The sequence below is a fragment of the Vipera berus genome (assembly GCF_964194415.1).
Source record: "Vipera berus genome assembly, chromosome: 1".
Lineage (NCBI taxonomy): Eukaryota > Metazoa > Chordata > Lepidosauria > Squamata > Viperidae > Vipera > Vipera berus.
The window spans coordinates 289,700,910-289,962,882 of NC_138202.1; the positions used below are offsets into that span (position 1 = coordinate 289,700,910).

General features: G+C 38.3%; 2 protein-coding genes across 3 annotated transcripts; one reads left to right on the forward strand and one right to left on the reverse strand.

Annotated features, from left to right (window-relative positions):
- Nucleotides 1-6,138: 6,138 nt before the first annotated feature.
- FMN2 (formin 2) lies at nucleotides 6,139-202,947 on the forward strand (the record flags this gene model as incomplete). The annotated part of the gene is made up of 18 exons (XM_081323350.1): nucleotides 6,139-8,050; nucleotides 25,405-25,571; nucleotides 30,816-30,963; nucleotides 42,058-42,119; nucleotides 59,234-60,819; nucleotides 63,177-63,321; nucleotides 87,323-87,410; nucleotides 124,960-125,021; nucleotides 135,204-135,295; nucleotides 136,849-136,978; nucleotides 140,094-140,240; nucleotides 142,120-142,179; nucleotides 143,487-143,607; nucleotides 153,358-153,450; nucleotides 160,075-160,126; nucleotides 172,310-172,459; nucleotides 201,615-201,696; nucleotides 202,398-202,947. The coding sequence occupies 18 exons, from the start codon at nucleotides 6,139-6,141 to the stop codon at nucleotides 202,422-202,424; spliced, it is 5,124 nt and encodes a 1,707-aa protein (XP_081179476.1). The 3' UTR covers nucleotides 202,425-202,947.
- A 4,379-nt stretch (nucleotides 202,948-207,326) lies between these two features.
- GREM2 (gremlin 2, DAN family BMP antagonist) lies at nucleotides 207,327-239,844 on the reverse strand. 2 transcript variants are annotated; one of them, XM_081314566.1, is made up of 3 exons: nucleotides 239,638-239,844; nucleotides 212,667-212,747; nucleotides 207,327-209,948 (listed from the first exon to the last, which is right to left on the reverse strand). In XM_081314566.1, exons 2-3 carry the CDS (start codon nucleotides 212,699-212,701, stop codon nucleotides 209,441-209,443), a joined length of 543 nt encoding a protein of 180 aa, XP_081170692.1. In that variant the 5' UTR covers nucleotides 212,702-212,747; nucleotides 239,638-239,844; the 3' UTR covers nucleotides 207,327-209,440. The 2 variants fall into 2 exon arrangements, with proteins under 2 accessions (XP_081170692.1, XP_081170693.1); XM_081314567.1 differs by lacking the exon at nucleotides 212,667-212,747.
- Nucleotides 239,845-261,973: the final 22,129 nt, after the last annotated feature.

The window sequence follows — 261,973 nt, forward strand, 5'->3', positions numbered from 1 at the left end:
GCTGGGCAGTGTTGGCCTCTGACCTTTTCCTGAGAATTTTAGTTTCCAAACAGACTTGAATGTCCAAGTGTACCAATGAAAGGCAAGACAAATAATATTAACATATTCATTCATGAATGCTTAACCAAGTGTACCGAGTCAATTCACTCAACTGGCTTTATGCAACACAGTGAACCGTAAACTAGCCAACTGTTTGTGCATTAAATACAATTAACTATTGTATTTTCTGACTTGCAAGTTCTTTTTATAGCTTCATGTCAATAATGTCAATAGTTTTAAAGATCTAGAAACAGCAGGATGTGTATGTTACTACATAGGCAACAGTTAGTGAAAACCTACTTTTAAAATAAATTGTTATTGCATCATTTTATTTATTTTTTATTTTAATTCATTTTATATCCCGCCCTTCTCCGAAGACTCAGGGTGGCTTACAAGCTTAGCAGTAGCCTTCATTCTATGTATATGCCTGCTTATTAGGGCTTTCATACACCCCCCCCCAAGCGGCATTATTACAAAGTCAGCTTAATTGCCCCCAACAATCTGGGTCCTCATTTTACCTACCTCGAAGGATGGAAGGCTGAGTCAACCTTGAGCCTGGTGGGATGCGAACCTGCACTAATTGCAGGCAGCTGGTGTTACTTAAGGAGGCATTAGCCCACTGCTCCACCAAGGCTCATGAGAATCATTCAGGTGATACTGATGTTTTTCCCCAATTAAATGATAGCATTTCTCTAAAAGTATTTTTAAATGTGAATTCTGTGGAAATGTGAATCAATAAGATGCACCTGATTTCTTTGCTTTTGTATTAGATCAAAAATGACTTATATCAGTTCCCTTTTTACCTCGGCATTTTTCTGACTTTGGCTGCAGGAAACCTGAAGAACAAGTGACATTCACTGTGTTCAAATGAGACAATTGCCCATGGTAAGTCAAACCATATTTAGCAAGTTGTCTTGATTTGCATGGTATGCTGAATGCAGTACAATATTCTCTGGAATTGGCTGCTTGTGAATCAGACTGCCCCTAAATATGATATAATAAATTCCTGAGCTGAAACTAGTTTTAGCATTATAAAACATAAATTTTCTATTTATAATCATTTAAAAACCTCCACTCAGAGGAATAACCTCTACTATGATTAACAGTTCAGACAAAGACAATCATATCAAGTCTTTCTTTAATATATAATATGTTTCCTAATTATAAAGTCTTCATGAGGAATGTCATTTAATCCTGCCAATGTAAATTTTGCCATTGTTTTTGGCATGAATTTATTAAAATATTTATTATTAAAGACTGTTTCAGATTGTCACATGAAATTACATATAGGCCTTATTTTTAAAAAACAAAGAGTTCTAATTTGACTAATATCTATCAGAAAAAAAAGAAAAAGATACATTTAAAGCAAGTTGTTCTTTGATAACAAAAAATACTAAACAGAAGCTAAAGAAACCACAGCTGAGTTTACAAACAACATTATCCATTTTGTGTTACAAGATTCTACTTAATTTAAGAAACAATGTGAAGATTACTACACCTTAATATATTGTATGCACTTGTTTGCTCATGCTTTACTTTTTTGTATGAATCCACTGATTAAAACCAGCTAATTGTGGTTTATTTAATAAAACATCATGAGGAACTCCGCAGCCTAACATAGTAAGGAAAACAGCTGCTGATAAGTGAAAAACTGCAGATGTGTTTCCTTCGGTGCAGTCTTTATAGCCTATTTTGGTAGTCTGCACTTGCTACAAGTAATTAGGTTGTGAGAAGTGTGTGTGTTTGTGTATGAGGGTGGTATCCATCCTACTAAGGAATTACTTGAGTATCCTACTAAAATATCTGCTAGAATCTAAGCATGCTTCAAACCTCAAACAAATTTAGCTAAGTATAGCTTTTTGCTGTATTTGGCTAATTTCTATTTTTAGTGCTTTGTTGCTGTGCTGTTAAATTCATTTCAATGTGATATATGCTTGCAGCATTTTTTCTTTTCTACCTTGTGTTTTTCCTTTCTTGATTACTGGGTAATAACAAAGTTAATATCTAGAACTATGAAAAAGGAAGCTATGTTCAAAGCAATGTTTGTATTATTTTGGCTATTTGCTCATAATTGTTTATACTATAGGGAAAGTGTGGGTCTGCTTAGGCTTGGCTTCATTCCAGGATATGCTGGTTTACCTATCCCAGGTGAAGGCAACAAAAATGACGAAGCCTTTTCCTGTTCCTGCTCACTCCGGGAAAGGGCAGTCCAATCTAAAGTAAAAATGACCAGAAGGAAGATTACTACCTCTGGGTTTAAAGGCAGAGCTGTTTCTGTGAAAGCCCCTTCAACATGTAAGTTTGATTGAATGATGCTTCTCTACAGTTATACATGTGTATTCTGAGAGTGAATTTAAAGGATTAAGTGTGAACCTGTTAAGAACCAAGAATATGTTTTTGCCGAACATTACAGTGGTACAAAGTTTTTCATTACAATCAACAGAAAATATTTAACAAAAAAAAGTTGAGAATTGGGGGTACTGTTAATAATATTCTTTAAACAGAGGGATTAGGGGGAAAATAAACCTTTTTCTTCATTCCATTCCTTTTGTGTTTCACTTGGTATTGATGTTTTCCTAAAATTCATCTCCCCAAATGTTTAAGAGAGCAGACCCTCTCTATGGCTGCCCAATGTTATCTGTGTATAAATGCTATGGTGTAACTGAGGCTCCAGTAGCATCAGTAATTTAGAATTAAAAGTTATTTAGTTAAATAAACTAAAAAAGCTTTCAAATGTTCATTTGAATAATCTTAAGCAAGCTTGTTACTACGTATTGATGATGAGGTATTGCAACATATTTGCTACCTTTAATTCAGATCTTCTCTTAATGTCTATTGATAGCTAGTATTCCTAGTTGTCTTCACCAGAATCCCTATTTTCTATGATCTGATTCACATAAAAACTTTATTAGGATACATTTTAATCATGCTTTGTTGAATAAGCCATTGTGGCTTGTACATAATGCTAACATAAAATTGATGTTTTATAAATTACACTAAATAAGAAATAAACAAATAATGTTGGTGTGATTTGTGAAAAAGGCTATTATAATTTGTACTGAGAAATATTGCATTTGCATAGATCAAACTAAAGCATAATAATTTTTGTTGCATAACGTGTTTTTTTTTACTCAAACCCACAAGAGATACAAGACTTAGGAGTGTGGATGTTTCTTAGTCTTCGTGTTAAAGAATTTGTCTTTGGGGATTTAATGGAGGGAATTGGTAACCATGACCACCATAGTTAGCTGATATCAAGAGAGCTTATTGCCCAAGAAAAGAAGCACCTGTTGGTAGAATATTTATATACTGTATATCAGGGGTCTTCAAACTTGGAATCTTGTGGACTTCAACTCCCAGAATTCCTCAGCCAGCCTTAAGTCTTAAAGTTAAGACTTAAAGTTGCCAAGTTTGAAGACCCCTGCTGTATATGATCCATCTCTACTCCTCTCTATTTGCTCTATCAATTTGGAATGTTAAGAGTCTACTACTATGCTGAATATCAAAAGGTCATAGCTGTTGATTGTTCCTTCAGTTCACTCGAGTTTAAGTTAGGTAAAAAGTAACTGTTGAGGTCCCATTTCTTCTTTTAAATCCTTGACTGTAAGTTCACAGTAACCCAGGGAGATAAAAGTTTAATTTTTTGCTCTCAGCCCTTTTGTTTCAAAAGAGAAAGTAGTCTTTCTACATGGTTGTGTGCGTATTTCACTGGAGTTTTTAAAAACCAAAATCTACCCAAGTGAGAACCTTTGTATTTATATTAATATTTTAAGCTTGTGCTCACATTAGCTTTGATTCTAACCAGTTATTCAGATGGATCTTAACATCAAATTGATATTTTATGCTTGAGCCTTTACACAGCTACACAAAATAAATGCAATTAATCAGCTGATCCAGAAATCATCTCCTCTTTTACTATTGCACTTCTTAAGCATTTCTACTCAGAAATAGTCTGACATTTTTTTCTTCAATGAAAAAGTAATTTTCAGCTTCAAAAACCTGTCTTCCAAGGCCTCAGTTTGTTTATTATGTAACTTTACTGAAACAACATTGATTACTCTTCAATCAACACTTACAGTAGTTTAGTAAGGTCAATTGAAAATATACCAAGATTGAGGATATCTGTTCACTTCTGCTAACTAGAAAGCTATATAAAAAGAATAGGCCTTTCTCTTGCTTAGTTGCTGTCTCTTGACAAAATATCAGTTAAAAACAAAGCATAAAATAAAATAAAATAAAATAATCAAGTTTACTTTTAAGGCTAAACCTTTATAGCTGGATATACATGCAAGTTACTGATCCTGTGTCATAGTGTAGATGAAATCTCGACTCTCAGGAAACCCCCACCACCACCAAAAAAAGACCTGGTATTGCATAGAAGCCTTAAGTCAGGGGTCTTCAAACCTGGCCCTTTTATGACTTGTAGATTTCAACTCCCAGAATTCCTCAGCCAGGCATGCTGGCTGAGGAATTCTGAAAGTTGAAGTCCACAGGTCATAAAAGGGCCAGGTTTGAAGACCCCTGACTTAAGTGGTCACTGCCTTTTTTCTGGTTTTGAATGTTTTTATGATCAGTAGCCTTCACACAGGACTACATTATTTTATTATTTCTATTTTAAAGCCTATGCTTTCTACACTAACTCGGTGCTTCTTATTACTAGGAAATACATATCATGTTAGGATAGCAGAAGTAAATTCCATTTTAGGCATTGTGCAAAGCAGGGCTCCTGAAAGTTGTTTAACTAAAAATCCAAGATCATTGAGCTGCCCTACTGTCTGTAGATTTACTTTGATTTCTTTAAGCTATTATGCTAACATCAATTTCAGATAAAGTTGCAACTCTTTAAAATCAGATTTCAGAAATCAGCACATTTTATGATTGGTAAGCAGTGTAACTTATGAATTTGCAAATAGTAAAATAATATTAATCTGCAGGATGTTCATGTATATTGATTGGGGGCTTTGTATTAACATTTTATTATATGCATATTTATAGCAGCATCCTATTAAAAATGCATATTTAACAAAAAAAACAGCCTCCTATTAAAAACTGGTGTCTGACCCATCGGCGTCAGGAGAAATGACTCTAAAATGGTCAAAGTGAGCATGGATATATTTTTCAAGTCTGCTGCTAAACATTTTAAAATTCTAAAACTGGGTTTTTCTACCAGTTACAACTCTCAGGAAGACTGCTGTAAGATAATGAAAGAGATAAAGTTTAGTTTGATTTGCATGTCAAGTTTTGTTTTTTCTTTTTTTTTTCTTTTCAGATACATTAATTTAAAATAATGTAATTCACAATAAGCAATGTCTGACAATGTGGTGTTTTTACAGGAAGGATGAATATGCACAATTATATTTAACAAGCCTTATCAAACTTTAAATGTAGCTTTTATAAAGCTTGTGGAAGCAACACAGTATTGTTAGTGTGGAAATCTTTGAGATGGACCTTATTTTAGATTTGGTTTTTTGGTTCATGTTGGTATCATTTATTTTTGGTACCAAATATACTTATTCTCTCTCTCTCTCATTTTTTTAAGAGATAATGAGTGTGTGCTGAATATTGATGAGGCTTTTCCCTTGGAGGATATCACTATTCATATCCCCTTGGAATACAAATGTCTTTCTGAGTGGTCAGTTAGACCAAACCCCTCAGTAATCTATAGCATCATTAACCTGTAGCACTTCTTCCAAGGAACCATTGCACGCTTAGATGCTGCTGTTTATATATTTAAAGTACAGCACTGTGTGTCTCCATGTGTGTTAGAATTGGTATGTTTGTGTTTCAAAGGGAGAAAATAAATGGAGAGCTGATTCTCATAAAAGCAAGAGCAAATTAATCCTGTTTACAAAAAAAAAAGCTTGACTGAATTAATCAATTTAACTGTACTACAGAAAGCAACATAATGTCCCAGATTTCCTGTTGAATAACCAGAAAGTTGGTATGGATCATGAGGTTTAATATTGTTTTTTTGTCCCCCTTTCTTTTTTTGTCCTTTTCTTCCTTCTCTTCTTTCCCAACACCCAATTCCAGGAAAGGGAAGTGTTGAAGCCCTGACTCCTGAGGCACTCATGTCACAGACTGACCTGCGAGTTCACAATGCAGGAGACAGAGGCACTGGGGAAAAAAGTTCCTGCTGTCCAGACACAATTCTTTCCATCTAACCAGAGCGAGAGCCAGGAGGGGAGCCGACGAAGGCTGAAAAGGCAACGATACCAGGAGCTGCCATCAGAAGGAGCTGTCTGCATCTCTCAGTGCTCTACTGAGCATGTCTCAGAGGAGCCTTATGCTGGCAGCACATTATGCAAAAAGGCAGCTCGAGCAGCCGAGAGAGAATCAGAGCAAGCCTTCGCTTCCCTTGCATCACCACCGGTCGAAAACAACCCTGGATTACTTGAGAGGGCCTGCCTGCCTGCCCAGGTGAACGAAGCCAAGCACCATGGCTTGATTCCTGACGCTGCCCGACCGCTGAACACCATGGGGAACCAAGATGGGAAGCTGAAGAGGAATGCAGGTGATGGACACGAAGGCGGTGAGGATGCTTCTGGGCCCAGGGATGCTGAGGGCACAAAGAAAGGAGGGGGGAGCAAAAAGACCCTGGGCAGGCATGGGAAAGGGGGAGAATCGAAGAAGAAGGGCAAGTGTGAAGCCAGGCCATCTGTGTTTTCCAATCTGCGCATCAGGAAAAACCTCTCCAAGTCTAAAGATGGAACCAGCAGCTCGAGAGAGGATGTTTTAGAAAGCCAGGCCGGGCACACAGGAGAGCTAGACAGTGCTCACTCCATTCTCACCAAAACTCCTGATATAAGCATTTCTGCAGATGAAGGGGGTCTCTCAGATACCGATGCAGAGCATTTTGAAAACACAAATGAAACTCGCCCTGCAGCTGCCAAGCCACAAGATGGACAAAGAACCAGCTCCGGCTCAGATACGGATATATACAGTTTTCATTCAGCCACCGAGCAAGAGGATTTGCTTTCTGATATTCAGCAGGCAATTAGACTGCAGCAGCAGCAGGGGACAATTAACATTGGAGCTGAACAGCAGGGCACCAAAACAATGGTCCTACACATGGCTAATTCTCAAGCAACCCCATTAGATTTTGAAAGGTTTCTTTCACTCAGCAGTGACAAAGACAGTAGCCCGGATACCGAGCAGCCAATCTCTGCTAAATCAGAAGTCACAGAGTATGCCCCAAGCTGTCAGCCTGAGGTGTCAGAAAAGGCAAATGGAATGGGGCACTCCTGCAGCAGTGTGTTTGAGATGCAGGGAGCACCTGAGCAATTGCCAGCAGAAGAGGAACAACCCACTGGGGAAGGAAGGGACCTCTTCTCTACTCCCAATGCTGCAATTACAGAACAAGGGACTCTGCTGGGCAGTTCGGTCTTTAATTTCCCACCCCCCGCAGGGGAGTCTGAGACCGAAAGAGTTGCTGTTGAAGGTACAGGTGGCAGAAGAGAGGCTGAACTGGCAGAGGCAGGCGGGGATCAGGTTGCCGTGGCCACGGACAGGAAATGGAGTTTGTCCACTAGCAGAGAAGCCATGGAGGAGGACTTTTCTGTGGAAATGAAAAATGGGGCTTCTTCCTCAGAGGATGTCGCCAGCAGTCCGGTGCACACTCCGAAATGTTTTAAATCGTACCCTTTCATCAACCCCTGCTACGTCAAAACCACCACTAGGCAGCTGAGTTCTCCGAACCATTCGCCCGGCCTATCCCCCTCGCAGAGCCCCCTCTTTAAGAGGAGACGGGAGCCCTCTCGATTGAAAGAGAAGGCACCAAGCAAGAAACAGAGATCTGCCAGTTTGGCAGGGCCATTTAGCCGTTCTGCAGACTGGACTCGTGAGGTTTCAGATCAGTCCAGTGAAATAGCTCAAAAGTCAGGCTCTGCAGATTTTTTGGAGCGCAGGCAGACCAGAGGTGGTATCCAAGGGGAAAGAGTGCCTTTGAATCATTTGAGAAAGTTTTCAGGCATGTCACCACCTACTGATGCCTTTCCTAATGTATTTCGAGGTAAGTGTCCCGTATAAACAAACATTGCTGCAGCTTCATCTCTGAAGCAGAAACATCTAATCATCATCATAACTTCTTTTCTCTTGTTGGTGTGACTTCCATTTACAGCTCAGCTGAGATTCCAACCTTTGCAAATGATTACGGGAGTTCTGTATTTCCAGTAGAAATGAGTGTAATGTTTGTTGCAAAATTCCTCACTAAAGCATGTTAAAAATACTCATTAGGCAAGTGATATAGTACATTATAAGTCAGGGGTCTTCAAACTTGGCCCTTTTCTGACTTGTGGACTTCAACTCCCAGAATTCCTCAGCCAGCATGCCTGGCTGAGGAATTCTGGGAGTTGAAGTCCACAAGTCACAAAAGGGCCAAGTTTGAAGACCCCTGTTATAAGTTGTATGCATCAAGGCAAGTAAATATAATTTCTAGGTTTCTTTGGGCCTTTCCAGACCTACTGTCCTCTAGATATATTGGTGAGTTCATAATGGCTGAGGATTCTGGTCCTGGGGAACCATGATGTCTCAGGAGTCTTGGGAAATGTAGTCTCAACCTAACTAGAGACTTTCACTTTGGAAAAGAGTGAGCTATTGTGTCCATAGAACAACTTGTTAATAATGATAATTTATTTTCTGCATTGACTGTAATAGGCAAATACTTTGCAGTTTTGATAGATGTTTATTATATTCTGGATCTTTTGTAAATTCATTTTAAACAGGGGTTCCTGAAAGTGTAAAAGTGATCACAGTTAGCCAATATATTATTGGTTTAATCTGGACAGAAGCCTAACACTTCATCTGCTGAGCCAATCTGGCCTTTTGCTGCCACTTACACAAATAATCTATTTCTAAAGTATAATACATTTTATACCTTATTGCTTTCTTACCTCTTTCTTTTAATACAGATCATTGTTACCTTAAAAAAAGCTAAAATAACAGCAAAAGGAAATTAATAGTTGTACCCAAGGCTGGCCATCCATCCATCCACTGATATCATTTCTGAATCAGGGACCCCTACCAAGTTGAAGAGGGCACTGAATCTCCTCCAAGCTTACAAAGGTTGAGGTGCTGGATCCCTCTCTGATACCCACCATCTAACAGCTACTTTTTCTGTCCCAAATACCTCTGGACCTTGCCTACATCCAGCATTCCTTGTGATCTGATTGTAATGCCCATGAAATCTCTACAGAGGATCAGAAAAAGGAAGAGACCAAGGCAGTTGAGTCCAGCACTTAATTCTGCGCTAAGTTTAGGTTTAAATAGTGCTTATTGGATAGAGGGTGACAGGGACCTCCCAATTCCCTCCACTTTTTCCAAAGCCAGGACTGGTAATGGATAGTGATGTATTAATAATCATAATAGTAAAGTTGGAAGGGACCTTGGAGGTCATCTAGTCCAACCCCCTACTTAGGCAGAAAACCCTATACCATTTCAGACAAATGGCTGTTCAGTCTCTTTTTAAAAACTTCCAGTGTTGGATCATTCACAGCTTCTGCAGGCAGGTTGTTCCACTGTTTAATTGTTCTAACTGTCAGGAAGTTTCTCCTTAGTTCTAGGTTGCTTCTCTCCTTAATTTCCATCCATTGCTTCTTGTCCTGCCTTCAGGTGCTTTGAAATATAGCCTTCCCAGGGAAGGCCTGGGATGTCTTGCCTTCGGGCGCTTTGGAGAATAGCTTGCCTCCCTCTTCTTTGTGGAATGTGTATTCTCACATTCCTTTGATGACTCTACTAGCACTTCAAGGACTTGTGTGTTGAGGAAAGAATCCAAAGACATTTTGGTAAAAGAAGTAATGTTGCAATAGCCTAGCTCTGTACTTGTCAGGCCAGCTTGTATTTTTCATATTGTAGTGCTGGGGGCAGTAAATGCTATATTCCACTATGGTAGGATCCTCACTACTCATCCAAACATATTGCATATTGACACCAATATTGGGTTTCTATTTGTGTGTTTTTTCAATCTAGCTTTTTATGCTGAACATTATCCATTAGGCAACATGTGGTTTTTAAGGTGCATTCGACACTTTGTTAGGCCACATTGGCTCATGTTGAATGCACCTTAAAAACCATATGTTGTCTCCTTATTCCAATCACTTGCAAAGTGTTCAATCAGTGAATCAGTTGGTTTGCAATAAGGAGAATTCCCCAGATAGAAGTTCTTGATATCTTCAGGACTGCCTTCTCCCAATCCATCCATCCATCCATAAGGTCTTGTAGAAGATCTTACTTTAAGTCCCCTCATTTAATGACTGCCATTTTCAAGAGCCTTGGAGATGTGCCTTTTCAATCACTGTCACTTGTCTTTGGAGTAGCATTTCCCCAAAGTCCAAATCTGCTAGGTTTTAGAAAGGCCATCCAAATCTGTTTTTTTCAATGGACCTTAGGGGAGGGAAGGTTGTGAATGTCTTCTTTTGTAATCTGAAGTTTATAAGGGGATTCATAAGACTTATCCATACTATAAAGACATTGCCTGAATTTGTACAAGATTCTAGGCTATGATTATTGACAAGTTAGTGAGCCATATGAAGACAGCTACATAATGGTAAGGAGTGTGTCTTCTTTAAAAGTATGAGTCACACACTGAAACAATCACATTATTATCATAAGCTGTGCTTTAGCATGTGTGGAAGTTTATTAAGCATACAGACATAATGGGTAGAAGATAACGGGTAGATTAGAATTAATAGATAATGGGGCTGTTCAATGTTGCACAGGGCCTTGTGTAACAGCTGTTTAAGATAAGATAAGATAATCTTTATTGTCATTTTTTACTGTGGGCACAATGGCGCACATCAAAAATGAAATTTAGTTGTCCACTCTCAAAGTGAGACACATACATGACACACACCTAAAACATACTACATACAACATATGTATATACCCACACCCCTATATATACATAACAATAAAATATTAAATACTGTCCAACTTGAATATATAATGGAAGGGGGAAGCCTGAGAGTTCAAAAGGTTAATGCTGTATGGAATGAAACTATGTTTGAATCTGGATGTTCGGCTACGGATACCACGAAGCCTCCTCCCAGAAGGTAACAAGGAAAACAGGTTGTGAAGAGGATGAGTAGTGTCCCAGATAATCTTATGGACCCTGTTCAAACAACGCTTCTGTGCTATGTCCTGGATGGGAGGGAGGGATCTGCCAATGATCTTTTCGGCCATCCTCACCACTCTCTGCACCGCCTTCCTGTCTGAAGCAGTGATGCTTCCAAACCAGACTGTGATGCTGTATGACAGGATGCTTTCAATCTTAAACTTGCAATCTTAAACTAAATAAGCCTTCTGCTGCAAGTGTGTAGGTATCAAGGATACCTGTGTGAACCTGGAAGAGGGGGGGAAAGGTTAATTTAAGGATTTTCAGACAGGGACTATATGTATATGCCCCAATCTGAAGTGTTGCCTACCCCTACTACATCATTGCAACTGCTTGAAAAGAAATCCAAAAGAAATGTAAGTTTGAAAAGCAAATCTTGATATAGGTTAGAATTTGGCATACAGTAAATATGTTGTAAGGGACGTGGTGGCTCAGTGGGTTAGGACGCTGAGCTTGTCGATCAGAAGGTCGGCAGTTTGGCGGGTTGAATCCCGAGTGCCGCATAACAGAGTGAGCACCTGTTACTTGTCCCAGCTTCTGCCAACCTAGCAGTTCGAAAGCATGTAAAAATGCAAGTAGAAAAATAGGGACCACTACGGTGGGAAGGTAACAGCGTTCCGTGCGCCTTTGGCGTCTAGTCATACTGGCTACATGACCACGGAGACGTCCTCGGACAAGCGCTGGCTCTTCGGCTTTGAAACGGAGATGAGCACCGGCCCCTAGAGTCGGAAACGACTAGCACGCATGTGCGGGGGAACCTTTACCTTTACTAAATATGTTGTGGGAAAACATATGCTAGTATCAAGGAAAGTAGCAACTTAGAACTAAGCAGAAATTTCCTGACAGAACAATTGATCAATGGAATGACTTGCCTCCAGAAGTTGTAGATGCTCCAACACTGGACATTTTAAAGAAGGGATTGGACAACCATTCGTCTGAAATGGTATAGCGTTTCCTGCCTGAGCAGGAAACCCTATACCAGAGGGTTAGACTAGAAAACCTCCAAGGTCCCTTCCAACTCTGTTATTCTGTATCCTGAATAAAAGTTGCAGAATAATAAAAGTCCCAATCAAAATTTCTAGTCATACAAAATAGTTGGCTCTAGAATCTCAGTATGAATCCTTATTCTGGGATTGCTTTCAAAGCTATCAGCCACCACTAAAGTCCAATCCTTCAGCTTACTTCTTTTCATTTTGGGCTGTGATTGATTCATCCTATTGCTTCCACATAAGGAGGCCAGAGAATGGACTAAGCAGGGATGGCCTGGTAGTTTAACTTGTGGGTGACAAAAACTCCTTCAGCACTCAGAAGTTTGTATAAATCATTCAGTTATTTCTTCTTAACACTCTCTCAGACGGAAAATGTTCAATTTTAATCCCAGCAGATGTCTGTTAAGTAGGGAGAACTATTTTCTAAGATAGCTGACTCTCTTTTCACTCATAAAAAGTCTTTGATGTTTTGAATTGAGCCACTAACTTGTATATACTTTGCATTTTAAAAAGCTGCTTCACTTTCATTGCTAGCTTTTGTCATGCTAAAAAAGCATTAGCACAAGACATCTCATGACTACTTCACTTTCAGGCTTTTAATCTACTTTCTTTTCCTTCCAAAGTTTCCCAGTTTCCACCCCCCACAGCCCCACCCCCACCACCCCACCCCCACCCCATCTGACCTAATCTCAGTGGGAAACTATAGTACATTGTCCTTTGCAGCAGAAGTTCTGTCCTCTACAATAAATAATTGTGAAATAAATAATTATAAATAATTAAATTAATTAATTTTGACAAGAGGCTGATTTGGCATTTCAGGTTATGCATCTTCCTTTACATGACGCCATTTTGCTAAAGACAAGATGAAGTTTCCCTATACATTCCATTACAGAACACAAACAGTAGACCCAAGGGAATCATTCAATATTTTTTTTTTGGAATAATTTTCTTAAACATTAGAATTTCAATGCTGAAAACTAATGCAAATTAAACGAAAGTTAGGGGGGAAATGTATGTGAATGGAAAGTTTGGACATTTAAAGGTAATTAATTTTGGGAGAATTATGAGCGAGAAGAATGATTTGAATACCGAGGGGAAATTAAGCTTAAATAAGAATTTTGAAAACAGGACATATAGTGACTTAACAAGATGACTTTTACAAATATACTTGAAATAAAAGAAAATTAGAAAGAGTAAAAGGTGCAAAGGGAAAAAAGGGAAGATGTGAAAAAAGAAAAAAAAGGAAAAGTAAGAATATTGTATACATGTGTTTGTGTGTTTGTGTGTGTGTGAGAGAGAGAGAGAGAGAAAGAAAGAGAGAGAGATAGTCTTCCAATCTTCATCACAAGTATAAACAATTTTAGTAACTTTTGACCTCTTAAATTCTAATATTCTTTCTCTAACCTATAAACAATCTATAAAGCACCATCATTTCAGTGCTGGTCTTACCAAAAGTCCATTAAGGGTTATCAGAAATAACAATATATCTACAAATATGCTCCTTTATTGGTAACAATATATCTATTTTAATCTTGGTCAAATAAACTAACTTTATATTCCTTCCTTTTAATTGCAGCAATCTTAATCCTTAGTCTACTCAAAAATGTCAAAGAACTTGATTTCTTTTTATTTCTTCTTTATCCCTTCTCACAAGATTCTTCAAAGCTTTAACAAATCTCTCTTGTTTGCCCAATTTTGAAAAAAATATCCAGGTCACTCTCTTAGTTTATTGTTTGTATGTCCCTTGTAAATATTAAAATATCATTTGGTTTCTTTTATATGTACATTGTAGCATTTTTTTTCCTATGCCATTTTTGTAGCCTGTCATTTGTAAATCCATTTTCAATTCAGCCTCTGTCTTGTTAGATAAAACTTATTCATCTCCCATAATATCTTTTAGACACAGTCTATCCATAGAGGCATATATCACTATTAACATTGTTAATATTAATGTCTGACTCCATTTTTCAGAAGTGTCCTTCAATTTTTTCATTGGTAGAATATTTTGTGCCATTCTATTCTCCTACAAGAGTCACAAAACCTCTATATGTTTGAGGCTAGGGCCATAGATCCCTCAGTCATTTTTCCCCTCAAATTGATATTATGGTTAGCAAGCTGCCTCTAAAATCTTTAGGCCTACTAAGCATCCCTTTATCCTTGCATTCCTTCACAAGCAGGAACAAATGATACACATTATTTGTTTTATATCTTAAGCTCTTTCTGCTGTTTGTGGAATGACAGACATTTCAGAGTTTGTTGCTAAGATTTTCTTTGGTCAGAGGTCATACCCAAGGCTTTTGGCACTAAATCTGCCATCTTCACATTTCAATCCAATTGCATAGCATGGCTTCTGGTTTCTTTGCCATCAGATAAGGACTTTATGAAAAGTTGCATTGGATTGTGTGCCTTGCTATACCCTCAGCTCTGAGCTCTGTTTTAACCAATAACTGATTGATGATCTATCCCTATTCAGTGTTTAAAGGTCTCAGCTTGATCTCCCTTCTGTATCCATCATCACTAAGACAACCACAATTGAACTAAGTCCAATACCAAAACCAGGATTTTGGCTTCCTTGGTTGTAGTATAGCAGATAAGCTATCTGGCAGAGACACACTGATTATTTAAATGAAAAGAAGAATAGCTAGATTCAATGGATTCCAAGTGCAAGGCAATGCTTTCACTGCACACAATTGACATTTTCTATTGCACATTTTATAGAGTTTGCTTTGCATGCGTGATGAAAAATCTGCTTTTGCAGTTGCTATATGTAATTTGAAGCATCTCTGTTCAATTTATCTGCTTTTCCCCATGATGTTGGAATGAGCAAATAGTGGCCTAGTTTGCAGTGCTTTATAGCTGGGCTTTCTGCCATGTTACTTTTAAAATAGCCCAGCCCATGTGTTTCTTTCTGGGTAAGGCTTTTCTAAACCATGATGTAAATGGCAATGAACAGCTGCAACTGCAGTTTTTAAAGGATGTTCAACTAAGGTATAACTATTGTGGATTTATGTAACTATGCAAGTGATTATATATATATATATATATATATATATATATATATATATATATATATATATATATATATATATATATATATATATATATATATATATATATATATATATATATATATATATATATATATATATATATATATATATATATATATATGCTCTTGCCCATCTTGCCTTCTTATATATATATACGAAGAAGAAGTGCTGATCAGCTGGAATGTTGCAGCATCTCCAGGGTCTTGTGATTTACATTCAAATGCTTGGCAACTGATTCATATTTATGATGGTCACAGTGTCCCAGGGTCATGTGAAGTGACCAAAACCTGCTGCAACCATCCAGCAGATGGGGGAAATAAAAACCAAACACCCCCCACCCCACCCCCACTGCCAATCCTCAACAGAAATGCTCACAACAATGAAAACCTTGGACAGGAGGAAGAGCGCCACTGGGTGGGCAGGCAGGTGTCTTGCTAGGCTGTGGCTTGGGGGAGCACTTTTTTCAGTGCCATTATAACTTCGAACAGTCACTAAGTGAACTGTTGTAAGTTGAGGACTACCTGTACTTCATCACTTTTTTCCTTTTTTGGGGGGGGGGTCATCAAGTTTTTGACACCTTGCTATGCGACTGGTGGTACTCAGATGTTGCCATATCCTAAAAGTAGTACAGGGGGTGAAAAGGTTGAAAAACCCTGGCATAAAGAAGATATGTTTAGAAAGAAATATTTTTTTCTTTTTTTGAATAGCTAGTTCACCAGTCAGCCTTTAAAACCAAACAAAAATAGGGCTTAATAAGACACAAAATTAGCTATTCTAGGAAAATATATTCATAGTTTTAAAAATACTGATAGGTTTCAGGCTGGTGACTCTTTCTATGCTAAAAAAAAGATAACCGCTCTGCTATTTCAGCAGTGCTATCAACAGAAAGCATAAAAGCTGCTATTAAAGCTCATTATAAACCCTTGCTCAGTTGGACATTTGGTCCACCTTCAACAAGACAGTCAATGAACTATTGAGGTTAATGTAAAATAATCTTAATGCTCTGTCCCAGACAGGCAGAAACACTCCAGGCACATAAGAGGGAAAATGTATTTTGAAAGTGAAACAGAGAAGCATGTCTTGAAGTCACTTCCAAGGTGAATGGGGGAATTAATGGCATGCAATGTCATCCATTCCTGCCCTCTAGAAATGGTCCCTGGCTAGTTTTAGCAATAGTCCCTTAAATATTTTACCAGTGACATCCCATTGAAGTGTTAGTGGTACTAGCATGGCAATTCACATAGGAATTATTTCATGTGAACAAAAATAAGAGTAGTGCTAATTAATAAACTGGAAACGATATGATGGACTTGACACATTCTTAGTTACTGTGGGGAGGGTTAAGGGGATATGTTAAATCACTGCAGCAATTCCTTGTAAAGAAAATTAATTTGTATCCTAAAGTTAAATAACGGTATGGGCAGTTGTGGGGAAAAATAGGAAAAGGAAGTGCTGCCTTCAGTTCCTGAATAAAAAGAAATATAAATCTAATAAATGGATACTTCCTGTCATCTTCCTGTGAAGATGGAAACATTTCCCTTCATCAGTCCAGAGAAGCCTGGCCTTCTACCCACCACTTCCGAGAACCCTTCTCATCATCAACACTGCCCCCCCACACACACACCTGAGTCCACTTGCTTCTCCCTTTCCTGGCAGCTGCTGTCAGGTGCATCCAGTCAATGTGAGCTTCAGCTAGAAAGCTAACAAAAGCAAGCTTTCTTCAGGTTGACCAGAAACAGGATCTGCTCTTCTTGGGGGTGGTGGGGAGGGGAGAGAGAAGACCAAGCTTCTTGCGAGTAGAGGGAGTATCAGGAGGCCCATGTGCACCACTGAGCCTAGCCAACTGAGGCCTTCTGGTCTGCAGTAGGTTTCTTCAAGCCAATGGGCATAGTCCACTGAAGCCTTCCAGGCATGGTGGGGCAGAGGAAAAGCTTCTGACAACCACAACAGGGAAAACTGGGATTGTGTCAGTGAGCAAGGCACCTACGTGGATTACATGGGCTCACTTGTGCACATAAGTCAAGAAATACCTGTATTTTCCCAGTTTGGGCAGTAGACTCCTGAATTTTTTTTTTCCTTTCTCAATGTTTCTTTGCATTTCTTTTACTAAAGTTTAAGCTGTTTTTTTGTTTGTTTGTTTGTTTTAATTAGGACAAAACTTCTGCTTTCTAAGTGGCTCCATTAGCTTCCTTTGTGTCTCCCCTTCAGATCAGCTGTCATCCATAAACAGGGATGGGAAAAAAGAGAAAAGATTTGTCAGGCAGGCTCAGCCACCAACTATTACAAAATGAAAAACTTGTGTCTGTTCTGCCCAAACCATACATAACCAGCCCTTGTCTGGGGAGTAACAGGTTTTCCTAGTGGATCACAAACTGGACAATATTATACAAATATTTCTTCAATAATTACAAAAATATTTAAAAAAAACAGGCTGTGCAACATTTAGTTTTGGAGAAGTAGACCATACTATTGGATGAATCAGCTGCTTCATTGTTTTTATCACATACAGAGAAGCCATTGAAAAACCTTAAGGTCAAATCCATCAGAATGAGTCTGTGTTTCTATATGCAGATGGTAAATAGTATTTATTTCCTGTTCTTTTTATATTTAGAATTATAAATATAAAGCAAGTATGGATAAAAGAAGGTATTCAGTTTGCCTCTTATTATCAGTTCTCTGGGTTCTAGAGCAAATCAAGTATCATCAACCACATCTATGTGTTTGGCCTGGGACATTTCTGTCACTATATGTGTTTGGCCTGGGACATTTCTGTCACTATATCCCTTAGTAATCAGACTTTAAAATCTGTTACCAAGAAGATTTGCCAACTTTAAAACAAAAAACTATATGTGTCACTATATGTGTTTGGCCTGGGACATTTCTGTCACTATATCCCTTAGTAATCAGACTTTAAAATCTGTTACCAAGCTTTATCTGGTATTTTTGTGGGTTTATTTCCTTGCCAATTATCCAATGTAAGGCAATGACTGTGAGATGGGTTTAAAAAAATCTTTATATAGTATTTATTCAGGGTTGAATGATTTGACTATTAAATGCAAGAATCCTTCTGTGAAACCAGGTAAGGGCAGAGAAATTAATAGAGAATACTCATAATGATTGAAAGATGTTCTTTTTATATATATATTGTCTTGAAAACAACCAAGAGAGTTAGAAGGGTTGTTTTGGGCAAAAATGTAACAAAAATAATATACATTGTGTTGATTAGGAAAGGCACATACAAACATTTCCATTTTTTCTCTCTTTAATTTCCCCTTCTATATCATAAAAGGAAAACTCCTGTTTTTCACAACATATTTAACATCTATGTGTTTGGCCTGGGACATTTCTGTTCAACACAATTTAAAAAATTTACTCTCTGAGATGTGGAAGTAAAAATACAAAGAAATGTTTGCTATAGCTTGAATTTTACAGTATGTATTACTATAGTTAAACAGATGCAACTATAATTAAACAGATGTTCCCATAGGTTCGCCCATCCATCAAACAGATGGTACATTTGTCCCTTAATTGTATGCTGAACTTCTGAATGTGACTGCTATTAACACTAGAGAAATACAGAATGGTTCTGATATATTTTACTGTGCTTTGTAAAAACACACTGGTCCTTTAAAAGGTAAAAGGTAATTGCAGTTCAGTCTCCTGAAGTTTCTAACAAATTTGTATTTTAACCAAAAAATGGATCAAATCAGTAATTGCTCTGAGTGGTATCAAACAGACATTCTTTGGAAACTTTTACATAAATGCAGCCATTCTTAGGAGTCTGGCAAAAAGTCAAAAATGCTGTATTGTGGCCAGATTTGCATACTAAATTTGTGAACAGAGTTGTACAAAGGATTTACTTGTTTAAGAAATAACACTGGCTAATATATGTCTTTCAGCAACAGCCAGAATTTAGGTGTGAAATTTGGATAGAAATATGTGAGTTCATGGATTTAGAAGTTAAGTATGCTGTTTGCTGGATATGACACATCCATTTTCTCTTTTAATGGCATTTAGATTCTTTATTTCAGCTTGAATAAACAGTTGCGTCATATGATCACATTACTGAACAAAAATAAAGAAAAGGCTGTTTGGGGCTATTTTCAAAGAGTTTATTCTTCAAAGCTGAATTATCCGTCACAGCTATTTTTAAAAAGACAGAATCTGGGGATGGCAAGAAGGAACATGTTTAGTCATTGAGGCTATTCTTTAAATATTCTTCTGGTTCTTTATGAGGGGAAGAAATGTAACACATTCAGTGAAAAATGAGGAAGTTATACTTTCATATGCATTATATTATCCGTTCACATAAACTTTAACATATTGACATGTTCAAATCCGCTCTTAGGAAACAACTTGCTGTGGAGTCAGTGCTGTAGAAAGATTTTTGACTTCCGCTTGTTACATAAACCAGCATTGTACAATATTGCCATTTCCTTGGAAATTGTCCAAGGAAAGCATCTGCCCTCAGTCTATTCAGTCTCTTAAAACAACAAGTGGAATGAGAATAAAACACAATGGACCTGAGGGTAGCCCAGCATCCTCTGAGGGGAAGATTATAACCAAATGAACTTTTAAAATCCTAAATATTCTATATTAAGCTTTGGCTTGTGGTCTCTTGTAGTAGCCATTTGAAGATACTCCTTTACATCCTATATTGAAGGAAAGGACTACTAAAGAGCTTTGCACAAACCCTATTTTCTGTGGGGGGGGGGAAACTCTTCTTCACTGAAATTGAATTATGCTTTATTGCAGACATGTCAAACACAAGGCCCGGGGGCCGGATGCGGCCCTCGAAGTGGTTTCATGTGGCCCGCAAAGCCATCCTGGAAACAGTGAGGGAATGGCCCCCATTGCCTTGGCCCTGGCCCAGAGACCCTCCTTCTGCCAGAGACCCTCAGATCTGTCCGACTCCTGCCCAGGCCCCCATAGGCACCCTTGATGCAAACGATGTACAGTAGAGCTGGCCATGCCCACCCAGTAGGCCATACGCACTCTAGCCACGCCCACCCAGTAGGCCACGCCCACCCAGGCCATACCCACCTGGCCCCCTGAGGGCAACCACAATGCTGATGCGGCCCTCAATGAACTTGAGTTTGACACCCCTGCTTTATTGTAACCATGGCCATCACTTACAGTGCAAAAACTAGAAGTGGAACATCTTGGTATCTGCTCCACATAGCATCCAGTTTTTCCCACTGTATTTTTATTTGATGGAGAATCTTCTTGTAATTTTTGGTATGATATAATGGCATGGGATTTTTTGTTTGATTTATTTAAAAAGTTTGAAAAAGGACAATAATGACTTGCTGTATCAAGTTAAATGGCCATGTCGAATTTTACCAGGTATAAACCATATTTTCTGATTATGTTGAAAGACAGTAAAAAGGTACATAGAGCATGATGGATAAATGTGAGAATAAAGGGAGAAATCTTGAAATTGCTTTTTTATTTTGAGAGAAATTCAAAGGAGTTTAAATATGAAACTATTCAAGAGAAAGACTTATAAATTTGTGGAAGACTGGTTTCTGTCTTCTTTAACATGTGGCTGACTTCTACAACAAGGCTGTTCTGATTATTGAATTAAATTCATTGACTGTATGATTTTATTAAGTTTGATATCATATAACTACAGATCAGAGGACTTCTGCAAATCATCAAATAAAAGAATTACACCTGTAAGAGTTTGTGCAGAAGAAGAAAATAAACACACAAAATTATGATTAATTCAGAATGAATTAGGCAAATGAGATTCTTTACATAAAAAGAGTAAGTTTAAGTTAAGTTTATTGAATTTATATACCGCCCTTTTCCCATAGGACTCAGGGCGGTTTACAAAGTATTTAAAAATGTCAATACAATACAAAAGTTAAAAACAGTTAAAAATAATTAAATTTGATCCCTGAAAAATATAAAACCCCAATTAAAAACTCTCAGCCTGGGCCGGAAAGCTCAAAGAGCCAGGTCTTCAGGTCCCGGCGGAATGACCGAAGGTCGGGGGCAGTCCTAAGCTCCACGGGCAGCTGGTTCCAAAGGGCAGGCACACCCACTGAGAAGGCCCTCCCCCTGGGTGTTATCCGCCGGCAGTCTTTTACCGGCAGCACCCTGAGAAGGCCCTCCAGGTGGGAGCGCACAGGACGAAGGGAACCATGTACTATATATGTTAGTTATAAAAGCCAAAGCTTTATTTTTATAGATATTTATTTTATAGATATTGGCTGTGAACATTTCATTATAATGTACATATCTTGCATGATAAACGTCAGTCTCTAATTGGGGGACAAAACTCCCTATCCAAAGCCCTGAACTCAATAGACAATTCTGAAACTAAGCTAGATGGACCAATGGTATAACTTGTTCTTGTGTTGTTGCTTTTCTTGGTATTATTCTATATTGCCTTGCTACTAATATAAATGTCAATGGTTAGCAAAAAAACAACACTAACTGGATTACACTAACACAAGACAGCAGACAACTGAGGGCAAATCACACTATATGCACATTCCAATTAGTGGTGAGATTCAAATATGTGAACAACCAGTTCTCTGTGTGGATGCCGCTTCCAGAAGTCCATTCTGGGCCTAGGCAACAAAAAATTAGCTACCGGTTCTGCCGAAGTGGTGCAAACTAGCTGAATCCCACCACTGATTCCAATTCAATTTGATTCAGGTGACCCTGAGGGCACAGCTAAACCCCCCAAGTGGCTTTAAATTCTCTCAGAGAGAGTGCTAATGACCACATGATTGCAAAGAAATAAAATCTTCCCACCCCACCCTCCATCCTATGAGAATCTATCCTTCCATCTGCCCAGCATCCAGTCTTAACTGTCAGTACCTATCCTTCCATCCTCCCATCAGAACTGATGAAGCTTCTTGGATGAGAAGCAAAACATTTTCTTCTTCTTCCTCAAGGGAAAAAAACAGTCCAGTTACCTTTTGAAAAATGTACCTTTGAATCATTCCAAAACAGTTAACAGATGGGCTCATCCAACATCTTAGTTTTTGACAGTTTTTTAAGACCTTACCTTAGAAAAGACCAATATAAATATAGACATTTGGCTCATAGTGATTTCAGTTTTACTTCTGATTATTGGTTTTATTCTGCTTATCATTTGCATTTTTAATTCCTATAAGCCACCCAAATGTTATGTGCATAGAACTAAAGGAAAAAATAATAATAAATAAAACCCTTGCTAAGAGAGCTTCTTGTATTTATATAATTCAAGGACACTCTATGAACCAAGGCCTATAAATATCTGCAGGTCAAACCCAAAGTGATTATTGAGGGGAAAGAATGAAGTATTACCATGAAAAACTGCCCTAAGAGCTTTTGAGAATTAGTTAATTCTTACCTATAAAGCCCTACATGGCTTAGGCCCGGGATATTTGCAGGACCGTCTGCTGCCAGGAACGTTTTCCCATCACCCTGTGCGCTCACACAGAGAGGGCCTCCTCAGGGTGCCGTCGGCCAGACAATGTTGGCTGGCGACTCCCAGGGGGAGGGCCTTCTCTGTTGGGGCACCTGCTTGGTGGAATCAACTCCCCCGGGAGCTCTGGATGGCCCCAGACCTTTGGTCCTTTCGCCGTGACCTTAAGACATATCTTTTCCAACAGGCCGACCTGGACTGATGATAATGGGGTTTTTAATTATGATTTTAAATGTTTTTATTGGTTTTAGTGGGACTTTGACACAATTTAATTCTTTTTTAATATTTGTATTCATTTGTATTTTATTGTTGTTAGCTGCCCTGAGTCCTTCGGGAGATAGGGCGGCATAGAAGTCTCATTATAAATAAATAGATAGATAGATAGATAGATAGATAGATAGATAGATAGATAGATAGATAGATAGATAGATAGATAGATAGATAGATAAATGCAGCAATAGCCATCAGATACAGTAAAATTTAGTATTGGGATCTAACATCAGTGTAACTGCAGAGATTTATTTACTACTTTGCAACCAAAATAATTATCATTGTTTAGCTGGCAAGGAATTATTCTTAATTTCTTATGAATATGTACTTCTGACAGTGCAGGACACTTCAAATACAAGAGAAATATAAAAGCTCTTTGTGTGAGAGAGGTTTAAGATGCTAATTTACATGGTAATTGCAATCATCTCTTGATGATATAAATATCTGTATGGCTGTTCTGTTAGTACATGGAATGAATTACCAGAAAAGAATTGCTCCTTATACGGTCTAATAAGAAGGAAGTAAGCAAAGTAATATATTGAAGCAAAACTTGAAATGGACAGCTCGAGAATAGGATTTTCCTAATTCAGTGCAATTGCTATTGGTTATTACAAGAATTGTCTCAGATTAGTTGATTAAATGCCATTAATTCCATGTCCACTTTTAGTGACTGTATAGACAGACTTCCTCCAAGTCAATATGCCAACAATCTAGCTGTCTAGGTTTCTTCAGTAGTACATTAATTGCCTTGTAATGAATCCATTCACCTTGCTGTTAGGTGTACTTTTTTATTTTCTTCCACTTTTCCCAACATTATGAAGTTTTCAAGGATTGAGACTTCAGGTAATATAATCAAAGTATGATAGTCTGAGCCTGATAATTTGTGCCTTGACTGAGAACTTTGGACTGATTTGTTTTAAAAACTATTTATTTGTTTTTTCTGGTTGTGCTTGGTATACTTCAAAACATTTGTATTAAGAGGCTGGCAGGCTTTCTGGACCAAATATCTTTTCTGCTTTCTTGTACCTTTTTTGACAGCTTCTATGTATTAGTGCTATATTGAATTTATGTGCACATGCAAGCATAAATTGAACTTTCTGCTGTTTTTCCAGCAAAATCAGACTAATCCATTTGGGTAAATTGAGGTTTATTTATAAAAAGATCAGCAGACTGGCAAGTTAGCAGGAACCACATCATGTTTCCTGGGGGGAGGCTCAAGAATGTCATTTGTTATTTTTGCACTTTTAAACCAACACATCTGATTCATTTTCCTAGATTAGTAGGTAGGTTAGAGAACTTTGTCAGATTTTGCTGCTCAAAATCCTCCAACATTTGTGCATATTTTTTTAAAAAAATATTTATTTTACTACTTATTAATTAATCTAATTTATATGGTCATCTAACTGGACAGTACAAGACAGTGCATCTATTTAAGCACACATATTTTTAAATGTTGCTTTTTGTTAAGATGATCAAGGGCAGGGGTAGGCAACCTCGGCTCTTTTATGACTCATGGACTTCAACTTCCAGAATTCCTGAGTCAGCTATGCTGACTCAGGAATTCTGGGAGTTAAAGTCTATGAGTCATAAAAGAGCCAAGGTTGCCTACCCCTGGTCAAGGGCGATGAAGTTAGATATATCATTATATGTCAATTTAAACAGTTCGAGTTCATCGAGAGCTAAAATCCTGGCAGAATTCTATTGCAGTGCAGAAAAGGCATCCTCTGGTAAGTTGTTGCTACCATCCAACTGCTCACTTCTAATCATACTCTTAAGAGCTTGGTAAGCTCAGAAAATGGCTGGCCAATAGAAGAAAGTTGCCCCCTATAAGAACAGTAATATTTTGTGATAATTATACTTAACCTCTTTCTCTTCTTCCCCCACATTTCACTGTCAGGAAAAACTTTTGGGAATGTGTCTATAAATAAGCTTGATGCTTCTTCCAATAAATCTTCCCAGATAAGTGGTAGGTTATAGGTTGAATGCTATTTTACATTTAAGAATTTATCATTGTAATGAAGAATTTAAGTCTTAGTACCCTGTGAGGTGGAAGAAATTTAATTAAGTTATGAAAAGACAACGCTATTTGCTGAGCATTCGCATCACAGCGCAGCAAGCTATGGCATAGCTTGTACCAGTAGCTAATATAATCCTCCAATCTACATTCATGTGCCCATGATGCATGCAAGAGATATAACTGAAGTGAAGGACCCCCACATGGATGATGCAGCAGCCTTAGATCCCCAAATTTAGTACTTAACTCTCTGAAGTTGCTTCTCTTAAAGTAGCACATATTGTACCAAAATGGCCTATCCAAATCCAAGAAGGTGTTATCTGAATCATATTGGGATGATGGTGTTGATGCTTATCAAATGGAAGCTATAGTAAAGCATTTGAAGAGGGGCTGTATTCACATGTAGTATCTGAAGAGTTAGATAATATTTTCTACCTGTCAGATTGTGTGCTTCACAGATGATGATAACTCTAGCCTTCATTCATTCACTTTTCCTTTTCCTTCAGGGCGAACTCTGCTAGAAAAGCTCTCCAGTCAGCAGGAGAATGCACCCCAAGAAGAAGCAGAGAAGCTTTGTTCTTGGATCATTGCAATGGGTCTTTTGCTCCCCTTCAGTGACTGCTTCAGAGAGCCAAGTAGTCAGAACGCACAACAAAGTGCACCAGCGTTTGATGTAAGCCATACCTTAAACTCTTGTTTCTATTTAAGAGATTTTATGACAATTTGCTCTTTTTTCACATTTCCTTAAGTAACTCTTAAGCTATTCATTTTGGGTTGTCATTTAAATGTCTATAAGATACCCTATTTTTTAAATTTTTATTTTGTACTATCTACTCCTACTTGAAACCAACGTAGTTTTTTTCAGCACAAATAGTCCTTGACTCACAACTGTAACTGAGCCTGGAATTAGAGTTGTAAGGTGTTATTATTGCATGTTGAGACATCATACGATCAGACCTGATTTTTTGACATTTTTATAGCAGTCTTTAAGCAAATGCCACAATAGTTAAACAAGTGCTGTGATTATTAAGCAAATCCATTTTCAACAATGGGTGTTTTTGTGAAAAACCAGAAGTAAACACCAGAAACTAGCAAAAAATGTCACAGATCATGGTTACATAACTGCAGGATGTAACAAACAATCAGAAAAGGTGACTCAGCTGCCAAGTAGCCCAAAATGCAATTACTTGACTACTGATATGTGTGTCTGTGCAGCTGTCGCAAATTTGGAAATGGATCCTAAATAGTTCTGAGGAGGTTCATTCTATCTTCAAATGTTCACTAAGTGACTAGACAAAAGTTGAGGACCAACTGTATATTAATGTATACTAATATATATTATTGATTGATTGATTGATTAGATATGCCATCAAACAAGGGTCAACTTTACCAATCACAAAAATAGGTTTTCTCCAGGAGGATCTGCTCCCAAGCCTTTCCCACCATTCTAGACTTTTCCAAGAAGTTAGGTCTTTGTATAATGTATCCGAAGTAGGATAATTTGAGCGAAGTCATTTGTTCCTTAAATAAGAATACAATTATCCATTTGTTTGTTTTCTTGGTTATCCGTGGTATGCTTGGCAGTTTTCTCCAACAGCAGCATTCAAAAGCTTCAATGCTGTTTCTATCCTGCTTCTTCAGAGTCCAATTTCCATTTCCATAGGAAATTGTTGCCTGCACAATTTTGATCTTTGAAGGGATAGACACATAACACATAACTTGTATCTTCCAGAGGTCTCTGAACTTCTTTGTTAAGTTCTTTCCTAAGATCTTTATCTTTCTTGGCTTGGGCTTCTTATCTTGGCAATTTCTACAGTTTGTTCTAACATCCAATCTGCTTTCTCCTCTTTCAGCAGTCTCTCTTTATATTCATAAAATTTCTTTAAGTTCATTCCATAGTTTCTCTGGTTCACCATTATTGACATACGGGACCAAGTGATCCTTTATGTTTTCCTTGAAAGGGATAGGTATATGATCCAGTAGGTATATACTGTGGAAACTGGTTGGCTTCCTTCTGCTTTAGTTTTATCTGGAACTTGGACATGAGCAATTTGTAACCTGTTCCATAGTCAGCCCCTGCCCATATCTTAGTTGTTACAGTTAATCTGATTTCTGTGGATTTTGTCTGGTGTTGTCCATGTATAGTTATGTTTAAAAACAGTGTTAGCAAGAAATTGGCAGATATTAATAAATTGTTCTTCTGCTTTATTTCATGTTCCTAGGCCATGCAGTCAATTATATTTAGTAAATTACTTAATAAGTAATAAATAATTACTTAATAATTAAATGAAACAATAATTATAAAGTAAAGATTACAGACATATCTGAGGCTATCACAACATTTTGCAGTGGTACCTCTCAATGCACTCCTTTTAGAAATCTCCTTAGATGTTATTTCAGGTAAAATGAGGTTTGGTAGTAGGTGTAGTAGTAGTAGTAGTAGTAGTAGTAGTAGTAGTAGTAGAAGAAGAAGAAGAAGAAGAAGAAGAAGAAGAAGAAGAAGAAGAAGAAGAAGAAGAAGAAGAAGAAGAAGAAGAAGAAGAAGAACAACAACAACAACAACAACAACAACAACAAGAAGAAGAAGAAGAGGAGGAGGAGGAGGAGGAGGAGGAGGAGGAGGAGGAGGAGGAGGAGGAGGAGGAGGAGGAGGAGGAGGAGGAGGAATACAAGACCAGGCTCTGTCATCAACCAGTCAATTTTACTTATAACATAGATTCCCAGATATATACTTCTGTGCCATCTGTTAATACAAATAGAACAAATCAAGACATATTTGTAGAAAATGCCCTACGAAAAGCAGTCTGTATGTGCACACCAAACTTTACTACATGAATTCAAGCTCAAAAACCAACCATAGCTGGCACAGAGAAGTTTTTTTAAGTTATTACATTTGGCAGCAGGTGTCTATGGGGATTCTGTTCATATTTTTAGGTCTAGTTCATGTTGAAATTCTATAATGTGCTGGGAGATGAAGGCACATTTCTTTTTTGAAAGGCAACCTGAATCTCAGCATCCATGTGGTGTGCTCACATTCTGCATTCCTGCCTGAGAGACACATACATGAGTCATGGTATTCTCCTTCTAATAGGGGATTTTAATGACAGGAACCTGTGACTCATCCCAGTTTTCTTGTCAGCTGAGTCACTGGCAGACTCTGAGTATTATCCAAGAGACTTCATGTCTAAGGAACAGCATCCACTTTTCTGAACGTTGAGCAAGAAACTATCAGTGATATGCACGTTGAAGGTTTATGTCCAATTGCTTGCAATAAGAACAAGTCTGCAGCAAGAGCATGTCTGTTATCTTGCCTTTCTTTGCTCACAAATAGCATGGAATGGAACTTTCTGGATATGTCAAACCACCGGACAGTACTTAGGCCAATGTAGGCCCATGCCTATTTAGGGTTCTGTTCTAATATTTTGAAATATTTCCTTACTTTGGAGATAAGCTGGGATATTCTGAGATACTTGATTTTGCAAAACTTCATTCTACTCTCAGTTTGCATTCTTTATATTAGGTATCAAAACAAATTTTGGGAAGGCTTTGTGAAGTAAACATTTTAGTAGAATGCACTGCTAAATTTTTCTGAAAGGAAAACCTATTATTTATTAATCAAAAATAAATGTTTAAAAAAACAGGGAGGCTTTTTGGAAATGACATTGTTCTTCTGTTATACCTGGCACTTTTTATTATTAAAAAAAGAACTGGAAAATATTCAAGAAAATTCAAAGCAAAAGAAGAGAAAATAGAATTTCTGTAATATCTGTCCTTTAATTTCTCATAGTACTTTATATTTCCTTCCTTCCTTCCTTCCTTCCTTCCTTCCTTCCTTCCTTCCTTCCTATTGCTGACTAAAAGTCATTGTAAGTTCCTTGCAACTGTTTCAAGTGATTAAGTGTGAATTGACTTAATTCAATTTTTATCACGTTAAAATTTTAACTCTTAAATTTTCCTTGTTTGGGGATTTTCCAAGAGCTGATAGCTGTTGTGAACAGAGAGTGCGATGAGTTAAAATATCTATGTTGATGCTAACTGCGCTGTAAGATTTTAGTTGCTACTTACTTATTCATAAGATGAGTCTGCCTACGTCAGTATAGAAACAAACAAGATAATAGCAGTCCTATGATTCAGCTTGGAGGGCTCATCTGGTTTGCTCTTAATGTAAGTACTCTACGGTTTTAACTGATAACATTGTAGTTAACAATGAAATTTCCTATCAATAGGAAGTTACTGTTTTGTAAACTAGAACAGAGGTAGATCTCTGAGAAAATTAGAACTGTTTGGGTAAATGTAATGGGAGAAAGCAGTAGCTGTATTGATTTGAAACTGGATGCACTCTTCAGATTCTGCAGGCAAATACTGTGCCTCGCCCTTCTAAGATAGCTCTGCAGTTTTAAACCAGAAGCAGACATCATTGTGAAAGAGGATATATTATATACATTTTGTCAGCAGCTGTTTACTGAGCAATTAACTTGCAAGGCTAGTCTGCTTAATAACAGATGAAAAGTTTGTATAGTTATAATTATTGTGTTATTATTGTTATCGAAAGTTTTAAAGAAAAACTGGATGGTTCATATATATTCAGTAAATTGTCAGTAACAGTACAGACCTTTTTTTCCCCTTGTAAACCAAAATGACTTCTGCAGAGATATCAAAGGTAAACTTCTGTCTGATTTATCAAGATAAAGAATGGAAAGGAAGACATAATATATAAATTTCATAGTTAAATTTACAATTTAAGGCTATATAAAAATATACCATAGCTATATTGTATTAAGAATTAATAGTTTTATTTATTTATTTATTTTCAGCAGCTATGCGGGATTTTGTTTCCAAAACTTTTTGTGTGCACGAGCATGAAAGAGGTTTTACAAAGTATAAAGGTTACCATTTCCAAATACCTGCCAGTGCTGCTGGGCAAGGAAAATAGAAATGGGCTATCATGTGAATTTCAAAGATGACTTTATAATTTCTTCCCAATTAATCCCAGATTAATTTATATAACACTTTAAGATATCCCAAATGCAGGATTGTAAAAAGGGAGTTTTTTAAAGATAAATTTGAATATAATTTTAACTGATCTTTCCTTTCTAGTAATCTAATATACAAGGTACTTGGGATATAACAGTCACATTTTCAGCGATTATTACAGAAATGATAATTATTACAGTTTCAATACTTTTTAAAGTACTTATAAGTTTATAAGTGCTTTACAGTTTTCAGCATTGGTAAGTTAAATTAACACAATCTTATCATGGCAGCTTCAGCAAACAAGCTGACCAATATTACACCTTAGTCTAATCTCAAATATCTGCAGGCCAAATTCTAAGATAAAGTTGTCATTCACAATTTATGCTTTTTAAAGGACAATAAAGAGTTCATTTTAAATTTTCTGTTCCCAAGGTATTGTTCCATAGCAACATGAGGATGGCACCGTATTTATGAACTAAATTGACTGGGCTGACAAACAACCTAAGCCAATTCCTTTAGATGCTTTTCAGTTCAGTGTATGCCATTCCATATAAAACAATTTAGTTTTAAATGTTAAGGTATAAGTCCTCTACCCTGTTCACAGGTAATTGGGATTCCCCTGAAGTCTTTCTTTGTACAAAATCAAGATAATTTTGTTTGTACAATTAAGTTCTCCAGAAATGTTGACTTAAAATATTTCATTTAATATTCTGATGTTATTTATTAGGTAGATATAAAGATTAACTTTTTAATACTTCTAATTCAGCAAATATAGAGCCAAGATTTTTCAAGAATTTTTTTTAAAATAAATTGAAATGATTTCAAGGTTTCATGAAGTAAAATGTGAAAACAAAGTCTGGAGTAGCACTGCATTGTTAGAGAGAGAGATAATAGCTTTGAAAATGCATAATGTTGGTATTTTATTTTGGTCTTGAAAATACAGCAAGATCAACTTTATACTTGGGCAGCAGTCAATCAACCCACTCATTCGTCAGATTACACGGAAGGAAGATTTCCAAGGAGAACTCCATCAGTGTGGCCAGCACCAAAGCCTCCAGATGAAGAACTGAAAGTGCACCATATAAAGAAAGGTAAGTGGATACCAGTACATGGAAGTTATGGCAGTAACTACCAAATCTTTAAGCCTGTATTTAAAGCCAATGGTTCTATTAGTTGGAGGTCAGAAAAAAAGCCAATTCTATCTCAAAAGTTCTTCCTGTGAAGAGCAATATGAGGAAGGAATGCAGTGAATGCTGCTTGGAGCTTCTGAAAGTAAGGCACCACAAAAATCAAATAAAGAAAAGGTGGAAAGTAAGTTTTGTATTCACACACTCCAGATCACACAATATATTTTACATGACACTGTGAAATTATTTCCCCAACTTCCCATTATAATTTTCCACTGGGTAAACACTGTTAATTTTGAAGCTTCAGCGAAAAAGTTCATTTTAGGGAGAAGATTGAAGGGTCTTAATAGCAATTTGCCAATTTTCATTACTTTTTTTAAAAAAAAAAGTTTAAAATTCTTCCCGAGTTTATTTGCAGAACAACATCAACACAACAAAATAAAAACCAGTATATTTGTCACTGATGCACTGACAACCTATCAAGAAGTGACAACTTATTGGAGGGTGGTTAATGGAGGAGGGTGGAGCTGAGTTTCCCCAATCCTGTTTCACTGCTCCAACTATTGTACCTATTCGGCTCTTACTATTCATGAGCAATTGGCAAGTTTGTTTTATCTTTCTCCATTTTGATTTTATATTGATGTCCTGTTTGCCTCTAAAACTGGTAAATTGCTTGAGGTGCAGTTAGAGGCGGGACAGGGCAAAAGAGAAAAGACTTGAAGAAATGGTGAAGGAGAAAATGATGATGTAATGATGAAGGTAAAGTTGAACAGAACTTTTAAAAAATAATATATTTAAAATAATATATCAGCAGTATCCCCCTGGGTAATGGATTTTGGGGGAAATGGTTTTGGCATTCTTTCTTTCTGCTTCCATTTGGAGGAATAAATGTTATAAATATATAACAATGATTCAGGTAGATTAATTTCTGTGAAATGAGTGCTGTGCAGAGCAGCAAACAGGATTGAAAGTAGTGACTTTCTGCTTCAGGTTTTGTTTGTTTTTTTATGATATTTTTGAAGACAAGTATTGGACTTTTTATTTCACCTTTCCACCAAGTGGTATTTTGTGTCTGGGCATCCCCATATTTAATGGCACTTAGAACATTTGAACTCAAAGGCTTCAAAAGGTTAACTATCTCTGATATGGAGGTTGAAATCGTCTTATATATACATTGTGCTCCTAATCGATAAATTCCCTGGGAGGCTAGATAAATTTTACATGAATCTTCTCCTTTAGGATTTAAAATATTGTGCATGCAGTGGGTAATTTTTATGTGGGTGCAGGAAAAGTAACAAATTATTGTTTAAAATATTACATTTGGTTTGATACATCTTAATCTGATTGTTGGTGGATATATCATTTTTATTCTTACTTTACATCTGTTGCTGTTTTAGATTTATCATCTGGGTATCAACAATATTAACATAGCAGAGTAGACTAGAACAGAACAGAACAGAACAGAATAGAATAGAATAGGAAGGGACCTTGGAGGTCTTCTAGTCCAGCCCCCTGCTCATGCAGGAGAACCTATACTATCTCAGACAAGTGACTGTCCAGTCTCTTCTTGAAAACCTCCAGTGATGGAGTGCCCATGATTTCTGGAGGCAAGCTGTTTCAGGTGCTTTGGAGGATAAGGTGACCCCCTCTTCTTTGTGGCAGCCCCTGCTGATTCCTTTTCTTCCTGCCCTTAGTCAGTGTGTGAGGTGGATGGCTGTATAAATTGTACATACATTATAAAATATTTTAAAATAATCCTGGATAAAGGATCCTAAGAACAATCAGTACTAATTTATTCAAAATATCAAATCCAATCCCTCTCTTATCTCAAAACTAGACCAACAATATTTCTCCTTGGCATTATACTTTGCTTTAATTATTAGTTAAATAAGGGGGAGTCCCATTCACACAGCTTGTTCTCATTCTTGGAAGACTTTGAGAGGGACACACCTGCAAAGTTCTCACTTTGCAAAATGAAACTTTGTTTTTATTTATTCTCCATAAACTTCATGCTCCCATGATAGTATATAGGCTTCCTGTCTTCATTTGCTGAAATTACAGTATAGTAATTAATCTGTAAGAACAGTAAAAACTTTTTGTTGGAGTTGAAGGGGAGAAAAAAAATCACTGAAAAAGTTTATCTATCTTGAGACAGTTTTCATTTTGTACAGGTAAGGCTCTGGCCTATAAAGACTTTCAACCTTCCACCTGAAGTTTGCCATACCTATGTGTCAGTCTTCAAGTCAATCTTACCTCCTAGTGATTGCCTAGACAAGTCCTTGCAGTTTTCTTGACAAGGGTTGTTTTTTTTAATAGTTTGCCTTGTCCTTTTTCTAGGATTGAGAGTATGTAGGATTGAGAATGTGTGAGAGGTCCAAGGTCACCCAGCTGTTTTTGTGCCTAAGGCTCACCTGATACCTTCACTACTGTACCAGCCCGGCTCTGTACCATACCTGGGGAACTGTTTATTGAGTAATGCACCCGTGCTTCTGACAACTAGGAGCTTTTAGCTTTTGAATTGCTTTGCCCTAGAACAGCGGTAGGCAACCATGGCTCTTTTATGAATCGTGGACTATGCTGGCTCAGGAATTCCGGGAGTTGACGTCCATGAGTCATAAAAGAGCCAAGGTTGCCTACCCCTGCCCTGTTTCCATTTATATTTAAAAGAAATACTCAAATGTCTTTGAGTAAATTTGTCCAGTTATCTAATTAGGCTAATTAAAGTGAAATTAATCATCTACAAATTGTATCCAAATTTGTGCATGTGTGTATATATCATACAGTATGTACCTAGGCTAGCCAGAGAACAATATTGAAAATATCAGGTTAAATGGAGTGGAACATAAAGCAAATTAGATCATTGTCATCATCCTTCCTGGAATTTTTTTTCAACCCGGCAGACCATATCTACAGTATTTGTTGTTGCTTCTCCATGCACAAATTGGGTAGGTGTTGCTACAGTTTTAATAGTTTTAGGAGGAGAAAAAGGAAGATCAAGATCCTCTTTTCAGTTTTATTTCTTTTCCCCATAGCTACTTAGACAATTAAGAGTAGCTTGGTAATACAAACTGGATTTGCTGCCCAGAATCAATCGGATTAGATGAGTGGCTATAGAAATGGAAAAAATAAATTGTTAAGAAAGAATCATATATTGATTTATCTCTTTAGCTGATATACTACACTCCATGGGCATTGTTGTTTTAAGACTGCTGTCAATGCTGCTAACATTGGATGTTCCTGCTTTGACACTTTGACAACTGATGGAAATGCAGCCATTTTCTCTTCTCCTTTTCTATGTTTTTCCTTGCTTTTAGGAATCAAGTACAGCAGGGAGGGGGGTTCAAATGAAAGCTCAGCTAGCCATAACGGTAACACTGCGATGGGAACCCAAGGACAAGCTGATAATGCTTTAGCGGGTTGAGGAGCTCAGGAGGAAGCACAAGCTTTTAACTAATTGGGGAATGTGATTTGTGACAGTTTATTGAGGTTGGGAATTGTACTTTGTTACTTTGTATCTGGGGGAAGGGAATTTAGTTTTTGGGTTCAACTATGTAGTGCTGATACTTTGTTCCCCGAATAAAATGTTCTATTTTTTTTAATTAAAAAGTTTTACAAAAACAAAGTTTTACAATATATCCCCAAATCCCCCCACCCCAAACCCGCCCACTTCCCCCCCCCACTTCTCAGAGCTAAATACAGGATTATAGTTACAATAATCATATTCTAAATAAAAATTATGCATAATATACAATTAACCAAATTCATAATGTGCTTTAACTCCCCTTTAACATAACTACAAACAATATCCCACTAAAATCTACTCATAAGCTAAATGGAACTTTTTAGTCCCATATTTGTTCTGAATATAATTTATCCATCTCCTCCAAACTGAAATATATCTTTCCTGTGAATGATCTTTCAAATAAGCAGAAATCTTAGACATTTCTGCAAGATTCGAAACTTTAAACACCCATTCTTCTATAGTAGGCAAACTATCCTTCTTCCAATATTGTCCCACCAGTAACCGTGCTGCTGTTATCATATTCAACATCAAATTAGTTTCTTTAACATCACAATCTACAACAATACCCAATAAAAACAATTGCGGAGAAAACTTTATCTTTCTCTTAAAAATCTTTTGAATGTTCCACCAAATTTTGATCCAAAAAGCTTTTATATTTCTACAAGTCCACCACATGTGAAAATAGGTAGCCTCTAACTACCACATCTCCAACATTTAGACTGTAAATTAGGATACATGTTAAAATAAAATGTTCTTTAAGGAAGAATTTTGCCTTGATGTTCTTTTGATGGGTTTCATCTATCAGAACCATGACAACTGCAGTGTAGATGTTCCTGCATAGAAAGATAAAAAACCTCCTTTGTTCTTGTTAGTTGTGAAGTTGTGTTCAACCCATCATGACCCCATGGACCTCCAGGCCTTCCTGTCCTCTACCATCTTCTGGAGTCCATTTAGGCTCACGCCTACTGCTTCAGTGACTCCATCCAGCCACCTCATTCTCTGTCATCCCCTTCTTCTCTTGCCCTCAACCTTTCCCAGCATTAGGCTCTTCTCTAGTGAGTCCTTCCTTCTCATTAAGTGGCCAAAGTATTTGAGTTTCAACTTCAGGATCTGGCCTTCTAAAGAGCAGTCAGGGTTGATCTCCTCTAGGACTGACTGGTTTCATTGCCTTGCAGTCCAAGGGACTCGCAGGAGTCTTCTCCAGCACCATAGTTCAAAGGCTTCAATTCTTTGGCGCTCAGCCTTTCTTATGGTCCAACTTTCACAGCCATACATTGCAACTGGGAAGACCATAGCCTTGACTATACGCACTTTTGTTGGCAGGGTGATGTTTCTGCTTTTTAGTGTGCTGTCTAGATTTGCCATGGCTTTCCTCCCCAGGAACAACTGTCTTTTAATTTCTTGGCTGCAGTCCCCATCTGCGGTGATCTTGGAGCCCAGAAAAATAAAATCACTACCTCCATTTCTTCCCCATCTATTTGCCAGGAATTGAGAGGGCCAGATGCCATGATCTTTGTTTTCTTAATGTTTAGTTTCAACCCAACTTTTGCACTTTCCTTCTTCACTCGTAACAAGAAGCTCTTTAGTTCCTCTTCACTTTCTGCCATTAGAGTGGTATCATCTGCATATCTTAGGTTGTTTATATTTCTCTCAGCAATTTTAATTCCAACTTTTGATTCATCTAGCCCTGCCTTTCTCATGATGTACTCTGCATATAAGTTAAACAGGCAGGGTGACAGTATACAGCCTTGCCGGACTCCTTTCCCAATTTTGAACCAATCAATGGTTCCGTGTCCAGTTCTCACTGTTGCTTCTTGACCTGCATATAGGTTTCTCAAGAGACAAATAAGATGGTCTGGTATTCCCATCTCTTTAAGAACTTGCCACAGTTTGTTGTGATCCACACAATCAAATGCTTTAGCATAGTCAATGAAGCAGAAGTAGATGTTTTTCTGGAACTCCCTAGCCTGTGCCCTGCTTCATTTTGTACTCCAAGGCCAAACTTGCCTGTTATTCTGGTTATCTTTTGGCTTCCTACTTTAGCATTCCAATCCCCCATGATGATAAGGACATCATTGTTTTGGTGTTAGTTCTATAAGGTGCTGTAGGACTTCATAGAACCAGTCAATTTCATCCTCTTCAGAACCGGTGGTTGTGGCATAGACTTGGACTATTGTGATAGTAAATGGTTTGCCTTGGATTCGAACTGAGATCATTCTGTCATTTTGGGGATTGTATCCCAGTATTGCTTTTCCTACTCTTTTATTGACTATGAAGGCTACTCCATTTCTTCTGAGGGATTCTTGTCCGCAGTAGTATACCTGATGGTCACCCATTCCTGTCCATTTTAGTTCGCTGATTCCTAAGATGTTGGTGTTCAGTCTTGTCATCTCTTGTTTGACCACATCCAGCTTTTCTTGATTCATGGATCTTACATTCCAGGTTCCTATGGAGAAAAAATCTTTACAGCATCGGACTTTCCTTTCACCACCAGATACATCCACAGCTGAGCGTCCTTTCGGCTTTGGCCCAGTCGCTTCATTCTTTCTGGCACTACTAGTACTAACCCTCTGCTCTTCCCCAGTAGCATATTGGATGCCTTCCGACCTGAGGGGCTCATCTTCCAGCATCATATCTTTTTGCCTTTTGGTACTGTCCATAGGGTTTTCATGGCAAAGATACTGGAGTGGGTTGCCATTTCCTTCTCCAGTGGATCACGTTTTGTCAGAACTCTCTGCTATGACCTGGGTGGCCCTGCATGACATAGCTCACAGCTTCATTGAATTACGCAAGCCCCTTTGCCACGACAAGGCAGTAATCCATGAAAGGGAAAAAGCTCCTTACAGTCTGGGAAAATCACATGTAGCCTGAGTGTAGCTTAAATCATCAGGCAGCTAATTGCAGCAGATGCATCCCTGATAATGTCACTATAGAGCTCTCTTCTTTACCTCATCATTAAGTACTTCAGGTTTTATGGTTGTGGGAATAGTGGAGATTTTTAGAATAAGCAATGGAGTAATTTAGGATGTATGGTCTTCCATGTTAATTTATATTACTTCATCACATAAGTGTTTGATTCTGCTGTATTATTATAATAGTTTCCAAAGAAGCATATATTCTTTTATTGCAGGCAAAGGTATATATTCTTGAATTCCAAAAACTAGAATATTTGTTACAATTGTTTCTCCCTTACAGTCCCAGTCAAGCAAGATTGTGTGTTTGTTTCTTCCTGAAATAGTTATATCATTCACTGCTATCCTTCAGCCCTTGTCGCTTGGTCTTGCCCCACATCATGTAGGTAGAACTGACTTCCCTTACTCTGGAGGTTAATGATATAGATCAGCAGTCCTCGACCTTTCTGACTCTGCAGACTGAGCAGTTGTGGGCAGGAGGGGATGGTTTCACATGCGCAATCTAATCCCACACATGCACAGATGGAACTTTGTGAGCTCACCCACCGCTTGTCCAGACCGGTTCTCAATGGGCTGAAACTGGTAGTGGGTCACGGCTGGTACTGGGCCACGGACAATGGTGGGATTCAGCCAGTTTGCACCACTTCGGTAGCTAATTTTTTGTTGCCCAGGTCCAGAATGGACTTTCGGAAGCGGCATCCACACGGAGAACCAGTTGTTCACATATTTGAATGCCACCACTGCTCTTGATGCTTGGCTGTGTTTAAAAGGTTTAGCTAACATATCGGCTATATCAGTAGAACAATGCTGTAACTTTATCAGTTTATCCTTTACAGCCTCCCTGACATTGCAATACTTTATATCTACATGTTTACTTCTGCTTCTGATGCGTTCTCCCATTGCCATTTTTATACACACAACATTGTCTTCAAATATTGTAGAGTGCCTTGTACATAAATATTTATTTATTTATTTATTTATTTATTTATTTATTTATTTATTTATTTATTTATTTATTTATTTATTATTGGGACTTATATGCCGCCCTATCTCCTGAAGGACTCAGGGCGGCTAACAACAATAACATACAATAAATACAGAAGTTAAGATAAAATTAAAATTAAAGGCCCCTGTACAATAAATTAAAATTAAAATAAATTAAAAATTAGAGTTAAAAAATTAAAAACATAAATTAAAATCCCTGTCAGTCCAGGTCAGCCAGGTGGAAAAGAAGTGTTTTGAGGCTGCGGCAAAAGGACTGGAGATCTGGGACCATCCAAAGCTCAGGGGGGAGCTGGTTCCACAGGGCTGGTGCTCCCACAGAGAAGGCCCTCCCCCTGGGGGTCGCCAGCTGACATTGTCTAGTCGACAGTACCCTGAGGAGGCCTTCTCTGTGTGAGCGTACTGGGCGATGGGAATTCGTTCCCGGCAGCAGATGGTCCTGCAAGTATCCCGGGCCTAAGCCATGTAGGGCTTTAAAGGTAAGTACCAGCACCTTAAATCTCACCCGGAGGGCAACCGGTAACCAATGCAGCTCACGCAGGAGGGGTGTAATATGGGAGTATCGGGGTGCTCCAATCACTACCTGTGCAGCCATACTCTGTACCAGCTGAAGCCTCCGGGTGGTCTTCAAGGGCAGCCCCATGTAGAGAGCATTGCAGTAATCTATACGGGAGGTAACGAGTGCGTGGGTGACTGTACGTAGGGCATCTCGGTCCAGAAAGGGGTGCAACTGGTGTACCAGGCAAACCTGGGCAAATGCCCCCCTAGCCACGACTCCAATATGATTTTCAAACTGAGTCATGAATCCAGGAGGACGCCTAGATTGCGTGCTCTATCAACGGGAGGTAACATCTCTCCTCCTATAACCAAAGATGGAACCTCTTGGACTAAACGAGATGCCGGTACGTAAAAAGCCACTCAGTCTTGGCCGGGTTGAGCCGGAGCCTGTTCTTTCCCATCCAAATCTGTACTGCTTCCAGGCAATGGGACATCACATCGAGGGCATCACTGGGTTGGTTCGGGGAGGAGATGAAAAGCTGGGTATCATCAGCATATTGATGATACCTCACCCCAAAGCCACGGATGATCTCTCCCAGTGGCTTCATATAGATGTTGAACAGAAGAGGTGAGAGTACCGACCCCTGAGGCACCCCACAACTAAGGGGCCTAGGGGTTGACCTCTGCCCCCCTTCCATTCCTCAGACAATGCTATGAATTCAGCTTCAGCAGTTGACAATGCTACTGAAGGTTGTTTTCTGGATTTCCATCCAATTAGAGTGCCGGCAAACAATATCACAAACCCTGAGTATGATTTTCTGTCCCGCATATCATTTGCCCAGTCACAAGAATTGTAATGATAAGTCACCAGGTGGCCTTATTCTCAATACTAGGTCCATTGCTCCTTTTAAATATCTTAATATTCTTTTAATACCCAACCAGTGTTGTTGTTTGGGTGCTGATTATATTTTATAAATACAATAAGCTATATTATATCTGGCCTTGATCACTGGGATAAATACAATAAGCTACCAATAGCTGCTTGGTATACTTCTTGGTCACATTCTGTGCTGTTTTCTGTTTCTACATCATTTTGGAAGCTTGATGTCGTAGGAGTTAATACACTGTTACATGCTAATATATCATACATTTCTAACAGCTGTAGAAACAGTAATGATTAGAATAGAACAGAACAGAAGAGAACAGAACAGAACAGAATAGGAGCTGGGAGAGACCCTGGAGATCTTCTGGTCCAGCCCCCTGCTCAAGTAAGTTTAAGTTTAAGTTTAAGTTTATTATATTTGTATACCGCCCTTCTCCCGAAGGACTCAGGGCGGTGAACAGGGCATATATAAAAATACAAATTACAAAAATTAAAAAGAGAATTAAACACGAGCCCAAACTAAAAACAGTAGAAAAATGTAAAAACTCCCCAATAAAAACCCCAACACATCCCCCATCAGGCCAGGCCGGCCTGTTCAAACAGGTAGGTCTTCAAGTCGCGTCGGAAGGAGCGAAGGTCAGGTGCCATCCGGAGCTCAACCGGCAGCTGATTCCATAAAGCCGGGGCGCCCACAGAGAAGGCCCTCCCCCTGGGGGCCACCAGCCGACATTCTCTGACCGGTGGCACCCTGAGGAGGCCCTCTCTGTGGGAACGCACAGGGCAGAGGGAAGTTGACGCCGGCAGCAGGTGGTCCCCGAGGTACTCCGGACCCATGCCAAGTAGGGGAACCTATACCATCTCAGACAAGTGACTGTCCAGTCTCTTGCCCTCTGGTGCCTTGGTGAATAGTTTGACTCCCTCTTCTTTGTGGCATCCCCTCAAATACTGCAATACTGCTATCATGTCTCCCCTATTTCTTTTTTTCTTTAGACTAGTCAAACCAAAGTCCTGCAGCCGTTCTTCGTATGTTTTAGTCTCCAGGCCTTTGATCATCTTAGTTGCTCTGCTCTGTAACTTTTATAACTTAGCTTATTAGTTATATTGGGCTAAGTCTTATTTTCTCTACCTTTGATATAAGTTTTAATATGGACTGAGTTTCAGCTTCATGTATATCTCAGCCTGTGTTCATGAAGTTACATTTCTTTCTTCATAAGCTTCTTGGGATGTGTAATATTTTGAATTGTCTTTTTATAATCTGCACTACTTCTGGCAGAGGGCTAATCTCTTTCAGCTCAAACTGTCTGAAATATTGTGTTTTCATCTTGATTGGTTAAAAATTGATTTGCAAGCTGCTGTGTTCTTGGCAGCTTTGTAATGATCTCCTTTCACATGGAAAGTCTGCATGTTAATACTTACAGTTGAAAAGTAGAATTACATGTTATGTTTTTGTTGCTTTATAATAAAGTTTTATTTTGTTTATCTCTTCTGAGGAAAGAGATGAGGAAAGAAAGGGCTTCCTAACAGTGAGGACAATTAACCAGTGAAACAGCTTGCCCTCAGAAATCGTGGGTGCTCCATCACTGGAGGTTTTTAAAAACTTCCAGTGTTGGAGAATTCACCACTTCTAGAGGCAGGTTGTTCCACTCATTAATTGTTCTAACTATCAGGAAATTTCTCCTTAGTTCTAGGTTGCTTCTCTCTTTGGTTAGTTTCCATCCATTGTTTCTTGTCCTACCTTCAACTGCTTTGGAGAATAGCTTGACTCCCTCTTCTTTCTGGCAATCCCTGAGTTATTGGAACATCATGTCACCCCTTCATTAAACTAGACATACCCAATTCCAGCAACTTTTGTTTATACCGTATGTTTTAGCCTCTAAGAATCTTCTTGTTGTAAAACTTTAATCCCTTTCTTTAACCACGTCTTATTTTCAACCATGAAAGCAGCTCCACTTCTCACTTTTTTTTTTATTAATCAGTACAACAGGGTCGTGTCTGATGCTTGATACTTCATCAGATGACCTGGAAAAGATAATCATAAATCCCTAAAACAAAATACACTTCCTATGGGAATAATTTAAGTAAGCCATCATACTAAGGCACTAAGTCAACTCATAAATGGAAGGAAAATAATACACCTTAAAATCAAAGAAATTTATGTGTATCTAGGAGATATAAGCATTTCAAATTAGTTTGATATTTAGAAGAATAAAAAGAACTTTTATGTTTACTTCCCAATCCAGAACCTGAAGTTGTTGCCGAAGCAACAGAGACAGAAGATACAGAGATTGTTCAACAGATACAGGTATGATTTTGCTAGCGGAATACTTAACTATAATCAAACTTTCCATATTTAAACTATTATTGCTAAAGACAACACTTTATATAAGAAAACTAATATGCAAGATTAATTTTGCAGATGGTAAATGGAAAACAAATCTCTTGCAATGTGCAAAGTACAGTCCTTGGTTATATTTGTTAGCATAACATAATTTGGTTTTAAGTTTACTCTTCAGAATCGGCGGTAGTGCTAGGAATATATCTTTGGGTCAAAGTCCAACCCCAAAAGCCTGGAAGGGGCCAAACCATGCTGAAAGCAATAGGAGGTGGGATAGCAGCATGCAGCCGAATATCAGCATGTGGGCATCTTGACTGTCCATCTCCCCCTCCCTCCTCCCCTCACCCTCCCCCATGTTTCATCAAAAGAAGGTTAGCTTCATATACTTACAGTTACAGAGTCCATTTTACTGATTTTGTGTTTGATTATTCTTCTCTATGATAGCAGTGTTCATTCTCAAGGAAGTTTGCTTAGCATCAGGGTGGTAGAAACAAAGTTCACTTTTTTGTAATCCCTGTATTGTGATGTAAATGAGTTTAAATAAAAGAAAACACCCCTGCAAATGTTCATTTTAGTTTCTAGTCAGGCTTAACAAGCAGTGGTGTCATTGGTTCTGTCTTTAACTCGTAACATATTCTGAAGGAGAAACTTAGAATGGCACGATGAGCAGAGAAGATAATTGGGCACACATATAGCTCGTTTTACTTTATATTCTATCAAAACAATTATGTTCTAAACCTAAACTTAAATACAGTAGCTGCCTTATCATCCAGAATGTGTTAATGGCAAAATACTTAAGTGCTGAAGAGTCTAAATATGTGAATGGTAATAGATGCTAAGGCAGTGCCTATTAGGAAGAAATATTATGGATTTGGGGCAGAAAAAAGGGTCTATCTGCCATTATTAAAGCAGTCCCTCTTTCTTCCATGTCATAAGATGTTGTGTTTGTGTGATGTCCAAAGCTGTCATTTCCAATCATATTTAAAGCATGCACAACCTTAGAGGGTCTTCTGTATATTTCTTTCATCCATTTTATAAAGCAGATTTTAAATGAGTTCTGTCTTTGTATGGTGCTTCCCTAAACATTTATGGGCTGTACTTGCTAACTATCTTTACTTTGGCATTACCAATTCAATATTAACAGCAACTAGCTGTATATTTGAAAATATTTACTTCTACAAGCTTTTAGCTTTTCTTTCTAGCTTTCCCATCTTTTTGGAAATGGATGAGGTAGAGTAGAAAAGAGTGCAATGTCCAATAAATCTTTATAAAGGAAATTAGTGATCAGAGATTCAAGCAGAGTTAGTTGAGATTATATTCCTGAATGTGAACATTCTAAATCTGTATATACTTGTAATATTCAGTCCTATACCTAAAGCTGGACACCAGCTGGCAACATGTTTGCATAGCCGGGGCTACAATGCCAAAACACCTGTTTTGGAGATGTCAGAACTGACCATTGTCTCAACCTCATACAGCTAGGAGGGATGTTCCAGAACTTGATTCATAAGGAACCCAGGTACAAGGGCAAATCTTATAGCCCTTTTTCCTGACTCCCCTGCCCTTTGGAATGCTCATCCCACAGCTGGGATATTGAGGAAAAAGGAAATTGATATTTGTATTTACACATATTGGAGAAAAAAAGGGGATTACAAGTGAGTAAACAGGCACACAATGGGGAAGACACATTGAAAGGAATGCTATAGTGATGAGCCATTTAGGAGGAAAAGAAAAGTCTTTAGTGTGAAACTGATTAGGAATTTGTCAGTTTCAGGCATAGCTGCCGCCTGCAGTAAATTCTAATCAACCAGTTAAGATCATAGAGCTGAACTTGTTAACTTGCAGCTAACACTTTTTAGGAATACACTGGGCTGCAGAAAAAAGCAGCTCAAGAATAAATATCTTGTTTAGGCAAGCTCACCATTCTGCAAGAGGAGAGGGAGGGAAAAAAGACACAGGACAATCTGTACTAACTGACTGTAATGGCAAACCTGTGACCAAGAGAGAGCACTCCAAGATCATAAATGTGGGCATTGGTCGTAAAGTTACTTTTTCATCACTTTCATAACTGCATATGGTCGATGTCAGAGGTAGTCACTAAATGAAGACTACCTGTATATTGTTACTATTATTAGATACAAGCCTTATTAAATACAAGCCTGAGGGCTCTAGAAATTAATGTGTATCTATGAAAGAGCCTGGGTCAAAGTTTGCAAGGCTGTACATATGCAAACCTATCACCATACATTTTTAAACAATTTTTAAATGAACATGTTCATTTAGTCTCATGTACAATATCTGTTAATTTTTCATGAAGACTTTTCCCCACTTTTCCATTTTAAAGACAGGGGGAAAAACGTTCAGATATCAATTACTGCAAGCATGAAATTAAGAGGGTGTGAAACATAGCCAGACAGGCAATAATTTGACTTTGTTATTTAATGCTAGATATTAAATAGGAGAAAACAATGCTCTAGGAGAAAAAACAGAACAGCAATTAGAGGAAAGTTCTTTTGAAGATTTTTCATTTGACTTGTGAACTATGGAATGTGTTAGAGTCTGATCTCTAATTACTTAGATAAATTTCTATTTCAGTCTGATGAGAAATAGTATACTGAAGGAAATGCATACATGAAGCTAGAGAAATTATTATGGAATGTAATCAATTGGATGTTCCTTGTAATAAGAGAGGTGAAGAAGATACAGCCCAGATCCCAGAGATAGCACCATTAAACATCAAATATTGAACATTTCTTATTATAAATCTTTAATGAGAATTTCCATTGCATTCAGCTTTTCGGAATCATCTTATTCTCTGGACACAGTCGCATATTCCATAGTCACAGATGTGAAATTTAAAGACATTTCCTTTATCATGTAATTGCCCTCTAGAAATCAAGATTTCATATTGGAAGCATAGACTAAGGAAAAACATCCTTTTCCCAAAATTTATGCTCTGGTAAACATAGGACCCTTTCTCCAGTACTAGGAATTTGAAACAGGGGTAGTTTGATACTCCTCCTGCTTCAATGGCTCTTGCCTTTCTTTTTTACACTATTTCAATTGACACAAGAGAGTGTTGCCTTTCCCACAGCATTAAGTGCTCTTACAATAGAGTGAATACCAATTTTCATTCTCCCAACCCATTTGAGTGAGTCCTGGACTTTCTGCAGTATCTACCATAGTCATTCTTGAATGAAAATTGGTGACTTTGAAATGGCCCTTCCCCCTTCTTCCTTCTCCTGACCAATAAGCCCTTTGTTCTCTCTTGCTATAGCAATAGCTATGGCTGAGCAGTTGTAGCAGAGGAATTGTATGTTCACTGGGGAGAAAGTTGCAAAGCTCTCCTACAACTCTGAAAAGAGGCCTCACAGTACACAGTTGTGTATGTTTTCACCCACCTGTTGCTCTTACTCAAGGGATTCTAGCAGAAATCTCTTGTGATCACACCCCTGTGGAAATCAGCTTCTTTTTAGAATTATGGATTTGAGAAATTTCCCATAGCAATCCTGCTAATAGGAGAAAAAATTAACCAAGGCTCCTGACAATTCATTCAGTCTTGGTGGTTCTTAAAAGTATATCGATCAACATGGCCTCAGATGACAAAGCCAGCATCATGACTGCTTGTTTTTTGCCTCTCTGTATGGATTGTTGTACATGTTATTTATCTAATTGCTGAGGTCTGGAAACGCAGTTTATTCTGGAAATTTATCAAAATATCATGTTCAGAGAACATAACAATTCTTTATTATTTTAGATCTTCCTTCTCCATAAGACAGACATTAGTCAATGCTATGCTATTTTTTGATCTTGGATACTTTACCATAGCCTTGGTGTTGAGTTACTACTGTGGATCAAAGATTGAGACTGCGGCTTGGATAGAACCTTGTGATGGAAACAGATTTCACTATTGGAATAAACAGGAGAAAAGTTTAGAGTTGCAATGGAGCAGTTCTTCTTCCAGAGGAAAGATATGTAAATTTAGCATTGATGTTTGAACAATTAATAACTATAATGCAACTTTTTCTTCTACCATCCTATTAATTTTGAACACAAGATATACAGTATAGCACAATTAATCAAATAGAATAGTCTGATTCTGCAATATATAAACGTTTTATTGTTAAAGCTGTCTGTAATTGTATATTATGTAAATATTTTCCTAGGGGTCTTATTTTTTAAGGAGAATCCCTGTATTATGTAACTGATATTTATTTAAGTTTTTTTAGTTGAGTCTCAATAACTTATATTTATCCTCTTAGTTATCCATATGGTGCTCTACAAATTCAATATATGTCCTGTGTATATGTGTGTATGTGTATGTCTCTGTCTATCATCTATCACATCATAACATTTCAAGTACATGTTAAGTTTGATACTGATTATAAATACGTATCCTATTGGAGCCCAGGGTGTCTCCACTGAAAACTGAACACAGACATATCTTGCAAGATTTAATGATACATTTTTCCAAGAATTTGAAAATAAAAATATTCACTTTGGAAATCCAGATTCGATGCTCAGTGCATTTTTTTAATACAATATGAAAAAAAAATCCCAGGATAGTGTGAAAATCTTTTGATTAGATTACTATTTTTAGACTAAACTTGAAGACAGGATCTGTATTATTATTTTTTAGCACTTACTTGTATGGAACCTAAACCTATTAATCATGATCATCTTCAACCAGACAAAAATTCATAATTTTGATTAGATTTGTGCCAAGATACTTTAAATGGGTTTTCAGGATGTTTCAGAAATATTGTATTTACTAGATGGCATGAAAATATAAATTATGTCTGTAGTGTTTTCTTTGTGCTTGTATCCAGTCAAAAGCTCCTGTGGGCCTCTCCCCACTGCTAAATTGTTTTCTACCTAGGATTGTTTTGGCAGAAAACTATACTTGCATGAGAATGTTTGTCATAAATGTTTATCAATCCCTATCCTGCTTTTCTAATTGGGGTCAGCTAAACAATGGCATTCTGAATTTACCTTATAACTAGCTTGAGCTGAGCAATGTTTTGCTGAAGCTGCTCTGTGGAAGTTGTCAATTCATTCTAAATGCATTTGGGAACTATGAGTGGTGGGACAATTGTTGAATTTAAAGTAAATTGGGAATGTTTTGCAGATGGAGTGGATGGAGGTTTGATAGTGCTACGCAACTGATTTGGGTTCGGTCTTCTGCAAAAAAGTATTTGTTCCTTCAGGCAATTGTAAAGAGCAAGTAAGGAGTAAGCCTATTGGAATATTGGAATTTAGGTAAAACATTTGATAAAGAGTATTGTGTAACATTCTGACAGCAGGCCATTGAAATATGGATTGCATAACAATTTTGTCATTGTATAACCTGTGTGAAAATTATACTCAGAGTGAGCTCACCAATGGCTTTTCCTCAAAGTGGAGTGATCCATAATAATAGACATAAGGTAACAGGTTCTAACTGAATGTTAGAAAACTCCTTTAAAAAGAGGCATTGCAATTAGTTTCCCAGACAGGTAGTCGTCTCCCTTAGTTGGATATGTTCAGGCAGAAATTAGCCAACCATCTTTCAGGGATCTTTTAATTTGGATTTCTTCATGACCCCTTCCAAGAGGGTGATTCTTTCAGGAAGAATGGCCTTTCCATCAGGTTAATCATTGTACAACTCAGGGATGCTAAGGGTTATTAAGCAAAGACAGAAGATAACATAAAGCCAGGCATTAATTTCCAAACAGAAAGCATGAGATAGGTAAAAGGCAGTAGATAAGCTGTGGGCAATGGAAAGAAACAAGAAGCCAGAAATGACAATTATAAATAAAACTGTCAGGCCAGCAAGTTTCAAATAGACTTGAGGAGGAGGAAGGATCAGGTATCCTTACAAAGGCTCATGGTATTCCATGGTAATTGTGATGATTGTGCTGTGCTTCAGATTCAAAAGTAAAAAGTTGCCTTGAGCACGCAGGAGGCACCTGGTTGCCAATTTTTAAAGTGATGTCATTTACCCAATATTGTATAAATACTCTAAGACGTTGTGGGCAGCTACTACAATTGCACCCCTGCATGTTTTGAAGTACTTTTTTTTTGCCTTCCTGCTGAAGCATTGTACAGCCCTAAGAGTCACTAGGCTTGCTAGAAAGCTTTCTTGATAGAATACTACCAAGATGTTTTCATCTTTAATGTGATACACATTATGTAAATTTAGCATTTTAACCTAATATTTGGAGCTATAATTTAGAAATAATTTCTTTAGATGTTTCATCCTATTTATTTTGTGAGGTCAACCTTCTTCCTTAAGATTCCTGAGACCAACCTAAAACCAAGGCAAAACAACAGAGAGGGCCACAATTTAACAGAATATATTTTCAATAAGTGGCTTTCTGTAGAATCTCTACTCAGGCACTAGGTGGCAGTTGTACATTTCAAAATAAGTCTTGCAGATCCAGCCAAGTGTTTTTCTCCTGTCAAACTTGTTATTTTTAGTGGAGATATTTATTTATTTGAGACAGATATTAGTGGTTGTCTGAATTGCTGCAGTGGTGCCTCCATTATGTCATCACAACTGGCCAGCTTTTCTTGAAGTCTTATAGCTGTGAAGTCCCACATATATTTATTGCCCTTCATGGAATAAGGTCTGAGAATACTTTGTCCCATAATACACATTGATTTGTTTACTTAACTGTATTTAAAATTACTGGGCTGGTGATTTAATGTTTCCTTATACCAAAATAATTAATTATAGACAACAGTAAATATAATCAACTTGTCATAGAATTTTAAAAGAAAGGAACTTTTTTTAATAAACATACAAATTGTAATAAAAACACTGCACTTAAAAATTGCATCAAAATGGAGACCAGCCACTTATAATCCCCAAAGCCTTTTAAAGTAGGGAAGATTTGGGCCATCTTACACAAAGCAATTGAGGGAAAGCAATTTGACATTTATGGAACCCCCCCAAAATATTCTCTTTCTCTTTATTTTTAATTAAAGGAGATGAAGATTCAGCAAGTAAACAGTTTCATACAGGAAAAGCAATCCTTACAGCTTGAAATTAAATACAGGTTATGTGAATATAAGGATCTTACTAGGTTTAATAGAGCTATGAGTAAACAGAATCCAAATATTGCAATAAATCTCAATCATGTAGGAACTTTTTACCATACATCTCAAATCTGAAAAACTCCATATGCTATTCCAAGTTTGCAGTGGTGCGACTCAGATATGTGAACAACTGGTTCTCTGTGTGGATGCTGCTTCCAGAAGTCTATTCTAGGCCTGGGCAACAAAAACCTAGCTACCGGTTCCGCTGAAATGTTGCGAACCAGCTGAATCCCACCACTGCAAGTTTGAGATGTAGGAGGTGATTTTAATTTCATACACTGATGATAAAAAGCACTCAATACTTAATATACTCAATGTTTACAGAGTACCAAAATAAAAAATAATTTATTCCATAAGATTTGTCCATTTAAAAAAAAAGCATTATTTTAAGGGAAATATTTTCTTTCTTGTAACTGCAGTGGCAATATTTTACTATCTTAAAAGATGGATGCAAATTATGTAAAGTATGAAAGAACATATTTTGACATACAAACCAGGGATTGTAAATTAGATTCTATTAGGTGTAATTACTTGAAGAGCTATAATTACATTGGAATAGCTGTCCTCTTTTGTGCCAAGGTGTTTATGTTTTCAGTGAAACTTTCCTTAAAAAAAATTGAATATAGGAAGAGGCCTTTGTATATAAAAAGCTATAAATACATTTATTATCAAGGTCCCCTGAAATACGTTAAAATGTGTGTCTGTGTATGTGTGTACAAAATATGTCCTTGAGGAAAAAAATAATTGTACAATAATTAGTTTTTCCTATAATAATAGCCTGCTACTATAAAAACTGGTACATTGCATTTTCGAGAGGAATTTTCTGTGCATTAAATTGTTAGAATTCAGTTGCCCAATGGTAATTGTTATAAATACAGTTGGAGAACTTGAAGAAGCTGATAGAGATACAAAAAAATTCTCAAAATGTTGTTTTCCATTTGGAGGGTTTATTTTTAAAGAACTTCTTGCCCTAGAGCATCTCAATCCTAACAAGATGGGGCAATAAGTAACAACAATAAATTGCTAGATTTCTAATAGCTGTATCTGAGTGTTATTAGATATCTGTATATTTGTTTTCTTTTGGTGTGTGTGTGTTTTAATAGTTCTTAAAATAGCTTGTTCCATGAAATATGAATTTTTCCAGAAACTGACATATAGGAAGTGAATTTTGGGTTAATGCAAAACTGATGGGTGCCATGTTGCAGCTGTTCTATATTTCGCATGGATGCAGAATGAGATGTTGTGAGGTTTCCCATCTAAATATTTCTAACCATTATTTTGAAGCTGCTAACATAGTTAACACGAACAAATTCATTGTTACATGTGTAATTCATATTACCTCCAGATTTTTTAGGAAACGTGTTTAATAATCCCTGCCTATTTAATTCATATAACAACAAACTTGAGTTATGGCTCTAAATCGTTGACTGAGCTACTGTATATGGTCAGGTTGAGACTTGAACCTGCATTTCTCTGATCATACTCCACCACTTTAACTGCCACAGCGTACGGCCAATGGCCGTTTCTTTTATTTATTTCCTTTGTTTATCAAGTTTATCTGCTGATCCAATACTGCTTACTATGAGGGGCTTATATATCCTGTCTTTTATCAACAATGTTAAAATGAAATATAACAATTCATCTAATAAATTTATTAGCCACAAAACAATAACATTTATTAATAACAAATCCATCACCATTGCAAGAGGAAACAAACTCATAACATATCCATCCACATGATTTGTTGGACAGTCAGGATGCAACTACCTTAAAATTTAGCGGGGATGGGGTCAGTCAGGTGTTGGAGGGAATTTTATTCCAGAAAGAAGAGCTTCATTTGAGAAGTGAGTCCCCAATTGAAAATACAATTGTAGATGGCAGTTCCCCAAAGAGAGAATCTAAAGAGAGCCCATTCTTTTTTTTATTAAAGAGTTTTACAAAAAATTTTTACAATACATATCCCCAAAACCCACCCACCCCAAACCACCCCTTCCCCCCCCACTTCCCAGAGCTGAATACAGGGTTATAGATATAATAATCATATTCTAACTAAGATTATCCATTATAAAATTAACCAAATTCATAGCTTTAACTCCCCTTTAACATTGATACATTCAAATTATTAAAAACATAATAATAACTGAAACAAAAATATAATCAATACTAATACTAAAGTTAATAAAAATCTAAAATCTACTCATAAGCTAAATGGAACTTTTTAGTCCCATATTTGTTCTGAATATAATCTATCCATCTCCTCCAAACTGAAATATATCTTTCTTGCGAGTGATCCTTCAAATAAGCAGAAATCTTAGACATTTCTGCAAGATTCGATACCTTAAGTACCCATTCTTCTATAGTAGGCAAACTATCCTTTTTCCAATATTGTCCCACCAGTAACTGCGCTTCTGTTATCAAGTTCAACATCAAATTGATTTCTTTAGTATCACAATCTATAACAATAACCAATAAAAACAATTGTGGAGAAAACTTTATCTTTCTCTTAAAAATCTTTTGAATGTTCCACCAAATTTTAATGCAAAAAGCTTTTATATTTCTACAAGTCCACCACATATGAAAATAAGTAGCATCTAAACTACCACATCTCCAGCATTTAGACTGTAGGTTAGGATACATGTTAGACAACTTTTTGGGATCCAAATGCCATCTATAAAACACCCATTCTTCTTCATTTTATTGGACAGATAGGTTCAATATGGAGTACCTTAAGTTCCAAAGATACCCAGATCCTGAGTCACAAAGGGCTTTAATACTAACAATCACCACCATTAATCTCTCCAATTTAAATTTTTTACTTCACTTCTTAGCCTGAAACCAAAATGCTGTTGGGGTTTCTCTTTGATTTCTGCTTTATAGAAATCAGAATTGTCAGCTTTGATTTCAGTTGACCTGAAGGAGCAGAAATAATAACACATCTTTTCTACTGGCTACAAAATTCAGTTTAAAAAGAAAACAATGCTTTTTACTCAAATTGGGCTTTACTTTCTACCTGCTGAATCCAATTTATATAATTATGGATAGAGACATACTGTACCTTTGATTTGATTTGCATATAATAAAAACACATGTTTGCATTTATTTTACATTTTATATTTTGAAAGTTAAATTTTTCTAATCAATAAACATGAATGAATGGTATAATATTTAAATTAGGCAGATTATAGCAGAATAATTCAGTGTGAGATTTTGATGAGTTGATAAGGCAAAGGAGATGATATATATAAATTGAAAAGGGAAGGGATGATTTAAAAAGTAAATAACAAATGGGTAATGTTAAATATTAGCTAAAGAAAATATAATATCAAAATGGCTAGTTTTTATTACTTTGTAAAAGTAAAAAGTTGAGGTTTGATGTTGATATTCTACTTTACTGCACCAAAGGCAGTCGCCTTTTTTTTCTTTTTTCTTCCTTATCTCACTTCTCCACTCCCTTTCCCCTTCCCTATCATTTCTGCTATTTACTTTTGTACTTCCATTGTATCGCATATTATAAACTAATAAAACTTTTGCCTAAAAAAAAAGAAAATATACTATACTGTAAATCATGGATACCTCAGAATCATTTATTATAAGAGACATATGTTCCTAATATTTCTTTATTAAGCCTTCATGATGGAAATAATAGTAGTAATAATTTCCTTTCCCAGAGACACTGGTAAATCTCTCTGGAAATGGACAAACATTTTGGCAGTCTTAAACTCAACCTTAAAGTGTTACTGAGATATAAATAAATATATCAAGGGGTGGAAGGGCTTGGCAAGTGAAGAGCTCAGAAACAATGTCTTTCGGAAAGGGCTACTATCATGAAATTCTGCAGATTTACAAGTTAGGCAGTTCTGAACTATTTGCAAGGCAACTTAAAGAGAGCCCCAATTACTTCAGCCACTCTGTATGCCTCTAGCCCAGGGGTAGGCAACCTCGGCTCTTTTATGACTCATGGACTTCAACTCCCAAAATTCCTCAGTCAGAATAGCTGACTGAGGAATTCTGGGAGTTGAAGTCCATGAGTCATAAAAGAGCCGAGGTTGCCTACCCCTGCCCTAACCTTTCCAGTGAGTCCATCATCTAGTTGTATCATGTAAAACCATGTAAAAACACAAGAAGGGTTCTGCTAAATCGGGCCTATGGCCAATCTTATTAAACAGTCCATGTGACCCACTGGCCCAACAAGTTAAATTGAAGGTTATCGGTCAAATGATAACTCTGCTTCTATTAAAGACATTAAGAGTAAACATTTTTTTATGTAATGCCTTCTGGCTTATTGGGATGTTTTACAATTTGTAAAAATTCACCATAAAAAACAAGAAGTGACACAAAAGAAGTGATCATTGTAACTTACCGTCACTGTAGTGTTAAAATTACCATGAGATTCCTTATGATGAATCTTGATTCCAACCTTCATGTGTTAAGGTCTCCTGTAGAACTTAAATTACAACAAAGTTGCAAAATTCCTAATCTGGGTTAAGGATCTTTCAGAAGAAGAGTTCATCACAACCAAAAAGGATGAGAAGAGGGTAGCTTTCTATTGCCTTTGCCGCACGTAAGAATTAACAGGTTAGACTAATGGAATAGCAGAGCTAGAAGGGATCTTGGAGGTCTTCAATCCCTGTTCTTAGATTATAAAAAGAATAGGCTACCTTGCTTCTTTGCTCCTCATCTACTTTTCAATACAGAAAGGTATAAATTGTTATCTTACTTTATATAGTTATCTGCCTATAAAAAATTTACAAGCTACTTAACAGTGAGAAGGGCTCTTGGTGTTCTCTGAGCTTGGTTGTTTTCCTGCAGATGTTTCATTAACCAAACTATGTAACATCATCACTGCTAGTAAGGAATGGGTTTTGGTCTGTTTATATTCTAATAGCTTTCTATGTCATATGAGTGGGAGTATTCTTGGAGGTTCTTTGGTTGGATTGTTTACTGTTAGCTTGATGGCATTTCCTTGATTGGAATATTGTTTACTTCTTGATTGTTGGTCTGATGTTTATCTTGGAGTTAATCTATGCCAGGGGTCTTCAAACGTGGCCCTTTTATGACTTGTGGGCTTGAATTCCCAGAATTCCTCAACCAGCATGCCACTCCACCTCTGGCAATGTGAAAAAAGTTGCGATACGTCATGACACATCACGTGCCGTGGCAAGTTCGACACCTGTGGCATAAGCCAAAATGTCAACAGGGACTAAATCTAGGACATCATAAATTCAGACATGGAATTATCATTTCTGTTTTATAAAGAAAATATATATCATTACATCCCCAAACTGGGGAGTATTAATAAGTAAACTTTACTGTGAAATCTATTCATCTTCTATTTAGGGTAAAGCCTGATTATACAATTGTGGCCAAGGTAGTTTTGCTGCAAAATTTGACTTTACCAACTGTGTTCAGTTCTTTCTTGGATTCAAGAAGCACCTCTGTTTGACTCTAAATGACAACTATGAATTTCTTTTTATTTATTTTTTTAGAGCCTGATTTTATACCAAGAGGAACTTGGTACACTGTCCGTCTTTAATATCATTAAAACACAATCTGTAGTTTCACAAAAAGGTTATGGTTCCATGCTTCCATGCAATACATCTGTGTTATGTTTAGATTAGTTAATTATACATAGTATATAGTTAGTGATACACAGTCTAGTGTAAGGATGGCATGGAATTCTTAAGTGCCATATTAGAGGGAAATTATTAATCCCTTTCATGTCACCTTTATAAACAAATTCTAGATTTCATTGAACTACAGGCAAAAATGCCATTAATTTATTCTGCAAAACAGATATATTTCCAGGTATTTTGTCCAGTATTTCACTCTTTATAAATCTTTGCAGAAAATGCATTTTTAATCTTAATGTGTACCTGAATGAGAACTTTCACTTTTTTTGCATATGTGACAGATTTGTGGTATCTTATATAACAGACTAAAAAGCTATTGGATTACTTAAATCAAAATAATCTGCTTTTCCAAAGAGAAATAAATTAGTTTAACTTTTTGATTATACAGTATAAGTGGGTATTGAATATTATTGCTGTTAAACTTTAAAAGACTTTGATATCTGCAAAAGAGACTTAAAAATCAACTTTAATTTTAAACAGACAAGAGAAACTGTCTTCAATCAGAAATACCATCTTTTATGTGTCTTATTGTTTAATAACAATTTCTTCATGTTGGAATTGGTTTGTACAGATGTTATAAAATTAAAGGATATAGTCAATCCAGTGTTTTCCTCTTTGGCTAAACTCAAAGGAAAAATTCTATCTTTCCACAAATGAGATTTTTAGATAGTATAAACTGAATTATTCTTTTTAGTGACATTCTAAACGTTATCTCAGAGACAAGCCAATTTGTATGGAGAAGGTTACTGACTTGTTTTTCTTGAAGCAGTTCTTTCATCTGCTCAGTGGATGGATAGATTCAGAAAAATTAAAAGAGGCAGGATGTTCTCTCTGGGGGGGAAAAACCTTGGAGAAGATTTGGGACTAAAAGTATTTTCCAACCTGTTCCCACCCCAAACATTTTTTACTAAACTTTTATAAGCATATTTTAAATTTGATATTTATCTCAATATAATATGTGTTCAGACTGATCTGATGTTTCCATACTTGGCTTGCTATTCTGATGAATCAATTAATAGATTGAATGCAATTGTGTGAACTAGTGAACTTCAACAGAATTTGATTATTAGCAGATGTGTGCAATGGCCTTCCTTAATTGTTATATAAGACATCCATTTCTATCATGTACTTAACCATGCCATAAATACAGTATTACTGTCCCTTAATTTAATATCCATATTTTTGCCTACATGGACATTTCTGGGTTTCTGGTTTGGCACTTCAAACTGCGAGACAAATTCTCTGCAAAAAAAGACAATGCCTTGTGAAGGAGCCTTTCTGTCTATACAGGGCCTTTGGGTTCTGTAGAGGTCTCCTACTAGCCTGATTTTGTCTCTACTTCTCCAGACAAGCAATGATCCAACTTCAGTTCTTCTTAAGAGTTTGTGTGGCTTTGGAAGGATATAAGACAAGCATTAAAAACCACAGTAAATGAAAGCACATAACTTTTGTGTTTCTGGCATGTTCCAGTGACATTAATATTGCAGAGACTGACTGTCCTTATGTCTCCATATCAATGGATCATACACCATTCTTGGGAGGTTTATCTTGGATACTTTTTTTAAAGTATACAAACAAAGGATAAGCAGCGTTTGTATTCCAGGCGTGTATTTTGTCTCCTCTGTCATTTTGCTGTTCTTTTCATTATCATTCTCTCCCCCCTCCCTTTCAGAAATAATGATGTAAGTAATGAGGGGGCATACTAAACATTTTTTTCTGTGTATAATGTAAAAGAAATTCCATCATTAATGTTGATTGTTTATCTCATTTATTACGTTAAATTGAAACTGTCAGCCCATAAACATTCTTGTCTTTGAAAGCATCCTTCTTTGTTAAATGAATTCCCATAAGCCTGTGATTTGCTTATAATTTTGTGGTTATGAATTCCGGAAGAGTAATCATGTACGTCTGCAGCACAAAACATGCTGTGGTGTCAAGCCCAACTTCTGTCAAATTGGGATGAAGAAGTGAGGGCAAAGTTGAGCAAAAGAAAGAGATAGATACTGGGAGAAGCAGAAGCAGAATAGTAATGTTGTTTGGTTTAACAAGTAGATACTGTATAATATGCCTACTGTATAATATGCTAGAGTAGAGGCCCCCAACCTTTTGGGTAGCCGGGACCGGTTCCATGGAGATAGATTTTTCCGCAGATGGAGGGGGCATGGCTTTGCATGCTGCCAGCATCCTGAGGATGGGGCTTCACTTGTTTGTGCAGCCCGGTTTCTGGCATGCTGTGGACCAGTGCCAGTCCATGGACCAGGGGTTGGGGACCCCTGTGCAAGAGGTCTTCAAGAAAGGGTGGACAACCATTGGTCTGGGATGGCATAAGGACTCATGCCTTGGGCAGGAGGTTGAACTAGAAGACTCCAAGTTCCCTTCCAGCCTTATGCTTCTATAATTCTTAACACACTGTGTGTGTGGAGGGAACATTCTCAAGTTCTCTGCTATCCAACTATGGGTAGTGATGATGAAACTTTTACAGGTGTTCCTTCAAACCCAGGTAACAAATTCATTGGTATGGAACAGGTACTTGCTCTGAGGAAAAGTTCCAGCCATATCTGCCACTACTCTTAGTGGATAGATCACCATGAAGTTTGCTACATATAAGAACCTTATATACTGAAACCTTACGTGATCAAAGGAATATGTGAACAAGTTGTGATCAGCTACTTTCACATGGGTTTTGGTAGGGGGAAAAACCCAGTACAGTTAACTACTATCTTACCAGGAGCCCTGGTGGTGCAGTGGTAAGAATGTAGTGTTGGAGTTCTGTTTTGATGGGGCTTAAGGTTAACTCAGTCTTCCATCCTTCTGAGGTCAGTAAAATGAGGACCCAGATTGTTGGGAGCAATAAACTGACGTTGCACAGCTGCCCAGAGAGTGCTGTAAAGCACTATGAGGCACAGTGGTGGGATTCAAATATGTATGTAAACAACTGGTTCTCTGTGTGGATGCCACTTCCAGAAATCCATTCTGGGCCTGGGCAACAAAAAATTAGCTACCAGTTCTACCGAAGTCAGCTGAATCCCACCATTGATGTAGCGGTATATAAGTCTAAGTGCTGTTGCTATAGCTATCTCTGAAATGCATGCTACAGTAAACAATGGTCCCTACAACGCTGACCATTTCTGCTTGTAGATGTTACAGAATGGGCTTGATTTTTCTGAATCTTTCATATTACACCAATCAACTTTATAATTAGCTGATGTTTCTTCATATTTCTTATTTTGTGTGTCTTTAAAACAAAGTGATCATCAATGTCTGTACTTCTTCCTCAAATAAGCAAACAAAGCAAATGCAACAACAGAAAAATATCCATGATTTTAACTGGAAATTTAATGAATGAATAAACTGGCACAAAACGTAATTGGAGAAACAAACTAAGTTACCCTTTAGTCTCTTTCCATTGTACTGCTTAGAGCTGTAGATAGCTCTTTTTTTTTTTGGCTTTTTCAAACATCCCAAATCAAAGTGGCTCCAGTGGTAAGCACAGCCTTATTTTAGCATTCTTGTGGCCTGGTATTTGCTCCATGGGATTGGTCTCAAGTAGCTATTGCAGCCTTGTTAATCAGTCAAAATCAGCTGTACCTTTATGAAAGAGCAATGCAGGTCTTTTCCTATTATACTCTTCCCAGATTTGATAGTTAATGTTTATGCATTGGTGCTCTCTATTAAACTTGGTGAAATCGTTCACAGCTAAACACCAAAAACAAATTGCATTACATCTGTTGTTCTGATATTGTGACTGAATTTGGCGTGAATATGATCAGGAAGGTGAAGGTGTTAAGAACAGAGCAGTCAACAACATTCTAAGCCACTTCCCAACTGTTTCCTCCATAGGGATGTACTGTAATAAGGAAATTTTTCTAGTTTTTTTTTCTTTTCAGCCAAATCTTGTCTATTTTTGAAATTATTATTTTTCCAGTTTTCCTAGCTATAGCAAATTTAATTCCCTTCTATTTTAGTTTTGGAGGGCTAATAGAATAGAATATATATCCCTTCAGATAATTTTTTTCAACATTTAATTGGGTTGGAAAGAATAAAAAGATCTGGAAGAACTGGGTAAAACATGGACAGAAATTGTGGCAAGACAAAGTTAAATTCAACATTCTGAAACGGTATATTTATGCATACATATCTATATTATATTATCTATAACATATCTATACATGACCCATTTGCACATGACTTATTTTTAAAAATAAAAGTGTGAAATACAACCCATTCTGAGTATTTAATAGCATTAAGGCTTTCAGAATGCATTAAAATATTCACACGCTATATATTATCTTTACATGGTTAATCTCTGTATACATCAGGCAAAGGTCTTATTTTCTTCCTGCATGTTGACTCTCCTTTCCTGTTTCCTAGGAAAATGTTTCAATGAAATCAGAAATGCGGGCAAATGAAATTCAGCGGCTTGAGCAAACCATACAGGATTTAAAAACAAAAATTGCAGAGCTAGAGAAACAGTTTCCAGCAACTGAGGTGTTGGTTTCAAGCAGAAGCGTGCGGAATGAGACAGAACAGCCAACTCATGAAGGATTACCTAACGGAGATTTTCAAGAACATGAGTTGTGTGCTCTAGTTAAAACTATAGCTGCAACATCTGTGCAGACATCTCCAACAGATGACTGTTTAACACACATAATGCCTTCCGACAATACACTGCCACAAGCACCTCCCCACCTCAAAGGGGATCCAGGTCAAGGGCCAACTCAACAGTTGCCAGCACTTGAGCCACAACCCACCTTTTGCTCTGAAATAGCTTTAGTTCTGTCACCAAAACGGATTTCAGTACAGCTGGATGCTTTTCAGGAACAATTGACAATGCAACAAACTTCATGTTTGCTTCAAGAGGAATCTGTGCCATCAGCTCCCCATCTTCCTCTGAGTACGGAGACTGTAACATGGAGTGAGCATTCCCCATCTTTACCTTCTCTCATCACTTCTGCTCCTCTATCTACTGACACTGGAATTTCCCTGCCTGAGGCAGGCACCCCATTTTTATCTTTATCAGTGTCACCTTCCTCATCCCTCTCTGCCTCAGGGTATTTAGGGTCCTCATCTGACATAGTACCAACCTCTGCTTCATCATTCCCTGCAAAAAGGACTTCTTCCCCATCATGTCTGACAGGAATGGACATGATACCACCTATCCCTTTATCTCCTGCAAGAATCTCATCTATGCCACCTTTGCCTACTGCTGGACTATCTACTGAGATTCCATCTCCACCACCTTTTCCTGTAACTGGAGTCCCACCTCCTCCACCTTTGCCAGGACCAGTTACTTCCTTTTTGCCCAGGATAGTGACACCTCCTCTGCCGCCACCCCCATTGCCAGGCATGGGAGTTCCACCTCCTCCGCTGCCACCCCCATTGCCAGGCATGGGAGTTCCACCCCCTCCACCCCCATTACCAGGTATGGGAATGCCATCCCCTCCGCCCCCACCTCCATTGCCAGGTATGGGGATGCCACCTCCTCCACCCCCACCTCCATTGCCAGGGATGGGAGTTCCACCTCCTCCACCCCCGTTGCCAGGTATGGGGATGCCACCTCCTCCACCCCCACCCCCATTGCCAGGCATGGGAGTGCCTCCTCCTCCACCACCACCACCACCTCCCCCTTTGCCAGGCATGGGAGTGCCACCCCCTCCTCCACCGCCCCCTTGGCCAGGTATGGGGGGACCTCCTCCTCCTCCTCCTCTGCAAGGACTGACAGTGCTGCCTCCTCCACCTCCTTTGCCTGGGGCGGGAGCTCCTCTACCTGGAATAGGTGTGCCACCACCCCCAGCTCCTAGTCTTCCACAAGTGTCTGGGTTTCTTCCTCCTCCTTTGCCAACCGGTTTATTTGTAATGGGAATTAACCAGGAAAAAAGTAGCAGAAAGCATGCAATAGAACCCTCTCGACCCATGAAGCCTCTTTATTGGACAAGAATCCAGCTACATAACAAAAGGTAACAATATGTTAAAAATGTTGATCTCAACCTTTTGAAATGCAACATCAGTTTCTCTAGAACTGTAAACCCAGTAAGCCATTTGTATGTACATGGTTCTTTCTGTAGCAGTATAAATTCAGAACTGTAGCTTAAAATGCCTTTTCACTGTATTGGTTTTTAATTCTTTGTGAAACAACTGTTGGGAAGAAATATTATCCTAATATTTTCTAAAGGTAAATACTACCATGTGGTATAATCTTACCACATAGTTCTTGGCAGGATACACTTATCTTTCCAATGCAACAATGTGTATTATTATCCTGTCTTAATCAAATGTAATAACATGGGTATGTTTGGATTATTTTTTTCATGTATATCGGCTTTTCTCAAGGACCAGTTCATACTCATCATGCCTCAGTACTAGATTCCTTTGGGGGGGTGGGGGGGGGGTTCTTACCTCTTTCTACAGTCATATGAAGATAACCTATTGTGAATTGAGGTTTATGTGTGCATGGCTAAACTTTAGCAGACCTAAACACATGTCCAGATGGTGGCTGGAAATGAACCAATAACAGACTTGTTCCATGAACAATCTGGACAACTCCTCCCTCCCACAAAAAAACCCCTTATTACCATCCCTTGTCTGAAAATATCCAAAAGTTCCCATGGGTAGCAAGTTTGAAGATTGACACGGGCAGACAAATTTATGCACACAGTAGAGAAGCAGAAGTGTTTTGGAATTGCTAGAAGTTAGCTTGAGTGAACAAGGATGTGTTCTGTTTATACATTTTAGATCTGGTGCTCACTTTGGGATGCAGTGTTTTTACCTCCAAATGAGAAATGACAGATATTGAATAAGCTGATCTGTTTTTGAATTTCACTCTCATGAAGAAGACCAAGTGGTTTTAAGGAAAGGATAATTTACACATGTTCAAAAGTTTACTACTGTTTTATAAGCTTTATATAGCTTAAGGAACAAATCTGTGTTATAGGCCTCCATAATACCAAACTTTGCATCATTGTGTCATTTTGCAGAAAAAGCTTTTTCTGCGTTAAGGCTTTGGAATAATAAAATTTCACAGACTTGTTCTATAGGGATGGAGAGCAACTTCAGTGAGGCTACTTGAGACGGGAGATTTCAGATGAGGGCTGTACGTGATAGAATCTTGTACCTTCTATTTCTTTTAGTGTCTTGTTGATTCTTGGCATTTCTGAAATGTAAATCTCTCATCCACTATCTAAGTGGAATTTGTGCCCTCAAATTAATATTTCTTGTGCAAAGTAGAGAGCCAAGCATATTTTCAGAGAAATCACCCAGTTTTTAACTTACATATTACCCAGTTCTTTACTTTCACATTAAAAATAAGCTCTAGGCTTATCAAGAGAAAGTACAAAGTCAAAAGGTCTGAAGAGGAGCATGAATGGCTATGAAAAGGACATTGTAGCTCCTAATGTGGGTGGATAAGGCTATTACAAGGCATGGATGGTTCTGTATATGACCATGGTATAATGGGTGAATTTTCAAAATGCTTCATTAGGTGGTGGTGGTTGCTGCTGCTGCTGCTGTTGTTGTTGTTGTTGTTGTTGTTGTTGTTATTATTATTATTATTATTATTATTATTATTATTATTATTATTATTATTATTATTATTATTTGGAGAAACAGTAAACTGAAGTGAGAACCAATTTGGATTTCCCTTTCTTTCTGCCCTGGTTTAATTTACTACTATGTGCACAATTCCCTTTCCCCATTTTTATAAACTGTTGGCAAGCTCTCCTATATCAATTTTATTTTCAATGGGATCAAAGATAAAGGTATAACTGTGTTAGGAAAATCTCAAGAAATTGGGAGGCAAAAAATCCTTGTTACTCAATATGATTTTCTTTCAGATATAATCTGTGAGCTATGCACTAGTTGATGGTGCATATGGAAAGTTATAGGAAGTCTTAATAGTTATCATTATCAGACAATGCTTTGGGTAAAGCTCATGCTATATTTTCTGAGAGTGTTTTCTTTTTGTTCCTCTCCCTTAATTATATTTTTGGCTTACTATTCCACATATTATTTTTCTCAACTATTGTAATAAGCATGGTAAGCGACCTTCAGTATGAATCTGATAATTTATAAATTATAGCATGTATATCTATTATCTAAATATAAATATAGATCCCACTGAAAAGTACTATTTATATGTTGTGCAGGAAATTGGCAGCATATTTATTTTATGAATCAAAGTTTCAATATTTTTGTAGTCCATTTTCAATTGGAAAAGTGAATGTTAGCAGTGAAACTGATAATTCATCTATCTTCATTCCACCATTTTGTGACTATTTAGTCTGATGTTGTCCTACATAGGTCTTTTGCTTAACTTTAGAGATTCTAGTGCTTCACTTGTGTGGGAAAAAATTGAAGAGCCTTCAATAGATTATCATGAATTTGAAGAACTGTTTTCTAAAACAGCTGTTAAAGAGAGGAAGAAACCTATTTCGGATACCATCACCAAGACAAAGAATAAACAAGTGAGTATTAAATTGCATTTTTCTTTAGTGGGAATTGGAAAACTTTGATTAAGTCTACTGGAAGACAGCAAGCATGAACAGGAGATCTGTGAATATCTCTTGACTGCTTCATGCAGCAGTCTGAAGGGAGAAGGATATACATTCAGCGGAAACAAACGCTTATGAACAGTGCCATATTGAATATATGTATTTTTTGAGAAATGGAGAAGAAATGTTAAAATTAAAAATAAAATGTACAGGGCAGAACAGAGAGAAGATATGATAGGCTGTTCAATGTATAATAGCAAAAGATAGGCAAGGAATGGAATGGAGAGGGAGATGAACCTCTTTTTGCATTGGTTCTTGGCTCTAATCAGCTTCAGGGTACTCATGGATAAACTGAGAATTTATTGAGGCTTCTCATAGCATGGGCAATTGAATAAATCTTGAAAACTAATAATAATTCCACAGTTTTTCCTGCTTTTAATTGTTGGAAACTATTAATGAAATATTTATATTTTACTTGATTTTGGTTTTAACTCTTAGTTTGAGTGCCAAACATTAGAAAGAAATGGTGTATAAATCTATAAATCTTTGCTATTCAGCCTTATCAATGTATTTAGTCTTATTCAGGATTTAGTTAGCAACTAGAACGTAAGGTGACAATGTGTAAAGAACTAAGAATTCTCCTTTTTTACTTGATTTTACTATTGTTAGACAATTGTTGGTCAAAAGCACGTTGCATATAACACTGATATAATTACAGTTAGTGGAGAAACATAAAATAACATTATACCAATAGATGAAAGAGCTGAAGGATCAAGCTGAGGAGACATTCTGCTGGAGAAAATCAATGAGATTTTTAAGAATCAGCACTGACTTGATGACACGTAATCAGCAATCACGTTGATAGATTGCTTGAACAATTATATTCTTCTTTTTGAAATACTATTTTCCTTTTAATATTCTTCTCTCTTCTCAGACTTAGAATATCTTGTGACTGCTAATGCCTGTTCAAGGGATCAGGCAGATGACCAGTTTTCTATCTAAGATTATCTTAATTGATCCAAGGCCATTCATAGATAATTTGCATCTAAATGTTAGAAACACAGCAAAAAATTATCTTTTGTGTTGAGTTAACATTTGACATTGTAATAATATATATGGTGAAGTGGAATTCTTGGCCAAACATAGTGTCTGGCTTTATCAAGGTGGTAAGCACATCATTAAATGAACACTCATGGAATTCATTAATTTTGGGGACTGGGATTTCTTTCTAGGAATTCTAAATTATAAAGATGCTTATTTACATTTATGCATTGAAACTATAGAACAACTGGAAATAGGAATCAGAATGTAGTATTTCTGTTTTTTTAACATAGAATTAAATAGCAATTCCAACTAATATGAGCATCTATACTTCCATTAAGTACACAACTGACATTGTTAGAACAGTTGCTGAGCTTTCAAATATATCTGTTTGTGTAGAACTCAGTTTTGCTTTATAGAGTTTTTTAAATATATATATATAGTATTAAATAATTTATTAATTAAGAAAGGTGCATTTTTTCCATTTCATTTATGATAGGGATGGCTGTATATTCAAATAAGTGTGTGTAACATTTTAAATTTTATTTAACATGAAATTTAGAAACACAAACTTCTGCAAACAATAAAATGATGGCTACTGAGTTGTGTTTTGCAAACAGTGATTAAATAGGCAGGCAGTAGTTGTGGTTAAACATTAGGGGCTGTGGTTTCAAATGTCTGGCAGGATCTGTTTTCTTTTGCAGTAGTAAGCATTTTATTGTATTATTTTAAAGCGTATTTTTTAAAACTTGGAGCAGAATATCCTGAAAGGTCTCTAAGAGGACATGTTTTCTACAAAACAGGTTTATTGAAAATGTAATTGAGTTCTGATAAAAATATGAATGTGTGTGGGAATATGGCACTGAGGTACAATACAGGTAGTCCTTGACTTACGACCACAATTGAGCCCAAAATTTTTGTTGAGAGTTGTCAAGTGAGTTTTGCCCCATTTTACAGTTGTTCTTCTTCTCATAGTTGTTAAGTGAAAAATCATCATAAGTCCCTTCCTTTTTTCAGTGCCATTGTAACTTCAAATAGTCATTAAATGTTGGATGTAAGAGAAGTTGATGTAATTAATCAAATGCAATTAGTTAATTTTTAAAATGTATAAGGCTACCCATTTTATCCATCAGAACTCTGGTGACTCACAAACAGTGAGAAAACACAACAGAACAGTAAAGCCAATATACAAAAAAGAAAAAAAATCATAGTACACCAAACAACATTCCGCAACCAATACATAATTGCAGATGTTCGGCTCCAGCCTTACCTGATCCCATTGCCTGAGGGAAAAGCTCCTGGAAGGTTAGGAAAGTGGGTGTGGGGGTCCTTCATTCTAGTGGGGGAGAGGGCATTCCACAGACCAGAAGCTCCTACTACCTAGATATTACTAGGTGACAACATCTAAGAAAGAGACCTGGAGCAGGGATGCTCTATCCAGCTTGGTAGAGTAGGCAGATACCCTCAGGGAAAGGTCTGTGCCATGCAGATCTTTAAGAGTAATAACCAGTCCCCTAAACTCCACCCAGAAAGAAACTGGGAGCCAGTGCAGCTCCCACAGCAATAGCAGTTGTAATTTCCAGCTGTTCTTTAAAAGTGGTCCTATATATAGTATATTACAGCTATTTAACCAGGAAATAACATAAGGCATAAGCGACTGTGAGCAAGGTCTCCTGGACCAGTGTTGAGCAGAACCTGGCAGACAAATCTGTGCCACCTGCTCATTAACCATGCGAATAATGCACTGGAACTATATTGAATATCTTTTTTTAAGAAAAAAGATAACCATAACAATAATAATAATAAGTTGGAAGGGACCTTGGAGGTCATCTAGTCCAACCCCCTGCTCAGGCAGGAAACCTTATACCATTTCAGGCAAATGGCTGTCCAGTCTCTTCTTAAAAACCTCCAGTGTTGGAGCATTCACCACCTCTGGAGGCAGGTTGTTCCACTGGTTAATTGTTCTAACTGTCAGGAAGTTTCTCCTTAGTTCTAGGTTGCTTCTCTCCTTGACTAGTTTCCATCCATTGCTTCTTGTCCTGTTTTCAGGTGCTTTGGAGAATAGCTTGACTCCCTCTTCTTTGTGGCAGCCCCTGAAATATTGGAACACTGCTATCATGTCACCCCTCACTCTTCTCTTCGTTAAACTACACATACCCAATTCCAGCAACCGTTCCCTATATGTTTTAGCCTCCAGTCCCCCAATCATCTTTGTTGCTCTTCTCTGTACTCTTTCTAGAGTCTTGACATCTTTTTTACATCGTGGTGACCAAAACTGGATGCAGTATTCCAGGTGTGGCCTTACCAAAGCATTGTAAAGTGGTATTCCCTGACCATTTGTCCTGTAAAGAAGTCTGCAATCTGATAATCACTCCTGTTATAGTCATAGAAATAATAAAGTTTATAAAGATTTTCTGCTATATCTTTGACTAGTAAAGTCCGGATTCTTATGCTCTAATGAGCACCTTGGTTTTCTAAACTTAATCATTTTTAACATTTGCATATCACATTTACAAATATTGATGCTGTATAAATGGTCAAGATATTGGCTTGTTCTTTTCTAAAAAAATGCTCCAAAGGAAGAATGTCTAACAAAAACAGTACTGAAAAAGTGATGAAATGAGTCACCACTTTTTGGAGAGACTTCCCCATCCCAGCCATAATTCACCATGACGGTACCATGAGGAAAAAGTTGATCCACTATATTTTAGATGTTCCCCTGGATGTTCAGAAAAATACATATGGGAAACAGTGGCATGTTAAGATATATGTTGTTTAGGATTCTTGATCAAAACTAAAACTCCAAACTCAGTTGTAACTAATGAATTTGGAATATGATACTAGCCTTCCCCACCAATTCAGTGTGGTATAAACAGGGGCTACTTTTTTGTAGCAAAAAAGGACATTATAATGGTACAGTGGTACCTCAGTACTCATCATTAATTGATTCCTGGAAGCACGATGAGTACTAAAAACAATAAGTACCAAACAAATTTTTCCCATAAGGAATAATGTGGTGAGTCACAAAGCAGCCGACACAAACAAGTTCTAGCTAGTCCATTGAGTATCAAACAAATGATGAGTACCAGGGCAAAATTTTCAAGCATTGAGTACCAAATTGATGAGTTTCAAAGCAGATGAGTACCAGGTTACCTCTGAATTGCCATATTTCAACCTTAAAGATGTGATTAAAGATGAACGATTGCTCACAGTTCTTGCGTCAATAAAATAAACACTGTTTGCTGGAGAATATGCATGGGAGGTTGCCCAGTTTTCTTTGTGATGGATGGGATGAAAATCCTCATGTATACAGAACAGTCTTCCAGTCATAGATAGTAATTAGGAAACCTTTAGTATTCAGTAGTATGAAACAGTTCATAATCCAAAGTATCATTGCATTCAGCTCTATGCATATAGAGCTAATACCAAGCCTAATAAGAAAGAACAGTAATTCATGACAGCTGAGAAAAGGAACATTTAAATATTGCAACATGTCAAGGGAGGCATCACAACAAGAATTAAATTTTAGATTTAGAAGGGGGCCGCAATGCCCACCCCTGTGTGAATTAGTGTTTTTGGCATCATGCCTTTATTTCTATGTGATATTATTGCAAAATGCAATACTATAGTGTTGTGGATGAGACTTTTAAAGATTTCTCCTTAGGATTTTTTCTATCACTGAGTGAAATGCTGCTAGTTTTGTAACTAATAATCAGCTATGTTTAGTTTTTTACCTAAACATAGTTAATGATATTCTGCACAAGAAATTTAGTTTAACATCAGAATTTGAAAACATTTCTTCACTTGCTTTGGGTATTTTTTAAAGCTGAGGATTCTCTGATTGTTTCTAATTAGTGAAATGTTTAAATCTGTCTTGCTCTGTCTCTTGTTGTAGAACATGATGCTTATTTTTACTTATTACTGTATATGTGAATCTAAACAATATGAGAAATCTTTCATCCAATGTCATACAAAGAAGCATTAACAAGAACAGTTCTATATTAATTAGGGATTAGTTCTTTAAAACAACACATGTAATGTATTTCTTTTATCCAGCCAATTGGAATGCTGCAATTTTAATGACAAAAATACGATGAAAGTTTGCTTCAAATACAATTTGAAGACCTCTGTATAAAAAAATGTCACATGAGGCAATGGATATTGGGTAGGGTAAGATGGTAGGAAAAGAGAACAAAATGTTAGGAAGGGCCATTATTTTATTAACAGTTCAAATTTAGAATAGAGAGTAGGCATTCATAGACATAAGAGTTAGATGTAGTACCAGATAAGCCATAGAAAAATATTTGTTATCATATAATAACACTAACTGAATTGCAAAGAATGGAAATACATTCTTCGTTGCTGGAAAAAAATTCAATCTAAAATGCTGCTTACTATTTGGAAGTTATTTTAGTCACCACTGTTGAAACATTTGGTAGTAGGTAGAAGAGAAAAAAAGAAAAAAAAATGGGACCAAAGTACTGTTTCCAACTAAAGGAATGTTAACTAGGCATATGTAGTGGGGCTGGCTGAAAGGCTTTGTGGGAGCCTGCCTGGGGAGAGCTCGGACAACTGCTGCAGGTTTTGGGCACAGTGGGCATGGATCAGGCAGAAGGAAAGAAAAAAGAGGAAATAAAGGTGGTGGGGTGGTTGCTGTTGTTGTTGTCAGGGAGAGACCAGGTGAAGTCAGAGAAGGATTTGAGGTTTTAGCTGATCCCTCTCTTTGAAAGAGAGGGAAGGAGAGAGTGAGAGAGAGTGAGAAGGTGGAATTTTATTGCTTTCTTTCACAGGGGGGGATATCCTGAGTGGAGGAGGAGAGAGAGAGAGAGAGAGAGAGAGAGAGAGAGAGAGAGAGAGAGAGAGAGAGAGAGAGAGAGAGTTGTTGGGGTTGCTAAATTCAGATTTTAACAATAAAGAAAAGGGGAAGAGTCTGTGAGTGACAACAGAAGAGAAAGAGGCTGGTCGCTACTGCTTTGGAGACTAGCGGCCACCCGAACTTTGATTACTGTTACTTGTACAAGTTACAGACATTGTGGGCAGTTGCTCTCACAGGGCAAGCTGTTACTGCAGAATGCTGACCATCTTTGTTCGTGCTCCCAGTGCTGCCTGGAGCTGGGGTTTTCCCCACTCCTTTGTTTCCAAACAGTCACTTGACTATTGCTGCTATGACTGCTGGGGGCTGTTGAACCCCGCCAAGCATTGACTATCGGGGTTAGGGGCTGGTCATCTTCATTCCTGAAAGCCCCCCCCCTTGATGATGAGAATCTGCTACCTCCTCGCTTCTTGTGAGCTCTCGCTGAAAAAGACACTTTATTAACACCTCGAGAGCGCAGCTACTGAGTGCAACGGAGGGCCTGGGCTTTGGCATCCTCTGAGGGGGTAATGCTACATCTGGGGGCTCATCCAAGATTCCCTTCCTTCCCCCCCCCCCTCTTTAGCAAGGGAAGGTCAATCTCATGTAGGGATATGAGGCAGGCGAACAGAATGGACTCTAACGTGGCTATCAGGTGGTGCAAAGAGCAGAATAGTGAAGTAAGGATGAGTGTAGTAATTGATATTCCTGGTGATGTTTGGTCAGAGGAGCGAATTTTACAGATATTGAGGGTTCTTGTCCTGGATCAGAGGGTATATGTGATAGATATGAGGGTGGATTGTGATTCCCCCCATTTTTATGTACTGCTGGAATGGAAGAAGAGTATTCCGGAGTGCTTCCAGGTTGAGAGTTTGCAACTGACAGAAGAAGTCAGAGTAAGGGTGATTCTTCCGACTGTATGGAGCATACCTTCGACCAAACCAAAGAGAAGTGTGCTTCCTTACCCATCGGGATAGCGGAAGCAAGGTTCACACAGGCAGCGGGAAGTTTGACTTCCATCCAAAATCTGATGGGGGCGGTTTATTGCATAGGAACTGGATATAGGAAATTATGTACTTTTTCAGGGATGCAACTGGTGCCAGAAGAGGAAGAAGAGTATGAAGCTTGGAAGGAGCAGGCAATACAACAGTTGAGGAGTGGGATACACTGGACACCCAGAAAAGGCAACAAGTTACAGAGAGTTTAAAGGGCCCTACTGCAGAAGCTATTAGAAGTTTAACATTGAGCCGGGGACATTTTACCTTATTGCATGATGAATTTGGATCAGCTGAGACAGTCTCTAGCTTACTGTTTCATTTGGAACACATGTATCAGAAGAGGGGTGAGAAGCTGTCTGAATATATAAGGTGCCTGAATAGACTATTATATCAGGTTGTGGAGGGGGGGATTAGATCCAGCTGAGGTGGAATAAGCCAGGATAGAACAACTCTCCTGGGGTGCTTGGGCTTCAGACCGTGTCTGGAAGCCGAAGCACCAAAGCTAGAGGGAATGCTTGGGAGTCAAAGCTAGAGGGAATGTTTGGGGGTATCACAAGCTTATAAGGAGAGTGCGGGCAACTGAGGTAGTGGAGGAAGCTAAGGAGGTGACAGGCGAGTTGCCGGTGGGATGGCTTTTACGCCCAGGAGTGGGAAAGGCTAGGGAGAATGATGATCGGTTAACTATGTTGCAAGCCCAGATACTGCATTTAATGAAGATAATGGCTTCCTGGACAATAATGGGTGGCCTGCCCCCAAACGGAGGTTGGGCTGGGCCAACTGATGGGGGAATGGGCCCATCTGCCCTGGTTAATAATTCAATGAGACCAATGGTTTATTACAATTGTGGGGCTGTGGAGCATTATAGGCATGCATGTACAAAACTGTACAGAAGATCAGGGAACCCAGTGCAGACAGGAAACTGTCAAGGGCCCCAGTGAGGGAGCTAGCTGGGTGCCTGGTGATATCAATCAGCCCCGACAAGGAAACCCTCATTGAAAATGGTAGTGATGGGAGTACCCCCTTTAGTGAGGAATCTCCACCCCCTTGAATTGACAAGCTGGAGCCATGGGGCCCCAGCAACAGTCTTTGGAGAATCAAGTGCAGATTGTTGAACCAGACACTGGGGTTCCTACTACTGGGGTTCCCTGGCAGCTGGTGGGCCCTTCTCCAATGGTGTCAATGCAGGTGGAAGTTATTTACACTAAGGCCCTTTTGGATTCGAGTGCGCAAGTCACATTATTATATAGGGATTTTATGACAAATATTTGACATATATTCCCATACAGGAATTGATTGATTTGAAGATAAGTGGTATTGGGACTGAGAAATTTCTCTATGATGGATATTTACCTGTATCGTTAACATTTGGGCCTTCTATTGCTGGGTATACGGAGACCTTTGAGACTCTGGCTATTGTGCGCACTTGTCCCCCGGGAGTTAGTCAGGGTTCACTGATTGTGGGGATGAACACCTGTTTGGTTAGGCGGTTACTCACCCCAGTTGTTCCCTTGGGGGATGACCCAATAGGAGCTGGTCATCTTCGTTCCTGAAAGCTCCTCCCTTAACAACGAGAATCTGCCAGCTCTTCACTTCACGTGACCTCCTGCTGGAAAAGACACTTTATTAACGCCACAAGAGCACAGCTGCTGAGCACCGCAGAGGGAAATGGAGCTGGGAGGGCCTGAGCTTTGGCTGCCTCTGAGGGGTAACTCTACACATACTTAGGATGTCTCTGTTTTCACACCATGCTCAGGTTCACGGATTCATTCGTTCATTCATTCATTCATGCATTCATTCATACTTTGTATTTCTAGACTGCCCATTTCCTTCAAAGAGGTTTAGGTCCTTGTCTTTTTTTTCTTTAGATATGTACTTTACATCGTTTATAGTATTTTAAAACCACAAAGGTACTTGTTTGTCTATTAAAGATGTTAGAGTCTAAGTCCAAGCAAATCTGAGCAGCATTGTCCATTAAATGTCTAGTATAACCTTTTAATTAAAAAAATAGAAAACATCTCAGGGACTTTTTTTTTAACAGGCTAACGAATACTTGTTTAAAAAAAATCAGGGAAGATTTATAAGATGGCTTGGTCAACCAAGACTTAAAAGTAGAGTACAGTTACATCTGGTTGCCATTACTGGACTTTTGCTGACAAAGATTAATTGACACAGCATTTGGACTTTGCTTTTCTTGTTTTTCTAAGAGATATTATGTGTAGAAGAAAGAATATGTGTCACTTAGAGATGGCGATAAGCTATTAAAATAGTTATTATCTGCTGGAATGAAACGGAAAACTACCTTTTCTTTTTCTTTCCCTCTTTCTTCTCTGTTCCTTAGTCACATAGCACCACCACCACATTTTTTCCCCTCTTTTTTTGTACTTTTCTGTTTGTATTTTTTGTAATTATATATATATATATATATATATATATATATATATATATATATATATATATATATATATATATATATATATATATATATATATATATATATATATATATATATAATAAGGGAAGTGGTGGCTCAGTGGGTTAGGACGCTGAGCTTGACGATCAGAAGGTCAGCAGTTTGGCGGGTCGAATCCCAAGTGCCGCGTAGCAGAGTGAGCGCCTGTTACTCTTCCCAGCTTCTACCAACCTAGCAGTTCAAAAGCACGTAAAAATGCAAGTAGAAAAATAGGGACCACTACGGTGGGAAGGTAACAGCGTTCCGTGCACCTTTGGCATCTAGTCATGCTGGCCACATGACCATGGAGACGTCCTCGGACAAGCGCTGGCTCTTCAGCTTTGAAACGGAGATGAGTCAGAAACGACTAGCACGCATGTGCAGGGGAACCTTTACCTTTAATATATATATATATATATATATATATATATATATATATATATATATATATATATATATATATATATATTCCTCTGTGTATCCCAAGATACACGAAGAAGGAGCCCCACTCAGACCCATAGTCAGCTCCATAGGCTCACCTCTACAAAATCTAGCCAAATTTCTTGCCAAACAACTACAGCCTTATGCAAATTCCATCACCCCACACATACAGAACTCATTCCAATTCATAGAGATCATAAGTAAACTAAACTTACAGCCCTGTGACCTACTTGTGAGCTTCGATGTCATATCCCTCTTCACCCAAGTGCCAATCAAAGAAGCCTTGACAGCTATCCTAAATAAATACAACCCCCCAAAACACATCCTAGATCTGACCAACCACTGCCTATCAAACACATACTTCATCTACAATGGACAAAGATACAAACAAATGGAAGGAGCACCCATGGGATCACCCCTTTCACCTGTCATCGCAAACCTCTACATGGAACACTTTGAAACCCTCGCTCTAGAAAAGTCCAACCACAAACCCAAACTCTGGCTCAGATACGTAGATGACACTTTCGTAATCTGGCCACACGGCAAAGAAAAACTGGATGACTTCCTCACATACCTCAATAGCCTACACCCCAAAATACAATTCACCATGGAAACAGAAGCTAACAATCAACTTCCCTTCCTTGATGTCTTTGTGTACAAGAAATCCAATGGCTCCCTAGGACACACTATCTACCATAAAAAACACACACAAACTGCTATCTGAACGCACTCTCACACCACCACCCAGCACAGATCAACTCCGTAGCCAAGACACTCATCTCCAGAACAAAACACCTAGCGGACGAACAACACTTAAAAACTGAACTACACACTCTCACTAATGTACTAACAGCCAACGGATTCCAAAGAAACATGATTACCAACTTAATCCGAAGGGAGACACCCACAAAAACCCAAGACAAAGAACAAGAAAATGGCAAAGCCCTCCTCCCATACTTAAAAGGGACCACAGACAGAATCAGCAAGATCCTCCAAAAACACAACATCAAAACAGCATTCTACACAGACAGAAAAATATCCACCATCCTAAGAAACCCCAAAGACATAATTGGGTTAGAAAACCAAGGAGTATACGAAATCCCATGCAACACCTGCCCCACCACATACATCAGAGAGACCAACAGAAGAATATGTGCACGCATTGAAGAGCACAGGAACTCACTCAGAAAGGGAGAACAAACCTCATCCCTGTTCCAACACTTTAAAGCCATGGGACATGAAATTGATTTTAAAAAAACCAGAACTATCGCCAAAATTGAACATTTTAACCACAGAATAATCAGAGAAGCCATCGAAATAGAAAAACGTCCCCACAGCATGAACAAACGAGATGATACCTCTCGCCTACCAGCCATTTGGAAACCCACCTTGATTGACAGACGAGTCCCAACCACCAAGAATGATACCAGACCCAAACTCATGATAACATCACATGACATCACCACCACACAACCATTCAAAAAGCAAATCCGAACCCACAACGATAATGACACACAACCACAAAACAGAAACCTAACTACAGCTGCAACATCAGCCACTTTAAACCCCTCCAAACCACACAATAAGCAAACTGACACCCACTATAAAAACATGGCACCACCACTAACACGGAGCCGAACAAAAGCAGCACAACTCACCAGTTCAGGTCTAAGGCTGGCAGCTGAGACCAGCCCATCCACTCAAAACACATCCCCACCCAATCAGAACACAGCCCCCATTCAAAACACACTCCCACCCAATCAGAACACAGCTAACCCCCCCACCCAATCAGAGCACATCTCCACCCACAGAACACACCCCCTCTGGCAGTTTAAAAAAGAAGAAAAAACAGCCACTACCACACACTTCTCCCAGAAGAACGAAGCTGAAGCCTGAGGATGACGGATGAGATTTCGTTGAAACGTTGCCCTGATACCTCCAATTCTACGTGGGGAAAAAACCCGAATGACCAAAGATCTACATATATATGTAGATCTATATATATGTAATTATCTGAAAAAATGATAGAAGACACACATCAGCAATTCACTGCTGCAACTGGAAAATTATTACATAAGCCTGTTAATTGTTGCTCGTTGTTTTTCTTGGCTGCTCCAGTATATATGTTATTTGTACTTTTCTAATACAGTTTTTATCTTGTTTTTAAGTTTTATTAGCCACCCAGAGTCAGGGATTTGAGAGGGGCTTCCATACAAATTGAATAAACAAACAAGCAAACCATTTCTTTGGCTATTCCCATGTACATAAGTGTGATTAATTTTAATGACTGGAGAGACAGCCAGATGCAGCCTTAGCATGTAATAATCAGTTTAAGTTTGTATTAGAATTCCTGTGAATTCTATCTAACATTTAGCAATGGTAGGAAAAGCCCAGGGCATATGTGTCAATGTTCCAACTCTTAAAATGTTAAGATTTCACCAAAGTTATGTGACAAATTTTAAATTGATACCAAGGAAGAAATGAATTTTAAAATTCCATATTCTGACAATTATTGCAGCTACAATAAATATTCTTTGTTGCTACAGAAAACAATCTATACTCTCTTAGCCTGAATGTAGAATTTTGCAGTATGAGAAAAGAAACTCTCATAAGGTTAAGGTCACTATGTTAAAAAAATGCATCATTTAACCTATTAATGTATTAGTTGATGATATTTTTATTTTTTTTAAAAAAATGTATTATGTAAACTAATTTTAAAATTGTATATATAGCTAGGTAATATTTATAGTATGTGGATAGCAGGTGTCTACAGACGTATTCATTTGATGCTAAGAATGCTGGTAGTTGTACTGATAGTTGTACTGAAGGTACCAGAGTTAAGATGACACTACCTGTGATGGAATGTGTGCTTGGAGAAATAGTGAAGAGTGGTTTTGGCAGAACAGAACTTTCCCAGGGAGTACATTCCATCAGAAAGAACTCAAGTTAAAAGACTGAGCAGTCCTGAGCTGGATGGGTGAGTGCAAAGCCACATCCTAAAATCTTTCAGGCTATACAGTGAGGCTGTACTGTATCTAGTAGTTTAGAAGGTTATGGCCATGGTAGTGCAGTGATTAGAATGCAGTATTGCAGATTAACTCTGCTGACTGCCAGCAGTTTGATCCTGGCGGGCTCAAGCATCCCATCTTTCTGAGGTCAGTAAAATGAGGACCCAGATTGTTGGGGGCAATATGCTGACTCTGTAAACTGCTTAGTCTATAAAGCACGGTGAAGTGGTACATAAGTCTATGTGCTATTGCTATTTAGTCTGGCAATATTCTGTCCATTAGGTGGAGCAAAACAAGGATTGGAGATTGGCTGGATTTATGCATCGTGCTAAATCAGATTGTTTAACCATGCTTTATTGAACAAAACATAGTAGCCTATTTAACATGTAACACTAAATCACAATGTTAAATTCACATCTGTTAAGCCAAAGCAAATACACTTCATTATGATTAACGTTATACAAATGTAGAACATTGGTAGTAAATTTGGGGGAATATCCATTTAGAGGGGAAAAAGTACTATGTGCCCATTTTGCCAGATTTTGCAAGCCTGAGCACAAGTATTTACATTTGTCATTTTGTATGTTACTGTTACATTGTAAACTTTGAGTTGTTTTATAAAATTATAATCAACTAATAATTTGGTTAGTTAAAATGAATAACAGTTCTGAATTACTATCTCAATTACTATCTACATTTACATTTCTTCCCAAAAGAATTTATTTCAAAACAAATTCTGCAGGAAGTTGCTATTATTTTAGAGTAAAAGGATGCACTTTCTTTTTCTCCAAGTGTTTAATTATATAACATCTGCATTGCATTATGTCTCCTTAAGTATTTGACTCTTTTTGCCTGTGTTATCTGTGCGAGAACAAATTTGGCATGTCGTTTGTTTACTGATCAACAATAAGGGCCACTCAACATCTAGAAACTTGGTCATAGAAGTTAATGTTCTGATAATATCTCGGGCTTCTTTTATATTTTTAAAAGTTGTTTTTAAAACATTGTTCCAAATTCTTAACTTAAAAAAGGAGATCTGTATTGTGTCTGAGATGGTTTGATCTTGAGGCGATTTGAATAGCAAACTTTTATAGTTGCTCAGTTCAATGGCGTCTCCCGTCTGTAGCCTGTAGGCTTGTGTTGCCACAGTTAATGGCTTTGTTTTATTTCTAATTGTGGGAACAGCTTTAAGCTTTATGCTAATATTCATATTTTGAGAATTAGCCATGTATTGTTGCAGCCACTGTGCTGGAGGAAAAATGATACTGTAGTATTCATTCAAAATGTTTTTAATTTCAGGAAACATTTAATGTTATATTTGTTGGTGACAAAAGCAATTACTATTCTACAAAGAGGGTTTTTTAATTAATTAGGCTTATAAAACTTTTTAAACAACAGATGAGAACTAAACATATACAGCTTAGTTTGTATAGTTTAATAAGAGATCTTTTGCTATCCACATATTATCTTTATGTCCTATAAACAAAATGTTTGTTTTAAGAAATGTTTTTGGCCTTCAAAGAATATGAGAATTTTATCTTCACTCTATTGAATAATTATAATATATCACTTTTTAAAGAATATAACAAGCTGTTTTATGCCATATCAGGGTTTTATTTTATTTTATTTTATTTTATTTTATTATTTTATTTTATTTTATTTTATTTTATTATTTTATTTTATTTTATTTTATTTTATTTTATTATTTTATTTTATTTTATTTTATTTTATTTTATTTTATTTATTTTATTTTATTTTATTTTATTTTATTTTATTTTATTTTATTTTATTTTATTATTATTTTATTTTATTTTATTTTATTTTATTTTATTTTATTTTATTTTATTTTATTTTATTTATTTTATTTTATTTTATTTTATTTTATTTTATTTTATTTTATTTTATTTTATTTTATTTTATTTTATTTTATTTTTTATTGTGTGGTGTTAATCTACCCCACAGGTCTGCAACCCGCGGCTCCGGAGCCGCATGCGGCTCTTTCAGCCGTCTCCTGCGGCTCCCGGTCCTCTGCCATGTGCAGTCCAAAAAAAAAAAGTGGGACTAAAAAAGTTCAACCAATCAATTCAAATATGCAGGGTAGGTGCATATCTCGCCTTGGTTCCACTCTTCAGTCAAACCCTTTTCTGCGCATGTGCGTATGTACGCACGTGCGCACACATTTTTTGCGGCTCCCAGTTTTTCCTTTGCGAGGGAACCGGTTCTGAGTGGCTCTTTCACTGTTTCAGGTTGCTGACCCCTGATCTACCCAGTATTGTCTTTGCTGATATTTGTCATCTTTCCTATTACCTGTTACTCCATTCATTTAAATGGGGATGCTGGAGACTGAAGGTGGGATCTTCTTGAAACAGTGCAGCTGTTGCACAATTGCACGGGATAGCAGCCCATGTCTGCATCAGCAATAACGAGAAGCAATAATGAGGAGTGCCAAGAACTTGTAGAAGGCTGCAACTATCCAACCCCTAAGATGTAATTTGTCTCCTCTCTTTATGTTTTTATGTGTGGTGTAATTTTTCCCCCTCCTTTATCTAATGAATTTTATTTTATGTATGTATTAAAAGCACCCAAAGATGTAATAGTAAAATATATTTGAATTTTTTTGGACTGCTTTAGGCTGAAAGGTCACCAAGCTTGAGCTTTATTAAATTATCACAAGGTATCATTTCTTTTGGTTTTATTTGCATGTTTTTGACAATTCGTCATCTTACTGTTTGCTTTCCTATTATTCCTGCTTTTTCTTCATTGCAAGAAAATAGAATTGGACAGAGCAGTTGAGGACCACACGTCCTTGCTCAAGGCAGAAATCCAAATTAAACCATTTTGGACAGATAGCTGCATATCTTCTTTTTCAACAAACTTGATAGGAGAAGTTGAATAGAATCTGTTCCAGCATGAACTGTTCTTACTGTTCGGAAACATTTTAACTTTTAAACATGAACTACTTCCTACAATTTAAATCCTTTCCTTTGTCCTGGAAAATAGGTCACAGTGAATAGTTCTTAACCTTTTGTGTGACATCATCTCAAGTCTTTGAAGATTGCTGTGATAGCTTCTCTCAGTCATCTTTTCTAAACTCATCCAGCACCATAAGTCCCTCTTCACCAGACTTCGTTTCTAGTCCTCTGCTCGTCCTCGGTCCTGTTCTTTGAAATTGTTCCAGTTTTTCAGAATCCTCTTTCAAATCTGGTGCCCCCAAATGAACACAGTATTTTAGAGAGACTGAAGCACATCAGCGTTGACAATTTCACTTTTCAATCTGTTATGGAGGATATGGGTTCACTTAGATCAACTCTTACCAGAAGCTACTTCTGAGCACAGTTGTGTGATTATATCTGTTTCTCTACCACCATTTGCATATTTCTGCTTGAAAGTGTTTGAATTCAAACTCTAACTACTCTAGAATGAACAAGCCCTCTCACTGACTGATGATGTCTTCTATGAACATTTTGTTTTAATGGACTCCAGAAAGAGCATAGTACTTGCTCGCTTAACATAGCAACTGAATTTTTAATGGAAAAGAAATCATTGCTACATTACTGTTTACTAACCATTTTGGTACGTGTTCACTCACGGTTGGCAGCCTCATTTAAATTTAAGAAATGTCATGTCTGGAAATGATTTTTGTATCATATGTTATCTCTTCTCTACTAGTGAGCATCTTTAACTCCGGAGCTCTAGGCAATGTTTTATTGTTGTTATATATTTGTAATTTTTTATTTGATGTCAATTCACAAGAAATGCTTATCCAACTACTAGAATTCACATTTGGTTTTTCCTTTTTCTTTTTTTTTTTTTTAAAATCATGGTTTCTTTCCCAGTTCTTAATCTTAGCTGTTCATAATTATCTACTTTATTTTTCCTTTGAAAACATTTGTACATTTGTCTGTTTGTTTGCTTTTACAAATGGCCCAGCATAATTATTAAACTACATTTAGAAATATACTACTTCCAACAAATAAAATAAATGTGTAACCCTAAAACTTCTTCTTGTAAAAATAAATCCTTCATGTTTCTGAAAATATGTCAATGGATGCTCAGAAGATAGCGTCCTTGAGGTAAGCTAAACCTCAATACTTGTGCTCCCAAACACATTTATCAGGAAGAAATGAAAGCCAGGGATTGGGAGATGGTGCTATGCCAATTCATCTCTGCCAATTTTATTTTTTATAGCTGTCTTTCATCTTGTCCTTCCATAAAACATTGAAGACATAGCTTTTTCCATAGACATTTGGGTTAGATGGAGAGAAGAGTGTTGTTGTTGTTGGTGGTGGTGGTGGTGTGTGTGTGTGTGTGTGTGTGTGTGTATTTAATGTCTGGGGATGTCATTTATCCTTGGGTACTGGGAGTAATATGTAGTGAGGTTTTCTATATTTTAATCTTTGTAATCCACCCAGAATCCCTTGTATGAGATGGCTGGGTATATTAATTAATTAAATTCTCATCTGAGTGCAATGGGCAGAAGGAATAATCCTGAGTAACAGGAGGAAAAGCGCACTATCAAAACAACTGTAAGATAAAAGAAATCTGAGTCTCAGGCAGAAATGTAACTTGAGAAAGTGTGGTCTTATCCAGCCAGAATGAGTATCTCTGTCTCTTTTCTTCAATTTTCCTGCTCTTAGCCATTGGTGAGATCTTGTTATCTGGTTTGCCTAGTTGTTGTTTTTTTTAATCTATTGGCCATGTAATAGTTTGCCTTACCTGGTTCTCTTTTCTCCTCTTCATTCAGTCTTTCTTGTAGGCCAGTTTGGTCTCTTTGGTATTTTATAAATCATCATGATGCTTCAGTGCATCTTCTTCACTGTCTTTCAGATATTCTTCCAATGACTTTTTTACTTCTTCCACTGTTTGGTGTACTTGCAACAATCCAAGCCCTCCAATGTTCCTTGATAAATAGAGTCTGTCAACCCTGCAGTGTGAATGAAGGCTATGTTTCATTGTTATTATTTTTCTGGTCTTCCTATCTAGGGCTTTTAATTCTGCTTGAGTCCAGTCCACTTTTCCAGCTGTATATCTTACGACTGGAACTGGCCAGGTGTTAATAACCTTGATGGTATTTCCTTCACTAAGTTTGGATTTTAAAAATTTTCTTCATTCTAATGATATACTCACTTCTAACCTTCTTCTTGATTTCAGTGTGCTTGATGATATTGGCTTGAACAGCTGCCCAGGTATTTGTAGTTATCTAGATTCTTGATGTTATTTCCACAGAGCATCTTGATTCCTTCAGTTTTCACTATTTTACCCCTTTTGATGATGAGGGTGGCACATTTGTCAGTCTAAACTCTATTGCAATAACTTTTGCAACCTTCTGACAAGCAAAGTCAATGGGGATGCCTATTCACTTATCAATTACAGTATTTTACTAACTTAACCACTGCAGTGAGTCACTTAATATCTGTGGCAAGAAAGGTTGTAGAATGGGACAAAACCCACAGCAACTGTCTCGCTTAGCAACAGAAATTTTGGATTCAATTGTGGTAATAAGTCGAGGAATACCTGCATATTTTTTTTTTAACTTCAGCTTTTTAAATTCTTGTTGTTGTTAGTTGCAAAGTCATGTCCGACCCATCGCGACCCCATGGACAACATTCCTCCAGGCCTTCCTGTCCTCTACCATCTTCTGGAGTCCATTTAACCTCATGCCTATTGCTTCAGTGACTCCATCCAACCAGCTCATTCTCTGTCGTCCCCTTCTTCTCTTGCCCTCAATCTTTCCCAGCATTAGGCTCTTCTCCAGTGAGTCCTTCCTTCTCATTAGGTGGCCAAAGTATTTGAGTTTCAACTTCAGGATCTGGCCTTTTAAAGAGCAGTCAGGGTTGATCTCCTCTAGGACTGACCGGTTTGATCGCCTTGCAGTCCAAGAGACTCGCAGGAGTCTTCTCCAGCACCAGAGTTCAAAGGAGGTGGATAAGAATTATCCAAGCTGCATTCTCGTTATATTTCTTTAGTTGTCCCACAGCTGCAACCAGAACTGTACTGTTTCTTTTTTGTCAAATGTTCACTGATTTACAGCAGTCCCTCCATTAATGGGTTGGTAGAAAAGTTACTGATTTGATTGAAACTGGAGATTCTACCTATAGCATGCAGTTCAAGCTTCATATCTGCTGATCTTCCTGACTGTAGCAGTTATTTGCTGCTTTATTATTTCTGTGCTTTCTTAATTTTACTTGTTTCTAGGTGATATTTCTTGATCAGGTATTCTTTGGTCATCTTCTTCAGCTTCTTTTCTTTCATCTGTTCTAGTTTACGTGCATATGATCTTAGTTTGTTTATCTACTTTTCTAGCTTTAACTTCCATTTTGGCAGTGCAGTGTTTGACTTTTTTAATGTTTGTTGATTTTGTATCCAGGGTATTAAATTATACCTACAGCCATGCTGTATATTAGTTGGCTTGTTACTTACAGTGACCTGCTGCTTATACTTGATGTTACAATACAGACATCTTTTAATACTTGTGTTAGCTGTTTCTTTAGGGCAAACTTCAATACACACAACATTCTGTTGTTTTTTGTACTGATTGAGCTGATCAGTTATTCTTTGTTTCAATTCTTTAATTCTTTTTACTTAGAAAGCTATGTTTTTTCTGAGGAGAGGGCAGAGGAGAGGGTGCCTGATTTGGGCCAGCATGACAATGATGATGATGTTTGTTTTTTGTTTTGTTTTTTGTTGTTTTTTTTTATCCCATTTATATCCCGCCCTTCTCCAAAGACTCAGGGCAGCTTCTATGTATATGCCTGCTTATTAGGGCTTTCGCCCCCTCCCCCCAAGCAGCATTATTACAAAGTCAGCTTATTGCCCCCAGCAATCTGGGTCCTCATTTTACCTACCTCAGAAGGATGGAAGGCTGAGTCAACCTTGAGCCTGGTGGGACTCGAACCTGCACTAATTGCAGGCAGCTGGTGTTACTTAAGGAGGCATTAGCCCACTGCTTCACCAAGGTTGATGTTACATTAGCCAAGAGATTGCAATGCTATTGCAGAGTATCAGTTTGACTGCCAATGTACTGCCAAGGTCTGTTGTAGGACACACTCGCACATTTCCCATGGTACACATTAGGAGGGCAAGCTGGTCTTGCACCAGAAAAAGAGATGAATGCCTCCTGCAGAAGCATCCTAAGACCCCTCCCTTCCCTGGAGTTGCCTCATAAATAGGCGCCGTAAGTGAAAAGGGTAAGAGCTGGCAGGAATCTGACTGACTGCACGGAGCATTAATTCATCTCCCCACCAAAGAGATACCTATTTATCTATTTGCATAGAACTTTCTTTTGAACTGTTAAGAGAACAGAAGCTGAGGTGAGTGACGGGAGCTCACCCTGCCACACAGCGCTAGGACTTGAGCTGGAGCAGACCCACTGATTCCTGATTTGCCTCTAGAGTTTGAATTACTTCTGGCAAGGCTTTGATTTGTTTCCCTGGATAGATTTTGCAGTTTTTTGAATTATGTTTCTGTGAATACTTTATTTCATATTAGAAAGCAACATTGATGTGCTGACCTCTGCTCCATTAAGTGACTATAAATTACTTAATTTGAGTCAAACTTCATGTTGCATATTATATTAATTATAGCAATGCTATTAACTTTCATATTTTATACAATGTATATACTAACCATGGAAAATCTCCAGAAGCTCCTGGGATTCAATAAAATGAATGTCATTCTGTCTCCATTATGACTGAAATAAAAATTCAACTCTACCATTAATTGCATTGATATGTAATGCAAATAAAGTTCTAGGGTGAGGATTTGTTATTAAAACAATAGCAACAGAAAAGATTTAACTCTCTGTTCCATAACTGGCAAAATTGCTATGAAGAGGTGGTGCTGAACATGCTATTTATATCTGTGTAAGTTTGCACATTAATTATTTTCATATTTAAGCTTCATAGCATGTAATGGAACCAGTGGCGTAGCGTGGGGGGTGCAGGGGGGGCCGGCCGCACCGGGCGCAACATCTGGGGGGGGGCGCTCGCACTCGGGAGGGATGGAAGACGCGCCGAAGCGCCCTTCGCGCAGCTGGAGTCCCGCGGGGGGGATCCGGGGCTGAGGCGCACTCGGGGAAGCAGCAACTCACAACCAGCTACTCTTGGGGGACGGAGGCACAAAGCCGGCCAGACAGGGCTCGGAGCCATCCCAGACCACAGCTGCACTTCCACCTTTCCCAGGGCGGCCCCCGCAGACGGAGCACAGTGCAGGGCACCAGCATGCCCCACTGCCAGAGAAGCGCCCGCCGGTGCGGCCCCGACTCCCTCACCCCGCGGCAGGTGGCGGCGGCGTAGCGGGGCTTGCGAAAAGCGGGGCGGGCGGCGGCGGCTGCTCCCGGCGCCGGGCAAGGGCAAGCAGGGCAAGGTCGCTCCTGCTCAAAAGCCAGAGTTCAGCAGTTGGCGAGGCGCTCGCGCGGGGCTCTCCCGGGGCTGGCGGGCTGAACGGGGACCGGCCTCCCCCTCTCCGTGCTAGAGCGCCCCCCGTGGTGGCGGCCCAGCGCACGTGGCTGAGGGGGCGGCGGTGGCGGGAGGGGGGTCAGAGGAGCGAGCCGAGCTCTCCCGGGGCAGCAGGTGCGGGCTGGTGCGGCTCCAGGCTCAGCCGCAGCTCCGGCCAAGGGCTGCCAAGCTCACGGGGCGTCGTGCCGGCCCCCTCCCTCGCTCCCCACACCCGGTTGCGCCCCCGGCGGAAGCCCCGGCCAGCCGCGGTGCATGCCTGAGCGAGACGGGCAGCTGCGCTGGCGGGTCCCGCTCTCTTCCAGGCATCAGAGGTAAGAAAGGGACGGCGGCGCCCCCAGCCACCCCCCCCGCCGGCTCCGAAGCGGAGGCTCCGCTGCGCCGCCCGCCTCCTGGCACGGCCTCGGGTCCCGGCGCTTCTGCCGCACATGAGGGAGGGGATGCCGGACCTTCCCCCTTTTCCTGGGGGAGGCATGGGTGGGGGGTGCGGCGGACGCCCAGGATGCGGGGCTCCCTGCGGCAGACTCGAGTGCTAAAATCCACGGGTTAGGGGACGCAAATTACTTGCCTTGCCCCGGGTGCTGACAACCCACGCTACGCCACTGAATGGAACTAACTTTTAGATGACACATATATAGAATTGAACTCAAATTGTGCATTCTATCTATGCAAGGGGACCTGTAAAATACAAGGTGTGGGAGAACTATGGTAAATTATGTGGCCAGAAGCCTGGTTACATAGCCAGAGAAAAGAGAAAGTATTATATTAGCCAGGAAAATTAAGGGTGGAAATGAAAGCACAGAAAAAAATTACTGGGGAGATATTTGGATAAACAAGGAATAGATATGAACTAACTACCAGATTTTGGGTACTCTTTAGAATTACAAGAAGTATGGAATACAGATCTGAAGGAAAGAAACAGGCTAAATTAAGCCCAAGCAAGATAGAGTTGCTGTTAAGGTTATCTATTGACAGCTATTTAACAATAGGCTGATATAAAGCTGGCTTAACTTTACTTACTTGGTTCTCGTCTATAGTTCCCAATGATACTGGAGGGCAATATTGAGTAGGCTGCCATAAGGCTGAGTCCTGGGTTCTCTTCAATGTGTGGATTAGAAAATACAGTGGCACCTTCATACTCAACTGCTTTGAAACTCATTGAATTTGGTAATGAATGCATTTTGATATGAACATTTCGTCCCAGTACTTATAGTTTGCTTGGTACTCAATGCACAAGCTAGAACTTGTCAGCGTCAGCTGTCTTGTGACTCTCACTACATTATTCCTTACGGGAAAAATTTGTTTAGTACATATAATTTTTGGTACTTATCATGGCTCCCAGAACTAACTAATGATGAGCATTGAGGTACCAATGTAGAAGAGATTATTACCAAATGTGAATTAAAAATTCAGTGGGATAGCTGTTACTGTAGAAGACAGGAATAAAATTTGATAGTTTACAGAAACGGGCTGAAAATAATTAAATTCAACAGATTAAATCCTTTTGGGAGAGAACTAGTATCCAGCTTGGCCATTGTATCTGGCTTTCCAATAGTAGTTGTAAAAGATTTATATAATAATAATAATAGCTGGTAATAGATTAAAAATTGGCAGCAGATTGAAATGAAATTTTAGACTGTACTGTGTTTACAGATCAGTAATTTCCAAATAATAGAAAATAATAGTTCTGCTTTACTCCGCTTCACTCTGCGTTAGTCAGACTGCATGTTGGATATTGTGATTAATTTGGGGCACTAGACTTTAAGAAAATTTCAACTGAATATACCAGATTCATGGAATCATAATAAGGGTGATCAAGGGATTAGAAACTATTATGAAATATTAAAAGATAGGAAAGGCAGATCATCAAAGTTGCTGATAGTATTCTTCAGCTACTTGAAAGTTTTCTTAAAGAAGGAAATCAAGACTTACTTTCCATTCTCCCATAGCAAAGGACACAGAGTAATGGATTTAAGTTATAAGAAGCAAAATTCTGAGTGGATCGCAGTAACTTCTTCCAGCTCTATTATTCTATGAAAGCTACATTCAACATGAGGGTATCTGAGAAAATTCTTTAGAAATTGATTTTAAAAAGTTCTTGAAAATATGGATAGCAAAGAATAACATGTGAATTATATGTTGCATGAATATAGATCAGATTTACGTATGCTGGTAGTGGAGTCCTAACTGAATTACAATTTCCATCAGTCAGTTATGTTAGATTGATGAGGCACTTAAATGTGGGTAAAATATTATTTGAAATATATTGATTCACCTCCCAAATTATTGTTTACTTGTTTGTTTATTATTTATTATTTACCTGAAATATTGATTGCTACTCTTAATTCCAATGAGATCAAAGCAGTAATAGAAGTATATTTTCATCTTGTGGAGGTTTTCTTTGTAATAGAACACTTAGCAATTTATTTAATATATTATGCACACATTTTCTTCACAAAATTAAAAGCTGTCAGATGTATTATTAAACTGAGTCAGTAACCATCATTTTACTATAATTTATTCAATATAATTTGTGTGTTACAATGTTAATATATATTGCTAGTCCATATATGATAAGCTGTATGCTAAATTAATAATAATAATAATAATAATAATAATAATAATAATAATAATAATAATAAATAATAGTACAAATTTATGATGTGAATGCTTGGAATGCATATTTGCTAGCTATTATTTGCAAAATAATACCTTTCTCTTTTCCTTGACAGGTTGTCAAATTATTAAGCAACAAAAGATCACAAGCAGTTGGTATATTAATGTCCAGTCTTCATTTAGATATGAAAGATATACAGCATGGTAAGCGAGATACATTTTTAATTAAGTGGCTTCTTATTTTCCTCTTGAAAATAATTTCTTGGTTTTTTTTAAAAAAAAGAACTTTACATTTTACATTTAATTAATATATCTAGATATTTCAATTATCTTCAGTTTATCTCTGAATCTACCTCTTCATGACTAATTTACTGATAATAAATAAATAATTTATTTATTCTCTGATATGTTTTCCCCTGAAATGAATAGTGACTGGACCACAGGGCAATATTTTCCTCAGTTTGTGCAGGAGTGATTCCTACATAAAACACAGCATTGCTGATTGCAGCTTTCAAGAACTAGCACTGGAATTTAAAAGTCTGGTGACTTTTAATTATAATTATCATTTTGCCATTTAAAACTGAAGTTTCATTTGCTTTATTTTGCAATAAATACTTTAAAAATGTCCCGAAAGCACGATTTTGGAAGTTTGACATCAATATGCATTTTTGGAGATGTCTATAATTTCTCCCTCCCAACTGACATTAAAGCTAGCTTTGTAAAAAGGTGAAAAGTGGAGCTATATTTATATTTGGAGTATTCCTCTTGCCTCTTAAGGCCTTATAATAGATTTAAAGCAGATGGAAGAGAGCTGCATAGTGCTAGCTTACCTATTAAATAAATATGGTTTCAAGTATGTTGCAGACTTCATAAATCATAAAAACATCTTTCTGGCTTTTCTAACCCACCTATTTTTATTGTGAATTCTATTTGCTTTTCTTTGGTGGAATAAATTCAACAGAGTGCAAATGTTGGTGCACCCTGTCAGTCTGTGAGCAATTTTTAATTACAATTTAAGTTTTTCTTATGTTGTTTTCATGGTTACTAAACTTCCTCAAGTTGAAGCATTTAGGCTGGTAGTCATAGATCGAGGCGCCAGTACTGGCGCCAAGAAGTACTTGGTATTTCTAAAACTGGCAGATGTAGTTCAGTTAAGTCATAGAGTGAAATCTGAAAACAATGATATGGTCTTTCCTTCAGTCAAATATTCAGCTTGGTTTGAGTTAATAATGAGAACCTTATGAACAAAGGAGTCCGCCTAACATCTGTGTCTGTGGTAAAGCCAACACAAGTTGATTGAAAATTTGCTTGCTTAACATGCAATGCTAACAATAATATGGCATGAATGGCACTCATTGAAGAGGTTAGGATTAAGTGCAAGTAATTGTTCTGTCCTACGAAATTTCCTGCAGTGTTTTTTTCCCCCTCACTTGAGCTTAGTACTTAGCTTTTGGTCTTGATGGGCGTATTTAGGAAGAACTTTTTTTAAAATTTATGTTATTTATTTGTTTAATTTTGTTAAATGGAGTGCAGCAGTAATACAAGGCATTTGACAAGGACTGTTCACAAGCTGGATTTCTGAACATAGAAAAATATACGGACTGTAAATGAGAAAATCAATCCCAAACAAATTTATCCATTTTCGTGTGTGTGTGTGTGTGTGTGTGTGTGTGTGTATACACATATATACATATACTGTACATACACACACACGTGCGCGCACACGCACACACAAAGAAATCAACCTGGCATCTTTATAGTTTTATAGCTGGAAGATTCCTCCTTTCCCAAAAATTTCAGTGCAGAACTGCTGTTCCTGATCTAAACCAAACACTACCTGTAACTGCATATATAGAGATAAATGAGTATCCATTTATTCTTTTCCTCGCATTAATTTTAAAACTGGAAGGCTCTGAATAATTTCATGCCACTGGAGATGTATTTAAATATTCAACCCTGCAAAGTAGGACAGGCTTCCAGACCCTTTTGTTCTGTGTTTCTGAGATCTTGTCATTCACTTGCTCAATGTGAACCCACCAAAGTGCAAACTGAACAGCTGCATTTAGCTCTTTAGCTCTTTCTTTTCTACACTTTTCTATTCTTTCCTCAAGAAGCAGGTAAGTGTGTACAACCAGCAATCCAACCTATGACTTAAGACTGTTCCACCAGGCTAGGCAAAAACACAAAATGAACTCCATTTACAGTTTAAATAAAATGTAGATGTAGATTTTGCTAACTAAAATTTTCTAGACTTTGCTGTGTAAATTCATCAGACTGTTTAATCTATAATTACACTTATAGCCTTTTGAAGCTAGTTTATCCAAGAAAAGGCATTCTAGTTAGGTGAGAATACAGTAGGAAGGAAATTCAATTCAGATTGGAGGTCATGTAGTCCAACCCCCTGCTCAGGTAGGAAACCCTATACCATTTCAGACAAATGGCTGTCCAGTCTCTTGTTAAAAACTTCCAGTGTTGGAGCATTCACAGCTTCTGGAGGCAGGTTGTTCCACTGGTTAATTGTTCTAACTGTCAGGAAGTTTCTCCTTAGTTCTAGGTTGCTTCTCTCCTTGACTAGTTTCCATCCGTTGCTTCTTGTCCTGCCTTCAGGTGCTTTGAAGTATAGCCTTCCCAGGGAAGGCCTGGGATGTCACATCAAAGTATAGAAAAAATATCCCCGCTTGCTCTGCTTCTTGAACAGTTTGTTAGCTAAGACTTAAGGTAGTTTGGGGAAAATAGTGAAAGACTGTAAAAAAAATTCAAAGAATGGGTATGGACAGTGTTTCTAAAGTGTTTTGGGAGAACAACAATGTATTCCTAATAACGTGAAGCTGTTTTCAATCCACTTGTTTTCATTGGTCAAATCAGAACAGAAAAACCGTAAGTGAAGAGAAAATGCTAGCAGATTCCTCTTCAGGTACCACATTGAAGCAATTAGAAAACAAAGGACTAGAAGGCTTTTAGATGAAAGAGGACATGTTTAAATAAAATAAAAAATCATTAAAGGCACATCTACCTTTGCCAATATACAGTACGTTTGTGAAAATGAAATTTCAGTTTATATTCCAATCAGAATCATATGGGGTAAATATTATTCCAGCTCTTTCCTTAACAATTCCCCCCAGACATTAGCAAAATATGTCATCATATAACAATATATACTTCCTGCTTAGGTTTATAATTGATGTTTTAAGTGCTGGGAAAAATTACAAGTATTATTAACACATGTCTTATTATTTATTGGATCTGCTTTTTAAGGAATGTCATGTATTCCTTATTTTAAAAATGTTGGTGTCCTATCATTCTGAAAACGTTCATATTGGCTAGGAAACCTTCAGTCGCTCAAAATTGGTCCTATGGTATCTTTTCTCCCAGGCACAGGAGAAAACTCCACAGATCTGAGGATAAGAAGTTTATGCCTTGAAATGTCTGTGAATAAGACTTATTAATAAACTAATCCAACCCATTGCCTAAGGATGAGGCTGAACGCAGGTCATGCCACTGAAGGAAATGGCTTTGAAATTGCTGCATGTTTTCATAAAGCAGGCAATTAGAGGTAAACAGTAGTTAATGCTGAACATCACATTTTCAGCATTTCATGGTGGGATAGGATGAAATCTTTCCCTGAAGATTTTCAGGGATGAGTAGAATTTGAAGAATGCTTAGAGCGCAGCTTTATCTTTGTAATATTTGTTTTATAATTGTTCTACACCTATATATAGGCAAACAGAGTCTTGTGAAAATATATAAACTCCTAAAGAACAGCTGTAAAACAACTCTGTATCAAGTTCCTAAGGAGTCAACATTACAGGAACTAAAACTGCACCTCAATTCCAACTGAGCTCAGCTCCAGCTGAAAACTCCCAGTGTTTTCTGAATAGCCAATTGTGAAACTGGTTCCACATCTTTTCACTGAGACAATATTATCATGGGGATATTTGAGTCAGGAGATTTGTCTAGATTTTAAACTGAAGGAAAGTGGAATATTTGATTATCTCAGAGTTCTGATGCCTTTTAAATAGAAGATGGGACCACTCTGTCTGTGTGTGTGTGTGTGTGTGTGTGTGTGTGTGTGTGTGTGATTATAGGATCCAAAGAATTTCAGTTCTGATTTGCTACTATTGCTACTTCTTCTGGGACTCTTTCCACCTTTAAGAAGAAATACACAGTCACTAAATCCTGGTTAATAACATACAGTACTTTTAGAAAGTACAGTATTCAGACCCCCTTCACTTTTGTCAATTTTGTTTTGCTGCAGCCTGATTCTACATTTGTTGAAATTCATTTTTTTTCTCATTAATCTACACTCAGTACTCCATAATGACAAAGTGAAAACAGAATTTTAGAAATGTCTGTAAATTTATTAAAAAGAAAAAGCTGAAATATCACATTGGCATATGTATTCAGGCCGTTCACTCAATACTTTGTTGAAGCACCTTCAGCAGCAATTACAGCCTCAAATCTTTTGGGGTATGATGCGACAAGCTTTGCACACCTGGATTGGGGGATTTTCTGCCATTCTTCCTTGCAAATCCTCTCAAGTTCAATCAGGTTGGATGGAAACCATCAGTGGACAGCCATTTTCAGCTTCCTCCAAAGATGTTCAATAGAGTTCAAGTCAGGGCTTCAGCTGGGCCACTCAAGGACATTCACAGAGTTGTTCCTAAGCCACTCCTGTGTTGTCTTGTCTGTGTGCTTAGGATTGTTGTCATGTTGGAAAGTGAACCTTCAGCCCAGTCTGAGGTGCTGAGTGCTGTGGAACATGTTTTCATTGAGGCTATCCCTGTACTTTGTTCTATTCAGTTTTCCCTCAATCCTGACCAGTCTCGCCATCCCTGCTGCTGAAAAACACCCCCACAACATGATGCTGCCACCATCATGCTTCACTGTTGGGATGGTATTGGGCAGGTGATGATTGGTGCCTGGTTTCCTGCACACTTAATGTTTGGAACTGAGGTCAAACAATTCAATATTGGTTTTGTCAGACCAGAGAATCTTGTTCCTCATAGTCTGAGAGTCCTTCAGGTGCTTTTTTGCAAACTCCAAGCAGGCTTTCATGTGTTTCGCACTAAGGAGAGGCTTCCATCTAGCCACTCTGCCCTAAAGCCCAGATCAGTGGAGGGCTGCAGAGATGGTTGTCCTTCTGGAGCTCTGTTCCATGTCCACACAGGATGTCTGGAGCTCAGTCAGAGTGACCATCAGGTTCTTGGTCACCTCTCTTACTAAGGCCCTGCTCCCCCAATTGCTCAATTTGACTCGGCAACCAGCTCTTAGAAGACTCCTGGATGTGCCAAACTTCTTCCATTTGGGAATTATGAAGGTCACTGTACTCTTAGGAACCTTCAGTGCAGAAGAAATTTTATTGTAGCCTTCCCAGATCTGTGCCTTCCAATAATCTTATCTCTGAGTTCTGCAGGCAGTTCTTTTGATCTCGTGGCTTTTGCTTTGTTACAATATGCATTTTCAGTTGTGAGGCCATGATTTGGAAAGGTGTGCGCCTTTCCAAATCATGCCCAATCAATTTAATTTACCAAAGGTAGACTCCAATCAAGGTATAGAAACATGTCAGCAACTATCAAGAGAAATGTGAAGCACCGGAGCTGAATTTCAAGTGTTGTTGCAAAGAATCTGAATAATTATGCCAAAGTGATATTTCAATTTTTTTTCTTTTTAACAAATTAAAGGCATATCTAAAATTCTGTTTTCACTTTGTCATTATGGGGTACTGAGTGTAGATTAATGAGAAAAAATGAATTTCAACAACTGTAAAATCAGGCTGCAGCATAACAAAAATGAAAGAAGTCTGAATACTTTCTGAATGCACTGTACGTGTATTGCATCCTCATCAGATAAACTATATTACTGATGGATGTGAAGTCTTGGCTCATGAAACATTCTAAGACATTGGCTGGATTCTGTTAAAATGGGGATTAAATGGGGCATTGTGCCATATGGAAAATTCATGTAAATAGATTATTTTGTGAATCCATATAGATTATGTTTCTTTGTTATTGTATTTCATAATAAAGGAAAATCTTTCTTGTTCATCATCATTTTAAAAATCAAAAAAAATCTTTTTTTAAAAAAATGTGACTTCAGTAGTTACGTTTAATGAGTATTATTTATCTCTCATTAGACTCTCCAGCTGTAACACCCAATAATGGTCACCCAATCATGGTATTATATGTAAATGATGGGGAAATATACCATTCTAGTCTGGAGAACAGATGCAAATTTAAGATACAGTAGATCCATCTGAATAGATGTGTGCAAACCAGTTAAGATTGATTCAAGGTTCAAAGCTTGCAAATTCTGATTTGAATTTGAATTTCAAAAGCACCCAGGCTTTATTTCAATTGGTGCAAGATGTGATTTGATAAAGTTTCAGTCGCAGCATTTATGGGGGAAGCATCAAAACGCCTGCAGCTGCTTTAGTTTTTGGCAAAATAGGAGAAAAATGGTATATGTTTTAGAAGACTTTAACCCTGTTTAGTTTCAGCCAGATAGCTTCAAGGATTTTGCTACAATCAGTTTTTTAAATCATTTTCTCTTCATTTTCTTTAAGGTGGAAATAATAATAATATCCAAATCATAAAATAAATAAGTAGGAGGGATGCAGAAAAGAGAGCATAGCAATTTTGCTCAGTAAATAGTCTGTAAATGGATGTGCACATTCCAAACATGATTCGGAAGAAGCATTTTGAATCTTGAGCAAATATGGCTTGTCTTTATTATTCTATTAATCATTAAAATAACACTCCCTATGCCCGTAGGGGGGGAGAGTCCATTTGCTTTAAGGAGTTTTTCTCAAAGGTGCATTTTCAAAAGGCAACTGGACTTTTTTTTTTTTTGCTTGAAGATGTTTTCCTTCTCATCCAAGAAGCTTCTTCAGTTCTTCTTCAGTAGAACTGAAGAAGCTTCTTGGATGAGAAGCTAAATGTCTTCAGGCAAAGCAAGTCCAGGTGCCTTTTGGAAAAAAAAAACATCTTTTGGACAACTATGACTTGGATGACTGAGAATCTCCACAGACTTTAAGGAGCTGATTCAATTTATTTGAAGGTGCCACAGTTTTTTTTTCAGGCTCATTGGACCAATGTGGAGAGTGTCCAATTTCAACTAAAAATAAAATTTTCAAAAATTATTGCAAAAATAACTTCTTGCTAAAGACTTAAAAGACCACCATCTTCAGGCTTCTAATCTTTTTTAAGCTAATAATTTGTTGGCACAGTTCATTGTCCATTTTCTGGGATTAAAACATTATTTGCTGTTCTTCACAGTAAATAAGGATCTCACTATAAGACAAAACAAAGACCAAAAAAAGACTATTTAAAATTCTGTTTTGGTAAAATTGTAAGAATGAGAATAGAATTAAAAATCTGAACAGCTACAGACTACTTCACAGAGCTAAATGGAGTTATAGAAAAGGATAGAATACATAGTATCCAGTGGTGGGATTTAGCCAGTTCGCACCACTTCGGCAGAACCGGTAGCTAATTTTTTGTTGCCCAGGCCCAGAATGGACTTCTGGAAGCGGCATCCACACAGAGAACCGGTTGTTCACATATGTGAATCTCACCACTGATAGTATCTCCTCATGTAAACCTATCTAAAAACAGTCTGACAGATTAGTGAGATACCACCAATAGAGCAGCACTCCCCTAAATAATAGAATAGAATAGAATAGAATAGAATAGAATAGAATAGAATAGAATAGAATAGAATAGAATAGAATAGAATAGAATAGAATAGAATAGAATAGAATAGAATAGAATAGAATAGAATAGAATAGAATAGAATAGAATTCTTTAATGGCCACACAAGGAATTTGTCTGCAGTACATAAGATCTCAGTGTACATACAAGTAATAGTGATAAATCATGATCATAAACAACATAAAAATACATTCATCAAAAATCATAAAATACAACACTTCATCATAAATCTTAAGATGCAACCCTTAATGATAGTCATAGAATACTAGCTAAGCAAACATAAATCATACTAAGATACTAAAAAAATATAAATTGTAAGATACAAGCAATGAAGTTATAGTTATAAGAAGATAAGGTTACATAATAGTAAAGATGAGGAGAATAATAGTAATACAGCTTTACTAAGTAGTTTGACAATGTAGGAATTAGTTGTTAAGCACAGTGATGGCATGGGGAAAAAACTGTCCTTATGTCGAGTCATTCTGGTGTGCAATGCCCTATAGCGTCCTACAAAGTTGAAATGGTTTATATCCAGGAGGTGAGGGATCTGTAGATATTTTCACCACCCTTTTTCTTGCTCGTGCAGGATACAGGTCCTCAATGGAAGGGAGGCTGGTAGCAATTGTTTTTTCTGCAGTTCTAACTATTCGTTGAAGTCTGTGTCTTGTCTTGTTTGGTTGCTGTGCCAAACCAGACAGTTATAATGGTGCAAAAGAAAGAGTCAATGATTCCTCTGTAGAACTGTATCGGCAGCTCCTTGGGCAATCTGAGCTTTCTGAGTTGGCACAGGAAGAACATTCTTTGTTGTGCTTTTTTGATGGCATTTTTGATGTTAGGTGTCCATTTTAAATCTTGAGATATTATAGAACCTAGAAACTTGAAGGTCTCTACTGTTGATGCTGTGTTGTCTAGTAATGTAAGAGGTGGTACAATAGTAGGGTTTCTCCTAAAGTTGACTATCATTTCTACAGTTTTGAGTGTGTTCAGTTCAAAATTGTTCTGGCTGCACCACAAGGCTAGTTGTTCAACCTCCTGTCTATATGCAGATTCATTGTTGTCTCAAGTGAAACCAATCACTGTTGTATCATCTGCAAACTTTAGTACTTTAACAGAGGGATCTTTTGAGATGCAGTCATTGGTATATATACAGAGAAGAGAAGTAGAGAGAGCACACAGCCTGGGGGGGAGGCTGTGCTAATTGTACAGGTATTTGATGTGATTTTGCCTAGCTTCATTTGCTGCTTCCTGTCTGTTAGAAAGCTTATGATCTGCTTATAGGTGTGATCAGGCATGGCTAGCTGATTTAGTTTAGTGAGAAGACTATCTGGAATGATGGTATTACATGCCCAGCTGAAATCTACAAAAAGGATTTCAATTCAATTTTGAATTGATCGTTTGAAGAGCATTGGTGATTTGTTTGATCATTTGATCAAATCTCCTCCAAAATGAATTATCCCTTTGAAGTTTTTTAAAACAATTATAACTGAACTACATTTTAGTGATAATTTTCAGTTGTTTCATGGTGACATGAAATAAGTGAATGCAAACAAAGAATCTGCCTCTTTAGCATATGTCTGGTAAAATGGTAAAATTGTCCTACAGCTTCAGCCCCAGGAAGCTATCATTAACTTCAAATCCTACTATAATTAGCTCTCCAGTGATTATTTGCTATAAAAAGCAGTTAATTGCTACTCATGTCCACAACAAATCTAATCAATGTAATGTGTTTGCCTTCATCATTGCAAATTTAGCTGATCACATAATTTCATTGTTACATCACCATCTCATTTCTATTGCTGCAAGAATTGGGTTGGAGGAAGAGGATTTGAGCTTATTGATTTTTATTGTATACTCCATATAAGAATGTTACTTCAGTTCCCTGATTCTCTGAAGAGCATGATTGTCTACATCAATAAACCATAGCATCTAAAGCTTTACAGACAAAGGCTGCCATGTGAGCTGGACCCTTGATAGTGCAGAATACTCAAATTGACTTTTTTTAAATTTATGTTATAAGTGATCTGCGCAATAAGTGATACAGCTTCTTTGGCGTTACTGAACAGGACTTTTATCTGCAATCATTCTGCTGTGAAAATAGTTTGTAGTGTAGCAAAAATATTTCTTAAGGTGTAGGCACCATTTTTTAAATACTAGTTCTGATCATCCTTAAATTGATCCATCCCATTGAAGGGCATAGTAGCAGGAACATTTTTAAGAAGCCACACGTAATTGAAAAGTCTCTCTCCCATAGATAAATAAAAATAATAAGGAGGATCATGCTTATTCTCCTACTAGCACTGGACACACTGTCTCTCTCCCATATGGAAATAGTGTCAGTTCAAAATGATCTCTTCTGAAAAGAAGCAGAGAAAGAGGGGAGGGTATTAAATACTTCGTTAACTTTGAAATTTTGGATAGCTTTTTTTTTCTCTTTGCTTCTACTATTTATGCTGTGACTGGATCAAGGTTATTGCATTTTCCAAACAAGCATGTCTTAAGATAATTTAAGAAAGATTATTTCCTTAGTAAAATGTTACTATTATCATCACTGTTACATCTGGACAATATCATTATGGCGTCTTCATTACTACTATTGGTTTGACACCCATTCTTTTGTGGGAATATAAAGTGCAGACGCTTTTTGGTTAAACTTTTGACATTATGATTAAAAGACATTTTATGCTTATATTGAAGCCAGCTTCTCTATTCATTTCTAAGCAACAATATTAAAACTGAAATGTTTATGTATAGATTTTGGTATACTTTTATTAAGTATTTTCTGAGACACTTTTTTTTCCTATTTGCTATAAAAATTGTGAAGGATTTAGGGTGATGCAAGACACCAGAAGGGACGCGATGGCTCAGTGGGTTAGGATGCTGAGCTTGTCGACAGTTTGGTGGGTCGAATCCCGAGTGCTGCGTAACAGAGTGAGCGCCTGTTACTCGTCCCAGCTTCTGCCAACCTAGCAGTTCGAAAGCAAATTGGCTGTCTGAGGAAAGATAACCAGAATAACAGGCAAGTTTGGCCTTGGAGTACAAAATGAAGCAGGGCACAGGCTGATGGAATTTTGTCAAGAGAATATGATGGTCATAGCAAACACTCTTTTCCAACAACCCAAGAGACGGCTCTACACATGGACATCACCAGATGGTCAACACAGAAATCAGATTGACTATATGCTCTGCAGCCAAAGATGGAGAAGCTCTATACAGTCAGTAAAAACAAGACCAGGAGCTGACTGTGGCTCAGACCATGAGCTTCTCATTGCAAAGTTTAGGCTTAAACTGAAGAAAGTAGGGAAAAGCACTAGGCCACTCAGGTATGAATTAAATCATATATTTCTTGAATATACAGTAGAGGTGACAAATAGATTTAAGAAATTAGATCTGATAGACAGAGTGCCTGAAGAACTATGGACAGCAACATTGTAGAACAGGTAGCAACTAAAACCATCCCAAAGAAAAAGAAATGCAAGAAAGCAAATTGGCTGTCTGAGGAAGCTTTGCAAATAGCTGAGGAAAGGAGGGAAGAGAAAGACAAGGGAGAAAAAGAAAGATACGCCCAATTGAATGCAGAATTCCAGAGAATAGCTAAAAGAGATAAGAATGCCTTCTTAAATGAACAGTGCAAAGAAATAGAAGAAAACAATAGAATAGGGATGACCAGAGATCTTTTCAAGAAAATTGGAGAGATGAAGGGAATGTTTCATGCAAAAATGGGCATGATAAAGGACCAAAATGGCAGGGACCTAACAGAGGCAGAAGAGATTAAGAAGAGGTGGCAAAATTGCACAGAAGAACTATACAAGAATGAGCTTAACGTCCCTGATAATCACAATGAGGTGGTCACTGACCTGGAGCCAGACATGCTAGAATGTGAAGTGAAGTGGGCCTTAGAAAAGCTGGGCAACAACAAAGCTAGTGGAGGTGACAGTATTCCAGCTGAGCTATTCAAAATCTTAAAAGACGATGGGAGGAAAGCCATGGCAAATCTAGACAGCACACTAAAAAGCAGAGATATCACCCTGTCAACAAAAGTGCGTATAGTCAAAGCTATGGTCTTCCCAGTTGCAATGTATGGCAGTGAAAATTGGACCATAAAAAAGGCTGAGTGCCGAAGAATTGAGGCCTTTGAACTGTGGTGCTGGAGAAGACTCCTGCGAGTCTCTTGGACTGCAAGGCGATCAAACTGGTCAGTCCTAGAGGAGATCAACACTGACTGCTCTTTAGAAGGCCAGATCCTGAAGCTAAAACTCAAATACTTTGGCCACCTAATGAGAAGGAAGGACTCACTGGAGAAGAGCCTAATGCTGGGAAAGATTGAGGGCAATAGAAGAAGGGGACGACAGAGAATGAGGTGGCTGGATGGAGTCACTGAAGCAGTAGGCGTGAGCTTAAATGGACTCCAGAAGATGGTAGAGGACAGGAAGGCCTGGAGGAACATTGTCCATAGGGTCGCGATGGGTCAGACACGACTTCGCAGGTAACAAAAAAGTGCTTTACAGCACACTGTAAGCTGTTTACAGAGTCAGCATATTGCCCCCAACAAACTGGATCCTCATTTTACCGACCTTGAAAAGCTGGAAGGCTGACTTAACCTTGAGCCAGTTAGATCAAACTCCTGGCTGTGGGCAGAGTTTGCCTACATTCTAACTACTATGCTGCCATGACTCATTCTATGCCGACATAGAAGTTGCATTGATTCAATTAGATACCCAGATATACCACATCATTCATAAAAATGAACATCTGTTCCTTTGTAGACTAGCGTGGTTCAAAAATGGAACACTGGTTTCTCACCAGAACTGGTTAGCATTTGTAGATGAGCTTGAACTGCATGAGAGGCAAAGCCTTCCAAGTTAGAAAGCTTCCGTAGAAAGCATTATTTTTTTTATAATTGTTATTAATTGGGCAGTAGTAGTTCTTTGCTTTTGTATCAGAATGTGATTAAATTTGCAATAATCTGTACAGATATGCAAGCCAAAATTCAGAAATAATAATTTAAGATTTAAGATTTATTGAGATTTTTATACCGCCCTTCTCCCAAAGGGACTCAGGGCGGTTCACAGGGCATAAATATAAACAACAGTACAAACATTAAAAGATAATTAAATTAATGCCCAAGTTAAAACCAGAATAATAAAACAAACCTATAAAAAACCCAAGTACCCCCATCAGGCCAGACCCGCTAGTTCGAATAAATGGGTCTTCAACCCGCGACGGAAGGATCGGAGGTCTGATGCCATCCGGAGCTCAACCGGCAGTTGGTTCCATAACGCCGGAGCACCCACAGAGAAGGCCCTCCCCCTGGGGGCCACCAGTCGACATTCCCTGACAGGAGGCACCCTGAGGAGGCCCTCTCTGTGGGCGCGCACAGGGCGGAGGGGAGTCGACGCCGGCAGCAGGTGGTCCTCGAGGTATCGCGGACCCATGCCATGTAGGGACTTAAAGATCATAACCAAAACCTTGAACCTTACCCGGAAGACAACTGGTAACCAATGCAGCTCACGGAGCAAAGGTGTAACATGGGAGTACCGGGAAACTCCCAAGACAACTCTCGCGGCCGCATTCTGTACCAGTTGGAGCCTCCGAGTAGTCTTCAAGGGAAGTCCCATGTAGAGAGCGTTACAGTAGTCTAGGCGAGAGGTCACGAGTGCATGAGTGACCGTACACAAGGCCTCCCGGTCCAGATAGGGCCGCAACTGGCGCACCAGGCGAACCTGGGCAAAAGCCCCCCTAGTCACGGCCACTATGTGATCCTCCAAAGTGAGTCGTGAATCTAGGAGGACTCCCAAGTTGCGAGCCCTATCCACAGGGGATAAAAGCTCACCCCCCATAGAAAGGGGTGGAACATCCCAGGTGTCTCGGGAAGCCGGAATGTACAGCCACTCAGTCTTGTCAGGGTTGAGTTGAAGTCTGTTCCTCCCCATCCAGACCCGAACCGCCTCCAGGCAACGGGACATCACAGCGAGGGCATCACTGGGGTGGTTTGGGGTCGAAATAAAAAGTTGGGTATCATCAGCATATTGATGATACCCAACTCCAAAACCACGAATGATCTCACCCAGCGGTTTCATATAGATGTTGAACAGGAGAGGCGAGAGGACCGACCCCTGAGGAACTCCACAAGCGAGAGTCCTAGGGGTCGACCTCTGCCCCCCTGCCAACACCGACTGCGAGCGTCCCAGGAGATAGGAGGAGAACCACTGAAAAACCGTGCCTCCCACTCCCAATCCCCTGAGACGCTGCAGCAGGATACCATGGTCGATGGTATCGAAAGCCGCCGAGAGGTCTAATAGGACTAGGACAGAGGAATAACCCCTATCCCGAGCCCTCCAGAGATCATTCACCAGAGCGACCAATGCCGTCTCCGTGCTGTGCCCGGGCCTGAAACCCGATTGGTAAGGGTCCAGATAATCCGCTTCATCCAGGACCAGAGGGAGCTGATGCGCCACCACACTCTCAACAACCTTCGCAAGAAAGCGAAGGTTGGAGACTGGACGAAAGTTGTTCAATACAGCTGGGTCCAAGGCAGGCTTCTTGAGGAGAGGTCTCACCACCGCCTCCTTCAAGATGGTGGGGAAACAACCCTCACTCAAAGAAGCAGATATGACCGCCTGGAGCCAGCCTCGTGTCCTCTCCCTAGCTGCATAGACCAGCCAAGAAGGGCACGGGTCCAATAAACATGTGGTGGAACTCAGCTTCCCCATAATCCTGTCCACTTCATCAGGGGTCACAGAATCAAACTCCTCCCAGATAACATTGACAAGACCGCCCGTGTCCTGATCGTCAGACTCTGCCCAGCTGGAGTCCAAACCGGTCCGAATCCGAGCGATTTTATCCGACAGATGTTGACCAAACTCCTCGGCACGACCCTGTAAGGGATCCTCCCTCACCTCCTGATTAAGAAGGGAGCGAGTCACCCTAAACAAGGCGGCCGGGCGATTATCTGCGGACGCGATGAGGGTGGAGAAGTAATTACACCTCGCCTCCCTCATCGCAGCGAGATAAGACCTAATGTAGGTTCTTAACCGCAATCGGTCGGGTTCAGATCGGCTGGACCTCCAGCAGCTCTCTAGGCCCCGTTTCCGACGCTTCATCTCCCGGAGCTCCGCGGAGAACCATGGAGCTCGCTGGGATCTGCGCCGGGTCAGGGGCCGCAAGGGTACAACCCGGTCGAGTGCCTCAGTGGCTGCCCTTTCCCAGGCTTCCACTAAGGCATCCGCCGAGCCGTGAGCAATGGAGGCAGGTGGAGACCCCAGCGCCGCTTGGAATCTCTCAGGATCCATTAGGCGTCTGGGGCGGTACCATCTAGTTGGCTCCGTACCTCCACGGCAGGGGGTGGCAAAATGGAAGACCAGCCGCAGGAGGTGATGATCGGTCCATGACAGGGGCATAATAAATGGAAAGCCCCCACCAAGATCATCCAACCACCGTCCAGATAAGAAAATCAGGTCAAGGGTGTGGCCTCCCTCATGAGTTGGCTCAGAAATTACCTGCGTCAGGTCCATGGCCGTCATGGAAGCCATGAACTCCCGAGCAAGCTCAGATGAACCTCCCAGGGATGGTAGGTTGACGTCTCCCAAAACTATAAGTTTGGGGAACTCAACCACCAACCCTGAGAGGACATCGAGCAGCTCGGGCAGGGCTGCCGCCACGCGACTAGGCGAAATGTACACGAGCAGCAAGCCCAACTGCGCCCCAGAGCCAAATCTCATGAAGAGAGACTCACACCCAACTATCTGAGGAACTCAGTTGGTTTCTACAAATAGAAGAGAAGCTTATAAGAGAATAAGGACAATTCACTACTATATGATTGCCATGAAAACTATATGATTGACTCTGACCTATATGAGCTTTTATTTGAGAAAGAAAAAAAGACAATGGACAAATCCCATTTGCCCATAAACTATTCACTCTGGCTATTTCTTTTTCTGTCTTTTAAATTTTACTTCCTGCAAAAAGGAAAAAAAACCCAAACTTTTGAATTTTTGAAATAGACAAGCCCAGCAGTAATTAAAACTGTATTCTGAAGGCTATTCTAAATTATTCTTGAAAAGTGGTGACAACAATAATGTAGTACATTGGTTGTATTTAAAAATATTGGGGATAAGAGTTTCATTTTGATAACATGGTTTCCTTTTGAGCGAAGAGACTATGAATAATGTGAATCTCAAAAAAGGTTGTATAAAATGTTTTTGCATTTTAATTTGTAATGATTATAATGTAGAGCAGAATATGCTACCAGTAGTTTGTAGACAATTAAATTTGTTTTGATTCCATATGTTTATCAGGATTTTAATAGATTCCTCAAGATTCTGTCTGAGAAATTTGATTTATTACTTTAAGATGCTCCAAAATTTGGTTCCTGTTGTCATTTGTTTCATAGCAGCATCAAGAACATGCATACAACTTCTTTTGATATTTCAAAGATTTTCAAGCTTTTGACAATGGTTTATTTAAGGGAGTATGTTTAAGTTAATAACTAGTTTTGTTAAACAGCATTTTTGCTCCCTCATTGTTTATACACCAATGAAATTTTAAAAAATTAAAAGTTGACTGCAAAACAATATTTTCCATTCTGTTTTAAATTATAATGTTTTTTGAACATTAGAATGAGATGGCTTATACTTTGCACATGCTTTGTATACACAAGTTCCCAGCTGGTGAGTCCAGCTTATCAGGAAAAGCTGGAGAATCTTCATGAATAGCAGCTAACTAGGCAGTATTAGCTGACTCAGTCTCATATTTCATAAAGCAGTTTCCTGTATAATTTGTTACTAATTTTAACTTCTCTATAGTAAATCTAACAATTTGAAAGCAGAGGCACTCTCAGCAATTTGAAAACACAGACTAAACTAATCAACAAAAGAAAACACAGATATAATAACAATATTGAAGGATCAGCACAACTACAAAGCTTTAGCAATTTGCACAAAAGCACAAATGTTAAAAGGCCTGGAAATTATGTTATCAACAAGACAACTCCCCAAACACTGACTTGTTCTATTGCTACCATTAAAATATAGATTTCTCCTTCTACCATTATATTATAGTAATTGTTTTGACCAACATTCATACCCAAAAAATCCACAATCCTTGCTGTCTTGATACATTTCAAATACTAGAAATATAGCTAAGGAAAACATACGCCAGTCCACTCACTTTTGATTTCACCCCCAAATTTAATTGAAGAGAACATGTGAGTTTCTGTTTCGACTCCTGAGTTATACTTAGAATGGCAAGGTAAATTTAACATCTTTTGATCATTCTCTGTGATGTTCAACATTTTTTAAAAAGTACAATCATTTTTGGTTGCATTAACCATATTTTTTTCATGGTATAGGAAAAACTTTTCATGTTTCTTAATGCAGAGCTTCCCAAACTTTAGTTCAGTTGAGAGTGTCCTGTAATTTTTTAACAGCTTCCCTAGACCGAAACTATGAACTACTTCGAATTAGCAGTTTACGATTCTATAGCAATCTTGGGCACCACGGTTCACAGTTTGGAACCACGGACTTAATGAAGCACTCCACTACCTCACCAGGAGAAGAAAGATATGTTTGGTTTAAATAAGTTCACACAGGTGCTACATTCACATACCAATGAACTCCAAAGCATCCTTTCTCCTTTTTATGAAACATACTGCAATTCTGTTTCTACTCATAGAGAACTACTATATATTATCAGTGTGGACTGCTGTAATCCATTAAGGGACAGATTTGATAGATTTGGCTTTTTCTGGATTCTTTCCTTTAAAAATATATTTGCCCATCCATCTAAGATCCTCATATTTTATTCAGCCTGTCTCTATTACTTTACAAATTTAAATAAATATGCCTAAATAATTAAGATAAGCACTGAAGAACTTAGTATGGCCCATATCAATAAAACTTTAAAAAAAATAGAAATGCAACAAAATCTCTCTAGATTAAACAGTCTACAATACTAATCATGTTTGCATTTAAACATTTTATTCTGAAAGAATTAGCGCACAGGGGTCTTTTTTTTCTTTCCCCCAGACAAGAAGGCGACACACTGACTTAAACAAAATGTATTTGTTCTCTACGAATTTAACTTCCACAAATTTTATAAACAAACTGTATAGGTGTATGAAGTTTTGGCTGATTTAATCAGTAACTTATGTCTTTGAATTTATATAAGCTTGTTTACTCAAGATGCCTGCATTGGAAATGTTTATACTAAAAAATACCTTTTATTTTATAGCATTTTCTTTAAAACATATATCAGTATAACATTATTGCTATGGATAAGAATATAATGGTCATGACACAATACTTTATAGAACCCTTTCCTTTTCTACTTATATATACTGTCCTTTGTGAAAAGCGAATATTTAAGAAATATGCATAGGTCACACACATAAGATTGGACATGGAATCAAAATCTCCCTCCTTCAAATCCATGCATTTCCAAATACCAGGAAAAACTAAATGCTAATGCTAATATTATTATTTTGCCCATGAGTTTCAGTGGTTTATGGTCATGATACTTTCCAACCCAACAGAACGTTGAAAACACATTATGTAGAGGGTTGGAACTCTCTCTCTCTGTGTCAGATTGTGTGACACTCCAAATTGAATAAAACAGATTTGGGATGTGTTTGTATGTATAAAAAGAAGACAACAAAAACAAAATCAGTTTGACTTCAAAAATCAATATGATCAGACTAAAGCATGTGTGTGTGTGGGGGGGAATCTTTCCATATTTTCCCAGTTCATTACTATGGGAAAGGTAATGGGGCATCATGTTGGATTGTTGGCAGCTGCTCTATTTTAAGGCCCCTCCCTCTGGTCACATGAAACACACAGAGTGTGATCACATTTCTTTATTTCACAGAATGAAATGGTACAATAGAAACCATGCTCTGTACTGTATGCTTTTCCCAACATGGGATGGGATAGGATGGGGAATGGGACAGACAAATAAATCTCTCTACAAATATATACTGTAGAATACTGTAGCTCTGGCCTAGAGGAAGAAATGGGAAAATAAAAAGCATGAGAAAAAGAATATTCCCACCTTGATCTTGTTGTCCTTGAAAAGGAGGTAGAAAAAGGTTGTGACAACCTTTCGAGATTGTCATAATTTACTGTTAATATATTCTTCAATAATAAAGCACCCTTCCTGGAATCTTTGTGGTGATTTTTTCTTGGCCTGCCCTGCCACAAAGGACTGTTGTTGCTTTTTTACTAAATACACAAAAATGTGAAACTACAGCTGCCAGTTATTGATGTGGGCCTTCATAAGCATCAATTTCTTCTCAAGATCCTAGGATGTCATAATAGATCAGTGATTTTATATGCAGATCTGAGCAGCAAGGATATTTGTAATTGACAAATGAAATTTTGTCTATGTGCAGATTTTCTAAATGCCATCCAAGATTTTTTTCATAGTGGGCTGGTAACCACTGGGACCACCCCAGCTGGTTTATACCATAGTCTTTCAATTTACAGATCATAATACCATGTGATCGTCTCCAGTTCTTTTGTCTTCTATTCTACTATCTCCAGGTATTGTCACATCAATTATCTGCACTTTCTTCTTTTCAACCAAGTTAAATCTGGTGTGTTATGAGCCAGCTCTGTGTTCCCACCAATTTTTCCTTACTGGCAAATAACTTTACAAATGTTCCAGTGAATCATTTTGGTGACTGTGTTATGTCATTGTTTATAAGTTTGTGTGATCTACTTGCACAAGCTGTGTATGCGATTTACTGTATCTTCTGCCTCTTTGCACAATCTGCATTTTGAATAATTTGATGATTTTTCAGTTCTTGCCTTGATTGAATTAGTTTGAATAGCTTGGTCTTGAACAGCCAAAAAAAAAAAATCAAGCCTTCAATTTCTTTTTCTGATATTCCAGTTGTAAGCTATTGCCAGGTTTTACTTTATCCACTTTCCCCTCAGTCTTTTGTAGAAATAGACTATGGAATGCTTTTCCTTGCTAGCACTTCGTTCTTGTTTTTATTACATTATTTCAGTATTTATGTTTGTTTTCAGCACATCCAAGTTCCAACTTTTTAACTTGCATCAGTGCTTGTTCTTGAATGTTTTTATGTAATCAACCAATCAACCAGTGCCTGCTTTTTTACTTTGATACAGGTAGTCCTTGATTTATGACCATAATTGAGTCCAAACCTACTGTTGCTAAGTAAGAGGTCCAGCCGATCCGAATCTGACCGATTGCAGTTAAGAACCTTTATAAGGTCTTATCTTGCGGCGATAAGGACGGCGAAGTCTAACTACTTTGCTGCCCTTATCACGTCCGCAGATAATCGCCTGGCTGCCCTGTTTAGGGTAACTCGCTCCCTCCTTAACCAGGAGGTGAGGGAGGATCCCTTGCGGGGATGAGCCGAGGAGTTTAGTCATCATCTGGCGGACAAAATCGCTCAGATCTGGACCGGTCTGGACTCTGACTGGGCAGAGTCTGATGTGGAGGAATCGGACGGTCTTGAGCATGTTATCTGGACTGAGTTCGACCCTGTTTCCCCTGATGATGTGGACAGGATCATGGGGAGGCTGAGCACCACCACCTGTTTGTTGGATTCGTGCCCCTCCTGGCTAGCTTATGTGGCCCGGGAGGGGACACGAGGCTGGTTCCATGCAGTAATAACTGCTTCTTTGAAGGAGGGTGTCTTCCCTGCCGCCTTGAAGGAGGCGGTGGTGAGACCCCTCCTCAAGAAGCCTGCTTTGGACCCGGCTGTTTTAAATAACTATCGTCCAGTCTCCAACCTTCGCTTTTTGGCGAAGGTTGTTGAGAGTGTGGTGGCGCATCAGCTTCCTCTGTTCCTGGAGGAAACTGATTATCTGGACCCGTACCAATCGGGTTTCAGACCCGGACACAGCACGGAGACGGCATTGGTCGCGCTGGTGAATGATCTCTGGAGGGCTAGGGACAGGGGTTGCTCCTCTGTCCTGGTCCTATTAGATCTCTCAGTGGCTTTCGATACCATCGACCATGGTATCCTGCTGCGGCGTCTCAGGGGGTTGGGAGTGGGAGGCACCGTTTTACGGTGGTTCTCCTATCTCCTGGGCCGCTCACAGTCAGTGTTGATGGGAGGGCAGAGATCCACCCGGAGGCCTCTCATTTGTGGAGTTCCTCAGGGGTCGGTTCTCTCGCCCCTCCTGTTCAACATCTATATGAAGCCGCTGGGTGAGATCATTCGTGGTTTTGGGGTGGGGTATCATCAGTACGCTGATGATACCCAACTTTTTCTTTCCACCCCGAACCAACCCAGTGATGCCCTCGCCGTGATGTCCCGGTGCCTGGAGGCAGTCCAGGTCTGGATGAGGAGAAACAGGCTTCGTCTCAATCCCGCCAAGACTGAGTGGCTGTGCATATCGGCATCTCGGGTCAACCAGACTATTCCATCTCTAACGATGGGGGGGTGAGGTGTTACCCCCCGTTGATAGGGCTCGCAACTTGGGCGTCCTCCTGGATTCATGACTCAATTTTGAAGACCACATAGGAGCCGTGACCAGGGGGGCTTTTGCCCAGGTTCGCCTGGTGCGCCAGTTGCGTCCCTATCTGGACCGAGATGCCCTACGCACAGTTACTCATGCGCTCGTGACCTCCCGTTTGGACTACTGCAACGCTCTCTACATGGGGCTGCCCTTGAGGACCACTCGGAGGCTTCAACTGGTGCAGAATGCGGCCGCGCGAGTTGTAATGGGGGTCTCCCGATACTCCCATGTAACACCTCTACTCCGCGAGCTGCATTGGCTTCTGGTTGCCCTCCGGGTGAAATTCAAGGTGCTGGTCATTACCTATAAAGCCCTACATGGCTTGGGTCTGGGGTATTTGAGGGAACACCTGCTGCCAGCATCAAGATCCCTTCGTCCAGTGCGCTCCCACAGGGAGGGTCTTCTCAGGGTCCCACCGGTAAGAGATTGTCGGCGGGTAACACCCAGGGATAGGGCCTTCTCAGTGGGGGCACCTGCCCTCTGGAACCAGCTGCCAGTGGAGCTGAGGACTGCCCCCGACCTCCGTTCATTCCGCTGGGGCCTGAAGACCTGGCTCTTCGAGCTCTCTGGCCCAGGCTGAGGATTAATTTATTTTAATTGGGGTTTTATTTGTACAGGGATAAATTTAATCTTTTTAAAACTGGTTTTAACTTTTGTATTTTTGGTTTTTTAATTCCCTGTAAACCGCCCTGAGTCCTCCAGGAAAGGGTGGTATATAAATGTAATAAAATAAAATAAATAAATAAATAAGACATTTGTTAAGTGACTTTTGCCCCATTTTACAATTTTTCTTCAGACAGTTGTTAAGTGAATCACTGCAATTATTAAGTTAGCAACATGGTTGTTAAGTGAATCTGGATTCCCCATTGACTTTGTTTGCCAGAATTTCACAAAAGGCAATCATAAGCTGACTTTGTAAAAATGCCGCTTGGGGGGGTGGGGCGAAAGCCCTAATAAGCAGGTATATACATAGAATGAAGGCTACTGCTAAGCACATTGTGCTTTAGATTGTAAGCCGCCCTGAGTCTTCGGAGAAGGGTGGGATATAAATGGGATTTAAAAAAAATGGCCCCTGCAATTGCCAAATATAAGTCAGTTACCTAGCATCTCAATTTTGATCACATGACCATGGGGATGCTGCAACGGTCATAAGTGTGAAAAAAGTCCTAAGTTACTTTTTGCAATGCCATTATAACTTCAAACAATCACTAAATGAACTGTTGTCAGTCAAGGACTACCTGTAGTTTGTCTGACTTGAAGTAAATCTCTGCCTCTATTTCTGTGGGGCAGGTATTATCTGTCAATATCAAATCAGGAATGTAATGCAGAGTGAATTGTTATTAGGTATATATATTTTTTGATCCAAACAGTCCAATCACTGAAAATGGGATTCATAGGAATGACAAAAGAAAAGGGTAATAATAATGAGTCAGCCTGGAAGATGCCTGTCCTAATGTTAACATTAGAAGCTATTGTTAGAGTTTTCATTTCCAACCAACAATTCTGTCTTGTACTGCTTCTTTATTTTTTTCTATAAACATGTTTTACTGATACCAATTGTTTCAAAGCATTTGATGATCCAACTATCTAGCAATGAAGCAAAAGCCTTTTAAAATCAATCCAGACCATATATAAATTGATTTTGCAATTCTCCCAAATCGTTTTATCAGTCAAAAGTTGATATTTTTGTGCCTCTGGTTTTCTTTCTGCCCCCTTTCTGTTCTCCTGGAGGGTTGTTATTTTCTTCCAAGAAATCTTAGATGTTGTCCGCTCTTACGCCTGTGAGTAATTTAAAAATGTAGGCAAGCATGTTATAAGCCTATAATTTCCTATTGTTGTCCTTTTTGCTGGGAGTTTTGCCAATTATTAACCAATTGCTGATGTCTTCTTTATGCAATACTTCATTATTTTTAATGTAATACTTCCTTATGTCCCTGAATACATGACATAAGAAATCATTTTGGCAAAGAATATATAGCAAAAATGACATTTAAGCCAGCTATCAGATGATATTACCATATTGAAAGATACATGAACTAAAATATGAATTTTGACAACATTCCCAACAAATTATGTCACTATTATTAATTATTTAAAATAGAGGAAGAGGGCAGGAATAAAAACACTTTGGACACATTTGCTTCTCTTTAAGTGGAAGCTTTAATAATCACCTAAAATATATCTAGATTGTTAGGAAAGTATAATGTTGCATGAACATATAACCCAAAGTAGTGTACATACAGTACATACCTATCATAGTATTTTTTTTCAAGATCAGCCACATTATACCAAGTGTAGAGAAGGAGAAACAAACTCTCAGTAAGTCAATAAAGACATGCCATAAACAGAAAGGAACCAAATGAAACTACTTTACTCCTGGAAAAGAATACAGCTAATTTTGCTTCCACTTGGAAACCATTACTGGTCTTTTGTGCTCGAAGTGGGGAAAAAATGAAAGTTGGACTTTGGGTTTTGCTCATTAGATATGTTTGTTGTCATGGAAATGGCTAGTACATATTATTATGTAAAAATAAAAAGTTGAGACTGCATGTTATTATTTTATTCTACTGTGCTAAAAAGAGCTGGAAGTCAATGCTTTTCTTTCTTTTCTCCCTTTTCCCCTACATGTTTTCCTCTTCCCTTCCCCCCCCCTTTCCCATTCTTTTCATTTTTCTTTGTATTTTACATTGTGATAAACTAATAAAAAATGGAATCTGAAACTAGCTTACTCCCATACTTTTCCATACTTTTCCATCCTTGCAAACCATTCCTGTATATATACACTTTTCATATATAGTATTACCTTTTCATTCTTGAAACATATTGCTTTCTCAAGATCTCATCATTTGCCTCCAATCATGACTTCCTCCATTTTCTCTTTCTTCTCAAACCATTCACTCTTCCTTTATAGTTCTGTTTTGCAATTCAGTCCTTATTCCTTCTCTCCATATCACCAAACTGACTCAAGATAGTTCTTCCAGACTTCTAGCAGCCAATGAACGTGCTAATAAGTTACATATCCTATCTAGCTGGTGGGATATAGGTAACAATGTGTGTTGGCCTGCAAGACAGCCTCCAAATAAGAAAAACTTGCATGAAATTCTCTAAACAGGCATAGGATAAAATTGGCTTTCATTTCACTCAAAGAATGCTGTGTCATAAATGACCAGGATTGTCCTCAACTGCTGGCAGATAATATTGGGTTGAGTAAGAAAATGACCAAAACACATTATTTCATTTCCGTGCTACTAAAAAGCTGCTAGTGAGAGTAGAGTTATGCATAGGTTTCCATGAAGCCTCACATAAAGGTTGCTGATGTTTGTTCTAAAATGTAGAGTTATATGTAAATTTGTTCAGTTTTTTTACCTCAGCTTTCTATTCTGGCAAGTACAAGTAATCCTTGACTTACGACTACAATTGAGCCCAAGTGATAAATTTGTTAAGTGAGTTTTGCCCCATTTTACAACATTTCTTGCCACATTTGTTAAGTGAATCACTGCAGTTGTTAAATTAGTGACATGGTTGTTAAGTGAATCTGGCTTCCCCATTGACTTTGCTTGTCACAAGGTTGCAAAAGGTGATCATATGACCCCAGGACACAGCAAAGGTCATAAATATGAACCAATTGTCAAGCATCCAAATGTAAATTATATGACCATGAGAATGGTGCCATGATCATAAGTGCGAAAAATGGACTTAAGTTACTTTTTTCAGTGCCATTGTAACTTTGAATGGTAACTAAATGAATTGTTATAAGTTGAAGACTACCTGTATTCAAAGATACAGCATCTATGATTTTATTTTAAAAAGTAAAGCAAAATATTAATTCAAATGAATACTAAAATGAACAATTCAAAAGCCTGATGAAAAAGATGCATATCTGCAAAGTTGCCGAGGTCTGACAGAGTGACGGTCAAAAGAAATTCCAACATTTAAAAACAGGGCTACAGATGGCCTTCTCCCAAGTGCTAAAATACAGCAGGAACATCATTAAAAGGTGAATAGAATAGAATAGAATAGAATAGAATAGAATAGAATAGAATAGAATAGAATAGAATAGAATAGAATAGAATAGAATAGAATAGAATAGAATAGAATAGAATAGAATAGAATAGAATAGAATAGAATAGAACTGGAAGGGACATTGGAGGTCTTCTAGTCCTTCTCAAGCAGGAGACTCATCTCAGATAAGTGGCTGTCTAACCTCTTCTTAAAAATCTCCAGTGATGGAGAGCCCATGAATTCTGGGGGGCAAGCTGTTCCACTGGTTAATTGTCCTCACTGTCAGGAAGTTTCTCTTTAATTCCAGGCTGCTTCTCTCTTTGATCAGTTTCCAACCATTGTTTCTTGTCCTGCCCTCTGGTGCTTTGGTGAATAATGTGAGCCCCTCTTCTTTGTGGCAGGCCCTCAAACATGGAATACTGCTATCATGCATCACATATTTCTTCTTGTCTTTAGACTAGCCAAACCCAAGTCCTGCAGCCGTTCTTCATATGTTTTAGTCTCTAGATCTTTGATCATCTTAGTTGCTCTTCTCTGAATTTTTCCCAAACATCTCAACATCTTTTTTCTGATATGGTGACCAAAGTTGGCTGCAGTATTCCAGGTATGGTCTTACTAGGGTTTTATAAAGCTGTACTAATACCTCGCGTGATCTTGATTCTATGACTCTGTTTATACAACCCAGGACAGTTACTGTTTTTAAGCCAGGTCTTGCCCAATCTGTACTTGTACCTTTCATTTTTCCTACCTAAATGTAAAACTTTGCTTTTCTTCACACTGGAACTCATTTTGTTGGATAGGGCCCATTGTTCAAGTTTGTCAAGATCTTTTGGGATCCTGAGTTTGTCTTCTGGGGTGTTGGCTACTCCTGCCAACAAATCTGCAACAAATTTGCAAATCTGATGAATTCCCCTTCCATTCCCTCATCTAAGTCATTGATGAAGATATTGAAGAGTACTGGGCCCAAGACAGAACCTTGTGGTACCCCACTGCTTGCTTCTCTCCATGCGGATGTAGTGCCACTGAGGACTACTAGTTGAGTACAGTTTGCCAGCCAGCTATAGATCCATCTGGTGGTGATGTTGTCTATTCCACCTTTTTCTAGCTTACCAAGGAGTAGGTTGTGGTATACTTTATCAAATGCCTTACTGAAGCCTAAGTATACTACGCCCACAGTATTTCTCTGGTCTATTAGTTTAGTCACTTTGTTGAAGAATGAAATAAGATTGGTTTGGCATGGTCTGTTTTTAACAAAGCCATGCTGGCTACTAGTTATAACTTCGTTTACTTCTAGTTGTTTTCAGATCTGGTTTTTTTATTATCTTTTCTAGGATCTTCCTAGGTATTGATGTTAAACTGATTGGTCTGTAGTTTTCTGGGTGTTCCCCCCCCCTTTCTTAAAGATGGAAACCACATCAGCCCTTTTCCAATCCTCAGGTACTTCCCAGGTGCTCCAGGATTTTTGAAAGATGTGGTGCAACGGTTCTGAGTTAACATCTGCCAACTCCTTCAGAACTCTGGGATGTAATCTGTCGGGCCCCAGTGATTTATATTCATCCAGGGGGGATAGGTGTTCTCTTACCATGTTCTTGCTTCTTTTAATTTTTGTTTCTAATTTGTCTTTTGCAGTGGTTTTGTTTGGTATGTTGGGGTATAGTTTATTTTTGTGTGAAGAGTGATGCAAAGTATGAGTTAAGCAGCTGTGCTTTCTCCCTGTTGCCTGTTATTTCTTTGCCATCTTCTCTCTTTAGTGAACCTACAGTTTCCTTGACTTTTTCTTGTTGTTAATATGTTGGAAGAAACTTTTTTTTATTATCAATGATTTCTGTTGCAAGTCTTTGTTTATTCTGAGCCTTTGCTTTCCTGACTTCATCTTTGCATGTTCTGGCTGTCTACTGATAATCAGCCTTAGTTATGTTCTCTTCTTTCCATTTTTTGTATTTGACCTTTTTGTCTTTCATTTTGTCAGAGAGATCTTTGTGCAGCTATGCTGGTTTCTTCTTGAACTTCTTGTTTTTCTTTTTCAATGGTATTGTGCTGGTATGGGCTTTTATGATCGCATTTTTCAGAGTTTTCCATGCTTCTTGGGTTGTTTTCCCCTTTAGGATTTTCATCCATGGGATCTTTCCTAGGTTCTGTCTGAGTTTGTTAAAGTCAGCTCTTTTGAAGTTCAAGACACTGATTGGATTGTTTTCTGTTGGTAGTGTTTGCATTATATTAAATTCCAGTATGACATGGTCACTTTTGCCCAAGGTTCCAACAAATTCAACTCCCTCTATCATTCTTCTCTATTAGTTAGAATTAAGTCCAGTATGGTTTTACATCTAGTTCCCTCCTCCACCTTTTGGATGACAAAGTTGTCGGCTAGGTTAGTTAGGAATCTGTTTGATCTCCCGCTCGCTGCACAGTTTATCTCCCAGTTGATATCTGGATAGTTGAAGTCTCCCATTACTACTGTGGTATGCTTCCTACATACATTTGTTAGCTGGTTGGCAAAGAGTTCATCTATTTCTTCTGATTGGTTGGGTGGCCTGTAATATACACTTATGGTAATGTCAGGTTTTTTTCTCTTTTATATTGACCCATATACATTCTGGAGAGATTTTATCTTGGGTCATGTGCATTTCTGTAAATATGTAGTGTTCTCTAACATATAATCCTCTTTATGTAGACCTGCTTCTTTTGAACAATTTGTATCCATCCATCAGTCCATTCCATTCATGAGTTTCATCCCACCAGGTTTCTGTAATGCCAACTATGTCATACCCTCCCTCATGTACTATTGCTTCTAGTTCGCCCTCATTGTTCACCAAGCTTTGAGCATTTGTGTGTATATATATATATATATATATATATATATATATATATATATATATATATATATATATATATATATATATATATATATATATATATATATATATATATATATACATACATATATATATATACATATATACATATATATATATATATATACATATATACATATAAGGTAAAGGTAAAGGTTCCCCCGCACATGCGTGCTAGTCGTTTCCGACTCTAGGGGCCGGTGCTCATCTCCGTTTCAAAGCCGAAGAGCCAGCGCTTGTCCAAGGACGTCTCCGTGGTCATGTGGCCGGCATGACTAGACGCCAAAGGCGCACGGAACGCTGTTACCTTCCCACCGTAGTGGTCCCTATTTTTCTACTTGCATTTTGACGTGCTTTCGAACTGCTAGGTTGGCAGAAGCTGGGGCGAGTAACAGGCGCTCACTCTGTTACGCGGCACTCGGGATACGACCCGCCAAACTGCCGACCTTCCGATCGACAAGCTCAGCGTCCTAACCCACTGAGCCACCGCGTCCCCTTTATATATACATATATACATATACATATACATATACATATACATATACATATACATATACATATACATATACATATACATATACATATACATATACATATACATATACATATACATATACATATATATATATATATATATATATATATATATATATATATATATTAGCAATTAAGACTTTTATGCCTATTTATGGGCATGTTTCCTGCATCTCCTGATTGCTGTTTGGGTTTTTCTTTTTTCTTGTCTCTGCCTAACTCATTGTTTGATTTGTTTTCTTGGGATTTATATTAGTTTTGGGTTCTAGAAATTCTAAAGATTGGTCACCCTCCCCCCTCAATTTTCGTTTAAAGCCCTCCTGATGAGTTGGGCCAGTCTTTTTCCGAGTACATTTTTCCCTGTTTTCGTGAGGTGAAGCCCATCCTTGCCATGAGTCCTTCACATAGGAAATGCAGTTCATAATCCAGGAAACCAAAGTTTTCTTGGTGACACCAACCCTTTAGCCAATTGTTTATTTCTAGAATTCTTTTTCCCTTCAATGGGTGTTGGCCTTTCATTGGGAGTACAGATGAGAACACTACTTGTGCTCCTAGCTTCTTACTTTATTGCCTAGTTGTAATCTCTCACTATTGTACTCAGGTTCTTTGTTGTGTCATTCGTCCCAATGTGGAGGAGAAGGAAAGGGTAGTAATCAGTTGGCCTAATTATTTTGGTTAGATCCTCAGCCACATCTTTGATTTTTGCTCCAGGGAGACAACATACCTCCCTGGATTGTATGTCCGGTCTGCAGATGGATGATTCCATTCCTTTGAGGATAGAATCTCCTATTACCAACACTCGCCTTCCTTTTTGGGGGGATGCAGTCTGGGGTGCTTTTCTGTTTATCTCTGGTGTGTTTGTTGATGTGACTATTTTAGGAATATTTGAAGTTACTTTTTTAGGAATATTTGAAGTTGTTTCTTTGCTAGGCATATGCATGTTTTCTTTGAGGTTGTGGGTCTGTGTGTTTCCATCTAAGGGGAGAAATCGATTGCTCAGTTTTAGTGGGGCTGCTTCTGGTTGGGTTGGATTGGGCAGAAGGGTTTTGTTATTTGTATGCTGCTTCTTTCTTTGAGTATTGTGTTTCCTTCTATGTGTGACATACCTCCACTTATCTTCCTCCAAGGGTTTATCAGTAGGATCAAATCCTCTGGGAGTTATTTGTTCATTAATTGGTTCGGTTTGTGTACAGCTTTCTTTTGTAGATTGAGGTTTGGCTAGAGTTGCCTCTAAGTTCCTTACTTTTTCCTCCAGTAGTTTACATTTAATGCATGTATAGTTTGGGTGTTCTTTGGGCATAAGCACATACATGGAACATGTATTGCATACCTCAATAGTATCAGTCACCTGTTCCATGAGTTTGTTGTTTGAAAATCTCTCTTTTTGCTTTTTGCTGGCGGTGGTCTACTGCTATCAATAGCACTTGGTCTACTGCTGTCTGTAGTGATTGGTCTGCTGCTGTCTGTAGGCCCTAGTCTACCACCATCCATAGCACCTGGTCTGCTGTTGTCTGTAGCACCTGGTCTACTGCCAGTTGCAGGCCCTGGTTTACTGCTGGCTGTAGAATCTGGTCTGCTGCTAGCTGTAGCCCCTGGTCTACCTCCATCTGTAGCACCTGGTCAAACAGCAGGACAGATTTATATTGAAAGAAGTTAGGAGTCACATTCTTACTCCTGTAGGCCTTTAAATTAATGTCTTAATTGTGTCAGAGAAACCATTGGCAAACTAAAAATCTTTCAGTACCAGCAGTAGTATGGCAACAAATTGCATTTTATTTCCTGGTGATTATTTTCATATTTGTGCTCTTTTTGTGTGCTATAATAATATGACGTTATAGAGGAGTTGTTTTTGTTGTGCTTTATATCATGGTGTGAAATGCAGGCACTGGCCTGCATACCTGTGCCACTGAAGATAGACAGACCTGGTACCATTGTACCAGACCAGACTTTCTCTTATCTCCCATAAGTATTAAAACAAAAGTGTTCTATTGCTTTCCATCTCCTTCTTTGGTAATCTTAACAAGCTTCAAAAATGTAAAACAGAAGCTATGCCATATTTCTTGTTCAGTAAAGTTAACATTTTTGAGAGGATTTTGAGCTCCAAGATGGAGTTTAGAAAGAATGCAAAAGCAGTATGCAATGTCTTTTTTTAAAAAAAAGTTGTATTCAAGTGTACATTCCATAATGATCATAATCAGGGCTTTTTTTCTAAAAAAAAAAAAAAGGTGCCCAGAACTCTCATCTTGTTAATCTTTTATTTATATAATTTTATTTATATATTTATTTATATAATTAAACAATTATATATTCAATTCTTAACATACATTTAATTTATTGTATTTAAGGCAAATGTTCATAGAAAATTCCAAACTTTTGTCCAATTCTCGTCTGGCAAATCTTCTTCTCCTTTCCTTGCTCTTAGTATCTATGGCCGAATGTCGTCCTCTGAGTAACCACAGATCAACGTACTTTGAAGGTTCAAAAAGTCTCAGAGGTGGTCTGACAAGTTTGATGAACAAAAGTGCTGAAATTGTCTTAGTCTTTAACGAAGCTCTTGTTGGGGTGGCAATTAGATTCATCTGTGAAAACCCACGTTCACATTCACTTGAAGAAATAGGAATGGTATTCAGAGTCTGTATCAAATGCAACAGTTTTTCTGGATATGTCTTTTCGAGAATGTATTCATGGAATCCACGAATCATTTCTCTTTCATTTAGTTGCAGTCTGATTGATAAGTTTCTAATTTCCACTTCTCCAAATGTCAGTTGAGTATTAACATCTTCAGGCCAATGTTTTTGATCAAGTACGCGAGACCAATATGCCAACTCAACGTCTTTGCTATTAAGTAATATTTTTTCAATTGACTCTTTCAATTTTGTATAAAATATACTTGGGTCAAAGGGAGGATCCTTTTTGAATCTCTTTTGTGAAGTAAAACTCCACAAAAGCGAAGATCACTTACAGCAGCAACAGCACATTTATAATAGGGCCCAAAGTTCTGTCTTCTTTCTTCAAAAACTTGTACCAGTATTTTTTATTTTCTTATTTGCCTTATACAAGTCGATGTTGCGGTCCTGTAGATCCAAACTTAAATCTGACAATTCTTGGAGAGCGTCACACAGCAATCCTAGGTCCAATAAAAATTCTGTAGATGTTATTTTTCTTTTCAAGCCATCATAAGTGCATTTATCATTTTTATCTCTTGTAGGATCATGCATTGCTTGTTCAAAATGATACACAAGGGATTCAAAATTATTCCATACAGCCAAAGGTTTACGCAAACTGGATGACACCCATCGGGTACTTAAAATTCTTCCAATTTTCAGCAGCTCAGTCCCCAGTAATTCTGTACATGAATGCAACTCTCTGCTATTCTTTGGTGAAGCATGGTATATGACATATAGTTTATCAATAAATGATTGGAATCTATTTATTCCTGAAGTTTCCTTGGCAGCATCACCTACTGATAATTCTAGTCTGTGATTAGCACAATGCCAAACTATAATAGAAGGAAAACGTTCTGACAGCAATTTTTTCACTCCACTTTTACATCCCATCATCACAGCGGCACCATCGCATGCCAGAGAAATCAAATATTTTTTCAAATAATCTTCTGCCATCCCATAAGAGTAAAGACATTGGAGTAAGGAATCAAATATTCCTTCTGCTGATACTTTTTCAAGTTCTACCAAGTACAAAAACAAATTTACTGGTGAATTCATTCCCATACCTTCAATACAGCATCGAACAAATACTATGAGGGTAGTTTTTTTGCTTATTGTGGTTGATTCATCAATTATCAATGAAATTTTATTATTGGATCAAACAATTTCTTTAACCACAGTTTTCCTCATTTCTTCACTTATATGATTAACAATATATAATCTTAAAGGGCTTGCCATTGTGATAGAAGACTGCTACCACTGCTCCAGGGTTTGGCTAACTTAAACATGCATAGCATAATTAGATTTATTATTGCTGCTAAAGATATGGATTATGGATTCACATTTCCCATGGATTGTCTTCTGTCCATGGGAGGGAAGCTTGGTAGATTCTAAATTTTATAATTTTAGTTATTCCTTTGTGCCAGGGTATATATGAGAACAAGCTGCAAAGGTCTTTAAAAACATGTTTCTCACATATTTATATTTTTGAATCATAAATATTAAATCTTTTTTCTTTCCAATGATCCAAACTAATGCTTTAGAAATATAATTTCCAGTTTTAGCTACAGTAAACAAGCAAATTACACTAAAGCTAAATTTAACGTTACTTGTTAAAGATATTTACTATATTTCAGAATTAGTATTCTTTCAGTCACAATCTTATTCCTATTGAATTTGGCTGATTTTAAAATGTGATGTAAAATCATAAGCACATAAAAAGAAAACAGAAGAAACAGCTGCAAATTAACTCAACAGTTCTATGCTTAGCAACATTTCCATTTAATCAAAGTCCTTGCTCTTTCCAAATCTATTTCAGGGTTTACTTTCTATATACACAAACAATGGGAAATGAGTTTCTGGGCTGGTTCAAATTTTTTACACATTCCCAAAATTTCAGATAATGTATCTGTTCCGTATAAATATAAAAGCATGATAGGCTCTGTATTTGTACAATGGCTGATTAGCTCAGTGTGCAGAAACGTGGATAACTACAAACAGAAGTTGCAAGCCCTCTCCTTGACTTCAGAGTCATCCTGGTGAGATAGTCAGCATATAAATTTAATAAATAACTTTTTTTTTCAAATGCCCCTATCAGGAATTGAATTTGAATAAAGTTTCAGAAAAGCAAATGTTCTATGCTGGTGGTACTAAGCTCCCAAAGATCTAGCATGGGATAAATGAATTCTTCCTAATAAAAATAACTTCCTGCCTTTTTCTAATAATCATTTCTTCCCTACAGCAATTTGAAAAGTAAAACAAAGGGAAACAAACCACTACTCCCTCCATGCAGGGAAAATTTCCTTGAGTCATACTTGGATATCCTATTTGCAAATAATATCTTACTTACCTAGTTGAGATGGTGTAGTTGGGGAGCAGGGAGGAGTGCAAAATTCCTGCCTTTGCTGCAACTTGCCTGTGCAACAATTGCCTGCCAGGTCTTTTGGCAAGCTCAGCAGCAATTCCTATTGGCTTCCAAAAGCCAATAGCATAGCTGACTCAGGAATTCTGGGAGTTGAAGTCCATGAGTCATAAAAGAGCAAAGCCTGCAATAGGCTTAGGCCAATAGCAGCACAGCTTGTGCAAAAGTTTTTTTTTTTTTTTTGCAAAAAAAGGTGCCGGAACGCCGTTCTGAGCGTTCTATGAGGAAAAAAGCCCTGATCATAATTTATCACAAGTGTATGATACTTTTGTGGAGATAAAACAAGTTTAAATTGTTCAAAAGAATTGCAGAAAAGCTTATATACAAAAAATAGCCTTTTAACAGAATTCACTAACAGAAGGCATTACTTTGCAGTATTTGTACAAGTATTAATAGGTTGGAAACCAGGAAGCTGTGGGTTTTAGAACTTAAAACATATAATTAAGGTCCCTTCCAAGTCTATGTTGGAGGTCTTCTAGTCCAACTACCTTCTCAAACAGGAGACTCTATATAATTTCAGATAAATGGTTGTCCAGTCTCTTTTTGAAAGCCTCCAGTAATGGAGCACCCACAACTTCTGAAGGCAAGCTGTTCCATTGGTTGATTGCTCTCATTGTTAGGAAATTTCTCCTTCTTAGTTCTAGGTTGCTTCTCTCCTTGGTTAGTTTCCATCCATTGTTTCTTGTCTTGCCTTTTGGTGCTTTGGAAATTAGTTTGACCCCCTCATCTTTGTAGGAGCCCCTCAAATATTGGAATACTGCTATCATGGCTCCCCTAGTCGTTCTTTTCATTAGACTAGACATACACAATTCCTGTAACCATTCTTCATATATTTTAGCCTCCATCCTCCTAATCATTCTTGTTCCTATTCTCTGCACTCTTTCCAGATTCATTCTCTCTCTCTCTCTCTCTCTCTCTCTCTCTCTCCACACACACACACAAACACACACACTGTGGTGACCAGAACTGGATGCAGTATTCCAAGTGTGGGCTTACTGAGGCTTTGTAAAGCAGTACTAGAATTTAATGTGATCTTGATTCTATCCCTCTATTAATGTAGCCTAGGACTGTGTTGGCATTTTTGGCTGCTGCCACAAATTGTTGATTCATATTTATTTATTTTTGCTGCACGCTATTCATGTTTATTTTTAGTTGTAAAAGCTGCTTGAGTTAGTCATTCTTTCTTTACCCAGGCCATCTCACCCCATTGCGTTGTTGTGGGGGAAATAGGAGGAAAAAGTATTATGTATGCTGACTGCCTTAAGTTACTTATAAAAGGCAAGATAAAAATTGAATAAATGAATAAATGTTTGGGTTCTGTTAGCATTTGATTCCTTTTAAACTGACTACCCCTGCTGTTTCCAGTTTTCCTGAAATCTTGTAGTCCTTTAAATCCTTGTGGATAATGTTATCTGCACAAGCTTATCTGCAAGCTATTGTTCATAATGAAGTGTATGGTTAACCGTAGACAATTTCTCCTTACTGAAAATAGGAAATGTCAATGATCTGTATAATAAGGTATATTTTCCTCTTCCTGGCCCCATTCCCCAACTTTATAAAATCTTTATTTCCATCTCTTAGGCTTTGCTTATTATATTTGATACATGGGGGCCTTCATTTGATTAAAGTTGTACTTAGCTATTCTAGGTAGATGATTTGCTTTGATTTACAATATGAAATTCTACTGTGGTACATTATGATATTAATCTATGTTGCTATTCAAATGAGGCCATCTTATTTGTTGAAATTTTAATGCAGTTTATTTAGTTTAAGGACTAGATGTTTGATTTTGGACAGCTTTTTAAAAAATAAAAGTTAACTTTTACTATTTTCAAGAAGGAAAATAGTTAAAACGTATGTCACAGGGAACTAACTTTTAAAACATTTCACACAGGTGTATAAAAAGATAAGTTATTGGTAAACAAAATGTTTTGTGAAAATGAGAAAAGGAAAGAAGTAAAAACAGGATAAAGCATTTGGGGAAAAAGAAAAAAATTTTTAAGACTCTGAAAAAAGAATATATCCTAAAAAGAAGAAATGTTGTTTTCATCTTTTTCAATTCTTCCCTACAATCTTTAAGAATGCACTGGACTCATGCAATCAAGATCAACATTTCCTTATTTATATAGTCTTTTATTATACTGTAACTAAAGTTATATTTCAGACCTGTAGGGAGAAAATGTGATGAGTCCCAGACACTGGATTTTATCACTAAATGCTTTACAGCAATGAAAAACAAATGAGCATGAATTATATTGTCTCTAATCTTGAGGTGTATACACAAAATCATTCAGCAACAGAGAAAGATACTGATTTATAGAGGGCAATGTAATCTGTTGTTAAGTTTTTGTCAGGAATTGTCAGAGGAAATTCTAGCTAAGTTTTGCTCCAGGTCAAGATTTGCCTTATAGGTATATAGATTAAATAGAAAGCAGAAGAAAATGCTAAATAGAAGAAAGAAGAAACATGAAAGCAAATTGCATTGTAATCAAATGACTGACTTTATACCTTTTTTGGGGGGGCTGGGTGTATGGCATTTAACTGAAGTCAGAAAAGACATCAGTGTTATGTATGGATGGTTTTCAGAGTCAAAAAATTCATACTTTCCCCTACCCACCTTATGATGGTCTATGACAGTGGTTCTCAAACTGTGGTCCATGGACCTCTGGGGGGCTGTGATGTCATCACAGGGTGTCCCCAAAGGTTTGAAGAAATGCTATGATTTAAATCTTGAGTTAAATCTTGGGGGTCCTTGGCCATGGTCCAAGGCCACAAAAGGTATTTAAAGGGGCTTCAAGGTGAAGAAAAGATTGAGAACCACTCGTCTACGACAATAATAAAGATTTGATTTGATTTGATATTTCTCCTCTATGTACAGAATACTTAGGGTAAATTAAAATTCAAGAATATAACCCACATGGACTCGGTAGTGGACTAGTACCTCGTCCCTGTTCAGGATGTTCTGTTCACTTGGGAATTTCTAGATTGTGTCAGCTTTAATTAAGCTCTTTAAACTTTGTTTTAGTAGTTAATTTGCAGGTGTGATTAAGTTTTACCCCAGACCTGACGTTCTGATAAGATGTAAAAGGTGAAACCTATTTTAAATGAATTAAGAACTTTATTAATGACATCACCAGAAATTTTATATGGTATGTAGAAAGCTTGCCACATGGATAATTTTGTTGAAATACAGTTGTGGACTTGGTAAATTATAACCAGACATGGTATGTGAACTTAATAGAGGCCCATTTCAATATCTAAAGAAAGAATGGTTTTCCTTAATAAAGATAAACCAATATTTTTGCAATTGCCCCATTAGACAGTCTGTTCTGGCATCATGTAACCAGGCTCATGGTTAAGAGACTAGTATACCTGCTTCTCTGTCTGAATGTTTTCCGCCTGTGAGAAGTCATAGAAATTTGATCTCCTTTCTTTGCTAGAGATTTCTATACATTAAAAACTAATTTTGCTTTCTTGATTCCTTTTTAAGTAGCACTAAGATAAACTTCTGAAATCATTCTTAATAAATTCTGTCTTACCAGCCTAAATCCTTATATCTTTGCTATTATTAAATATGATACCTGCCCTTCCTGGTTAATTCTAAATGAAACTTTTCTTTTGAAGTCATACTTATGGAGCTGTTTGTGTAATGACTAACTACATAGGTTGTTTTAAGCAAACTTATATCTGTTACATATAAGTTGGGTATCCGGTCGGGTTGATCCATGGATTAAACACTTAAAGGCTGAAACTCAGCTAGAAACAGATCTCCTTTGCTATAATGTGTACTTTTCAAAGTCAGACCATCAACTCCGGTGTAAAGTATATTGTTACCATTTGACTTTTTCTGTGACATGGGTAAGAATAAGCTCACCACAGACATGATTGTGGGGGAAAGATGACTTGACTATATTAAAATGTGATGCCAGGTTCCACTAGTCTTCTGTCAGATGGAACATTTTCTTCAGGCATTAATAAAGTTTAATCCATTAAGCTGTATGACCAGCAGGTCATTTTTTTATGCATAGTTTTTTCTTGAAATGTAATCCTTCTTTTTATATATTTTTGTTTGCCTTTTTCATAGCTGTCATGAATTTGGACAACTCTGTGGTGGACTTAGAGACTCTTCAAGCCCTTTATGAGAATGTGAGTATCAAAACAAAAATGTACATGCACTAATTATAGTTTACAATGTTTGCCAAAAAAAATGGCAGAATCACAATTATGACTGATTGTATTGTTATGGTAGAACAATATCACAGTGACAGTTAAAAGGAAGAAATATCCCTGACTTTATATTTCTTTGTTAAATTTGTTGTTCCCATTGAGCTAGGTGCCAGTTTAATACCTAGTGACACTCTTTTCCATTCTGACTGTATGGCAGAAGAGTATACAGAATTATATTGCATAGATGCTTGCATAGTGCCGGCCTTGTTTCAAGCCTCCTCAAAGAGATTATGGACCTTTGGATGTCTTTCTAGAATCCGTATGATGCTTCATTATAACGTGATATCGTATATTGAAAAAACATCGTGATAAAATATATTTATACAAAACAAATTTTGATTTATGCTTATTTGTTAGTGAGTTTTTATTGCAAATTAACTAAGTTACATTTTAATTTCTTGTACTTTTTAAAAATTTACTGTAACAGTTTTTTTTGTGAGGTCAGACAACTTTACTAATTAATTTTTAATTAGTGGATAAGGGAAATACTGTAGACATAGTATACTTGGACTTCAGCAAGGCATTTAACAAAACAGACCATAGCCTACTTCTTGATAAACAGTGCAATAGAACTACTTCTACATGGAATGAAACATGCAAGTTCTGTGCTCTATATAATTTATTGAGCTCTTTAACATCTTCATAAATAATATAGATAGGATTGGGTAGCAAGGGAACTCATCAGATTTTCAGATGACACCAAGGTGGGGGAATAGCTAACATTTAGAAGGTAGACTAGACTAGACTAGACTAGACTAGACTAGACCAGACTAGACCAGACCAGACTGGACTGGAATGGACTGGAATGGACTGGAATGGAATGGAATAGAATAGAGCAGAATAAGCTGGAAGGGGCCTTGGAGGTCTTCTAGTCCAGCCCCCTTTCAAGGATCTTGACAGATTTTAACACTGGGCCCTATTCAACAAAATACAATTCAGTGGTGGGAAAAGCAAGTTCCTACACATAGACAACAAAAATTAAATACACAGGTATAAAATAGGTGGTGCCTGGCTCAACAGTAGCAACTGTGAGAAGGGTTTAATGTCCTAGCAGACCCCCACTTAAGTATGAGCCAAAAGTGTACAACAGCTGCCAAAAAAGCTAATGCAGTCCTAGGTAGCATCTATTTTTATTTTTAGAGTATATCCTCTTATCCAGATGAGCTGTATATAATGATGAAAACTTTGGATTATGTACAATTCATTAAATTTCTACTAAATACTTTATCATGCATTTCTATTTAAAGCAACTCCAAGAGGTTCAAATACCTACCTAATTAAATCATCTATTGAAAAAATAAACTCAGCAACAACTCTGATGTTCTATATATATTATAAATATACTTGTTTAGATAATTGTTTTATTAATTTTCCCATAAAGAGTGTTAAATGGTGAGAACTAAATGGTTCCTGTTCTCCTTTGTATTTGACCCCCAATTTCTAATTCAGGACATGATGAATTGCTTATTTGAATTGATTAGCTTTTAAGCAAAACTTGAGTTAATTCACTCTCCCTTACCCATAATTACATTTTAGAATAAGTTGTTCCTTATTCTAAAATTCTTTATTAACTTACATGACCTTTTCTGTTATTTTTCACACACTGCATTAATTGTAAGATCAGAACATTCTTTTCACTATATAGTTAAAACATTGCAATGCAAGTTCTCAGATATTCTATTTGATGTCTGCAACATATGGGAGCATTTGTTTTATGATCTTTCTTCAAAATGTAATCACTTTTTTTTGCTGATTACATATGTTTGGCATGGTGCTTTTCCTTCGAGATGTGAAAGAAGTTTGGGCAGCCTCCAAGTCTAAACACACCCTAATTTCAAAAGCCACAATCCTGAGGCTCAATTCCTGTTTACTAAGGAATTCAAGTATTGTTAGACTGCATAGTTACTGAACATATTGTAGTCCTTTGGTCTGTTATCCTGCAGCAAAGGACTCTAATTTAGGCTTATTAATCTATATGATTTTGAGACAGTGAATATATTTTTATCTAATCATTACACAAGTATTAATTTTCCACAGTTTCTATTAAGTTTGTCATTTGAAAAAAGTAGACTATCATTTATTCAAGGAGAACATTGTTACCATTACTTTCCTTTGATGAAGTTTTCTGTGTATTGAACTAATATTTAAGATGGACAACTCAGTATACACATTGTCGTATTTCAATTGTATAATATCTTTCCTTGGGCTCAATCTAGGAGTCATCCTGGATTCATGGCTAAGGCTTTTGTACAGTTTCATCTGTTCAGCCAGTTGCACCCTTTCCTGGATCAGGAGTTTTCCAGATGGTCAGTTATGCCCTAGTCCTTTCACAGTCATAAAATTGCAATATGCTGTACATACAGTGCCACTGAAGACTACTTAGAAGCTGCAACTGATTGAGAATGCAATGGTATTACCAGTGCTGGGCCTGCCTTTGTATGCCCATATGATTCCATTGCTCTACAGACTGAACTGGTTGCCACTGAAGTTCCAGGGATAATTCAAGGCATTGATATTGTGCTATGAAGTCCTTTCTTTTATGCCAGGAAGGACTTCGTAGGAGGATTATAGAACAAATTTGTTCATCCAGTAAGATCAGAATTGGTGCAATTTGAGTCCCCTCAATCAAACAATGTCATTTATCAGGACCCAGCAGACCTGTCTTATCTGGATTAAGATTCCCACAGAGATCTATTTGGCCCCCACCATAATGATATTCTACAAGTTTTTAAACACCTATTTGTCCTTTCAAACCTTGAGTTATTATTTTTTGATGTTGTTGTCCTGTTTTAAATGTAAATGACTCAGAATCATTTTGGAGTTGGATGACTTCTAAAATACATAAGCATCTGGAAAAAAATCACCTCTCTTTTCCCATTGTTAAAATGGTTTGACATTTTTTAAAATTATTATTACTTAGGAAACTCCCTATAATTTTAAATGCATGTATGCTCACTGACATTTTACCTACCGTGATATTACATACATTTTAATATTTTGATTGTTGATCATTTTGCTGTTTTCTTATTTTCAAAAGCATTTGGGAAGTTTTAATCATACAATATGGGTAATTGGCCATCTTTTTACTATAGTAGGCTTTACAAAGATTAACATAAATCCTAGGATTTGCCCAAACATTTAGTCATCTGTAGAAACATAAGAGTGTCAAATGAATGCTCGTCCAGTTAAACTAAGCTGTCATTCCTACTACTGTTTTCTCTCCTCAATGATAAAAAAGAATAATAATGCATTAAATGACCACTGCTGCTTCTTTACGACTAACTAAACTAACTAAATTCCAGGTGTCTAAATAGCCAGTTCATTTTGGTTAATGAAAGAAATCAAACTATTACTAGCTTCTGATTTTTTTACTTAGAAAGCCTATTATATTAAATAATCAACTTGCTATGATTTCATGAACTGAGATGTCAGAATTAATGGAAGATTATAGATAAAGCAGTAGAGGAAGAATTCATGTTTCATGTTAACACAAATTTTATTTTATTTATTTTTATTTTATTTACTTATTAGATTTTTTTGCCACCCACTCAAGGCAACTCTGGGCAGCTACAGCAATAAGAGCCAGTAAAATCACAAACAAAAAATTTCTAATAACAGTAAAGATTACAATTAAAAATATGGAGAATGAAGGGAGCAGGATGCTCATGGGGGAGAAGAGGGGTCTTCTCTTAATTTGTCAACCACTTCCAGAATTATACACGCCCATTGGGCCCCCAAGCCAACTGGCAGAGCCAGGTCTTCATGTTCATTCATATTAAATTTGCACTACAGCATCTCAGCTGAAGAAGAGCATTGCATCTTCTAGACAGAAGAGAACTAGATAGGGAAAAGACAATGAAGTAGTGGAAAAAAGACAAGAAATAGATGATGGTATTGTTATATTATTGAAAAACATCAATTAATCATTCATTTGTGGTCTCTGGAATGAATATGATAGAATTACAGAAGGAAGTTCTATATATTTGGGGGGTTTTCCCACTAGCCACTGATTATAATAAGAATTCTCAGGAAAAGAGACAGTACCTGTAAGTACAATGCAAACAGACTTGCTGCATAGATGTAGGTGTCAGCCCTCCAAGGCAAACCAGACATGAAATATGACAAGATGAACTAATTCTATTTTATTGTCAGGCTGCTTAACAGAATCTTGCAAGTCTGAAGACACAGACTTCCTTCCTCCACTTTTAACTACTTGATTCATTTGGGCAGGTCTTTCCTGAGTTCCTTTTGCAGACCATTAAGTGATTGTGGGACCCTGCCTGTCTTGTCTGATTGATTTCTCTTCTCTTTCCCCAGGGTCATTCATACATTCCATTACAGTCAGAAAGAATATTTAGCCTTGAGGTTGCAAATTTGTTTCTCATTTACAGTGCTTTATTTCTACAGCTTTATATCTTGTTATTATAAATAGTAGGTTTATTATCCTTATTTATAGTCAGATCAAACAGATCATGGGAAAGGCAAAAAGAACAAATCAGGTTGAGACTTTGGTCATAATGTCTATTCCATTTCGATTATGTATGTAATGAATTTGTGTGTGTGTGTGTGTGTGTGTGTGTGTGTGTGTGTACAGAGAGAGAGTGAGTGAGAGAGAGTATTTGGGGTAAGATAATATGTTACTCTTTTTTTATTAGTTTCCTTCACTAAACTGTATTTATTACAGTCAGATAAGGGGGTCAGCCAAAGAGAAGTCCTGAAATTGGCTTTGTTAGTCACAGATATAATTCTGCTGCAGGAGATAATACCTGTAAAGAACTATATCTTTAAGAACAGCCCTAGATTTATGGACTCTGAAGACTGCCTTCCAAGATGTTTTCATCAAAATGTTTTGGTTTCTAATGTGAAGTATAACAAATGGGAAACTGTAAAAGAATATACAGTAATCCTGCATTCTGTTTGTTCTAAATTATAATTAGTTTTCACCCAGCAGGTTTCTATTTAACTTATTTCAATGTATCATTTCAAAGATGTGTCAAATGTAATCAGGAGCTAATGAAATTTTATGTGAACCATCTGCTAAATATTCCTTTGATACATTGTCTTTGAGGGGAAAATTCCTCTTTTTTATTTCCTATATATACAGTGTATTGAGCTTAGGTTTTTAAAAGGAAAGAAGAAAGGAGTGATATGTAGCCAAAATTATCTTTAAAGGGTTCTGTCTTGTTACCCAAATAATATGTTACAAAATTCTGCTTGCATCAGAAAAATCCGGTGAGAATAATAAGTTATCTATTTCCTGGACATGTTCATATTAATGTTTAGAAAGGACTAAAATCACATTTTCTACCATATCCTAGACTGCTTTTGTTGTTGTACAACACGCACACAGGTATCTTCTCAAATAGTGCCTAATACACCCAAATCCCTGCATCAGGGAGGTTTTCTGGCTCACACTACATTAGATGCCATGTGGAAACTTGTATTTGATTTTAAGACTCAAAACTAGACATATTTTAGTAAGAGATTAGAAGCCTTCGAGATGTTTGCTTGTTTTTCTCCCAAATAATGGTATAAACAACATTTCCACCATGATGTATGAATATGTAGTAATCTAACTGATGCAGAATAATAACTTCCAAGCCTACTTGTTATTGTTCGTGACACTGATCCGAATCAGAGGAGAGGAATGCTTAATCCTTTGCCATCTCACCAAAGCTTCATCCAGATATGTTGTAATCAGGAAATAATTAAAGGTTTGAAAGCTAGGTTTTTGTATTGTGCACATCAAAGGCGAAATGAGCTTTAGTCTCTTTCAAATCTCATCGTTTGTAAGAGCCTGGCTGGGTCTTACCTAGTGCACAGTGGGTAAGAATCCAAATAGTAAGGCATGAAAGCTATAATCCACTATTATTTGTAAGAGATTGATACTCAGAATCATATTGTGTTGATTATGGAGTTAGTAGATAAGTTTTGTAATCATTGGACACTAATTACATTTAGCTTTGGTCAATTTGCTGTGGTGTCTGTTCACGATAGAGCTCATTGCAAATTCTGTAGTTGAAACTTAGGCGCCTTTGCAAATCCTATAGTTTAACTGCAAGTTTCCTCTAAATTCTCACCATTTAGCTTCACTGAATATCAGAATTTTAGCATTATAAAAGAGAGATAAAATTATTTCCAAGTCTAACCTTTGCTTGGATAAAAGTCCCAGATTCCTTCAGTAATCCAATATAGAGAATAGTTCTTCAGGCTCAAAGACGACACTCTGTTGTGCAGTTCATCTGTGGACACAGAGGTAACTCTGCTGCCCCAGTCTGGAAGTCCAGAATTTAGCACAGTGTGGGGCCCTGGAAGCAGTGGTGGGATTCAAATATGTGAACAACCAGTTGTCTATGTGGATGCTGCTTCCAGAAGTCCATGCTGGGCCTGGGCAACAAAAAATTAGCTTCTGGTTCTGCCAAACTAGTGCGAACTGGCTGAATCCCACCACTGCCTGGATTTCCATTTTGTAGTAACTGTGGATATTATTTTAAGACCACTCAAGGTTTTCTATTAGTTTTTTGTGGCATCTTTTTTCAAAGTTGGTGGCGTCTTCATAGCACAGGGATTGCCAGTGGCTTCCATCTGCAGTTATAGCTGCCAGTTCCCTTGGTTAGATGTCACAGTGGTGTACAGTTTCTTTTACAACTTCTTGGTAGTACTTGAGTGGTTGACCTTGAGGTCTCTTCCCAGATTACAGTACACTATGCAGTAACTGGTGAAGCATACATTGGTTATCCACTCTGAATACGTGTCCACCCCTTCTCATCTGGGCTTTGATAATCAGTGTCTCAGTGCTGGTGGACTTTGCATAATACAAGACATTTAGGATAGACTGGAGAGCAAACCTGCTTCACACTTCAGACAAAGACATATAAATGGCCCTACAAAAAAGGGGGGTCAGGCTTTGAACTATCACCTCAGCAATGGACAATCCTGGATAGGATTTTTACCACACACAGAGTCTGCTAGGACTCTCTGTATGAATGGGGCATAGTATCCTCCCCTTAGTGTGACTTTGGGATCCCACATCAAATGGTAGGTCACATCATGATCAGCTGTAAGCTGAGGGTATGTATATCGGTCTAGTATTTGGTTTTTTTAAATATAAACAATGCTGTGTTTCAATGGTTAGATGGCCTAGATGCTGATATTTGAACATAAATCTTTTTTAACATTTATATTTACTGGATTCAACTAGTCCATATGTGATATGCCGTGGGCTAAATAAATAAATACAATTATAAACATGATATCTTTGAGCTGTATGAAATAAATTTGTAATACCGGTCTCTTCTTGGGCCCTTAAAATATATCTGTTTTGGAAAATAATGAAAGATTGATTGGTGTAATTTAATTTCTTTAGATATGTTTATTAAGGGGTCTGACATTTCTAAGACTGTACTGTATTTATAACCAAACCTGGTGGAAAGGCATGGATAGATACTAATTTATAGAGATCCTGTTGGTTGGTTGCATGGCATGTTATAGGGAATATGGTTCTCTGGAGCCATAGATTTTTTTTCTTTTCTATTTTTTAGTATAAGCTGCCGAGAGTCCCCAACTTCCACTGGCTGCCCAGTACTGAGCCATAACCTGTTTAGGACTGGGCTGCAGAAGTGGCAGGCGAATGTGTGCATGCACACAGTCTAGTTATACAAGTAGTGGGTGAGCACGCACACAAAAAGCTCCATTTGTGTGTGAACAGCAGTTGTGGGTGCCCCCCACTTGCGTAAATGAAGCTGTGCATACATGTGCGCTTGCCTGCCACTTGCATGGAACCATCCCCTTCTCCCCTCTCCCTCACCAATCTACAAAGCCAGAAAGCTTGGGGGACCACTGGCCTAGAATCATAGAGTTGGACAACATTTGAATCGAATAAATAAACATTTATAAGCAAGCAAGGAATGCCTTTTTGACACAGGCCTGTAGGGAATCAGTAGACCTGTTATTTTGCTTACTCTGGAGACTTTCCAGGTCCATATACATTAGAAGCAATGCCGTCTTCCATTAGCCTGGATTTTCAACGATAACTTGCCTTTCTCTCCTATTATCAGATGCCCCATCCTGGGAACTCCTCTGCATGCATAAAAAAATAACAGAGGGAACTACAGAACTGAATAATATGTCATTTTAAAGAACCTATTTCATAAAGGGCATGCCTCTGTGACTCTTTTTGCTTACACGTGTGCTTCTTGTTCATTTTGTTCCAGATGGGGATTTGGGCGAGTGGTTCATTGTTCAGAAATTTGCTTGATCTTTTGTAACTCTACTTTTGATTGGCTACAGTAAACCTCAGAAAATCTAACAAGATTTGGACAGCCACTATAGAAACATGGATTTGCCAAAACATCCTCAAGCATTAATTTAGCATAATTTTTCCCATGTGGCCTGCAGCTCTTGGACCTCTCAATCTGGCAAAGTATCTCCCCCACCCCCACCCTTACCACATCCCAGGATTGTGTCTTCCATGCTGATAGTTGCTGGCAGTGACATTTAGTACTCTGTGCAAGTTTTCAGTGTCTGATTTCTTTGTGAATAACTAATGCACTGCTGTAACTATGCATATTTGGGAAAATAAAACTATCGCTGCTCTAACGCAGAGTCTTGTGCAATTCGAATATTTTATATTATATTAGAAATCTGACACTTCTACACCATAAGGTTTTCAAATATTTTGTATTGGGTATTGGGTATTATTCAATTAATTTTCATAAATAGACCCATTATCTCATTTGTAATCTAATTATGAACATTGTCAAAGTCTACTACCACAGTTCTTACTTGTTCTTCAGCTTAGAATTAAAACTCAGTTGAAATATCCTTCTCAGTTGTTGTTGTTAGTTGCGAAGTCATGTCCGACCCATCGCAACCCCATGGACAACGTTCCTCCAGGCCTTCCTGTCCTCTACCATATTCTGGAGTCCATTTAGGCTCACACCTTCTCAGTTAGATGCTAGAAATTTGCTGTACAATATTAAATTGTGCAAAAACATTAAAGATTTTGCCTCAGCTTCCTTTTTTAATGCGTAAGTCATAAGGTTGATAATTTAAGAGGTAGGACTATGGGGAGAGCCCAAGCTATGCCTGGATTTCAGTTTCAGAAGGAAGGACATGTTTATATAAGCATTAAAGTTCTGTGAAGGGAATTCCATTTAGGAAAAATTGTTTGAAAATACTTCAGTCTTTAAAATAACAATCGCTGTCTCTGAATCCAACCCACCTCACAGGGAAGGTGTTATTGTGGGCAAAGTAGGAGGCAGGACCATTGTAGTATGCACATTGCCTTGAGCTGTACAAAAATAAAGGTGGGATGTAAATACATTAATAACATTTATTCTTTACCCAGAACAGAATACTGCTGAAAGAAAATAGCATCTCCTAATCATACCTGTAAAGCAGTCATTTTCAATTTGGTATATTACAGATGATAAATTGTAGAATGCTTTAATGGAATTTTCATTACATTGCTTTGATCTCAAAATAGATTTTTGTGTAAAAAATACATTTTGGTATCCTTTGTATACAGTTAGTTGGAGAGACAAAATCAACTTGTTAATAAAAAGGGCAATTAAAAATTTCTACAAAAATCATCCACTACAATTTTGGATTCAAATTACCCTGTCTATTTCTGTTTAAATGGTGCCCTCTAAACAGATTGAATCTCCCATAACTAAAGTTATCTTGAGTGTGGATTGAAAATAACTATGCCTTTCTTTAAAAAGTTTTTCTCTCCCTTTTCTATTGAAAAAACAAAAAGTGGCTTTGTAGTTCACATATGCATCAGCTTAATCCACGCTCGAATAAAATGACTTATTGAAAATGTTTAATATCATAGCTATGTAGGTTTTTATTTAGTGATAGTTGTCTGAATAAACATTTCATGTCTAACATTATTTCATGACCTAAGTTTATTACATGTTTATGTTAAATATTGAATAACTTTCTGTATAAATAATTAAAATAAATTGAACTAATTATAAGTGAATGGTTATAATTGAATTGTAAGCATTATTTAATTTCCTAGATAATTAGTTATGCCTATGAGTATGTATTACTTCTATTCACAATTTTCTTTATATTTGTGAATCTTTTTTCAAGAGAGCACAATCTGATGAACTGGAAAAGATAGAAAAACATGGCAAATCAAGTAAAGAAAAGGAGAATGCTAAATCTTTGGACAAACCTGAACAGTAAGGATACTGTGAACCATCTATACTTGTTGGAAAGAGTCAAACTATTAACTTTTTAGTTCAGGTTCAGATACAACCCACATTGTTCTAATTGAAACAAATAATTAACCAGTTCAGTACATGTAATAGCCATAAGGTTCAGTTCCACTTTGTTTGAGAAAACTGGATTACGATGTCCTTGTGTTATTCTGGTGGTTTGCACAATAGTGGTGTCCTCCTATTTTCCCAATTCTTCTTCCAGTAAATGAATTCACTACAAGTCCTTTGGTTTGTTTGCTCCTCCCCAGAAAGAACTATTTGCTTGTTCTTCATGAGAATAGGTTTAATTTGATCATTATCCCTGCTTAGCTATTTTTCCATAACCTTGATACTTCCTGGTCTCTTGCACATTCTTTGGATTTACATCTTAATCCCTACTTCAAATGAACTCAGTCTAGCTTTGTGTGTGTGTGTGTGTGTGTGTGTGTGTGTGTGCACGTGTGTGTATAGTAACTGCACTTACAGACATAACATTTGATAGACACCAACATATATTTGATGTCACTTTCCTTATAATGTTAATTCATCTCCCGAGCTCCCTGATTATATGCTAAAAATAGGTGAGATATCATGTGAAATAGCTGAAATCTTGCAAGTTCTCACCTGTTGCTCAGGATTTTTGTTAATGGAATATCCCAGGACATTTAGTGTTAATTTATATTTTCAGGCAAAGATGTATGTATATGTATGTATATATGTGTGTACTTTTGCACTGACCAGTCCTCTATCAGGAGGGAGAAGTAAGATTCTGCAGCAATCTCTGATAACTGTTCCCATCCTCTTCAAGAAGTAGTATATAAACATGCACAGACCCCAAGTATACTCATTTATCTTTTTATCTATTTTTTTTTCTACTGCTGATGAGTGGATCACATTCAAAATCTGAACCAAAATTCTGAGTCCCAGTAACAGGATAGCAGTATTAGTCACTTTTTTGAGGACCTAAATCCTTTCAAGGGACTTGTATTTTAATAGATCTTCTCTTTTCCCACTGTCTTCTTTTTCTTCAAGGCAAGTGTCAGAACATTTCTCTGTTGGGATATCAGTGTCATTATGGGAAATTAAAATGACAGTCAGACACTATTTGCAAAACTGATGTTTTTTTCATTGCTTAGTAGTGGCTAAAGTGAGTTGGTAAGGGGTGAGAGGTATCTGTATCAACTGGAAGTCTCATTTCAGGTGGAAGACTTCTAGGTAGCTCCAGAAGTTCCACTGCCAGTTTCAGAGAAGGAATGGAACTCATTGTTCTTTAGTCTTGTTGTGTTCAGAACCATTTAAATACCCTTTGCCAGTCCTTTGTTACCCTTCCCCCTATGTTTGGGTTTCACAATCATAGAGATAATCTATTCTCATTCAGAACAAACAATTTTCATTATTCATTGGTTTAATTGGGAATGATTTTAGACTATAATTCTGAACCTATTTTTGTGAAAAAAATAAAAGATAAAAGATAAAAATAAAAGAACCAAGTTCTTTTAATAGATCTCAGTCATATTTTTCCTTAACGCCTGCAGGTTTCTTTATGAGCTCTCCCTGATTCCCAACTTCTCTGAACGAGCCTTTTGTATCCTGTTCCAATCAACATTCTCTGAAAGCATTTCCTCTCTCCGAAGCAAACTTGAATTGTTGCAGAAACTGTGTGAGGTAGGTTCTGGACCATCTGATGCAAGGCCTAGATTGGCTGATATTTAATCTTCGTTATTCAACAATACTCATATTTCAAAAGTTTTATTTATTTTACATGCTCATTAAATGTGAAGGATAGCAGTCCTGCTGAATGGAACATTTTATGATTGTGCTTCAAGATCAAAGTAAATCTTAAGATTTGGCTTTCATTGCTGAAGTATAACACCACAAGTCTATAGCCAATGCACATCAACCTCTAGAGAATAATATACCTTCTTCCTCTGCCAAAGCAAAATCTTCGCTCTTTGTAACAGACACTGGCTTCCCTTCAGTATTTCCAAACAAACACACATTGACTTTTTTTCTTTTAGAAGTGCCTTTGTTTCTATAATAATATCTAATAATCAGCCCATTGTAATTTTGACAGCATTGGCAACAGCAGCAATCTCCCACACTTAACTTTATAACAATTAACAAATATTAGTTAATATTACAGAGGCTATATAATCTTGAAGATAATTGCTATAACTTCAAGATTCTTCTTCAGTCTCAACAAATCATAGTTGCTATTGACAATGCTGCAAAGATGATTTTGAAACTATTGTGGGAGGAGGGTATATATAACACTCCCCCCTTTTTTCTCAATACTCTCAGCTCCATGTGAGGCTTTCATAGCTGTAATTCTCCATGGGAAAAAGTTTGCAGGGCATTGATGCACTGCTTTAAAATGTTCAGTTAAAGACATGTTGCTCAGGAGACTTAATAATTTCTCACTCACCAAACTTCATTGCCTTTTTACAAAGCTTGTGACATGCTAGTTTGCAGCCTGTTCTGCTACCACTGCTGTTCTGCTGGAACCAGTTTCCTCCTATTTAAGGCTTTCTGCTTATGTGGTTGCAGCCAATCAGAGGTCAATCCATTGATGAACTTTTTGCTGCCATTGTCCCATATAGTCCATGGAATTTAACTGGAAGCAGTGTCACTAAGGGAATAGAAAGTCCCTTGCATTCAGTGGTGGGATTCAGCCAGTTCACACCACTTCGGCAGAACCAGTAGCTAATTTTTTGTTGCCCAGGTCCAGAATGGACTTCTGGAAGTGGCATCCACACAGAGAACCAGTTGTTCACATATTTGAATCCCACCACTGCTTGCATTGTATTCCATCTGAAATTTTCATGGGAACCCATCTATATGGCCTTCCCCAAAATATTTAATCTGTTATTATCAATTTTAATGGAATGGGAATAATATGCAGAGCAATAGTGTATCTATTTTGCTAAGTAATTGAGTCAATGTTTCCCATTTATGTATTTATTTCCCATTTATGTATTTATTTCTATCCCACTTTTTCTTGAAGGAGAATATGAGGCTATCCAACTTTTTATCCTTATACTGTTAACAATATAGCCATTTGTTCTTTTTTTTTAAAAAAAAGTGTACTTTTTGCTCATCAGGCTTTTCATTGCTGTCAAGAATTCCTATGCCTTAAGGAAAGGGTAGATCTGTGCCCCCTTTGTTACAAAGCTCTGTATTTTTCACATTTGCCAAATCACGAATATACTTTATAAAATTTAATTTGAATAGTTTAATTTTTCCAGATGCCTTCTTCCATTCAGAAACCTTTGCACTGATTATAGGGCTCAGCCTGCATGGTTCTTTCAAATATTTCAGTGCCAGGAAGATTAACTCATTCTCCTACAACTGCTGCTTGTCTCTGCTCACTCATGTTCCACTGTCTACTTAGTAGTTTTAGGAGGTTGGTGTATGGGAAAGGCCTTGGAAGACTGGGCTAAGAGATTCTCCTAAGCGAACAGTTGAATAAGAGACAGCATGACCTACAACTGGATAGTGGGATGGGCAACAGGCTCAGAAGGGTTCCTCCCTTACTTTCTTGAGTTGTAAAGAAAGCAGGGGGAAAGGTTGCAAGGTTGATGTTGGTCTCACGGAGTAAACCAGATGGGAATCACAATCAGATGAGCTAATTATACTTTATGGTAAAGCCAAATTGACAGAAACTTTCAAGTCTGAAAGTACACCTCTCTCTTCCCTCTCCCATCTTGTTTATAATCCAAGCAACTAAGGAAGGTTTCTTCTGAGTCTCTTGCTTCACCCATGTCCAGTTGTGAGCTCTGCTGTCTCTTATCTGACTGTTCCCTAGGCAGCATCTCTTGGCTCTGTCTCCAAAGTTCTTCCCCAATTCCATTACGTTTAATTAGTGCAGCACTTCCTGTGTCTCTTGTACGATGGTTTCATGTCAAGGGATTATTTGTGTTGGTTCTGGGCCAAGCTGATCATGCTAGAATTGTTCAATATTAACTTAAAGAAATTTGAGCAAGCTTTGGCAAAAATTGACAAGTACCTGAACTTGAATATCTCTTACTCTAAACTATAGGTCAATATTTTGTTTCTATTCCCTTAAGCAATGTTAGAAAAGCCTTCCTCTTATAGTATAGGTGGGGAATTTATGTCGTTACAAATCCTGCTGAAAAACAACTCTTTTCCACCCTGTCCAATGGTAGAGTACTTGAACAACATTTGAAAAGTCATAAGCTCCCCAGCTCTGTGCTAATCTTAAAATAAAAACTACTTTTAAGTTCGAAGCTCACAGAGTTAATATTCCTGCATATGTAAATAGTACTTGGGTATTGGCTTGAAGGGTTCTATAGCCCCTTTTCCCAAGATATAAATTTCTTTGATTTTTTTATTAGCGATACATCTACATAATAGTAAGAAATTAGAATAATAATAATAATAATAATAATAATAATAATAATAATAAGAAGAAGAAGAAGAAGAAGAAGAAGAAGAAGAAGAAGAAGAAGAAGAAGAAGAAGAAGAAGAAGAAGAAGAAGAAGAAGAAGAAGAAGAAGAAGAAGAAGTTGGAAGGGACCTTGGAGGTCATCTAGTCCAACCCCCTGCTAAGGCAGGAAACCCTATACCATTAAATTAAAAATGTAATTATTACTGAAATTTTAGAATTTTTATTAATTTGGAATCACCCCGATGTGATTATGAAGTATTTAAAATTATATTGCTTTCAACTGTTTTGACAACTGCTATGGGTTTGCACACTTTTTATTAGGTAAAATGAAATGTTTCTAACATGTAACCTCTCTGCATCTTGTTTCCCTAGATGTTGAAAAGTGGCTCAGGAGTTATGCGGGTTCTAGGCTTGGTCCTGGCTTTTGGGAATTACATGAATGGTGGAAATAGGACAAGAGGACAAGCAGATGGTTTTGGATTAGACATACTTCCCAAACTCAAAGATGTCAAGAGTAGTGTACGTTTTATCCTCCAATTTAACATTATACTGCATTGCTTTATTAAGCCTGAAAGGCTCATGCTTACAGTGCTTACAGTGCTCTGGTGATGCATTGAAAAAAGTGACTTAAGATCACTTTTCACACTTATGACCAGTGCTTTTTTTGTAAAAGAAAAAGATACCGGAACTCACACATGTCATACAACCTGCCTTGCCTACCCTACAAGGTTCCATCCAAAAAAGGTGCCGGAACTCCGTTCTGAGCGTTCTATGACAAAAAAAGCCCTGCTTATGACCATTGCAGCATTCCCATGGTCATGTGATTTACATTTGGATGCTTGACAACTGACTCACATTAATGACCGTTGTGGTGTCCCAGGGTCATGTGCTCACCTTTTGCGACCTTCTGACAAGCAAAGTCAATGGGGAAGCCAGATTCACTTAACAACTGTGTGAGTAACAACTGTAGTGATTCACTTAACAAATGTGGTAAGAAAAGTTGCAAAATGGGGCAAAATTCACTTAACAAATTTCTCACTTAGCAATATAAATTTTGGGCTCAGTTGTGGCCATAACTCTAGGACTACTAGTATGCATATTAGGAGGAAAAAAGTATTTAAAAGGATATACCAGGAGATGTAACAATGATCAATCAGTTTTGTGCTATTTTTCCTTCCAAATTTATAAATTCATAGTGATATAGATTAAAATAAACCTGTGTTCATGGAAGAAACCTGAACCTGACAAATTAATCTATCACTAAATCCTGTTCATTGCCAGCACATTGGATTACCACTTCTAAAATTCTGATATTTCTCCTATTATTAATATTGAAAAACAAACATATCCAGCGGTTTTCAAACTACATATGTGTTCTATTTAATAATGAATGTATATAACATCTCAGTAATCTTCCCATTGTTTGCATATATTTTCGTTTTTGGTATTTCAGTAACAATTTTTTTAAAAAAAACTGGGTAAAGGTTCAGAAAGAGGAGGACCTTTTCGTTTCAACATTTCCTAGAATTCTTGCTTACACTATAGAACTACCATGTTGCCTTAACAATGATAATTTTAAAAACACCTCTATTATCTATTGCATAAATGCATGGAAGGCTTTTGATTTTGTTCTCACTTCCATTTTGGGCTTTCATTTGCTTTCTTGCATAACGCAGGCAGTCCTTACGTAATGGTGGTGACTGGGACTGACAACTCTATCCCTAAGCGATCTCATAAAGTGGGGTATCACATGACTGCACCAACTTACAACAGCAGCTCCAGCAATTCTGATTGCTACCATTGAACAAATTCCACATTATAGTTAAGAGCATTGTCACATGATTACCATTTGAGAACTGCTGCCGGTTTCTTTATTGGCTTTGATGGTTGGAAGCTGGCAGTGAAGATCACAAAGGTGATAACCAATAGCAATAGCACTTATATACCATTCCATTGTGCTTTACAGCACTCTCCGAGTGGTTTACAATATCAGTATATGGCCCCCAACAATCCGGGTTCTCATTTTACTGACTTTGGAAGGGTAGAAGACTATGTTAACCTACAGCCCATCAGGACCAAACTCCAGGCTGTGGGCAGAGTTACCCTGCAATATTTTTACCACTGCACCATCAGGGCTCCTCATGTGAGGGCGGGATGCTGCCACCATCATAATTGCAAGATGGTTGCCAAGCGCCCAAATCAGGATCACAGGACAGCAGCAACAGCTACTATGACAAGTCATGAGTCTCCTCATTCAGCACCATCATAACTTTGAATGGCCGCTGAAGGAGTGGTTGTTATCCAAGGATCTGATCCAAATGTATACAAATAGAAATTATTTGATCTAAATGTCAATATATTTCATATCTAAATGCTATTTAATTTTGACTTTATACAGGATAACAGCAGGAGTCTTCTGTCGTATATTGTTTCATATTATCTGCGTAACTTTGATGAGGTAAGTATGAACTTCCATTTTAACCTTTTTTTTCTTTTAGGGTAGTTTTTGTTTCTGTCATTTAATATAAATACTTTTGGTGAGATCTAGGAGGGTGGCTTCTTGAGGAAACAAAGAATAAAGTAAGAAATCCTTTCATATGCGCTCAAAAATCTGCTTTTTTAACCTCAGGCTTCATTTCTCAACCTCTAAGGAAGGTGTTTGAAGGCATAGGAAGTGTGCAGTATGAAGGCGAGTTTAAAAAGTGTTCCATTGCATGTTCAGGTGTCATCTCTTTATCTTCTGGTTCCTTAAGATTGCAATGATGGCAGTTGATAAATCTGGTTGTTGTTTGCTTATGGCTTAGATACTTTCTAAAGTGAAAGACATTCCTAGCATATGCTCAGTAGTATCATTGTCTAAAATCTATCAAAGGAAAGCAAAACTGACCGGATTTTGTGTGTGTGTGTGTGTGTGTGTGTTTCTGTGTATGTATCCTGCCTTTATTTTTATCAATAATTCAGGGTGACAAACATATCTAATACTCCTTCCTCCTATTTTCCCCATAACAACAGCCCTAGGAGGTGAGTTTTGCTGAGAGAGTGACTGGCCCAAAGTCACCCAGCATAAGGCAGGAATAAAATTAACAGTCTCCTGGTATCTAGCTTGGTGCTTTAACTTCTATACCAAACCAGCTCTTAAGTTTGCCACTGAATTGCTATTTCTGACATTTAAATGGCACCCAATCAAGAACATTCCCTTTACAGATTATACTATCACTAGTACAGAAATTTAAGGGACGCAGTGGCTCAGTGGGTTAGGACGCTGAGCTTGTCAATCAGAAGGTCGGCAGTTTGGCAGGTCGAATCCCGAGTGCCGCGTAACAGAGTGAGTGACTGTTACTCGTCCCAGCTTCTGCCAACCTAGCAGTTCGAAAGCATGTAAAAATGCAAGTAGAAAAATAGGGACCACTACGGTGGGAAGGTAACAGTGTTCCGTGTGCCTTTGGCATCTAGTCATGCCAGCCACATGACCACGGAGACATCCTCGGACAAGCTCTGGCTCTTTGGCTTTGAAACGGAGATGAGCACCGGCCCCTAGAGTCGGAAACGACTAGCACGCATGTGCGGGGGAACCTTTACCTTTAATACAGAAATTTAGCAGAGCCAAAAGAAAAGAATGTGAAGGCAGCTGTTTCCTCACCCCTGCCTTAAACGATACTTGCTCTTGAATCACTTTGGTAATATAATGAATGAAAGAAAGAGAAATATATAGTTCTTGTCTCAATGTTATATTATCTATTTATATTATCTATTATCTATTGCCAGGATGCTGGAAAAGAACAATGCATCTTCCCTCTTCCAGAACCGCAGGATCTTTTTCAAGCTTCTCAGCTAAAATTTGAAGAGTTCAATAAGGATCTTCGCAAGCTGAGAAAAGACTTGAGAGGTAAAAGCTTTCTGATACTCCTAGTCACTTTGTCTTTTAGGTAGACATGGGAACATTCTGGCAAATACCTCTAATCTGTGCCACCAAGAAGAAATAGCAATGAGAAAGCCACTATGAGAGACAAATTCTCAGATACAGAAATATATCAGACCTTAGGTTGCATTTTGAATTATATTTAAAGATTCAGATGGATTTGTCTTAAGAAAGGAAGTGGGAAAATTCAATTGCAAATCTGAAATGTATCAAATTTATTTAAAATATGTAATATATAATACATATATGAATATTGTATATAAAATATATTTTTAAATATATATATATATTTCTCAAAGCTCAATGTTTGAGAAATCAAATTTCATCTAGGAATTGCTGAAGATTCTTCCTAAATAATCAGTATATTCCTAAAACAAATTTCGGAGACTTCTTAGGCTACATCCTGTGCAGAATTACCCAGAAATTGGTTTCATGAAACTCAGAAGGATTTCTGTCCATATAGACATTTATACAATTCTGTTGCTAAATTGCAAAAATACCTTCCACAACCATGATCCACCAAGGTTTTTGCAAGTTTCTGCAACCTATCTGGAAATCCTGGGAGATTGGGCAAAGAATAGGAAAATTTGAAAGCGCTCAGTTCAAATCTCATCTTTGCCACAAGTGTTAGTTTCTCTAAGGCAATTTGCTATTGTTCTGTCTAGCACAGGGCAGAAAAAACATAGTCCTACAATGTTTTTCTTTTTTATCTTAATTGTGTGGCAAACGCAGTGTCCAAATCAGGAAGCTAGGCAGCCAGGCCTGTTTGGGTCAAGAAACTTTAAACTTCCTTTCAAGAAGGGAACGTGATAGCCTTGGGCTTTTTCTGTTAAAACGTTAGCCAAAGGGTATGTGGAAATGTTCTCTCTATTTTAGAAACATCTCTTCAGTGGTGTGTATTCTGTTTGATTTCCAATGCATCAGTTAAATACCAGGAGAAGTTTTAGGAAGAATTCATCCCACCTTTTTCAATGCAGTTGTGATTGATGGGAGAGGTCAACGTGGAAAGATTGTAGGAGAAACTATCCAGCCAGTTGCTCTGCCCAACAAACATAGTGAAGAATTTTGTCTCCTGATCTAGTTCTGTTTCTAAGCCTCACCCTTCTCTGCAGTATGCTAACACTAATATGGAAATACTAATATTGGCAGGTCTTAAGGGCCTATTGTAAGGTTTGTAGATATGTAATACTATATAAGAGAAAGAGAAAGAGAGGGAGAGAGAGAGAGAGAATGAATGAGACTGAGAGAAAGAATGAGGGGGGGAATGTCTCCTGCCAAGAAAGCTGATATAAAATATACTAACTTTTTCCAGATGTCAAAATTAATATCTTTGGTTCTAGCCACTTTCCCTAAACTTTAGCGGAAGTACCATAATACAGCAAAAGCAAAATACATAGCGGAACAAAATATCAACACTTTTGTGAGCATGTGTGTGATATTGATTGACTAATACAGTAGATATTACAAAAACCATGCTAAATATAGTGGCTAAAAAGCAGTTTTTGCTTTGGGGATTGGACTAAATTAATACTGTGATAGCAGTGACTGATCAGAAAATAGGTTTTTGGAGTGAAAATGAATAAATGTATGAAAATGTAAACATAGCATAAAGTTGCTATAAACAAAGGTAAATACCTCCAAGCTGGCTGGAGAATTGAAGTCCACATATCTTCAAGGTGCGAAACAATGCCAAGGTTGAGAAACACTGCTGTATAGCATTAAAGTTAAGGAAAATCTCCCGTAGTTAAAACCTGCCTTCCTGAATAAAGAACTGGATGGAATGTAAACCCCCAAATTGTCCTTCTTGGTGGTAGCCCCAAAGCTTTGAAATCCCTTTCCAGCAAAGATGCTCTTCTTTTAGCTTTCCACACAGTTGTCAAGGCAGTCTTTTTTTTCAGTAGCCATTTGGAAACTAATTATTAGCACTTCATTTGAGGTTCAGTTTGAAAAGCAGTTTTTTTTAATAATCTGTATGAGAGACATCCTCATAATGATTATGCTTTAGCATACACATTGTGTAATATAGACATCTGTAAACCACCTGCAATCTTGGGAGCTTGATCCTATAAACAAATAGACTTAAATGGATAAATTCATGAAATAGCTTTTAAAAACAAGAAATGAACTCTCCTGACAACTCATCTCCCTTTCTTTGAATCTTTTCACCTTGTCTCAGCCAGAAATAGGCTACCTACCCTGCCTTAAAGACCATTTTCTAGAGAGCCCCAGTAGAAAGGGAGGTATCTTTCTCAATGTTGCAACACCTCTCTTTCTATGGTGTGGAACACTTGCAAGAATAATATATCAGCACTTCCTGTGCTGATACTAAATCCCTGTGTTATAATGAAAAGTTGTTAGTAAGGTTTATCGTTACAGGACTAGCCCTGCAGTTAGTGTATTGAAAGTCTTGGAGGATAGTACTATTTCTGCCACTCAGCTGGCCCTCCCTCCTCTAATGGATTTTTCCAAGGGACATGGGAGAATGTGACCAGCAAGGCCAAAATGTAAGTCAGATCACTATTGCTGTATGCACGATGAAGGAATGCATTTCACTGGAATGTCTGAGCTGCCGCTTTCCTTCTGGAGACAAGACAGAAGCCAGACCAAACAGAAGGGTAAGACAACATCGTAAGTCACAAGACAGCTTCTGGCTCAGATTAGAGACAAAGGAGATGGAACTGATTTTCTACACCCAAGGCTTGTATACCAATTAGATTTAGGGGTGCGAGCATAACGTGCATGATTATTGAGTCACCAATAAAAAAAGTAAGTGGTAAAAGGGATAATGGCACTAATAGATGAAGGATGTGTACTGAATGATTTCCAGGTGTTGTGTTTAGTTTAATTTAGCTTAACTTAGTTGACAAACAATTTGCATAGTAGGGCTGCCCATCTCACAAAGGTGACTCTGGGTGAGGTACAGAGCTTAAAACCAAAAACAATGACACATTTCATTAAAAAAAACAAACCCTACTATAATGTATTCCTGGGGTCAAATATAACATTGTCTTTCAAGCCACTAAAATAAAACAGTAAGATAATAGGACTTGCCTTTCCTCCCAATTTTAATCTTATGGGAAAATCCAAATTGTTTATTACCTTGTAAAAGGCCAGTAGGGTTGTGGGCCAGCTGGCTCCTTCCGAAGGCTGTACCATAGGGCAGGCACAGCATCAAAAAGAACATGACCACTAGGGAACACAAAATAATACTAGTTAATGTGGATGTGACCAGGAGTGTTGGTGCAGCTGCATATTTTAAATGCCTGCTACATATACAGCTTGTATTTCTGCCCTCCCAAATTAAATACATACATGGATGAAACACAGCTACGTTCATGAGGAGTTTCTTCCTGTACCTAAATGTGTCAATAACTTGTGTCAAAAAAAGGAAGAAACACTTAATTGGTACAACTAATATTTGCTCAGTGGGCAGTTTTCATTTCAGTGGTGTCCAATTCTCAGACACTGCCTGGACTAGTCCCTGCAGTTTTCTTGGCAAGATTTTTTGGAAGTAATTGTCATTGCCTCCTTTCTGGGACTGAGAGAAAGTGACAACTGCGAGGTCGCTGAGCTGGCTTTGTGCCTAAAGTGGGACTAGAACTCACAGTCTCCTGGCTTCTAGCTTCATACATTAACCACTACACCAAGCTGGCTTTCAAACAAACCTATATTATTTTTGTAATTACAGTATTTACTTTATGGTACATAATCAAGGGGATATCTTTAGTATACATAGGGCTGAAAAGGAGAATTAAACTGAATTTCCTTAAAAGGAAAAACCATTTTACATTATTTTTAAAATAGTAACTGCACAGATTCCACACCTTATTTGTTTGCTTGTTTTATGAGAAGTATGCACTGAACTTAGTTAATTCAGGAGGAAAAAGACATAAAGAATATTAAATAAAAAAAACATTAATTTTAGTTTTTTTGCAAGATGTGGGCAGCTTTCTTATACTTTACAATATGAAGGGGTTTTTTTGTTTTTGTTTTGTTTTTTGCAGTTGAAGTAACAATTTCTATAATATTTCTTCTTCAGCTGTCATTAGTTTCTTTTCCATTTGTTTTAAAGCTTTATGTGGTTGAACATTAATCTGTTATGTACCAGACAGACATTCTAATAAACAAAGGGTCTGAGACAGCTCAGGATTTTATTAATATATCTACCAGTTTGGCTCCATTAATTGCCCTTCAATTTCACAGTTCTCTAGGATCCTCAGTTGTGCCTTTCTCAGTTCCTTGACACGGCATTTCTTAAGCAATCTGATCTGCTTTTGATCTCTCCTGATTGTCACCAGAGTTTCTTGCTATAGTTGTGCCAAGCTATAACTTTCAATAAGTCATTCATTCCACATTCAAAATATTAGTACTTGCTACAAGACTTAAATCACCTTGCTGTCTTAAAGAGCATTGAATAGCTGGGTCCACTGAAACAATACAAGAGTATTTTACATGTAACATTTATATTGATTTCTGCAATGCTTCATCCCTCCAACCACATTCACACACATAGGCATATTTTAAAACTAACTGGAAATATAAGTTTAATGTGTACATTTTCAAGAGACTTCAGTTCTAGTTAGGAAAAAAGCTTTGCAAATATGCACATCTACCCAGAAGTAAACCTCTTTTAAATTAAGATAGACTTATTCCCAACTTATGTCAGGACACAGTGCTGGACAAACTTCTTTTGAAAGTTCCTGCAGCATAATCCTAGTTTGGGAAATTTAATTTTGAGTACTCTGAAAGTCTCTCTTTGCTTGATCATAATATTTTTATTAAATATTTAAAAACATAACATGGAAATAAGACTGATGGCAATGAGATATGTTATTATTATTATTGCAGTATTATCAAATTTATTTGCCACCTATCTCACAGTTCAAAATGACTTGGAGTGGCTTATATATTGTTTTTTAGGGTTTTTAGCAAGACATACATACAGATATAGGGCTTAAGGTAATGAGCTAACAGGGAAGCCATGAGTTCTAGTCCTACCTTAGGCACAAAGCCAGTTGGGACAACTTGGGCAGTCACTCTCTCAACTCTAGAATACAGTCAATGGCTAATCATTTCCTAAATCTTGCCAAGAAAACTGCAGGGACTAGTCCAGGCAGTTCCTAGGAGTCAACACTGAGTCAAAGGGGATAGCTCCCCCGCGTCAATAAAAACATAAATATCGGTAAGGAACAACTTACTAGTTAGAACTTAATGTATATTGTGGAAACCTGTTTGTTGCACTGTTTAAATCATAGCAGACAGTGATGGAAACTTTAGATCAGGCATCTTCTGCATGCCCCCTTTGGTGCTAAATCATCTGTAAAAAGCTCAGGTACAAAATGATTTTTAAAAAAGAAAGAAAGAAAGAAAGAACTTGTCATCTTATAATATTGCTGGGAACAGTTATTCTGTTGAGATTAAAAGAACTAAGTGAAACAAACCGGCTCAGATTAGCCACAGTTCAGTAAATCAAATTCCAACTGTAACAAAATCCAAATTTGAATCTATAGAGATTTTACTTTTACACGTAACTTTAAACTTAAGAAATTATAAATATGAACTTCAAATATGTGGAAAAAGGCATAATTTTAATATGTTTTTATACATTCTGTCTTATTCAGTGATAATTTATAATTACCTAACTATATTGACACCATGCCATGATATTACTTGAATTACTCAGATTTACTTCACAATCTACAATATGACTGCTCTAGTTCACAGTTAACATTAGGAAACAGTTTATCATTAAAATATGTAGATTATAGGTAGGTTAAAACATAATTCCCTACAGAAAATTTCATAATTTTGTTTGAAACTTTATTTTTAATTTTCTGCCATCTAAGGTTTTTATTTTTCCTAGTATACTTTCTACAGTTATGCCATAAATATGCCTGTCTTTTATTTTACTCTGAATGGGTGTTTGTATGAGTGTGATTAATGAATGTGCATATGTGTGTGTGCGTGCAGGTTTTAAGGCACTATTTCTCTACCTCAACAACTTTAAGATGTGTGTGTGTGGGGGGGTAAAGTCCACACCTCTTAAACTTGCCAAAGTTGAGAAACATAGTTTTAATGGGAAAAATTATACAATTGAGAAGTGGCACATCAGGTGATCTATCAGCTATATAGAAATACAAAACAAACCTTCTGTCTAACCAAGGTCAGTAACCCCGATAGAGGGCAGTGCAGAATCACTCTTAGGAACCTCCATGCCATGCCAATCCTAAGCCACTTATGTAGACCTAAGTTGCAGAGTGACATATAAAGACACTCCAAGGCTGTTCTCCTGTAGAATGAGGAACAGCAGCACATGAGAGCTGCACCTTTGGGTGTGATTCAATTTAAGGTAATGAGGCTATTCAAGTCCTCAGTGGTTTTCATGACTGCTGCTGACCCATTTCATAGAAGGCTCCTGTGGCCAGCTCATCATCCTTGCTGCATCCGCAGACAGCAGTAGTCTTTGCAAATATGGCTGAAAGGGTTAATTGACTGAAACACTGCTGTATCCAGACTTCTAAACTGAAACCATATGTAAATGAAGGGCAAGATTTCATTCAGTCTCTGAGTCACATCTTACAATCCTTAAAGCTCCAAACAAGTCTCTTCTGGGAGAGGGTTATGAAGCCCCAACAGTCATTGGCCTAAGTCAGAACAATCCTTTCCCAAAACAAGTAGCTAAAAGAAGAAGGTGTATACTCACAGTTAAATGTGATTTCCCCTTCTGATGTTACACTGCAAAATATCTTTAAAGTTCCCAACTTTTATCACTTCTGTATGGCAGTGGGATAGTCAGAGCACTTGAGAACTCTCTTGTAGAGAATATTTTTAAAGGCATACGTCTATAATATATTAATAAAAATAGTTTGGCAGAATGTTTAGAGCAGGAAATAAGATGCATTCATGATGCACATATCTCTCCATTTTTAAAGTAGAGGGACAATTCATGTATTGAATTTGTAAAATTTGAATTTATTTTTAATACATTTTCCAGAGGTGTAGTAACTTAGTATTATAATAGTCTCTCTTCCAATTTCAGGTTAAAAGAAGTTTGGCTGAACTTTTATAACATTTTCACCCTTCAATATTAATATGACCTATATTCTAATTGACTATGATTTGTTGCTGTTGCTGTTTGCTTGTTTTGTTTTTGCTATGGTTTGACAAATTATTCAGTGCATATTGGACCTTTCCCATGTACCCAGAAGCTTGGAAATGAGCTGTTCAGAATAAAATATTTGGAGAAAGAGACCTGTCCTTTTGTGGACATCTCATGCTATTTTGTCATACAAATGGCATATTGTTAGCAGAAGCGACAGCAGATTTGGAATCCAGATACATATCTGTATGTGTTTGTGAGTTTGAATTCTATAGGTGCCACATCCCTTGTGATGCCGTAAATTTAAATTGAATCCACTCATTTTGTCTTCAGTTGGGCAAAAGAGACGATGGGAGATTGTACAATATAAAATATTGATTCTAATTAATTGTTGTTGATAATAACATCAATATTTCCTCCTATACCTCAGTAGCCAACATCAATATTTCCTCCTATACCTCAGTAGCCAACATCAATATTTCCTCCTATACCTCAGTAGTCAGCACTCTCTTTCTCCCCCTCTCTCTCTTAAACTGTCAATGGTTCATTCTTTACTCTAAACATGTACATTTTGTTTTCTACTTTCTGCTCTTGAAGTCAGAAAACAGACTGGTTTTCCCTGAAGAGACAACAGAAGTCAGTGAAACCACATAAGCGATCAAAACAAGCTTATATTGCACCGCAGCTCCCCCACTTACTGTGTAATTGGCCTAACATCACATTTGTTTAGACACAGAGCCTATAAAGACTAAACTTGGTAACCATGAATGGTCTCATTGAGGTCAATAGAATTTACATGGTAGGGTTGTTAAACATGTTTACAAGCGTGTGTGATCTGAGCCTTGGTAAATTATTGTAACTGAGTAGAGGATTCCACAAAGTTTAAAAATAGTTTTGGCTATCTGATTTGCACTTGTGGATGAATTTTAAAAGCTTATCCTTGAAAGGCAGATGCAGTATTGTGTGTGGTTTTTTTTTAAATCTCTTCAAGCAGCAAATGTTAGTTAATTTAAAAAAAACAACAGGTTCACCTATTAAACAAGTCTTACTACTTTCGGAAAGACTTCTGGCAGTTTTGCTTTAAGTGAATGTTCATTTCCCAATGTAATTTTAATGCACTGTACCTAGGTCTGATTCAAAAACAATTTTATTTTCAAAGCCATGTCATTGATTTTATATTCATGTAAAAACAATGTTAAGGAATTAAATAAACAAATAGCTGTAGTACATTTTAACTCAATTTCCTTTCATTTTTATTGGAAATATTTCTTATAGAATGTCTAGTTATTTCTAGAGAGTGTCAAGTTGAGAAAAGCTACCTTAATTCCTTTCATTATTTTTTAAATTTGTAAAAATGGGGTTTTACCACAAAATGTTGTCGTTTTTTTCTAATTTCAATTATTATAAGTTTGAAACTTTAACTGCCATTCTGTCAAATTTTTCTATTTGTTCATCTGAACAATGCCATCAAATTTTAGAACCACATGTGAAATAAAATCCACAACTGTGTGCCCCTATAGTTAAGATCACTTCTTTAGATTTTACTTTCTTTGTTTAACATTTTAATTTGAAGTTTGAAATCAAGCATAACCATTAAATTCTCTGAGCTCGATAACCTGATAAATACATCATCAGCAATTGTTTTTTCAGATGTGATTTGAAATAAAAGGTTAAAGTTACCCACAACTTTGCAGACCATTCTACATTTTAAAGGGCTTTCATAATTTATTCTGCTTTTCTCTTAAATGGTGAATGTCAGTTACAGTTCACAAGAGAATTTTATGGGTTTATCATGCTCAGAATTTAAGATGTTAAGGTGTTGGATCTATAATGAGAAGACCCAGATTGAATACTTTGGTGATCATGGAACACACTGGTGATTTTGGACCATTTATTATCACTTGCCATAACTTGTCCATGTGGTGGCTACTGGGGAAAAATGGAGTAAGAATACTATGTGTACAGCTTTGAGTTTCTCAAAGAAAAGCTATAAATCTAACAATGTGTTAAATCTATAACCATAAAAGATAAATTATTCAGCACACTTTAGCTTGGATTTGGAAATAGCCAATGAAATTCAATACTTTTTGTTTGCTTGTTTTGAGAAAGAAAGCAATAACAACATATAGATGCATTAATTTGCATATTAAACAGCTGTTCTTTGGCCAATACATTTAAATGACTTTCAGATTTGCTACTGGATTCTGCATGTGTATGCATCCATAATGATGCTAATTTTGGGTTGCATCAAAAAAGCAAACAGCAGATCAGATATTGCTACTGTGATATTGCATGCTGATTTTTTTTTCTAGTGAGATACATTTTTATTCTACATATGTGGCATTGCAATGATAACTATTGAAGTTGTATTCCTGTACATTAAAAATTACATTTATATAGATTTCCATGACCAATCATATGAAAGCTATCATTAATAAACTTTAGCCAGTCTAAGTGGCAGTAATCCAACAAAAACAGGTACTTTTTCAGTGAGAAATCAGACTTTGTAACTCATCCTAGATGTCCACTGGGATCCAACACAAGTCTTACCTTTTCTTTATCATGAATATTTTAAAGCAACATTTTATTTCAAATCCTTATGTTCCTTTAATTTTCAGCATGTGAGACAGAAGCAGGCAAAGTTTGCCAGTTTTCATTAGAAGAACACATCCAGCCCTTTAAAGACAACATGGACAAATTCATTAGTCAAGGTAAATAATGACTAGTAATTTAATCTTTCCAAGCTTTATCACAAGAATGTTGTAGAAACAATATTTAGACATGGTGAATGACGTGTCTATTTATTTTGGAGCCATAGAAATGTGCAGATTAGCTTAATCAGAGGGTTTCTTATTTCAAAATAGCTTACCTGTTCTGTGCTCCCTTTCTGAATGTTATTAGTGGCCATTGTTCACTAAGAAAGTTTTCTGAGTTCATATTCTGTGTAGGAAGCAATTTTCCAACATTTGTTTCTTGACAGTTTCATAAACTGGTGCCTTGACTTGTGTCCAGATACATGGTGATATTTTTCAAAGAACCTATAAACTTCTGGGTTATTTCATTTGCAGATTGCCTCTGGACAGTCATATGTTTTGGAAACAAAATCCAAAGCATTTTCTAAAAATGTCCAGGTCACGTTCAGGAAATATAAAAAGAATTGTGGGTTTGTAGGACATAGTTACTTTTTCACCTTCATTTCATTTTTTTTCAGTGATTGATCTTTATCATGTTTTTGTGCAGGCACAATATCTTTTGGGTTATTACATGCCTACATAAATACATGCACAAATACCCACAAATTATTTAAAGAAAATAAAGGACCTCTTCTTTGGAACTAAGTTAGAAAGACTTTCTAGTGTCTTTAGTAGTGATGTACCATGAAATTTTTAACAAATATACAAATATCAGTATTCTTCCAATCCTGAATCTTCATGGACTTCGGGGAAAAAAAGTCCAGATACAGATGATACAGATAAAGGCCTTTCTATAGCAGGTCTTTCAAAGAGGCATGCAATTGTGATAATGGAAGATTTAAATTATACTGACATCTGCTGACTCTGCCAAGAATCAGAAGACTGACAAATAACAGAATAATGGAGTTGGAAGCGACCTTGAAGGTCTTCTAGGCCAACCCCCTTCTCAAGCAGGAGACCCTATACCAGTGGTGGCGAACCTATGGCACGCGTGCCAGAGGAGGCACTCAGAACCCTCTCTGTGGGCATGTGCACCATCACCCCAGTCCTTCCTCTCCCTGCAGCCCCCTCCTCATCAGCAGCCCCACCAGAGAAGAGTTGCCCATGGGCGCAGACCAGCACAGCCAAGCACATGGCAGCTGGGCAGCAGGAACAAGACTCTGCCCTCACGCCCCGTTGCACACAGATGATGCTGTGGGGTGCAGATGGAGGGCATGTCCATCATTGTAGGGTTGCCTGATCAATCTGTGGTGGGCCTTGGAGGTGGTGGGTGGCCCGGCAGGTGGAGCGGGTGGGGCAGAGTGACGGGCAGGGTTTTTTTGGGGACTCAGTCTCTAAAAGGTTCACCATCACTGTCCTATACCATTCCAGACTAGTGGCTGTCCAATCTCTTCTTAAAAGCCTGCTGTGAAGGAGCACCCACAACTTCTGAAGACAAGCCATTCCATCAGTTGATTGTTCTCATTTTAAAAAATTGTCCTTAGTTCTAGGTTGCTTCTCTCCTTACAGTCATTAGTTTCCATCCATTGTTTCTTGTCTTGCCTTTTGATGCTTTGGAAAATAGGTTGACCCTCCCTCTTTTTTATCACTTTTCGTGGCCCTTAAGTTATTCACCAGTTCATATAATCTGAGTTTGGGAATAATTCCTGGTTTCCCTGCCATGTAGCCTTTACTGTCTGCCAAGGCTCAAAACTGATTTCCATGCTTCCCTTTACTTATCTGTCACAGTAAAGAAACAATAGGAGCCCCAATGGAAGGAAAGTGTTGTTGTTTTTCCCCAATTGCATCATCTCTCCATCTGATTTCAACTCTTTCCCTGGCCTCTTCTCCTCCCAGTCCCTTAGAAACATTCCTCTTGGCAGTTTTTCCCACCTGGAAAACTCTGTTAAGGACATGGATGTGCTGCTTGGAAAGGGAAGCAGTGATCCTATATACATCTTTCTGGTCAGCTAATTCTCCCCTGCAGATGTCATTTCCATTTAATATCTTTCCCAGCAGAATATTAGTAAAAAAAAAGCCATTTTAGGAGATGTATGGCCAAAAACTTCGGTTAATTTCTGTAATTAAAGTAACATTATATACCTTGGAATATAAAATCCTCTCATTTTTATTTGGCTGGACCAAATTCAAACGTGAAAGAGTTTGTGTAGGATTTCTCTTTCTCGCTGAGAATTTGATAGGCTTTAATTGCAATAGGTTTTCTATGGTCATTTGTTATTGAGGTCGATTTAATCAATGGGTTGCTTCCGCAAGACTGGACACATAAAGACAATGTAGAAGAAGCAAAACAAGGAAAGCATGCAGAGCACGGCTTCTGAAATTCTTTCCAAGCCCTTCATAGCAGGCCTGCCTAGGATTACATGATCAGGAGGGAGGAGGGCTTTGGAATGGAGCAGCCAGCAGCATTCCAAGTTGCTGTCCAACCACCTCTCCCATAGGAGTGAATGGGCGGGGGGATCTCTGCAGCCCCTAACTGGATCCAGTTCATTTTTTGAACTTCAGTTTCTTTTGCTGGCGTCTCCTCCACACAAAACTAGGACTTGCTCTTTTTGCTTTGGGGAGATTTATCATGCTGACAGACTGACAATTAGATTTTGAGCACCTTGATGGCATTTTTTTCCAGAGGAAAACAAATAAAAAGGGCAACGTTGAAGATTTTTTTTTTTTGTACAGGATGCATTCAGGAAAAGTTTTCAAAACAATTTTTGAAGTTTAATTTCTTAAAGTTAACACCGAGTATGTAGTTCTCCAATATGGAATTCATGGATTAAATGTTTCCTTTAAAAAAAAAAAGCAAATCAAGCTCTTTACTTTTTTTTGGTATACAAATTCTTCTGCTCAATCTAGCTTTCTTTGAATTGCCTCGTCTATTGGTTGGAAGTAGTTTTGCAAAAATCTTAAAAGAAAAGGATTTTTAGGACGTAAGGAGTTGGGTTACAACTAGCAATAACAACCACTGCCTTGAAAATAGTTTGCTTCCAGATATGTTGATGAAGCCTCTCAGTCATCCAGGTCTGGCAGCTGGATTTATTTTCTTTGTTTCCAGATAACCTTCCAATCTAATGCAGTCTCAAACCCCACATATTTAATGCAGACATAGTTCTAAGTCACATACAAAATTATCTGTTTTATAAACTTTTATATAAACTTTATAAACTTCTGTCCCAAAGGAATCTTGCCAGAAGTGGAATTATTTCTGCCCCAGATATCTGTTAATTCCCAATAGATAACCCTATAGGGAAAAATTAGGGCTAGTATACCTGGACTTCCAAGTATCTGGATTGCCATTACATGATACATGATGGAGTTTCCACTTTCTGCCATTTTGATTATCTTTTTTGGCAGTTCACACAAGGCAGCAAATTGGACTAGAAAGCCTGCCAGGTCCCTTCCAGCCCTATGATTCTAAAATTAATTTTATATCTAGTTAAATGTTCTGTGTTCTTCCCTTTTGATATAGTTGTATTAAAGTACTAAGAATAAAACGTCCTAATTAAAATAAGAAAAATTTCTAAATGTCTGAGTGCTAGAACTGTAATGAATCATATATACTCAAGTAGTCCTCAATTTGCAACCAACACTGGGACCACAACTTTGGTTGCTAAATGATGTGGTTGTTAAGTCATCACATGATTTTACAAACATTTTCAATCTGATTGCTAAGTTAATCACATGGTCATTAATGTATGTATTACATACAAATCCACTGTAATATACATTGCTCCATGTATTGTGCAATATTTTAGCACTCATATTTAAAGTGCTGTATTAATTTTAAATGTGGAAATTTCACATTATTCATCCTGCAGAACTTTAACCAATTATCCATTTTTTTAAAAAAATGAACTGTGTGAGATGTTTGAAATATGGACAAATTTTACCATGTAAGCATTCCTTAAATGTAGCAAAGAAACAAGGAAAATCAAAATCAGTAAACATGCAGAAATATTCAGACTAGGAGATGAAAAGATTCTTGCTGCATTCCCTCTGTGATTATTCATACATAGTTTAATGTTTAGTTACTCTTAAGATTAAGTAGACTAACAGTATTCCAGACATCAGTTGATTCCAGTTGGCATCGATGCTAGTCAGCATGGCTACCTAACAGAGATGATGGGAGTTACAATCTGAATTCATCCGGAAGATTGCAAGGTCTCAGAATGTTTTCTATACCTTTGTGTTTAAAGAGAATGTTGATTTCTCCTTTTTTATTTTAATAATGGAATTTTCATTCTTTGAAAATGAAGGTTATAAGCAGACTCAGGACTTTTTCAGGACACTTATACAAGTTATTCAACAGATGTGTGTAATAATTTCCTTAACCTAATTAAAAACATTAGTAAAAATAAGATTTGGTTTCATCACTATGGTGAATTCTTTATATTCCATTGGAGAGCTTGGTTTCTATGGACTTGTTCCATAGCAATCTTTAACCTTTTTCTCATTAATTTGATTTGTCACTTTTTCCATCCATAGTGTCTTTCTGAATCCAGTCCTTAGTTTAGTCATTGAGACAGCTTTTTCACTGAGAAATTATTGTCATTCTTACAGTTGAAAGCTCATGAAACAACAATGAAACTTTTGGTCTCCAAGAACATTCAGCAAAGCCACTTTTGGCTCTAATGCAGAAATTGCCTGCTATTTTGTTTTTTATTTTATTTATTTTTATTTTAATCCCATTTATATCCCGCCCTTCTCCGAAGACTCAGGGCTTAGCAGTAGCCTTCATTCTATGTATATGCCTGCTTATTAGGGCTTTTGCCCCCCCCCAAAGCGGCATTATTACAAAGTCAGCTTATTGCCCCCAACAATCTGGGTCCTCATTTTACCTACCTCGGAAGGATGGAAGGCTGAGTCAACCTTGAGCCTGGTGGGACTCGAACCTGCACTAATTGCAGGCAGCTGGTGTTACTTAAGGAGGCATTAGCCCACTGCTCCACCAAGGCTCTTTATGCTTCATGCTAAACATACTTTCTTTCAAGATACCTATATTTCAACAGTTATTCATCACAAGCCTTTCCAGTATCAGTTGTCTTTATAAAGAGATGAGATCCAGTAGCTAAGTAGCTAAGCAGCATGAATGTGGCACTGAGTGTCAAAAAAGGTTGGCTGTCTTTTCTCTAGTTATTTGTATACATAGCTTTGTGTCTTCTTCCCATCTCTTGCAAGAGTAAGACATGTGCCATAGGACTGTTGGTGGCAATCACTCATCTACATTGGCTCATTGGCTTCTCATTTTTCTGTATAATATTTTGGACTTGTTAGTACTTGTGCAGTTTTTTACCTACAGAGAAAAAGTATTTACCCACGTTCTCTGTTTCTTCTTCCACTTTTACCCTATGTCCCACACAATAATAAAGAGATTGACAGTGCTGGATACTGCTCTCATATTCTAGTCTTCCTCATCTCCAAGAGACTTACTCTTGAAAAGAATTTTTTTTTAATGTAATGTCCTAAGGGAAAAAAAAATAAAGATAAATCTTTCGGTCATAGGATTGAAAGAGACATTGAAAGTCTTCTAGTCCAATATCCTATCTAGTGCAGGAACATTTGTCTGTTTTGCTTGATTTCACTTTTTATGGTATAATGTTTTATTAGTTTTAGCAAACTAGTTGAACAACATTCCATGATTAAAAACTAAAATTCTAAAGTTTGTATAAATCATTAATACAAGATTATACATTCTTGGAATAAGCAAGAATGAAAAAAAAATGCTGCCAATTCAAGTGGCTCCTTCAGAACCAAACAGGCTTGGCAATGAAGTATTTGGTACTCAAAAGACTAAACCTCTGGTAACCATTTCTTCAGGTGTCTTGGAACAAATGTGCAGCAAGTTCTCACTAACTGCAGTCAGCATATCCATAAGCAATAATTTTCAGCAAACTTGATTTTAATCCTTTTATTCAGTTTCTAATCATTTTTATAATTCTTAAATAAAAGGAAAAATAAACCTGTCCAGACTGACTTTTTTCCTGTTTTTATAAGCAGCATGCTTCGCCCATCTCCCTGTATCTGAGGTGAAATGAAGGATCACTTTCCCTCTTCTCTACTGATACACAGAGAGTGCCCTATGCTGCCCATATCATAGGCCCATAGATGCCCACAACATATACTGGAGATGGTGGGGAGTGTAGAATGTGCAGTAATTAGCAACTTTCTTTTTGTTCCATGTGGAATAGAAGCTAGTGAAATTTTCCAGAACTGTGTTTTATTATTAAAAAGAAATTCAGTTTGAGACTTGGGGGGGGGGGGAACCTTATCTACCGGAATTTGGGGGAAAATTGATTGGCTCAATCCTGTCTATTCTCAGTATAGTGAATTTGGCAGAACTGAAGACTGGGAAAGACAATGAAAGTTGAAAATGGTATATAAAGATTTGGGGGCAATGGAGTAAAACCCTTATATGGAAGTGCCATCGGATATACTCATTCCTACTGTGAGATCAAGTTATCTTAAACTGTTTCTAAATGTATTAACTCTACATTTCATTATTTTAAGGTCAAGGCCAAGCTCATAGACTCAAGAATCATGTAAAAAAACAAGAAGATAATAGTTTTCTCCCCCAAAGGATGTGCAGGAGAACTTATTTAATGACATCACTGCAACATTTTATCTATAACTTTATTTCTGTTTGTTACTTAGCTAAAACTGACCATGAGATGGAAGAAAAATCTCTGGCAGAGACGCACAAAAGGTGAGATGAACAAGTTTAATTTGAAAAGGTTTCCTTCAGTATCCAAATAGTTATCTTTTATCCTAGATAATGAAAGTAATCTTAAAGGGCTATCATGCAATCGTAGCTTATTTGACATCTTTGGGTAGCCAATTTTCTCATATATTATTAAAGCTAGAAGGTTTAGGCTTTTGTTGAAATTACTACCTCACTATAACAAAGAATTCAAATAGAGTGGTTGTTTGCTTGAAATTGTGGGAATTTTCCTTCAGACTAAAAACAGATGCATTACTCTCATTCTGTATTTTGGGCTCCCCACTACATACAAAGGAAGGGAAAAAAGATGGTACTAAATTATTAATCATGCTGAAAATTCAACATTGCTTTAATGTGTCAAATTAAGTTTGCAAAGAAGCCAGTGCTGTCTGTCTAATTCAGTAATGATGTAAGCATTAGCAAGAACTGAGGCTTTGAAGTTTTTATAGCTGTTATTGCACAATTTCTTTTCTCTTCATTTTTGCAGTTTTCTTGCTAATGTGGCTTACTTTCAGAACTGGTTGTAGTAGCAAATGGAAATTTTTAAAAAAATTTCCATTGCTATTAAAGCCAAATCTTAAAATTCACGTTTTCCAAATCCAATGGAAATGACAGAACTGCCAAATTTTGAATCATGGCTTTACAAAATTAAGTATTTATATATGCAATTATCTACTGCCTAAGAACAAACAGTTTCTAGAAACATTAGGAACACTAGAGAACATCCTTAGGGGGGAAAAACAATTTATTCCTACTATAAATATCCTAATTAGACTAGGAATGTTTCATTGGATTAAGTAGCTTTGAATTTACTCTGGTTGTAGCTGTGATTTTTCCCCCCCATTATTTGCTTTATATTCATTAGTAGTTTAAATACCTGAGTGCTTGCCTCAGCCTCCTTCTCACCCTATGAGAGGTTGGAGAAGGCTGAATCTCAATATTTTTTTTTATTTAAGTGTTCATGTATTGGGTAGACAAACCTAAATAACTGTTAAACTCTACCAACTACTTAAAAGACTTTACTTAGAGGAATTGTATGAATAGACACAAGGAAGAAACTGTGTGGTCTTGAAAACATGGGCCACAGAAAGTCTTTGAGTTCTTATATCCTTGATTGATTACAGTCACATTTTTGCAGATTTAGAGTTGCCTTCAAAAGATATGCCTTTCATGTGTAACGAGAACTGGCTATTAGAATACACTAAAGGAAGGGGAAGAGAGAGGTCGACCTCACCTTTTTTATATGAGGATATTTCAGTTATTGCCTTTATAAAATTCTTGCAGTAGTGCTTAAGAATTCGTTAAAGCATCTTTAGATGGACAGTTAGGCAATCTCCAATTTGCTAGTATTTCATTGTTGTTTAGAAGTAGCCATGAAGCAGGAGGTTGATTTTGGTTTTCTATTTCTAACCATCTACTTTGCTTTTTTTAAAAAAAGTGAAATCATACTATTGACAAGAACAACATAACATGCTGTAATTTTCTAAATGCTTTAGAATGTTATCTTACTGAACTCTGATAAATCCATTGTTATGTGATCAATGTCTAAATACATAATAGGATTCTGCCAGCTCCCCTTGTTCCAACTCATGCTCTCCCCATATATTTCAGATAGTAATTCAGTTTGTTTCTAGAGCAGATTTTAAAGATACAAAAAAAAGGAATTTCTCTGTGGAAATTAATTCACAGAAATATACCTTTGGATTCCATCCTATAATACACATGTATGCAACTGAAACATTTAGAGAGAAAAATCTTCCACAGATTGTAAAGCAAAATACATCTCATCATGAATAGGCTTTTTTAAAAAAAAATAATAATACAACTATCTAAATCTTTAGCTTGCTTTGTATGTAAGAGCTTTCTGAAATTTTTTAGCATTTCATATTGCCAACCAACAGAAGGGCAATCTGTTAGTAAAATAATTTTCTTTGTATATTATATGGTGTAGAAAAATACTTCTTTATATTGCCAGAGTAAACTGGGTTGCTTTTTTCTTCCTCTAGGGTATACGTGCTGTTAAAATTTTATTTACCATTCAAACGATGTCAATGTCAAAGACATTTTTGGGCGGAGGGTGAGAGGAGAGCTCAAGAAAACTAAATAAATAAGAGATTAGTTGCATTCTGCTAATCATGGGTAAAATAGCTAGGCACTGGGTGAATAGACGAGTTACTGCTAGCTGCAGTGATGGATTAGTTTAAGCACAATTAATGTGATTTAATGTGATTGGATTTTTCTTTTTGAAGTGACTATGTGCCACAGAGTGTCTATGTCATGATTAGATGTCTTAGAATGACAAGGAAACATCGATTCATTATTTGAAATGGAAAAATAGTTTTACAACGCTGCCTCTCTATGGCATTGTAAAGCCAAGCAGTCATGAAAGAAAATGAAATAGCTAAAAAATTCTTCAAGTGGATACTGTTTTAAGCACAATGCTTCTAGAATAATCTTATTGTTTATCAAATGAGCTGAAATGGAAAATTAATCTTTCACACTTAATGAAATGGTATGTCTGACCTGTGGATTCTATAAAATCTCCGGCTGTTCATTTGTCAGAAGTGAGATGTTTAATAGTTTCTGAAAGGCTATATACATTTTTATTTATTTATCATATTTAGTGACTTTAAGAACGACAATGTGTGAAGTGTTTATTCAAGAAATGGGTTTCTGGCATACGAGCAAAAAGAAAAGTGAAATGTTTACTTCCCAATAAAAGCACATTGTGTGATCTCTGGGTAAGGATCCTGAGACAAGAAAAAAACCACACCATTCTGTGTTTATCCAGTTTACACAAGCAGACAAGGAAGGCTCCAGCCTGTTATTAAAGTTGAAGTGATACAGCCCCAAACAATGACGTCAGTCCCTGAATAATATTGATAAAGTACAAGAGCAAAAGATATGACACTTCCCAATTTCAGCTTTCGTGGGCGGTTCTCAAGAACCCATAAAATATTTGACACAGTCAAGTGAAAAATACAGCTTGCTTCAAAAGGAGACGCAAGAGTGTCTCAGGCATAAACATTCACAATTTTCATCAAGACAGAAAGTCTTTTCTCAGTCATTCTATGTGAGATCCTTTTTTTTTTTTAACAAAAATAGGACTGGCATGGGTGGAATCTGCTATCTTTTGTAACAAAAATGTGCGTCCTTTTGCTCAGTGAGAACTCAACTGCATGAAACTTGATGTGTGCATAATCAGCACCATTTCTCTCATTTTCGGGGGATGTGTGTGGAAAGACAAATCCCATTTTTAGGGGAAAAAATGAAAAAGTCTCTGCTTTTCTTCTGGATAGCTGAGGTTTTCAACATTCTGTGCAAAAGCTATGTAAGTTTTGGCTGAAACAGTTGGAATCTCAAATTAAGGTAACATCTGGCCTAAAACATTTTTTAAAAAAATCACTTCATTTGTCTATCTCACTTTCTTACTTACCCCCTAAATTTTAGATACAGCTAGTTGTCGACTTATAACCACAATTGGGATCGGAACTTCCATCATTAAGCCATGTGGTTATTAAGTGAATCACAGCCAATCTTGCTATCTTTTTTGCCATGTTCATTAAGCATTTTACACAATTGTTAAGCCAATCCAGGCTTCCCATTGACTTTGCTCATTGGAAGCTGCCTGCAAATGGTGACAATGTGACCCCGGGATACTGCAACTGTTGTAAATACATGCCAGTTGCCAAACATCCAAATTTCGATCACGTGAAGAAGGGAATGTTGTAGCAGTCATAAGTGTGAGGACTGATCATAAGTCGGTTTATTCAGCACCGTCTTAATTTCAAACAACATTAAACAAATGGTCACAAGTCAAGGACAATTACTTATATTGTTTGAGATGTCACTTATTATTTGAGCTTCCATTGTTAAAAAAGAAATTTGAAAGTAAACATTTATCTGTCTTGGATTCTGTCTGGAAAAAAAATTGAAGAGTCTATATCTGATGGAGACAAAGAGGTAGATGGGAAACCAGGAAAATGAACACAGACACCAGTATGTATATGGATACATTGCAAAGTCAAAAGAGAAGCTCAGATATATATTTCAAGGTGAAACATGGCATTGTGTGTTGCATCTCTGTGTGTCTTGAAAGTTTGTATTTCATAGTATTTTTTTCCAGTAATCATGATGAATAATTTTGCTGTCCTAGACATTCTTTCCTATGCATTGTTTCTGTGCATGCTTTTGATTTTATGTGCTTCACTATTTTGTGCAGTTTTAGAACTAAGTAGCTATTATTAATTGTAATGCACATACCGTATGTTCTTTCCTTGGCATTTGGCTGATATATAAAACATATACTATAATGGCCAATTCTGAAAAATTCATGATTATATCATAACACAGTCTTTTAGGTATCTCTTCGACTGATCGTTTAAAATGATATGTGAATATTTTCCCATATCCAATGGTTCATAGGAGGTGCTTCCAGTTTCTTCCTGAGATTGATAGGCTTGAGCACTAACATGGCAAAGTATCTTCATTGGTGTTGTTGTCCTTTTTTTCTCAGCTGGTCTGTGATGCAAATGCACATTACTCTGCTGGAGTATAGGAGCAGTAGCTGTGAGCTTCTGGTAATAAGAGTGGAGGCAGTCAGTTGTACCAGCAACAAAGCTTTAAATCCCTATTTCGGATATACAAAAAAACCTAAAATTACCAATATTTATTTATTACATTTAATATAGCCATTATAAACTGTTTTCATGCTTATTCCATGTTATTTTTGTGATACTCTTGTCTATAAAAGAAAGAAATCTTAATATAGTATCTGAACACAGTCAACACTTATTTTTGGAAATAAAATTCAAACACACGGGCTTGATAAAGAGTTGGTGTTTGAAACTTCACTATAGTTCTCATTAAAGGAACTAGAGGAAACTTTATTTAAGGAAAAAATGTCCTCTCCCCCCCCCTTTTTTTTTTCATATTGCACCATCCAGGAAAGTTGCTTCATGTAGTTGGTTTGGGGGCTTTTAACATCTGCTGCTACCAGTGAACTTTGTGGAACCCACAGACATCTGCTATGTCTCATTTGCAAGGCACTACTGGAATAAAATCACTCAGTTTTGTGCTGATGTGGTTTGCCTCAGTTGATGCAAGTGCAAAGGGGCATTCAAGGTCCCATCTACAGTTCTTCCATTTTGTAGAAGTAATTTCAGCTCTAGAAATCCAAGTGTGTGAGCATTCAGCTCCACGTCTTCCCAGCTTCTATTTCTACCTATTACAGCCAATTTGATCTAACTATAGGGACACGGTGGCTCAGTGGGTTAGGACGCTGAGCTTGTCAATCAGATGGTCGGCAGTTTGGCGGGTCGAATCCCGAGTGCCACGTAACAAAGTGAGCGCCTGTTACTCATCCCAGCTTCTGCCAACCTAGCAGTTCGAAAGCACGTAAAAATGCAAATAGAAAAATAGGGACCACTACAGTGGGAAGGTAACAACGTTCCGTGCACCTTTGGTGTCTAGTCATGCCGGCCACATGACTACGGAGATGTCCTCGGACAAGCACTGGCTCTTCGGCTTTGAAACGGAGATGAGCACCGGCCCCTAGAGTTGGAAACGACAAGCATGCATGTGCGGGGGAACCTTTACCTTTTATAGGAGACTGACAGGATGGATCTAACCAATAATGCCAGATATCTTGAAGGAGATATGTGTTCTTCAGAAAATGCGCTCTGATCCTTTGATTGTTGACAATCTCTAGAGGTCTGCAAAATGATAATAATTTATCTCAGTGAAGAGTGGAAATAACACTGAATGACTTTTTGAAGTACCTTTTCTTTTCCTTGCCTTGAAACTTTAACCAGATATTCCATTAGAGTGCAGCTTTGGTTATTCTCTTAGACCACTAGGCACCATGCTGTTCTTCTGTAATTCAGAACATTATGGTACTATGGCCACACACGGAGTATAGCATGGGATAATCATACCTCTTTCTCAGGGCAGTTAAGCTACGATATCTCAAGAACATTGGGAAATATGGATTTAAGCTATCCAACTTTATTTCCCTGACCTATTTGTTTTATCTGTATCAAGAGAGTCTTTGCAAGATCAGAATCTGAAAGTGGTATTCACTGGAGGAGACTAGTGAGTTGAGGGTGAAGTTCAAGAAGATGGAGGTATTTTGAAAATGTAGTTACTCTGTTCATGAACTGGAAATGTTATATGCTGTGCATGATATTGTTGGAAGTACAAGTGCCTTCTGCAGCAAGATACAAACGGATGTCTAGTATAGTCTAACCTTATATCACTTCAGTCCAGGTTACCTGCTGGATGACATAGTCCCATAAAACTGAAGCCTGTCTCTTCCTTGTTACTGTTTAGAACAGCAGTCCCAACCCCCCAGGTCCATGGTCTGTTGGGAATCAGGCCACGCAAGTAGCGGGCGAGCACACAAAACTTCACTTGCATGTGTGCAGAAGCTACGTTGTGCATGCAAAACCATCCCTTCCCCCACACACACACCAGCTGCTGCCACCGCTGCCGCCACTACCAGCCCATGAAATCAGAAGATGACTGAAAACACATTTTTCTCCAATCCTTTTAGAGTATTAGAGGATTTTTTTTATACTGAGAACTTTGTGCTTTTAATATTTAGGTTTTTTTGTATATCACTCAGAATGATTTCTATACAAGTGTCATATGAACCTAGGAAATAATCTCAACACTAAATTAGTAAAATGTACTGCATTTGGGGCTAACCATGTAGTTGGGCCAGAGACTGCAACCAGCGCAGAATGCTACAGCTAGGTTTAGCTAGGTTATTAAATAGTTAGAATAGTTACTAAATTATTCTGAAAATATTGTATTGACTACCAATTTTCTAAATCCATAGAAAGACCCATACTGCTTAGGAATTGAAGAAATAATAATATGTCCTTTTCTTTAGGTATCCACCTGTCAACTAAGATTTAGCAGGAAATGCCTCTTCAGAGTACTATCTTGGCTTGGGATCTACCCAGTAGTGGCATTCAAATATGTGAACAACTGGTTCTCTGTGTGGATGCCGCTTCCAGAAGTCCATTCTGGGCCTAGGCAACAAAAAATTAGGTACTGGTTCTGCCGAACTGGTGTGAACTGGCTAAATCCCACCACAGGATCTATCATATAGTGATCTAAGAAAGGCTGTTCTGAATACAATTGTCCTCTTGTAGAATACCCTCCTCCTACTGGTCACAAAGATGCACTCCAACCTGCACTGTGTACTTCTGATTTATACATCAGCATTTGTTTTCATGTTCAGAAATTTCCAATACTTTATAATAGCTTTTTTCTATACACAGAGATATATAGATATTAGATACGCAGTCACATACACATACTGTAGCTTATAGAAAATAGTTTGACATCAGATTGGAAAAAAAATTACTTGAAAGGAACTTTACAAAGCAAGCAAAAATAATTTTTAAGAGCTTCATAATCCAGTATGTTTATCAAAATCTATTCTTGTCTATGCATAGATCAGACCCAACGCCTTCCAATAGCAATTGCGGTGGTGCAGAATTTTGCAACTTTCCTGGAGATTTCACTAGACTGATCCCTTAATAAAATACTTACAATCTCTGATTGCGGCCAGCCCAAGCATCTGCTAATAAGGGGAGAAATTAGCTCTGCTTGCAAGGTAAGGTATAAAGGGCAACTCAATAGAACATACACAGCTGTCTCAACCTCTACTTCCAAGCACATTGATAAGTGTTCCTGGTAAGGGATGTTATTATTCATAATCTTTCAAGGACTATCAGATCTTTCCACTGTGAATGCCCTTCCATGAGGAACAGATACAATATTAAAAAGGGATGTTGCCATGTTTTCTATAGCGATAAAATGTTCAAATCTACATCAAGCACTCTCTGGTTAACTTCAGTAAAGATCACGCACACACAAAAATCAATCATTTGCCATATATATATATATATATATATATATATATATATATATATATATATATATATATATATATATATATATATATATATATATATATATGCCTTCCTTAAGATGTCCCATGTCTTCATGGATTAGGCAGATAGATATGGGGTCTTTCTGTGATGGTATCCACTTCTCATGGACCAGGGATCAGTACAGAGTAATTTTACGTTCTTGATATCCCATATACCTTAAAATGCAGTGCCTCTGAAATGGGTACAGCATTCTCAAGGGATATTTAACAACATTTCAGTAAGAAATTGTCATCTTTACATGAGAATTTGGAGAGGGGGGGTTATTATTTAAAATTCTACAGGCACGGGTCCAGAACCTGGGGGGAAAAAAAAGACGATTCCAAGCCTAGATGTTCTCTTGGCATTGCCTTTTGATCCTTTCTGGCACAAAATAATCCTCTTGCACTTATGTACCTAAAGCGTTGCTAGTAGAATCTCTTCCACCTTTGTTTTCCTGGGGGGAAAAAATTATCCTGTTTGATTCTGCTGGATTTCGTTCCACTAATTGTTCTGGAATTGAAGCCATAAAAAGCAAATAGCAAGGCACTATTAAAGAATATCTCAGTCTTGAATATGGGGGATCTGAGGCGCTTGGAAATCCTTGCAGGAGATATTTAGCCTCTGCCCTCCATAAACAAAATAGCAGTGTGAACAACCAAAGGCTCGTTTTTCTAAGCAGGATTGAAAAGTCAGGCTAGCTGAAGCAAAGCCTCTGACCTTTGCTGCCTCTATTAATCCCCAACATCGACCTCCCCCACCTTCTGTGTTAGTGGTGGAAACATTGTGTAATTCCGATGTTCTAACCCTCAAGATAAGCATCTAAGCTAAGAGCTTTCAACCCCCTGCACTAGCTTTGCAAAGACTGCTCTTCATTAGGAAGTGTCCTCACCAAAGGGACAAGAATGTAATTAGCAAACCCATGACGAGAACTGGGGAGTTTGGTTGGCAGGTTTTTCCCTCTAATTACACCCTTTCTACACCCTCCTAGCACACACTTCAGCAGTTTTCAGCCCTTGTACTTGGGAAATCATTGACCCTGGTTTGTCCTCCTCTTTGCCTTTTAAGGATTTATATTGAGCATTGGTTGCAGTCAATAAATAGGATATGTTTATAATAATATATTATAAATAATATATTATAAATAATATATAATATATTGCCATTTTTAAAAAATTGCCTTTAGGGTTTTTTCCCCCCCTTAATACTTGTGTTATTGTCAGAAATCTCTTTGTTTAAGTGGACTTCCTTTGATCGATTGCTCCTCAATACATTCCTAGTTTAATGAGTTTCTAAACTTTAAGTTGCTTCCCATTTGCCCACCTGCCGGCAGTACAATATCCAAGAATTCACAGGACAGATTCTTTTATTCACTGCAAGACTCATAGGAAGACATGCTTAGGAAGGAAAGGATCCTTTAAAATAGGTTTGGGGTTTTACAGAGCTATAAGTGAGAAAGAAACACCTCATTGTACAAACAGGAGGATAATAAAATAGCATTTGAAACCATCTGAAAATAGCTCCTGAAAAGCTGTGTCTTATTCTGCAGCCTATATTTGTTAAAGATGTTTCTACCCTGCTTTTTTTACCTTGAAAAGAGACTTCCAAAACAGCAAAACAGTAAAATTAGCTATTAAGTAAAATAAACAATTTTCCAAAACTGAATATAATTAAACCTGAGATTAAGACAGAGAGAGGTAGAGATATAGACAGAAGGAAGAAACAAGTTAGATTATAACAAAAGCCAAAGTAAAAAATATCTCACAGCTGCCAATTGTTTCTACACCAAACCTGGAGAAATAGCTTGATATACTGTAACTGTAACAAAACTTAGGGAGTGCCTTTTTAAATACATATGTTTTTCTGATTTTTTTTTTTTAATCAATCACGGTTCATATGCAGCTCTGCCTAAAACTAATGCTTAATTGTTTGCTAAAAGATACCCCCTCGTTAAACATGTAAATTTACATAGAAAAATTAGCATTCTTAAACAATCTGGTTAGCAATAGAAACTTTGTATCTTTAAGTTATTAACATTGGTAAGGTTCTTGCTCAGAATGCATAGCTTAAGAATTAAAATGTCTGTAAATGTGCAGAATTCTTTTCTAATTATAAAGCTTATTTTAAAAAGCGAATGTATTTCCCTTCAAATTCAGTATTAAGATAGATGCACTCTCTCTATATATATATATCAGAACTAGTTGTTTTGAAGATAGTATGCCAAACCTTGCATTCACTTCTCTATTTACTTTTCTTTCTTTTTCTTTTTTTCTTTTTCTTTTGATAAATGAATGCTGTAGAGTTGGTTTAATCACCATATATGGGAAACTTTCTCAGAACAAATGGAGGTGATTACTTTAAATACAACTTGCCTGCGCTCATTTGATAAACAACTTAATTCCTAGGAACCCTGCTTCTAAGCCTCCTTGTATTCCAATCCCTATTCTCCATATTTGTATATAAATGATATTTGTGTATTATTTTTGACAGCGTTCCAGTATATGATGTTTTGCATCTTACAAACAAAGCTCACTTTTGCAGAAGCGACCCAGCTGAGGACTTGATTATTTCTTGTAGCTGTTTAGATAAAGGAATTCCGTTGGCAGTTAAATGTCTCCGTGTGTCTGAATCAGCTTTCTCTTGGTTCCCAGCAAGATTAGCAGTGATCTGTGCAAAAGCCTGCCTTTTACCCCCTTTTGATCACATAGTATTCTTAACAAAAGCTTTCATGTCTCCCGTAAACGTTAGTGCTATTTATCAAACTCATCAAGCATTTATTTATGAGAATTTCAATCTACTCTGGCTTCTCAATTGTTGAAAAGGCTTGAGATGGAGAATTATGGTTTATTGTTATCTTATATTTAAACATAGAGCCTGGAAGGACTGCTTTGAATGTGATGCTTTTAATCTTATATATCCTTGGGTAAATGCAGTGTTGTTTTGTGGCCCTAGCATATCATTCCTAGGTAGTTCCAGTTGCTACGTATATGATGGTGTACAACAAATATGTGAACATAAGGTATTTGTGGGAGAATTTGGTGATATTTAGTGCTTCCTCTTTCTGAATGAGCTGCACATTGATTGCAATGGCTTTGAAAAGACCTAGAATATTGTCCTATCTCAGGAGTTTGACTCAGTCTGGGAGAAAAAATTGTTTTCACCTGTCATAAATCAAGGCTCCCTCTTTGACCAAGTTTTATCCTGTGTAAATCTGCCAGCTATCAGATGACAACAAAAGTAACAATGAAAGATATCTTCCTTAAGGTCTCCTTTAATACAATATTCTAGAACAAGGGCTTCATAATTATTTTGGGGATGATTTGATTTGATTTGATTGCAGGACCTTTTGCCGATTGCTAGATTCAATCATTATGTGGCATATTTTTATTTCATAAGAAGGATACAACTGTTCAGCAATCCTCAGTTTTTAAGGCTGCTGGCCATATTTGGAATGCCAAAGGCATGTCGAGTGTTCATTCATAAAATAGCTGACATAAAGAATGGGGCTAGTTCATTCCCAACAGTGCCTGTCATGGTGGCTTTGTCACCAATAAAGAATTCATTGACTAGAAGACAAACTGGGTAACACTAAAAAAAAAAACAACCAGTAAGTTGCCCAAGAATAAAAGTAAAAAGTAAAGCTGGGATCTGAGCTTTTCTCATGTTCATATCCACAAAACTAACAAAAGAATAATTTCATAGAGAAACAAAACCTAATATGTGTTTGTATAGGCAACAAATATATAAACAAAAATAATAATAAAAAATACCCTTGTGTATCCAATAACATTTGGCCAATAAAGAATTCTATTCTATACAGGCAACAAATATTGCAGATGCATACATTTTTTTTCCTCACAAAAGATTGCTAGTTGTTTTCCTATTCAGTGTGACAATTTCTTTTTATTTTTAATTGATTTTTTTTAAAAAAAAAATCAGGTGGAACAGGCAGCCAGTATATTTGGTGTCTTTGCTGTACTAGCCATGAATTAAAATTTCCCTAAAAAGCACAACAGCAATCATGACATACATTGTAAAAAGATGGTTATGCTATGAAAAAGTGAATGGTAATAGCAATTTGGTTTTCTTGGTTTTCAAAACTTTTCCAATGAAATTTTTCAATGAAATTTTGCTTTCGCAATGTAAAAAAAGTATCATCTCTGTATGAGAGAAGCAGATAAAATAATGTTAAATAAATAGTTGCTTTCTTTGTTTTCTTTGATAGCTTCTTGGAGACTGCAGCATATTTCTGTATGAAAGCAAAAATGGGTGAAAAGGAGGTTTCTTTGAATGCTTTCTTCAGTATATGGCATGAATTCAGTTCTGATTTTAAAGAATTTTGGAAAAAAGAAAATAAACTTATTTTGCAAGAAAGGTAAGTAACATCTAATCTGCTTAAAATTGTTAGAATACTTTGGGAATTTAAGGCGGGATATTCTGACTGAGGGTAGGAGATTTCTTTCTTTTTTCATGATTATCTTATACACCTAGTCCTCGACTTACAACCACAACTGAGTCCAAAATGCCTGTTACTAAGTGAGACAGTTGTTAAGTGAAATTTGCCCCATTTTACAACCTTTCTTGCTACAATTGTTAAGTGAATCTCTGCAATTGTTAAGTTAGCAATACGGTTCTTTAGTGAATCTGGCTTCCCTATTGACTTTGCTTGTTGGAAGATTGCAAAAGTTGATCACATGACCCCGGGATGCTGCAGCCATCATAAATATGAGTCAGTTGCCCCAGGTCTGAATTTTGATCATGTGACCATGGAGATACTGCAATGGTTGTAGGTGTGAAAAACAGTCAGAAGTCAATTTTTTCAGTGCCATTTTAACTTCGAATGGTCACTAAATGAACTGTTGTAAGTCAAGGACTACCTGTATTGTGACTGTTTACAGATAGACAATCTGGGTTTGTAACTCAAGAAAGCAATGTATAAATATGAAAATAAAAATAAATAATAATGGCTAGTAGGCTTAGTGCCCTTTAGATTCTGTCACTATGAAAGCAGTAAATGTACCCAAGCATTTCAAATTCTAGCCAATTTACTAGAATCTAGTGATTTTTATGTTAAAGTCTCCTTCATCAAAGATTATAGTGGAATTTATACGCTCTCTGTTACGCTGCTATAGAACATGTTGTACTTCTTCTTACAACAGCATAATATTGCTAAATATCTTGGCAAGATATTACCCTGAGATAAGATTCCAAAATACTGCTGTTTATACCTGGAATATATCAGTGTAAATTTGTCTATTTTTAAATTTCTCTTTGCTATGTCTTTTCCAAGATTTTATAACTTTATCACACTGTGCCATATATCTTAAACCTATTATATTTATTTTAAACTTATAATTAGTGAAAGTTGAGGAGGAGGGGGGGAGGAGGAGGAGGGAGGAGAAGGCTGGAAACCATACCAAAACTCCAGGGGTGCACACGGTCTCCACCTTCTCCTCTTAAGACTATTTGCTACGCAGTCTACTTTGTACTGCAGACCAACAGATATAGAATGGACAAGTCTGTGTCATGAATAAAGCTACATTACTGAAGCCTGTGCATTTTGCATTAATTTATCTGTTAGTGGCTGATTTACTGAAGTGATTAATTCCCTTTTGATAATTGAAATTAACAACTCCCTGAAGAGTTGCTCAAGTACATAGACAAAAAAAGCAAGTCAAGTATTGTGCTAAACTACCAAAGGCTACCATTATCTCAGTGTTCATGTACTCATTGTTAAGACAGAAAAGTCAACCATTCTATCCCTAATCAATTCAAAATATTCTTTAAATGGCCAGGAATATTTTTAAGTTGAAACGTCCCAGTTCGTTACATTTAAAAATGAATACTTGGATGAAGCTTTCCAATTTAATCTTTTTATATATATACATAGAAAGACTAAGCTTTTTTGTAGAAAGAAAAAGTGGAATAAGTCCTCCTACATGTCTATTACTAAATGTTTTCTTAATTCACCATCAAAGGGAGCAGCTTCCTCTTTCTATTTTTGAACAGTGGGAATAGATCAGGCAAAGAATATAAAGCATCAGTTCTGCTGCCTGAATGTATCAGCACCAACCATTCATGGACAGCACTCTAGGTGATTTGCAGCCCTTGCTCGGTTCATTTCCTCAACAGCATAAAACATAAGTAAGCTTATGATAATTATTTTGTTTTTACATTAAGAATCTCGGGATGCACTGGCCCCGACTTAGCAAAAGACATGGTCTCAGATTTACAGAATTCCAAGTCCAAAATATATTTTGAATTAGCAAAACTCAAATAAAGCTTTCAGTTGCTGTGCATCCACATTCAATTCCAGTTGCTTCCACCACAACTTTTATCATTTAAGCAGAACAGTTTGGGAGAGGGAGATCAGTCATTATTATTAAAATAATTAGGAACTGTAAACCTTTGCTAATCTATTGCAAATCACTCAGATCTCCCAGTCTATCACAATTTATCTTCTGCTCCCCCAACACAAGCAATTCAAAGCAATAGATGTAAAACAGATTCATGTTCATGTTACATCCAGTCATATTATTTCAACCTTTGTGTGTTTGTGTGTTATTTTCATTGACAGTGCTATTTTGAACTCAGAAGAATATAGAATCCTCAGTACAATAACATTCATTTTAACATTTTTTAATCTTCAGTTTTACTACCATATTCCATCTTATGGTTTATAAAAGCTTCCTATGGCTTATAAAACTACAACAGTGAAATTTTACTGATACCAAAGATGAGGATATAAAAGGAACAATGTGGCCCATATCAATTGGAAATCAGTATAAAGTTATCTGGACACAAAAAAAATGGTTAACAAAAAGTTCTGAGAGCATCTGTCAAAGATGATTAAAACAGATCTGAGCCTGGTGCCTTTCAGATAATTTTCAATTCCTACAGTCCCTGAATAGAAATATTTTGTGGGCACCAGGTTACCTGAGGCAGATGGCTCTTTTGTATCTATTTGACTTGATTTTCTAACCTATCATTATGTTCATATTTCTTCTATGGGGAACTTTTAAGAAGAGTTCCAGTTATTCTAGTACAGAAGGAATAGGGAAAAGCCTTGAAGGATAGGAGGAAAACTGGGGCTTGAGCCCATTCCAAGAAACTAATTTGATTAAATGTGTCATTCAGGCTCTTCCCCAGTTCAGATGAAGATAAATTGAGGGAGGGGAGGAAGCACATTCAGACTTGCAAGATTCTATAACTGTAGCTGTTACAATAAAAGTAGTCCTGACTGCTAAGGTACTGGTTCCAATTCTTTTAGTAGTATGTATTACATTTCATCCCAGAAATGGAAGCAAAGAATTAATGGCATGAGCTTTTACTAAATCCAAACTTTGAAGCTTTATTTCACAGTATCAATGTGATGATGTATTTTGATAATTTAGAAGAATCCCACGCTAGTTTTTAGCAAAACATGGACATTTTCTCATTGACATCATATCCAAATGTTGCACCTGCTGTCTGCACTTTAACTTTGCTCTGGAACCTTTGACCTTTTTCTCTTTTCCAGAATTTTATTTTAAATGCAGAGGTCTTTTTTTTTAATGCAGTTCACAGTGGTATGCACTGAATCTTTGAGTAACCAGATATTGCTTGCATGAACAATGGCTTACATTCCAGTCATTCATAATACATGAGGGTATCCAAAGGTTTACTTAGCTCAACACTGACAGCAATGGAGTGTGACTGCACTCTGTTCTTTTAGTAGTCATCATTCTTCTTCACTTTTGGCTAAGAGAGATGGCAGGAATCTTAATTGCTCATTCCAAGGTTTCCTAACCTCTTTATCCTCTACCATTTCTCTTGTGTTTTAGGCAGGGTGTGAATTGAAAGGGAAAGATTTTATTCCTGAAATGAACAGCATATCTTATGTCTCTGGAAGAGGGGCACTGGCAAAGGAGCAACAGCATTTCTGATCCCATTTTTCTTTGTAGCAGAAGAAGCATATGTGCTTGCATTTTCTCAGTACTATTAAATGTTATCTCTGCTACAGCAGAAGAGTTAGAAGATTCTAACTAAAATGCTGGGAGCACAACATATTTTGTGGGCAAAATGTGGCATTAATACATATCAGTCCTTTGGCACCCAAATAACACATTTTAGAGAATTTCCTGTAAAGGTTCCTATTTTATTTTATTTTTATTTATTTATTTATTTAGGTCATAACAGCAATTTACAATTGTCTTCTGGTTGAGACTTCTGCATTTATTTTCATACCTTATGCCACGTACATACTGTATTATTGTGGGGGGTTTTTATTTCAGTATAGGAGAGCCTAACAAAAATATATTAACAATACAGAAAATGCACTCTTTAAACGTTAACTAGAATAATTTTAAATACTTTCACAAAGTATTTTGCAGATCTTTCAAGGAAGCAGTAAGTACTAATGGCAACCATTGGGAGACAGATTGTCTCACCAGAATATTCAGACTTGTCTTGCTGAAAAATTACTGAAGGAAGATACTAAAAGAAAGCTATCCATGACTTAATGTTAATATATAATTGAATGTTTAGATAATGAAAGGGAAGTAGCAGAATCATTGTACTGGAGAGAACTGACTGTAATAAGAAAGTGTTTGAGTTTAAGAAAAAGTAAAATTTAACAAATACCTAGTTTGGACTTGAAGTAGATTTTAATAAATACAGAATAAATAATGCTAAGAAGTATTCCATGACAAGGAAAAACTAGTAGGAAAAAAGAGCTGTAAGGGGTAGAAATTTCTAAGAAAGGAGGAATTAAACTAAATAATTCCTGTGGAGGAGAAAAACAGAAAAGTATCAAAAGAAGTGTGGTTGACTGAAGAGTTCAGTGATGATCTGAAATTTCAAAAGAATAAGGATGTCTCCAAGGAAGATTATAGAAAAGTTGGAAGTGTAAATGATAAAGTTCAAAATGACCTAGACTGGTGAAGGATGCTCAGAATAACTACAAGGGCTTCTTCAGATATGTTCAGGGGAAAGGAAAAAAAAAGAATCTGTTTAGTGAAAATGTCGATATGCTAAGCTAGCAAGTAACACGGAAAAGGATAAATTGCCCTATTCCTTTTTTCACTCAGTCTTCTCTAAAAAAAATGGGCATGTATCCTAATAGAAAATTTGAAAGGAGAAAGTTGAGCAACCAGATTGACAGACTTATGGTCAGGAAATTTTTATTTTCAATGAGTTCAAGTCTCCAGAGTTAGATGAATTCTAACTCTAAGCACTGAAGAAATCAGTAGAAATATGGTTTCCAAATTATAGGAAGCAGTAGTCCTACTCTGTTCAACACTGGTCAAGCTCCATTTCAAGTATGATGTCCCCTTCTGAGCACTAGGGCTGAAAAAAAGAATGAGATCAAAGGAAGGCCAAAGGTTTATCAAGAAACTAGAAGCTAAGTTCTAGAAAAAGTAATTGAAAAGACTTGCATGTTTATGCTGGAAGAAAAAAACCCCTGAGGAATGTTATAATAACACTGTTATCAGAAAAGTGAATGCTAGGATTTGTATATTGTCATAGATCACAGAATCATGGGCTTAAATCACAAGAAAACCTATTCCAATTGAATGTTGAAGTTGCTACCAAAGACCAAAATATAGTTTGCCCAGAGAAGCAGTAGACTTTCAGTTATTAAACGAGATCAATAAGGCTAAATGGTTCTCTGTCAGAAATATCTTACTTTAAACTCAGAGTCACTCTGTGAGTGAGATGGACATGTCTCTATATATCTATTTCTATATATCTCTTCTGTATCAGGCAAAATGCTAGACAATGCCTGTAATACTGGTAATATCTTCTTGGTAAAGAAATATGTTTCTGCCTGGCCTCAATACTAATTTAATGTAACCGAATATTATGACAACTATGAAAATAGCACTGTTTCAGATATTTAGGGTCTAGGTCAATCTAGATGTAATATGTAAAGAAGTTCCTATGAAGGCATCCAGGACACTGTCTAGCCTAGCTGTATATATTCCTTTAATTACATATTGAGTTTGTAGAAAATCTGCTGAGGAAAGTGTGCTTGACCCATCAGCCACATCTGGGAACTCACTGTACAGCCTTTGTTTGGATCCCAGACAGCATATAATGATTCCTTTTGGGCAAGATGTTCAGGCAGGTAATGCTTAGTTGAGTTAAATTTTTGGCATCCCATTTCAATCTGATCCCAATCTGATTAGATATTTTTGTCTCTGAGCATCCAGTGAAATTGTTTTATATTTGGAATATGTATAAACCCAGTTTATATCAGCCAAAAGACAGATAGCTGATTTGTATTGGTTGAAACATTTGATTTATCTACAGGAGTAGTCATATGTACAATACGTTGTGATTATCCAGATTTAGCATGGATTACTTGGGTTAGTTATAACTCTCCCAAAACATTTGCAATTAGATTAACCAAAGCTGATAAAAGCACCAGTATTTTTAGTCATGATGGTAGATTTAAGATAGAGAATGTGGAGACTTTATTGAAGGTCTTGTTAATCTCCTTTTTGAAACCTTGTCTTCTCATTTCTGCCTTGTTAAGGTAACTGCACCAAATAAAGTGAAGTCATGGCCATAATATTTTTATAATGCTTGCTCACTAAATGGAAATTATACAGGCTTTCTCTTTCTCTATATCTACACACAATTCTTATCTTGTACTAGAGTCCAGTTTAATTTTTTTTTAAAAGCTTGAAAATCACTAATTTTTCCCAATTGTATATCCCTATATGTAATGCAAATCACGTTTCACCAAGTCTATCACAGATTGAATTAAAAGTATCCAAATGGCTTGCACTATTGACTTCCAAAATATCAAGCCCCATGATGTGTTTGGGACTAGGCTCTGCTATAAAAGTTGCCCACTTTTGCAGGAATAACAGTTAAGCTGGCACCTGGTGTGTCATGTTGTACTTCTAGATGAAAGCGTAGATTCTTGGGCAATATGTCTCCACAGCTCATTGATCTCCCTCTGAAGAAAGGCTGGTATGCCTCCCTACAGATTACTCAGCAGGATGATTTAAAGCTTGCTGTTGAACGATTTAAAGTCTGGCATTGTGTAGCTATGCATTGCATAGGAAGGAGCATGCCGGTAAGCTGTCACTGCTACTTCCAAAGAAGGGCATTAAATCTTGTAGCATGTGCTCTCAAAGAGAAGTCAATGAATTTGACTTGGGAACAAGACACCTGGAGACAATTTCATTCTTGGGAGAACCAAAAGGCAGAAAAGGTTGAAGCCATGGCATATCCCCCTGCATATACTTGGGTTTTACCTAAAAAATCAGGAGAAGCTAAAGTTCTTAATGCTGAGAACTGGGTGTTTTCTTCCTCATCAATTGTTTCCATCCCATTCTGTGCATATGCCTGTTTCTCTCAATATACCTCCACAGTTTAACAATTTCCATGTTATGCCCATTTCTTCATTCTGGATCCTGATGCCTAGAGATTGACATACCCTTCCTTGAAGTCCCACCAATAATGGTTGCTGCTATTCAAGAGCCAAATTATCTTAGTAAGTCAGAGTTGACACCAGGTCTTCCAGCACTTTGCATTAATTTAAAAGCAGCAACCTCTTCCCTCTGAACAAGATTGGAGTCGGGTGGGGGTGGGGTGGGGGTTGAATCATGCCAGTTTGCCAATTTAAATTCTTCCCACCTGAGTTGCTGCATTTAAAAAAAAATCAAACAATTTGTTTGTGGTTAGTCGTAGTGAAGGAAGGAAATATTATTGATAAAAAAAATATGGTCTGCTGATGGTCTGCTGGAATGCAACCTGGCTTAATCTTTAAGTTATAAGTGCAAATTACACTGTTTGTGGATTTCAGTTTAAAAGCTGATCTTCAATACTCACTGAAAAATGAGAATTTCTATGCTATAAATCTTGGGAAATCAATACAGAATATTTTATACCTTCATCTTAAAAAGCAAATGCAAATTAAACTGGTGCTATGTTTTAAAACTGCAATAATTAGGAAATTTATTTTCTTTTTCCAGAAAGTATTAAATTAATAAGTAGATAAATGCCACACTAGGGTCTTGGAACTAAAACAAATCGTGTGTGTGTGTGTGTGTGTGTGTGTGTGTGTGTGTGTGTGTGTGTGTGTTTAAGAAAGAATGGGAGCTATTCCTTAAAGTCCTCCTGAGAGGTCTGTGGCTCTGACACCTTCATCTCTCAAGCACACAAACATTCCAGGCTTGCCAGTCTGTTGAAATTAGTCATGTATGACTAGACTCGGGCAAAGTGTAAAAGTATCTGCTCCAGGCCTACTTGGAGCCAGTCGGAAATGAATCTGTCTCCCAGAGATACTTCTTCAGACAAAATTATTAATGCTTAGTCGCATGGGAAATGTCTTTTTTTCTGGCTGGGTTGAAGGATGGGAGAATTTCTCCCGTGATAAGGCCATGATCAGCTGGGTGTTTGGTAGAGAAATAAGATAAAATGTTGCTTCAGGGAAGTCTGGTTTCTTTTCCCTCTTTCTATCTTGCTCATCTTACATGCTTTTTTCAGGCTTAATCACAACCAGCATTTTGTATAAACTTTCCTGACAATAAATAAGAGGTATTGCGGGGGGGAAGAGAAACCAAGCAACTTCATTATGGTGGAAACAAGGAACTGTGTTATTTGTCCAGATTAATCCTCTGAATTTATTCAACTCAGAATTTGAAAATGTTTTGAATAAAAGGGCTTTGTAAGCAGCTTTAAGAGCTGTGGCAGTGCAGTGGTTAAAATGCAGTATTGCATTTTAATTCTGCCCATTGCCAGGAGATTGATCCTGAGAAGCTTAAGGTTGACTCAATCTTCCATCCTTCCAAGGTCAGTAAAATGAGGACCCAGATGGTTGTGGGCCATAGGCTGACTCTGTAAACCGCTTAGAGAGGGCTGTAAAGCACAGTGAAGCTGTATATAAGTCTAAGTGCTAATGATATTTAAACATTCAAAAATATTCTTAAGTACTAGGCATGGGTTCTGTATATATCTTTGTCTACCTGCATACATGTGTGCACACAAATGAAGTATGTGTGTAGGAATATGTTGTGTCATTTTTCCAATTACTTCATTTGAGTGTATGAAAAGTTAAAGTGCCTTATTTATATTCACTTCATTTTTCACCCCAGCTCTTGAGTAACAGAAAGTCTTGTGCATGGGGGTTTATTTTCAAGCTGGGAGGGATAGCTAGTTCTAAATGCCTTTCCTTGATCATAAAATGTTGAATGAAAGCAAAGCTTGCAACATAAGGAAAACGTTTGTTAATATTTAACAATGTAAAAATAGAACCTCAGGTGTCAGACTTTTATCAAAGCACGGGTGCATATACTCTACTGAACAGACCTTTGAAGTATAATGCTTTACATTCTGATATTGGTAGTTCCAGTTATCTATCAACACTGATAGAATTCATTTCTGCTCATCACTGAGTTTCTCTCATTTAATGCATTATCCACCATGGTGTCAGGATCTTTCCTGACCCAGTCAACCCTAGGCTCAGACTGCATGTTAAAGTAATTTGCTTCAGTGTGCATCACCTTCCAGAATGGTACATATCGCTGTTTCCCTTACTTCTACACAGTGGTGGGATTCAATAATAATAATAATAATAATAATAATAATAATAATAATAATAATAATAATAATAATAATAATAATAATAATAATAATAATAATAATAATAATAACAACAACAACAACAACAACAATAACAATAATAATAATAATTTGGAAGGGACCTTGGAGGTCATCTAGTCCAACCCCCTGCTAAGGCAGGAAACCCTATACCATTTCAGACAAATGGCTGTCCAGTCTCTTCTTAAAAACTTCCAGTGTTGGAGCATTCACCACTTCTGGAGGCAGGTTGTTCCATTGGTTAGTTGTTCTAACTGTCAGGAAGTTTCTCCTTAGTTCTAGGTTGCTTCTCTCCTTGACTAGTTTCCATCCGTCACTTCTTGTCCTGCTTTCAGGACAAATATGTGAACAACTGGTTCTCTGTGTGGATGCTGCTTCTGGAAGTCCATTCTGAACCTGGGCAACAAAAAATTAGCTACCAGTTCTGCCAAAGTGGTGCAAACTGGCTGAATCCCACTACTACTTCTACACCATGTACGTCTTGCACAAATCTCTCCTGGTCTCTCCTATCATTAATTCCTGGTCTGCATTTCTTTTGCTCAGTACCACAAGGAATTCTCTTAAATGTAGCCCTATAAGAAAACTAGAAATATTGCCCGTTTCTCAAATGTGTGTACTGAGTTCGTGTGAGGATAATAGAACCCACCACTCTGATTACCTGTGGTCTAGAAAGCAGTAGCACAGTCTCCTGCATTCAGTTACTTCAGTAATCTGGTAACTGTCACCCACAGTGATGCGGAAGTGGAACCTATCACTTCCAGTTTAACACAAATCTCTCTTTGATACACAGAACAGCTCCCTTCCCTCTGCCTAGTAGGTCTGTTTGATTTCTACCCAGATATAACGGGCCCCATGGTTCTCCATGGAGCTCCGCGAGATGAAGCGTCGGAGACGGGGCCTAGAGAGCTGTTGGAGGTCCAGCCGATCCGAATCCGACCGGTTACGACTAAGGTCGTTTACGAGAACTTATCTCGCAGCATTGAGGGTGGCTAGGTCTAACCACTTTGCCACCCTCATTGCATCCGCAGAGAATCGCCCGGCCGCCCTGTTTAGGGTGACTCGCTCTCTCCTTAATCAGGAGGTGAGGGAGGAACCCTTGCAGGGTCGAGCCGAGGAGTTTAGTCGATTTCTGTCGGACAAAATCGCTCGGATCCGGACCGGTTTGGACTCCGACTGGGCAGAGTCTGACGAAGAGGATACGGGCGGTCTTGTCGATTTAATCTGGGAAGAGTTCGATCCTGTGACCCCTGAAGAAGTGGACAAGATCATGGGGAAGCTGAGCTCCACCACGTGTTTGTTGGACCCGTGCCCCTCCTGGCTGACTTATGCAGCCCGGGATGGGACACGAGGCTGGCTCCAGGCAGTGATTACCGCTTCTTTGAGTCAGGGTAGTTTTCCCGCCGCCTTGAAGGAGGCGGTGGTGAGACCCCTCCTCAAGAAGCCTGCCTTGGACCCAGCAATTTTAAACAACTATCGTCCGGTCTCCAACCTTCGCTTTTTGGCGAAGGTTGTTGAGAGCGTGGTGGCGCATCAGCTCCCTTTGTTCTTGGAGGAAGCTGACTACCTAGACCCGTACCAATCGGGTTTCAGGCCCGGGTACAGCACGGAGACGGCATTGGTCGCGCTGGTGAATGATCTCTGGCGGGCTCGGGACAGGGGTTGTTCCTCTGTCCTAGTCCTTTTAGACCTCTCAGCGGCTTTTGATACCATCGACCATGGTATCCTGCTGCGACGTCTCAGGGGGCTAGGAGTGGGAGGCACGGTTCTCCAGTGGTTCTCCTCTTACCTCCTGGGACGTTCGCAGTCGGTGTTGGCAGGGGGGCAGAGATCGACCCTGAGACCTCTCATTTGTGGAGTTCCTCAGGGATCGGTTCTCTCGCCTCTCCTGTTCAACATCTATATGAAGCCGCTGGGTGAGATCATTCGTGGTTTTGGAGTTGGGTATCACCAATATGCTGATGATACCCAACTTTTTATTTCTACCCCAAACCACCCCAGCGATGCCCTCGACGTGATGTCCCGTTGCCTGGAGGCAGTCCGGGTCTGGATGGGGAGGAACAGGCTTCAACTCAATCCTGACAAGACTGGGTGGCTGTTCGTGCCGGCATCCCGGGAAATTCCGATTATCCCATCATTGGCCATGGGGGGTGAGCTATTACCCCCCGTAGATAGGGCCCGCAACTTGGGGGTCCTTCTAGATTCACAGCTCTCTTTGGAAGAGCATATTGGAGCTGTGACTAGGGGGGCCTTTGCCCAGGTTCGCCTGGTGCGCCAGTTGCGGCCCTGTCTAGACCGGGATGCCTTGCGCACAGTCACTCATGCGCTCGTGACCTCTCGTCTAGACTACTGTAATGCTCTCTACATGGGGCTGCCCTTGAGGTCCACCCGGAGACTCCAGCTGGTGCAGAATGCAGCCGCGCGAGTTGTCTTGGGAGTTTCCCGATACTCCCATGTTACACCTCTGCTCCGCGAGCTGCATTGGCTACCGGTTGCTCTCCGGGTGAGGTTCAAGGTGTTAGTTATGACGTACAAAGCCCTTCATGGCATGGGTCCGGATTACCTACGGCAACACCTGCGACCGGCGTCAACGTCCCTCCGTCCAGTGCGCTCCCACAGAGAGGGCCTCCTCAGGGTGCCGCCAATCAAAGAATGCCGATTGGTGACCCCCAGGGGGAGAGCGTTCTCTGTGGGCGCGCCAGACCTTTGGAACAGCTTACCGGTTGAGCTCCGGACGGCCCCCGACCTTCGCTCCTTCCGGCGCGATCTTAAAACATTCTTTTTCGAACAAGCTGGCCTGGTCTGACGGGATGGGGTTGGGTTTTTAAAATTAGTTCTTAACTCAATATGTATTGATTTTATGGGCATGATGTTTAATTGGTTTTTAATGGTTTTTTAATTTTTGTATCTGATTTTTATTCTGTATTGCCCTGTTCACCGCCCTGAGTCCTTCGGGAGAAGGGCGGTATAGAAATCAAATTATTAAATTAAATTAAATTAAATATAGCTTATTTGGGGGTTCCCTTGATTCCAATAGGTTTTTTTTTGTTATTTTTATGTTTTTATTTGACAATAATGTCCAGCTGTTCATCTTGAAGAAGAGATGCCTTACATTAATGTAAGGGGAAAATTATATGTGCTCTGTGTGTCTGGGGGGTCATAAATAATTAAATCTTGGACTTTTAGACTAGCTAACATTTCCAAGTGCACATTCATTCACTCCTTAATCCTACTTATCCCAAATTTGACCAGAAATATTTTCATTTGGATGCCCCCAGTATGATTCACTTTGAATCACCTCTTGCTTTTCTCCATAGGTTAATTTAATGCTCTCTATGTTATTTGTATTATATATGTAAACAACATTAATAACAAGTTAAACAAGTTATTCCGTTGTACAATGAGGGGAAAACAAATCTGACAGGAAAACACGCGGGAACTTTGACAGCTGTCAAAGTTCCCCCGCACCGCGCAGGCGCATCCACTGACAGCTCGCGGCTGTCAAAACACCGAGCCATGCGGCAACAAGAACTGTCAAAAGAAGACGGCGCGGATTGGTCCGGTTAGACGCGGCGCCAAAAGAAACGTTCCTGATTGGCCCTCACTGACAGCTGCCGGCTATAAAAGCCGGACGAGTTATTCTGTTTTGTCTTGCTCTAAATAAACCTCTAGTTAATCAGCCTGTCGTCCCGAGTGGTCCTTCGGCTACTTCACTGGCGACGAAGGTGGGATCGCTCCTGAGCTGAAGTCACGGCCGAGGAAGAGAGTTCCCGGCCAGAGCTGTCACTGGAAGTTTTAACTTCCAACGGAGCGAGACCTAGGACTGGACGACATGGCCAACTTCGGGCGTGTGAGGGAATTCGATACCCGCCATCCAGAGAGATGGCAATCACACCTGGGGCAAGTCGAGGGATTTCTCCTTGTCAGCAAAATCACCGACGACAGAGCAAAGGCCGCCGCTCTCCTGTACATCAGCGGACCCCCGGTATACGATGCTGCCGTCGGGCTGTTCAGCCCGGTACCCATCACCGAAGTCTCCTACGCGGACCTGGTAGACCAGCTTAACAAACATTATATGCCGGCACGCTCAGAACTGTATTGGCGAGTGCAATTCGCCCAGAAGAAACAGCGACCAGACGAACCCGCAAACGACTTCATCGCCGGGGTCAGGCACGCCGCGCGGAACTGCTGCTTCCCCGACCTGGAAGACCGCATCAGAGACCAGGTGGTAATTGGGTTGAGGGACGAGCGGCTACAAAAAAAACTAACATCTAAACCCGACATGAGTCTAGCTGAATTGACCCGAGAAATTATGGCCTACGAATATAACCACAAGAAGAAATCGACCACCACGACTCCAGAAAGCCCAGCGACCATATACCAAGAGAGCGCAACTCTCAGTGACAGCGACGAATCGGTGGATTTCACTGACGGGGAGGCCCTTCAGCGCAGAATGGAGCGGAGACAACAGAGAAGAAGCGACACATCTGATCGCCCAAGAGCCAGGAACCCACAACAACCACCACCACGATACGAGCAACGGGCCGCCTGCGCCAGCTGCGGGGGCAACCATGCCCGTGGAAGCTGCCGGTTCAGAAACGCAAAGTGCCACAATTGCGGGAAGACCGGCCACATCAAACCGGTGTGCCGAAGCCGGGCCCGCAACAACGTGAACGATCTGGAGGCCAATCCCCCAGGTAGGCCAACTACCCGGGCCAACATAGGGAAAACGCCAGGGGCCCTTGTAGAAACAATCGACAAGGTACACAGCCTAAGCTCAAAAGTGAGGATCAGGGTAAAGATTCAGGGAGTCACCTGCCCCATGGAAGTGGACTCCAGGTCAGCAGTCTCCTTAATTTCATTCAAAACGTATCAGGAGATCTGCCAGCAAATCAAGGGAAAAATTCCTTTGAGGCAAACCCAGGTCCACCTAGCTGATTTCCAAAAAAACCCCATTCCTCTGAAAGGGAAGGCTAAGGTTGCTGTAGAGTACAAAAAATTCAAGGGACCCCTAGAAGTTCTAGTGACGCCAGGAAACCGCACCAACCTGATAGGGCTAAACTGGTTTGGGCCTCTGGGCATCGCCATTACGGGGGTAAATACAGTCCAATCCTCTAGCCTCGAAGCCATCTGCAACAAGTATGCAGACGTCTTCGATGGCACACTAGGAAAATACACTGGCCCCCCCATCTCCTTACAATTAAACCCAGCCATCCAGCCTATTAAGATAAGAGCTAGGAGAGTACCATTTGCCCTTAAAGAAAAAATAGAAAATGAACTAGAACGCCTCGTAGGTCTTGGGGTGCTAGAACCTACGGAAGGGGGAAGCTGGGAGACCCCAATAGTCACCCCGGTTAAACCTAACGGAGAAATTAGACTATGTGCGGACTATAAAGCGACCCTCAACCTAGCCCTCAGCCCCCACGCTTACCCGGTGCCAGCGGTAAGGGACGTATTTGCTTCCATCCGCTCCGGCGCCATTTTCGCAAAACTTGATCTGACGCAGGCGTACTTGCAACTGCCTGTCACAAATGACACCGCGGAAGCTCAAACAATTGTCACCCACCGCGGTGCCTTTAAAGTAAAAAGGCTCCAATTTGGAATCTCGGCAGCCCCGGGTATCTTCCAGGGTATCATGGAGAAAACCCTGAAAGGAATACCCGGGGTCTGCCCCTATTTCGACGATGTTCTCATCGCCGGAGAAAACGAAGCAAACTTAGCTGACAGACTGTCAGCTGTACTGAGCCGGCTCAGAGAAGCCGGTCTCAAACTTAAACGCGAAAAGTGCTCCATCGGAGTCACATCCACAGAATTCCTAGGGTACAAAATAGACGGCCAAGGCATACACCCCACCACAGAAAAATTAAGGGCTATTCAGACAGCTCCTAGCCCAAAGAACAAACAAGAACTCCAAGCCTTTTTAGGATTATTAAACTTTTATCACGCTTTCCTTCCCCACAAAGCCACCATAGCTGAGCCTCTGCATAGGCTCCTAGACAAGGGAACTGCCTGGTCCTGGACCAAAACACATGAAAATAGCTTCCAGTCATTAAAAAAGATTATTTGTAACAGTTCAACAATCACCCTTTTCCGAGAAGACACACCAATATGCATCGCTTGTGATGCATCTCCCTATGGAATTGGGGCAGTGTTAAGTCATCTATACAAGGATGGCACCCAAAGACCCATAGCTTTTTATTCACGCACTCTGTCAAAAGCAGAAAGGAACTACGCACAAATAGACAGAGAAGCACTAGCAATAGTCGCAGGGGTAAAAAAGTTCCATGACTACCTTTATGGGAGACCCTTTACTATATTCACGGAGCACAAAACCCACACCTGCAATTCCAGCCATTCTACAACAGAAGAAACGAAATATCTTCACATATGGGATGCCTTCTGTGGGGGAACAGGGTGATAATACTTGATAGGAACACAAACCAAACTTTAGACATCTTACACGAAGGACATCCAGGCATTGTCAAAATGAAGGCTCTGGCCAGAAGTTATGTGTGATGGCCAGGCATAGATAAAGAGATAGAAAAATATGTGGGAGGGTGTTACACCTGTCAAGCAACACGAAGCGAGCCACCCCAAGCACCAATTCACAAATGGGAAACGACAAAAAACCCTTGGTCACGCATACATTTAGATTTCGCAGGACCTATCCAGGGACAGAGTTTCTTAATAGTAGTGGACAGCTACTCTAAATGGTTAGAAGTCACTCCCCTTAGAAAAACAACGGCAGGAGCCACTATACAGGCCCTTAGGAAAATATTCGCCACACATGGCCTCCCAGACACCATGGTTTCAGACAATGGACCTCAATTCACCTCTCGTGAATTTCAGATGTTCGCTATGAAGAACTGTATTAGGCTGGTCACGTCGGCACCGTTCCACCCATCGACGAACGGGATGGCTGAAATTATGGTACGCTCCACGAAAGAAGCTTTGAAAAAATTCGTAAAAGGGAACTGGCAGCGGCGACTCAGCCAGTTCCTAATGTCACAACACACAACCCCATGCACAACAACGGGCAAATCACCCGCGGAACTAAGATGGGGGAGGAGACTGATAACGCGGCTCGACAGACTTCATCCAGACACATACTCCGCAGAAAACGATCACCCCCCCCGACCCGCACACTCAAACCTGGGCAAATGATATGGGCATGGTCATACACAGACAAAAACAAATGGGTCCAAGGGACTGTGCTTAAACAAACCGGACCCATTTCTTATCTAATATCCACACAAGCTCACGGCGATCTACGCCGACATATCGATCAACTCAGGCCAAGACAACCACCGCACAGCCCGGACCCCCAACCAGAGAACCAAGAACTGCAACCCCCCGCAGAAATACTGCCAATACCAAACCAGGAGGAAGAGGGGCAAGAGAACTTACTACCGCCTGAACCAGACATCGCCCCACTTCCAAGACGCTCCAACAGGAACAGAAGAGCCCCCACCTACCTAAAGGACTACCAGTGGGCAGGTTCCAACAACCAACAAGGGGGAGGAAACACTCCAGGGGAGGGGTAAGGGGTGTATTATATATGTAAACAACATTAATAACAAGTTAAACAAGTTATTCCGTTGTACAATGAGGGGAAAACAAATCTGACAGGAAAACACGCGGGAACTTTGACAGCTGTCAAAGTTCCCCCGCACCGTGCAGGCGCATCCACTGACAGCTCGCGGCTGTCAAAACACCGAGCCATGCGGCAACAAGAACTGTCAAAAGAAGACGGCGCGGATTGGTCCGGTTAGACGCGGCGCCAAAAGAAACGTTCCTGATTGGCCCTCACTGACAGCTGCCGGCTATAAAAGCCGGACGAGTTATTCTGTTTTGTCTTGCTCTAAATAAACCTCTAGTTAATCAGCCTGTCGTCCCGAGTGGTCCTTCGGCTACTTCATTATTTATATTGATCAATGATCTGGCTTTATTTTGGATGAAGAGATGCTTTCTGTTATGTATTGGGCTCAATTGTAATACCACATGGTTAGCTGGAGCAGCTAACGGCTCTCCAGCAACCCAGACTCCAGGTCTCCAGTGCTGCTATTGGCTGTCCCTAGGCAGCAATGGTTGCTTTAAACCTATTGGCTGCTGCCTAGGGGCTAGGCTATAAATTGCTGCTAGTTGCAGCCCAATTCTCAGTTCAGATCCTGCAAGCAATAAACCATGAGCTTTGTTGAACTCAATTGCCTCGTCTCCTTTCCTGCACGAAGAACCCGCTACATAACACTGGCGATGAAGGTGGGATCCTGCTTCCCAAAAAGAGCTGAAGTCCACTAGGGGAGAGGCAGCTCACGCCTGGAGGGAAAAGGCATTTCCCACCCCCTACAGTTGGCTAGCAAGCCACACTAGCGACCATGTGCTCAGTGGATTCATTCCCTGGGCCTTGGGAAGCAGGATCGGAAACTGCAGGAACCAACCAAAGACAGAATGCTGAAGGTTGGAAGACTTCGTGAATTTGACGTCAAGCACCCAGAGGGATGGCCTTCCTACTTGTCCCAGGTAGAAAACTACCTCTGGGCAAACCAAATCACAGAAGAGGGGCTGAAGGCCGCCACGTTGCTCTGCATGTGCAGCCCAGCCACCTTTGACCTGGCCAAATCCTCTTCGCTCCGACACCGCTAGAGTCAATTTCCTACACAGACCTCAAGAAGAAACTGGGAGAACATTTTCAGCCAAAGATGTCAGAGATTGCCTGGTGCTTCACGTTTGATCAGTGAGTACAGCAACCTGGTGAAACAACATCAGAATTTATCATGGCCTCTGTAAATTTTTGAACCTTGAGGAGCGACTGCGAGACCAGCTCGTCTGCAGCCTGCGGAACCGAACACTCCAACAAAGACTTTTTGCCAGACCAAAATTAACATTTTCAGAAGCTCAAGACGAAGTTATGGAAGACGAGGCCACCGGGGGTGCAGTCCAAACAGTCCAGCCCACCAAAACAATGAAACATGAAGAAACAGTCCACCACGAGGACGCCAAGCGCTTAGAGGAATCTTCAGAGAAAGAAGATCCTGAAGTCAACAAGCTTCACAAGCAAACCGACATGCAGCAACAAAGCAGAAAGCAGCAAGAGAACACTTACAAGGCAGTTCTCTTACCTAGATGTAAAGGGTGCGGCGGCAACCATTTTCATGCCAATTGTAGATTCTGGTCAGCCATGTGCAGGGCCTGCGGCAAGACAGGCCACATCTCAGCAGTCTGCAGATCTCGCCAGAGGGACCGGCCACCCAAACACCAGTCAGAAGATCCGACCAGGAGAGGTACCAGGGCCCAGGGTCCATTTAGTGTGGGGTTTTGCAGAAGCCATAGAAGTGTGTGCTGCACTGGAGCCCAATGCCCCCTCAAATCTAAACTCAAACTGCTGGTAGAGCTACAAGGAGTCCCATGTAAAATGGAGTTGGACTCTGGCTCTGCTGTCTCCATAGTTTCCCAGGATACCTTCAATTTCGTGTGCAGGCACAGTAACAAATGGGCCAAACTGAGGCCCTCAGACATAATTTTAACTGACTTTCAAAATGCTCAAGTTAAAGTTAAGGGAGAAGCCACCATGACTGTAAAATTTAAGGGGTTTTATGGGCACCTGGATGTCATAGTAGTAGGGAGCCAGAGAACGAGTCTCATTGGACTCGATTGGTTTGATCCCTTAGGCATTCAGATTACTGGTATCAACCAGACACAAGCTGCAAACCTCTTGTCAGTTTGCGAGGACTTTGCAGATGTTTTTGATTCAGCCCTAGGAACACACACAGGCCCGCCTATCTCATTGAAGCTAGACCCCAACGTAGCTCCCATTAAGGTTAAGCCACGAAGGGTCCCTTTTGCCCTCAAACATAAAATTGACTCAGAAATAGACAAACTTGTAGAACAGGGCGTTTTACAACCAGTTGATGGTGGGGAGTGGGAAACTCCTATAGTCACCCCACTTAAAGCCAATGGGGAGAGTCGTATATGTGCAGACTATAAATGTCCTTAAGCAACATGCAACCCTGTCCCAGTGGTCAACCACATTTTAGCTTCCTTGCAAGGGGGTACTATTTTCGCTAAATTAGATTTAGCAAAGGCCTATCAGCAAGTGCCGGTTGATGAGGCCACAGCCACGGCTCAGATGATCGTGACTCACAGGGGGGGCTTTCAAAATAAAGCGTTTACAGTTTGGAGTCAGCATTGCCCCAGGCATTTTCCAGGGGATCATGGAACACACACTTAAAGGCATTCAGGGCGTCTGCCCTTATTTTGATAATGTTCTTATTGCTGGGGAATCTACAGAAGTGTTAGCCAGCAGGCTCAGGGCTGTCCTACAGAGGCTTTGCGAAGCAGGCCTCAAATTAAAAAAGAGCAAATGTAGTATTGGGGTCCCTTCAACAGAATTTCTGGGATTTCGAATTGATGCTAACGGTATTCACCCTGCTGAATCCAAAGTGAAGGCCATTAAAATGGCTCCTAGTCCTAAATCAAAAGGAGAGCTACAAGCATTCTTGGGTCTCCTCAGTTTCTACCATGCCTTTCTGCCTAACAAGGCCGCATTGGCAGAGCCTCTTCACAGGCTCTTAGATAAGAAAGCTCCATGGAAATGGACCGGCATTCATGAAAAAAGCTTCCAGGACTTAAAGGCACTCTTGTCAGATAAATCCACTGTAACTCATTTTAGAGAGTCTAAACCAGTCTGTTTAGCATGTGATGCATCTCTTTACAGGGTGGAGGCAGTTTTGAGTCATTTAGAAAAGAATGGAACACAGGTCCCTATAGCATTTTATTCAAGGACACTGTCCTCTGCTGAGCGTAACTACGCTCAAATTGACAAAGAGGCCCTAGCCATTGTTGCTGGAATAAAAAAAAATCCATTACTATTTATATGGCAGGGACTTCATGGTCTTTACAGACCACAAACCTCTGCTGGGACTTTTCACAACAGACAAACAAACCCTCCACATACTTTCCCCAAGAATGCTGAGATGGTCTATTTTCTTATCTGCATACACTTTTAAATTGGTTAACAAACCTGGTAAAGAAATGGGCCATGCTGATGGCCTCAGCAGACTTCCACTGCCACTAATGGAACCAGACCCAGCCCCTGCAGCCAGAATTCTGTCCATACAGGACCTGCCTGAATTTCCCCTCCATCCTGGGGACATTGCTGCAGAAACAGGTACAGATAGAACACTTAGTAGAGTACACACGGTGTGGTTGGATAAAAGCCCAGGTTCTGAGTTTCCGAATTACTTTGTCAGAAGGCATGAGCTATCAGCCCACAAGGGATGCATATTATGGGGAAACAGAGTCATAATTCCCTCTTCCCTGAGAGACAGTGTTTTACAGTCATTACATGAAGGCCATCCAGGCATTGTCAGAATGAAAGCTTTAACAAGAAGCTACCTTTGGTGGCCTGGCCTTGACAAGGACATTGAGGCACAAGTCCATGGTTGTTATACATGCCAGAAATCTAGGCCTGAGATGCCACATGCCCCAGTTCACAGGTGGGAGGAAATGCACACTCCCTGGTCTAGAATTCACATAGACTACACTGGGCCCTTTCAGGGACAGCTCTTTCTCATAGTGGTGAACAGCCACTCCAAATGGCTGGAAGTAATTCCAGTTGCAAACATGAGTACTGCTAGGACCATCCAGGTGCTGAGAAAACTCTTTGCCACACAAGGGTTACCAGATGTCTTAGTTTCAGACAATGGGGCCCAATTCACTGCTGATGAATTTCAGGCTTTCCTCAGAGCAAATCTTATCAGACATGCAACGCCTGCCCCCTTTCACCCGTCCACTAATGGTCAAGCTGAACGTATGGTGAGGACAATGAAGGAATCACTCAAGCGCATTGTAGCAAGTGACTGACATCACAGATTTTCTACTCTGCCAGCATTCTACACCCTGCACTGCTACAGGCAAAAGTCCTGCAGAACTGTGTTGGGGGAGGTGTCTGATCACTAAACTGGACAGGTTACATCCAAATAGAGTGGCAGCAGAAGTCTGTTGACCAAAACCCCCTAGGGGGCTGCAAATGGGCGATTGGGTATGGGCCAGAAACTATGGACATGAGAATCTGTGGGTTCCTGGTAAAATTACCAAATCATCTGGGCCCCGGTCTTATGAAGTGGGGCTGGAGGGAAGGCGAGTTGTCAGACGCCACATTGATCAACTCAGAAAACGGTTTCCAGAACAGCCACTAGGCGAGGACTGCGTCATGAGTTCCTCCCAAGGTCCCCAAACTTGCAGTCAAGCCAGCCCATACATGGACCCTCAAGATTCTTCCTTCATAACCAATGAGGAATTGGGCATAGAAGAGGGGAGTCCAGAAATGAAACATGGATCCCCTGAAGGAGCAAGCCAACCAGATTTCAACAACCGCTGTGCCTACTCTGCTGATCAGTCTGACTCTGGGGTGGGCCAACCTGGAGAGGCCAGCCAGAGAGCATCTAATTCCTTTGACTCAGGTGCATCAAAGGACAAAGGGTCTACCTGGCCCGATGGGTAAGCTGGTAGACCACAAAGTGACTGGAACTCCGTGGCGTTCCACAAGGGCATGCAAGCCTCCTTCTTATCTTGCTGATTACGTTGTAAAATAAAGAACTATAATGTTGTCTGTACTGTAACTCGTTGCTGTACTGAAAACTGGAGTTATGATGTTAACTGTCTAGTGTACTGTCAATGAAAGCCTATTCATTCAGATGCTATGATGTTAACTGTCTAGTGTGTTGTCAATGAAAGCTTATTCATTCAGATGCTATAATGTTAACCCTTGTAACTTGTATTGTGTGTTTTTTTTAATTTAAGGTTGCTATTATGTTAAGTCTTGCTAATTGTATTAAGGCCAACTATTGCTTTGATGTTGTCTGATCTAAGAGGGGAGGGGTGTTATGTATTGGGATCAATTGTAATCCACGTGGTTAGCTGGAGCAGCTAACGGTTCTCCAGCAACCCAGACTCCAGGTCTCCAGTGCTGCTATTGGCTGTCGCTAGGCAGCAATCCCCTTCATGGATTACTGCCTTGTCGTGGCGAAGGGGCTTGCGTAATTCAATGAAGCTATGAGCTATGCCGTGCAGGGCCACCCAAGACGGACAGGTCATAGCAGAGAGTTCTGACAAAACGTGATCCACTGGAGAAGGAAATGGCAAACCACTCCAGTATCTTTGCCATGAAAACCCTATGGACAGTACCAAAAGGCAAAACGATATGACGCTGGAAGATGAGCCCCTCAGGTCGGAAGGCGTCCAATATGCTACTGGGGAAGAGCAGAGGGCTAGTACTAGTAGCGCCAGAAGGAATGAAGCGACTGGGCCAAAGCCGAAAGGACGCTCAGCTGTGGATATGTCTGGTGGTGAAAGGAAAGTCCGATGCTGTAAAGATTTTTTCTCCATAGGAACCTGGAATGTAAGATCCATGAATCAAGGAAAGCTGGACGTGGTCAAACAAGAGATGACAAGACTGAACATTGACATCTTAGGTATCAGCGAACTAAAATGGACAGGAATTTAATTCAGATGACCATCAGGTATACTACTGTGGGCAAGAATCCTTCAGAAGAAATGGAGTAGCCTTCATAGTCAATAAAAGAGTAGGAAAAGCAATACTGGGATACAATCCCCAAAATGACAGAATGATCTCAGTTCGAATCCAAGGCAAACCATTCAATATCACAGTAGTCCAGGTCTATGCCCCAACCACCAGTGCTGAAGAGGATGAAATTGACCAGTTCTATGAAGCACTACAGCACCTTATAGAACTAACACCAAAAAATGATGTTCTTATCATCATGGGGGATTGGAATGCTAAAGTAGGAAGCCAAAAGATAACTGGAATAACAGGCAAGTTTGGCCTTGGAGTGCAAAATGAAGCAGGGCACAGGCTGATAGAATTCTGTCAAGAGAATACAATGGTCATAGCAAACACTCTTTTCCAACAACCCAAGAGACGGCTCTACACATGGACATCACCAGATGGTCAACACAGAAATCAGATTGACTATATGCTCTGCAGCCAAAGATGGAGAAGCTCTATACAGTCAGTAAAAACAAGACCAGGAGCTGACTGTGGCTCAGACCATGAGCTTCTCCTTGCAAAGTTTAGGCTTAAACTGAAGAAAGTAGGGAAAAGCACTAGGCCACTCAGGTATGAATTAAATCATATCCCTGTTGAATATACAGTAGAGGTGACAAATAGATTTAAGGAATTAGATCTGATAGACAGAGTGCCTGAAGAACTATGGACAGAGGTTCGCGACATTGTACAACAGGTAGCAACCAAAACCATCCCAAAGAAAAAGAAATGCAAGAAAGCAAAATGGCTGTCTGAGGAAGCTTTGCAAATAGCTGAGGAAAGGAGGGAAGCGAAAGGCAAGGGAGAAAAAGAAAGATACACCCAATTGAATGCAGAATTCCAGAGAATAGCTAGAAGAGATAAGAATGCCTTCTTAAATGAACAGTGCAAAGAAATAGAAGAAAATAATAGAATAGGGAGGACCAGAGATCTTTTCAAGAAAATTGGAGAAATGAAGGGAACGTTTAATGCAAAAATGGGCATGATAAAGGACCAAAATGGCAGGGACCTAACAGGCAGAAGAGATTAAGAAGAGGTGGCAAAATTACACAGAAGAACTATACAAGAATGAGCTTAACGTCCCTGATAATCACAATGAGGTGGTCACTGACCTTGAGCCAGACATGCTAGAATGTGAAGTGAAGTGGGCCTTAGAAAAGCTGAGCAACAACAAAGCTAGTGGAAGTGACAGTATTCCAGCTGAGCTATTCAAAATCTTAAAAGACAATGCAGTAAAAGTGCTACACTCAATTTGCCAGCAAATTTGGAAAACTCAACAATGGCCACAGGATTGGAAAAGATCAGTTTACATTCCAATTCCAAAGAAAGGCAGTGCCAAAGAATGTTCAAACTATCGCACCATTGCACTCATTTCTCATGCTAGTAAAGTCATGCTTAAAATCCTACAAGCTAGACTCCAGCAGTATGTGGATCGAGAACTACCAGAAGTGCAGGCAGGATTTCGAAGAGGCAGAGGAACTAGAGATCAAATTGCCAACATACGCTGGATCATGGAGAAAGCTAGGGAGTTCCAGAAAAACATCTACTTCTGCTTCATTGACTATGCTAAAGCCTTTGATTGTGTGGATCATAACAAACTGTGGCAAGTTCTTAAAGAGATGGGAGTACCAGACCATCTTATTTGTCTCTTGAGAAACCTATATGCGGGTCAAGAAGCAACAGTGAGAACTGGACACGGAACCACTGATTGGTTCAAAATTGGGAAAGGAGTCCGGCAAGGCTGTATACTGTCGCCCTGCCTATTTAACTTATATGCAGAGCACATCATGAGAAAGGCAGGGCTAGATGAATCAAAAGTTGGAATTAAGATTGCCGGAAGAAATATCAACAACCTAAGATACGCAGATGATACCACTCTAATGGCAGAAAGTGAAGAAGAACTAAAGAGCCTCTTGTTGCAGGTGAAGAAGGAGAGTGCAAAACTTGGGTTGAAACTTAACATTAAGAAAACCAAGATCATGGCATCTGGCCCTCTCAATTCCTGGCAAATAGATGGGGAAGAAATGGAGGTAGTGACAGATTTTATTTTCCTGGGCTCCAAGATCACTGCAGATGGGGACTGTAGCCAAGAAATTAAAAGACGCTTGCTCCTGGGGAGGAAAGCCATGGCAAATCTAGACAGCACACTAAAAAGCAGAGACATCACCCTGTCAACAAAAGTGCGTATAGTCAAGGCTATGGTCTTCCCAGTTGCAACGTATGGCAGTGAAAGTTGGACCATAAGAAAGGCTGAGCGCCAAAGAATTGAGGCCTTTGAACTGTGGTGCTGGAGAAGACTCCTGCGAGTCCCTTGGACCGCAAGGCGATCAAACCGGTCAGTCCTAGAGGAGATCAATCCTGACTGCTCTTTAGAAGGCCAGATCCTGAAGCTAAAACTCAAGTACTTTGGCCACCTAATGAGAAGGAAGGACTCACTGGAGAAGAGCCTAATGCTGGGAAAGATCGAGGGCAATAGAAGAAGGGGACGACAGAGAATGAGGTGGCTGGATGGAGTCACTGAAGCAGTAGGCGTGAGCTTAAATGGACTCCAGAAGATGGTAGAGGACAGGAAGGCCTGGAGGAATGTTGTCCATAGGGTCGCGATGGGTCGGACACGACTTCGCAGCTAACAACAACAAGGCAGCAATGGTTGCTTTAAACCTATTGGCTGCCGCCTAGGGGCTAGGCTATAAATTGCTGCTAGTTGCAGCCCAATTCTCAGATCCTGCAAGCAATAAACCATGAGCTTTGTTGAACTCACTTGCCTCGTCTCCTTTCCTGCATGAAGAACCCGCCACATAACACTTTCCTTGGTTGTGCACAATTAGATTGTCCCAAAACATTTCCCTTAAAGCTTAGCCAGCCCAAATCCTAACTCTTGGAATCTTGCCCTCACAATAGAGCTATTCAGTTTTCCACTTGGGATAATACCTAGCATTTCCAAGGAAGTCATCTTGGAAATTCTGGAATTTAATTTTATTTAGCATTTTGAATTTAGTATCAGCATGACAATGATTAGTGTATTCTTCTTAATCAGTTATAGTTTATGCCCACATTCCATAGTTTGTATGTCACACATAAAAGAAAACAATATTGAAATATTGATTGCACCTTTGTGACTTTAAAAACTTCAAGTCAGAGGTTATTTCATATCAATATTAGTAATGTTTGTCATTAGTAATAAAGTGGCCACAGCCTTTCTGAGATCATCACCAAATAACCTACTGCTACCCTTCAAAAAATTGGAAGGCTAAATTACATTTAGACCCTGCCTAATGTTGTTTGTAAGGAACATTTCCTTCTTCCTGTGTGTGATGGATTCCTTTCCAAGACTGTCATCTTCCATAAAACATAAATATTGCCATCTTGGGAGTGGGATGTCTCTACTACAATCCTGAAGGTCCCAGGCGTGACTCTTTTGTACCTCTGTTAGCCTTTGGCTTTAGATGAACAAACATGTTGTTGCTATGGCTAAGAGGTTTCATCAAGTAGGTCTCCTAAAACTTGCATCTTCTGCAAGCTTTTATGTCCCTGGCTGTTTTCCTCAGCCATTGCTGCAGCCAATATAGATTAGGGTTTAAAAAACAGGAATGTGGTTTAACTACTGGGTTGTGTTGCGGTGAAAGCAAACACAATCAAAGTATGCGCAGTTTATTGAAGTTTTGTTTGCATCCATGCCACAGGCATCTTGTTTGGTATTGGGAAACCATCATCTAAGTTATCTCTCAAACACAGCCTATAATGATTATTTTCATTAATTTTATTGTTTGTGGCTTTGGACTTTTCTCAGCATTTCAGTCTGAGGGAAAATACTCTTGCAAATAAATGCTTTTATTCAGATAGCCAGTTTCCCCATCACCATCTGCTCTGAACAGAAATCAGAGAAATAACTTCTCTTGCTGCAGTTTTAGTAGTTTCTTTGTGTATGTGTTGGATTGGAGTGGAGATTTTTCCATCTAAACAAGCTTTAGACAGTTTCCAGAAATGCTAGCATGTAGCCATACTGTCTCCTGAAATGCTCTGTTCTTTCCCTTACAACTGCTAACAAATTGCCTCCATATCGGAAGGAATGAGCTTGTAAGTCCAAATCACTGTATGAGAAGAATGGTAAGGCCTTGCCAGAGGAAAGACCCTCCCATACACACACACACATACATACATACATACATACATACATACATATACATATACATATAACCTCTGTGTGTGTTTATGTATGTATGTATATGTATATGCAGTGCTTTTTTTGAAGGAAAAAAAAGGTGCTGGAACTCACATGTCATTCAACCCACCTTGCCTACCCTACAGGGTTGCATCCAAAAAAGGTGCCAGAACTCCGTTCTGGGCATTCTATGACAAAAAAAGCCGTGTATATGTATATGTATATTATACCTTGAAACCAAAATGATTTAAGGATCTGTACATAGGGAGTCTTTATACAAACATACAGACACACTCATACAAATACACATACAGTGAAAGATCTATTTGTAGTTGTGATATAACTGCAAATATGTTGGATTTAGGATCACAGCTTGAAGTCCACTGTCAAGCATGGTGACAATGACTTAGGGTCACTCACTATCTCTTCCTACCCATGTGGTAGGTGATTGTAGGAGAAATTGGAGAAGGGACTGCTTTGGGACAGTTTAAATTCCTGGAGGAAAGCAGGATATAAATCTAACAAAGCTCAGCAGGATATCAGTAGAATGCTCTTCATTTTGGCTCTCCAATTTTCTAAGAGTCTAAAGTATATTTGTTTGGGAACATTCTAGATTCTTCTTAAGCCAACTTCCACATGAAGACATAGCCAATTATTACAGTGTTACTTGTTTAAATTATGGAAATTACATTTTGCCGAATGTATCTACAGTTTTCAACAAGCAATTTCTGGGTAGCTGCTATTTTTCTATTCAGGCTAAAAACAGATCATACTAAACCAATCTTATTTCATTCTTTGATAAAGTGACCAAATTAGTAGACCAGCGCAATGCTGTGGACATAGTATACTTAGATTTCAGTAAGGCATTCAACAAAGTAGACCACAATCTACTGCTTGGTAAGCTAGAAAAGGGTGGAATAGACATCACCACCATATGGATTTGTAGTTGGCTGACAAACTGTATTCAACAAATAGTCCTCAATGGTACTACATCCACATGGAGAGATGAAAGCAGTGGGGTACCACAAGGCTTCATGTTAGGCCCAGTAGTCTTCAATATCTTCATCAATGACTTAGATAAAGGAATAGAAGAGGAACTCATCAGATTTGCAGATAACACTAAACTGGCAGGAATAACCAACACCCCAGAAAACAAGCTCAGGATTCCAAAAGATCTTGAAAAACTTGAACAATGGGTCCTATCCAACAAAATGAGTTTTAATATGGAGAAAAGCAAAGTTTTATATTTAGGCAAGAAAAATCAAAGATATAAGTACAAATTAGGTGAGACCTGGATCAAAAACAGCAAATGTGAAGGGACCTTGGAGTCCTAGTGGACGATCACTTGACTATAAGCCAGCAATGTGCAGCAGCAGCCAGAAAAGTTAATACAATCCTGGATTGTATAAAAAGAGGCATAGAAACAAGATCATGTGAAGTATTAGTACCGCTTTATAAAACCTTAGTGAGACCACACCTGGAATACTGCAACCAATACTACAAAAAAGATGTTGAGATCTTGGAAAAAGTTCAGAGAAGAGCAACTAAGATGATCCAAGGCCTGGAGACTAAAATATATGAAGAATGGCTGCAGGACTTGGATTTGGCTAGTCCGTAGAAAAGAAGAAATAGGGTTGACATGATAGCAATATTACAAGCTTTGCGAGGCTGCCACAAAGAAGAGGGGGTCAAATTATTCTCCAAAGCACCAGAGGGTGGGACAAGAAACAATGGCTGGAAACTGACCAAAGAGAGAAGCAACCTGGAATTAAAGAGAAATTTCCTAACAGTGAGGACAATTAACCAGTGGAACAGCTTTCCTTCAGAGATCGTGGGCACTCCATCAGTGGAGGTTTTTAAGAAGAGACTGGACAGTCACTTGTCTGACATGGTATAGGTTCTCCTGCTTGATGGGGGGGCTGGACTAGAAGACCTCCAATGTCCCTTCCAGCTCCTATTCTATTTTGTTTTGTTTTGTTTTGTTCTGTTCTGTTCTATTCTACTCTATTAATTCTACAACTATTAATTTTACAGTAACATAGAGCAGCTACAGTAACTATTAGGTTTTTTGGTGCCTAATAGGATTTCCTTGATGGTATTTTCTGATAATTTATATTTTGCATAGTAACTGGATGGTTGTATATTGAACTTGTCCTACAACAGTCTTGTATTTTGCAAGGATTATTGACTTGATGAATTAATGTATTGCAGACTTAAAGAGGCTGAAGAAGTATGTAGACAGAAAAAAGGAAAATCACTTTACAATATAAAACAAAAGCATGATTCTGGAATTGTAAGTATAATTATTCTTAATATCTATAATTAAATGTTAAATGTTAAACCAAGATGTAGAAAATGAATGCAAAAATAAAATAAAACTAAGCAGATTGCTAGATTTAGCCAATAGTGATGGTGATGGCAGTAGACTATGCACCAAGTAGCTTGTTGTAGTCATTTAGCCATAATGCAAGATAAATGGTTTGTTTTAAGCATCTGGAGATTATATCTTGGGAAAACTCAACTTCATATCCAAATAGTCTGATTTAATTTTATTTTGATCTTTGAGTGATAGAAAAATTGTTCCCCCTGGTTGTTTATCTTGTTTTGGGCTATTAAACAGCAAACCTTACTCTGTGACATTTCCCTGGTAACTACTTTTTTAACTATACATTATCAAACACACATTCACTAAGGATGTAGGTCATAACCACTTCGATGTGCAAGGCTTTTTTAATGTTTTCCATTGAGAGATAAATGTTTAAATGTGTTTCATGCATGCACAGAAGACTTTTGATCTTATAAGGTAGCACAGTTATTGCTCAGGAGGCAGAGTTGGCTTAATATTGTATGTATCAAAGTTACTGAACAGATGCAGGACTGTGAAAATAAAGGGATAACCTTTGGATGATATTACAGGTTTCTCAGTGTTTATGAATATGCTATGAAATGCTAACTATCTTCTTGCTCAGTCTGTTCTGTGTCCTTCTTTTTCAGAAAGCAAAGATAAGTATGAAAATATGAGAGAAGAAAGACTTATGTCTTTGTATCCAGACTCAATAAATTGATCATGCCTTGGGAGGTAGGGGAAAGGAAATATTGCCGTTCAGCCAATTTTTTTGTTGATTTTCTTGCATTTTGTTTCCTGTTTACACTGACTACTATGAACATTCACTGATAAACAGATTTGCACGATGGATACCCAGTAATGGAAGCCATTTGATAGCTCTCTCTTACAGGCACCCCATACACTACATTCTTTCCCATCCAAACATTATTTTGCAATTTATACAGTATAATATTAATAAAGACTAAAGTAGTCTGTATAAGCAGCAGTATTTCAGTATGTCTCTAAACATACTGAAAACTTTATGAACATCTAACTTCATATAGATGTTATACTTCCATTCCTGCAGGATTTTTTCCCCCCAAAGCAAATTCATTGCATTTAGATTAGAGAGAAAGTTACATCTCAAGAACTCTTTGTATCCATTTCATATTGACCTTGTAAGTATACTCTGAATTGGTAAAAGTGTTTCTTTTACACTCTAAGCCATGGTCTCCAAAGTTACTTCATTGCCTCCTTACAAATATATGTCATAAATATGACATTCATCCCAGCTATTATTATAATTGACAAAGTTGATCGTGATTTGCTGATATTAATGAATGGACCGAAAACAAAAGGGGGAAAACCCAATTATAGTTAAGCACAGGACTCACTTGGTAGATACCAAACAATCTTGGGTATTTCAATATTATATTGATTGAAGAAACTGTTTGCAGAGTAACAGGAAACGTGTTTAGACTTTCTATCAAACTCTTGAGTAAAAAAAAATTAAAGTAGTAAAGATCTTTCCCTTTTCTTATTCAAAATTATGAAAGATTATTAAGAGCCTTGGTTTTTCTGGTGATAAAGCAAAGATTATTACTTCTGTTTGATCTCACATTTTATTAAGTACTTGTATTACAAAAAGTACGGCAGATGCAATTGTTTTGCAATACTTCTGTCTCAATTGCTAAAAACAATTTAATAATTGGGCAGATTTAGTTTACCACATTTTCTCCACACTTTCTAAGAGCAACTTTTTAAAAGATTAAAAAAGCCAGAAGTAGGGAAACAATGTATATATCTCAATGCCTCTTAGCATAGAAAGTGCTAGAGTGATGCAATTTCTAAGTTTTGAAATATTTATTTTTCTCCATGTAACCCGCTATATGATACCTGGTTGTCCAGAGATTAATTTGTGATTCCAGGAATCATAAGGGCTGCATAAAATATGACCTCAGGAATTGAATTTTTAAAATACCAATCACTAAAAAATATATTTTTCCTCCACTGGGAAATGATTTCCTGTTACATAATCAGCTTGAAACTCTATCATCTTTTAGGATAGCCCCAAAACTGCATTATATGATCCAATAGCATCAGGAATAAGATTATTTCTTTGGGAAAGGGAAAAAGAGAAGATTGTTACAAAAAGACCTATCAAAAGCAATTAAAGAAGTAAAGCATATTTTAATAGCACTGATTAAAACTCATGTTTGTATTTATGTAATTTATAGTCTTTTGCTGTTTCTGCATTCTTTTTTTCATTTAAATACATTTAAAAACATTGAAGCATGTTTCTGTTTTGTAGATATCCTGTTCCCTTCAGTATCTACTGTGTGTATATTGCCATTCTAAACTGAATAATGCTACACTTAACAAAGATCGCTATGTGCAATATTGTATTTAGTGTTTCTATTTCAATTTTTTTTAGAATGTTAATTTATATGAAAAATAAAAGAAATAATAATATCAGTGTTGTATTATGCATACAGTACTTCAGTTTTTGTGGCTCTGAGATGATTAACAATTACTCGATCGCAAAAAAATGTATTTTTTATTTAAAAAATTAAAACTTCCTCTTTTGAGAAATGTACAATATAATCTAAAACAGCACATAAAGTCAACATCAAGGGAAGAACCAGAAGAGAGATATGTACAAAGCTGAGGCATGCTTTCTGGCTCAATTTGCCATATTGTTCTCAACCTATTCAAACCTAAACCAGGGGATGATCCTCTAGTAATAACAATAGCATTTAGACTTATATACCACCTCAGAGTGCTTTACAACACTCTTTTCAGTTTAGTGTAGTAGCATTATTTGCAAATTGCACCCAATAATCTGGGTCCTCATTTTACCAAGCTCAGAAAGTTGGAAAGCCGAGTCAACCTTGAGCCCTGTCAGGATTGAATGCCAGGCTGTGGGCAGAGTTTGCCTGCAATACTGCACTTTAACCACTGCACCTCTAGCTCTCTTCTTAAATGACCATACCTCCTTTCTCTCAGACATACCTCATTCAGGAAATGCATCCTGCTCTGGATTATTGAAACCTACTTAATCCCATTTCCTAGACTGAAACTGGTGTAAGAAGTTGGTGTTAGCAGAATGCCTGGAGCATATTGTCATTGTTGGTTTCGGACAGATGTGAGAATTGTATCCATTTTGGTTTTAGTCCCAACCATTAATGAAATAGGGATGCCAATAGGATTTAACTAAGGTACTGTGGACTTTTACCAGAAAAAAGGAATCCCATTTCTAACATCTAAACAAGCATTACATTGCAAAATAGCATCCTTTTCTGCTTTTGTTGATTGGTTGCAAATAATCGGTGTAACATGGCTTATTTTTTAAAAAAGTGCCATCTTATGACATTCATCTGTCCTTTCTTCAAATGAATGCATTTCATGATTTAGTTTTGTTAATTGGTTTCTACTGACTTTAAAGGCTAACTATATTACAGTATATTGCTTTCTTATCTCACCGAAGCTATGTATGGTGCCAGGAAAAGAAGCCTTAGAACAATAGGCTGGGGGTAAGAATTAATTAAAGGTTATTATCACAAAGGTGCTTCTCTTCCAAGAAGCTTCTTCAGTTCTGACTGAAGAATTGTTAGAACTGAAAAACTTTCTTGGATGAGAAGCAAAACGTCTTCAAGCAAAACAAAGGAAGTCCAGTTGCCTTTTGAAAAAGCACCTTTGGGACAACCATGACTTGGATGACTGAGAATTTTCAAAGACAATTAGAGGTGATGGTTTTATTGTCACGAGTTTGGGGTGTGTAACTTGCAGTATATTCCTGTTTGCAAGTAACTTAATCTCCAGTTCTTATTCCAAATCATTACTAAAAATTCCAAAATGTGGCTATTGTAAGAATATCTTACAGTACAACATTTGTCAATTGAAAGCCTACCCAAGACAACAAGCTGGGTTATCTTTGTATTGAGTATTATCTGTGAACATGACAATTTATAGCTGACGGATTAATCTATCTACCACCAGATGGCAGACTAATGTCTTAAAAGTATTAGAAGCTTTGAATTAGCAAGAAAAATGGTTTATCTATCTCTAAGCTTTGTATCATACTGAATAGCATTACAGCCAGTAGCTCAGACTTTGTCATCTTCCTACATTAATTTATGTGGTTCCCATCATTCCAATTCCAAAGGCCGTGTTATTTGGACCCATAGGAGCAAAAATGCAAAAGATGCTGGGTTGAATAAAGTAGCAATAGTAGTTCCTTAATAATTTGATGTTATAACGTCGAAAGAAGAATACCATGCAACAAGAATACCATGAATACAGGGGTTTGTAGTGGTTTGGGAAGAACATAGTGATTTTGATTCAGCTTTAACCAAACTAATTTAATTTAATCAATGAGCTCAAAGTTATGCTTAGGAATGTGTCTTACCAGTCTAGCTCTTATAGGCCAGACTGAGTGAAGCAGTCATGATGATTCCCAACACTAGGCATCAATTGGTCTGTTTATAACCCCACTTGCTGCCTTGTCTATAAAAGGTAAAGATTCCCCCGCACATGTGTGCTAGTCGTTTCCAACTCTAGGGGCCGGTGCTCATCTCCGTTTCAAAGCCGAAGAGCCAGCGCTTGTCCAACGATCTCTCCGTGGTCATGTGGCTGGCATGAAGAGATGCCAAAGGTGCACGGAAAGCTGTTACCTTCCCACCTTAGTGGTCCCTATTTTTCTACTTGCATTTTTATGTGCTTTCGAACTGCTAGGTTGGCAGAAGCTGGGACGAGTAACAGGTGCATTGACAATAACTCATTAGAACTCAGGAATTAGGCTAATCCACTCTCTTATTGGGCAAGATTCAGCACCTCTGCCAAGCAAAGGTGGAACAGCCAAAAGGAAAAAGCTGTTCACATCAGGACTGGCTGTTGCCTAATTTGGATGATGACTCTGGTTATAACTAAGGTGAATTGCTGTGATTTGAGTGGATCACTAGAACTAAAATTGAATCCAGTTCAGTGCAATTTTTATGGAAGAAAAACTTCATGTTAAGTGTCTCTACTTCGTGTTAGAGTACCTGTTTGGAGCTGAACATTATTGATTTCCTGAATTAGACCACTCTTGTGTTACGGATATTGATAGAATATCCTTGTTCATATTTTTTTTGGACATATTTAATTTTGATCCCAAAACAGAAGTCTGTTCCAATGGTTACCTATTTATTGTTCCATGTTATTTTTTGGGGGGTAATATCGCTTTGACACCTAGTCCTACACCTTTCACTAAAAATAATATACAGAAAGTTGCAATAGTTGAGATGTTAGAAAGTAAATTCAGTAGCTCAATTTTAGTAGAGTTGTAATGAAGGGTTTCCTTCATTTATTTCCCTTAAAATAATACTTTCATATGACAAAAGCTCCAACTGCTTATCAAGAATACATTAATGCTAACTAGGGGTTACATTAATGTTATGTTGAAGTTTGTGTACTTACAACTATTCCTTTGGAGTAGAACAATCATGATACCTTTAAATTCACTTTCATCCATTCCAAAACATCAATCAATAAACCCAGTTTATTTAAAAATTGAGGTTTTATATATATTATACATATACATACATTGCATTGACAAGGGACCTTTCATTTCTGATATGCTGCTCAACTAGAACCATACCCTTGGGGTTGATGACATGCAATAAAACTGGAGAGTTAAAAGTTCTCTCTCTAACAGAAAATTGGAAATTAATTGTGTCTATTACATTCACAGTTTCCATACATATAATATCAGAGTGATAGTTTTCACTGGTTATTTTCAGCTACACGTATGCTGCTTTTATCTGAAATATTCTATAATGGCTCTATGATATTTTAATTATTTCATATTTAAATTAAGTGGATGAAGAAAACTCCCTAACAAAGGTTAAACTTAAGCTCTACGAATATATATAAGAAACAAATATACAAGAATTCCATATATCTCTAGAGTAGCTTTTTTCTATAATTTAACAATACGCCTAAAAAAATTGTTATATTTATAACATTTATTCCACTTCATTTTCATTTATGAAAAAATTAAATAGTATGAACTATTACAACATTAACTCAGCTCTTATAAAACAATCCAAAAAGCATTACCCTATCATAGCAGGCCTGGTTTGTTTGTAACAGACTGACAAAGAGATCCCGCTAAATATTCATCCTACATTATTGCTTGAACAATTTTTTTTACCAATTCCTAACAATAAGAACCAAATGTTCTTTTTCTCCAAGAAGCAGCTTTCTTGGGCAGCAAGCCTATACATAAAAATACAGCTATCTTAACTAGATATTCCCTATTATCTTTCATAGCAATCGTAAGTTATGATCATTATACCAGCAAAGCAAGCCCCATTCTTCTTTACTGTACTTTTTAAAGCATGATATTTTTCTTGCGTAACATCCAGGGATTGAATTTCAAGGGCCACATACATACCCAATCCCCTCTTCCTGTGCCAAGTCCCATAACTGACAAGCCTAATGGAGATCAACCTCTCAGAATAACCTGTCCAGCATAAAAAGAGAACTATGCCATGAACTCTTGAGGTGGCATCAACTTGCAGCTTTGTGAAAATAATTGTTCAAGCCTTTCTGATCACACCAGGAGGAAACTAGTAGCAAAAAACGAATTTGAACATTTGAGTACTTTGGCTATACCTATCACAAATGCAAACTTCAAGCCATGCAATGGGGGTCACCATCAGAGTTACCCAGAAATTTTCTAAGGAATCTAAATGGTAACTCCTCGAACATGCAAAACCCTAACATGCAGCCTTGTATTAATTGGATTTATCAAGTCCTTTCTTACATTTTATCCTATGTAGATGCAATTTTGCATACAGAAAACAAGAGTTAATTTAAAGAAAAAAATGTATTTGCTGCTTGCTTAAACACAATATTTGTCTCCTTCACAAATGTAGTCATTAACATAGAAGGAGATAAATGCACAAAAGTGAGTCTAGGGAAGGAAATTTAACACTAGCAAAATCCTGTGGGCTGTGAGGGATAATCTGCTCTATTTAAGATTTATCTCAACCCTTCAAACATTGAGTCATCTCACAAATTATACACGCTTATGTCTATATTAAAAAGCTTAACAATTATTTGCAATAATATGACAAATGAGACATTGCTGTAGCATTCTGCACTTGAGACAATTTAGTTGAAAATGGGTATAGATCCACTTCAGCCTCTTCATTGGAAAGTGCAAACTGATATATCCACAGAGGAGAAGGCTGCTTAAAAGGCACACACAAGTCTTATCAATCAAGACAGATCACTGCTTCCCTTTGCTGTTCCTAGCTGTATCCATTCCACGGAAGACAGGATTAAGTAGTCAGAAATAAACCAAAATGTTAACCGAGACTGAGATAGGAAAATGACAAATACTTCATTCAGCCATTATTCATCCAAAAGCGTGAAGTGAAAGCCAAAAAAATTTCCACACAGTGGAAGGAAGCGTTAATTACTGAATTGATATCACTGGCCACTTTTACATCAGACAATGATTTCTCACTTAGTGACAACCCCAGTGGTCCAAGAGCTGTTTGGGTAATATGGACAGCATGTTCTGATCAGCTGATAGCAGCCTTTATTTCCAGTAGGCAAACAAAGCATAGGACGCTGCTCTAGGAATGTTCCAAAATTAATCAAGGAAGAAACAGTCAACCAGTTGACCAGCTTAAGCAGAGTCAGCTACCAAGTCTCACTTTTATTGTTTGCCTGTACTGCTTAGGTTCACCGACATACATCGGCATTGCTTGACTTTCTGGATCTTCTTAAGTCGAAAAGGTGGGTCCAGTCCAGGGCACTCTAGCTCCACTGTGAAGGAGGTGACCTTCTGAGGCTTGCAAAAGGCACATGATTGGAAAGACTCCTCCTCTTTTTTTACATGCCGGGGGATATAGAAGGAGTTGCACTGGCCATAGCAGAAGCGGTTTATAATGGTGCGGCTAAGACAGCCCTCCTCACTGACCGTCTGCCGTAAGGGTTGGGTTTTGCACCAGTCACTTTTCAGATATTTCCTCTCTGTAACCACCAAGGCCTCCTGGCTGGAAGCCAGCACTTCTTTGTTCAGATGTGGCCACCGGTCAGAGTTATTACTTCTGCTGCCTTTGTAAGGGGAAGGTATGGCTCCTGCAGGACGATTTTTCCTGGGTTCTATCACTTGAACCAGAGTGGACATGAGAAACAATGATAAAGCAAGTTTCCAGGTCATCCTGCAATAAGATACCAAAACAAGGATACATATTATCCCTCTAGAAAAAAGTCAAGACCTTATTTCAAAATGTATCATTCTAAGCATTCTAATTCTGTGAGTCTTATTCTGCTCTTTCAATGAGTTGTTAGGGAGTGTTAGTACATAATTCTGAAATAAATAAAAATTGAAAATGGAAGGACAGAATTGTGCATCTTTAGGACTTTTTTTTTAAGCTGACTTTACTTCATCAACAGCATTACTAATATATCTGTCTGCTTTGGAGGACTCTTGTTTCAATCCAGACATCACCCAAAATTTATTTTCATTTTATTTATTAAATTTATTGACTTCCCATCTTACCACAGAATAACTCTTAGTAGTCCACTTCCGTTCTGGAATTAAAATTTTGAAAATATCCATTACACATTCATAATTATAATGAACCATATACCTGGCTGTGTAATTACTTTCCAGTTAAACCAACTTGTGACAAATGTTTTCATTAAATATCACACATGTAAGAAAGTACCGTTATAATGTATAGCTGCCCTATAAGAGATTGTAATCAGCAAGGCTCCACCCCTTTCCAAACAGAGGGGTTAGACAGGGCTCATTATGACTAATAGTAAATGAAGGAATGGGAGAGTAGAGGAATGATTAGTGCCTCTGAAGTTGCTTACAAATTACAAAAGAGGTTTGCCACTGCCTTCTTTTAATATTTCTCGATCTCTAGTGATTTCCCTTCTAAGTATTAATTTGACCCACATAAATTCAATCATCTGATGTTAAAATGCAGTCAGTATAATTTCTTTTTAATTTCTTTTAATTCTGGAGGCAAACAATGGGAATGGGAATGGGAATGGGAATGGGAATGGGAATGGGAATAGAATAGAATAGAATAGAATAGAATAGAATAGAATAGAATAGAATAGAATAGAATAGAATAGAATAGAATAGAATAGAATAGAATAGAATAGAATAGAATAGAATAGAATAGAATATTAGAGGTCTTCTAGTCCAGCCCCCTGCTCAAGCAGGAGAACCTATACCATCTCAGACAAGTGACTGTCCAGTCTCTTCTTAAAAACCTCCAGGTTGCTTCTCTCTTTGATCAGTTTCCAACCTTTGTTTCTTGTCCTGGCCTCTGGTGCTTTGGAGAATAATTTGAGCCCCTCTTCTTTGTGGCAGCCCCTCAAATACTGGAATACTGCTATCATGTCACCCCTATTTCTTCTTTTCTCTGTACTAGCCAAATCCAAATCCTGCAGCCGATCTTCATATGTTTTCAATACCATAAAAATATTTTGGACCAGTGAAGAGGACATGAACACAGAACCCATATGAAACTCTTTAAAATTACTAATATTTTTTTTGGGGGGGGGATTGTCTGTCAATGATAAGGGAAACTCTGAAGTCCCAGGAAGAGACACAGCTGCTTTAAAGAGCTGCAGAAAATATTCCTATCTTCTCCATACCACTTTTTTCTGAATTCTTTTCAAAGTGTCCCAGGGCCTACTAGGCATCCTTTGGGGGCCTAAGAGCACATTCATGAAAACATACCTTAGGAATCAGGAAGAAGAGAAATACATATGATAATTTTTCCCCTACTTATGCAACCATGCAATGTTATCTTTTCACTTCCATACACCAATATCTGCAACATATAAAAGGACAAACGTATGACTCTACAAAAGCCATAAGCATACGTAAGATCGCCTTCTTCTTCTAGTATTTTAATTGATCTTATAACCAACAAGGAAGGTTTTTTCAGTTGCTTTCTGGGAAGAGAGGAGACACCATACCGATTATGTTTCTTGCCCATCAGTTAATTGTCAAGACTGATTGTGCCCAATGTTAAGAGGGACAGGATGGACAACTTAAGACAGGGGTGTCAAACTCAATTTCATTGAGGGCCACATCAGCATTGTGGTTGCCCTCGGGGGGCCGGGTGGGTATGGCCAGGGTGGGCGCAGCCTACTGGGTGGGCGCAGCTGGAGTGCGTATGGCCTACTGGGTGGGCATGGCCAGCTCTACATCATTGGCATCAAGGGTGCCTATGGGGGCCTGGGCAGGAGTGGGACAGATCTGGGGGGTCTCTGGCAGAAGGAGAGTCTCTGGGCCAGGGCCAAGGTAGCAGGGACCACTCCCTCACTGTTTCCAGTATGGCTTCGGGGGCCACATGGAACCACTTTGCGGGCCGGATCTGGCCCCCGGGCCTTGTGTTTGACATATCTGACTTAAGAGCATCCTGGTAGAATCCATCTGATAGAGCCCAGAACTGTCTTGCCAGATATCTGTCCTACCCCAATTATGAAATGAACAGAATTAAAGTTACCAGGACTCAATACAATGCAATTCGGTCCACACCATTCTTCCCAAGTATAATAAGAATGATGCTTATACAACAAATATATCCAGATGCTTCAAGCAGATTCTATTAGTTAGAATCACTTAAGTTGTACCCAAACAAGTATCTGTCCTAGGGCTTTCCTTCTGACCATCTGCTATGCAGAGAGACTGGATGAAATGATTCTCCATCATAAAACCAAGAATGGTCACTGATTGCATAATTATAGAATTCAGCAGCACAAGCACAAACCAGCCTTAGATACAACAAGATTATTGTGCATTTGGGAAGGGGGATTATTTTGCATATGGAGTTAAGTGTGTAAACTGGTTGACACACAGAAGAGAATGTGAGTTTAACTTAGGATGTGAACATTTTGAAGCTGCTTACCTAAGCAGAAAACTGATGCCAAAATCTTGAGCCATTCACGTTGACCTTCTGGAAGTAGAAGGGAACTATCGTCTTAGTATCCTGCAAAGGAAACAACCATTAATAAAAGATAGTGAACACAGCTTTTACCAACACAATTTTCTGCGCAATTTAAAGTATACATTAACTTTGACTTATCCTGAATTATGCTTATTCAATGATCTTAAATCCTGAAGATGTTTATTTCTAACTGTTGTTGAATCAAAATCCAGCAGAAATTGATGAGCTTCTCTTGTAAATAAGAGTGCTGAGGATTGCAGCAAAATGGAAAATGATTGTCTCCATCAAAAGATTCCAGCCAGTCTTCAGAGGAGTCATAGCACTCTACTTGACTAACACTCAGTTATTGTGGCCAAAGCCATTGGATCTCAGCTGGATATGCAGAGGCCAAATTCCTTTCCAATCAGCTAATCACAGCCTTCTCTGGAGATGCAACTGAATCTAGTATTATTCCTTTCCTTCTTTGTTGCCAGACCCAAAAATACACAAACAATGAGTCAGAACTTCATCTGAATCAAAGCTTATTTAATTATTCTACATTCAAATGATTGGAAAAACAGATATACATCATTGCTTTGGATATTGGGCTTTCCTACTTATTCACATGAATCCAAAATCCAATGCCTTTGTACAGATTCCTGTAATGAAATAATCCTTCCCTCCTTTTCTTTCTAGCGACAGAGCAGCATTTAAAAAAGTATTATATTCATTTGTCCCATTCTACATCAGATTCTAAACGTTCATAAAATTTTTGCCTATTTGTCATAGATATCTTTGTTAACAGTTTTGCCTAACAAAAAGCTGGGCTACTGCAATTCAGTCAACATAGGACTTCCCCTGAAGACCATTAGGAAGCTTTAGCTGGTATGCCATGAGGCAGCCTGGATAGTTATTCCAAAGTTCCCCCACATAATGCATTTTCTTTGGTAGCTGAACCAACTGCACTACACTCCTCTGGAATCTGTACTGATCCCCAAATTCAAGATGCTGGTTATTTATTTTAAAATTCTATGTGGCTCAGGATCCCGATGTCTTTAGGACTGCCTTCTCCAAACTAAAACTATCCATATAATAAGATTGAAGAGAGAAAGCTTGTTGGGAGTCCCATCAAGCCTTCTCAATACTGGTGGAACTGTGAAACTATTTTGCCCCCACATATCTGGACTACCCCCTTATTGCTGGACTTTAAAATGGCCACAGAGAAACCATTTGGGATGAGAACTAGCTACCCATCCATCCCCTGTTGGCAGGGTGTCTTTTGTTTGTGGTAATCTACTGGTCAATCTGGTTTTACTCTTTTTAATCCCTGTTGGTGAATATCACTCAATGTCTCCAAGCCACTGTGGACAAAAGTGCTGGATCTCAAAAGTAAGTTAGTGATTTATCTTAGGTTGATTTCAAAAGAAAATGATTGGGAGACACCCATAGTTGGCTGGAAGATGAGCAGCTATATTAATGTTTAAAATAAATGCAATAACAAAATATATGTGAAATATATGAATATATTATTTTAAATTTTAATGGTGAAATCAAGTCCTCTTAGAACTTTTGGAAGAAAAATATTAGAAATTCTGGGTAAAATGAAAGAGTACAAATCAGGAAAGGACAAGAATTTGCCAATATAGTTTGAAAACAGAATCAATAAAAATCAATCAATACAATCTTTATGAAAATATGATACTATCAGAAATTAAAAGAACACACACATTGCACACAAGAAATGCACACGGTGCAAATGCATTTTAATAAACTTATAATTCATAGCAAGGAGAATAAAAATTAAAGCAATTATTTTTAATACGAACTACAGATGCATTTGGATTGTTGGATTATAAAAGCAAACATCTGTACATGAGGTGACATTTTTAACGTCATCTCATGTACAGAGGTTGCCAAGGTAATGGTTATCAATGCAGTTTTAATACTTTTATTGTCTGAGAATTCTTGAACTCCAATGTGAAAGTAATGACTGTCTAGAAAAGGTATCTTGTGAATGAGAAACCACTGAAGAAATCAGTGCTATTATGCTGTTCTAACTTTTTTTAAAAAAATATATGGAAGAATACTTAGGAAGAAATATTTTTAAAACTACCAGTATTGTATTAATATGATAGAACTGTAGAAAATTATGCAGAATGTGGGAAAAGCATCTATTTGTTTTTTCCTCGAAGAACTGGGGGCCAGGATCATCCCATGAAGTTGAATGATGAAAAACTCATAATAGATAAAAGAAAGTCAATTTGCTAAGACAAAAATGTAGTGATGCCTCCCACTTGGACAGCTTTAAAAGGATTAGGAGGATTAGATTATCACTGGCTACCAGTCATGATGACTCCAGATTACCTTCAGAAGCAGTAGGCCTGTGATTGTCTGTTGCTGGAGAACATAAATGGGAGATTTCTGCTATGTTCACATTCTACCTGCACGTTTTCCACAGGCATCTGGCTGCTGCTAGCTACAATTGGTAGACATATCAGACAAGACTTTGAGTCCGGTCCTAGTACTATCATTGCTTTCCTTACATTAGTGATCAACAACTGGAAGCAGTAGAGATTGTGCAGAAATTCCACATTCTCACAATTAGCATCAAAGGGGGGGAGCTTAAATTTATAATACAACAGAGGAAAAGGGACGTGGTGGCTCAGTGGGTTAGGACGCTGAGCTTGTCGATCAGAAGATCGGCAGTTTGGCGGGTCAAATCCCGAGTGCCGCGTAACAGAGTGAGCGCCTGTTACTCGTCCCAGCTTCTGCCAACCTAGCAGTTCGAAAGCACTTCCCACTACGGTGGGAAGGTAACAGCGTTCCGTGCACCTTTGGCGTCTAGTCATGCCGGCCACATGACCACGGAGACGTCCTCAGACAAGCGCTGGCTATTCGGCTTTGAAATGGAGATGAGCACCGGCCCCTAGAGTCGGAAACGATTAGCACGCATGTGCGGGGGAACCTTTACCTTTACAACAGAGGAAAAGTGGCATAATGATGTATAGAAATTACCAAGCAGAGCCTAAGGGAGTATCTCATGGGAATACAATATCAAATAATACTATAATGGTCAAGAGGAAAACAGTAAGTACTTTCTTTGTATGTCTTTTTGGCAAGGATTCCTCTCTGTTACCTACTTGCCAAAAACCAAACTTAGACAATTCTGCATAAACAGCAAGCACTCTTCCTTAACATTTAACAGAAACTACTGTGATTCAATATTCAGGTTATACAGAATATAGAATAATAAAGAGTTGGAAGACCTTGGAGATCTTCTATTCCAATCCCCTACTCAAGCAGGAGACCCTATACCATTTCAGACAAGTGGCTGACCACTTACAAGTCTCTTCTTAAAAGCCTCCAGTGATGAAGCACCCACAACCTCTGAAGGCAAGCCTAGCTTAATTCTCTTTTGATTTTGTAGAACTGGAGGTTAGAATTTTATGAAGAGTTGGGGATCTTTTAGACTTTGCTTTACATTAGTTCTGAAGGTGAACAAAGAACAAAATAAATACCCAGGAAAATGCACCAGTAATATCTATCAAGTCCAATGACTCTTTTGATCATTCACACTAAAAAGCAAGACCGTTTTAGAAATGTTAATATTACAATTTGAGATTCTTCCTCATTCTAACTTTTACCAGATCTCAGAGTACTACACCAAAGTCTCAGTTTCAGGATTGATGAACATCAGTCTTTTAGAAAGGAACTGACATGAGTGAGATCAATGAATTTGGACCTAGCTTGAGAAGCAGTATTTGCTCCCACACCAACACCTAATGACTAGACAGCATGGGCCTTTGCAGCAGAGGGAGAATAACCAACTCCTGACAACCACTGTTCAAATATTAGAAGAGTTAAACAGACCTGGCAGACAGAATTGGCAGCACTGTTTCCTAAAGCGTTACAATTACTAGGTAAGGCTGACAAACATATCTTTATCGTGTTGTTATTCAAAACACAGTATTACACTTCAAAAATACCTCAGGCTTTCCTTTAAGACTCAGTATTGGCAGCTGTCCAAGTTACAGGTCAAGTCTTCCAATACTCCTTGCCTGAACTGTAAGGATTTAAAACAGTCACACACACAATGTTCAGCCAACGCAATAACATTTTAAATGTGGTGAACTCAAGATTAAACAAGTTTTACAATATAACTTTTTGGCTCCACACAACACCATAGTCCATCATGTCCTTACTTGCTAAAAAAAAAAATCTATTGGCCATATTATGACATGGATTCTATAATAATTAAAATGCTGCTGAAGAATGTTGCCTTAATATTTATGTAATGTCTAAGTTATGTATTATGTAATATGCGAAAAACTGCCAGAGTTCTCTTGTGTAAATCAATCTTTCCAAATCTGTTAAGACTACAATTCCCACAGCCATCAATTCAAATGACTAGGAATTATGGATGATGTAGTTCCAACAAATTGTGGGAATATCCGCTTCGGAAGACCAAAGTAGAAAATGTTCCCATCTAGCTGAGTTATGAAACAAATGCACCCCCTCTTTATTTACTCCATATTGGGGGGGCACAGGGGGATGCTTTCTGCTGGTGACTGATCATGCCTTATCCTGATTCAACCTTATGATAATGGCTTGTATTAACTGTTTCTGTTTCAATCATGGTTTTGATTTAAAACAGCCTTCCCCCGACAGCCTTCCTCAACCGTGCCCATGCTGCTTGGGTATTTTGGGTGCCGTAATCCCAGCATAACTGCCTGATGGAGGAAACTGCATTATATCAAGAAAACCAGAGTCAACTATTCCAATGCTGCTGAGCTTCTGTTCTCTCCATAGGCCTCTTGCTAGGACAGTGTATTAATTTAAACATCATCTGACCTAGCATAAGATCATTTTAATTTCATTCACACATTGCATAAACCATTGTTTATTTAGCTAGAGAGATTTAATAGAATGCACTAAACCATAAATTTATAAAGTCATAATATCTGGCTTCATAAAGGTAAAGGTAAAGGTTCCCCCACACATGCGTGCTAGTCGTTTCCGACTCTAGGGGCCGGTGCTCATCTCCGTTTCAAAGCCGAAGAGCCAGCGCTTGTCCAAGGATGTCTCCGTGGTCATGTGGCCGGCATGACTAGACGCCAAAGGCGCACGGAACGCTGTTACCTTCCCACCGTAGTGGTCCCTATTTTTCTACTTGCATTTTTACGTGCTTTCGAACTGCTAGGTTGGCAGAAGCTGGGACGAGTAACAGGCGCTCACTCTGCTACGCGGCACTCAGGATTCGACCCGCCAAACTGCCGACCTTCTGATCGACAAGCTCAGCGTCCTAACCCACTGAGCCACCACGTCCCTTATCTGGCTTCATACCACACACTAAAACAAAATCAAACAAAGTACATTAAGGTTCAGTATAATATGAGGTCCCAGTCTGCAATTTGAAACTCATCTATACTTTCTTAGCTCTTAAACCCAAAGCCTTTATTTATTTTCTTGTGCAAGCAGGCAGCGCTCTTTCCCCAAAAGTGAGAAATCAGACCAAAGAGGTATCAAATGAAAATGGTTTGGCGAATACTCCTGTAATGTTTTAGATCTTAGTTACAAGCAGAGCTTTCAGAAAGGGCCATCAAAATAGTAATTTGGGAGAGGAGTACTATAACTGCGGTTGATAACTGAAGAGCTGGAGAATGGATGGATGCATGGCATACTCCCTCTAGTCTCTCCAATTCAGAGCTATATGCAGCAGATCTCTAATTGCTACAGATACAGACACAGCACTGAATCCCAATTAGTTTCCATAGAAACTAACATTTCAGGAGGGGAAAAGAGATGTGAACCAAGGACAAAAGCAAAAATAAGCAAGTTAAACAATATGTAGTGATACAGAGTACTATAAAGTTTTTATTGGCACATTTGAAAAAAAAATGGCCAAATAAGCAGCAATAAAATGTTATTCCATAATGAGCACTTTTTCTCCAGTTTTGTAGGAAATAGAAAATGTCTAGGAAAGAAAAAGCAAGCTATTTCTGACTACACTTGTTTATTACACTAGATTAAATAGGTTTGGAATAGCTTTCCAGATCTCCTGGGTGTCTCCTCAGTGTCCTCTGTGGAGTGATAGCCCAACACATTCAGAGGGGAAAGGTTTGTGAAATATTAGTTTAGAAAACGTCTTCAGATACACCGTACCTTTCCTTACAATGATTTAAAAAGTTAAAGAATCATAAGGCATACATCTCTTCCTGCAGATACACAGGCAAAAAAGATAAAACAAATGAGAAAACATATCTGGCTATTCCTTCTCTAACCACCCATACTGACCCTTCATCTCCACTTACCCATTCTATTGTCAGATAGTTGGTTTTTGATGTTCTCTAAATTTTCTAGATGTTTTTCACCTCTCGTCATCTATCAAAAATGCAGCACTGTACCCTCTTGCGTTCTCCCTTGTCCTTTTTTTCACTTATACAACTTTAAATACGACAGAGGTAGATTAATTCTTAAAGGAAAAGCAGGGAAGGGGCACAAGAACATCCCTGATTAAATATTCAGAATTTTTAACTTAGCCACTAGACAGTCTGTTGGCTGCAGCTCTTCAGAGTAAGCAATTTATTTTGCTAAGAAGAGAACTGGTTTGTTCAGCTCATCCTTTATTAAATGAAAGAGCACTCACATTCAGAGAGATCTACTCCTTCGGAAGCAAATGAAGCCATTTAGATTTGCTATGATGAAATCCCTATTATTTTAAGGAAGAGTAATTGTTTAGTATATTTTATGAGTACTTCAAAGTAGAAAAGGGGGGGAAAGATTTCATTCAAAATAAAAAAATAGACTGATTGGGGGGAAAAAAACACTGCCCAACAGAAGACAACACTGCCTGTGCATCCGCATAAAGTTTTAAGAATCAGGTGAAACTAAACAGACATCTGGAAGATGGGGTTTATGACACTGAACTTCAACATTTCTGGATGACAATAATCCAGAAAAGAATCTGTTAATATTAACATAATCTGGTAATAATGACTCCACTTATAAAATTCATATACCTTAGCTCTATCTATAGATCTAGTTATCTATACCTAGATACTGATCTCATTTGACTCAAGATATTTAAAGCTACTACTGAATGAAGAACCATCAAAGATCAGCTGTTATTTGTGTTCATTTGGCTGATATGAAGGTATTTTAAGAGGGAATCTTGCAGGACTCCTAATAAAAATGACAAAACTATGCACACAGAGATCCTGCTCCATTTATCTCCATGTATATCTATCTCATCCCCTCAGCTTTAAAGCCTACGTTAGTTTTGACTTTCACTGTGCCCCTTTTACCTTATCATGTAAGTAAAGATACACAAACGTTACTGTATGTAGAAATGAACTTTGCATTGCTTTGGGAAAAGTATACTCTATCTGTCATGTAACTGAGTGCCTTTTTCATACCTAATGCAAGTATCAATTTTTTGAAGTGCAACTCCTAGCAATGTGTTAATGCGCACACATGTGCAGGCATGCACCTAACATAGCAATGAATTTATTACACCAGAATACAAAACATAGTGAAGCAGAAGTAAGATCTACTGAAGATAACATTAAGCTTTAGCAAAGATCTTCTTCCAGACAAATGCAGCCCTTCACATTAAATAATTTTGCAAAGGACAGTTACCACTTATAGTGCTAGAGAGAAGGAAAGCAACACGTATGTTTGATATTGTTGTTTTCATTCTCTGATTTCCTATATTCTATTTAACAGTAAAACATGAATGCATTGTTCGTGCACTGACTTTACTTCTTGTAAAACTGAAGTCAGTATTTTAGTTACTGTTCCTGCCCTGAAGTGGAAAAAATCCCAGAGGTTTGTTCCACCTTTCCTAAATCACTATTTATTATCCTATTGTTTTTTAAAAAAAAAACAAAAACCTGTAGCACTTAAGAGTGGAAGGAAGAAAGAATTTCCTCCCCAGAGAATACAGAGTTATAACTGGGAAAGAGTGCGGGGATAGGCTTTATTTCATATATCAGTGTATTTTTATGACTCACCCAACTTACAGGAATGCACATTTAAAAATGAAAACTTCTGTTGTATTTCCTTTCCAATCTCAGACATTAACTACGTTTAATGTTCCACACAAAAGCACCCATTTAGATTTCTGAACATAATAATCAAAATCAATTAAGATATTAGCACCTTGGTTTAATGGGCTCTTACAAACTTTGTATCATGGCATTCAGTCTCTTCCCCATGCCATTCATTGCAATTACTATAACCTCAAAGTTTTCCATTCACCATACTTTCCTATTACTTGGAAAAATGACAAAATCTGAAACCAATTTCAAAACATGGTTTAACATCCCATCTCATTCTGAAACTCGTAACCACATTTTCCTAATTTGGATGTAAGAGAATGTTTAATTGAATATTTCCTGGCATGTTACAATATTCTGAGAACAGAGGGGAGAACAACAGGATAAGGACATAGCTAGTTATCTAAAAAGTCTTATTCAAGTTGTGCGTGGTTTTTTTTTGAAATATCCATGTTTAATTTTAGCATAAAGAAAGGTTTTATCAGGATAAGACTCAAATAAAACCACATTAGCTTGATGCTAAACCCTTTCTTCTGATCTCATGTAACAAAAGTCTATGTATTGATTACTGCTTTGCTCTTTCACTGCAATGACTGTGGTGTTTTTTTCCCCCATTCATCTTAGCAAATGCCGTACCAGGCAAATTGTTTAAGCAATGCAGAGCTCACCCTAATCTTCCTTGGTGCAATGCAACCCCCTGTACAAATGAAGAATTTAGTAATGGTACCACTGGGCAGTAATTACGGCTAATCTATTATGAGCTATAGATCTATTATTAGATCCTGGTTAAAATGAAAGAGTACATGAGTCAAAAGTATAACAAAGGGACTGATTTTTGTGAACAATTCAAGAGTGCACTAAAAATCAAATTAAAAAAAACTATTTGATTTCTCTTCTTATATAAACTGTTGCCAAACTTTACAGGAGGAAAATGTGAGCTTACTAATGAGAGGTATCATAGGTGAATTGAAATGCACCTTTATATAGCTGTGAAAATTTTCTGTAAGACTGTATTTCAATGTCTGTTACTTACTTCCCTAGGAACACTTAACAGTGCACATTTCCCAGTTGAAGTATTCCAGGATATATTACAAGAATTTAAGAATTTGCCTTACATTAAGGGCTTACCTACACTTGCCCCATAGTTAGGATGGTATCTTCAAAGCAGTATCATGGCACACTTCTGCTTCTGAACACATTTTTCCCTGTTGTAACCTCATGTAGTATTCCTATACAATTAGAGTACAGCATATTACTTTCTTGCAGGCTAACTACATCAATTCATTGACTATTTCAAAGAGGAAGGAATCTCTGGACTATTTGGAAGCTTGAAGTAAAACCCTTCTGTGTCTCTCAGGTGACTGGAAAAAAGTGATATAGTTTGAATGAAACTAAAAAAAAGAATAAAGCAATATTATTAAGGTTCAGAGGAAAAAAACCTACTTTCAAAAAAGTTTCTCCTGGGTTTCAAATCAGCAACCATAGTCAGGTAATTTTTATTATAGATTTTAACACAGGTAAAAGATAAACGTGAAAATAAAGAAACATTAAGAAATAGGAGGGAGGAGCGCAGAAAAACAATAGAAAAAGATATATAAAAAACGACTTCCAATATTCTTCACTGCTGTTACAAACATATCTGTCCCGCTTCCTTAAAACTACATGATTCATTTTTCCTTTCTAATCAGCTCAAATGAGCAACCTTTGATTTATAAGGCAAGCATTATAGTAGGGCTAGGTTGTACTAGCTGTTCATCATAACCACATAAAGTTTGTCACCTCTTAAAGCAGAGGCCCCCAACCTTTTGGGCACCAGGCACCAGTTCTATGGAGAAAGATTTATCCAAGGACCAGAGGGGGCATGGTTTTGTTGCTGCCTGCATCCCGTAGATCAGATATGTCAAACACAAGGCCCGGGGGCCGGATCCGGCCCGCGAAGTGGTTTCATGTGGCCTGCGAAGCCATCCTGGAAACAGTGAGGGAATGGCCCCCACTGCCTTGGCCCTGGCCCAGAGACCCTCCTCCTGCCAGAGACCCTCAGATCTGTCCCACTCCTGCCCAGGCCCCCATAGGCACCCTTGATGCGAACAATGTAGAGCTGGCCACGCCCACCCAGTAGGCCATACGCACTCTAGCCATGCCCACCCAGTAGGCCACGCCCACCCGGCCCACTGAGGGCAACTGCAATGCTGATACGGCCCTCAATGAAATTGAGTTTGACACCCCTGCCATAGATGGAGCTTCGCTTGTTTGCACAACCCGGTTGCAGCACGACTGGCATGCTGCGGCCTGGTGCCAGTCCACGGACTGGGGGTTGGGAACCCCTGTATTAAAGGAAAGGCTCATAACTAATTGAAACATCCATAACTAGCTATAATTATCTATCTACAGTATTTATCTATCTACAGTATCTGTCTTATCTATCTATCATATATGCAGTTGTCTATCCTTTCTGAAGTTTGATTTACTTATGCGCATCTTCATCCAACTTTTGTTGTTCTTTTCAGTTACCTTAGAGACAAACACTGCTCAGGAAGTGAGGCCCACACTTCCCCCCGCCATATATGTGCTGAAGGTAGCGTTCAAATAGCACAATTACATTGTCGCCCAGAGTCACTTTTGGTGAGATGGGCTTGCTATATACAGTACATTTGATTAACAAAATAGTTAATTAAGTAATACATTTAGTTGAGTAACAGTCCCATAGGCAGGGCAGTGATTCAGAATCATCATGTAAACAGGGAAGATATTGCTATGAATGGTGAAGGGGAGTCAATTTGGAAAAATGTCTCTTTACTTTTTTAGATTTATTAAGCCAATTTATTGGCCTACACACTGTTCAGAAAATTATTATTATTATCAGCAGCAGCATCTTGGGGGTTTTGGTCATCAAAAAAATACATAAATTACCAAAAATATTAAGGAAATGCAGGCAGAATCTTCTAGGAGAAAAATAGTAAATCAATATTTGAGAGAAGGTAGATTTTTGACTCAATAGAATTTTAGTGTGCTCCACATACTCTCTGTATAATAAAGAACGGTGATATGTAGGTTTGCAGGGATCTGGCTCAACGGGGTACATTACATCTTACAGGCTGGTTGCTCTGCCTCAGTGAGGCCTGTTGACTAAGTATCCAGGCAGGAATTTTCTCATTTAGCAAAGGGGTCCATTTTGTCAGTTGGATATGGCATAGCCTCATTTATTATTTAAAGGAGATACTTCAAAGATTCATCAAGGCAAGCACTCAGACAGAGAGTCAAGATAGAAAGAGAAAATCCTCATTTTGTTCACTGGAATTTTTTAATAAGAGATTGGAAAACCATTTGTCTGAAATGGTACAGGGTTTCCTGCCTAAGCAGGGGGTTGGACTAGAAGACCTCCAAGGTCTATCCTATCCTATCCTATATCCTATCCTATTGCAGAGGACATGGGATTCAGAAACTTGCCAGAATATAAACCACTCCAGGAAAGAACAAATGAGATGACCTATCAATTGTGCTGGCAGAAAAAAGAGTGATCTATCTTCCTAGAAAGGTTTTCCATCCATTCCACATGGCTTGGAAAGGCTCTGTATGAATAAGGAAAGGAAATTCTTGATGCTTACAGAATGTTCTAATATGCCCTTAAATCTTGTAACACTCAATAAAAGCTAGAATCTAATTACAACCAAAAGATGATTTAATTTCAAAGGAATGATGATGATCCTGACACTTGACTTTGCTGACAAGCCCAACCCAAGAGTTTGCTTTTCATACACCATAAAAAAGTGTGGATAGTAGACAGGTAGTCCTCGTTTAGCAACCAAAATTGAGACTAGACATTAAGCAAAGCAGTTACTAAGTGAAGCAGCAACTGTGCTTATGATCTTACTTCAAATTTTCTTTGTTTTACAGACCTGCAAAGGTTGTAAATGCAAGGATTGGTCACAATGTTGTTTTTTCATCACCATCATAACTATGGACAGTCACTGTACGAGGTAGTCACTAAACAACGGCTACCAGTACAAGGTGAATTAGATACACACTGATAATGTGCCACTGAAATGATATAAACCTTGATGCAAACAAAGTCATCACTAAACGTCAACATGGGTTTGTCAAAAGCAGATCATGCCAGACAAATATTATTGCATTCTTTGACCAAGTGACAAAATTAGTGGACCAGAGGAATGCTGTAGATATAATTTACTTGGACTTCAGTAAGGCATTTGATAAAGTAGATCACAACCTACTACTTGATAAGATAGAAAAATGTGGGTTAGATAGCATCACCACCAGATGGATTTGTAGCTGGCTTACAGGCCGTACTCAGCGTGTGGTCCTCAATGGAACTGCATCTACATGGAAGGAAGTGTGTAGTGGGGTGCCCCAGGGCTCTGTTCTGGGCCCAGTGCTCTTCAACATCTTCATCAACGATTTGGATGAGGGGATAGATGGGGAACTCATCAAATTTGCAGACGACACCAAGCTGGCAGGAATAGCCAATACTCCAGAAGATAGGCTTAAGATACAGGAGGGTCTGGACAGACTCGAACACTGGGCGCTATCTAACAAAATGAAATTCAATGGTGAAAAAAGTAAGGTTCTACATTTAGGCAGGAAAAATCAAATGCACAGGTATAGTATAGGTGGTACCTTGCTCAATAGTAGTAACTGTGAGAGGGATCTCGGTGTCCTAGTAGACAATCACTTCAATATGAGCCAGCAGTATGCTGCAGCTGCCAAAAAAGCCAACACAGTTCTAGGCTGCATTAACAGAGGGATAGAATCAAGATCACGTGAAGTACTAATACCACTTTACAATGCCTTGGTAAGGCCACACCTGGAATACTGCATCCAGTTTTGGTCACCACAATGTAAAAAGATTGAGACTCTAGAAAGGGTACAGAGAAGAGCAACAAAGATGATTGGGGGACTGGAGGCTAAAACATATAGGGAATGGTTGCTGGAATTGGGTATGTGTAGTTTAATGAAGAGAAGGGCGAGTGGTGACATGATAGCAATGTTCCAATATCTCAGGGGCTGCCACAAAGCACCTGAAAGCAGGACAAGAAGCAATGGATGGAAACTAGTCAAGGAGAGAAGCAACCTAGAACTAAGGATAAACTTCCTGACAGTTAGAACAATTAACCAGTGGAACAACCTGCCTACAGAAGTGGTGAATGCTCCAACACTGGAAGTTTTTAAAAAGAGACTAGACAGCCATTTGCCTGAAATGGTATAGGGTTTCCTGCCTGAGCAGGGGGTTGGACTAGATGACCTCCAAGGTCCCTTCCTCCTCCTCCTCCTCATTATTATTATTATTATTATTATTATTATTATTATTATTATTATTACTATTAATATTATTATTATCCTCTTCCTCAAAGCAAAGAGGCAATGCATTTACCTCAACAAAACACTCAATCTTTCAAGCTTCCGCACTGCTGGAAACATTGGAAGCCATCTCCTCACAAACCTCTCTACCAGTATCAGGCTTTACACAGTCAAAAGGCTGTGAAGAGTCTTCTTGCAGCCATCTCCACAAATATGTGCCCGTGGCTTTTATTTCAGGAGGAGAAAGAGAAGTGACTCCTAATCAGCCAGTCAGCTACACACACAACTGCTGAAGGAGATTTCCAAGTAGGGGCTGTGCCTGTGGAAAAGCCTCTGCCAGCAGATATTGGAGGGGCTGTGAAGCACAGAGAAGCAAAGCCACATGGCTGCTTCACTTTGTTCTTAGGAGCCATGGGGCGCCATTGCATCTCACAGCGACTTTGAGTGGGTGCTTCATTTGAATCTTCATCAGACCAAAGCACCTCTTCAAAGAATTCTGCAGCTCTTTTGGATATTCTCACAGTAAGAGGCTTTTTTAAACAACACACAACAAAACTCTAAAATCTGGGCATATGACAAAATTGCCTCACCAGCAAGGCGTGCTCTCTAAGAGTAAAGGAAGAGGACCCACCAAGAAATGAAACTTGTAACCTTACTTAATGTAACATCTATATCCCAGAATCCCTTATATTCTGTAATAAATTAGTCGCTCCCACGATCAATTTCAGGCCCTTCTTCACTCTTTGTTTTTTAAAAACCCGCACAACAGAAGATGGAATAATAAATGCTGTATTCTGCAGTAATGAATCAAATAATTCTGCTTTACCTTGCAGAATGCACCAAATTCACAGTCCCTTTGGCAACGATCCTGTTTTCTTACAAAAAAGACAAAAGAGTGACCATCCATAGTGCTTTATAGCTCCAGTTCTAGAAGGGCTACAAATTAGCATTTAAAAAAATGAATTTGGGTATAATGGCTCCTGGATGGAGCATGTGTTCCTTCCCCTTGAGAATACTTATAATGGGAAATAGACTTCATTTCCTTCCTGGATTCATAGCAAAATTCGCACTTGCTTCGAATAAACGAGCAGAACAGAAGGGAATTTGAATTAAAATGATAAAGGTAGGAGTAGATTAACGACGGAAGGGATTATTTTCTGGTGCATTGGCCTATTGAATAATTCCTGTATTTTTTTTTAAAAAAAATACATTTTTCAACTTGGTTTTTTTTACAAAGCAGGTCTGCCTGGCAACCGCTGAAAACAAGTTTTTCCTCTTCCAAATCTTGGTAATCATGAAATTACCAATCAGTTTGGAAAGTAAAGAACATATTCACAGAGAAGAGAAGAAATAGTATGTAGCCAAAGTAGAATGGAGAGTGGATGGAAGGCATCTTTGATAGCTTTCTTTATACTTGTGAGCAGCAGTTGTAGTCAAAACACACTCCTTACCTAGACAGTAGTCAGCATCCAGAAATAAGAACGAATTAAAACAACCCCTAAATTATGTACAGTTTGTGTTCAGAGGGTTCATTTTGCTCTAAGCTATGTCCAGTATTCCACCCATTCCCAACAGATAGCTGAAAATGTGTCTTGCTTGAGCACTGGGTATGTTCGCTCTTAAGAGAATAAGCCTAAAGGAATCCAGATGGAATGTCCTATATGTGCCTTATTAAAACACTGATATTTTCTTGATTAAGTTATCTCTGTAAAGAGGTTTTGCAAATATGTGTGAGAGAAGCTTGGGTAAATATATGTGAACTCTGGCTTCAGCTTACAGACACATTTTAAAGTCAATCAAATGAGTTGATAGGAAAAGGTGACCTCCACTGAAAAGGAGAGCTTGGGTGATTATTATTAGAATTATTTGCTATTAGTTTCTGTTAAGGCTGGACTACCTAGTAATTTAGGGAGAAACTACTTTCACTCCTAGTCAAATTCTGAATTCTTTTATTTCTCAGCTTATTTAATTATTATTTAATTAGGTTGGGGATTGGGAATCCCTCTAATGGTGTTTCAGTTACAGGGATTCTCCCAAAGACACCTTTGCAAATGCAATAAATACTGTGCATACTGTACAATTAGTGCAGGTTCGAGTCCCACCAGGCTCAAGGTTGACTCAGCCTTCCATCCTTCCGAGGTAGGTAAAATGAGGACCCAGATTGTTGGGGGCAATTAAGCTGACTTTGTAATAATGCCGCTTGGGGGGGGGCGAAAGCCCTAATAAGCAGGCATATACATAGAATGAAGGCTACTGCTAAGCACATTTGATTTGTGCTTAGATTGTAAGCCGCCCTGAGTCTTCGGAGAAGGGCGGGATATAAATGGGATTAAAATAAAAATAAAATAAATAAAACAATGTTATGATAGAAATTGTCCTGGAATATATAAATAGAACTTTCACAGAAATTTGTACTTTTCATCATTACAATGAATTTTATGGACTGATCCCTCATAAACTTCATATCAATCCAAACAGATTATAGTCATAAGACCAAAGGGCCTGTTTTTCTACAGTGGACAACTACATTTCAGTGAAAAGCCCATAAGCATAATGTGAACTCAATAGAGCTTCAGGGCCAAGAAAAACATACTTGGAAACTCACCCTATCAGATCCCCTCTTAATATGGCATCTCACAAATAATTCCTTTGCAGATCTGGGAGAATCTGCAGCTAGAGTAGGGGGTGGGGTTAAGAGACTGGCTGGCTTGGGATCTCCGCAGGGGAGGAAGTGGCTGAGACCTGACTCCCCCACCCCAAAATCCTTGGAGCCTGGTTCCCAAGAGAGCATAGCTAGTCTGATGAGATTCTTGTAACAAGGCAAGTAACAGTAAAGAAACTTCTCTCATAAGCTCACGGTGTCGTTCTGGTTCCTTGTTCCTAACAGCAGATGAAAATGTACAAAGCCTGCTTGGTGACTATTTGAGACAAGGAGGAAACATTTATTCTTTCTGCCCCTTAAAAAATTACCATCTATCATTGGGGAAAAATATATAATATAGTAAAAGGAAGAACAGAATTATGAATTAATTGATTTTGTAAAACACACAAACACTCAGACATATATAGTTAAGAAGTACAAAACAAGTATTTATCTGACAGAAGTGCAGTATGTATGTAGCTCGGGATGAACTATAGAGTTTTTGGTGCTCTCTGAACTTGGTTGTTTGCTTGCAGATGTTTCATTACCCAATGATAACTTTGAAAGATGTCATATTAAGAGGGGAATCTGGTATCACATAAGGTAAATTTCTAAGTATGATTTTCTTGGCTCTGAAGTTCTCCTGAGTTCACATTATGCTTGTGGGCTTTTCATGTACATGTAGTTGACCACTGTATGCTAAACACGTGGGTCTGTGAATGCCTTACACTATACAAAATCAACTGTGGGAACTGTGGAAAATAGTGCTGGAAGTCAACTCAAGACAGCTTGCACAAGTTACCATCAAATACAGCGATGCACTGTTCCAACTGCTGATCTATAGAAGCAGGAATCTACTACACTAGACAGGACTCAAGGTGCAGACTATGAAGAGAGACTTCAGAGACACTCCAATACATAGTGTAAGGATGTAAGATGCAGGCAGGAACAGCATGTACCAAACAGCACAAAAAGCAGGCTTTGTGTACAGAACTATCTGCACAACACATAGGCTAGATGTTCCCAAGTCTAAATGGGAGATCCTACAGAAGCTCATGAAAAATAACAGAGATAACATCCTCCAGGACTTCCAGATTCCAGACAGGTAATACTGGCCAATCAACTGGACATCATGGTAATATACAAGGACCAGAAAAACAGCAATGGTGATAGATGTAGCAATGCCAAGTGACAGCAACATCAGGAAGAAGAATATGAGAAAATGGAGAAATGGCCAGGGCCTAAAGAAGAACTAGAGAGGATGTAGAAAGTAAAAGCTAAAGTGGTCCCAATGGTGGTAGAGAATTCATGTCTCTGACTCCTAAGTTGGGAAATGGCTCCAATAGATCTCAGAAAAATATCTGTCCAGAAGAGGGCAGTGTTAAGATACTGTGCAGAACTCTCAAACTCTGGTAAAGGACCCAAGACTGAGAAAGACACATACCACCCATAAGGGTGAGAAGGGAATTATATAGTCAAAAGGTATGAAACAAGTATTTCTCCAGTGGAAGAAAATAGATATAACTCAAGGTTGAGCTATGAAGTTTTTGATGCTCTCCGAGTTTGATTGTTTGCTTGCAGATGTTTCATTATCCAAGAGTAACTTCAGTGCACTTAGGAAAGAGCGCACTGATGTTATCTAGTTGGGTAATAAAACATCTGCATGCAAATGATCAAGCTCAGAGAGCACTACAAGCGCCACAAGTATTTCTGACGTTTCATATATTAGGACCTTAGAAAAGGGCGTGTGTAGGGCATTTACTGTTTTCCAGAATTTCATATTACATGCAGCAACCAAGAAGCGGACAGGGAGGACAGTCAAGCATCATAACTTGACTATGGATGGTTGAGAAAGAGGGTTAACTCTCATTTGTATGCCCCCAACCGTTTGACATCCAAATGCCAGATGCTAACAATCTGCTTCCACAGAAGAAGCTTTCTTTTGTTTTTCTCTTTCTTTCTTCATGTAGACTTTTCTCATCTAATCTTCACATACAATGGTCACATGTAACACCCAAGAGCAATCGACTGGTCCTCCAATCTCCCAGTTTTCAGAGAGGCAACTATATGGGGACAAAGTTGATTTCTAACAGAAGGTTTGTTTTGTAACAAACACAGCTGTTAAAAACAGTACTTGCAAGGCTTGGGCTCCTGAACTTTATGAGAATGAGGTCAATACTGAATGTCTATGGAGAGCCAGATCATGGTTGTCCGAAAGGTGCTTTTTCAAGAGGTAACTGGACTTTCTGTGTTTTCCTTGAAGATATTTTCACTTCTTATTCAAGAAGCTTCTTCCGTTCTGTCAGCCATGAATCCAAGATGATCCTGTCATGGATCTGCAGTCCCAAGAATGACAATGTCAGAGCTGATTGCAAACCTCTGTACACAGACAGGAACTCTTATCTTGCTGTGATTAAGTTTCACATATCCAGCCTGTAAAAGTCTCCAGATATTGGTTCAATAAATTGATGGCATTTCTGGCACAGCCTGAGGTAGCAAGATACAACTGAGAATCATATCATCAACATATATACAAAGGAAAGCATTGCAGGTTATGATCTTGTGAGTCTAGAACAGACATGTCAAATTCGTGACGTCACGTGACATCGTGCAACGTATCAGGACTGTTTTGCCATTGCCGGCAATGGCATGGATGCGGCTTCCGCAGGACACGTCCAGCCCATGGGCCAGAAGTTTGACACCCCTGATCTAGGACAACCTACCATGGCCAACTTGCCGAGGGACAAGAGTTACACTGATATCAAAGAAATGATGGACTGGAATCACCAAAGAAACGGTGCAAAAGGAGGTAAGGTAAAATGACATGTGAATGACAAAAAATAACTAAATAACTAAATTGTTGAATTGTCCTGTGCCAAGTTGACCATGGCAAGTTGTCCCATTCCATGATACTGTGTACATTACAGTATTGTTATTTTTTTTAAAAAAATGTGAAGTACAATGACTGAGTACCAGTCTGGAGTACAGGTAGTTCTTGATTTATAACCATTCGTTTGGCAACTGTTCAAATTTACAACAGGACTAAAAAAAATACTATTTATGATCAGTCCTCGCACAGTCACAGCATCCCCACATTCATGTGATCAAACTTCAGGCACTTGGCAACTGGTATGTATTTATGGTTGCACCATAAATGGTTGCACCATCCCAGGGTCATGTGATCACTATTTTCAACCTCCACCGCCAGCTTCTCACAAGCAAAGACAGTGGGGGAAGCCAGATTTGCTTACTGACAATTATTCACTTAACTGCAGTGATTCACTTAACAACCATCTCAAAAAGGTCATAAAGATGGGTGTGACTCACTTAACAACCACCTTGCTTAGCAATGGAAATTCTGGCAGATATTCTGAAATCAGGCTTGATCCTGATGACTGCATTAATAAAGCCAAGTAGTTTTCTTGGCAACAATTTGACTATGGTTTGCCCACTGCTTTATTCCAGAATGATGTTTTGATATTGTTGGTTTGTCTTGTTTATTTCCCAGTCTAGTCTACAGTTGTAGAATTTCCGTTGAAGTATTAATCAGTCCTAACCCTGCTAAACTCCTAAATCCAACAAGTCAGCAGGTGCTGCCATCCACAACGCTAGCTAAGAAGTTGTATTAAGATGCGACCCAAAGATAATCAGCTCTATAAAAGTCAGCAGGAAAGGAAAGGTTATTTCATTGTCAAAAATAACATACAGTATGAAGAAATGAAGTAGGATAAGAAACAAAATTCAAAGAAGAAAAAAAAAGATTTTCTCTCCATTAGTGACTCTTAACCAGCTTATTTATTTAATTAATTTAGAGTTTGCCTGGCTCAAAAATTATTCTGGGCAGCTTACAACTAAGAATATATATGTGAAGCATATGACAGATACAACTAAAGTGGAAGAGCAAAGTATTCAAAACAAGTCCAATCAACTCAAAACAGGCAAATGAACAAGAGGAGGGTTCACAACCAATCACTCTGTTTAAACTCTGGGAGAGTAACCAAATCTTCACTACTTTCTTTAAACATAAGGGTAGGAGCTACACCAATGGCAGGATCATTCCCAAAGACAAGAATTGCAATTCCTGGGTCTCATAAGAGGACTTTTTTTCATTAACAGCCATTTGTGTACTTAGCCTAAAAGTTTGCGGAACCTGTAGCTTTCCAAATATTTGATGATTTATTTTATTTTTTATTTTATTTTAATTCCATTTATATCCCGCCCTTCTCCGAAGACTCAGGGCGGCTTACAAGCTTAGCATGATGATATATTGATATCATCATATATATATTGATGTATTGTGTTTCTACAATAAACTCTCTGGTTTACAAGTGACAGCTAAAATATTTATAATGTAAATAATAAAAATATCTTCAGTAAAAAAGCTAATTAAAATAGAAACTAAAAATTTACATCAGCAGAAAATATTAACTATCACAGCAATAAAATAAATGATGGCAAACTTAGTTATCAAATGCTCCCTGTTATTTTCAGGGGTGATATTAGAGAAAGTGGCAATCTTATTTATACGATATTGCATAAAATCAGGGCCATGATTAAGACTTTGCACTTCTTACCCTTGGTCTCTGCAAATCACAGAAGTGGAAAAGCAGCCTTTCCCAGAATGTTTGTATAGGATGGGTTGATTCACCTTGAAGGTGCTTCTGAAAGTGCCTAGGCTATTTAGGGCTTTATAGGACAAAATCAGCGAACTTCATTGGTAGTCAGTGCAGTGTCCACAACATTGGTATTACATGTTCCTATAACCAGCATATCCCAATGTATAGGCTGCTGCACTTTGACCAATTGTAGTATTTGAGTAGTCTTCAAAGGTAGTTCCATGGAAAGCTTATTGCATTAGTTTAAATGTCACTGATGCAAGAACTTCTTATTCCAGTTGTTGCTGAGTATTTCAGAAAGCTCTGCTATGGCCAATGGGAAGGGATACTGGAAATTGTAGTTAAGCAAATCTGAAAAATCCAGAGATTCTGACTGGACTTAAATTTATAATTCCCTTTGTTGGCTCTCTTCATTGTTTTAAGCTACAGTCACTGAAATAAATGCACCAATTGTTATTTGATAGAAAAGCAATCTAATTTTCTATAAGAATAAGTAATGTTCCCAATACAGGAACAAATCCAAACAACATAATACCATCTGCTACATATTAAATTTCAGTCCTCAAGCAAACCCAGAAATTTTGCTAAAACACTAGTGGTTTCTTTTTGATAGTTTGATATCATTAACTATTCTTTCCTGTTATTACTACATATATTGCCTTCCTACCATCAGAACAAATTTCAAGGTAATTCTATTATATTCTTCACAGCTTATTAAATCAGCTGCTCTAAGCTAAAGATCTTTGCTTATTCAATTTCTCAAGTATTTACTCCCATTCATCTTGGCACATAAACAGTGTGCCATCCTGTGCTATGTTTTTAAATCTGAGAAGCAGTAATCTGACCTCTGACTTTGTTCTTTAAAAGTACTCTTATACACTGCATGATTTGGCAATCAGCAATAAACCCAAGTTTTCAGAAAATTCTCTTTCAATTAGACAAGTTGCCAGTTTTAGAAATGCAACTGAATTATAAAGTTCTCCATACAGTCCCAAGATTATGGCTACTTACACCATAGTTACTTTTGTTTTTGAGACTCATTGTTTATCACTTTGTGTCCTTAAATATTAACCCTAGTCATTAGTTCCAAGAATTAAATAAAGTCCCTGGAAAGCAACAATAAAACCAGGATAATTTCACAGGACTGAATAAAATGACATGTTACAAATTTCAAACATAATTTCCCAACCTTTGTGAAATCTGGCACAATTATAAAGGGCTGGCTATAAATGTCCATATGATGAAGACTGAACAACCAACAAAATGAAACTGTAAACTTCCCAATACTGCTGGGCAGTATCCACAAAAGTACAATGTACATTTATCAGTTTTCTCTTGTGTTTAGTTTGACTTCCAATGTTCCTTTAATTCAGTCATAGTAAACATACTGCTGAACTCCCTTGAAATAATACATTTTACTTGTAAAGAAATGATGGCTAGGTCCAGGACAGTGTTATTTTCCAATGAGACTTCAAAACTTCAAATGTCATATTATTAAAAGAAACAAACTTGATTTATAAATGTTGGATTTAGATTGCCTATAATAACCTCTTCAGCTGAAGTCCTCAAATTTTTCATGAATTTATCTTAGGCCAGGGTTCTCCAAAGTGATCAATATTAACTCTCAAGGGTCAATAGGACTACCCAAGGGGTCAACAGAAATATTCTTTCTTTCTTTCTTTCTTTCTTTCTTTCTTTCTTTCTTTCTTTCTTTCTTTCTTTCTTTCTTTCTTTCTTTTTCCTATCTATCTATCTATCTATCTATCTATCTATCTATCTATCTATCTATCGACAATGTTACACTAGTCAGGAGTCTACAATGCTAACACAGAGTAGTTATTTGGCTGCCTAAGACTGCTAGCCATTCAGTTCACGCTTGACTGAACCTGAATATACTGGATATAAATAGTCTGAACCTGGAAGAGTGTAGTGATTTACAACTAAAACTCATTCTCCAATCAAATATCAAAGCCCTTGTTGTCACTCATCAGAAGCATCCTTCCCATTAATGATAAATGTATGTAAAATCTTACATTTTTCATATTTAAAATATGTTTTATGGTTATTATTCATAGTGCTATTAAAATTACATTTATTAATTATATTCATACAGTATAATTTTGGATACCAATGAACAATCTGAAATTTCATAAAGAGGTTGATGAGCTGAAGAGTTTGGGGACCCCTGTCTTAGGCTAACTCTCTTAATTGTGCCATTATTCAATCTACTAGTTTGATCAAAAGAGAAAAATGGAGAATTTTCAGCTCCTGAGTCTTTCATTACAGTCCTATCTATACTGGATATTCAGGATAATTCAGGTTGTGCAGAAATATGCATAAGATTACTCTGGAAAAGTAACATTTCAATATCACTTTTGATTTTAAAAAATACTAAAAATTTGTTGGGCTCAAACTGAAATGGCCTATAAGCTCTGCAAATAAATATATAAATTTGACTCAAGAGCTCTGACATCTATATGGCATGGTTCCTCCTCTTTCAAAAAACACAGTGGCTGTGCGACTACAAAGAATTTACGGTAACTGAAAAAGCATGTGTGGAACTGAATTTAGAGGCATCATGGGCATTTTGGTAACACCATTCCAGCCTCTATATAACCAGGCAAAAGTTTACAGGGTTTGTTTAGAGTTGAGTTAATCATAGTTTTCCAACAAGGAAAAATAAGAATACACAGGTTTAGAAAAATATTTAAATTGAAGCATAAGGAAAACAATATGGATAGAGATTTTATTTTGCCACAATAACAACCCTACACATGGTATCTCAGTAAATTACAAAATAATAAATACCAGACCAAATTTGGAGAATGGTTAAGATGCTGGCCTAGAAACCAGGAGACTCTGAGTTCTAGGTTTCTCTTAGGCATGAAAGCTGCTGGGTAACTTTGCGCCAGTCATTCTCTCAGCCCAACCCACCTCAGAGGTTTGTCATTGTGGGGGAAATGGGAGGAGGCAGAGGTATTAGGTATGTTCACTGCCTTGAGTTATATATTAAAAAGATGGGATTAAAAAACCCAAACATGAAGGGAAGCATATGAATCAGCTTGCTCAATACATAAGCTTAAAGGTTCCCCTGTCAAAAGATATAGTGATATCCAATAAAATGATCCACAGATGGTAGCCACCAATTACTTATATAATTGTTGTTGACTTCCTACAATAGGTGTATCTGTGCTGAAGTAAAGACAGCCATCCTGAATGATTGAAGCCACAAGGCAGACAGATTCACAGGATTTGTCTTGAGTTTCCTGCGGATCTGCTAACTAAAGCAATAAGGAGCCACTGAAAATCTCCCTGGTGTATTTAAGTATTTTTATTACTACTGCCTGTGTGCCCCCACGTATAAGACATAGAAAAGGAGGAAACTAGAGGCTTCCTTTTACTAAGGAGCTTCACATCTTTCTGTTAACTGCAGTTTATCAGATGTGCAGCTAAAACTTTCCAGGTTATTTATTATAAGAGGGGTTTTCTCCAGGGAAAAGACAGAATTGTCCGATGCTGATAAAATTGAAGACTGAGAACCCACTCTTCACCAGAGAACCCACTCCTTCATCAAAGGGATCTTAAGGAAACCCAGTCAAGATTTGCATATTTTCTCATTACACAATTCTCTGAATAAATTTAGCAATTATATGAAGCAGAGTTAGCAATTTCCAAAGTGACAGCTGAATTGATCTGTTGGAACACAAAAGCACTCCACTGGATAGTTTATGTTCTCCTGTCAGGATCATTCTTTTTCCTTCTTGAAGGTCCTTCATCCCTAAGGAAGAAGATTTTGAGCGGAGGAAAAAGTACAAGAACTGCAGGAGGAGACATTTGTAAAGGAAAGATTCATCCCTTTCTCTCAGATTATTTCCTCTCCTCAACAAAACTTGTCTTCTGCAGGACTCTCCCACCCAAAGGAAACAGATTCAACTTCTATGGTATCACAAAACTATTTACTATTGTTTTATAAGTTGTTTGTTCTAATTTTTCTAAGTTATTTTCTAATGCAAGTTTCTGACATCATTGATAGATGGACAGACTATAATTTAAATAACTCCTTTGAGAAGATATAAAGAGCAATGACACTGTTAACATAATTGCTATATGCTAAATATTTAGCATTAGCATTTAACAAGACTTCTTCCAGTGCTTCCCTGAATAACCAGCTCTCCTTAGGAAGCTGACTCTTGAAAACATCAGCCAAGGCTCTTTACTCACCTCCAGTTTTAAGTCAAGACTCTCACATTGTTTTCCGAAGTATATCCAAGAGCTTCCAAAAAGTTACATTACAAATATCCTACCAGTCCAATGCTAAATAAAATCATTTATCTAAGTAATGTTTTCTAGTTATAAGTGTAGTTGTAACAAATATGTCCCATGTTCCCCCAGATAGCTTTGGGAACAAGCAATGTATTCAAAAGACTTACATTAGAACTTTTGCATCTCTATTCCAAAGGCAGTCCTACTGAGTCGAAAGCAATTCACCTTCTGAATTATTTATTAAAAATGCCTTTGTTTTTAAACTTATTGCATTTGACTCCAACTACTTGAGTTGGAGATTCATATATGACAAATCAGCAAATCTTACCGTCAAAGAATTAAGCATATTAAGAGCCAGCTTTGCAGCTCTTTAGCAAAAAGCAAATATAAGTTCAAAGGACAAAATATATATGCTCCCAGCTGCAGTATCTTTCATTACACCTGAAAATGCTTGGGCTCAGGAGTAAATTTCAACTTCCAGCCCACAAGTTTAAGGTCTATGGATTGGGTTGACCCATTTCCTTATCAGCCTTCATTGAAAAGTGCTTTCTTTGTTTCTACTTTCAAGTTTATAATAAACAGATAACAAAAGAAGAAAGGCTAGAAAAATATACCCACAGAGGTTAAAGAAAACTACATTTGCTTGGTTTCAGTCCACGCAAAGCATACCAGAACAATGATTTCAACAATATTTGTTTCCTTACCTTATTCAACATGTTAAAAAAGAAAATAAACCCTTGCAAGGAAACACAGTGCCTGCATTGTATTTGTGCTGGTGGGAAGTCAAGAACCCGAACGGATGTTAGATTTCATAGTGAATTAGCATGCAGCAGCAGCAGCAGCAGCACTGTGGTCTGATATGCAAAGTGCTAATTAAGGCCCAGAGTGGACCATGCACCTGTTGCTATTTGATTCAGAAGGCATTGTTTGGATTCCTGTAGATTTACATCAAAAACCATTTACTACAGTGATTGGGACTGGCTGGAACTCAGGTTCAACTTACAGTATTCAAGAGGCTTTCAATGTGAGTGCTTGTCCACATTCCCATCCTTCTCTCCCTCCTCTCTCTTTTCACCTTTAAGAATTTTGCTTTCTTGAAAATAAAGTCAGGCTACTAATTTTATCCTCCTAAAATCTCCTGAAGAAAGCTATGTAACTACTTGCACACTCCTGCACTGAAATTAAAAAGTGTCTCCAGGTTTCTTCTGTACGTCGGCTTCCTAAATTTTTATATGAAATTTAAAAACTATAGATCTCCAAATGTGTAGGTTCAATTTAAAAGGAAAACTTTCCTCCCCTAGCAAGGATGAATTTCTATCCCTGTAACACTCCTGGTCAAAATAAAGTCACATTCCACGTTTCAAAAGGATATGGTTATAAACTGGTGTATGTACTTAATCTTTTTTTTCCCTCTGGGTTTTGTTTTTTTTAAAAAATCCCGATTTAGAATTAATTACGCTAAACCAGGCCTATCCGAAATCATTTAATCCTTAAACCGGGTTTATCCCAAAGTTCAGAAGAAGAAGAAAAAAGTGAAATACGGCATTTATAAAAGCTTTAGCACCAAGTTTTACACACGCAGCAAACAAGAATGGTCTTCCGCTGCGGAGCACACTCCGATCCACCCCTTGCTTCCAACAAACCAGGATGTAACGATGTGGTTACTTAGAACGTACACGCATCTGCCTGGTAATTAATTACCTAGAACCCGTAATTTTGATTTGAGAAACGTAAAAGCCTTGAAGGGCAGGGCAGTTTATGAGCAGAAAGCGGACTAGGATACTACGCTATTAAAAAAAATACAGGGGGGGAAGAGTCTTCCCCAAAGGCGAGAAAGAAAGAAAAAATACCGCTTCTCACCCTTCCTTTCATTGGGGGGGGGGAGTAAGAGAGAGAGAGAGATTCCGACGCTTTCGAGAATGTGCCCACGCGCGTCTCACGCCTGCCCCAAAGAAAGAAAAACGGCCCGCGTCCGCCGGCGTCTTGTTTGCCCGGCTCCTCTCCAGCCCCTAAAGGCACCGCCGACACCTCCAGCCCTTCGGACGGCACGGCTTCTTTACCTGTCAGCTGCCGAGGCGGCCGCCGGCCCTGGCCTTCTCTTCGGAGCGGGAGGGGGGGGAAAGTCGAGGGAGCTTCTCGCTGGGTTCCTTCCAACGCCGCGACGTGCCTTTTTTTTTTTTTTTTGCCTTCAAGGGGACGGCGGTGCCACGCTTCGCAGCCAAAGCGGAGAGCCGTGTGTGGAAAAGGGGCTGCTGCTGCTGCTGCTGGCGGGAAGGCGCGAGGGAGGCTTTTTTGCTCTGACTCCTCTGGGTCACCCACCGCATGGGGATATTACCGAAGGCTACGCTTTCTATTGGCTCCGGTCACCAAACAAATCACACTCGCCTCCCCTTTCGAGCCGCTCGGCGCTCCTCTCAAGTCCCTCCCGCCGCTGCTTTCTGCTCAGGGGGTTGTTTCTCCTCCAAGGCTTACAAACGCTGCAGCCGCCCTCCAGCCAAGGCGCGCGCTGCTTTTTTTTTTTTTTTGTCCTGGGTCCGGATTCTCTTTTCTGCGGATTTGCAGGCTGGTCTGCAAGGTTGGGTTTGTATTCACCTGCAACCTAGGAGTGTCTTCCAACCGTTGGATCCGCGAGTCTTTGCCTAGAAAACCAGTAGGGCCCCCTCCCCAAATCATTTCCGTCGTCGTCCTTATCCTCAAACTGCGGGCCGTTGAAGAGAAATAGATACCTGGATTTAACTAAAGCCAAAGGTTTGCCCGAAAGCTTTAATATATATATATATATATATATGAATTCGGGAAGGGGTGCGGGGACTGTAAGCTGGCTCTTGTCCGTGGTCTGCGAAAACTTCTGTAGGTATCGGGGCTGGGGGGTGGGGGAAATCGTTTCGGAATTTACTGCATCAGAATTAACAAGGTGATATAATAGTGTGACATGGCAGGACGTCGCAACTTACTTTAGGATCCCAAAGTCTGAAAGCCCCAGAGGAAAATGTCAGAGCTGATACCGGTACAAGTTTCCTGGCGGCTTTTTCAATTGTTCCTATACATAGATAGAGCTTAGGCATTTGCAATAGAATGTATTGTTCTATATATGTGACTTCGAGTGTGTGAGAGAGTTTTTTGGGAGCATCAATCAGAGAAGCAAGATTGATTCAATTTTAGAAGGATGCAGATAAATCAATGTATTTTTGAGTGGCCAACAAAAGAAAAGAAACTCCATTTAATATGTCTAATTCAGTCTAGGAAAGTGCAGGTTAATGAAAATGAAAACGTGCTTTTATATCATTAATTTGAAAATACTGTTGAATAGATAACTTGCAGCATGTTTTCCAGAAACATGCTAAACAGGTTTTAAAACTATTTCAGTCTGAGGAAACACACAGAACCCTTGGATTCCGTAAAACGTAACCCTGATAGAGATATTTCAGCAACCCGATTTGCTGACCTGAGTTACATATAATACTAAGCTATAATGGCACTGTTCGTACATTCTCATAATATGTAGTGTGATGGCCAAATTAATTTGTTAGCATTCAGTATTATATTAACAAACTACGATAGCAAAAAAATCCTGGCTTAGTGTTACTTTGCTTAATATTTTATCAGTTACATGTCCAAGCACATTCACTTTGATGTGTAGCAGGTAATAATAACATCTTGTCAACCTTTTCTGTGCTTAGAGGTTAAGCAAAGGCAGGCCTAAGTACAGGTAGTCCTTCATTTAACAGCCACAATTGAGCCCAACATTTCTGTTGCTAAGTGAAACATTTAAGTGAGGTTTGCTCCATTTTACAACCTTCCTTGATACAGTTGTTAAGTGAATCACTGCAATTAAGTTAGTAACACGGTTGTTAGATGAATCTGGCTTCCCCATTGGTTTTGCTTGTCAGAAAGTTGTGAAAAGTGATCACACGACCCTGGGACACTATAATCGTTATAAATGCATGCCAGTTGCCAAGAGTCTGAATTCTGATCATGTGATCATGGGGATGTTGCATTGGTCATAAGAGTTCTGTGCTGTTGTAACTTCAAATGGTCACTAAACAAACTCTTGTAAGTCAAGGACTACCTGTAGTAAGGTATGGCCAAAATCAGAATTCCCAATTCAGGGAATTCCAAGGTTAGACCGGCAGATGGAGTAAAGTAGTAGCAACCACTTCACTGTAGCTTTCTTTACAATATGGGCATCCAAGAAGTCACCCACAATGAAGCTCAACTCAAAAGAAACTTCACTGTTCCATTTCAAGAGGCCCTGAGTGTGTAGAAATAATTGATAGTTTTCAGGTGCTATGAGATTGTCTGCCTCAGTATGGTGGCTGCTTATTTATCTAAGTAGACTTCTTAGTGTGAGCAGTTTTTAGGAGTCAAGAGTGCCCACTTACTGAGGTCTGCACTCTGCTGAAAACACCGTACAGGTATGTGAGTGACCCCAACAAACCAGGAGTGAATGGGGAGGAGGAAAAGGCCGGTATGGCAAAAACCAAGGCAGGTGAAGATTCTCAGTCTCTCCCCTCCCACTTCTAGTCAGTTATGTTTAGAACTGCCACTCAAATAATTCTCACAATGGCTGAAGGTTGTGTAAGCTACATTTTGGACTTAAAATACCCTGGGGTGGGAGAGACAAGTTTGAGGAGAGCTCCCTTAAAGGAACTAATATAACCCCCCACCCCCAAATAATCAGAAGGTTGAATGAGAGACTTTTCCCTCACTGTGCTGTCTAGTAAAATGAGATGGAGCTTTTGTAAGACTTTCAGATCTGCATTTTACCAGAGTGAAATGTTGTAGAAAGCCCTGGAGGAAACAGATTATCCCCCCCCCCTATTCCAGTCAGACATCAGGCCTAGATAAGACACAGAGATAGCATTAAACATACTTGTGGATTATTTCTGATAGGACCAAGATAGTAGTGTGATCCTCCTGGTCCTGCTTGATCTCTCAACAGCTTTCAATACCATCAGTCATAGTAGGTTGAGCTGAGCTGTTTCTAAGAGTAAGGAGTCTATGGTTTTATGGTTCTCCTCCTATCTTAAGGAACAGGTCCCATTAACAATGGTAAAAGAGAAGAAACTGGGCCGTGTACTCCTCAATTTTGGGCTACCATGGGACTCAATGCTCCATACTCCTATTCAAAATCTATTCAACTAATAGGGAAGACAGTGCGTCAGACAATCTGGTCAAATTTTGTTACAACTTTGATGATGCTGAATTTTACATCTCAACCCTGGCCAAACAAGTGATATTTTCAATGTCTTGTCCAAGTATGCAAAGAGTTTCAGAACAGGATGGGAAAGAATTAGTTCTGAATGGGGTTGCATTCTCCCAAGTAGAACTGATTTGCAATTCGGGATCCTCAAGAAGCGGGTGACAACTATGGCCCAAGGTCTTTGCACAGTATTAACTCATGCACCATTTGCAACCTTTCCTGGAATGGGAATTTTTACTCAATGTCATTCACACCTTAGTCTCAACTGGACAGCCTCTCAGCTGGACAATTGTCATGTGGTTTCTGTGGATTTCCCCTCAAAGAGCATTCAGAAATTACAGCTGGTACAGAACACAGCAGTTTGAATTGTTATGTGTACACCTGGAGGCACCTACATTATACCTACTTTGAGAGCTGCACTGGTTGGGTTTTGGGTACAATTCAAGGTGTTGACTCTCACCTTTAAAGTCCTTCAGTATCTGGATATTGTCCTGATGACTTCTGTCTACCTGATAAGATCTAGTAGATTGGGCTCTTTACATGTCCTCTTAATTAGAGAGTGTCAACTCTCTAATTATGGACACAGACATGACTTCTCACTTACTGTCTCCTTCTTTGGAGAAGTACCTAGCATATTCAGAGAGCCACCTCCACCTTGGTTTTTAGAAAATCAATGAGGAATTGATTGTTCCATCAAATTCAAACACCGAGGGCAGAGCTGATGTAACTATGACTCCCAAGGATAAATTAGCTTTATTAAGTTTCTAAGTTTGAAACTCAAATACTTTGGCCACCTAATGAGAAGGAAGGACTCACTGGAGAAGAGCCTAATGCTGGGAAAGGTGGAGGGCAAGAGAAGAAAGGGACGACAGAGAATGAGGTGGCTGGACGGAGTCACTGAAGCAGTAGGCGTGAGCCTAAATGGACTCCAGAAGATGGTACAGGACAGGAAGGCCTGGAGGAACATTGTCCATGGGGTCACGATGCGTCAGACACAACTTTGTAACTAACAACAACAACAACAATCTATGTGTTGAGTCCTAGCTTTTTTTATAGCTGCTTACAATGTATGGTTTTAGTTTATCTATAAGACTGTAAGTAACAGAAAAAGAAAATTAAAAGTGTGGGTTTGGTGGAATAAATACAAGCACACTGTGTAACGGTGTATATGTGTATGGGGAGGGAGGGGAACCAGTGCTTCCATCATATCAGTTTCATAGAAACTAGTCTTCAGCATATTATGTCTTTTCTATACACAAATGAAATGTTGATTAATGTGGGATATAATTTAGTGAGGAATATTTACTGAACGTAAAATTGTATGAAGTTGACATTTCAATCTTCAATCAGAGAAAACAATCTCTCAACTCTTGTCAACTATACTGTTAAACTACTTAGAACAGGGGTGTCAAACTGCCGGCCCGTGAGCCAGATGCGTCATGGCGAAGCCACTCCCACCCCATTGCCGGCAATGGAAAAAAAGTTGGAATACGTTGCGACAGGTCACGTGACGTTGCGAGTTTGACACCCCTGACTTAGAATATATCATTTAAATACACAGAGTAATTCATAAAAATCTGTTGGCAAAAATCTGTATAAGTGGTATAATTTCTGCTCAATATATTCCATGCATCATTCTAAATAAACCATCATTAAGTTCCTTTCCAAACCTTCCTTTTTCATTTTTGTCTGATTCATTTGACTGTTTTCCATGCGTCTGTTTCATTTGGGTCTGCTTTATTGCTTATTTAATCTTTTCATTTAGAGTTATAATGACCTTCCACAAGTTATTGTAATCCTATTAAGAACACGGGTATTTCAAAGTCACTTGACTTTGCAAATATTTTTATTTGCTCAATTTTCTGGCTTATTTGGGGGCCAAGCAGGGATGAAGAATCCTCACTCCATGCCCCAATCCTCGCAAAGGAAATTGTCATTTTTCATTCTAACTGGGCAACAAGTTAAATGAAAGAATGGGGCTTTGATATCTGAGTCAGAAAGCAAGTTGTTCTATTAATGTAGACACAATGATGTCCTGTAGCTTTCTTTCAGCTAGTGCCCTCCATGTATGCCGGATGTAACTTCTGCCATCTCCAGCCAGCTTTCCTAAGCTAAATAATTACTTTCCAGCATTATATTTCCAACTGTTTTATATATCTGTCTTTAGAAGAGAGAGCTAAAGTCGGTATAGTAGTTAAGGTCCTGGACTAGGAGTGAAGGATTCAGGTTTCTACTTCTCCCTTAAGCATGGAAGTCTGTTGCATAACTTTGGCCACTTGTTTTCTCTCAGTCTCAGACTGGGATTTTTTTTAAAAAAATCTACCAACTTGCATTGGACCAGCATAGTAAATTATCGAACATAATCTTCAATGAAGAGATTTTCACCTCGCAATGTACAGTATACACGCATGAATAATATATATACATAAACACATTAATGACGCAGTTAATGTTTTCTTTATTTAGGTTTTCTTCCTGGGCCATTTTGCCAGTCTAAATCATGTAGCCCTCTCAAATTTGAAGTTGGGGTATTTTTTTTATTTTGACAGGAGTATAATGTGTAGGAAAGGGTTAAATGTCCTCTTCTACTCAGCCATTTCTCCAATTCCCAACCATTTAATAAAGTAAGGTATAAAGAAGAATAAAATAACAATATTTATTTATTTTATTTATTTTTATTTATTTGTTTTATATACCGCCCTTCTCCCGGAGGACTCAGGGCGGTGTACAGAGCAAAGTGAGCATACAATAAAGCAACAATAAAACAAATAAAACCCCAAATCCATCAGGCCAGGCCGGCTTGTTGGAATAGATAGGTTTTTAGATCACGCCGGAAGGAGTGAAGGTCGGGGGCCATCCGGATTTCAGCTGGTAAGCGGTTCCAAAGGATTGGCACACCCACCGAGAATGCTCTCCCCCTGGGGGTCAATATTGATAAGCTCCCTCAAAGTTATTGTTTTATGCTGCATATAATTTGATCTGCTGTAATTGAAAGAGCTTTACTAAGTAGTTAAAAACCTTCTAGCCAGTTTCTTGCAAGGTACCTGGAAACTAGGTTTGACCATCAGTTGCAGGGGAAAATGAATGCAAAGTGCTATGAAGAACTGTTAAAGAGCTGTTAGAAATGTCTAACTTGGAGAAAGGAGATATGATAGCAGGCTTCAAATAGCTGACAGATTGACAAAGGCAGACAGGAGAGCAGAGATATTCACTCTTTTCCAGGGAGCAGGACTGGATCAATGAACAGGAAAGACACACACACACACACACACACACACCCAAAAAAACCAGATTTCAGCTGACTAAGCTAGTGAATCTGTAGGAGTGAAAGCTGTGGGCAGCCTTTTGATTGAATGGAGGCCTGGAAAGCCATCTAGTAGACATAGAGTAGCAGCATCCATCATTACAGAACTTGCCTTGAGAATGGAGTTGGACTACAGTAGAACAATGGTAGATAATCCACAGGTCACATGCAGCCCTCAGCCCATTTTTATGACCCCTGGAATCCCTCCAGATATCTTTCAGTAGGGTCTATCTTGTAATTGCTAGTTTTACAGACTGCTCTGTTAACTCCAGCTGTTTACTGCCATCCTCTGTGTTGGTTACATGTTAACCAAGAGCTAACTGAAACTATTTTGGAAGACCGGATTGGTATTAGGTGCTTAATTCTAGTTAGTGTGAAAGAAGCAACCAGCAAAGTTGGTCATCTGCTCAGTCTTAAAGATACTGGAACTAATATCATCTCAATCCAGTTGATTGATTAGTCCTTTCCTGTAGCTTAGCCCTATTGATCAGTGGAGGAATTGAAACAAAGCTAACTTGATTCTTGTGGCTTTGATTCTTCTGTTGTTTTACAGTCCATTAGGATTTTAATCCATATAGGTGGAATAAAATGGTGGTTATGTTGAAAACCAGTGAGTGTGCTAGGCTTTCAGATTTGATCCTTTCTTTTTTATCCTTCACTGTTTGCAGCACTGCCCAAATTAATATGTTCTTTTCCACTGTTATCTATCTGTAGTAATCCCCATCAATAATTCCATAGTTTGAGTGACATAACCTCTAAATCCAGGTTTCTATAGTATTAGTGAGAGTTCTCACATTCCATCAAATAAAGCTGGGAGTTGTAGCAGGCAAGTAGTTATATTTTCATTCCCAAATACATTTGAATGAAGGAGATAATTTTTTTTTCTGGCAGGATTATCTTGGTTATGTTCATTGCCTGGGCAAAGGCACACAGTTACTATCAGTGTGGGGTTGCTATTGTGTTGCTTAGGCTCAGGGTTATACATACAAATTAAACTTAGAATTTTGTCCCAGTGCTAAGAGGCCAATTAAATAAGAAGCCAAATTAATGTCTAATGTAGCCCTCTATCTAATCATTCTCTTATGCTGCACTAGAAACAATTCTGCATTTGCCATCAAGGTATGGAGTGCAGAATAAATTGTGCCTCCATAATAGAGTGTTGTACAGTCTTCACAATGTTTGTTTACTTATTTGGTCACTTGATTTCCTTCAGATTACATTCTCAAGTTTAGATGGGTATTTAAGGTATATATATACATTTAGATATCACATTCATTTATTACCAGTGCATACCTAAAATGAAAAGTATGATGAAAAAGGGACTGTAGCTGCAATACCATTGAAACCTGAAGCTTCTTTGCTCTCTGTGTAGCCAAAAGGGAAGTACTGAAGAAATCCTTTCTGGGCCTGCCTGCCTTGCCAGCTTTTAGAACGGAAAAAAAAGAAACTAAACAGAAGCTGTAACCAGTCAGTGTTTGGGTTCCCAGGGTAATACTGATAAGGGGAAGGGTTATCTTTGGTAGCTTTTGTTGTGTGGCTGTGTGCTCCCTGGATATAAATTTCATTCGGTCATACGTTTCATTGGCATATACACATTCTGCCAATGAATTCTTAAGAGCCCCATTTTGTTCACTCCTCAGATGTGATCCAGAGGGAAGAGGGTTACTCTGGAGAAAATTGTCAGGGATAGGAAAAAAGGGAAAAGGATAAATGAACTTCATTATACATTCTGTTTCCATTTTTCTTTGAAGTCTTTGTGGTTTGATGAGTTTTGAAAGTCTAGACATTTGTCATGTGTTTTTTTTTTTGCTAAGATGCAATAGAACTTTTGGGAAAAAAATTAATTACATTGTGACCCTAAGATAATGTTCTGTCTGGGGAAAGTGCAAAAGAGCTTTTTTACCCCTTGTGCCCAAGCATTGCATGAGCAAGTGAAACTAAGGCTGTAGATCTAAACATGCTTAATGGAGAGCAAGTCCATGGAGTTCATAAGACTTACTTCTAAATAAACATGCTGGTTCTGCTCATACAGTATATGCATAGCATGAGAATATTATGGGACCCTATGTAGCCTAACATTGTAAACATCTGAGTGGACCTTTAGGGAAGATCAGTGGTTATCTCCACTGCTGTTCTGCTTCTTTGGACCCACAAGAACTTTCATAATCATGAAAGAGCCTCATGAAAGTGCGACTACTTCTAAGAGTTATTTATGAACCACTTGTGTAGTGCAATCCACTTAACTTCAAGAGTACCACTTCAGTGTGAATTGCTCATTAGCTGGCCCATGGTTTTTCCCCCCTTCCATTCACAACAAGCATGAAAATGTTCCTGCTGAATGTAAATATGTTTAATGTTAACACTATCAAATTTTGCTTTCTGACAGCATATTAAGTCAAAAATTATCTTGTCAGATATATTTGATTATATATTGATCCATAGGGGACAATAATGCAAAGACATGTTATCGATATCAGTTTTCAACTGTTCCAAAGATCGCCTAATCCTAATTAAAGATTTGTATTTGAGGACTATCGGGACTAGGACATAAAGAGAACAAATTCCTTCCATAATCCAAGCTATAAAGAACTTTGGGTCTGGGTTTGGCTCTAGTCAAATTTTAGCAGAAGCCCCACACAGATAAAGAAATGGCTGCTTGACAGCAAGATCGTCTTTCTGTAATGTTTGCTATGGACATGGGATAATACTAAAACAACTGCTCCAGAACTGCTTTCAACAGAGACATACATGCTGGTTGCAATTATTCTAGCAGGCAATTCCAGAGAATGTGCCCTTATCCTGTAATGACCCTACAGTAGAGTTTCTACCCATCAGACATTACAGGTTGCTCCAGACACTGGCTAGCTTTGAGCAGACCCACTGAAACAAGCAGGAGTTCCTGAGGGCTGATTGGTTACATTTACATCCTGATTTTTTTCTAAGAACTCACAAGTTACTTACATGGGAGATAGAGAAAATTCCCTGATTTTATTCCCACAACCACAGTTCTGTGAGGCTGGTAAGGCTGAGAGAGAATAAGGGGACAAGTGTCTTTCAATGACTTCTGTGCTGAGCCAGGACTTGAACCATGGCCTCTCCAATCCAGCACCACAGTCACTACCCAACTCTAGCTGTGGATTCAAAGTTACTAGTTTTAAGCTCTGGTTTTTTGTCCTATTAAGATACTTACTTTTCTGTAAGTCCATAAAGCAGGAGTGGGCAATATATGGCCCTCAGGATAAACCCCCTAGCGTCAGGAGATGTCTAGGCCCAACCTAGACAATGTTTTGAAACAAGAATGCCAAGCTACCGTGGCATGCCACTTCTCTGCAAATTGTTCCTTATTTTCCTGCATTACCCCCCAAAACGTTTCATCAGATATTCTGTTAAACACGAGCTCATCCTTCCCCAGTATGGTGCTTTCCAAATACGTTAGAATTACAGTTTCCAGAATTTCCTGCTAATATGCTGCCAGGGAAGTACTGCGCTTGTACTCCCAGTCTACACATCTGGAGGACAACCAGCTTGTATTCCCATTGCTGAAATGTGCAGATTAGGAGAATGTATCAAGGAGAATGCAAGGAAATGAGTCTGGCAAAGCAAGAGGATAAAAGTAGCTAGGGAGAGTAGATGAAACTTAACAAATTATAAACACGGTATTATTTACTGGAACGGCACAGTAATGTTCTTATGTCACTCCAATGGCAGCTTTATGAAATCTGGGGTCCATGTGGTAGTTCTTTAATGTGTATATCAAAGTTCTAAAAATATGGTGAAATATTAATACCACAGATGATGTACTTCAGATGGCTCGTCTAATTAAACATTAAAGATATAATTTAGCCACAGTTAAGTATGCTTGAGCATGCTTAACTCTCATTTTGACATTGGCTCATCTGGAACCTCTGCATCCGCCTTTTCTGGACTGTGCCCAAAATGGACAGCATGTGCAGCTCAAGGCCTCCATCTGCAGATAATGATTGAATGATGAGTCACAAACAGCATTACACATGGCAGTTCATGAAAAGGACCCATCCTCTGGCAAGAATTTGTGCTCCTTGCTTTCATCCTTATTTTCTTGTCTGTGGAGTCCTGACTCATTCTATTTTCAGACAGTAGGTAGGTCTCTGAGCTATTCATTAAAATAATACTGAAGTTATGACCCACATTCCCGATGGGTCAACATTTGTATGACGGATAAATTAGCAGGATCACTACCAATTCAGAACTTAATGAAAAAGCTCTTATGAGCTGGATTTAGCCTGGAGGTCATATTTGGTCCACCTGTGGGTAAACCATTGCCTTGGATTTCTGAGTGGAAGAGAACACCAGGATATAGGATCAAAAAGTCTTGATTTGCTATCCTAAATTGAAAGTTTGGTCGGAGTTTCACTGTTGAGTTTGATGGACTACTTGCCACTTTTTGCCCTTTTTCAAAGATGCATTTGCCTATGGATATATATTTCTGCTAATGTTTTAGATTGTACATCCATATACAATTTGTATAAATTATTTAGGTAGGGCTGGGAAATAGACCTGATTTTGGCTTATAGAATAATAGAAGAGCTGCTATCATCAAAATGCACCCATTTTCAGCATCTGTTGAGGATTATAATATAATTATTAAAGTGGATGTCATTTCCGACTCCCATCCTGCTTTAATATGGAGAACATCTAGGACTTGAAATTGATGGGACTTTGCTGTAACTCAGACAACTAAACTCTACTGGAGTTCCTGAAGACATACTGCATTCAGTGGGAAATATAACTTTGGGCTGGATAATTTTTTTGTATAAAGAAGACCATTTTTAATTAGACTAATTGAAGAACAAGAGTCTTACTTCCAACACAACAAACATACTAATATTCATGAAGAAAACTCCAGAATAATGAAGCATACTGATTATGTCATCCAATAAGCAACTTTTTTTAAAAAAATCAGCAAAATGTAAGGAAACTAACTATACATAAATAACATTTAATATTGATGAAAAGCTCTTACAATCTCTAGCAGGGGTCCCCAATCCCTGGTCCATGGAATGCCAGCAACCGGTCCACAGAAACAAGCAAAGCCTCATCCACAGGATGCAGGCAGCACACAAAACCATGCCCCCCTCCGGTTTGCGGAAAAACCTCTCTCCACGTAACCAGTCCCTGGAGCCAAAAAGGTTAGGTACCTCAGAGTATTGTAGAATATTGTTTTATTTGTTGCTTTTACCACCAATGAACCTATTTAACAAATGACTTGCCAGAAGGTTGAAGAGGAAGAAAGTATGTATTTTATTTATTTATTTATTTATTTTAATTCCATTTATATCCCGCCCTTCTCCGAAGACTCAGGGCGGCTTACAAGCTTAGCAGTAGTCTTCATTCTATGTATATGCCTGCTTATTAGGGCTTTCACACACACCACAAGCGGCATTATTACAAAGTCAGCTTAATTAATTACACATTTTTATGCGTAATTAATTAATTAATTACACATTTCAGTGGATTTTATTTTATCAAGCCAGTAAACATAGTAACTTGTGAATATAAGAACAGCAGTATTATATTTTGGTAAAATTCCCCAACCTGGTGCTTTCTAGAGATGGGTGACCTTCTTCTTGACTTCCAAGCCATTTTATTACTGCCTGGGAATTCTAAGCGTTTTAGTTGAAGACTTCAAAAGAACAGCAAGTTGGTGAAGGTTGTGTTATAAAATCAGTTTCTGCTTATCTTGCCATCTAGTGGTCACACATACAAATCCTTTTTCTCTGTTTCTCTTTAATGCAACAAGCAGCTCAGGACTTTCAACCTGCACTGTATTTATGTTTGACAAAATGGGACAAGGGTGGAGAAATGATATTCATATTTAGTGAAGGTCAACAAGCTAGCCACATCTGATGTCTCACAATAGCTATGACTCTCCTTAGTGATGGAGTACCATAGGTAGAGTGTTATGAAAAGAAGATTTGAGAGAAAAATCTGAAGAGAAATAATACAGATGCCAAATGTAAAATCACCGCTGATCTTCTTAACCCTTTCTTGCCTGGGATAGGAGTTGATATGTTGGTAGGTGGCATATGTCATATTTTACTTTCATTGTGACAGACACTAGCTTAAGCATAGGAATGTAGTAGAATCTATGATGATATTGTGTGCATACTGCCAAAACTGCCTGAATGACACAAGTTTTGTAATTTGTACCACTTGTACCATGAGGTGATGGGTGCATGTGATGTCACTTGCCTGCTTCTCTTGTGAAGATCTATGAGTTTAAATGAACTTTCTTGAAACCAGGTTGTGCTGGGTCATTGTACAGCCTGTATTTCGTGCTATGTTAGCCAAATTCCTAACCTGGGGCCCTCCATATATGGTGAGAGTATAGATCTCAGAACTCTGAGCTAGTATAACTCAGGGACTGGACTTCCTTGAAGGCTGTGAGTTGGGGAATGCAACCTTAAGAGCCTTTATATACTCTTCCACAAATAACTCAGAAATGCAATGAAAGCATAGACTCCCCATATGATGGCTCCAAACTATGCACTTGAAGTGTAAAATAAGTAAGGCAGCTAGTTATCGCCCAGGTATTGTGTAAGGTGGGATTCCTGAATCTTGCCACTCTCCTGAAGAGAGTTATGACCATCAGTTCTCTTATAAATAATGCTGCTCTCCGATATATGTTTGTGCGTCTACATATATACACAGTTCTTGTAACCCACATACTTCTTCTCATAAATATTTTATTTGACTGCAGCTTCATCTCAATTATAAATGTTTAAATTCTTCTAATACTTTGGCTGCCCTTCTAGATAGCTATGCTGATGGGTTTTGGTTTTTTTTTTACCTTTCATGCCACTAGTTTTTTTTTTTACTGTACTTCATGACGGGTTTTTTTGTTGTGGGTTTTATTTTTGCTATTGTTTTCTGAACAATTTGGCCCCTCTTAGATCTGCAGGCTTGTCCAGCAACACCTTTCATGGTTTGCAGCCTCTGTGGTTCACAATTTCATCTACTATCTGTTTGCTTTTTAAATTATCTTTGCATCACTTCAGTGGTATTGGGGCTATTGGAGACTTTACTGATGGAGGATCAAAGCAACAGTTTTTTCTGGCACATTTGGAATAAACCAGTGCTTTATTGTGACTTTCATAAATTAAATGCTGTTCTCACCTTTTTTTTTTAAAAAAAAGCTCTTTCATTAGATAAAGAAGAGGTGCACAAACAATTGAGCTTTTAAATTCTCATGAATCACTCTAAGCCAGGGCTGTCCAAACTCGGCAAATTTAACTCCAACTCCCACAATTCTTCAGTGAGCAAGGCTGGCTAGGGAATTCAGGGAGATGAAGTTCACAAGTCTTAAAAGTGGCCAAGGTTGGACACCCCAGCTCTAAGCCATGGTTTGATTTGTCAGCCTTTAGCTTGAGCTGCTGTATGAATCCAGTCAGTGGCTTCTCCCAGTCAAGTCAACCCAAACATAAGTATTCATGTTGCATTATAAAAAAAATGTTCAAAACCAGCAGCTCTTTCCAACCTGGCACTATCCAAGTTTATTGCAGTTTCCACCCTAGTGTTATTGTCCAACTATGCATGGTGAAAAATGAAGGTCACATATCTGAAAAATACATTATTGGCAAAAGACAATTTAGAATATTTCTTTTCCTGTGGGTAAGGGGATGGTCTGGGAATGTGCTGATTCTTGATTAAAATATGTAAATCCTTCAGGGGCATCTATAGGGAGGATGGATCCAAAATGCCAAGATAGTGGTCATAACCATGCAATTGAGGTCCTGTCCTTTTTTATACAGTAGTAAGATTCATCTTGGCTTTTATTTAATTCTCCCTCCTCAGCAGATGTCTCTAAAGTCCCTGGTGTAAATTTGGCCACACAAGATTGCTTTGGGACCTTTATTAGACTCACTGCCATTCTTTGATCAACATTAGTTTAATAGTAGCAAAACTGTATCATCTTTTCTTAGAGTTTTGTTTGATTTTTTTTAGAAAGAAATTAGAAATTTCATTTTTCATTATTGGAAGTGGATGATCTAAGCACATTTTTTTTTAAAAAAATACTATAGGTTGAAGAAAGATGTAAGGATTAAGGTATAAGTTTATATAAGAGTAAGTAGAGAATGCAAGGTGATCCCTTGTAATTTGTCTCCCTTTACAGGCACATGAATCGTGGCAGGATTTCAAAGAGCACCTGAAAGTCCTGGCTCATTCATGTTCATATCAGCATTCAGTTGTGCATGAAACAATAATGTGAGAACAGGTAAAAATTTCTTTAAATAAACATTTAACATGCTATTGACTTTTTAAATTTTTCTTTTTAAAAAAAAACCTTGTTATTTCTGGGGATCATCACAGCAATTATACAAGGTTGGGATCAGGGCCAATCTAATCTCTGGGAGGAGAATGGTCCATAGGTAGGGATCACAGAAGAAAAGGCTTTGTCTCCTGGATGACATCCGTAACAGATGGAGCAAATGGAGCATGCTTCTCCTCCTGATCTTTTGGATGTAATCTGGGAAGGTCATCTCTCAAATAACCTAGTCCCATGAAGAGCTTTATAGGTCATTACCAGCACTTTGAATTAAGTCTGGAACAATAGTTGCAACTGATAATATTGAAGATAAGTTAAATGAAAGCAACCTAGAAGCAACCTAGAACTAAGAAGAAATTTCCTGACAGAACAATTAATCAATGGAACAGCCTGCTTCCAGAAGTTGTGAATGCTTCAACACTGGAAGTTTTTAAGAAGAGATTGGACAGCCTGAAATGGTATAGGGTTTCCTGCCTAAATGGGATTGGACTAGAAGACCTCCAAGGTCTCTTCCAACTTTGTTATTCTATTCTATTCTAGAAAAAGAAGTACACGGTTTATAAGGCAGAGGCCCCCAACCTTTTGGGCACCAGGGACTGTTTCTATGGAGAAGGATTTTTCCACTGACCAGAGGGGGCGTAGTTTTGTGTGCTGCCTGCATCCCGTGGATGGGGCTTTGCTTGTTTGCGTGGCCCGGTTGCTGGCATGCCACGGCCTGGTGCCGGTCCACAGACCTGGGGTTGGAGACCCCTGTAATAAGGTACTTGTTTGTTTATCTTGTTTGCCACCCATCTTGCTGCAAAGTGACTCTGAGCGGCTTATTATAGTCAATCCAAATGTAGCCATTTCTGGTTTGCAATGCATATCTGGCCATGTTTAATTAGGCTGCATTCACTTTCCTAACACTCATTTTCCTGTAGTCAACCAGGTGCTTTGATTTTGCTCCCTTGTGTTAATGGAATATTACACTTCTGCATTGGTCCTGTCTATACAAGCAACAACGAAGTTTAGCTCCATTCTTTGAATGTGGGCTCTTGGCTGACCAGTCTAATACACACTCTTGGGAAAGACCCAAGATCAAAACTCTTATTCTTAAATTCTGCCTGATTGTGGAAGATTTAAATCTTCCCAAAATCAATACATGTGTACCAGATTATTCCTCACAAGCCTTTCTGAAAATAAGGAACATAAAGGTTGTGAGTGCTATGTTATGCAAGCCACTTTCTTTCTCTATGGCTTGTCTATCTGTGCTCTGCTGGTCTGTTTCTACTGTTCCCCTAACCCTGATTTAACTGGGTTCTGCTAGCGGTGAAAAGGTCTTTCTTGGGTAAGACCAATCATGTCAGCCGGTTATGCCAACTTTCTTGACACTCCAAAAAATCCATTAATTAGAGGCAGCAAAGCCACACTGCCCAATAAGGTAAATCAACTATTGATGTTACAAATCCAGCAGAGAACAGTCAAGAATGTTGCAGGTATCATCCCCTAAGAAGGTGCATCTGGCAGGACCCAGAAGAAGGGCCTTCTTTGTGGTGGCTCCCTCCCTCCCTGCAGAAATTAGACTGGCCCCCACATTGACAGTCTTTAATAAGGCCTTGAAGGCCTGGGGAACCCAGAGTGTGAGTGAATTGGAGGCAATATAAATTTTCTAAATAAATAAATGAGCTTTGCCGACGTGCCAAGTCTGGAACCTCACCAACCTCAACAATGACCCAGTCCTTTCTCAAAGGGTCCAGTCCTGTCCATTAGTTTTGCCTACCTTCAAAATTCAGAATTCAGAGCCAGCAAAGCACACCATCTCACAAGAACTATTTGATTTGGCTACATGGCACTGCAGAAGTAGAAAAGGAAGAGCTTACATTTAAAAGAGGTCTTGACTTTCTTTCCCATTTTCATTCTTTCTAAACGGAATGGGATGCTTTCTGCAATGACTCAGCATAAATTAGATTCTTTGCTAGGCATCACTGCCTTGAAGGAGGTGCATGGGAAGTATTTAAAATATTTCATACAGTGAAAACTTTTGAAGGTTTCCAGCTGAAAGTTGGCAAGGTTAATCTACTCTAAAAGGTTTACTATCCTAATTTCATCCTGGTCTACCAAAAAATGAAGCAGCTGGAATAAGATGTTATCCAGGTAGACTTCACTCATGCAGCTTTTCTGCTCCAGAATAACTTTTCCAAACTAAGATACTGCAAACTAATATGAATTCCTCGTAAATATCAGGACAGTTGCCCAAGCTGACAAGATATTTCAAATGTTTTAGCTGGTGCTTGGACTGCAATTGCACTGATGGGGATTTGTGCGGGATCAGTTATATAAACTTTTCCTAAGTCAAAAGGCAGTAAAGAAATCAGGCAGGCTTCCCGTGGTATACAAGAGTCCATTGGTATTTCAGACTGAAGCAGCCAGCATATAATGTCCAGACAAGCCTATGGAACTTATTACACTCATGAAATGGTGTTTAAAACTCACTGACCTAGAATATGATTTTCCATTTTACAGATATAGCTCTAACACACCATTTCCTAAGTAGACAATACCAGATCCTTGAATCATTTATTCCACCCAGATCACAGTGAACCTAACTTATGACATTTAGCCGTATGTCTTTCCTGTCTAAAGTTTTCAGTAAGATAACTTTGGCTTTGAAAGCCAAAACAAGCAATTCCACACACATAAACACGTTTCAGAAATCAAGTAACTAGACCAAAATATATCCTAACCAGAGAGCCTCCTATTATTTTTTTAGGAACATCTACAAGCACCTCAGTGATAGTAACACTCCATGCACTGGTTCCAACTAGTATTCCGGGTCCAGCTGCTTTTCAGCTTGAGGCAGTATACAGCCCTTGTGATTAGTACTGTATTTATAAAAAATAAAGATGCAGAAATTGAAATATTATGCAGAATCATTAAAACATCAGCAGAAAAAACAGTGAAAAAAAGGATTTCTCTGATCTCCAGAACCCTAAGAAACTTTCCCACCAAGTCAGCCTCTGATGACTAGATGAATACTCTACATTATATCTGTGAAAATGCCTCTGTCACCTTCCAGATGTTTCCTCCCCCATATCCCAGACTAATTTACAGATCCGTAGATTATTTGCTAATCCATGAAGTTCTAATTCGAGTTTAATTTAGTTTAGTGCAGTGCAGTGCAGTGCAGTGCAGTGCAGTTCCACTCTTTTAAGTCACTAAGAACTAAAGTATTCTTAAGTACCAATATTCTAGATATCTCTATCTCTTTCCTAGCAACTTGGCATTTGTATTTTGCTCTTTGGTCCAGAATGAGGAGGCACCAATAGTTATTGGCAGTTTTTGATATGCCTATGTAATATTGTTTCTCCACAGGCTACCTGGTTAGCTGCATGCTTTTAGATATAATTCAAGATGCAAGTTCTGAGTTACAAAACCCTTCATAGCATAAGGCCCAGTTGTTTACTGGACTGCCTCTCTCGCTTTACTTCTGATAACATTTGACAGGGTGTGGGCATGTTCCAGGTCCCGTCACTTGAGCAGTGTCATTTAGTGGGACCCAGGAGATGTGCCTCCTTTTTGCAGGACAATATTTTCCTTTTTTTTCTTCCATTTTCACATCACTTGCCTACCACTTTGTCAGTTAGAATAAAGGCAAATGTGGGAAACAGGTAATCTCCTTCATTGGTGGTTCTTCACACATAGCTTAAAGAATGTCTGTCAACTTGTGCTATCTTTGGGGAAAATATTAAGACATACCTGATGAAGTCAAACCCAATCCTGCCATCTGCTGGACTGATATGTTTCTGGCAGTGTACACTTCAAACCTGGTTCAGAAAAATAACTGGTTTATGATTTGTTGTTTCTCCAGACTTCATGTCAGTGCAACTTTATCCCCTATATTTATGGAAACAGCTTTTTTCAAGACTTCCACGTGCAGCTGCATTAAGAGTTTCTTTCAGTGGTTGTTTTTTTTTTGCATGTGGAAGTTTGCATAGAGTTGGGCTACTTTAATTTTTTTAAAATTTTAATTCCATTTATATCCCGCCCTTCTCTGAAGACTCAGGGCGGCTTACAAGCTTAGCAGTAGCCTTCATTCTATGTATATGCCTGCTTATTAGGGATTTCACCCCCCCCCCAAAGTCAGCTTATTGCCCCCAACAATGTGGGTCCTCATTTTACCTACCTCGGAAGGATGGAAGGCTGAGTCAACCTTGAGCCTGGTGGGATGCGAACCTGCACTAATTGCAGGCAGCTGGTGTTACTTAAGGAGGCATTAGCCCACTGCTCCACCAAGGCTCTTTATAAAGAGTAGACTCATTAACTTGGGAGTCATTTCTGAATGATCACAAAAATAAAAATCATACTGAAGTGCACAAATGGAAAGGAAGTTATCCAAGCAAACTCCAATTTCTCTCTCAGAAACTGTGTGTTGAACTTGACTTTTTATCTTTTTCCCAGTCGTGAATGGGAAAGGATATCTGAATTCCCTATTTGGTGAACAAGCATTCAACTTGATAAGCTGAATGTGGGAACTAATTTCCACAACAACTTCAGTGGGTAAGTTCAAGGCTTAAAATGAGCCATGGTTCCCATGTGATGAGATCTCAATGCGTTTTGCCTGCTAGGGTTCAATCCTGAAACATGCCACCAAGCATATGCAGAGTGCCTGTCCTTAAGCAGTGATTGAATACCATACCATTTTATTTTGTGTAGAATTTATAGCTACTTCAGCAACTCCACTTGTGTGAAAATCAGTGTGCGACTTCTAAATGCACGCCTATATGCACATCTATTCCACCTACAGAAGAGAGTAGGAGGCAGGAAAGGATTATTTTTGTTTACTGTATATTCCACTTTTATTATTTTTACAAACAAGGTGGCAAAAATTCCTAATACTCCTTCTTTCTCTTATTTTCTCCACAACAACAACCCTTTGAGGTTAGTTGGGCTGAGAGAGAGAGAGTGACCTAGCTGTTTTTCATATCTAAAGCAGGTTTAGAACTGACAGTCTCCCAGTTTATAGCCTGGTGCCTTAACTACTAGACCAAACACACACACACACACACACACACACACACACACACTCCATCTCTCTTTCTCTCCCCTTGCATCATGCCTTAACAACTTCAAAAGGGTAATCCAATTCCCAAAATTCCATGAGTTGAAATCCACACTTCTTAAAGTTGTCAAGGTTGAAAAATACTAATTTACACCATAGAATTGGCATACATAATGTGCTGAGCCATACACTCCTCCCCCCCCCACCAAGCCAAAACAATGATTTGCAACTGCAGAGGCGGAGTTCATTCCACATGTTAAAGCCAAACCCATGTTATGCTTTAATAATGTGGGAGTCCTGCCATAATGTGGTTGCCTTGATTTAGGGCTTAATAGGTTATGCGATCTCAGCCTGGATTTCTACATTAGATGGCAGAGTACAAAAAGCAGATCCAATCCAAGGGCAAACTTCTCTTATGGTTTTAGTAGCAAGACATGCAGGAGGCTGTAGCATTTAATATATTAGGGGAGTAACTGTTTATCAGCATCAAGGTCTCAGTTTATCTCTTGCAACCATTGGGTTCTGTCTCTGAATGTTTTCATCTTGTCACTAGAATCTCCATGGGTTCCCTCACATGTATATGTGCTTGCAGGAGGTTACAAAAGGCTGCAATATTTCTGAGATGGCTTTCACAATTACACAGCGGGAGTCATTACAGGAACTTCGCTATGAGTTGTGAACATAGAGATTGATCTCAGTAGGACAGTGTTATTAATCAGCAGAACAGCTTGCTGGTGATTGAAAAGGTGCAACACTAATCCAAGAGAGAACCCAACACATGTGGAGAAGATGATTTTGTTTCTTCCTTAGAAGATAGGGAGAAGAATCCACAGGGAAAGAGAAACAATACCCGTTTTGAGTTAACCTACACTGGATATTGATCCGAAATGGTTTTAAAGTGAGAGGAGACAAATAGCAATTTACTGGTCAGAGGTCCTCAAAAATTTTGTTGGCCATTGTGCATGGATTGGGTAAATGTGTGTACCACTGAGTTTATTCTGTGACTGAAAAGCCCTTCTGAAGCTATTATTTTGCAACCAAAGGCTGAGTGCATTTGAAATAATCTGAAGTTCAAACTGGTGACTGAAAGATGTAACTTTTGAAAATAAAATGTTTTCTATTAAAACTACAATAATTTTTCCAGGACATAAAGTAACTAAATCACAATAGTCAATATGCTAAAAAGAAAATATTCACCTGTCCTAATAGAACCCCATAGAGTTGGGTTGATTGATCCCTACCTTTGATTTTTTTTTCCAACTAATTCTAAGAGGGTGTAATTATTCTTGCCTCCTTGAAAATATTTACAAATCTATAATTTTTTAAAAAAAATTAATTCTAAATTTTCAATATTTTAATTTCTATATACTGTTCTTATTTATACTGCCCAGAGTCCCTCTTTGAGTGAGTTGGGTGGTTCAGAAATATGAAATATAAATAAATAAGAAAAAGAGAAGGGAAACCATTTATTTTTAAAGTCTGTACTGTCCTTATTTATTTTTAAGAATGGTTTGATTAAGTTTGTTTCTGAGCAGACATATATGATTGCACTGCAAATTGGGTAAATCTAATTTTATTTTAAAGAGCCCCTGTCTTTTCCCCAACTCAGGCAAATAAAAATTTCAAAAAATGTGAATAGAATGTACTGTATCTTGTACAGGAAACCAACTAAATATTAAAGAATGGGTTTAATAATGTGAGCAAATTCAAAATGACCTAGCAAAAGGATCAGAGGATGGCAGAAATGGGAGCTTTTCCATTTTCACAAGTCACTTTCTCTGACAGGAGGGGAAAATATATATATATATAGTCAAACTGTTATAAAGTTTTGACTGCAAACTGATTTGGTATAAAAATCTGGTTTCTGTAGAAATAAAAGCTTACTGAGCTTCCAAAACTGCTTTTCTGCCATCAGGCAAGGGAAACGGAGAAAGCCCCAAAAGGGAAGAGAAAATTGTGGGGGCTAAAACTTGTTCAGATGAACATTGTCTTTTCTTTGTGACTGCCACATATTCTCTTGTCTCATAAGAGTAGCATGGAGAGCCTGCGCTCTCTTCTCATTACACAGGGGTCCAGGAGAAAATTGTAAACCAAGATGAATAGTCAAACCAGGTTGTTTCACATTCTTCTGCTGTTAGATTTTGACACATGATGGGAAAAGTCAAAATCTATGACTACAAAAATGTTTACAAACTGGGGTAGAAGAGGTGGAGGAGACCCCCCATTAAACTGCAATAAGTCCTTTTGACTGTAATTCTAACAGGTGAAGGTGTTGCCAATAAAGGGATGAAATGAGGGTGTCCTTGATGCTGTCTGAGCTTGGTTATTTTCTTGCCAATGTTTCATTGCCCAAACTAGATTAACATCATCAGCGCTAGTCATTTCACACGCAGATGAAGGTACAATATGTTAGCAAATATAGATATGTGTAGAGTAATTGGGGGCAGAGACACTGTTGAAAGCATTCCTTTTGCACCTTGTTTAAATTCATTCTCTACCTGCTGATAATTACCTATAACTTCCTCCTAGATGCCTTTTAAGTTGGT

What these genes read in the sequence shown, in the direction of transcription:
- GREM2 (XM_081314566.1), bottom strand. Translation starts at nt 212,701, where the DNA reads ATGGCTCAAGATTTTGGCATCAGTTTTCTGCTTAG. An exon ending in GGCATCAGTTTTCTGCTTAG is followed by an intron (nt 209,949 to 212,666) that starts GTAAGCAGCTTC and finishes ATCTTATTGCAG; the next exon opens with GATGACCTGGAAACTTGCTT.